Source organism: Neovison vison, chromosome 2 (assembly GCF_020171115.1).
Source record: "Neovison vison isolate M4711 chromosome 2, ASM_NN_V1, whole genome shotgun sequence".
Lineage (NCBI taxonomy): Eukaryota > Metazoa > Chordata > Mammalia > Carnivora > Mustelidae > Neogale > Neogale vison.
In genome coordinates, this window is record NC_058092.1 from 223,931,786 (window position 1) to 224,220,143 (window position 288,358).

Below are 288,358 nucleotides of genomic sequence, written 5' to 3' on the forward strand. Positions count from 1 at the left end.
CTTTGAATTACACACTTAAAAAAAAAGATTTTTATTTATTTATTTATCAGAGAGAAAGAGAGAGTACAAGCAGGGGGACAGGCAGGCAGAGAGAGGAACAGGCAGAGGGAGAAGCTGGCTCCCCGCTGAGCAGAGAGCCCAATGTGGAACTCGATCCCAGGACTCTGAGATCATGACCTGAGCTGAAGGCAGAGGCTTAACCCACTAAGCCATCCAGGCATCCAGAATTGCATTCTTTAAATGAGTGGATTAATCAGTATGTGACTATATCTCAATAAACCTATTTCAAAAACTCAAAACATAACAGAGTTCAGCACTCTTTCTGTGGATAAAAGACCCTCATACATAGAAAGTGGCTGATTTAGCAAAACCAGGGTATTTGGTTTTTATTCCCCTTCCAGACACTGTGGCTTTTAGTTCACTTACAATTTTATCTACTTATCCCATGTGATATGTAATCAGAGCTCAGAGCCCCAACAGGAAGTCTGTAACTGTTCTTTCAAACAAACTTAAAAAAACAGTTTAATAACATTATCTAATAGTGTATAAAGCACTGCTTTGCACTGCTTTGATGCCATTTTATGATCTCAAGCTCTTGTTTTCCATTTCGAAATAACAGAGGGGCTTATACAGAGAATGTAATTTGACTTTATGCAACTTTTTCTTCTTGAACAAATGTCTATCATATTTAGGACAAAGCAAACAGTGTTCTTAGGTGTTTTTAAATCCATAATCTACAAGAGCTCTACAGGGAGTTAAGCCAGCGAATGCCATCCCAAACATAAGAGCAACACTTACATAACCAAGTTTCATTTGAATTAAATGAGCTTTTTAAAGAGCAGTTCAATTGGTCACTCATGAATTATTTACATACTGTGTTTTGTGTTGCTAAATTAGTTTCTCATATATCCTCTTTCACCAAGTAGCTCAAACAACTCCAACTTACCCCTATCTCTCCTTTTCAAGATATAAAACCGCGCAAATCTATCTCTTAACTATTTTATGTCTGTTAGCTTTTACCCAGCCCCCCAAGAAAATTCTAAGCAAGGCAAGGGCCTTGTCTTAAACATCAACACCTCACAGAGACCCCATGATTACAATGTGTTTGTCGAGGTTCGAGAGTTGGCCCAGTTCTCCTGTTAATCTCTAATTCGTATGCTTTTATACTATTCAATTCATGTGTGTGTATCGATTTCTAATTCACGTTTTCTTCATTTCTAACACATACATTTGCCCCGAAATCTTCAAAACCTCTTGATTTTCTTCAGAATTCAGAATAACCTCCCAACTGTAAGGGCCTATTTAGCCAGAGCAATTCCATCCGGTTAAACAGTGATTTTGTTGTTTATGCAACAAAACTTCAACTGTCCCTGTCCCCCTCTTCCCCCAGGGGACTTACTTAAAAACAAGTCCTGGAAACCAGTCCCAGGTAACAAAGCCCAAATACAAGGGTGGGTCAGGCCAGGTGGAGACATCTGATCAGTGGGGGCGCATACTCCCTAGCTACAAAGGAGTATGGGACCCGCCTTTTTGGGTTCCAATTCTGACCAAGGTGACAGGCTAGTTCAAATATCTACTATAGGATAAATTGTGATTCAACTGGTCACTTAGGTGTGACCTAGCATGACTGTGCAACTTTCTCTGTGTGTTACAATCTCATTGGCCACCTGTGCATGGCCAGGCCCAACCACATGGCCTTTGCCCTTAAAAGCTAGTCTGTGAAGCAGAGAGAGGTCGCCCTCTCTGTAAGAGGTGCGGCCCCGAACGTTCGGTTTGATTTTCGATGCTTGGCGCGAAATAAAGCTTTGCTTGACCTTCGCTTTGTATCAGTCTCCTTCCTTTGACCATGGACCCTGCACCAACAACTTAGTATGGCTCTCAAAAGTCATCTTCGGAGAGGAGTCAAGATGGCGGAGAAGTAGCAGGCTGAGACTACTTCAGCTAGCAGGAGATCAGCTAGAGAGCTTATCTAAAGATTGAAAACACCTGCAAATCCATCGGCAGATCGAAGAGAAGAAGAACAACAATTCTAGAAACCGAAAAACAACCACTTTCTGAAAGGTAGGACTGGTGGAGAAGTGAATCCAAAGGGACGGGAAGATAGACCCCGGGGGGAGGGGCCAGCTCCCGGCAAGCGGCGGAGCAGCGGAGCACAAAATCGGGACTTTTAAAAGTCCCGCTGAGGGACATCGCTCCAGAGGCTAAACCGGGGCGAAGCCCACGCGGGGTCGGCGTGGCCTCAGGTCCCGCAGGGTCACAGAAAGATCAGGGGTGTCTGAGTGTCGCAGAGCTTGCGGGTATTGGAGCGAGAAAGCTGGCTGCAGAGACAGAGCCGACAGTGAGCTCGCAGCTTGGGGTTACCTTGAACCGGTCGCAGGCTTGGAGAGCTCGGAGCGTGGCCAGTGGTCAGGCAGACGGGAATTACTGGGCACTGTTCTCTGAGGGCGCACTGAGGAGTGGGGCCCCGGGCTCTCGGCTCCTCTGGCCCGGAGACCAGGAGGCCGCCATTTGTATTCCCGTCCTCCGGAACTCTACGGAAAGCGCTCAGGGAACAAAAGCTCCTGAAATCAAACCCCAGCGGCTTACTCAGCCCGGCCCCTGGTAAGGGCGGTGCAATTCCGCCTGGGGCAAAGACACTTGAGATCACTACACCAGGCCCCTCCCCCAGAAGATCAACAAGAAATACAGCCAAGACCAAGTTCACCTACCAAGGAGTGCGGTTTCAATACCAAGGAGAGCAGCAGAATTCCAGAGGAGGAGAAAGCAAAGCACGGAACTCATGGCTTTCTCCCTGTGATTTTTTAGTCTTGCAGTTAAAGTAATTTTTTTTCTTTTTCATTTTTTTCTCTACTTTTGCTAAATTTTTAAATTTTTTTTTAATTTTTTAAAATTTTTTAAAATTTTTTTTAACTTTTACCCTTTTCATTTTCAACTTTTTTAACTAGTTTATCTAATATATATATTTTTTCTTTTTCATACTTTTCTCTCTTCGTTTTCTTTTTTTAAATTCCTTTTTTTTTCTTTTTTTCTTTTTTTTTTTTTCTTTCTTTTTTTTGAGCCTCTTTTTATCCCCTTTCTCTCCCCTCATGATTTGTGATCTCTTCTGATTTGGTTAAAGTATATTTTCCTGGGGTTGTTGCCACTCTTTTAGTATTTTACTTACTCCTTCATATACTCTTATCTGGACAAAATGACAAGGCGGAAAAATTCACCACAAAAAAAAAAAAAAAAGAACAAGAGGCAGTACCGAAGGCTAGGGACCTAATCAATACAGACATTGGCAATATGTCAGATCTAGAATTCAGAATGACAATTCTCAAGGTTCTAGCCGGGCTTGAAAAAGGCATGGAAGATATGAGAGAAACCCTCTCGGGAGATATAAAAGCCCTTTCTGGAGAAATAAAAGAACTAAAATCTAACCAAGTTGAAATCAAAAAAGCTATTAATGAGGTGCAATCAAAAATGGAGGCTCTCACTGCTAGGATAAATGAGGCAGAAGAAAGAATTAGCAATCTAGAAGACCAAATGACAGAGAATAAAGAAGCTGAGCAAAAGAGGGACAAACAGCTACTGGACCACGAGGCAGAATTCGAGAGATAAGTGACACCATAAGACGAAACAACATTAGAATAATTGGGATTCCAGAAGAAGAAGAAAGAGAGAGGGGAGCAGAAGGTATACTGGAGAGAATTATTGGGGAGAATTTCCCCAATATGGCAAAGGGAATGAGCATCAAAATTCAGGAGGTTCAGAGAACGCCCCTCAAAATCAATAAGAATAGGCCCACACCACGTCACCTAATAGTAAAATTTACAAGTCTTAGTGACAAAGAGAAAATCCTGAAAGCAGCCCAGGAAAAGAAGTCTGTAACATACAATGGTAAAAATATTAGATTGGCAGCTGACTTATCCACAGAGACCTGGCAGGACAGAAAGAGCTGGCATGGTATTTTCAGAGCACTAAATGAGAAAAACATGCAGCCAAGAATACTATATCCAGCTAGGCTATCATTGAAAATAGAAGGAGAGATTAAAAGCTTCCAGGACAAACAAAAACTGAAAGAATTTGCAAACACCAAACCAGCTCTACAGGAAATATTGAAAGGGGTCCTCTAAGCAAAGAGAGAGCCTACAAGTGGTAGATCAGAAAGGAACAGAAACAATATACAGTAACAGTCACCTTACAGGCAATACAATGGCACTAAATTCATATCTCTCAATAGTTACCCTGAACGTTAATGGGCTAAATGCCCCAATCAAAAGACACAGGGTATCAGAATGGATAAAAAAACAAAACCCATCTATATGTTGCCTCCAAGAAACTCATTTTAAGCCTGAAGACACCTCCAGATTTAAAGTGAGGGTATGGAAAAGAATTTACCATGCTAATGGACATCAGAAGAAAGCAGGAGTGGCAATCCTTATATCAGATCAATTAGATTTTAAGCCAAGACCATAATAAGAGATGAGGAAGGACACTATATCATACTCAAAGGGTCTATCCAACAAGAAGATCTAACAATTTTAAATATCTATGCCCCCAACGTGGGAGCAGCCAACTATATAAACCAATTAATAACAAAATCAAAGAAACACATCAACAATAATACAATAATAGTAGGGGACTTTAACACTCCCCTCACTGAAATGGACAGATCATCCAAGCAAAAGATCAGCAAGGAAATAAGGGCCTTAAACGACACACTGGACCAGATGGACATCACAGATATATTCAGAACATTTCATCCCAAAGCAACAGAATATACATTCTTCTCTAGTGCACATGGAACATTCTCCAGAATAGATCACATCCTCGGTCCTAAATCAGGACTCAACCGGTATCAAAAGATTGGGATCATTCCCTGCATATTTTCAGACCACAATGCTCTGAAGCTAGAACTCAACCACAAGAGGAAGTTTGGAAAGAACCCAAATACAGGGAGACTAAACAGCATCCTTCTAAAGAATGAATGGGTCAACCGGGAAATTAAAGAAGAATTGAAAAAAATCGGGACAAGTCAAGATGGCGGAGAAGTAGCAGGCTGAGACTACCTCAGCTAGCAGGAGATCAGCTAGAGAGCTTATCTAAAGATTGCAAACACCTGCAAATCCATCAGCAGATCGAAGAGAAGAACAACAGCAATTCTAGAAACAGAAAAACAACCACTTTCTGAAAGGTAGGACTGGCGGAGAAGTGAATCCAAAGCGACGGGAAGATAGACCCCGGGGGGAGGGGCCGGCTCCCGGCAAGCGGCGGAGCAACAGAGCACAAAATCAGGACTTTTAAAAGTCTGTTCCGCTGAGGGACATCGCTCCGGAGGCTAAACCGGGGCGAAGCCCACATGGGGTCGGCGTGACCTCAGGTCCTTCGGGGTCACAGAAGGATCGGGGGTGTCTGAGTGTCGCAGAGCTTGCGGATATTGGAACGGGAAAGCCAGCTGCAGAGACAGAGCCGACAGTAAGCTCGCAGCTCGGAGTTGCCTTGAACCGGTCGCAAGCTCGGTGAGCTCGGAGCGCGGCCGGAGGTTGGGCAGACGCGAGTTACTGGGAGCTGTTCGCTGAGGGCGCACAGGGGAGCGGGGCCCCGGGCTCTCGGCTCCTCCGGGCCGGAGACCAGGAGGCCGCCATTTGTGTTCCCGTCCTCTGGAACTCTACGGAAAGCGCTCAGGGAACAAAAGCTCCTGAAAGCAAAGCCGAGCAGATCACTCAGCCCGGCCCCTGGTAAGGGAGGTGTAATTCCGCCTGGGGCAAAGACACTTGAGAATCACTACAACAGGCCCCTCCCCCAGCAGATCAACAAGAAATCCAGGCAAGACCAAGTTCACCTACCAAGGAGTGCAGTTTCAATACCAAGGAGAGAGCAGCAGAATTCCAGAGGAGGAGAAAACAAACCACGGAACTCATGGCTTTCTGCCTGTGATTTTTTAGTCTTGCAGTTAATTTAATTTTTTTCTTTTTCATTTTTTTTCTCTTCTTCTGCTAAAATTTTTTATAACTATTACCCTTTTCTTTTTTAACATTTTTTAACTAGATTATCTAATATATATATTTTTTTCTTTTTTATACTTTTGTTTATTCATTTTCTTTTTTTTTAATTCTTTTTTTTCTTTCTTTCTTTTTTGAACCGCTTTTTATCCCCAAATCAGAAGAGATCCTAATCTCTTCAATCTTTTTTTTCTTAATTCTTTTTTAAATTCTTGATTGAATTTTTAATTCAATCTCTTTTTTTTAATTCTTTTTTTCTTTTTTTTCTTTCTTTCTTTTTGAACCTCTTTTTATCCCCAAATCAGAAGAGATCCCAATCAGAAGAGATTGGGAGATCCCAATCAAAGGAGATCCCAATCAGAGGAGATCCCTCACCCAATCGTGAGGGGGGAGAAATCCCCCCTCACGATTTGGGATCTCTTCTGATTTGGTTAAAGCATATTTTCCTGGGATTGTTGCCACCCTTTTAGTATTTTACTTGCTCCTTCATATACTCTTAGCTGGACAAAATGACAAGGCGGAAAAATTCACAACAAAAAAAAGAACAAGAGGCAGTACCGAAGGCTAGGGACCTAATCAATACAGACATTGGTAATATGTCAGATCTAGAGTTCAAAATGACAATTCTCAAGGTTATAGCCGGGCTTGAAAAAGGCATGGAAGATATTAGAGAAACCCTCTCGGGAGATATAAAAGCCCTTTCTGGAGAAATAAAAGAACTAAAATCTAACCAAGTTGAAATCAAAAAAGCTATTAATGAAGTTCAATCAAAAATGGAGGCTCTCACTGCTAGGATAAATGAGGCAGAAGAAAGAATTAGCGATATAGAAGACCAAATGACAGAGAATAAAGAAGCTGAGCAAAAGAGGGACAAACAGCTACTGGACCATGAGGGGAGAATTAGAGAGATAAGTGACACCATAAGACGAAACAACATTAGAATAATTGGGATTCCAGAAGAAGAAGAAAGAGAGAGGGGAGCAGAAGGTATACTGGAGAGAATTATTGGGGAGAATTTCCCCAATATGGCAAAGGGAACGAGCATCAAAATTCAGGAGGTTCAGAGAACGCCCCTCAAAATCAATAAGAATAGGCCCACACCCCGTCACCTAATAGTAAAATTTACAAGCCTTAGTGACAAAGAGAAAATCCTGAAAGCAGCCCGGGAAAAGAAGACTGTAACATACAATGGTAAAAGTATTAGATTGGCAGCTGACTTATCCACAGAGACCTGGCAGGCCAGAAAGAGCTGGCATGACATTTTCAGAGCACTAAACGAGAAAAACATGCAGCCAAGAATACTATATCCAGCTAGGCTACCATTGAAAATAGAAGGAGAGATTAAAAGCTTCCAGGACAAACAAAAACTGAAAGAATTTGCAAACACCAAACCAGCTCTACAGGAAATACTGAAAGGGGTCCTCTAAGCAAAGAGAGAGCCTACAAGTGGTAGATCAGAAAGGAACAGAGACAATATACAGTAACAGTCACCTTACAGGCAATACAATGGCACTAAAATCATATCTCTCAATAGTTACCCTGAATGTTAATGGGCTAAATGCCCCAATCAAAAGACACAGGGTATCAGAATGGATAAAAAAACAAAACCCATCTATATGTTGCCTCCAAGAAACTCATTTTAAACCCGAAGACACCTCCAGACTTAAAGTGAGGGGGTGGAAAAGAATTTACCATGCTAATGGACATCAGAAAAAAGCAGGAGTGGCAATCCTTATATCAGATCAATTAGATTTTAAGCCAAAGACTATAATAAGAGATGAGGAAGGACACTATATCATACTCAAAGGGTCTGTCCAACAAGAAGATCTAACAATTTTAAATATCTATGCCCCCAACGTGGGCGCAGCCAACTATATAAACCAATTAATAACAAAATCAAAGAAACACATCAACAATAATACAATAATAGTAGGGGACTTTAACACTCCCCTCACTGAAATGGACAGATCATCCAAGCAAAAGATCAACAGGGAAATAAAGGCCTTAAATGATACACTGGATGAGATGGACATCACAGATATATTCAGAACATTTCATCCCAAAGCAACAGAATACACATTCTTCTCTAGTGCACATGGAACATTCTCCAGAATAGATCACATCCTCGGTCCTAAATCAGGACTCAACCGGTATCAAAAGATTGGGATCATTCCCTGCATATTTTCAGACCACAATGCTCTGAAGCTAGAACTCAACCACAAGAGGAAGTTTGGAAAGAACACAAATACATGGAGACTAAACAGCATCCTTCTAAAGAATGAATGGGTCAACCGGGAAATTAAAGAAGAATTGAAAAAAATCATGGAAACAAATGATAATGAAAATACAACGGTTCAAAATCTGTGGGACACAACAAAGGCAGTCCTGAGAGGAAAATATATAGCGGTACAAGCTTTTCTCAAGAAACAAGAAAGGTCTCAGGTACACAACCTAACCCTACACCTAAAGGAGCTGGAGAAAGAACAAGAAAGAAACCCTAAGCCCAGCAGGAGAAGAGAAATCATAAAGATCAGAGCAGAAATCAATGAAATAGAAACCAAAAAAACAATAGAACAAATCAACCAAACTAGGAGCTGGTTCTTTGAAAGAATTAATAAAATTGATAAACCCTTGGCCAGACTTATCAAAAAGAAAAGAGAAAGGACCCAAATAAATAAAATCATGAACGAAAGAGGAGAGATCACAACTAACACCAAAGAAATACAAACTATTATAAGAACATACTATGAGCAACTCTACACCAACAAATTTGACAATTTGGAAGAAATGGATGCATTCCTAGAAACATATAAACTACCAAAATTGAACCAGGAAGAAATAGAAAGCCTGAACAGACCCATAACCAGTAAGGAGATTGAAACAGTCATTAAAAATCTCCAAACAAACAAAAGCCCAGGGCCAGATGGCTTCCCGGGGGAATTCTACCAAACATTTAAAGAAGAACTAATTCCTATTCTCCTGAAACTGTTCCAAAAAATAGAAATGGAAGGAAAACTCCCAAACTCATTTTATGAGGCCAGCATCACCTTGATCCCAAAACCAGACAAGGATCCCATCAAAAAAGAGAGCTATAGACCAATATCCTTGATGAACACAGATGCAAAAATTCTCACCAAAATACTAGCCAATAGGATTCAACAGTACATTAAAAGGATTATTCACCACGACCAAGTGGGATTTATCCCAGGGCTGCAAGGTTGGTTCAACATCCGCAAATCAGTCAATGTGATACAACACATCAATAAAAGAAAGAACAAGAACCATATGATACTCTCAATAGATGCTGAAAAAGCATTTGACAAAGTACAGCATCCCTTCCTGATCAAAACCCTTCAAAGTGTAGGGATAGAGGGCACATACCTCAATATCATCAAAGCCATCTATGAAAAACCCACCGCAAATATCATTCTCAATGGAGAAAAACTGAAAGCTTTTCCACTAAGGTCAGGAACACGGCAGGGATGTCCATTATCACCACTGCTATTCAACATAGTACTAGAAGTCCTAGCCTCAGCAATCAGACAACAAAAGGAAATTAAAGGCATCCAAATCGGCAAAGAAGTCGTCAAATTATCACTCTTCGCAGATGATATGATACTCTATGTGGAAAACCCAAAAGACTCCACTCCAAAACTGCTAGAACTTATACAGGAATTCAGTAAAGTGTCAGGATATAAGATCAATGCACAGAAATCAGTTGCATTTCTCTACACCAACAACAAGACAGAAGAAAGAGAAATTAAGGAGTCAATCCCATTTACAATTGCACCCCAAACCATAAGATACCTAGGAATAAACCTAACCAAAGAGGCTAAGAATCTATACTCAGAAAACTATAAAGTACTCATGAAAGAAATTGAGGAAGACACAAAGAAATGGAAAAATGTTCCATGCTCCTGGATTGGAAGAATAAATATTGTGAAAATGTCTATGCTACCTAAAGCAATCTACACATTTAATGCAATTCCTATCAAAGTACCATCCATCTTTTTCAAAGAAATGGAACAAATAATTTTAAAATTTATATGGAACCAGAAAAGACCTCGAATAGCCAAAGGGATATTGAAAAACAAAGCCAAAGTTGGTGGCATCACAATTCCGGACTTCAAGCTTTATTACAAAGCTGTCATCATCAAGACAGCATGGTACTGGCATAAAAACAGACACATAGACCAATGGAACAGAATAGAGAGCCCAGAAATAGACCCTCAACTCTATGGTCAACTAATCTTCGACAAAGCAGGAAAGAATGTCCAATGGAAAAAAGACAGCCTCTTCAATAAATGGTGTTGGGAAAATTGGACAGCCACGTGCAGAAAAATGAAATTGGACCATTTCCTTACACCACACACAAAAATAGATTCAAAATGGATTAAGGACCTCAATGTGAGAAAGGAATCCATCAAAATCCTTGAGGAGAATACAGGCAGCAACCTCTTCGACCTCAGCCGCAGCAACATCTTCCTAGGAACATCGCCAAAGGCAAGGGAAGCAAGGGCAAAAATGAACTTTTGGGATTTCATCAAAATCAAAAGCTTTTGCACAGCAAAGGAAACAGTTAACAAAACCAAAAGACAACCGACAGAATGGGAGAAGATATTTGCAAACGACATATCAGATAAAGGACTAGTGTCCAAAATCTATAAAGAACTTAACAAACTCAACACCCAAAGAACAAATAATCCAATCAAGAAATGGGCAGAGGACATGAACAGACGTTTCTGCAAAGAAGACATCCAGATGGCCAACAGACACATGAAAAAGTGCTCCATATCACTCGGCATCAGGGAAATACAAATCAAAACCACAATGAGATATCACCTCACACCAGTCAGAATGGCTAAAATCAACAAGTCAGGAAATGACAGATGCTGGCGAGGATGCGGAGAAAGGGGAACCCTCCTACACTGTTGGTGGGAATGCAAGCTGGTGCAACCACTCTGGAAAACAGTATGGAGGTTCCTCAAAATGTTGAAAATAGAACTGCCCTATGACCCAGCAATTGCACTACTGGGAATTTACCCTAAAGATACAAATGTAGTGATCCAAAGGGGCACGTGCACCCGAATGTTTATAGCAGCAATGTCCACAATAGCCAAACTATGGAAAGAACCTAGATGTCCATCAACAGATGAATGGATCAAGAAGATGTGGTATATATACACAATGGAATACTATGCAGCCATCAAAAGAAACGAAATCTTGCCATTTGCGACAATATGGATGGAACTAGAGCGTATCATGCTTAGCGAAATAAGTCAAGCGGAGAAAGACAACTATCATATGATCTCCCTGATATGAGGGAGTGGTGATGCAACATGGGGGCTTAAGTGGGTAGGAGAAGAATCCATGAAACAAGATGGGATAGGGAGGGAGACAAACCATAAGTGACTCTTAATCTCACGAAACAAACTGTGGGTTGCTGGGGGGAGGGGGGTTGGGAGAAGAGGGGTAGGGTTATGGACATTGGGGAGGGTATGTGCTTTTGGGTAAATTGGAAGGGGAGATGAACCATGAGAGACTATGGACTCTGAAAAACAATCTGAGGGGTTTGAAGTGGCGGAGGGGAGGGAGGTTGGGGTACCAGGTGGTGGGTATTATAGAGGGCACGGCTTGCATGGAGCACTGGGTGTGGTGAAAAAATAATGAATACTGTTTTTCTGAAAATAAATAAATTGGAAAAAAAAAAAAAAGAATTGAAAAAAATCATGGAAACAAATGATAATGAAAACACAATGGTGCAAAATCTGTGGGTCGCAACAAAGGCAGTCCTGAGAGGAAAATATATAGCGGTACAAGCCTTTCTCAAGAAACAAGAAAGGTCTCAGGTACACAACCTAACCCTACACCTAAAGGAGCTGGAAAAAGAACAAGAAAGAAACCCTAAGCCCAGCAGGAGAAGAGAAATCATAAAGATCAGAGCAGAAATCAATGAAATAGAAACCAAAAAAACAATAGAACAAATCAACGAAACTAGGAGCTGGTTCTTCGAAAGAATTAATAAAATTGATAAACCCCTGGCCAGACTTATCAAAAAGAAAAGAGAAAGGACCCAAATAAATAAAATCATGAATGAAAGAGGAGAGATTACAACTAACACCAAAGAAATACAAACAATTATAAGAACATACTATGAACAACTCTACACCAACAAATTTGACAATTTGGAAGAAATGGATGCATTCCTAGAAACATATAAACTACCACAACTGAACCAGGAAGAAATAGAAAGCCTGAACAGACCCATAACCAGTAAGGAGATTGAAACAGTCATTAAAAATCTCCAAACAAACAAAAGCCCAGGGCCAGGCGGCTTCCCGGGGGAAGTCTACCAAACATTTAAAGAAGAACTAATTCCTATTCTCCTGAAACTGTTCCAAAAAATAGAAATGGAAGGAAAACTTCCAAACTCATTTTATGAGGCCAACATCACCTTGATCCCAAAACCAGACAAGGATCCCATCAAAAAAGAGAGCTATAGACCAATATCCTTGATGAACACAGATGCGAAAATTCTCACCAAAATACTAGCCAATAGGATTCAACAGTACATTAAAAGGATTATTCACCACGACCAAGTGGGATTTATTCCAGGGCTGCAAGGTTGGTTCAACATCCGCAAATCAGTCAATGTGATACAACACATCAATAAAAGAAAGAACAAGAACCATATGATACTCTCAATAGATGCTGAAAAAGCATTTGACAAAGTACAGCATCCCTTCCTGATCAAAACCCTTCAAAGTGTAGGGATAGAGGGCACATACCTCAATATCATCAAAGCCATCTATGAAAAACCCACCGCAAATATCATTCTCAATGGAGAAAAACTGAAAGCTTTTCCACTAAGGTCAGGAACATGGCAAGGATGTCCATTATCACCACTGCTATTCAACATAGTACTAGAAGTCCTAGCCTCAGCAATCAGACAACAAAAGGAAATTAAAGGCATCCAAATAGGCAAAGAAGAATTCAAACTATCACTCTTCGCAGATGATATGATACTATATGTGGAAAACCCAAAAGACTCCACTCCAAAACTGCTAGAACTTGTACAGGAATTCAGTAAAGTGTCAGGATATAAGATCAATGCACAGAAATCAGTTGCATTTCTCTACACCAACAACAAGACAGAAGAAAGAGAAATTAAGGAGTCAATCCCATTCACAATTGCACCCCAGACCATAAGATACCTAGGAATAAACCTAACCAAAGAGGCTAAGAATCTATACTCAGAAAACTATAAAGTACTCATGAAAGAAATTGAGGAAGACACAAAGAAATGGAAAAATGTTCCATGCTCCTGGATTGGAAGAATAAATATTGTGAAAATGTCTATGCTACCTAAAGCAATCTACACATTTAATGCAATTCCTATCAAAGTACCATCCATCTTTTTCAAAGAAATGGAACAAATAATCCTAAAATTTATATGGAACCAGAAGAGACCTCGAATAGCCACAGGAATATTGAAAAAGAAAGCCAAAGTTGGTGGCATCACAATTCCGGACTTCAAGCTCTATTACAAAGCTGTCATCATCAAGACAGCATGGTATTGGCACAAAAACAGACACATAGATCAATGGAACAGAATAGAGAGCCCAGAAATAGACCCTCAACTCTATGGTCAACTAATCTTCGACAAAGCAGGAAAAAGTGTCCAATGGAAAAAAGACAGCCTCTTCAATAAATGGTGCTGGGAAAATTGGACAGCCACGTGCAGAAAAATGAAATTGGACCATTTCCTTACACCACACACAAAAATAGACTCAAAATGGATGAAGGACCTCAATGTGAGAAAGGAATCCATCAAAATCCTTGAGGAGAACACAGGCAGCAACCTCTTCGACCTCAGCCGCAGCAACATCTTCCTAGGAACAACGCCAAAGGCAAGGGAAGCAAGGGCAAAAATGAACTATTGGGATTTCATCAAGATCAAAAGCTTTTGCACAGCAAAGGAAACAGTTAACAAAATCAAAAGACAACTGACAGAATGGGAGAAGATATTTGCAAACGACATATCAGATAAAGGACTAGTGTCCAAAATCTATAAAGAACTTAGCAAACTCAACACCCAAAGAACAAATAATCCAATCAAGAAATGGGCAGAGGACATGAACAGACATTTCTGCAAAGAAGACATCCAGATGGCCAACAGACACATGAAAAAGTGCTCCATATCACTCGGCATCAGGGAAATACAAATCAAAACCACAATGAGATATCACCTCACACCAGTCAGAATGGCTAAAATCAACAGGTCAGGATATGACAGATGCTGGCGAGGATGCGGAGAAAGGGGAACCCTCCTACACTGTTGGTGGGAATGCAAGCTGGTGCAACCACTCTGGAAAACAGCATGGAGGTTCCTCAAAATGTTGAAAATAGAACTGCCCTATGACCCAGCAATTGCACTACTGGGTATTTACCCTAAAGATACAAATGTAGTGATCCAAAGGGGCACGTGCACCCGAATGTTTATAGCAGCAATGTCCACAATAGCCAAACTATGGAAAGAACCTAGATGTCCATCAACAGATGAATGGATCAAGAAGATGTGGTATATATACACAATGGAATACTATGCAGCCATCAAAAGAAATGAAATCTTGCCATTTGCGACAACATGGATGGAACTAGAGCGTATCATGCTCAGCGAAATAAGTCAAGCGGAGAAAGACAACTATCATATGATCTCCCTGATATGAGGAAGTGGTGATGCAACATGGGGGCCTAAGTGGGTAGGAGAAGAATAAATGAGACAAGATGGGATTGGGAGGGAGACAAACCATAAATGACTCTTAATCTCACAAAACAAACTGAGGGTTGCTGGGGGGAGGGCGGTTGGGAGAAGGGGGTGGGGTTATGGACATTGGGGAGAGTATGTGCTTTGGTGAGTGCTGTGAAGTGTGTAAACCTGCGATTCACAGACCTGTATTCCTGGGGATAAAAATATATATTTATTAAAAAAAAAAAAAAGTCATCTTCGCCCACTTACCTTTGTAGCTCGAGCATGACACACCAACACCAACACCAACACACCAGTGCTCCAGGTCCCCCCACCCCCTCGGCTGCTCACGCCTCCAGGACCTGGTGGTCTGTTGTGTGGCTCTCCAGTCTATGAGAAGTCCGTCAGTCTTTTATTTATTTATGTATTTATTTTTATTATTTTCTGTCAATCTTTTAAAGACCATGTAAAAAGTTGTCTTCTCGATGGACTCTTCCTTATGAGAATGAATCCCTCCCCCCCTTTTTTTTTAAAATTTTCCTTTTATGTGCTCCCACGCCCTTCGGTGTTAGACCACATCTCACAGCTTGCCTTTTACAGTGCTTCCGTGCAGGTCTTTCTTTCCTAATATTCTCTGGTGTTTGAGACCATTTTATTCATGCTGAAGTTCCCAACGAAGGTTTGTAACCCCTTCGCCTAGACAGAATAATCACTCAATATGTGCTTGCTAGATTGAATTTTTTTTTTAAAGATTTTATTTATTTGAGAGAGAGTGAGCGAGCAAGCGCACAAGCAGCGGGGAGGAGCAGAGGGAAAGGGAGAAGCAGACTCTCTGCCGAGGCAGCCCAACGTGGGGCTCAATCCCAGGACCCCAAGATCATGACCTGAGTTGAAGGCAGGCGCTTCACTGACTGAGCCACCCGGTGGCCCCTAGATTGGACAGTTCTTCTCTTAATTTCCCTACAACACCAAGGATAGGGTGGAGCACATAGCAGTTAATTAACAAATAATGTTGACTGATAAAAGCTGTGGGTCGGGCGGAGCTCAATGACATCTTGACAAAGAAAAGCGTATTTTCTAATCCTCTAAATTGCTCCGGCACTGAATTGGTCCTAAATAACAGATGTCTTGATGTACCGAAAACAATCAATGGAGTAGTTTCAATATATTTTTATTTTCAGTGGTTCTTCTGGAGAGAAACTATTTTTACCTGAGGAAAACACGTGAAAGAATTTTGGAAGTCAAATTCTTAGGATGTGAATGGAATTTTCACTGTCTATTCAAGATTTATTCAAGCACTTGGTAATGGTCTCTAGACCAGACACAGAAAAAGGAACTAGATCATAAAATGAATATGATAACCCCAGCCCTGAAGGTGTTTACATATCCTGGAAGGCAAGTCTCAAAGGAATCTGGGTTTTGGTGCTTTAGAAAAACAGGGACTACTTAGCCCTATGCTGATGAATCTGGAAGTTCTTTAAAATGTACACTCTTCAGGGGCACCTGTGTAGCTCTGTTGTTAAGCATCTGCCTTTGGCTCAGGTCAGGATCCCAGAGTCCTGGGATTAAGCCCCACATTAGGCTCCCTGCCCAGCAGGAAGCCTATTTCTCCCTCCCCCACTCCCCCTGCTTGTGTTCCCTCTCGTGCTGTCTCTGTCAAATAATTAAAAAAAAAAAATCCAAAAAAAGGAAAATGTACCCTCTTCAGTTCAGATTATAAAAATTACATGTCAATGTATATTAAAAACAAATCTCTAATAGTATTTTATTTAGAAAACCACTTTGGATTCAGCAAAACAGATGCTATGAAGCTGGGCTTGGAGATAGGGTTAGGCAAGAGAGTTTCCTTGTGTACAATGTAGGGAGGCTCTCCCTCCCCAGTTCCTTAGTCCATGCAAGAGCAGGGTCAGCCTTGAGAACCAGTGTTCCCTTAAAATCTCATACCCTAACCTCTCCTGCCTCACCCTAGTTCTGGCCGGCTACAAATATTTAAGAAAATAATCATTTTGCATTTATAGTCAGTTTTGTAGACTTGGTACACTTTATAACAAATGCTTTACAGACTATTTCTGGCTTACCAAAAATGGAACTGTGAAATCATGGGGGAAATGAGACCTATGCAAAGAGCAGGTCTACTTTTTGGAGGTAGGGGTAGATATTAAGGGAAAGAGGAAACATAATTAGCATAGTATAATGACTGCCAAGTTCAAAGCTGCCAACTATTCAGATTAGAAGTAGTTCTTATATCTAAACTGTTCTATTATTTATAACCATTAATTTATGGGTTTGCTGGCTTCAAGTAACTTTATTTTTTTTTTTTTTTTAAGGATTTACCCATTTGTTCGAGAGAGACAGTGTGAGCATAAGCGCGGGGTGGAGGGGGGGAAAGGGCTGAGGGAACGGTACAGAGACTCTCAAGCACATTCCCCACCCAGTGCGGAGCCCGACACGAGGCTTGATGTCAGGACCCTGAGATCGTGACCTGAGCCCAAACGAAGAGCCGGGCGCTCAACCAACTGTGCCACCAGGCGCCCCTCCAGTAACTTTTGATTGGAGTTTTTCCAAGATCAATATCAAGTGAACTGAACAAACGGTAGTAAAACCACCAGAAAGGTTACAAGACAATATTAATATTCTCTCAAGACAGATTACTTCAAGGACTAGTTCTTGACGATGACTCCCTTCCTAGTTCCTTCGTCTACTTATTGATGGTTATTCAGGACCAAATATGGAAATTCTGGATGCCTTGGGTTGATAGGCCTATACCTCAGTAGTTGATGTAGGTATGCTAATAAATACAGAATTGGGGATAAGTGATTTAGATTTCAGAGGGCACGGACATCAAGCGGAAAAGATTTTCCCGTGACACCGAAGTCATGACAACTTGGAATCAGCCTGTCAAGTGTCACTGCGTCTGGGAATTCAATGCTCAGTGTCAGGTAAGGTTGTGAAGCAGCTTTCTGAAAAGTCCCAAATACGGAGTAAAACATTTTCCTCTGTACTGGCTTAATCCTATTTCTCCCCTACACGTGTTTAAGATGTTCAAGAGCTGTCATCCGTTTATTTTGGGTTGATGGTAGATTTCTTCTTCTTTCATTTCACTTTAAAATTGAAATTTTTTATCTACCGAAGTGTGAGGTGTTGGAACTAAGAATTTCATATATAGCTCTCGACTGAGCCTCGGGGAGTTTGGCTGTGACTGTGACTTATATTTAAAACTCTTTGGGGTGGTCCCTAAATGAGGTTCTGCATGTTCTGCTGCAACGGCAGTGAACGAAATCATTCCGAGCTGCTGTAAATAGTGCTGTTTGTGTCGAAAGAGGTTTTATGCATTGGATAATAAAAAGGCTGAGGCTGCCCTTAAATAACATGCTTGGGTTTTCAAAGTCAAACCTCCAAAATCATGAAAAATCTTTTTACCAATGAAAAAGGACAGTTTTAAGAAAAAACTATTACTCAAATAATAAACTAAAATGACTATAAATGACTTGACCATCTCCCCAAAATGCCCATTTTTGAGGACTACACAAAGTTTTTTCTAATTGTAAGTTGGAACAACTTATAAGTTACAAAAAGTTTAAAACACCAAAAGCCCGAACAAGTTAAAATATTTTAAATGTGTAATTGAAGTCAGCAGAGAGCACAGGTAAACTGGACTTATTGCCACTGTGCCCCTAAAAGCTTTTCCTCCCTTAAATGTGATCCCTCTAGGGTCGCCTGGGTGGCTCAGGTCCTGATCCCGGGGTCCTGGGATTGAGCCCCACATAGAGCTCTCTGCTCAGCAGGGAGCCTGCTTCCCCCTCTCTCTCCATCTGCCTCTCTGCCTGCTTGTGTTCTCTATCAAATAAATAAATAAATATTTAAAAAAAATATGATCCCTCTAACCCTGACCTCCGCAGCAATGTAAAATCCAAGCTTGTGAAAATAAAGTTCATGGAGAATACTATCCTTACTGAAATCATTACTGGAAATAATTTTCCATGAAAACATTAATTAAGAAATTCCCCCAGATAATTTCATTGCTAGAGGTAGTGTAAAAATATGCATATACACACATGCATATGTGCATTATACGTGTTTTCTCATTTAAATCCCATAAATACATTTTTAACATGCATTGGCCTGTATCAATTTTTTTTAAAAGATTTTACTTATTTATTTGACAGAGAGAGAGATCACAAGTAGACAGAGAGGCAGGCAGAGAGAGAGGGAAGCAGGCTCCCCACTGAGCAGAGAGTTCAATGCAGGCCTCGATCCCAGGACCCTGGGATCATGACCTGAGCCAAAGGCAGAGGCTCAACCCACTGACCCATCCAGGTGCCCCTGTCTCGAATTTTTATTTTGGATCAGCTACTTTGTCTGTGGTGGGCGACATCAAGATTCATAAATTATATAATCTCACTTAAAAAACAAACAAAGCTGCAATCTGAATTTCTAGTTATCTGACATCTTGAGTAAACAGTTCAGATAACATCTATTCATGCAAACTTTTCACCATCCTTTATTGGGTGATTACCTAGGCTCTCTGAATCCTCTTCTTTAGTATCAAATGTTGAATTATTTCCCTTGAAATTTTTAAAAAATTTCAAGAACAGGGGCACCTGGGTGGCTCAGTGGGTTAAAGCCTCTGCCTTCAGCTCAAGTCATGATCCCAGGGATTTGGGATTGAGCCCCGCAACAGGCTCTCTGCTCAGCGGGGAGTCTGCTTCCCTTCCTCTCTCTCTGTCTGCCTCTCTGCCTGCTTGTGATCTCTGTCAAATAAATAAATAAAATCTTAAAAAAAATAAAAATAAAAATAAAATAAAATTGCATGAACATCACAGCTATAAAAGCTAAAAACCAAAAGACACTATGGCAAATTTAAGATTTTTTTTATTTAAGTACATTATAAAAGTTATTTCATAAAAATATGCTCCATATTAAATAATTTTAAAGATACATAATTACTTATATATAAAGCTTTCAGTGTCCTTTATCTATGACCATGAGTCCTTTGGTCCCTAAGGCTGCCTTTGCTGCCTCTCCTGAGGCTAGATGCAGAGGATACCTGCTCCCGATGAAGGAGCAAGAATCCAGGGCCTGGGAGACCAGTCTCCATCATCACTGATGATGCTGAGAGATGCCTGGCACCAGCAACACGCTATTTAAACATAAATGAGAGAGCTCGCTTCGGCGGCACATATACTACACATAAATGAGAAAACAAGCTATCCGAGCAGCCTTCACAAGGTTTTCCACACACAGCATATTTCAGATCACTAAATGTTTAACTAGTAACAAGCTCTACCTAAGTTACTTAACTAGATCTGAGTCCTTTCAGGTTACATCAATATCCAGCTTCCAATTTCCACTCTTTAAAGTATTTCTCCATTGTTCTCCTAGATTTCAAGGTGCCAACATTCACGGTCGGTATGATTTTCTGGGGCTTCAGCCACTGAACAAAGCGTTTCATTTCTAGGTAGCTGCTGTGTTCACTGTAAGGGATTCCTGTAACACAAAAGATATTGCAGACAAAAAAATACAATTACTTAAAAAAAAAAATACACAAGCCCAAAGCAAAATAAAAAAGGAAAGCAATCCAGAGTATTGTCAAAAACTCCTTGGTACTTTATTTCTGATAAAAAAGTTTGTTAATGGGGCCCCTGAGTGGCTCAGTGGGTTAAGCCGCTGCCTTCGGCTCGGGTCATGATCTCAGGGTCCTGGGATCGAGTCCCGCATCGGCCTCTCTGCTCAGCGGGGAGCCTGCTTCCCTCTCTCTCTCTCTGCCCGCCTCTCCATCTACTTGTGATTTCTCTCTGTCAAATAAATAAATAAAATCTTTAAAAAAAAAAAGTTTGTTAATGACTTTTATGGAGAATAAAGATTAAAACATTAAAATGATACAGAAACTTTGAACATTAAATAATCCTATCACTTTTCTATGTAGACACTTCGTCTGTATTTCTATAGACTCTTATTTTTAATCAGGCTTTCTTTTTAAATCAGACTTCTCTGCAGCACTTCACTCAGCTATGGATTTCAGGAATATCCTGGAAAAATTAGGAGAAAGATGTGAAGAGTGACAAGCAAGCGACTCTTGGTTTCCAGAGCAAGTAAGCAGAATCTAGTCCCTGAGCTTTGTACACAGAAAAAAAATAAGCAAAATAAATAAATAAATAAAATCTTAAAAAATCCCTTTATCTTTCCTAAAGATGAAGTGGCACAGAAAAAGGGAGGAGGGGTCCTGCTTTAACTGGGATCTTTAGGGGATGAAATTAAGTCACTAGTCTAGGGACATATCAAAAACGTTTCCATCAGCCATGACTACAATAAGCGATTTCTGAGGACAAAGGTAAACCTCCACTGGGAAATGAGAAAAAGGAGTCAAGCCTGTACCTATTGCCGTCATGGCATCTAATCCAGTCTTCCTGCTGACAGTTGGACAGTAGGTGGCTGCTGAGCTTCCAGGCCCAGAGGCACCAACCGCCCCTCTTCTATGCGTTCCTCGACACAGCATCAAGCACGCAAACGAACCATGTCTTATTAGTCCTTGACTTTTTCCTCCTGCCATGTTCCTGTCTATCAGTGTATGATGTACTAAAGGGACAGCTTTAGAGAGTGCAGAGCAATTTGAAACTCGATTTTTAAAGATCCACTGGTGTCCGTTTTTCTGAGATCTAATTTTTACAGTTCCTTTTTAAAAATGTCATAACAAACATTAAAAGTGAAAAAAATTAATAATTATACCATATATTGAAATGTTTCCTTTGGTCTGGGGAATAATGTCTGCTATCCTCGTTAACTTGTTAGAATGTGTCCATCCTGTAGGTCGAAAAGCCAAAATCTGATCATATTTTCCACCACACTTCTTCAAATGACTCTGTAAAGCCTGTTAAATAGAAACAGAATATTTATTTAACAGTCAGTGAAGGTGGGTTATGGGGAATAAAACAGAATGATCACATGGGTATAGTCTTAGGGAGTGTGCACTTGGTAAACATTAATTTGCAATAACCTAGAGCCCTACTTCCAGAAAAAAACCAGAATCATTAAAAAAAATTTTTTCCCTTTATCTAAAGTTAAACAAGCTTAAGCGCAGCCTGAAAAAAAGTAAAGTAAGGCAACATAAGAATTATGAATTGAAAGATTACAATTCAGATAGATACCAAAAAAGGAAAGAAAGAAAGAAAGAACGAACGATAGAAAGAGAAAGAAAAGAAAATAGAAAGAAGGAACTCTCCAAATCCTACTACTATTAGGATACTGATACACTGTTAGGGTGTTCGAGGTACCAATATTAACATGGTAAACGACAGCCCAAACATATCCATATGCGTATGCAAAACGGAGGTCTGAGCCGCGGAGAGAAAGAGGGAAGAACTGTAGGAACGGCATACGTCCAACGCGCACGCGCGTGTCCAAGAGCGCACGAACGGCATACGTCCATCGCGCACGCGCGTGTCCAAGAGCGCACGAACGGCATACGTCCAACGCGCACGCGCGTGTCCAAGAGCGCACTAGCACTCTCCTCAGGGTCTTACTCCACTTCACTCTCTAAACATGAACTCGATAGACTACTTGCAGAACTTTTCCTGCCGCTACAATTCGGAGTACTATGCTTTCCTAATAAACCCTGAGTACCACTTTCCAAACTAAAGTTACCAAAAGTGATGATATTTGATGAAATCTGAAAATCAATGACCAAGGTTCAATCTTTGAAAGATAAGAAAAATCCAAATAAAAAGTGATGGCACCAGAGATACAAAAGTCTGATACTTTTGGTCTTCAGGCAAAACCCACAGTGTTGAGGGCTTAGTGTCAATTAATAATAAAGTTTTAGCATTATTTAAAATAATAAAAAAATCTAAACTGCGCATGGCAGCATTTTGGATTTCCCCAGGTTTGCTTTTCCTGCCTTCATCATCCATACTCTGCTTTTTCTTCCTTCATCACCCATATTCTGAATTATTAAAGTGTTGTAGGAGATGCTGGTAGAAAGTTCTGAAGAAAACAAAGACAAACCCATGTATCTGCCTACTCACTCCTCATCTAATATATGTCTGTTTCAGGATCAGGCCATGTTGTGGGTGTCAGAGTGGTGGATACCAGACATAGCCCTTCAACCTTCTGGAAGCTTAGAGCCTAGAAGGGAGATGGTTAAAAAAACCCACTTCTTTGGTCTTTTTTTTTTTTTTTTTTTTTTTGTAATGGAAACTATGTTTCCTTTCTTAACTTTTTCTAATTCTCATCATCTATTATACCATTAGCAACTAGAAGCCTTGCAGATTGACCTTTTCACAAAGGACTCATTTTGAGTAGAAATTCCTAGAAATGGGATTGTTGAGTTAAAGGATTTACCCCTAACTTCTAATTCTACCCAAGTGGACGACAGTGCTAATTTCTCTAAGTCACAGCATAGGAATATTACTTTTTTTTTTTTTAAGGTTTTATCTATTTGACAGAGATCACAAGTAGGCAGAGAGGCAGGTGGGGGGGGGAGCAGACTCCCCTCCGAGCAGAGAGCACAATGTGGGGCTCAATCCCAGGACCCTGAGATCATGACCTGAGCTGAAGGCAGAGGCTTAACCCACTGAGCCACCCAGGTGCCCCGGAATATTACTTTTTTTAAAAGTATGCCAATTTGGTAGGAGACAAACATATCCTTGTTTTGCTAGTTTTATGTTTGATTAGTAGTTAGAGGCTAAACATTTGATTGTGTTTATCAGATATTTATATCTCATTGGTGAATTAAATAATCTTCTGATTCCTCCTCTGTATCAATCAATGATCTCTTACTAATTTAAATACCTACCATTTATTTTTAAAGATTTTATTTATTTATTTGACACAGAGAGCGAGAGAGTGAGAGACAGAGCACAAGCAGGGGGAGTGGCAGGCAGGTCACAAGCAGTGAGAGTGAGAGGGTAAAGCAGGTTCCCCACTGAGCAGGCATCCTGACATGGGGCTCGATCCCAGGACCCTGAGATCATGAACTGAGCCAAAGACAGCTGCTTAACCAAGTGGGCCCCCCAGGAGCCCAATACCTACCATTTAAACAGTCGTATTTCTTACCAACTACTGCCTCCCCACAAAAAAGTTTAAGTTCTGGATCAATAAATAAGCTTTCATTATAATCTGGCTCTACAAATTTTCAGAGTTTTGTCTCGCTTAGCCTAGGATCTAACTAAAGGGAAAACGAAATAATATAAAACTGAGGTTTAGAGCAATTACACATTTAATATCATAAAGTGAGAGTCCACTTTTCAATACAGGTCATCAAACACATCCATTCCTATTTGCTCCACAAAATCATTCAGTAGAATTAAGTGAGAATTTATGCTTTTCATAAAACAAATTAGAGTCACCACAAAAACATCATTAACCTATGCCACAAACAGAAAGAGATTCTCATCCAACCCAAACACACAGAAAAGACTGCCAGCAGCCACTGACTAAATCATAAACCACAATCTGGGAACTACTGCCATTTTTATTAATTTTATTAAGAATGAACTAGTCAAGGGTTGCCTGGGTGGCTCAGCTGATTAAGTGTCTGCCTTCGGCTCAGGTCATGATCCCAGGGTCCTGGGATCAGCGGTGCAGCAACCTCGCTCAGCGGGCAGTCTGACTGTCCCTATCCTTCTGTGCCCCCCATTCCCGCCATGCTCCCTTTCTTTCAAATAAATAAAATCTTAAAAAAAAAAAAAAAGAATGATCTAGTCAACATAAAGTCTCTGATCCACGACTTGTCTGTTTATTGGTAACCTATTTGTGAGAAAAATGATTTTGGTATATGTCCCTAGAATTGTTTCTCACAGGTAAATGATCATCTATTACATTATTGTTTATTACTATAATGTTTTACCACATTCGGTTGGCTGGGTTTAAATCAGAGGTGGTAGTCAATCCGTATCACACAAGTGGATTTGGGATGTCAAACTCGGTAGCATGAATGGTTTTATGCGGTTTCTAGGGCTTTCAAGCCTGCCTTACAAACACTGAAAATCATATCCATTGACATTTTCACAAAATGGCATTGGCTCTGATGCAACAAAACTATTTTTGGTGGCAAAACATTGCCTTTAAGTACTAACAAAAATACAGTCTCATGTGACCATCAGCTTTTTTTCTTTTCTTTTCTTTTTTTTTTTTTTTAAAGGTTTTTTATTTCTTTATTTGAGAAAGAGCACAAGATGGTAAGAAGGGCAGATGGAGAGGGAGAAGCAGACTCCCAGCTGAGCAGGGAGCCTGATGTGGGACTCGACCCCAGGACCCTGGGATCATGACCTGAGCTGAGGGCAGACGCTTAACTGACTGAGCCACCCAGGCGCTCCAGTAATGTTGGTTTTCTTTTTTCATGTTTTTAGGCTATTTACACCTTCTCATTGACTCCTTAGCCTTCTGCCATCTGGTTCCTCCCAATATCACTTCACTAAAACATTTTTTGTGCAGGTCACCAAAGATGTTCTAATCGCCAAATTGCCATTCTTTCCTTATATGATCTCCCTGCAGCACTGGAACCTTAAAAACTCTTTCATGAAAAGTTCTAGTCCCTTCGTTTCTATAAAACTCTGACTCTTCCACCACTGTTATCTTCCTAAATGGATCATTTGTTCAAATGGAACAAACTAAGTTAGTAGGAAATAAAACTGTAAGATAAAATCATTAAAAATAATGCTATCTCCTCAAGATATCAATGTTCATTTTATAATTAACACTTCATTAACTGCCATACAAATTAGCAGCCTCCCAAATTTAAAATATGTTTCCAAACATGGCTTTAAAGGGACAAAACACTGCCTTGTTTATCCCTGAAATTTTTATGAAGGATATACTCATGATAGGCCATAAAAATTTCACCTTAATCTCATGCAGAAAGGATTTCTATCAGTTACAATTTCCTTGTAATTCCAGGGATAGAGCTAAAATATTCATTTTATCAATACATTTTAAATGTTATTATTTATAAGGCAGATACAGTAATGGACATCCTAGGCTATTTCAAAAAGTTCTATAAAAGTTAGTTCATGAAATTATAGCAAAAGTGAAAATACATTCTTTGGTGTACATTATGTTCTGATTTGTTTCTAATACGCAGGTCTGATGTATTCCACTGCTAGGTATCAAAATGTTAGTAAATGGAAAGAATCTTAGTATATGAATAAATCTGACAGAGAAGTCCCCCAAATCACAGTGAGGTCCTAACAGATATCTTTTTCTTATTTATTTGTTTTTAAGTAGGCTCTGTGCCCAGCGTGGAGCTTGAACCCACGACCCCAATATCAAGAGTCACACGCTCTACCGACTAAGCCAGCCAGTGTGTGTCCCAACCTCTCTGTATCTTAATCCACACCTCAAAGCCGATACCAGAACTTGCTCTTAGGATACACTTCCACTGGTTCACTTAATCCTCAACAAGTCATATTCCAACATATATCAGTGTTATCAGGGATTAATATTAACACAGAAAAGACCTGAAGAAAAGTTCTCTGTTCATTTCCACACTCAATGGAAAGAAATGGAACACAACCCTAAACAAAGAAGATTTGGATGAGCAGATAGTTGCATACTTTTCTATTTTTGTTTCTTTTATAATAATTCTCTAGTTCCTATAAGCCCATGAATTACTCCACACAGCTGCACACACACAACAAATAAAAACATTTTATTTCCACTTAAAAGATCTTCTAGCACAAGGTTTACTATGACTCCACTATAATTGAATTCCTCTGCATTAAATGCAGCTATGATGGCATTCCAGATTATAATCATTGTATTACCTTTTCTAGTCCATCCTAAAAATGCGTGTCTCGTGGATGCTTACCTTAAAGTTAATCTGCATCATTGGGAGGAGGTGAACCAGTGAACTACACATGTCTGTAGTGATGAAGGAATTAAGTTCTGGTATGTTGAGGCACTGCAAGGTTTTATATTTTTCTTGGGACATGCCCACTTTTGAACCTAAAACATCAGCAATGGCTACAGGCAAAGGAAAAGGTTAAAAATGGTAAAACTGCAGCTTATGAAAAAGATAACTAAGTTACAACTTAATCAAAATTTAAAGTAAGAATTTACCACCACCACCAACAACAAAAATTCGAAACATCCATGCTTTTGCTATATTTCAAAAAGGCTAAATACTTTTGTTGGTTAACTGTAGGAAGTAAATTATGAGAAATGCAAAGAATTTCTTTTTAAAGATCTAGTATTTAAAAACTGCAAAAGATATACAGAAAGGGGTAGAGGAAAAGCAGCAAAGTTGAAGGAGTTAAAATCCAGGCTTTATCATTTCATATCTTAATGTTTGACATGACGTGACCATAGTTAGGGAGACACAGAAAGTATTTTGTGAAATGGTATAACACCATCTAGACAAGCTACAATTACATATCCAAAATCATTCATGTACAAAAACTAAAACTGTTCTCTAAAATAATTAATTGATGGTTATCCCCAAAGGAGGCAGCAATGTGACTTTGCACTTGTCATTTTTCAAAGTTCCCTGAAATACTAGTGTAGCGTGGATATTTGCTCTGTAAACATTCTGCAGATGTAAAGGCTATCATAAACACACTTAACAAGGGTTTCCGTTAAGGTAAGCCTTTCAAAGTTTAAATGAATCCAACTCTATCAAATTTTTCTTCAATGGTAATACTGCACCATTTCAGGAAATAAGGATCGAGTGTAAGTACCCAGACTGAAAGGGCTTTTATGCAAAAGAGAATCTGATCTTTATAATATATTAATGTAAATTAGAGACAACCACCACCCACCTAGGAAGACTTTCTCTTTTCCAATAGAGTAAGTGCCACAGACGATGAGAACACGTGGGTTTAGAGTTACTGCCTCAAAGGCAGTGTTGATGGCAAATTGGATAACCTCTTGCTGGGATGGAAAGGAGTATTCTGGGCTGCAGTATCTGTAAGATGGAAATATGGTACTTATTAAATGAGCAACAGAAAAGCCACAGCTTTAAGGCAGATGCTATTTTAGAAACCAAGCTCTAGCAAACTTACTTGTAACGGTACTGTAATACATTAACCCCGCCGCGGTCATTCCACTGCCCGTGGTTAAAATATTTGTTACGAGCTATGGATAATTTATGATGGAATTCTACATTTCCAATATGGCTTTTACAGTGTGTTTCTTTTATTGCCCTCATATAAGGAAATTGCCTCTTTTGCCTCAAGGACGTTTCTAGCTGGCTAGTTTAGCTGTGAATTGTATACCTCGGCATCTTTTTATTTTAACTCTAATCACTATTGAAGAAAATACAAGTGACAAGGTTCGTCTTTGAACTAAAGAATTCTGATTTAGTTTAAAAAATTCTTAAAATAATAAAATGAAATGTGAATTTAATGAAGCAGTTTTAAATCAAAGAGTTAATATTCACATGGTTATCTGCTCTTCTGAGGAGATAGAGAAATATATGTAGTATTACAACAATACAACAAATCCAGTCTACCTCAATACAGTAACACCCAATGAAAAATTAACCCTAAGACTACTAGATAGCTATCTCTATTTGGGATGAAAATTAAGCATTTTTTCACTAAAAAAAGAAGTCATAAAGTACAAACATAAAAAAAATATATTGTTTTTGCTAGTCAGCCATAAGAAGAGAAAACATTTGTCTTCTCTCTGTGAAAAACTCACAAAGAAATTCAGAATTCTATGTAGAGAACACGAGGCAAAAAAGGGGAGGAGTTACTTATTATTTTCTTAATTTATTTAGAGTACATATAAAAGAATGGAAAAATTAGCTACAGCGTTAGAAAACTGAATGTGGGAAGACCATCTTTTTTACTAAAGTATGCCATCCAAATTCACTTCTCAAAACAGGTTAAAATAGTCAACATAATTCATTTCTAACAAATTGATGAGGTATTTTAAAATGTAATAAAAAATGGCTAGTACCATTAAGTTTATAACATTTAGAAATTCAAAGCTGTCACTTACAAATTACCTTTTGGAGAAGGAACAAAATAATTTTGAATATTCAGAAACAGAATCACATTTTGGCCTCTGTTTCTTCTTTACAATTATACTTAATAGTTACATAGGAACTTTGAAAAGATAACCTAAAAAGGTGTTTTCCTAAAGTTTGCCCCCCAATTTTTCTTCCTTGTTTCAGTAACAGGATTCTCACATAAACCAAAGGAAATCACAGAAAAGAAAAAACTGAGTTGTAGTTAGTTAAGACATGTCATCCCAAATTTGTTCTCAAGCCAGTATGTATTTTTTCAAAAGCAGTTCTCTGATAAATGATCTTAAAATGGTAATTGACAATAAGTCATCTTTTTTTTTTTTTTTTTACAATAAGCCATTGTTTTGATTACCTAAGCAACCATACACTTTGTTCATAAAAAGCAGGGCAAATATTGTCAGTGGGAAAACACAAAGAAAGCTTCTCTTACGTTGTATCTAAGTAAAGCGTGTGGATTTTCTGGCCTGCAAGACGAGAACGTTCCATGGTGGGATCTGCTCGGAAGTCGCCCGTGTGTAAGAGGACGTTACCATTAGGAAGATGAAACAGGATCATGACAGCACCTGGACAGCTGAACACAAACATTTCAACGGAATAGTCTTAACACACACGAGGCAGCTGAAGGAAGAGGGCTTCTCACGCTCAGCAAGGTAATACACATGACACAGCACGGTACTACACAGGAAATGCAGCATTTTACGAAGTCTACATCGCAATAGTAAGGAAAAAAAAAAGTGGTGTGTGGGAAAGGGCTAATTCGGCTTGTTTGTTCCAACTCCACACTTCCCCACCTAAGTCTGCCTTGAGGACTAGTCCTTGGCTGGCCCTTGAGAGAGGAGTTGAACTCTTGGAATATTCTGCCTGATAAGAGCGCTTTGTACGCCTGAGTGAGGCAGGAGCCTGTGTGTCCCTAGTTTAACTAGACAGTCACCATAGATAACATCGTTGGCATCAACTGTCTATTTTGCTCTAGGGGACTGGCGTCTGAGGAGCTAAGGCAAGTCACACAGGCATTGCATGTGTCCATGACTGACCTTAAGTGAAAGCCCTGGCTGGACTCAAGCCTCAGATGAGCCTCCCCGCTTGGCCACGCGTGGCACATGTGGTGAGTGCCGCTGCTGGGAAAACCAGCGCATCTTGCTACTCTGTCGGTCACAGGATATCTGGAAACTTGTGCCTGCTTTCTCCTACACTTTGCCCCCATTTGCCTTTTTCCTTTGCTGATTTTATTCTGTATCCTGTCGCTAAAACTGTAAGTACAACAGCCCTTCTGAATCCGGTGGGTCCTTCTTTTTTTTTTTAAAGATTTTATTTATTTATTTGACAGAGAGAGATCACAAGTAGGCAGAGAGGCAGGCAGAGAGAGAGAGGAGGAAGCAGGCTCCCCGCCGAGCAGAGAGCCCGATGCGGGGCTCGATCCCAGGATCCTGAGATCATGACCTGAGCCGAAGGCAGCGGCTTAACCCACTGAGCCACCCAGGCGCCCCCGGTGGGTCCTTCTAGAGAACCACTGAGCCTCGGCGTGTTCTTGGGGACACACTGGGTCTTGGAAATTACTGTTAAAACACATAGAACTTTCAATCTGAAACTTCACTTTGAAAGGAAATAATTACTTTTGTAACTAAAAACTTCCTCTTACCTCCCTCCCCAAAACTTCAGACCGCAATCACTTTACTGGGGAATTCTATCAAACACCTAGGGAAGAAATAGCCCCAATACTATACAACAACTTTCAGAATGGAGTAGGAGGGAATAGTTTGTGAGGCCAGTATTATCCTAATATCAAAACCAGACAAAAGTATTATTAAAAAAAACTACAGACCAATATCCATTATGAAAACAGATAAAGAAGTCTTTAACAAAATATTTAGCATATCAAATCCAGCAATATATTTATTTTAAAGCAATATATATATATTTTAAAAATATATATTTTTAATTTATTTCTTTTTAATTTTTAAAATGATTTTATTTATTTATTTGAGAGAGAGAGAGAGCATGAGAGGAGAGAGGGCAGCGGGAGAAGCAGACTCCCTGCCGAGCAGGAAGCCCGATGCGGGGACTCGATCCCAGGACTCCAGGATCATGACCTGAGCCGAGGGCAGTTGCTTAACCAACTGAGCCATCCAGGTGCCCCCAAAATATATATATATTTTAAAGGCTAAGTGGAGTTTAACCCAACGAAACAAGACTGGTTTAAAATTCAAAAAAGTCCCTTGTTATCATTTACCCTGTTAACATTATAGAGGAGAAAAATTATGTGATCACCTCAGTAGATGCTAAAGAAGCATTTGACAAAAGTCAACACCCATTCATGATTAGAAACTCTCCGTAGACTAGGAATGGAGGGAATCTTCCTCAACCTGATAAAAGGTATCTATGAAAACTGTATTGCTGACATCAAGTTAAAGGGAGAAAAACTGTAAGCTTTCCTTGTAGGGTCAGGAACAAGGTAGTATCTGCTCTCAGCGCTCCCATTCAACACTTTACTGGAGGTCTGATCCAGGATCATAGACAAGCTGGACTTGTCACTCTGAACAGAAAGTAAGAAGTAAAACAAAACTGTCTATATTTACAGATGACATGATAGTATGTGCAGAAAATTTTCAGAAACCTATAAAAAACCTACTATGACTAATGTGCAAGTTTAGCAAGGTCTCAGGATACGAGGTCAATACACAAAAATCAGCTGTCCATCAAGAGGTGAATAAAGACATCTTCGTGTGCCCTTACAGTAGATACTACTCAGCAATAAAAAGAAACAAACTACTGATACACACATCGGCATGGATGAATGTCAAAAACATGATGAGTGACAGATGCTGGAGGCTAAAGAGTAGATACTATAGGATTTCATTTCACTGAATCCCTAGGAAAGACAAATTTAAGACATAGTGATAGAATATAGATCGATGGTCCCCTGAGCTAGCGTTGGGTTTGGGGACTGACTGGGAAGGAACACAAGGAAACCTTCTGGGGTGGGGGCAATTTCCTATATTTTTCTATAGTGGGTATTACATGGGTGTGCATTTTAGTCAAAATTCAGCTAACACTTTAAATAGGTCTGTTTCATTTATGTAAATTGTACCTAATAAAGTTAACTAAAAATATCAGAACTTGGGCTGTTAAAATCATCGATTAAAAAAGAAGCACCAGCAGGGGTTCCCGGGTAGCTCAGTTGGTTGAGCGTCTGAGTCTTGGTTTAGGGTCAGGTCATGATCTGCAGGTGGTGAGATTGAGCCCTGTGTGGATCCCTGCATCAGGCTCTGCACTCAGCGGGGAGTTTGCTTGGGATTCTCTCTCTGCCTCTCCCGCTGCCCCCTCCACTTCCTCTTTAAAAAAAAAAAAAGAAAAGAAAAGAAAAAAGAAACAACAGCAAAGTTAGCAGACAAAAAGTTAAAAGCAACCTGAAGACAGAGCATGGGTCTGGATTTTTGGAGACCTAGTCTTAATTTTAATTCTTAAAGCATCTGTGATGGCTAAAATCCTATGAAAACAAGGCAGAAGTGCAGTTGACAGTTGCATTTTGGTAACAGGATACCAACAGTGCTTTACACAAAAAGAAAAAATGAGGGGGAAAAAAGGAAACTACTTCCAAGGGAAAAAATCCTCCAAGTCTTTAGTATTAAAAGCCTGAAGGATTTCTTAAAAGGGGGGAAAAAAATCCTTTGGTATCTAAATGGAGTGCAAGCTGTTGACCTATAAAAGCGATATTAAAGAAGATGGCAAAAAAATTTAAAAAATAAAGAAACTGGCAAAAGGTTAGCTCTTCAAAACAGCAGCATCACAATAAAATATTTTTTTAAAAAATAAGATGGGTGGTGCCTGGGTGGCTCAGTGGTTAAAGCCTCTGCCTTCGGCTCAGGTCATGATCCCAGGGTCCTGGGATCGAGCCTCACATCGGGCTCTCGGCTCAGCAGGGAGCCTGCCTCCTCCTCCTCTCTCTCTGCCTGCCTCTCTGCCTACTTGAGGTCTGTCTGTCAAATAAATAAAAAAAAAAGAAAAAAAAATAAAATAAGATGGTCTCATATGTCAAGGACAGTAATTTAAAATGCATTAAAAATGAATTAGGTAACATTTAAAGGATTTCTCAGTACAATTAATCTCTGATTCTGTAATTGCATACATTATTTTTTTCAGAAGGAGAAACATGTTTTACTCAAAGTTTTTAAAATATCAACCATATTAGTTCCAATACAAGAATGTTCTTTAATACAAACTAATATGTTTTTATTTTATTTTAAATAGTTTTTAAAACTAGGCTAGTCAGAAAGTAACTTTAATACTTACTGATTGGCATCAAGCAAAATAACTTTTATACCATTTACTATACATTCCGTGTCCATCGGCAATGGATGGATGTATTGTTTTTGTATATGAAGTTTGCTCTTCAACAAATTTCCAGTTATCTGCAAAACAGAATGTGCTTATTGCTTTTACTTCAGATCTAGTTTAGAACCAAGCATCTTAGTCTCTCTGTTCTCCCACTTACTTACATTCATGGAAACCCTCCAGAATGCCAGGAAGAATTTCCTACCATGATTATGTCACAACTCTGCTTACACACAGTTCACGGACTCTCCCTCACCTGTGAAAAGTCCCTCATCCCCAAATGACATACAAACCCTTTATGATCTGGCCCCTGTTCATTTCTGGGGCTTTATCTTCTGTTGTTCCCTATCTCACGGTTAGCCGTTCGCAATTATCTGAAGAGCCTGCAATGGGTAGATTTCTCAGATGTCTGTGCCTGAATGCAAACTCTGCTCTCTACTTGGGATGTCCTCTCCTATTTCCTCTGCCTGGTTCTGGAATCAGACAGACCTGCGAATTCTGACTCTGCCATTATTGGCTCTGGACTTAGGGCACATCACTTAATCTCTCCCAGCCTTGGTTGCTTCATTAATAAAAAGAAATTCATTTTATTTCAATAAAATAATTCAAGAATGCTTGAGGATTAAACTAAATTCTAGTAGAAGCCCTTAGTAGTGGCATTAAAATAGTCACCTTTTAATAATTAACTCAAGGTATCTCTTCTACTGTGAAACTTTCTCTAACCTTGGCCTGGGCCAGAATCAAGCACTTTCTTCTACTTGGCTGGTGTTTCCTTCCATTTTTGGTCACAATACCGATTCCATTGCAGTGTATCTGTGAATGTGTCCCCCGAAGGCTGTGAGCTCCTTGAACTTGGGTATTTCCCCCTGAATGTCTTTTTGGGCATCAATAAATGTTTACTGAATGGAACTTAGGTGTTTTAGTTACACTGTAAGGTTGTTTACTATTGCCATATACTAAAGCATTTTTTAAAAAGTCTTTTTTAACTACTGACAATAACTCATCTTAGAATCTTAATGTGGAAATCTGTTTTCTCACATCTTTTCTAGTAGAATGATAGATCTTCAAATACTATTCTTTTTTAACCAAATCGCTTAGAAATTCACTACATGTCATAAATTTAGAATTAGGAAGGCCAACACTTACCTCACTACAATAAATTGGAAATGTGAAGTTTTTAGACAATCCAGCATAGTGATCAGAATGAAAATGTGTAAGAAAATAGGCTGTGCACCCCTCAACCAGTCCATACTGGAAGGCGTCCACAGTACAGCCAGTCCCTGCAACAGAAGAGCACATGGCTGCTTGAGCAAGAGCCGACACAGTGAGAAAGGGCCAGTCTGAGTGTAAACAGTGAACCCCCTAATGTCTTTACATCTTGATTCCAAATTAGCGTCATAACTTAAAAATTTAAGCAACATAAATTCAGCAAAAAGGCATACTAGAGATGAAAATTAGTCTTTTAAGTTTCTACTAAACATCCCAGGATTGGCTTTAAAAAAAAAATTTTTTTTTTAAGTTTTGTTTGTTTGTTTGTTTTGTTAAGTAGGCTCCATGCCCAGCGTAGAGCCCAACAGAGGGCTTGAACTCATGACCCTGAGATTAAGACCTGAGCTGAGACCAAGAGTCTGATGCTTAACCAATGGAGGCGCCCAGGCTTTTATTTTTTAAGTGAATAACTGTACCAAAAAAATTAATTAAGCTACAAATGAGTTATTTTTTTTTTTTACTGACCTAAAATCCTTTACTTCCGCAAAACAGTGAAAGGAAATGCTAACGTTCTTCTTGTATTATTCTATGGTGGCAATTGATACTGGCGCAGAAATGATCACAGGCCCAAATAATCATACATATGACAGTGGTCGTGGCCCTCCATTGGGTCACAGTACAGTAACACATGGACAGTATGTCCGTAGCATTTGAATTTAATTGTGGAGAACAGGAGGTAGGGGAGGTGGAAGGGAAAGAAGAAAATAAATGCCAAAGAGAGGCTACCTAGAGGAGCAATAAAGAAAAAAAAAATGGCTGAGTTCTTCTGAAAAGTGTTCATGGAAGAAATAACCAAGCGTGTGAATTGTGATAGGTAAGTCAATAACCCACCTTCACAACCCACTGAGGCTTATCCCTACATATGGCCTTCTAGTCTCAGGCTCACTTAAAATACAGAAAATTCATTGCCGTAAGTACTAAAAAACAAAACTGGTACTGTGATGTACAAATATGATAATCCCTACACAAACCTTTTGAGCAAATTATGGACTGCGACTACCAAAGTACTTTAAACGATCTTTCTGAAACCAGGTATATTTTGGCAGATTTTATATCCTTTTCAGGATAAGAATTACTGGTTTCATAAAATTCATTTTAGAACATATTTGTCTAACTCATCTATGAAGGCATCGAACTTACAAAATAAAAAAAGGATGAGAAACTAAGTTATTATGATAGGGATTAAAAATATCTGGCATCCAAACTGGAAGGAGCTGAGGAGCCCTTTGGCAGCTGAACAGATAAAGGAGATGTGGTCCATATACACAATGGAATATTACTCAGCCATCAGAAAGGATGAAGAGCCACCATTTACATCGATATGGATGGGACTGGAGGGGATTATGTTAAGTGAAGTAAGTCAAGCAAAGAAAGACAATTATCATATGGTTTCACTCATACGCAGAACCCGAGCCATAGCATGGAGGACCATAGGGGTAGGGAGGGAAATTTGAAGGGGGAGAAACCAGAGAGGGAGATGAACCATGAGAGACTATGGACCCTGAGAAACAATTGGGGGGTTTCAGAGGGGAGGAGGTAACAGGGTGATGGGTATTGAAGGCACGTGCTGTGATGAGTGATAAGTGTAACACTGGGTGTTACACTTAATCAATGAATCACTGAACACTACATCAAAAACTAATTATGGACTATACAGTGGCTAACAGAACATAATAAAAAAAATGTTCAGCATTTATTATGACCTATACAATCTGTTAATTTTTCTTCTTTGAGGCTATTTAGCACTTTGTATTTCTCTTAAGTGCTTAGAGACTGTTACTTCACTTTAATTAAATTTAATTATAATTTATATATGTTTTTATTATAATTACTTACAGAGAGCCTCTCCTCCTTCCATATTAAGCTGACCTTTACTTCTCTGGGTCAAATCTGTGAAATCTACCTACTAGTATAGTATCTTGTACACAAAATATGTTTAATAGAATTTTGCTGAATTGAATGGGACAAAAACATTTAAATAGGCAAAAAAATCTATGTTATAAGTCAATGATGTATAAAAAACAAAGGAAATACATACAAAAAATTGTTCAGTACAAACACACACAACATAGGCAATAAACACACAATTTTTGAAAGCCAATTCTTTGTAGATACGTCAAGTATTGGTATTTCAACTTACCAGGTATTTTCTTATAGAATGGACATGTCCTTGTTCTTAATTGTCCTGCATTAGGTGACTCTGGGATTTTCAAGTTCCCTCTCTGCAGCCTGCCGTAAGGTGATTTTACGAAGACTTTGTCTTTCCTTAAATTGACTCTTCTGGATTCTGCCCTGTTAAGGTGATGTGACCTCTTCTGATGTTCTCCTTCCTGTAGTGAATCTGACTTTTTAGGTCTCTTTCTTTGACGCCGTGACCTCTCACTAGGAAGTTCTACAGAGGCCTGACTCTCACTTAAATTCTTTGCATCAAATTCTAAATCACTTAAAGATTTTTCTGCTTTCCTCTTGCGCTGCCGGGGGGACCTCTTTTCATTAGGACTTACAACTGGATTTAAGTTCATCCCTTCCACTGCACCTCCCTCCTGCAATTTCTCTTCTTTTCTTTTGGGTGGTAGTCCAAAATAAACACCTATATCCATTTGTTTCATTACTTTGGAAGAAGGCGGCGTTGCAGGACAGTTGGGACCAGATGGCAACATTTTCTGAGACTCGGGAGTATTAAGTGAACTGGAAGAATTCTCTGTATTGGGAACTGTAACTTTACTGTCTGGTTGACCACCTAATACCTTTCTGCAGACACATGCTGAATTAGCATTGTTCTTTGCTTTGACGTTCTTACTTGATTTTCTAATTTTACTTTGGGTTGGATGGAAAGAAAGATCCCCTTCTCCCTGCCTGAGAGCTTTGGGCATCTCACTATTAAGCAACGGAAGAGAAACCTGATTGCAAACAGCTGATTCTTCAACTACCAGTTTCTGTTTATTTGACTGAGATGGCTGACATTCTGGCTTACCAAGTTTTGCATTAGCGGCCTGATAACTAGAAGTAAGCCCTTGTGCTAACGCAGATGGAAACAGCGCAAAATCATTATCGGTGTGCACAGGGTCATCGCATGGAAAAACATCCCTATTTTGGAAAAAAAGCTGAGATGAATCAGGTAGAGTGCTGGATTTATACAATACTTCGTGGTATTTATCCTGAGTTAAGAAGCTGTCCAAGTAGGGGCCGCTCTCCTGCTGGTCCTTCAGGAAGGACCCATGGAGTTTTCGAAACAAAGTGGAGCAGCTGTCATCTTCTTCCACGCTGCCATCTTTAGAGCTCCCCGTAAAGAGTATCTCCTGCTGCAAATCACCCAGCTTTTCATCCATACTGTAAGTTTCCTCATCACTTTGAAGTGGAGAATAAGAGATTTCACAGCTACTAAAGTCATTTTCTGGCAGTGGGGAGTATATGTATTCTGAGTTGCTTTGGCTGTCTCGTTCTTCAGCAAGAGCCAAACCGACTCCTACCAGTTTGTCCTTATTAACACTTTCTGGAAATTGTGGGATTTGTTGGGACGTTTGGATAGCTGTCGAAGAAGAAGAAATCTTTTTACTGGTTTCAGATGGAGACTGAGATTTCCTTAGACACGGTGCCACTAACGAGGGGTGAGCTGCAACATTTCTTAAGCTTTCCGTTGGCTTCTGATGCAGAGACCATCTTTCCTCAAGGCCACAGAGAAGGCCTGAATTAGTCTCACTGAAGCAATCCTCTGACCCAGGTAGTGGGCTGCTGAAGGAACTACTGCTTGCCCTGCTCTGAGCCAGCAGGAGGTGACTGTATCTCTTAAAATGAGAAGGAATTGTTGAGGTGCACAGAAGACCATCAGGACACTCTGAAAATTTTAAAAAAAGGTAATGCAGGATCAAAGCAGCGACAGCTTTAAAACCTAAGTGGGAAGTCTTCAGTCCTACTTTGAGGCCTTAGCACCATGCCTATCTTTATACAGCCAAAAGATCCAACATAAAATACTAATAATCCAGCATGGTTTTGCAACATGCTAGTTATTATCTCTAAATCAAATACTTTTCTAAATTTCTTTTCAGATGACTGTTTTCCCAAAAAAATTTTGTTAAGACTAACACCTTTTCCTCCCTTAGTAACTCTCACAAACGTGAGCCCCTTCAATTACCCTCCATATTTACACAGGGTGTTTATAGGTGCTCACTAGTTCATTATTGTTCCGGTAATAAAGAGTGAAAAAGACTAGTTCACTAGTTGAACTAAAGTTCAACCCCAGTTTTTATCTTATCAAGTAATACGGATTTGTGACAATTTAGAGTACCCAACTAGGGTCCGTTATTTAATATTTATACCGCATACAATAAGAGTAATAACAACCTTAATTAGTTATAGCTTTTCATACACTGAATAGTTTAGATTCTAAGATCTGAAATTTAATTTGATGAGCTTTAATAATAATCAGGGAAGTATTCCCCGTCATAACATTATAATAGAGAAACAGTCTGTAAACCATCATGGCGTAACCCCTTGTATGTTAATTTCCAGGTTGTTTTAAGTTTTATTAATTTAAGCAATCTCTACACCCAGTGTGGGGCTTGAACTCATGACCCCGAGATCAAGGTTTGCATGCCCTTTGGACTGAGCCAGCCAGGTGCCCCAATTTCCAGGTTTATCCAAAAAATGACCCACTCTCACTCCTAAAAAGACGTTACATTAAATTAGAAGACCTCGCTGCTTAACTTAAAACCACCTCATAAAAGTATTTGTTGTGGCACAGAATTCAGTTCAAGAGTCCATCAGAGATTCTATTCAAAGGAGTTTAGTCAGCGAAAAACCAAAAGAAAAATCTCTTTGAGGTGGCTTCATCAAAGACATTTCACCCTGAGAAGCTCACCGTGAGACTCCAACTTCCATTTCTGATTTTCAAGCCACTTAAAGGCAAATTAGCAGCATTTGACGAGACTTCAACTTTATTAAAAAAACAAAAAAACTAATACCAGGGATGCCTGCGTGGCTCAGTGGATTAAGCAGCTGCCTTGGGCTCAAGTCCTGATCTCAGGGTCCTGGGATCAAGCCCCGTATCAGCCTCAGCATCCCTGCTGAGCAGAGAGCCTGATTCCCCCTCTCTCTCTGCCTGACACTCTCTGCCTACTTGTGATCTCTCTCTCTGTCAAATAAATAAATAAAATCTTTTTTTTTAAAAAAAGCTAATACCAAATTTTTTTTAAGTTCTTTTGTGTCTTTATGCAGTACTTTAAAATAACTAGAGGTTAATAATAAGATGTCCTCTGAATCATAAATAACATGAAAGCCGTACTGAGTAATATATTTATTTTGCTGAATTCTAACTCTTTGAGATGTAAAAGTCCATAAATGGTATATATCACTTTGAAATATACAAATCATCCTAACAACGCATTCTCCATATACTCCCAAGTAGGACTACCTACATGTTAAACATGACATTATATATCTCAAAAGATAATAAAAGCACAACGTTACTTCAGTTATCATTTGGCACATTTTTTTTTTTTTTAAGCAGGAGGATTGTTGTTTGTTTTTTTTTTTTTTTTAAAGATTTTATTTATTTATTTGACAGAGAGAGATCACAAGTAGGCATAGAGGCAGGCAGAGAGAGAGAGAGAGGAGGAAGCAGGCTCCCTGTCGAGCAGAGAGCCCGACGTGGGACTCGATCTGAGGACCCCGAGATCATGACCTGAGCCAAAGGCAGCGGCTTAACCCACTGAGCCACCCAGGTGTCCCTGGCACATTTTTAATTCAAATCTCAAAAATCTAAGACTCCTTCCCAGATCTCCTTCCTGTAAAATAGCATGATAAATTCAACATTTAGAAGACTCGACTATATGCATAATTCTCTAAATTTCTGTTTCACAAAAGGTAGCAAATGGGGAGTTTAACTTTGAAGAATGCTCATCTGTAAAACGTCAATACCACCCACCTTCTGCAGTCATTGTGAGAGTCAAGTAAGTAAACAGAATGAAGGCAGCATAGTGTGTGCTCAATTAACATTTATGAAAAATCACTGAGATGTTTAGGGACTTCTACGAAATAATACAATGCATTTCAATTGCTTTCAAGTTTGCAACATTCTTTACAATTAAACCACTGACGATGATCTCTTTAACCTGAAGAAGGGTTTCCTTGTTTCCTTCTAAGTCATTTACACTTCAGTGCCTTATCTCCCTTTCACTTTACTGCTTGCCTTGCTTGTTCCATTGGACTGATTCATCAGCCGAATGCAGGTTTTTTAGACTATTTAAAGACTACTCCCTTTTTTTGTCGCCTTACCTGTTTCAGAGACTGGTGGAGAATCCAAACACTCAAAAACATGCCATCGAGGTGTTTGACCTAGCAATGAGGAAAAAGGCATCTGGCAGTTTGGGCAGTATCCGTCATAAACTGGACGTATCTTTGGAGATACTTGTTTGTTTTTGCGAGTCCTACTGTGCTTTCCTGGAGTTGTCTCCTTGTCTTGGGACTGGTGTATACCATCTCCACAGCTAGAATTCTGACTAGAAGCTACGGAATTCTGACTATTTGTTTCTCCGAAGCACACTCCGGGGTCCTTTGTCTTCTCTTTAAGTTCTGCAGTTCTTTTTTTATTTCTGTTGCGTTTTGACTGGTATTTTCCATCTGTTGCTTTTTCAACAGATTTTGGAATATTCTCAGCACAATTATTTGTATGTACTGGTTTTGGTTTTCTTTTAGATTTGTATTCCCAGATGTCTTCTTCCAAAAAAGCATCTTCTAACATGGCAAAATGATTTTTAAGTAAATAAGAATCTATTTCTTGTTATAAAAATTTTTAATGGAACTATTTTGCTGAGGGAAAAAAAAATAACAAAACCCCCACTAACTTGATGGGAATCTAAAGCTTTGGTAATGAATATATTGGCAAACTACCAACCTTATACCTGAGAACACCAGCTATTCCATTTATACTACTATAAAATTAAGAGAACCTACCCCAGGGGTAGCAACTGAGAATTTTCCCATTGCGACCACTATTTCATTCCAGTGTGTTAGCCTTTCCAAGGACTTGATTCATAAATATAAAAATCAGTAATACTTTGAAAATTAAGCACTCATAGGAAATATAGGTCCAAGAGTTTAACCTTAGAATGAGCTTTGTAAAATTGTTATAAAGCTCCTCTCAGTTCCCTTTCAACTGGACGATTGTCCAAATTATTCACCAATAAAACCACAGTCTCTGGGCAATCTGCGTAGCAGGGTTTCCAAACATTAAATGGCTATCTCAGCTTGCTAGTACAACCATAATCACACCATAATCAAAGAGGTGTGTGATTCGGGGGAGGAGGGTTAGTAATTGCCCTTCTTGTCTCTTGGGTATCTGACCACTTCAGCTTCCTGGGTCAGTCCCGTGTCTTCTTCAGCAGCAATGAGCACACACTGCACAATGAACAAACAAAATTCAAATATGTGAAGTTGTGCCTGCATTGAGGGCACCCACACTCCTAACTCCAGCTGCAGAAGTGGTCTACCCTAGATGTAGTCAGCCCTCTCTCCACGAGCCTCAAAACCAAGGGTCACCCGCCTGATGTCTCCCACCTGCTCTGCCTTCTCCTTGAGCTCAGGAGGCTGCAAGGCCAACTTGCAGTGAGAAAGGCCTCACCCCTTCTAAGGCAGGGAATGAGTAAGCTGAAAGCACAGCCGGTTCCATAAAAGCTCTAAAGAGCCCTCCGCTTCTGAAGTCGGAGGGCCAGCCCACCCGGATCCTCGCCCCAGCCCACCTGCCACCCGTACACCCTCGGGAGTAGCTCCAGCTGCGTCCGCTCCTCTCGGCACCCCCCTCCCCCAGCTCCGCTGACAATCTGTTCGTGCTCGCACTTTCAGCACTGCGGGGCGACAAGATACTGTTTTTGTGTATAAGTCAAAGCCATTGCCAGTCACTCTCAACTTAAAAAAAAAAAAACTAAACTAAAACAAAAACCCCATCCCATGAGGATATCCATACCCGCTTTACCTCTGGTGTCTTGGCGGGAACAACTCCCTCTTGCCAGTGCCGTGTCGAATCGGCTGACCCTGGTCTAAGGGCGGGATTTTGGAAAAGTTTGTGTCCTTTTAGATCCTACTGATTTTTATTATTTTATCTTATTTTTGTTCTAAAACCTGCTAATTTCCAAAGTGAAGTGTGGGGAGGATGGTTCTCAGAGCTCCAGGAACGCGGACCCAGAGACTTTCCCCATGCTGAATCTGGCGCTCTGAAAGTCCAGGCTCGGTTGTGCCGGGACGCTCTGGAAGGGGCGGGGTGGTTTGGGCCGGTGGCTAAATTACGGGCCCGGGAATTCCGACAGCTTGTGCCTTAGCATTGGAATGCATGATTACAAAAGAAAAAGGTGTTGTTTTACATGGGGCGGGGGCCGGTGGCGAGTGAGGTGAATGTGCCGTTTTGAAACCAAAGGACAGTAATCGCTTCCTCTCTCCCTACTGGAGACCCTCCCGCGGGCCCGGCGGCCGCCTCTGGACTGTCCCGAGAGAACATGGCGGCCCCCGGAGCCCGGGGCTGCAGCCTCGCGGGCCTGCTCCCGGCGCAGACCCAGCTGGAGTACGCCCTGCTCGACGCCGTCACCCAGGAGGAGAAGGACAGTCTGGTCTACCAGTATCTGCAGAAGGTGGACGGCTGGGAGCAGGACTTGTCAGTGCCCGAGTTTCCGGAAGGTGAGGGACAGGGTTCGGGGTGGGGACCCTTCCCGGAACCTCCCCTTCCTCGGGGACGGAGCCCTCCCCTGAAGCTGGGGGCGAGGCGGGGTTGTGCGACAGCGCCAGGGCTGATCGCCAGCTCTGCGGCTTCCCCGGGTCCCCCGGCGGCGGAAAAAGGTGGTTTTCTGGAGCGCGGGGAACGTGCACATTCGCCTCTGTATCCCGAGTCCCTGCCGGGGCCTTGTGTTAGCTCAGTAGACGTTCCGTCAATGTTTAGTGGCCCCGGTTGGCAAGGATTGAAACGTCCATGCCACCCTCTTCTTTCAGTCTGGCTGCCCAGCATCGTCACTGTCATCCTCTGCGCGTAATGCTGGCGTTTACTGATCACTTCTGTGCCACACGCAATTGCAAACACATCGGGGGACTGTTTCAGTTACTCCTCTCTGTAACTCGTTGAGACCTCTTAAAGACCTCTTTTATAGTTGAGGGAACTGAGCCACAAGTCGGCTAAGTAATTTCCTCAAGGCTTCGCACTAGTAACCGCCGCCGCCGGATGATGCAGACCCCAGACTAGCAAGTGTCTTAGCTGTACCACACTGCGCTGGTCAAAGTCTTGAAATTTGTAATTTTTTTTTTTTAAATCTGCATCAATTACGGCCTGTCTCCAGGGTTTGAACCCCAGCTCTGTGAGGGTTTAGAACCCCAGCGAACGGATACTCCCTGTAGTGCTATATGGGAAGAACATCTTGCATTGATAAATGAAACCGTACTTTCCCTTCTTTGGTTGAGACTGACATTGTTTTGTTGGTGTTGGCATGTCTCCTGGCGTGACACAGAAACCACATGTATAGTTAATTGGTTGGCTGTGGCAGGATTCGGTATCTCATGGGAGATAAACCAGAACCTTGCCTTTGAAAATAGAGTCTTATGTGTCTTTCCAAGCCTTTTGCTCCCACCTTCAAAAATGCTTATTTTTTTTTCCATTACTAATCCTATCCTGAATTTGAAATATTGTGGAGTTATTATGAAAGAATTAGGTTCATGACTGCTTCTCCCATCAAAAGAACTTTAACAGAGTATATACATATGTGCATGTTTTTAAAAAACTTTGTAAGAAGTTAGTTACATAGTATAAACAGAGAGGCTACCGGTTAAGTTTTGGGCCAGTGTTTTTATTTTCTAGTCCTGTTTATAAATACACCCACTGTATTATGTATTATTATGTATATATGTATTATTATGAGATTTGACCTTAGTGACTCATAAATAATACAACAAAATATTCAGGCTTCATATGTGACCTAGTCAAATTTTCTTAAGGATCTGATTATTGAGCTCAGAATACTAGGTAACTTTTTCTTGGTTTCTTTAAGCTATATTCAAGAAGTCATAAACAACTATCTCAGAAACAGTATGCTTTGTTCATTTCTTAAAAGAGGTGTGTTTATGGGAAACTGTGGTGTAATGGATGGATTCAGACAGATTTGGGATTAAATCCTAGTTATTTCATTTGTTAGTTGCATGATTTTGAGCAAGCTACTTGATTCTCCAGGCCTTACTTTACTCCCTCATAAAAAAGAGCGAGTATTTAGCTTTCAGGCGAATAATGTGGATTAGAGGTAGTATATCTAAAGTTCTTGGTTTTTAGGACAGCTCAATGGATGTTAAGTTTTTAAAAATTATATTCATTGTAGTTATTGTAAAATTTATTATTATTATTAAGCCTGGTAAGCACAATAACTGACATGTAATAATACTTTCTTTACTCTCCAATCTAAGTCACTCTTGAGTATTTACAGAAAATAAATTTAAAAGACCGATTCATAAATGTTTTGCAGTTAAGATGTGAAACATACATAAGTTTGAAGTTTTATATGATTACGTGATCTGGTATACAATTAACACTTTATTAAAATGCATAATTAAGAGCTTACTCTGCCGTAAAACTTCACTAGGTTGGACTAGTTAAGGCAAAAGACTAGTTTGATTTGCAGGTTATTTATCTATTTATTAGAATTTTGTTTTAATTGAGTAATTCCAGTTACTGTTATTAGTCATTAGCTACTGTTATTCACTTAATTCCACCCAGTTTTGTTTTTCAGTTTCTTTAAAATATTTCTGAATACCTTTCGAGATGTAATTAATAGTGTTAGTGGCTGTATTTACTTATAAACAATGAGCTCATTATCTTTGTTTTTCTAAATTGGTTAAGTAGAGATGTTGTACTTTTAATCTTTAACAAAATCTTTACAGTCCATAGTTAAAGTTGTAAGTCATGCTCAAGTAATTATAAATTCTGCCTTATCAAAGTACAGATTAATGAGATTCTACTTTTCTTTGGAGGGAAGGAAACATGTTCTTCATCAATATTAATGTTGCTTCCATGAAATCTGTAATAGTGTATTTTGCTTAACTTTGCATTTAAAATATTTTGTATTTAAGGTTTCATTCAAATCCAGAGCACTTAGTTCTTATGAAATTGGCGTAGGCATTTTGTATGTTTATATTTTAACACTTTACTCCTTTTTGAGTTTAGTCCTGTTTTGCTTTTAAAATAGCCTCATTCTCAAAAGCTCGTTGGAACCTGATTGTGTACTTAGGTCCTCTTAATATTTGCTGTTTACTCTCGCTTTTTACCTAGGTGTGTTGATCTTGCTTTCTTTCACACACAGACTAGTGTACTATTTCTGAAAGAATTTAGTAGTTTTTCTGACTATATTTGCATTCTGCCCCATTATAGACTCTTTACCATCTACCCCCCCCCCACACTCAGCCCTTCCTTAGAGATAGTAATGGTTTATGTTTTAATGGAAAGGTTTAGGTAAGTTATCTCTGCCTTTTCCTTTAATCATGATAGTCTGTTTTGTGTAAATTTCAGGATTAGAATGGCTGAACACTGCAGAACCTATTTCTGTCTACAAGGATCTGTGTGGAAAAGTAGTCATCCTGGATTTCTTCACCTACTGCTGCATAAACTGCATTCACCTATTGCCTGATCTTCATGCATTAGAACACACATACTCTGATAAAGGTATCTGCCCTTTAATTGGTTTCTAGCAGACTGTCCAGGCATAGGCACTGGAGGAGTAGCTGACTCATTTGCTCATAGGAAAATGAACATTTGGCAAGACTTCAGTGATTCTAAAAGTAATTTCTAATCTATGATTTAAGGACTCCCTGTACCTTCTCATGAAGAGTTAAGCTTAGTGATAATGGTTTGCCTTCCTAAGGAACCAAGATTTAGTATATTTTTTTTTCCTCTGAGGTTAAGGACATGATTTACTTTTTTAAGATCAAGTATTTTTTAAAAGTTCATTATGTATATTTAGACTTACCTAAATTTGTCCTATGAGAAAGTAAAACTTGTGACTCTAATCTTACACTCTTCTCACTAAGATATAAAGGTTTAAAGTTCTTATTAGGAAATGTGATTAGACTTCCTTTAATTTCAGATGACATGAACTACAGTGGAATGCCAAATATTATAGCAGATACTTTTTCTTTGACCCTGCTTTATTAAAAAATGATTTATAAAGGTTAATGTTTTCCAAAGCACACTAGGAAATCCTCTTTTATGGTATTACAAATTCTGAAGATGTGAGAGATTATACTTAGTATTTGCTTTAGAACTTTGAAATTTTTTCAGATCTCTTTCCTCTTGTTTACTTTCTTTTAAAAAAGAGCGTATGAGGTTAATGCAACTAATTAAAGGTTTGATTTAATTAGGCTTAAATTAACACAATGGAGTGATAAAAGGGGTAGAGGATCACTGATCTTAGAGTAAAAATGAGAATATATTACAGAATTGAAAGATAACTTGGTTTTTAAAAAAAGAGTGAATATTAAAAAGGAATGCTGAGTTAAACTCTTCAGAGCAAATGAAACCTCAGATGCTTATAAATTATAATATATTTTATCTTAAAATTGCCAGTCAGTGAGCTTTATAAAGGTCTCTGGTATTACTGGTAGCTAACTCATGTTTTCAAAAGTTTAATCTGTATTGATTTAAGAAGTAAAAGTATCTTATTAGATGCTAGTTTTGGATCCCTGTGTGTTTTGGTCAAGCTCATGCAAGTGAATGTATTTTTTGAACATGTGATATATGCAGAGTACTCTGCTAGCTGCTGAGGAGATATGTAACAGAGTTGAATAAAAGGCATCATGGAACCTGTGGAAAAGTGATTCACTTTGCTTAGAAGCATTGGAAAAGATTTCACAGAGGAGCAGACTGTTAAGCTTGAACTTGAGAAGTAAACAGGACTACAGCTGAAAATGAAAAGGGAGCTGGATAAAGCTGGCTGAGGAAGTGACAGATAAGTAGGCAGGCATGGAAGAGTGGGCTTTTTGGGGAGAGGTCAGTAGTTCAGTGTGGCCGGATTGTAGGGACTTCTGGGGAAAATGAGAGGAAGGTGCCTTAGGTTCAGACCAGCTGTGAAAAGTTTCATTATTAAGAATTAACATTTTAGTAGCTTAGCCTTTCTCTTCCACTGAAGATACAGAGATATTTAAAGTTGTTTTTGATTTATTTATTTTAAAAAAAGATTTATTATCTTACTTGCCAGAGAGAGAGAGATTGAGAATGAGAGCAAGCGCGAGCGTGCACGCGCAGGAGTGGGGGGGGGTGGCAGGCAGAGGGAAAACAGGCTCCCCACTGAGCAGGGAGCCATGTGATGCGGGGCTCAATCCCAGGACCCTAGGATTCTGACTTGAGTCAAAGGCAGACACTTAACTGACTGAGCCACGCAGGCATCCCTGTTTGTTTGTTTAATAGGAGGATGAAAGACTAGGTTAAGAATTCCAGAATTAACTGTTTCCATACTTAGATAACCCGTAAAAGACTGTATGTGGTTAACTTAATTACTGCACACTTGAAGCAAATTCAAGAATTTATTGGAATGGGTCTTTGTAATCTCTTTATCCGTTTACTGGAGCATCATTTTTATAGCACATTGTGACACAAAATAAAAACTATTTCTACATGCAAATGCACTTCTGAGAAGTAAGATTCTTGAAGTGATCCCAACACTGTAATTTCAAAGAAACAATACTTCAGTAATATGCCACTTTATGAAAATGCTGGTAACTTCAAAATATTTTTAATTGTTCAAAATATACATTCAGTTCATATTCACAAAAGCAGGTATACCCAGAGATTTTCATATGAAAGCTCAATAAGCTGTCACTAAATTAATTTGCTTTCTTACAGCGAATGTGTCTTGTCTCATCACTATCTGCTACGTTTCTGAACATATTTGCAGCAATGCTAATAGTTTTTGAAGTGACATTCAGTAGCCTATTTTAAATTCCATGGACTATTCAGCTCATTTCATCAGTAAGCCAGAAATGCTCAGCCAACTGAGGAAGTGCTTATTAATTCAAAAACAGCCTGAAAAGGGTCCAAATTAATACCCAGTCTCCTTCCTCTATAAAATAGCTTTTAAAATTAAGTTTGTAACGGTGACCGGTATCATTTTCATGATAGCATGAGACATAAATGCCTTTTGATCTTTAGGAAATTCTTAAACGTAGCCGTGCCCTAAGGTTGTTATTGATTCATAATGATTTAGCACATGTTTACATTAACTGATTAACTTACATTAACTGATAGGTAGCTCACATTTTGGGGTTTTATTTTCCTCTTTGTACTTGAGAATATATAAAACTGTCTTTTTATGCTGGATGCATTAATGATAGTGTTATTATATAGTACACAAATGTAGCACAATGGTTATTAAGGAAAAATATTCTTATTTCATAAAAAAATCTATTAGGAACACTTGACATATTTTAAAATGTGACTGCTAGGTATATGTTAATGCATAATTAAATCAGACTTAACCTAAATGCTAGGATTACTACTGGGTAAATGCTGGTATTCTCACTATGAGGTAGACGCTAATTTTCTGTTTTAACTTTATTAAAAATTAGAAGAATGAGTTCTAATTTTATAATGAAACTAAACCTTCCAGTGACTCCAAATATAATTTGATGGTGTGTCAGGTTTCCCAGTACCATCCCCAGGTTCCATAATTCTTTAGGAGGACTCACAGCTATAATTTGTTACAGCTAAAGGATACAACGTGAAAGCAGCAAAGGGAAGAGGTGCCTGAATGAGGCTAAATCCAGAGGAGACAAAACACAGGCTTCCTATTCCCTCAGTAGAGTCATACCAGACAACTTAATAGCCAGCGAGGAGTTGTTACAGCGCATTTGAGATGTTACCAGGGACTCTCATTAGAGACTCAGCAACCAAGGTTTTTCCTGGGGGCTGGCCAAAATAGGCAGCTTCTGGAGGAATTTTCTGCAGGAAAATTCTAGAGTCCCAGAAAGAAAGCAGGTGTTCAGCATAAACCATATTATTCGTACACCAGTTTAGGCCTAGCAAGCCATTCTTACCGTTCTGGGAATGGCAGGAACCCTCCTGAAATCCTGGCAAGGGCCACCCTTGTAAGCAGGCCTTCAAAAGAATACCAGTCAGACATGCTATGTTAATTCTTAATATGTACACACTTCATATTTTCTCTCTGAAGCAGTCCTTATATTCTGTTTTAAATAGATGAAGTATGATGAAAATACTGGTCAGTTTGTGGCACGTTGAGGGTATGTCAGGAGAGACACAGGGCAATGTCCGTTTTTGAAATTATAAAAAAAATCTTCTTAAAAATTTCAGATTTGTTTCAGCTCTGTGTTTTAGTGTTCAGTGATTTTGGTCTTTTCATGTTTCTATTGCTTTTAGTATGAAACCTAAAATCCTACCTGTCCACACCCTACTCCTCTTCCTCACGGTGTTCTAGCTTCCCCGGCTTGCCTTTAGTTCCTCAGTGTCACGGCTCCTCTTGCTTTAAGGCCCTGACACTTAGTGTTCTCTCGGCTTAGAATACCCTTATCTTTTCTAGTCTAGGGAAGTGTCATCCTTGTCGTTTAGATCTCAGAATGTCTCCATTTACAATTTCCTAGCATGTAAAACTCCTCAACTGTTTTTCAGTCCTTGCATTTACCTAGGTTATTACAGTGTTTGTGATTAAACTGTGCTTTCTACTATATATTATATAAATATGTGATATATACTGCTATATACAGTTATAATCTAGTACAATTCTGTATATTTGTATCTCTGAAAAATAAGACCTTTGAAGTTTTTAAAATTATTTTTTGAAGTTATTATTTTATTACTAATATTTTAGAAGTGGTTATTCTTTTTATATGGCTTCTCCTTCCCACTTCCCTCCCAGTTTTCCCTCCTCCATTTCCCTCTCCCTCCTTTCCTTCCATATGGAGTAGTTTTGATCCCTATGCTGGCAAATGATTCATAAAGTGAAGGATCTTTTACATTCTATTTTTTATTGTGTATGATTAACAGAAAAAGCAAAGTATTTTTTTAATCTGTTTAAGATTATTGACACTGAAAAAAATGTGAGGCATCGTTACTTAGCAGTTGTCTTTATAGATTAATATAGTGTATTTAGACAATATAGTATGGTTTATATATTGTAACATAAATTTCTTCACTGTTCATGTCCCATCTAGTCACTGTTTTGTTTCCTACTGTGTACTAAGCACTGTGCTAGTGAATAATGAAACATGCACGATACCTAAATAATTAATAGGAATTATAGTCTTGTTAACAGGGGCAAGACTTATAATCAAATACTCACCAATAGCTTTATAATTTCTGATTAGTGCTAAGGAAAATTATAGGGTCTATGAAACAAATAATGGAGTTTAATCTGGAGGAATTTAAAGACTAAGAGTAAAAAGTGAGCTTGAGATCTAGATGAAAAATGTGGCTTTACCGGGTGAAAGAGGGTGAAGAACATAGCAGGCCGAAGGAGCATTGTGTGTTAAGGCATCAAAGCAAGAGGAATAATGATATTCTGGATGAACCAGAAGATGGCCCGGCTGCTATAGCACCCTGAGGAGTGGTAAATATACTGGGAAGATGAGATTTGGTTTTTATACAAAGGGCAATGAAAGAGGGTGGAATGAAGAGGGTAATGATGAGATTTGTGTTTGTTTACAGATTAGTCGCACTCTTGGATGGGTAACTAATTAGTGTTCAAGAACGGATGTAAGAGATCTATATGACAAGGTTGTTGTGCTCCCTCTGGGACCTGATAATAGCTTGAAACTAGTTATAGAGGAATAAAACTAATAGCATTTGGTTATGGGTTAAATATGGATGATGAGAGAGGGCTCTTGGGTTATTACAGAGATCTCCTAGGTAGGTTTTTGGCTTGTGTAATTGGACAGATGCTGGTGCCATTCAGAGAAAGGACACACTATAGAAAGGACAGTTTTGGAAGGGAAGGTCATGGATTTAGTGTAAATTATCTTTGAGATTTGCACTTCATTCTCCATATGACTTCCATTGCTCTTAAGGATAACATCTAAAACATCCTTAAAATGACTTACAATTTTGATCCTACCTATAGGGTTTTTTTTTCTTATTTTGTCCCCTGCTTCCCTTTGTTCTCTGCGTTTAGTCACTTACCGTCTTTAATCTCTTCTGTCTTTCATGTGTGTTGTTTTCGCTCCATGAATCTCCTTCCTTATTCTCTTCCCCTGGTTAGCACCTTCTCAGGATTCCCATCTCCCCCTAATCTTCACTTCTTCGAAGAACTGTTAGGTAATGTTTATCGGAAGGAGTGTATGTGTGTGTATGTTGATGTAATGTGTGTTTTGCTGTATATGTATTGTGTGTATGCATGTTAAACATATATATAAAGATTTGACTCATTAATTCTTATTTAATTCATTGGGTTATAATCATCACCGTCAGTATGCAGATGTTCAGATTTTCCCTGTTTGACGACTGGAATCCTCGTCGGGCTGTCACCTGTGTCATTTTGACATGCCCTTACATTCTTTGAGTACTTCCTTACTTGTCACAACAAAGTATTTAAAGGTTCCTCTTGTACTTTCCCAGCCCCTTCTCTGAATCAGCTGTTTCTCCAGGGAGCTCTGATTCCTTTTAGTATTGAATATTGGGAATATTGGTTTTGAGAAATCAAGGTCTATGCTGCTTGTGCTCATTGCTGTTGGGGTGTCTTTGCTTCTAGTCCTTCTCAACTAATTCAAAACTAACTTGGACTAGTCTTTCCCACTCCCCATGAGGTTATGTTATTCATTTGAAGTACAGTTAGATTCATTTGTTTGTATTTTTAGTTGATTTTGTTTGTTTTTGAGGATATAAAATTTAAACAGGGTCCTGAAAGTCAGAACTGTGTAGACAGTATAGTTCCATCTACCCATGTCTTCTGCCTGTTTCTTATTCTTTCCATTCCATTCTTCCAATCTTTCTATTTTCTTTCTTAGAAAAATACTAATGGTAACCTACTCTGTTTTTGTTCATTTTGCTTTTTTTAATGTATCAGTGTATCCTGGTAGCCACTCCATATAGAGAACTTCCTGATTATTTTTAATAGTACATAGCACTCCATTGTGTGTGTGTGTGTGTGTGTGTTGTAATTTATAATAATAAATAATTCATTGTCCTTTCCTTTGTATCAGCCCTTAGTTTGTTTTCAATATTTAACAGTTAACAAACAGTGAATAACTTTGTGAATATGTTTTTATATTGCTGGTGTCATATCTTAAGGGTAAGTTCTTAGAAGGGGGATTTCTGGGTCAAAGTTAAATACATACAGCATAGTTTTGTTGGGTATGGCTCTATTCAGCACCAGGAGACTTGTACTAGTTGGCATTCCTGCTAAGAGAAGGTAAGATGCTTCTTTCCCCACTGCTGCCCCAGTAAAATGTATTGACATGCATTTTAATTTGGACTGATTTAATAGGTGAGTGGTATCTTGGTGTAGTTTTATTTATTTTTTACATAAACGCTGCATCCAGCATGGGACTCAAACTTGTCCTGACACCAAGGGTTGCTTGCTCTTCTGACGGAGCCAGACAGGTACCCCTTGCTGTAGTTTTAAATTGCATTTTAGAATGTGATTAGAAGTGTTTTCATTTATTTGTGGCTATTTATTGTAAGTAGGGTTTCACCTAGCCTTAAATACTCTAACTGGTTGTTGTATAGGTTTATAAAGGCTATTGATTTTTATCTATTAATTTTATGTTCTGCTTCCCAAATCTTTTATTACTTGGTTTGGTTTTATAATGGTTTCTCTGTGGTTTCCCTAACATGCTATATTATCTTCAAAGAAATTTTCCAAATCTTATTTCTGTAATTGATTTCTCTTATCTAATTTTGTTAGCTAAAAACCCCCTCCCAATTCATTATTCAGTAGTAGTAGAGACGGGGGGCACCTTTGCTTTGTCTTTATCTTATTGGAAATACTTCTCATTTTTCTCCGTTAAGTAAGAGGCTGGTTTTAGGGTTTAGTTATATTTATTTAATCAGTTAACAAAGTATTGAGGGACAAAATTTACTTTAAGGAAATTATATCTCAGTGTAACGGATGTTAAAAACAGGAACCTATCTCTCCTACTTCTGGGTTTGGAGGAGAAGGAAGGCCACCTGATTTTGAATCTCCTCATTTATCTTTTCATCTTCCTCAAATACAAAAACAAAAAGAGTAACTAAAACCACACTTGATCATTCATTCAGCAGTAGTAAAAGACAGAATATCATGGCCTTCAAATTACCTGTATTGAGAAATAAACTGAATTCCATTAAAGGTCCTCTTCCTGCAAGCCTGAGGTACTGGAACAGGAATGGGAGAGGCTAAAAGACTCCATGAAAAAAAGGAGAGTGGATCACAGCTCTTGGGCAAGGTACAGAGTGACCCCTTAACCAGTAGAAAGAGAAACTCCAAAATTAGATGCAAAATATTTTTATTTTTTATTTTTTATTTTTTTTAAAGATTGTTATTTATTTATTTGACAGAGAGAGATCACAAGTAGGCAGAGAGGCAGGCAGAGAGAGAGAGGAGGAAGCAGGCTCCCCGCTGAGCAAAGAGCCCGATGTGGGGCCCGATCCCAGGACCCTGGGATTATGACCTGAGCCGAAGGCAGAGGCTTTAACCCACTGAGCCACCCAGGCGCCCCATAGATGCAAAATATTGAACACAGTTTTCGATCATAATACTAGCTCTTGAAGGAGGAGTGTGGGACTAAGAACAGAAGCTTGAGAGAAGCATTGCTTCTTAGAGTGAATTGGATACAGAGGTGTAGTTTCCCTTGAAGATAGTTTACTTAAAAAATTTTTTTTTAAATAAGAGGGAAAAGTTAAGGATCCTGCAGGAAAAAAAAGAAAAAGAAAAAAAAGAAAGAAAGTACACATCAATCCCTCCTTCTAACGATGCTACCCAAAAATGAAGCTACATAGGAAAAGGGAACTGTTGGAAAAGCACACCCTCAACCTAGGAGCCCTGTCCACAAAATGGAGAATATTAAAAAGCAGATCACATCCATATAAAACTACAAAAAGCTGAAAATGTGGTTCAGAGTTGAAATGCTGATGAACATTCTTGCTTAAAAATGAGCAGGGGGTGGCTGGTGGCTCAGTTGGCTGGCAGCTGCCTTCAGCTCAGGTCATGATCCCAGAGTCCTGGGATCGAGCCCCGCATCAGGCTCCCCGCTCAGCGGGAGGCCTGCCTCTCCCACTCCCTCTGCTTGTGTTCCCTCTCTTGCTGTGTCTCTCTCTGTAAAATAAATAAAATCTTTTTAAAAAGTGATCCAAAAAATGATAAAAACTGTAACACAACCCATACTGAATTATAGATAGATCAATCAATCTATCCTCAAACAGCATTTAGAATACTGGAAAAGGATCTTGATTCAGAAATTCAAAAACTAAGAATGTAAATGCCCCCACCACCCCACCCAAAGGTGTAAGAAATAAGTGGTGCTTGAATTCAGAAAAGGAGTAAGAAAAGATCAGAATTATGTTAGAAATGAAGACTAAATTATAAGGTGCCTAAGGGGCAATAAAGTCATATAAAATGAATAAGGGGCATTGAAGTAAAGCAGGAGGTAAACAAACTTAGAGAATGAAAATTGGCTAGAAAAAAAAAGTAGAAACAGGAAATGATTGAACAGAAAGACAGACAGAAGAGATCAAACATAAGACTGCTTAAAGACTAAAGACAAAAATCAAAACAACTGACCAAAACTAATAATGTAAAATTAGAATCCAAAAAATGCTATGAAAATAAAAGAAACCTTGAATCTACATATTGAAAGGTACTACCAGATACCAGGGAAAACTGACACAGAATAACAGCCCAAGAAGTATCCTATTTTAAACTATTATACCTTAGAGATGTTCAAGAAATTATAGGACCTAGGGCACCTGGGTGGTTCAGTGGGTTAAGCCTCTGCCTTCAGCTCAGGTCATGATCTCGGGTTCCTGGGATCAAACCCCACATCGGGGTCTCTGCTCAGCAGGGAACATGCTTCCTCCCCTCTCTCTGCCTGCCTTTCTGCCCACTTGTGACCTCTCTCCCTGTCAAATAAATAAAAATCTTAAAAAAAAAAAAAAAGAAATTTCAGGACCTCCAAGAAAAATGATGACTTTCAGAAGCATGTAAATTGGACAGGACAGACTTGACATACGTAACATACATAGCAAAGCAATAGTACATTTTAAAGAATCTTATATAGAGAAACTATAAACCAAGGATGTTATAGCTAACCAGTTATCTTTCAAGATTCAATCAGGCTTATAGAAAACTAGTTTTGAATGTTCAAGAACTCAGAGAATCACCTGTGAATAGATGCACCTGTGAATCTACTTTCTGGTGAATCCACTTGAGAGATGGATGGCTGAAGATTTCATATGAATATCCATGATGAGAAATAATAAAGGATTTATTATGGGCTCTTGACCTTATATAGTTGCAGGAGCTGCTTATCTAGTCTGCATATGACTGTTACTTGTGTTTCTGGTGCCTCAACTTGAAGTCAGCTGGTCAGGCAGTTGAAAAGGAAAGAGGGGGTTGAAATAAAGGAGAGCAGAAGCAGCTGCCACCTGCAGGCATGAACTGGGACCCATGCAGACTTCCAAGCTAAATAGTGAGGTGACCAACAGAGTAAGTTGTTGTCCTTTGTTGTGGAGTTACACACTCATCTGACTTAGGAGTTGGAGAAGCTGAGGGAGGAGATCCTGGCAGGAGCTGTGGTTCAGCTGTGGGAGGCTTAGGTGCTATCCCACAACCAGCCGACCAGCAAGGTGAGGCGGCAGATAAGCTGCAGAGTGTGAAATGCAGCAGCGCATGGTCGCTGCACTGTCTTCCAGGCAAAAGAGAATATGGCTGCTGCTGCCTCTGCGCCTTCCAGTTCGCTCGTGGAGTATCTCTTTCACTAAAGGGTAAGAACTAGGCAGGGAATAGAATACTGGAAAACAGTTTCACTTTAGCTAAATTGACAAAATATAACTCTGTCACCTGTGAGTAGAAGAATAATGTAAAATCATATAGAGATAGAATACAAGTAAAAAGAAAGGGAAAAAAGAAGGAGAGAATGGAAAGCAGAAAACTATTGATTATTGTATAGGTAATAGGTGGGAATTAAAGGATGCCATTTAAAAATGATTGACCGGGGCGCCTGGGTGTCTCGGTCGGTTGAGTGTCTGACTCTTGGTTTCTGCTCAGGTCAGGATCTTAGGGTGGTGGGATCAGGCCTTGCATCAGCTCCAAACTCAGTGCAGAGTCTGCTTGAGATTCTCTCTCTCTCCTTCTGTTCCTCCCCCTGCGTGCTTGCTCTCTCTCTCTCTCTCTCTAATTAATTAATTAATTAATTAGAAAAATTCTTTTTTTTTTTTTAAAGATTTTATTTATTTATTTGACAGAGAGAAATCACAAGTAGACGGAGAGGCAGGCAGAGAGAGAGAGAGGGAAGCAGGCTCCCTGCTGAGCAGAGAGCCCGATGCGGGACTCGATCCCAGGACCCTGAGATCATGACCTGATCCGAAGGCAGCGGCTTAACCCACTGAGCCACCCAGGCGCCCTAATTAGAAAAATTCTTGACCAGATAATAAAAGGATATGAAAAATGGGGATTAATACTTTTGTAAAATGATAAAAGGTATTATTACAAAGGTAACCATTGTAATAAAAATTGAAACCCAAAGAACATGTTTTTAAATATTAATTACAGTATAGTTAAGATACAGTGTTACATTAGTTTCAGGTGTACAATATAGTGTCTCAGCAATTCTATTCTCTGAGCACCTAGTGCTCATGATGACAAGTATAGTCTTAATCCCCATCGCCTATTTCATCCATCACCCCACTTCCTCCCTTCTGGTAACCATCAGTTTGTTCTCTATAGTTAAGAGTCTGTTTCTTGGCTTGTCTCTTTCTCTTTTTTCTTTTGCTCATTCGTTTCTTAAATTCCACAGATGAGTGAAATTATATGGTATTTGTCTTTCTCTGACTTATTTCACTTAACATTATACTCACTAACTATCCATGTTGTTGCAAATGTTAAGATTTCATTCTTTTTTATGGCTGAATAATATTTCTGTGTGTGTGTGTGTGTGTGTGTGTGTGTACACACATGTTTATCTGTTCATTTCTGGATGGACATTTGGGCTGCTTCCATAGCTTGGCTGTTTTAAATAATGCCGCAATAAATACAGGAGTGTGTGTATCTTTTTGAATTAGTGTTTTTGTATGTTGGGGGTAAATACCCATTTCTGTGATTACTGGATTGTAGGATAGTTCTATTTTTAATTTTTTGAGGAAACTCCATACTGTTTTTCACAGTGCCTGCACCAGTTTGTGTTCCGACCAGCAGTGCAAGAGGGTTCCTTTTTCTCCACATACTCACCAACGTTTGTTTCCCGTGTTTCTGATTTTAGCCATTCTGGTAGGTGTGAGGTGATACCTCATTGTGGTTCTAATTTGCATTTTTGCTGCTGGTGAGTAATGTTGAGTATCTTTTCATGTGTCTTTTAGCCGTCTGGATGTCTTCTTTGGAAAAATATTCATGTCTTTTGCCCATTTTTAAATTGGGTTATTTGTTTCTTGGGTGTTGAGTTGTATCTGCTCTTTATATATTTTGGATACTAACCCTTTATTGGATGTGTCATTTGCAAATACCTCTCCCATTCAGTAGATTGCCTTTTAGTTTTGTTGATTGTTTTCTTTGCTGTGCAGAAACATTTTCTTTTGATTTCGACCCAATAATATATTTTTGCTTTTACTTCTCTTGCTTCAGGAGACGTATCTAGAAAAATATCGCTATGGCTGTTGTTAGAGAAATGACTGCGTTCTTGTCAAAGATTTTTATGGTTTCAGGTCTTTAATCCATTTTAGGTCTTTAATCCATTTTGAGTTTATTTTTGTGTATGGTAAAAAATTGGCCCACTTTCATTCTTTTGCATGTATCTGTCCAGTTTTCCCAACACCATTTGAAAAAGACACTTTCTCTTTCTTATTGTTTATTCATTCCTCCTTTGTCAAAGATTAATTGACCATGTAATTATGGGTTTATTTCTGGGTTTTCTATTCCATTGATCATTGTGTCTATTTTTATGCCAGTACCATACAGTTTTTTTTTTTAAAGATTTTATTTATTTATTTGACAGAGAGAAATCACAAGTAGACAGAGAGGCAGGCAGAGAGAGAGAGAGGGAAGCAGGCTCCCTGCTGAGCAGAGAGCCCGATGCGGGACTCGATCCCAGGACCCTGAGATCATGACCTGAGCCGAAGGCAGCGGCTTAACGCACTGAGCCACCCAGGCGCCCAGTACCATACAGTTTTAATTGCTACCACTTTGTAGTATAACTTGAAGTCTGGAATTAGGAGACCTCCAGTTTTGCTTTAAGATTTTCTTTAGTTATTTGATAGAGAGAGGGGGAGAGCACAAGTAGGCAGAGCAGCAGGCAGAGAGAGATGGAAGAAGCAGGCTCCCCATTGAGCAGGGAGCCTGATGTGGGGCTTGATCCCAGAACCCCAGGATCCTGACCTGAGCTGAAGGCAGATGCTTAGCCAATTGACCCACCCAGGCACCCCTGTTTTTCTTTTTCAAGATTTCTTTGGCTATTTGAGGTCTTTTATGTGTTTTCCTAGATTTTTATAGCAGGATATTTAATCATCTATTTTAATTTTTTATATAAATTTCCAAGGCTCTGAATTGAAGACTATGAATTTTCTTCTGTCATAAATTATATAGTATGTTCATTATCATTTTTTAGAAATTCTGTAATTTCAACTTTTGTTTCACCTTTCTGTCAAGCTGATAGAGAGTTTTAAAATTTTTAAGTGGACAGGTATTAAGATAATAGAAAATATATATATTGGTCTCTGTCCTGGGTTCCTGGCACATAGGTCCTAAAACTCCTGTGACTTCCCAAGTGATAAGAGCACTAGGGCATCATTTGTTTTAATATATGGTTTTTGACCCCCCCCCCCCCCAGTTCTTGACAGAGTTCCTGAATCCCTTGGAATTTCCTGGGAGATTAACAGTGTGTTTTATTCTGAAGTGATCTTTGGTGGGTAAGCCATGATTAGAAGTGAGGGATTTTTGAACCCTATACCCCCTTTTCCAGAGGAGAAAGGGGCTGGAAATGGAGCTAATGTTATATAATGCTTATGTGATAAAGCCTCCGTAAAAATTCCAGAGGTACGGAGTTCAGAGAGCCTCCAAGTTGGTAAACACATGAAGGTGCTGGGAAAGTGAAGGCCTTGGTGAGAGAATGGAAGCTCCACCCCCACTCCCACAACTTGTCCTGTGTATCTGCATCCTTTATCGTATCTTTTTATAATAAACTGATAAACATAACCGTTGCCTTGAGTTTTGTGAGCTGTTCTAGCAAATAAATCTAAGGGAGAAGTCAAATCTCTCATTTGTAGACAAGTCCAACAGAAGTCGAGGATAATTTGGGAACCTATTACTTGTGATTGGCATCTAAAGTGGCAGGGCCATCTGTCTTACAGGATTGAACCCTTAACCTGTGGTGTCTGCACTGACCGTGGTTAATATCAGAATTGAATCATGGGACACCCATTCAGTGTTACAGACAATTGCCTAATGGGGGAAAACCTCATATTTCTGGTGTCAAGTGTTGTGAGTGTGGTAGTAATGTGAGAGTAAAGGAGAAATACACAGAAATAGTGTGTTTCTCCTAAACAAAAGGCTTTTTTGTGTGCCCGTGTGGCTCAGTAGGTTGAGTGTCTGACTGGTGATTTCAGCTCAGGTGTTGATCTCAGGGTTGGTTGTGAGTTCAAGCCCCGCATTGGGCTCCACACTGGGCATGGAGGCTACTTTTGTTTTTTGTTATTAATATGCAGTTTTATTATAATGTGGTTAGAGTGTATTCTTTATAATGCTTTCTTTATGTGATCAGTATTTATCAATACTCTGGGTATATTTCAGAAGGAAGTATATTATCACAGTATAATTTGATATATCAATAAGATCTACCTCACTGATCATGTTAATTAGGCTTTCTGTATCTGCTTGAACTGGTTCACACTGAGAGCGGCATGTTTCTGCTTTATTAGATTGCTGCTTTTATGATTTGGTACATGGATATTCATTACTCTTTTATCCTGTAACTGTTTTATCTTTGTTGTGAATGCTTTTTGCATTAAAATGTTTGTCACTTTTAATGCTTTGGTGCTTGAAATCTGCCTTGTCTAATATTAGGATCATGACCTTGTATTGCTTTCTTTTCCTGGTGCACCTTTGCCTACCCCTTTATTTTTAGCTTTTTTGGTTAACTTTGTTTTAGTTGTATTTCTGGTATACAGAATGTATCCAGATTTTTTTCTTTCAATAGATGAGTGAAGCCCATTCATATTTACTTATGATTATTATGTATAAGCGTTGTATGTATTAGATTTTATTTGTTGAGTTTGTTCAAATGATGTATTTTCCTTGCTATTTTATTTTAGTAATTGCTTTAGTTAGAAAATGTATTTTTCTTTAATTGTTTATCTTTGTACCTATAACTTTAAAAAAATGATAGTAAACATTCATTGAGCTTTTACAGTATACGAGGTACTTTGCTAAATGTTTTATACAGATTATCTTTTTTTTTTTTTAAAGATTTTATTTATGTATTTGGCAGAGAGAGACACAGTGAGAGCAGGAACACAAGCAGGGGGAGTGGGAGGGAGAAGCAACTCCCCACCGAGCAGGGAGCCTGATGCAGGACTCGATCCCAGGACCCCAGGATCGTGACCTGAGCCGAAGGTAGACGCTTAACCTATTGAGCCACCCAGGCACCCCAGATGATCTCTTTTGATCCTCAAAACTGACCTATGAGGCAGTTACTATTATTTTCCCAATTTTATGAATAAGAAAACTAATGCCCAGAGAGGTTAAGTAACTTGCCCAAAGTAACTCAGCAAGTCGTAAAGCCAGAATTTGATTACAGGGAGTATGACTCCAGAGCTAATGAATTTTTTTAAAACTGTATTTTTGTATACTTGACACCCAGTAAACTACACATATTTTGTGTACAATTCTTCCCACTTCTCCCCACCACCATTCTTCCCAGTGCCTAAACAACTGCTAATCACAATGTCATTTCTGTGTGTATTTTCTTTCAAAATGTTTATAGGGTTTGGTTTTTAATCTTTGGTTTTCAGAGTCTTAATGTGGTTTTCTTTTGATTTATCCTATTTAGAGTGAATTTCTTGAATTCTTGAATTTCTTGAATTCTGTAAATTTGTATCGTCAGTTGGATTTTGGAAGTTTTGGTATTATTCAGACTTTTTTTCTGCCCAGTCTTTTTTATTCAGTGATTCCAAATCTGCTTACATTAAATCATTTAAACTGTTCCACAGGTCCATGAACTTCTGTTCATTTTTGCTTTCCAGTCTTCTTTCTTTGTGTTCTTTATATTGGATAATTTCCATTGAGCTATTTTTAGGCTTATTGACTCTTTTCTCTGTCATCTCTTTTTTACCATTGAGGCCATCCAGTGAATTTATTTTATTTTTTAAAAAATTTTTAAAGATTTTATTTATTTGTCAGAGAGAGCGAGCACAGGCAGAGAGTGGCAGGCAGAGGGAGAAGCAGGCTCCCTGCTGAGCAAGGAGCCCCATGTGGGACTCGATCCTAAGCTGGGATCATGACCCAGACTGAAGGCAGCTGCTTTATCGACTGAGCCACCCAGGCATCCTGTGAATTTATTTTAAATATAGTATTTTTAAGTTCTAAAATTTTCATTTAGCTCTTTCTTACAGTTTCTATTTCTGTATTTCCTATCTTTTCATTTATTTCAAGTGTGTTTTTCTTTACCTCATGGAGCATAGTTATAGTTCCTTTAAAGTCTTTGTCTACTAATTCATACTTCGGCTTTATTTTGGTGCTGGGGTCTGTCCCTTGTTTTCACAGGCATTCAGCTTTGTTGGTTCAGACTCTAAGTTCTGTTTCATCTTCGATCAGCTCTGCTCTGCTTTCATCAGCTCAGCAACTCAATCCTTGGTTCTTCAGCTCAAGCCTCCACTACACTTTTGTAGGCCTGCCTCAAACAGGTATAGTTTAGGAGTTAAGCCAAGACTTGTGAGTGTTCATACTTAGATGTGGGGGGGTCCCTGTCTCCTGCTCTCCTCCCCTTGAGGTTTTCTCCACACCCTTCAGTCTTCCTGGCTCCTTGGGCCAGGAAGGGATTTCCATTGTTTTCACCACCTGCATTACTTCTAAACTGAGGGCCATCTTGAGGGCAAAGCCATGAAAGAGAAAAGGAAACTGGAAACTCCCCTTCAGGGTCGACTTCTCCAAGTTTAACCCCCTGCTAACAACGTACTTGCTTTTGTGTACTTTTCTGGGTCCTTAGACAGGGGGGCTCTGTGTGTATGTATGTGATGTATGTGTTTTGTTGGGAGTTAATAGTTACAAATGGATGAGCTATCAGGAAATTACACCCCCAATTATTGTGGTTTTATTTTTTCTTCATGCTGATGTGCATAGTTTTTGATGAGTGGGTTGGGAAATTGTAATTTACATATTACCTCTGTTATCTTGGTAATCAGTATTGAGTTCTTTCTCTGAATCCAGCCAAATGCTTTTTACTTTTTTTTTCCCTATATCATTTTCTTGACACACTGTTTTGTTTTTTTTTAAAGATTTTATTTATTTACTTGACAGAGAGAAATCACAAGTAGATGGAGAGGCTGGTAGAGAGAGATAGAGAGAGAGAGAGGGAAGCAGGCTCCCCGCTGAGCAGAGAGCCCGATGCGGGACTCGATCCCAGGACCCTGAGATCATGACCTGAGCCGAAGGCAGCGGCTTAACCCACTGAGCCACCCAGGCACTGTTTTGATTAGGTAAAAGAAATATGTTGTTCTTAGTTTTTAGCAGTTCTGCTATCTACAATTAAGGCCTGTTTTAAGAACCATTTAATAGTATATTTTTAAAAGATTTTATTTATTTATTTGAGAGAGAGCATGAGAGGGGAGAGGTCAGAGGAAGATGCAGACTCCCCACCAAGCAGGGACCCGGATGTGAGACCTGATCTTGAGACTCCAGAATCATGACCTAAGCCGAAGGCAGTTGCTTAACCCAACTGAGCCACCCAGGTGCCCCCATTTAATAGTAATTTTAAATAAAGACCTTATATTCAGTCTGTTAATCTGTAATGTAGGTAGGCCAGAAAAACCTAAGAGGATAATATGACAATAAATACTAGGAAAAAGCAGTCATAGCCACTATGAATTTTAAAGGGGAAAAAATGACAGTATTTTAGTATCTTTGTAAGAAATTAATGTTTTGGGGATGCCTGGGTGGCTCAGTGGGTTAAGCCTCTGCCTTCGGCTCAGGTCATGATCTCAGAGTCCTGGGATCAAGTCTTTCATCAGGCTCCCTGCTTCCCCCCTCTCTCTTTATCCACCTCTCTGACTACTTGTGATCTCTCTCTGTCAAATAAATAAATAAAATCTTAAAAAAAATTAATGTTTTTAAAAAATTTGTCTAGATAAAGGACACAAAGAGGTTCAGTCCTGAAATACCCACATTATTTTGATCGTATTTATTTTTATGTAATCAAGATTGTCATGAGATTTAAATGTTAATTTTTTTATTCATGTTTAAATGCAGTTGAAAACTCTATTTTAGTTCTACCCTTAAAAAACAAAAACAAAAACTCTGGACTATTTATTAATGACCCATAACCTAATGTGTGGATGGTGACATTCAAACTTCAATGCTTCGTGATGTTAACTTAAAATTTTTCCCATTTAGATGGTCTTCTGATTGTTGGCGTTCACTCGGCTAAGTTTCCAAATGAAAAAGTCCTGGATAACATTAAGAGCGCTGTTCTTCGATACAACATCACCCACCCCGTGGTTAATGATGCAGATGCCAGTCTTTGGCAAGAACTAGAAGTTTCCTGCTGGCCAACTCTGGTCATACTTGGACCCCGTGGAAATATGTTATTTTCTTTGATTGGAGAGGGACACAAAGATAAACTATTTTTATATACTTCCATTGCGTTAAAGTATTACAAAGACAGAGGACAGATCCGAGATAATAAAATTGAAGTAAAACTCTATAAAGATTCTTTGCCACCTTCACCATTGCTGTTTCCTGGCAAAGTAACAGTAGACCATGTTTCAAATAGATTGGTAATAGCAGACACTGGACATCATAGAATTTTGGTCGTCCGGAAGAATGGAGAAATTCAGTACAGCATTGGAGGTAAAGTTTGCTTCTAGTTATGATACATAATATATTTTACAGTAAAAAAGCTCAAGGAAATGTATTAAAATTGAAATTTATCAAGCTGGTTTTAGATCTAAAACAGGCTCATACTGACATCTACATAGTTAATAAAACGTGTTAAATACATTCTTATTAATCCTGCTTCCTCAAGTTGAATTGACATCTAGTAACATAATAGTCAAAAAGTAATTCATCTCTTTGCAATCCTGCTTTGGTAACATATGCAGCATTAATACATAAAGTAGGGGTTATCTGCATTACCAATGCAAATAAACTAGTCTTATTCCTAAGCCTGGTGCTATTCTTGGGATGCCTAGATACTGTTCTCCCAGCTCTGGAATTTTTCACATTTCTTCCCTTTTGTTTTTGTTTTGTTAGAGTGTATGTTAGTGTTTATGTTTCTTTTGTTTCAGCAATTTGATGTTTGAGTTGATGACAGGCAGTTATGAGAATTGTTGCTTAAAAATTATGTTTTGGTAGGTTCATTTAAATGGCTAAAAGTTTTTTAATTGTATAATTTCAGAATGATATAAATAAATATTTTCCTTTGTTAAACAGAAAAACCAGCAGTAAGCTCTTTCCCAAACCTGTTTTTAGGAATAATGGTATCTTGCAATAAATTGAAAGTTATCTACAATAATTTTTAAAAATTCTGTGGTCAGATACAATTAGGAAATATGGGTTAGGTGTTTAAGAGACATTTATTGGTGTTGGTGTCCCTCTACTCCTCAGTCTTTTACTTTGCTTATGTACCTCATAAATATTCAAGAGAGGTTATACCATACAATATTTAACAATCTAAAGGGACCATGATACTCTCCCTTTTTCCCACAGGAAACTCCCATTAACAACAATAATAGTATTATTAATAATAGTAATAATAGCAAACATATATATGCCTGGCATTATTCTAAGCACTTTACCTGTATTAATTTAGTCCTCACAGTGCTATAAGTTAGGTATATTATTACTCCATTTTACAGAAGAGAAATTGAGATATAAAGAACTTGCTTAGATCATTAGCTAGGAAGAGGTAGATCTTAAACTAAGTCACGTGGGCTCTTGAGTTCATGTCCTGAGTTCATACTACTTCTCTTACTAACCTCAGCAGAGTCCCGAAAGCATAGTTTGGGAGTGCTGACTTACAGGCTTTGTATGGCTTATTGTCTGGTCACAGAAATAACACTTACATGTTTTTATGTTGTGTACTCTCCACCCTTGAAACTCTGCATGTGTTAGAGACGTTGAGAAGTAGGCCATTAGACCAGAACCACTCTTTGTCTCTCCAAGCGTTTATAGGATATTACAGAACTTTGGGTCAAAGTGAAATAGTAAATATGCAGGTTTCTTAACCTGGGGCACATAGACTATTAAGAAATGCTTGAATGGCCCCCAGGATCTAGGAACCCCTTGAAATTTTTTGTGACATCTTAACAGGCATATATATTTTTCTAAGGAAAAGGTTTATAATTTTCTGTGTATTGCCAAAGGAGTATATCTTCCAAAATTGTTAAAAAATCATTCATCTAGATGTGAAAAGATTAAAATTATTTTTAATTCTTTCTAGTCCAGGTAGTAGATAATTAAAGTAGTTTAAAATATATATTCTCTTCTGATGTATGCTACTAAAGTAACCATTATCCAGTAAGCCCTGTCATTAGCAAAACTTAATCTTGAGAAAAATGTATCTTGAGAAATAGTTTTTAGGTGAAAGTATCAATGCTATTTATATTAAAATCCCAGCTTTCAATACAAATTTTATTTATTTTGGTTTGATTTATATATGTTGTAAGATGATTACCACAACAGGTTCAGCTAACATCCATCTTCCCCTACAGATACAATAAAAAGAAAATAAAGGAAAGAAAAATATTTTGGGGGGGGGGCGGTGTTGAGATAACTTTTTAAGTGGAAAAAATTGTCTTGTGGCAATCTTGTCTTTTAGGACCCAACCCTGGAAGAAAAGATGGAATATTTTCAGAGTCAACTTTTAATTCACCACAGGGTGTAGCCATAAGGAATAATATCATATACGTGGCAGATACTGAAAACCACCTTATAAGAAAGGTAATTTTCAATTTTAAGGAAAGTTTTAATCTTCTACTCAGAAAAAAAATGGCATTTGTGTGCTACATTAAATATTTCGAATGAGAGGGTGATACTTTAAACACTTCAAATCCTTCTTATACAGCTTTTTTCCCAGAGGTAACTGCTTTTGTTTTATTCTTAGGTAGCTTGTTTTTCTGTGTGTCAGCCTGTAGTTGTCACAGAAGACAAACCTGTCAATCAAGGTTTTTTTTTTTAATCCTTTTTTTCAAAGTGCCTAATCACCCTAAAACTCCTCATTTTGCGGTATTTTCCTAACCACTGTTTACAGAGTGATGCTATGTCCTTTTTTCAGTTAAATTTTCTCAAACCTAGAAAAAAAAAAATCATACCATTCCCACCTCCCTTCAGCTCTAATGCTTTGCCTGGAAATAATTATCAGTCAGTCTTAAAATTTGTTTTACCTCATTTTTAAAAATTATTTGTAAAGGATTTTATTTATTTATTTGAGAGCAAGAGACAGACAGACAAACAGTGACATAGCACGAGCAGGGAAAGGAGGCAGAAGGAAAGGGAGAAACAGACCTCCCTGCTGAGCAGGGAGCCTGATGCGGGCATCTGTACCAGGTTCCTGGTACAGAGATCATGACCTGAGCCAAAGGCAGATGCTTAGCTGACTGAGCCACCCAGGCACCCCTCGTTTTACCTCATTATAAAAGTTATATATGATTCTTATGTACTAAACATGAATTAATACATAAAGGTAAAAAAGGCTTGTACCATCTATTCTGGGTCCCTAGAGATAACTAACCATTGTTAAAATATTTGTCTTTTCAGTAATTTTCTACTCCTGTACAAATAAATTTATATTTAAAAGGCTGTCTCTAGAGAATCCTTTTTTAAACAAATGACATCATACTGTACATAATAATCTTCTGCAGTTCTTTCAAATTTGTTTTCCATACTAGTCACGTGAATGATAAGACTGCATAGTATCCCACCGTCGAAGTACTTAGTTATTTTAAACGTCTCATATTAATAAATATTTTGGCTCTAATGCATTGGCCTTTATGTTGCTGTCTATTTAGAAAATAATTAAGTTCATCTAACCCATCCTGCCGAAGCACATGGTTTCAGGTACTTCCTTGTTGTTCTCATTTTTTTCTCTGTATTGATATTTGTGCCGTTTGGCAATATTATCATGTAATATAATAGGAAAAAACATGTATAGAACTTGTATACCACTTTAAGGTAAATTTCCATGAGGTCACAAAATTTATTTTTACTGCTGAAATCTTAAGCACCTAGGACAGAGGCTGGCCCATTATAGGTGTTCAATAGATATTTGCTGAATGAATTTTTGAGCAAATAACCTATTTAGTGAAATAGTTTCTGAAGTGTGTATTCCTCTTAATTTGAAAACATCTGAGGCAAGGATTTTGTGGATTTGTTAATTAAAGCAGATTTATTCTTTATAAGTCTTAGAGACTTTGTTCTTAGAGACTTTAATATGTTAATATATTGTGAATACATTAGTTGGGGGATATATGTGCAGTATTTCTAAATTTATTTGACGGAAGAGTCTTTTTTAGGCAGACCTTTTTGTAGGATTAATGATTTTATGGTATGTCACCATTTCCTGCTTTGGGAAAAAGTGCCTTTCTGTTGTTACCAATCCTTAAAGGTCATTGTTTCTTTATCATTGTCTTTTCAGGGTTGTATATATGCTTCTATAATTCAGAATGGTGTCTTAGATATCTAACAAGGTGTTAAAATAGGTAGTTAGCCCACAATATTCAGAGTGTACTTTTTATAATTCTGTGGTTTTTTCTTGCTTTAGAATGTAATGGGTTTTAGAGTATTCACTGCATTTCAACTACATTTTAAGTAGCATAATCACAAAAATTTAGACTACATGAACTTATTTTTAAATTATATGACTTAGTTTAATGTCTGCAAAATAAAGTGAGATGGAATTATTATTTCTTCTTTTTTTAAATATATAAAAATACGGACTGTAGTTTACTTTTGTTTAAGGCCGCATTTGCAGAAGATTGATCATATATATTCATATTTCACAGATATCACTGTTTCATGCAGACCTGACTTTTGTTTAGAATAATTTCTTTAGAAATTTATAAATTCCTTTTTAGTCCCACTCTTGCTGTTCCCCTACATAAACAGACCTGTAGCCAGTCGTTCTGGCATGTTTGATTCACATCTTTCTATTTGTATATGACCTTGTAAGATATAACGTTTGCATGTGTTTTTCTAACAACTTTATTGTGATGTATTTTATATAGCACCCATTTCAGGTATACAATCTGAGAATTTTTAGGAAATGTACATAAGTTGTACAGCCATGACTGTAAGTTGTTTTTAGAACATTTTTAGTCCCCCATAAGAACCCTCATGCCCAATTACAGTTAATCCTTGTTTTTAGGCCCAGCCCTAATCTACTTTCTGTCTATAAATTTGCCTCTTTTGAACATATCATAGAAATAGAATCATATAATATATGGCCTTTTGTGTCATCTTTTATTCTGAGCAGTGTTTTTGAAGTTCATCTGTGATGTAGCTTATCAGCAGTTTATTCTTTGCATTGCTGACTGGCATTCCATTGTATAGCTGTGCCGTATTTTTTCCATCAGTTGATGGACATTTAGTGTGTTTCCAATTTTTTGGTTGTTATGAATTCATGTATAAGTTTTATGTAAAGACATATTTTCTATTTTTTTTAAAGATTTTATTTATTTATTTGACAGAGATCACAAGTAGGCAGAGAGACAGGCAGAGAGAAGGGAGAAGCAGGCTCCCTACTGAGCAGAGAGCCCGATGTTGGGCTCAATCCCAGGACCCTGGGATCATGACCTGAGCCGAAGGCAGAGGCTTTAACCCACTGAGCCACGCAGGCGCCCCATAAACTCATATTTTCATTTCTCCTGGGTAGATACCTAATTAAAGGAATTATTGAATTATATGTTTTATATTTTATGTTTAACTTCTTAAGAAACTGCTGAACTTTTCCACAGTGGTGGTACCTTTTTACATTTCTACCTGCAATATTTGTGGGTTCCATTTTTTCCAAATCTTCGCCATTATTTGTTATTTTCCATTTTTTAAATTCTAGCCCTCTTACTAGGCATGATTTGGCCTCTGTGGTTTTGTTAATTATTTTCCTAATGAGTAAAGATGTCAAGCATCTGTTCCCATCCTTATGGATCTCTTGTATATCTTCTTTAGAGAAGTGTCTGTTCAGATTCTTTACCTGTTTTTTAACCTGGTTGCATTTCTTCTAATTGAGTTGTAAGAGTTCTCTGTATATTCTAGATACAAATCCCTATGGGATATGTGATTTTTCAGACACTTTCTCACATTTGGTGGGTTGTCTTTTTCACTTTCTTAATCATATCTTTTGATGTTAAGAGTTTTAAATTTTGATGATTCCCAATTGTTTTCTTTCATTGCGAATGCTTTTGGTGTCTTATATAAGATTACATTGCCAAATGCAAGATCATGAAGATTTACTCCTGTGTTTTCTTCTGAGAATTTGATAGTTATGGCCCCTTGAGTTCAGTATTTGCTCCATTTTGAATTTATTTTTTTATATGATGTGAGGTAGGGGTCCAGCCTAATTCTTTTGAATGTGGATATCCAGTTATCCCAGAATCGTGTATTGAAGAGACTTTTATCTCCATTTTCCCCACAAAACATATAATTTTGTGAAATGTTTTTTTCTCCATTGAGTAGTCTTGGCAACCTTTAGAAAATAATTACTCATACCTGCATGGGTTTATTTCTGGAGTCAATTCCACTGGCATATCAGTTCTTATGCCTGTATCACAGTAACTTTTTTTTTTTTTTAAAGATTTTATTTATTTATTTATTTGACAGAGAGAGATCACAAGCAGGCAGAGAGGCAGGTGTAGAGAGAGGAGGAAGCAGGCTCCCTGCTGAGCAGAGAGCCTGATGCGGGGTTTGATCTCAGGACTCTGAGATCATGACCTGAGCTGAAGGCAGAGGCTTAACCCACTGAGCCACCCAGGCGCCCCTCACAGTAACTTTTAATAAGTTTTTAAATCAGAAAGTAGGAGTCCTCCCATTTTCTTCTTTTTCAGCATCGTTGTAACTGTTCTGAGTCCCTTTCAATTCCATGTGAATTTTAGGATTAGCCTATCCATTCCTGTAAAGTCCTGTTTGTTTCTCATGTAAATAATTATATTGTCTGGAAAAACAAATGGGAGTTTTATCTTTTCTCTTCTTATTTTTATACATCTTATTGTTGGCAAAAACTTCAAATGCCTTTAAACATTGGCAGTAATAGTATATGTCTTGTCATGCTCATAATCTTAAAGGGAATAAATTTTCTCCAGAAGTTTAATATTTTTTATAACTTTGGGAAATAAAATTATTCATGAGGCTAAACTTTCTATTCCTGGTTACTAAGAATTATTTTATAATTTTGTGAAATGCATTTTCTACATTTATTGAAATAATTTTTTGCCCTTGGTGTCTTGATGTAATGAGTTAAGAGATTTTTGATGTTCAGTCACCTTTTTATTCTTGTGATAAATCTTACCTAATCATGATATTTTTTTTAAAAGTCAAGTTGGATTTGATTATCCCAAATTAAATATTTTAAAAATTCATGTTCCTAAATTAAATGGCTGTATATTTTCTTATACTGTTCTCACCTGATTTTGGAATCAGGGTCACACCAGCTTCATCAAATGAGCTAATTAATTTTTGCTTTTTTCTCTTTTTTTTTCTTTTAGTAATTTGTCTAACATTAGAATTAATAGTTTTTGAATATTCATTAAAACTCCTCTTAACATCACCTGGACCTGTGGCTTTTGCAAGAGGAATTATTATAACTAGTCTTTGATACATCTCTCTCTTTTTTAAAAATTGTATTTATTTATTTGAGATAGAATGAGAGAGAGAGAGAAAGAAAGAGCACAAGCACAAGGAGCAACACGCAGAGGGAGAGGCAAACTCCCTGCTAAGCAGGGAGCCCAATGTGGGCTTGATCCCGGGACTCCAGGATTATGACCTGAGCTGAAGGCAGACGCTTAACCAGGTGCCCCAAGTCTTAAATACATTTCTTAAGTCAAGATGTATTTCAGGGACCCAGCTCTAGATGCCTATTGTATTTTTGCAGATTAGATTCAGTAAAAATATAAATAAGGTTACATTGATGAATATTCTTTACATTTTCAGGAGATTAAAGAATGGCCACTAAAAATAATGCAGGAGGATACTGCTTAACTAATTCAATGTAATTCACCATAATAACAGAATAAAAGATAATAACCATATGATTGCTTTGCTAGATTAGCTATTAAATGTTTTTAAATGTTTTTCTGTTTATGATAAAATTAGTAAACATGAAATGAACATCTTCAGTATGATAAAGGGCATCTATAAGAATCTTAGAGCTATACTTAATGCAAATTATTGAATGCCTTTCCTCCAAGATTGGTAACAAGGCAAGGATCCCCCTTCTCACCACACGTGTTAAAAATTATACTGGAAGTACTAGCCATTGTAATAAGGCAAGAAAAAGAAAAGGCATACAGGCTGCAAAGAACTGTCTTTATTTGTCTTTATTTGGTAATTGCATATCAGCTACGTAGAAAATTCTAAGAAATCTATGAGAAAAACTGCTTGAATAAGTCAATTTAGGAAGGTTGCTGATCAGTATAAAAAGATCAACAGTATTTTTATATACTAGTAATGTTTAGAATTTTATAATTTTATTTACAGTAATAGAAAATACAGGGAATAAGTTAACAAAATACATGAATTTTAAAATTTTATAATAATAAAACACAAAATAAATTTAACATTGCTGAGAAAAATTAATCCAGTGATTGGATTGGAAGGCTCAAGATTAAGATATCTAGTCTCTCCAAATTGACCTGTAGATTTAATGCAATCTCAAATAAAAATTCCATCAGGCTGTTTGTTTTGTTTTGTTTTAAAGAGAATGACAAGTGGATTCCAGTATTTTTACATGGAGGTTTGAAAACAAAGGGTTTATTGTATCTATAACAATCTTGGAAAAATAAAGTTAAAAGATACACCATGTGATTAAAGACAGTGTAATATTATACTAAGTCAAGACAGTGTGATACTTTTATAAGGATAGCATCAAAGTAATAAGGGAGAAAGGAAAGTCATTTCTACCTATTGTGCTTGAACAACTAGATACTCATTTGGGGGGGAAAAAAAAGACACGTGACCCCTATCTCACATATCATATTACAAACATCAATTCAGTATGCATCACAGACCTAAATGTAAATGTTAAAGCTATGAAGTTTTTAGAAGAAAACATGAGAATCTTTGTGACTTGCAGATAGGCAAGGTTTCTCAAAGACAGGACACAAACAGTCATAAAAAAGATAAATTTGAATTTATCAGAATTTAAAACTTATTAAAATTTACTGTTAAGACAATGAAGACAAGCTACAGGCTATTAGAAATTAGTCACAAAAATTTACAAAACATATCCGAAGGGACTAAGATCCATGAAATATAAAGTTTCCTACAGGTAAAAAATGGGCAAGGATTTGAACAGACCTTCTTTCAAAAGATGTAAGAATGACCACAAACCGATAAAGTAATGAACATCATGGGTTAAAAAGGAAACGCAAAGTGAAACCATAATGAAATACATCCACTATATTGGTTAAAATTAAAAAGACTGACAAAAAAAGAAAGAAAAAAAGAACGAATGACCACACCATAGGTTTGCAAGGCAAGGATGTGGCGTAATTGGAACTTGAATACATTGGAGGCAATACAGAAATGATAGACCAACTTCAGGCAGTTTTGTTTTTTTTTAATCAAACTAATCCTGTAACATAGCAGTGATAGTCCTGGGTATGTACAAAAGAGAAGTTAAAAGATACCTTCACCAAAAGACTTAACACAAGAATATCGAGAGCAACTCTGTTTGAAGGCCCCAAACTGGAAATAGTCCAGGTATCCATCAGTAGGAAAATAAGTAAATGAACTGTGGTACCTTCCTATCATGGAATACTGCTCAGCAGTAAAAAGGAACAAACTACATGTATACAAATAAATCTCAAAAACCTGGTAAGTGAAAGAAGCCTCTTAGACAAGAGTCCATACTGTTTGATTCAGTTTATCTCAAGTCGTGGAAGAGCTACAGCTGACTGACCTATGATGGAAAAACAGTACTATTTGGCTTTGGGGGTAGGAGAGATTGGAAGGAGGCTTGCAGGGACTTACTGTAGTGAAGATAACATTCAGTATCTTTATGTAAGTTGAGGCTACCATGCATTTATGATAATTCATTGAATGGTACACTCAAGATATGTGTATTTCATTGTAAGTCTCGGCTCCAAAAAAAAGGGAACTGAAAAAATACAGAATTCTTGTTAATTATAAGCCTGTTGAGAAATTTAGGGCCAGTGTACTGATGTTTATGGTGTACTCTGAAATGCATCTAAAAGTGTAAATGGATAGCTCAGTAAGATACGTGAAAAGCAAGTAAATGAAATGTTGATAGGAGGTTGCGGGTATATAGATCTTTGCTGCAAAATTCTTTCAACTTTTGTGTTTGATAATTTTCATGGTAAATGTGGGTAGAAGGATTTTAGGAGATTAAACCAAAGTGCCTTTTTTCAGTAGACTTCATTTTTCCAGTTTATAAAGTGGAGGCAGTGTAATGTAATAGAGCTAGAACTAACTGGGTTTAAATCCCAGATCTTTGTCTTACCTTTATGATCTGTGCATCAGTTTCCTCAATATTAATCAAAATCACAGTCATAGGTTATTGTGAGGATGGATGGATGGATGATTCTTGGATCAGTGCCTAGCACATATTAAGATCTATAATTGTCAGTTACTAGTCAAGCATAATTGAAATACATGTGTTTACTTTTAAGAAACATGCACCTTTCTAGATTTTGCTTTGAAATTTCAAATTTCACTTTCTTCAACACCTTTTATAGTTAAGATGACATCAGCACCAATCCTTGTAGAGTCCAGTGATGAGGAAAGCAGGGAGTGGGTGGGTGGGGAAATGAAAAGGACTGTGTTTTGTGCGTTTGAATAACAAGCTCCCCCTATTCTTGATTAGTCCTTTTTTAGCTTTTTATTTTTTAAGAGTATTTATGTTGCAGAAACTTTGTATATGTTCTATTGGAAATCTTCATGTACCAAAGGAAAAAAAAAAGTAACATACATTGCATAAAACATGTTAATTTTTATAGATTGATCTAGAAGCTGAGATGGTGAGCACTGTAGCTGGCATTGGAATTCAAGGTACAGATAAAGAAGGTGGAGCTCAAGGAGAAGAACAACCCATTAGTTCCCCTTGGGATGTAGTTTTTGGAACTTCAGGTATGTAAACTTTTAATACTAAATATAAGTAAACTTTGCAACAGATGTTAAGATTCTTAAAATATTCCGGGGACATTCATTTGGATTAATTCTAATTGCTACTTGTTTTATACTTTCATTGCCTATGGTGAGATTTATTGTGTAAAAATAAAGCTAGCAGTAATAAATATAACTTACAGTATACATTGTTACATATAACATTGTATATTATATTTTATGCACAAGATAGACTATATATTACTCTAATGTTAAAAAATTTTGTCTTAGCTGCAGTTTCCAATTAATACAGTTCTGAATAGTTTTACATTGGAAAGATTGTAGTTTCAGAACCTAAAGTGATTATTCATGAACTGTGCCATTTAAGAATGTCCTTTTTATTTACTCTAGTATGAAATCAAGAAATGATAGCTGTTTTTTTTTTTAGATTATTAAAATTTGCATTGAAATATTAATAGCTCCATTTGGGTAATTAAAGAAGACTTGACTAAATTATGTAGATATCGATAATGGATGAAATTTACATTATATTTATAACTTTATTACTTGTATTAATTGACCAAAAATAATCTTGGAACATTAGTACTCTTATTTTTCATTGGACCTCAGTGATTCTGATATAGTAACCTATTATGTAAAACCAGAGTAATGAATAAAGAAAATTAGTAGAATACATTGAAAATAGAATTTGGGACTAAATGGTTTGTATGATCTGAATTATATTTATAGAGTGAATAAGCACTAGTTTAGTTTAGTGGCTTTACATTTGAGATAATTCCCTATTGTGATGTTAATCCAGTTATAATTCAAAGACCTTAATTTTTTCCATTGTGATTAACTTTATAAAGCTTTTAATATTCATAAAATAATTGAATGAACTTCTGGTACTACTGCACTTAATGATAACAACTTGGGTATTTGCATAAGTTACTTTGCGACTTTTATTTTTGGGATTTTGTTTTAGTGGCTCACAGGGAGAAGGGGTTGGAAAGGGAGGGGAGCAGTGTCCCAAGGCACAATCATTAAGGGGATATATGCAGAGAATTTTAAAACAGCAGTAAAAGCAGCTATAGTTCATTCTTCTTTTTGTCACCGTGCTCCCTCAATTCTAAATATTTGAGGGTTAAAAATTCTTATCCCCACCAGGACTTATCAGCCCTGCCTCCTTGCCTTTGATTCACTGAGCTATTTGAACATAAACCTTATAGACAGAAAAATAGTTTGAAACCTGTCTCTCAGTAAAATAGTCAAAGTGGATGAGAATGGTTACTTCGGTATATGCTGTCACCCTCCCTCATGGGAAAAAGAAAATTTTTCTCTGGTTAGCATGTAAGCCCCGAGGGATTTGAAGCTAATAGTGCGTATAACATTTCAGTTAAAGTTATTTATGTTTTGCAACTTAAAACTTGTATTTACTATATTTGTTAGTAATTGCTACAATAACACTTCATAAGAAATCATCCCAAAACTCATACAAACCTCAAGCTTTATTTGTTACTCATATATATATATATATGTGTGTATATATATATATATATACACACACACACACACACACACACACACACACAGGATTGGGGTTCAGCTGATGAAGTCTAAGCCTGGACTAAGTTCCAGGCTGTTTCTTGGGTCTAGATCTGCCCTGTTTGTTTCTCAACCTCCTTGAACCAGCCGCTGTCTGAAGCATATTCTTTTGCCAAAAGGCAAGAGCACAGGAGAGTAAACCCAGTGAAACACATTTTAAGCCTTTGCTCATGTCGTATCTGCTTATTTACTGTTACTAAGCATATCACACGAGTAAGCTCAAAGTCATGGAGCAGGGATATGCACTTTGCCTGCAGTGAGGACATGGTAAGGGTATGGATGTACAGTACTACAACCAAGGAGTGAAGAATTAAAACTAGTTAATTCCGTCTGCCACATAAATCAATTTGCATTGCTTAAAAACAGGATATACTTTACTGGATACTTTATTTAGTTGGATTTCTTTAAGGATTTTTTCTAGGCTAAAAGATTTTCATACTTCATAGCATGGAATCTCTGGTTGTTTATTTCCTATTGAGAATGCACCCAAATTGTTTTCTAAGGGAAATCTTGGCTGTAGAGACAAGTACCTTCCCAGCTTCCAACTGGAGTAACGTGCTGAGACTGCCGTCTTTATTAAGCTCAACTTCTCGATAAGGGAAGTGAGTCCTGCCTTAGCTTAACAGATCATTAAGAGCATATGGCTCTACATTTCACTTATGACTTAGAATAGCTTCACTCCAGGTACATAGTCTTGAATGCATTCAAGCTTAACACCTTTCAAAATATTAAGAGAAAATGGTTTTCAAGCACTACTTGAAGGACCTGTCATCACAATGACTGCTCTAGTAGAAGAGTTTTTAACCTTCAGTCGTATACCCCAGGCATTCCTGGTTAGGCTTTGTTGAGGTACTTAAACTTCTCAGAAATTCTGTATAAGATTTGCAGGGGGGGCAGAGTGCACCTGGGTGGCTCAGTCAGTGAAGCGTCTGCCTTCGACTCAGGTCATAATCCTAGGGTCCTGGGATAGAGCCCCTCATCAGGTTCCCTGCTCCGTGGCAAGCCTGCTTCTCCCTCTCCCACTCCGCCTGCTTGTGTTCCTTCTCTCAGTGTCAAATAAATAAATAAATAAAGTCTTAAAAAGAAAGATTTGGGGGAATTGGTCAGTTTTTCATCGGAATTTCAAAGTTGTACATTACCCGAAAGCATTTCAGAGCCACTGTTCTCAAATACTCTAAAATCGAGTCCTGGGTTAATGTCTGTTGTCACAGTATGGGGAAAGTGCTATTTGTTCTTACAGTTTTTACTAAATAGTATTTTGGCATCGTGTCATTCATTAAAAAATGTATCAACACATATATATCTGTATGCGTGTATATGTGTCTGATAGTACGTATTTCATCAAAATAGAGTCCTTTGGGACGCGTTATGATTTTTACTACAGGGATTTGTTGGTAGTTCAGTCATTACCTTATAAATAAATTTCTCTACTAGAGAAATTTTTTTCTGATTTCTATATTATAGATAATACTTTTTTCCTAAGTATTAAGTTTGATTTAAGCTCTTGATAATTTGAATATCATAACTGATTTTATTTGCTTTGTTGTACTGATTGCTAGAAAACAGAAAAGTTATCTTTAGTAAAGTATAATGGAAACATGGCATTCTTTTTTTATTTTTAAGATTTTATTTGTTTTTTTGACGGAGATTACAAGTAGGCAGAGAGGCAGGTAGCGGGGTGGCGGGGGGAAGCAGGCTCTCTGCTGAGCAGAGAGCCTGATGCAGGGCTCGATTCCCAGGAAGCTGAGATCATGACCTGAGCGAAGGCAGAGGCTTAACCCACTGAGCCACCCAGGAGCCCCGACATTCATTTTTTGCTATCAGTACAGCTACATCTCTTTTCTACCCTATTTACTGACCGCTTCAATTTTTTATTTTAAATTTATTGGTATTTCTTTGTATACTACCTGAATCCTCTGTGGAAATAAAAGAAGTAAATGAAGTAGAATCCATTACTGATGTGATTGACTATAATTGGTCCATATTGGGAAAAAAATCTTTTAAATCTGAGAATCATAAAAGTAAAAATACTTTCTTCTAAGAATTACAAATGAACATTTAAAAAAATATTTTATTTATTTATTTGACAGAGATCACAAGTAGGCAGAGTGGCAGGCAGAGAGAGAGGAGGAAGCAGGCTCCCTGCCAAGCAGAGAGTCTGATGTGGGGCTCGATCTCAGGACCCTGAGATCATGACCTGAGCCAAAGGCAGAGGCTTTAATCCACTGAGCCACCCAGGCGCCCCACATATGTACATTTTTAAGGCAGTCTTTCAAGGTAGGACCAAAGCCGTCATGTAGCCTCTGACAGTCTTGTACCACTCCGTATCAACTGTTTGCGTTTCCTTAAAGTGTGATCAGAATTTTGAAACACTTGGAAGGAAGTCTGAGGGATGCAGTGTTTTTAACTTACTCTTTCAATGGTCTTTCCACACTTAGTTTAACAATTTGACTTGGCTACTTGCTTTTATTAAGTCTTTCCGAAGTATTCAATTTTGTTTTCATAAAAAGAGCTTTCCATTTGCATTCTTAGTGAATTGGTCGCTATATAAATAAATGATGTAATCGTACAACTAGTTTAAACAGATGTGCAATTAAACGCAACTTGAAGGGGACTAGCTTAGAAAAATTGTTCTTCTAAACACTTGGGTTTTTTAACACTTTAAGAGAATATGTGTGAAATTCTGGTATAGTTGTGAGTTTGAGAGAGGATGGAATTATCAGGAGGAAAACATGGAAACTAGATTCAGGGTTGTGGTATCTTCCTCCATGAGGCTGTCTTGCAGTGCAGACAATGGCCCCCAGCTCCAGCTAGCATTTACAGACAAGTCTCAGGCATCCGAGTAAGACATCAAGGTACAGAAGAGACCTAAATATGATTTCTCTTACAGAAAGTTGACTACGAAGCAAGACTATACAGTTGACCTTTGAATATGCAGGGGTTAGGGACACTGACCTCCCTGCAGGGAAAAATCTGCATGTAACTTTGACTCTCCCAAAACTTAACTATTTATACTTAACTATTACTTAACTATTAATAGCCTTACTGACAGCATAAACAGTTGATTGACGCGTATGTATGTATTTTATGCTGTACCTTTTTTTTAAGATTTTGTTCATTTGTTTGTTAGATCTCTATCTGTCAAATAAATAAATAAAATCTTTTAAAAAAATCATAGAGAAAATACAATTACAGTACTATATTGTATTGATTTGAAAAAAATCTGTGCATAAGTGGACCCATGTAGTTCAGAACTGTTTTCAGTGGTCAGCTGTACATTGAGAGATCCATCCAGACATAGTAAAATTAAAAAAGAAAATAAAAATATGAAAAACAGAAATTTTTAGACTAGTGGTTCCTTGTGGGAAAAAGAGGGGATATGATCATGGAAGGATGCATGAGGTTTTCTTTTTTTTTTTTTAAGATCTTATTTATTTATTTGACAGATAGAGATCACAAGTAGGCAGAGAGGCAGGCAGAGAGAGAGAGAGAGAGAGGGAAGCAGGCTCCCTGCTGAGCAGAGAGCCCGATGCGGGACTCGATCCCAGGACCCTGAGATCATGACCTGAGCCGAAGGCAGCGGCTTAACCCACTGAGCCACCCAGGCGCCCGCCATGAGGTTTTCAAATAATATTCTTCTTCAGCTTGGTTGTATGCATAGATTTTTAGCTAATAAACTTTATATATAAGGCATCCATTTGTATGTATGGTTTTTTTTTAAATTTTTTAAGGTTTTATTTATTTATTTGACAGTGAGAGATCACAAGTAGGCAGAGAGGCAGGCAAAGAGAGAGGAGGAAGCAGGCTCCCCGCAGAGAGCCCGATGCGGGGCTCGATCCCAGGACCCTGTGATCATGACCTGAGCCGAAGGCAGAGGCCTTAACCCACTGAGCCACCCAGGCGCCCCTGTATGTATGTTTAATTAAAAATTGAACTTTAAAAACAATAGATTAGGTAAAGAATGAAAAATAATGTGGATGGATACACAACTGAATGTGTATCTTATCAAGAGACCCATTTAAGAAACAACATACTTCAGGAGCTTAGAGAAAGGTACTTTAGTACCTCTGATTATTTAAATATACATGTATTGTGAAGGTGCATGTATGTATTTTAAATGGTGACTAATGGGCTAAATATTTAGCCCAGTCATGCCATCACAGTAATAAAAGCATAAAAATAACACAAAATACTTTTTACAAAAGAGATTGTTTCATCTTTGTTCATTTTTTATCACTGTGAATAATGGTCAGAGCTTCATAATGCACTAAAAATAATTACTAGCTACAATAAATTTATAGGTTTTCAGAATCTTTGCAGTGTTTCTAAGAGCTTTTTTATCATAAAGGTCAAAACCCCTGCTAGTCTCTAAGTACTTTAGACGTTACCTGATTTAGAATAATTTATGGAAAGGACAATGTGCCCGAATCCCATTAACCTTCCCTGGCCCTTTAATCAGCATTTTATAATTTAGCTGTTCTTATACAACTTTAAATGATTGAAATCCAGCTGTTTAGTATGCTAGTCTAAAAATCTAGTGTTGGTACTTATGTGCTTAGATAATATGCTTCTTTGATTTCCATTAATAAGCTATAAAATATAAAAAACACCCTCTAAAATAAGATTTTTTTGAGGAATAAACTTTATACAGCGTGACTAATGTGTTTTTATTTTGTTAAAATGGTTTCATATTTAAAACTTGAGAGAAGATTCTTTTATTATCTTATCACATTGACTTTGTATTTATAAGATTTTTTAAATAAAATTTTTTGATGAGGTATAATTTATAGAAAGTGAAATTCACCCTTATTATGTATAAGTTCTGTGTATTTTGATAAACCTATACAGTCTTCTAGCCATTACTACAGTTAAGATACAGAATATTTCCATCACCCCCCAAAAGTTCTCATGACCCTTTGTTCAGTCTCCCTCCCACCTCTTCTACCACTCACTGCAGCTACTGGCAACAATCATCTATTTCTTGTTGCTCATTATAGTCTTTATGTCTGTCTGCTTCCATTTAGCGTTTTTTTTTTTTTTTAAGATTTTATTTATTTATTTGACAGAGATCACAAGTAGGCAGAGAGGCAGGCAGAGAGAGAGGAAGGAAGCAGGCTCCCTGCTGAGCAGAGAGCCCGACGTGGGGCTGGATCCCAGGACCCTGGGATCATGACCTGAGCCGCCCCTCCATTTAGCTTTTGACATTCATCCCTGTTGCTGCTTGTATCAGCAGTTTTTTCTTTTTTCTTTTTTTTTTTTTTTGAGTAGTATTCCATTGTATGGCTGTAATACACCTTGTTTATTAATTCACTCGTTGATAGACATTTTTAATATCTCTAGTTTATGGCGGTGACTAAAACCTCTATAAACATTTGTGTACAGGTTTTTATGTGGACATAAACATATTTATTTTCTTGAGTAGATGCTTAGGAATTGAACTGCTGGGTCATATGGTAAGTGTATGTGTAGTTTTATAAGAAATTGCCAGACTGTGTTTTTAGAGTCTCGAGTGTCCTGGAATAATACCACTTAAGCCTGGAGAACTTCTGTAACATTTCTTGAGGCACGTGTCTACTGACATTAATTTCTCTTGGCCTTCCTTTTTTAAGTAGGGTGGTTGGAGGTGGGATGTCTGAAAAAGTATTTACCTTCGTTTTTGAAAGGTATTTTCTACTCCATATGCAAGTCTGCATTGACTTTTAAATATATATAATATATATTTAATATATTTAATGTATTATATAAAATATATATGTTTAATATATATTAATAATTAGTATAAAATAATATATTTAATATATGTGTGTGTATATATGTATTCACACATACACTTTGAAGATGTTGTTCTATTGCCTTAAAACTTACATAGTTTTAAACAAGAGGTCTAATTATTTTCCTAGCTCCTTCATGACTGCCATCAAGATTTTCTCTTTGGTTTGACTGATATGTCCGGGAGTTATCCTGCTTAGAATTCTTGAGTCTGTAGTTTTGTGTCCTTCATTATTTATGTCCTTCAGCTTTTCAAATATGTCTTCTGCTCCTTTCTCTTCTTTCTGGGATTTCAGTTACTTGTATGTAAGCAACTCTTACATACCATGTTTTCTTTTTATTTCATCCCTTTTTCTCCCTTTTGTGTTTCAGTTCATATAATTTGTATTGATTTATCTTTAGGGTCATTGTTTCCTCAGCTATCTTTAATCAACTGATGAGTTTGTTGAAGGAATTTTTATCACTGATTCTTTTTGGTATTGCATTTCCATTTTACTATTTCTTATAGATTCCATCTACCTGTTTAAATTCTTCATCTGTATAGATGTGTTGACCACTTTTTTCTCTAGATTCTTTAACATAGTCCATGTTGTATAGTTGTAAATTTCAGGTCATCTCTGAGTCTGTTTCTGTTGATTGCTTTTTCCCTTGAAAATGGGGTTTTGGTTTTGGGGTTGTTTTATTTTGTTCTTCTTTTCTTTTATGTGTGTCTGCTCATTTTGTTATATTTCAGTAATTTTGAATAGAACTGTAGAGGCTGATGAGATCAGTGTATTTATGCCATTATAAGGGAGGTTGAGTCAATTAAACAGAACCTAGGCTGACTTGGGATTTTATTGCTGTGCTTACTGTCAGTTTATCACAGCTTTCACATCACTCTGGCACTGGGCTGCTGTTACCTTAGCACAGGGGCCTATGTGCCGGAGGATTTTTCTCAGTGTGAGAACCTGGCAGTGTTCAGTCATCCTGCACAGCCGAGCCCCAGGGTGGTCATCTCTGTGCTCTCGCAGCTCCTCACGAGGCAGATAGCTGCTATTTGTTATTCTGTACTAGGCTGCAGTGGGGCTAAGGAGGTGTTCTGTTCTTCTGGTCAGCCTCAGTCTCCGGGAGACTCTGTGTGCCTGGGCCTGCTTATTGTTCCTGTTCTTTCTATCTGGCAGCTAAACTCTGAGTGGTTCAGAGGAATTTTCTGCTGCTCCCTTAGCAGTGGAAAACCTGTCCTGGTATCAGTATGGGGTCTTTGGCCAAAGGTAGTTCTCTGCCCCTCCCCCAAAGAGAGGTAGAAAGGTTGTTTTTTTTGTTTTGTTTTGTTTTGGTTTGGTTTTTGTTTTCCTACCCTTCTACAGCTATGATTCGTGTTTTCCTGTGCGATGGGGGTGTTAGGCTTTACTTCTTTCTCCTAATGGCCTGAGGTTTTGCTTCCTAGGAGGTTTAGAGACTGTGTAGGAAAAAAACTACACAAATGGACAATTTCCCAGTTGCTATTTAGAGGGTTCTAATGATTGGGATCTATTTTTGATCATAGCTGCTTAATATAACACTGAATTTTTAAAAGCTCATTGGCAGGTAATTTGCTTTTATTTTCATATGTCATTTGCTGGTTTTATTCCTGCCTTCAAAAATTATCTCACTAATCCTTACTAATGAAAGATTTTGTCTTTTGAAATACTTGCTAAACCTTTCTCAGCTTTTGGCATTGTCTCTCTTATTTTTAAGTAACTGTTGAAAATCAATAATACTAAGTGTACTCTTAATTTATAATTGAGATGTTTATGATTGTCACATTCTTGTTAGAAGGAACAAAACTAATACCCATATGTGGTAGTACAACTGTGTGCCTCACATTTCAGACTCCAGGGTGAACAATATACATTATTAATACGATTCTGGTTGGTTTGATAAGCCTTATAAATGCCAGACCTCTTTCTTCCTTCCTTCATTCCTTTCTTTCTTTCTTTCAACTCACATTTTATCTGCAAGAACAAATCCTTCAGCCCTCGGGGGAATGATCGGGCTGGGTAAAAGCTTCCTCAGAGGCAGTATTGCATGGACTGGAGCCAGACCACTTGGGCTTTAATTAGTTTTACATCTTAGTAGTTATGTGATTTTGGACAAGTTACCTATTCTCTTTATGCCCCCAATTTCCTCATCAAAATTAAAGATATTAATAGTATCTAGCTCAGAAGCTTATTTTAAGAATTATGAGGGCTAATATACATGAAGCACTTAGAATAGAGCCTGGCCCCATAGAAAATACTGCAGAAGTATTTGCTATAATACAGAGTTTCATCTTGTGAGTCACAGAGAGCTGCTGATAAGCTGAAACAAACCAAAAATGGAAAGGCAAGGGATTGGGAAAAAATCCTGGTGAGAGATTATTCGGCCATAGGCTTATGCCACAGGCTATTGGGAGGGAAGGACAGGAGTGAACCGAGGCACACATCCTAGAATAGACAGGCATGATTACATTTAGTCAGATCTCTGCTTCTGATCACACAGAAAATGCTTTTGTGTACTTCAAGCCTGAGCTAAGTCCATGGGGCAGAGGCAGGAGGGAGGGAGAAGTCAATGGGCCAAGCAAGGACTGGGCCAGAAGAGCCCAGGCTCACTTCTGTATTTCCTGCATTCGGATCAGAACACGAATAATCTGGAGTCAGACTCACTAATAGATTATTATTCCAGGTTTAGCTATGTGAATTTCAGTAATTTATTTAGCCCTTTTCAATTTCAGCTGCTTTGTAAAATGGAGATGATAAGAATAAGACTTACTAAAGTCATTAAAGGAAGTAATCCCCATAAGGTGCTTATTCCTTAGCTCAGTGCCTTAAATATAGGAAATGTTCTGGATGGTCACCATCCACCCTTCTTCCCACTGTCCTCATCATCGTCACCATCAGTTGTCATGGGAAATCCCAAGACACTGAAATCATGATTTGACACAGTCTTTGCTTCTCTACTTTTTCTTATTCGTCAGGCTTCTAAAGGAAATAAGTACACAGAGAACAAAACCAAGCAAACTGTTTACACTTTACTACTATGAAGTTTGGCCTTCATGTAATAGACTCTGGTTGAACTAGGCTGGTCTGTTTGGGGAACTGGTTTGGTCTTTCCCTCAGCTATATACCAACACAGCTCTCCTTTGGCAAGGTAGAGGCTTTCAAAGCAGGTCATCTTCTGATAATTGCAGCTTTATTTCTAATCTTTATACTTTTTGCTTCTTGTTGCACAAATTGGGGCCTCAAATGAATGCTAAATAAAAATGTTGATTAGGGGGCGCCTGGGTGGCTCAGTGGGTTAAGCCGCTGCCTTCGGCTCAGGTCATGATCTCAGGGTCCTGGGATCGAGTCCCGCATCGGGCTCTCTGCTCAGCAGAAAGCCTGCTTCCTCCTCTCTCTCTGTCTGCCTGCCTCTCTGCCTACTTGTGATCTCTCTCTGTCAAATAAATAAATAAAATCTTTAAAAAAAAAAATGTTGATTAGCAGATATCCTTGTCTAATTTCTGTTCTCAGGGGGAATGTCTTAGTCACCTCAGGCTGCCATAACAAAATACCACAGTTGGGGTGGCTTAAACAACAGAAATTTATTTTCTCACAGTTTTGAAGGCTAGAAGTCCAAGGTCAGAATGCCAGCATGATTGGTTTCTGGTGAGAGCTCTCTTCTGGCTTATGGATGGTCAGTCACCTTTGTACCTTGTCCTCACATGGCAGGAGCAAAATAAAATACTTAGGAAAAGCTTTTGATCTACTCTGAAGGTGATTAAGCAGAGACTGAGTCCCCAGAATAAATGGATGCCCTTGTCACTTTTAATATAATTTTTGTTCATAAAAATATTTGACTATGAAAAATTAAATTGAAATACTTTCCTTTAGATTTCATAGGATAGCAATTAAGAATACAGAAAAAGAGGCAACATGTGATCCAGATTTTTCTGTTGGTCTGCCTGGTGTCAGATTCCTGTTCATTTACTGGCGCTGGGATCCTGGCAAGTTCCCTCACCTCTCTAAGGTCTCAGTTCCTTCATCTGTAAAAAGGGCCTAATAACACTACCTGTCCCTTGGGGCATTTGAGAAAATGTAAGTGATAATCTCTATGAAGTTCTTGGCACATAGCCACCACAATTTACTGAGAACCATCAATACTATTTTTGTTGTCGTTCAATTGGAAGACACTTGAAGGTAATACAAGTGAAGGAAAACAGGTTCCTTCTGGACACACACTACTTGAAGTTAAAATAACAAATAAAATGGCCTTACCAATATATTTCTTTTAGCAAAAGGAATATCTGACCAAATTATTTTTTAAAATCTCTACTACATGTAAAAGTCACCTCAGGATACAGTTTAAAATAGATACATTTTTTAGGCCCCACATTCCCCAACTCACGACTAAGATCCAGAGTCACATGCTCCACTGACCGAGTCAGCCACGGCACTCCTAAATTAACTCTTTTAACAGTAGCATTAATTTGAAAAATAGAGCCTTGTCACATTGTAGTAAGTTTTAACAGTCTAAGAAAGTAGAAAATTACTTACAAGTTTGCGTAAACAATTGTAATATATTGTATAGTCTATATTGTAATATAGTTTTAGCTTTTTTGCATGTCAACGATAGTTTTTGGAAAAAGCCTCAAAGCCAATTAAATAACGGATTTTCAAATAGGAACTGTGATGTGTTTCAAAGTCTAACCAATCCTGTGGTGGGAATATATTTTAAATATATATATATATTTTTTAAAGATTTTATTTGTCAGAGATAGACTAAACACACAAGCAAGGGGAGCAGCAGGCAGAGGAGAAGTTCCAATGAGCATGGAACCCAATGGGGGACTGGATTCCAGGACCCTAGGATCAGGACCTGAACCGAAGGCAGATGCTTAACCAACTGAGCTACCCAGGCACCCCTTTATTTTACTTTTAAGTAGGCTCCATGCCCAATGTGGGGCTCGAACTCATGACCTTGAGACCAAGAGTTGCATGTTCTACTGACTGAGCCAGCTGGGCACCCCCAGTGGAAATACCTATTTCTTACACTATTAAAAGATAGGGTTTTTTTCATGAGAAATTATTCAAAGAACCTGTTATTAAAGCATATGATTTCAGGGCGCCTGGGTGGCTCAGTGGGTTAAGCCACTGCCTTCGGCTCAGGTCATAATCTCAGGGTCCTGGGATCGAGTCCCGCATCGGGCTCTCTGCTCGGCAGGGAGCCTGCTTCCTCTTCTCTCTCTCTCTGCCTGCCTCTCTACCTACTTGTGATCTCTCTCTCTCTCTCTCTGTCAAATAAATAAATAAATAATCTTTAAAAAAAAAAGTATATGATTTCAGTGGTTAGTGCTAGGTGTTTGACTGTCAGAGTTTCTTTGGAGAGTGTATGTCAACCTATTTTATCAAATAAGAAATCAGATATTTAAAAACATTGTGCCCAGAGATGCAGAGGGACTTCCTACTATTTAAGAATACTTTCGCTTTCTGTGAATTTACAGGTAAATTCATAAATCTAAAGAAATCTTTCACAAGGAAAATGGAAAAATTTCAAAAGCAACTTAAAACTGTAAATACTTTTTTCTTCTTCAGATGATTTATAAACATACTGCTGTCTTTAAATTTCTGAAAGACGTAGAGTATTTGTATTAACGAGATAGTAATTCCTTTTTATTTTTATAAAGGCTCGGAAGTCCAAAGAAATGATATTCTGTGGATAGCCATGGCAGGGACTCATCAGATATGGGCACTGCTGCTGGACTGTGGCAGACTACCGAAGAAAAAGTAAGTGACCATCTCTCTTTTTGGGCAAACTACACAAGTCCACAGAATCCCCTCTCCTCGGGTCTCTCTTCTCGCAGCACCTCTGTGCTAGTTGGGATGCGCTGGGCTCTGGCACCGTAACAAACAATCCGGATTCTCAGGAGCGTGAGATAAGGTTGGTTTCTTCTTGCTCACGTAGGTCTGGTGGGGAGCACTCCTCTGCCGGGCTGTTGACCAGGCTGATGAAGCGGCCACCATCTGGACCTTTGCCGGTAATCCTGGCAGAGAGAGGGGTGGTGAGTTGCTCAGAAGTGACACACATCAGCTTTACTTAAATTTCATCAGCCCAAGTATGTCTTGTGGCCACCGTCGCTGACTTCCGAGAACGGGGACGATCGGTGCTGTCCAGCCTCCGGAGAAGTGTTCGGTGGCCCCTCATCTCCTAACACGCGGCTCCCGTACCCCTGCTCAGGAACGCGGACATTTGAACACTATTGGCAGAGTGCTTAGTGGCTCAGGTTTTGTGGTCCTGCCTAAGATTGAATCGTGGCTCTGCCACTCACTGTCCGTGGGAGCTTAGGAGAGCCGGTTTAACTTCCGTGCTTCGGTCTCTTGGATCTACTTCATAGGCATGTTTTGAAAACGAGTAATATGTATGAAGAGCTCAGCCTAGTGCCTGGTTTATACAGTAAATGTAGGAGTTTCATCACCACTGTTGGGGACATAAAGATGAAAAAGTAGCACATCTGCACAGTTTCTTATACCCCTTCTGTAGAGCCTTGTCTCTTCTCCCGCATGTTCCAGGTAGAACTGACCGATCTTCTCTGTGACCTCATTACCCTCCCTACGTAGTTACATTACTGCACTGATAAGTTCCTTCTCTCCCCATCTTCCTTCCTCCTTCCCTCGTTTTCCTTCTCTCCCCGGTGCTGTTTTTGGTTGCATTTACTGGCTTCCAGAACTATTTCCTCCTTCTCAGCTGTCCCTTAAAGTAAAATTGTCCCTCACGTAAATAAGAGGAACCCAATATCAGTAAAATATGAGGTATCAAGAAAGGCTTCCTGAAAGAAGCTGCTAAATTAAAACTGGATAGAGGAGTAGAACTTAGGAGAGTGGAGGTTTCCCAGGCAAGAAATGACACTAGTTTTGTGAGTAAAAGCCAGATCATGAAGCGCCTTATGCGTCCTTTGAAGAAATGTGAACATTATTCTGCATGCCTTTATGGAAAGTTTTGAGCTAGCTAGTGAAATGATTAGATCTGTGCTTTTGAAAGAACACTGGCAGCATTTGGCCTGGGACAAAACTAGAGACAGAGATAGCAGTGAGGGGACTATGGCCAGAGATGATAGCCTGACAGTACAGTGACCAGAAACGTTGACATGAGGCGTAATTATAAACAGTAACAGAGATGGCCAGAATGCACTGTTCTAATTGATGGCTGTTTTCGACCCATATGGTCAAGAGTGGGCTAAATTTCCAAATAAGTAGAGTCTCACTCTTGTCGGATCCCATGGACGTGTATCATAGTTTTAAGGATGCCTGATCTGTATTACTGATCTTACAGTGGTAAAGACTGCTAACATTTTAGAAGTTACTTTTTCTCCCCACTCTTTCTTTTATTTAATTAAAGAAATTCCTATTTGAAATTAAGATTCATATTAATTACCTCTTGTTTGTTTGGCATATTAGCTATCACATATATTTCCCTGACTACATTTTAAAATAAGTTTGTTGAATAAGTGGCTGACTTTTGTACAGTCTGTGCCCCTTTGTTCTATCCCCTGTTCTCTACTGAATTTAGCATGGGGAACACAGCAGTGAGTAAGTGATTGGTGGTCATGCTAGACTTCGACTTGCTGGGCCATACCTGGAGATGATGACGAACATGTTGTCTCATTATTTGGCATCCTGAGTCAGCTGCTTCCCCTCCCTCAACACAGCACACCACCATGTCTTCCTTCCATTTCCTCTAGCATAAACCCAGAAGACAAAGTGTAAAACTTTCTCTTAGAATCATTGCGAAGTCCTTCAAGTAGAAGTTTCCGTATTGTATATAAAAAATTGATTTTACAGTTGATTAAAGCAGCATAATCATCCTTTAAGAAGTGAAGGTGGGATCCAGATGTACCTGTCTCTGGCCATTTGTAGAAAACACACACACCCTATCCAGCCAACGATATGATCATCATTCTTGTCAGGGATTTCCTCTCTGGCCATTGAGAATAGTTTCAATTTTGTGTATGTCCAAAAAAAAAAGTACGTTAATGATTTAGAAAAACTTTAGAAGAAGCTGACTTGCACACTTAAGGCTCAGATCACATGTCTGTTTTTTACCAGCGCTTATCTCCTCCAGTTTCATCACTTCAATTCATTTGATTACTAAATTGGACACAAAATAATGATGTCGATTCCACCTGTGAACTTGGCTTTTTTTAGTGAGCTGAAAAAAGGAACCTGCCTTCGGTTTGCTGGAAGCGGAAATGAAGAGAACCGGAATAACGCGTATCCTCACAAGGCAGGCTTCGCCCAGCCGTCAGGTCTTTCTCTGGCCCCGGAAGATCCCTGGAGCTGCCTGTTCGTGGCAGACAGTGAGAGCAGCGCCGTGAGAGCCGTCTCGCTGAAGGACGGGGCCGTGAAGCACCTCGTGGGAGGAGCAAGAGATCCCATGGTAATGTGTGAAGGTCACTTGCGCATGCTGCACCCAGCCCTTAGCATGCTCGCGTGTTTCAGATAGCGAAGAGTTAATAAATTTCAGGAGAACTAGTTCTTGGCCTGTCCATAAATTAAAGTGGAAGTCAGGCCAAAGGAACTGTGAATATAAAGAAACCCAAGTAACAAAACCATCTAAGAAAAATCAGTTGACTCTAATTTGATTACACAAACGTCAAGGCTTCAGGAAGTATGGAAGGATAAATACTGATCACCGAGGGAAGAGGAAAATGTAAATTAGATACTTGGCAGGAGGGTGGAAAGAGCAGATTAGTAGACTTGACTGGTTCCTGACCAGATGTTTGATTACTGTGAATAGAACTACCAAGTCCCACAATTAACATAGGTTCAAAATTCTGTCACTTTTTTTGGTCTAAGTTGAATACCCAGGCCGATTTATATGAAATCAGACCCATTTCCCCTTTAAGTAGAATATATAGTCTTTTTATACCTTGAGTGGTAGCACTATAAAAATTTTAATGCGTGATGTTTTTTCTTTAAAAAAAAAAAAAGAATTTATTTGCTTTTGGTGATGTTGATGGAGTAGGAGTCAATGCCAAGCTTCAGCACCCACTTGGAGTCACTTGGGACAAGAAAAGGAATTTACTTTATGTGGCAGACTCTTATAATCACAAGGTGAGTCTCAACAGAATTCTAGAATATCCTGCTTTTCATCTGTGGCATTTAAAAGCTGAAAGCTTTGTGAGCCTCCTCCAACTGCCACTTTAAAATAGAGAGGAGTAACAGTCTTTGACAACTGTGTACAAGCCTTTGCTGTTCTTTTCTTAGTCCTTTCTTTGCAAAGAGGATATGATGGCACTCGGAGCTGGGGAAGGGACTAAATAAATCCCCCATGACTACAGCAAAAAATCGTGAATTGCGATCCATCAAAGCTGCCTAGTGACAGGGTAAATAAGAAGGCAGCAGGTGGCAGGGAAAATTAATATGTCAACTAACAAAGGAACGTTTTTGAGCTATTGCATAGTTGCAGTGCCTGCTAGCAAATAATTCCATTTTCAGCAGCATTTCCATTTTTGTCTCTGTTGCACGAATTATTCAACTGTTGCCATTTTTATTGCATTTTTCTTTTCTATAAAAATGAGTGGAAAATGTTAATACCTTGTGATGACACCATAAATTAACATAATTGAGGCACAATTGGAAATCATTAGGTTTAACATAAGCGGCCAGTTCTCAACCCGTGTTAGATGTTCATGAGAAAGAAGAAAGTCTGTTCAACTGCGTCTCATTGTGAGGAAAAAGCATAACATTTTTAAAAATTTGATTCCAGAGATAATTTCATCAAAGATTGCTGCTCAAAGATAAGATGTAACTGGGTGTTTTACGGAGTTTTTAGCTCTCAAAATGGAGTGTTTCCCCTGAGTCTGTAATTTGAATATTTGACTTTTCAAGAAAATAGGGAAATGCCTATTTTTTTCTTTTAAGATTGATTGATTTATTTGAGAGAGAGTACCCGCATGAGTGTGGGGAGGAACAAGGGAGAGGCAGAGGCAGAAAATCTCAAGCAGACTCCCTGCTGGGCATGGAGCCTGAGACCGGGCTCAGTCTCACAGTCCCGAGCAGCACCTGAGCAGCACCTGAGCCCGAATCAAGAGCCAGGCGTGTGGGGTATCGGGCTCTCTGCTCAGCGGGGAGCCTGCTTCCACCTCTCTCTCTGCCTGCCTCTCTGCCTGCTTGTGATCTCTGCCTGTCAAATAAATAAATAAAATCTTTAAAAATAAATAAAAAGCCAGACACTTAACTGACTGAGCCATTCAGGTGCCCTAGAAATGCCTATTCTTTTTCTTTTTCTCAGATTTAGTAACAATGCTAATAGCAGTCAAATTCTCTGGTTTGCTTTTCAGGACACTTTTCTATACTATGAACCTGAAATTGACCTTCAGATATATACTGCCTTGTTCTTTCTTTTTAGATTAAAGTTGTGGATCCAAAAACAAAAAACTGCTCAACATTAGCAGGAACTGGAGACGCTAGTAATGTTACCACTTCGAGCTTTACCGAGTCAACTTTTAATGAACCAGGAGGCTTGTGTATTGGAGAGAATGACCAGTTATTATATGTAGCAGACACCAATAATCATCAAATTAAAGTGATGGATTTAGAAACAAAAATGATTTCTGTGGTAAGCAATCAAAGTATAAGTTAAAGAGTATCATTTTAAGAATCATACTAAAGTCCTCACAGCACAGAAGGAGACACTTCTGGTCAGACCATCTCCAGGTTAGACGTGAAACACGTAGGTAGAGTAGTGAGTGAATGCCTCCTTCCGGGATGCTCAAATTCCATTTGTGACAAGAGTGTTTAAGATACTGGAAGTTGGAGAGAATTGGAACTTTCATCTGTGTTTAAATGTCTTTAAAAAAATGTATAGACATATACACACTGAACCACAGAACATACACATTACATGGGTTGGGTTGTCCAGTTGTTGTGTGTGTGTGTGTGTGTGTTTAAGGATTCTTGGATTCACCATAGGAAACAAAGATCACACATTAATCTCTTATCAGATAACTTCCCAAAGGAAACTCTAGGAGCCACACTTCCCAACACACTGAAAATAAGATTGGAAAAAAACTTACTAAACAGAGTTCTAGTCAGTTTTTAAAGATTGGGATATAGTCTCCCAAAATTTTCAAGCTACCTCTTGATATATCATAGTTGGCTGGGGGAGGGGGAGCTTTTTTCCCTAAAATTCCAGGAATTCCCAAAATATATTTTAAAATAAAAATACAGAATACAGTACATAATACAAAATATCATGCCATCATAATATAAGTGTTTTTTTCTCCTGACATAGATCATCTTATGATCAGCAGTGAAAAGTTGTAAAGTGGAATTATATCCACTGCATTTAAATGATAAACTTTTACTTTAATTTCCTACCATCTATAAACATACTGGACAATGAACTTAGCTCTGTCTCATTAGTATTGGTAATCTTATAGCCAGGATGAAATATGTTTCTGAACCTACAAACTAACCATGAGACGTCTAAATAAGCACTCTTCTAATTCAGACTAGAATGGGGGTTAAGTTTCATTGACACAGAATCTCATTTTTCAACTGTGGTTCAAAAATAAGCTCTTTACGATTACTAATGTACTTGTGCTTGAAGTAACAGATCTTCTTACTTCCTAGCTCCCAATCTTCAGACCTGACAACGCTGTGGTAGATGGCCCGTTCCTAGTAGAGAAACAGAAAACATTACCCAAACTACCTAAATCTGCTCCAAACATTAGACTGTCTCCGGTGGCTGCGTCTCCAGGCCAGACCCTGCAGTTCAAGCTAAGATTAGAGCTCCCATCAGGAACGAAGCTGACGGAGGGAGTGCCCAGTTGCTGGTTTCTAGCCGCTGAAGGTACGAGATGAATCCTGCAGACACTCCAGTATCAAATTGTACTTTCCAGTGTGCCTCCCAGTGGTGTAGTGATCTAAATCTCGGAGTCCATTCTAAAGAAGGAAATTGATTTTCCCTTTGAGTAGGATATTTTTAAAAATACTCTCTTTTAACTGAAGTAACTTGATGTTGGCTTTTCCCGATTCAGCTTTTTGGTGGTTTAACTGTTACCTTTTACTCTCCCACGTCTGCGTCTGTCCAGTGCTTCAGTGCTTTCAGCTGGTGCTTACTTCGTTTCAAAAGGACTTGATTTACCAGTTAAGCCTGAAGCTACATTTTCTTCTTTAGAGATGCCACAGGTAGAACTCTAGCCCCATTACTTGCTTGCTATAAGAAAACGGATGCCCAGACCGTGTCTTAAAAGTATGCCATCCAAGTAGACTAAAACATTGTTGAAGGGTATGTAATTGAATACGGATGAATCACTCTGATGGGAATGCAGGCAGAGCCTTTGTCCTTACTCACTACTTTGTAGTCATTTAAGCTAAGAGCACTTCCTGTTTGAGTCTATTCTCAAAGTATTCAGTGACTATAAATTGTGTAAAGATTTGAATGTGTATTTGAATCACTGTGTGATCTCAATTGTTTAAGGACACCCCCTCTAATAGAGTGGACGACTACTGTAAGCTACTAGCAGTCAGAACTAAGGGCTGGCTTCTTGTCTCTAATGACCTTCCTCTGGCCTGGTCTCCCACGCTCTTTCACATGTTCTCAGTCTTGCATTTCCTCCCGCCTCCCCCCTCCTACCCTCTCACACACTTCTCTCGTGCCTTCCCAGTCCCAGGCTCTGTGCCTTCCTACCTTGCTGCTTTCTCAGGGCCGCAGATGCGCTCACGCAGCTCCCCCCTGGGCATCCACACTGAGAACAGACCCCACTGGGCATCCACACCGAGAACAGACCCCATTGGGCATCCACACCGAGAACAGAGAGATCTCGGTGGTATAGCCAGGAGCAACTGCTGGGTCAGAGTGGGGAGGCCGGCTCTGGGGTGCCTGACTGAGCCCTGGGAACCACCCGCCCACCACGAGGGAGAGAGGGCTGAGCTCTGCAGGTGAGAAGGAGGGAGAGGTTCAGAGCCAGCTCCATGGACAGGGACTGGCACAGGGGAGTCCTCAAACCCGGGCCATTGCCGTGTCTGTTAGTCGGCAAGCATTTGCGTCGATCGCGATCACTGTTAATTTCCCATCTCCGAGTGTAACTAAAGAGCAGTGGGTTGATTTTTAAAATATGGTATTGGCAGATGAACCTGTTCAAGTCTATTTGGTCCAACACACAGATTAATAATGAGCCACTGGAATACAAAATACGGGTAGTATTAAGGTGAAGTAGTCTGTAGAGAAAATTCCTATTTTATCCCTAGTCCAAAATAGTGGTTCCATTTTCATTGTACGTGGGCAAATAAGTTTTCAGACAAGAGTCCTAGTAATTTAAGGTTTTTGAAAATTATTTTATAGGGTACATTTGTGCATTTGTGATTAAAGGAAGGCTTTTCTTCTTGGCCAATTATTTAGAGAACTTAAAACATCTCTTTAACTAAATTTTGGTCTATATAATCTTAAAGGTGTCAGCACATGTGAAGATTTTAAGCTCCCCCCTTCAAAAAAGGCATTTATAAAAGCACCACTGGCATATTATAAATTCACAAATCCCACATGTGATATATCTGAAAAATATCTAAAAAGACTTTGTGTTTATTTCTAGAATTGGACATTAAAATAGCACAGTTGTTTTCCTGTTTTGATTTAAAATATAAAAAGTTCCCCACTATTCTGCTATCTAGCAAAGCCAACCATGAAATAAAACATATTCTCCCAAGAAAGCAAAGGAGGCCAAAGAATTTTAAAGAGAATTTTTAAATAATGGTTTAAAAGCTCTTTACTTATTAACTCTTTAGATTTTCACCTTTTACTTTCTCCTTCTCCAACCTGACATATTTTTCTTAAATTTGATTTTTCAACCAAGAGAGAACTAGAAGCAGTACTGGAGGGGAGATGGAGGCCTAATAGAAGCAGGTGCTCTGAGTCTGTTGGCCCATCCTGAGGTGAAAAGAAAGAAAAAAGCTAAAAAGTAGACGTAGAATTTCATTACCACTCAGTAGGCGGTCCAGTGTTTGTACTAATGACCCAAGTCATTGAGAAGTCATGAGACTCTGCTCTGCGTCTTCTCTTTAAGATGGCAGGAAAGCATGTCCTTGTGTTTTCCAGATGCGGGCTCTTGATTTCTAACCCCTCTTTAAGCCGAAAGTCCATGTAAACATGGCCTTCCTCAGTACGACACAGACGTCCTTTCTGAGAGGCACTGCATGAATAAAGACATGTTTAAAATTCTGATACTAGAAGCTTGAAGATTTTTAGTGGTTTACTAGACCTGTGTTATAATCTATGTATTTAAATCTAAGAGTTAGGTATTAAAATGAGGTAGACAGAATCTTGTGTTTACATTATTGAGCCCATCTGAATAATATATACAGTGTTACTTGTTTCTAAAAATGTATTTCTTGGTTTTTACCTTTGGATATTTAATAATTCATCGTGATCTTGACTTTGAAAGTCACCGCAGAGTTGTACATACATTGGTATACCCTAGGTTATTTTGTAGTTGTCATATGCTCTTCCTAAACACTTGATCTGATAAAAATGGCCTTACAGAACTTAGTAGTTTTCATTTTTTAACTTCAAGGATTAAGGATCTATAGGCATATTTGCATTTTTCAGATTGGTTCCAGTAGAAATTTGCAATTTACAGTGTTGAAGAATTTTAGTAATTCTATATCCAGATTATTAGCCTGGGAACTTCTCCTGGGTGGTCATTATATCCCATCTCTGTCCTTCACACAGAGCATAATGCCTGGCTCTTAGAGGCTTTCGATAAATATCTGTTGGTTGAATGAATTTAGTCTTCATAAGGTTTGTCGAATTACCTTGTCTTCTTATACAGTTAGTAATTTACCTTTTTATTTTCTAGGCAATGAGTGGCTTCTTCAAGGACAGATACCCTCTGGAGAAATAGAGAGCATTTCCAGTCAGCCAGCGATCTCACTGCAGATTCCTGGAGATTGCTTATCACTGGAAGCGGTGATATCTATCCGGGTGTTCCTTTATTACTGTAGTGCAGACAGCAGTGCCTGTATGATGAAGGGAGTTTTGTTCAGTCAGCCTTTACAAATAAGCAGTGCACACCAAGGGGGCATCGCTCCAGTAGAGCTCAAGTATGGATTTTAACAAGCCAGTTAGCTACACGGTCACCATGGCCGTTATCTCTGTCCTCGTCATTGCTCTAACTTAGGAAAAGCAGCTTTACTTCTGCCTCTGGATACTAAGAAACCCACTGCTCAGTTCTAGCAACTGATATTAAAAGAAAGCTATGCTCTGTACTTACTTATCTATTATAAACAAATTCCTTCATTCTGGCTGTGTACCAGCTAAATCACTGACCATCATTTGAACCATGATTTAGTAATCTCTGCTGCTATTTGGCACAAAACTTTAATCCACACTGTAGTCTAGAATATTATCATGAAACTGATTTGCAGTGAATACTGTTAATAATAATGAAACCAAATATTTTAACTAACTTTTTCTACCTTTACTAGCAAAGAGCACATTTGAATATATAAATTTCACAGTAACTTTAAACAGAACCTAGGATCCAGTCCACATGTTGCTATCAAGACACTTGCTATTCAAAGTCTAAGGTCTATTTTAAGCCAAAAAAAAGTCTTTACATCACAGTAGAAACTTAAAGAGTAACTGGGTGGTAACTGTTCCTTGTCCTCTTCTGTGATTCTCTTGGTTGAAAGTGATTTAAAAGAGAGTTTCTATTTTTATTATAAATTATTTGTTATTTTAACATACCATTATTAATGCCTTATAACTCTATTCGGAAAAAGTATGTCAGAGGATATACAGACTCCTTTAACTTTTTCTGAAGGAATACAGTTTTACCCGGTGATGAATGGGTCCCCAGAGATACTGCGTCTTCCACGGAGAGAGGGACTTGGGGACGTATTACTGTCTGTGATACTGTTTATGATAAAGAATAAATTGGGACAGTTGCATCTGAGTAAATGAATATATATGTTATAAGCATTAAAATATGCAAATTGGTTGGGGTTTGTGTTTTTTGGTTCCTATATTCAGAATTTAAATTATCATTTATTGTGATGTTTTTTAAAAATCAGTTTTAAGCCTTCAAAGAAAATTCTAGTGTGAAGCACTTTCATGCTATTAATATGTATATATATTTATTACTCTTTTTAAAATATTAGGGCTGAAACATAGAGGGCATTTACTGACACTGGGGTTATTTTTAATCTAAAAAGAAATTGTCACTAGAAGATACTGAACGTGTTTTTATTATCATCATTTCCGTTTATAGCTCTTTAAAAGCCTATTCTTTGTTTTACTGTAATTGATTCAGTATGTTCGTGATTTAATCAGCTTATAGGATTTTTAAAACGTCAGGTAAACTGTATTTATTTATCCAGTAAATATCTGTAGACAAGATGGCATCATATGCCTTTCGCGCTTCAAAAGCAGATTGGAAGTGCATCACCTGCCCATTTTTCTTCTTGAAATAGAGTTTTGAGCATACCCGCTTTATTTCCTCAGGTTACTTAAACCTCTGAAGTAAGGAAGTGTGTAGTCCTGACTTGGGTTCAATTTGTAGCCTGCTAATGCTACTTTTAAAGAGATGTAGAAATACACACTTAAGAGAATCTTGTTTAAAATTATATATAATTACCTCACAAACCTTTTCTTTCCATGAAAAAACATTCTGTAATAAAGCAGTGTCTAACATTAATACTCTCTTTTACAGAGAATAGGACGAAGTCATGTTTTAATCTCATTTGAAACATAATACTTCTCCTTCCAGTTGGATATGATGAGAATACTTCACTCCCTGAGAAAGAAGTATATGCAGTTTTAACCTAATTCAGAAAGACCTGATGATTAATTTTTCAGTATAATACACAAGCACACATATAGTTCTGTATTACATGTTTCTCAGAATCTTTTATTTCTCCTTTTGTCTAGACAGTTTTCAGTTAGTATTAGGCTTATACTTTTCTTTCAAAGTATAGTTTATTGAACATTCTTATTCTTACCCAGTTACCAGTCTGCACCGTTTCTTACATTAAAAATATTATTTATATGGATTTAGTATGATTTTCTGTAAATCCTACTAGAGCAGTATAAATAGGTTCCTAGAACTTATGACTAATATAAACCTCTTACATAAGAGGAAGCACTAGAAAGTTTATTTTTAAAAAACTTGATCCCTGTCTGCCTTCTGTTTTCTATAAGGACTTCCATATTTTTTTTTTAACTTTTGCTTCTCTTCTTGTACAAATTAATGGCCAGTGATAGTTTAGAAAGAGTAAGGTTTTCATTTAAGTCACCTTAATCAAAAAGTATCAGTAATGGGGCATCACACACACTTCGACATCATATCTATAATCTTTGCCCTAAATTATTGTGCTGCTTTGTCACAATTTTTTCCACTACTCCTTATGATACCATTTCACAAGTGGTAGAACTTTTTTCTCTGAATTTATACTCAGGATTAGTATGGTCCCTGAAAAGAATTTTGTTTATCTTAAATATGCTGCCTCAAGCAAATATTTAACCAGTTCACAAGGAAAAACTTAACAGTTTAATCATCCATAAGTCTAACTTCAGTCAAGTTCAGTGACTACAAAACAGTTTTCTCCTTGACCGTTCTAATACTATAGTCCTAGTATTATTGGGCCCGCAGAAAGCTATAATATTAACCCAGCAGAAACAGTTCTCATGTGTGGACGAATATATGTCGTGTATGTGTATCTGTGTACACATACATAGAAAACAAAGATCAAGTCAAGAATTTCCATCTAAGTTTCTCTCCTAGGCAGTGTAGTTTTGAGTTAATATCACCAAATAACTTACTCTCTGCTTGTTTTTCCATGTAGGAAAATGTTGAAAATACATATCAGAAATAATTTTCTGCCTGCACAAAATTTACTGTTAGTTTAGCATATCTGCCAGTTAAAAAGACTTCAGTCTGACCGTTGTATTTGGCATCATGTTTAAGAACAATTACCAAAAAATAAGTTCCATAGTTCACAATTGCATAAAAATACATGAAGAGGAACTGTGTCAACAGTGGTTCTCCTGAATAATGAAATTATGAATATTCTAATTCTACTTGTCTGTATTCTTTTTTCAGTGAACAGTGTGTTATTTCCAGAAAGAAAAAAAAAAACAAACCGGAAGCATTTTTTTTAAAGATTTAAAATGAACTGAATTGTAAGCGCGAATATAACTTTTCTAAAGTCATCTTTATTACGAAGGATCAAAACGTAGTTTGGAGCCCTTCGCTCTGTTGGCTCTCTTAATTACGTGATTTGACAAAGAGAGAAATGATCATGACTTTTTCTTCTGGTGCTTGTGTAGTGTAATGTCGTAGAGTGGATGAGAGCACGTGCTTTGCAGGCTCTAGGATTCTAACCCTATACAACGGGGCTGTTGTACCTGTTTTATGGGGTCACTGTAAGGATTCAATGAAATAGTGTGCGTAAAGCATTTAGTAATTAATGGAACTGCCAGTTATTCGCTTAGTTAATATGATATTAATTTATGAGCATAAACACATAGCTTGACATTTTCTTTGCAACTGAAATTTCTAAAGGAAAATATTTCTCAACCAACTATTTGATATGTTAATAATCTCCGTAGAGCTGGGGTTCAAAAAGAGAAACTGTTTGTAATAAAATATACCCCGATTTTATAAATGATGTTATAGTTAGAAACAAACCTACAGTTTTATGAAAAGTTTCTTAACTAGACCCGGAACTAGGAGTCATAAAGTTCCTTTGAGAGGGTCCGGACATACTCCTCCTGCAGCCATTCCTGTAACACACTCTGATGGTGCTTTACAAAGTCTTCAAAGTGCCTTCCCGCATTTTTGCCTCACTTGAGCTTCAAAGTAACCTATGAATCAGGCAAGGAGATGTTACGTCCACTTTACAGATGTGAAAACGCCGGTGACGGAACTCAAGTTCTCAGAGTAGTGCTGATGCTGGACCGGGCCTGGCTCGGGCTGCTGCTTGGCCAGTTTTTTGGAGTGACTAAAAGGTGAATAGTGAGTGATGTACATCTTCTCTGAAAACAGGCCTCCTAATTCCTACCTCTGTTCCTAGATGGAGAGTGAAAAACTACAGAATTAAGAGTACTTCTGTGCATGCTTTCTTCAGCCTCTGCATTATGTAAATAAAGTAGTATAAACAGCTGAATTTATTGAGTGCTTACTATGTGCCTGGCACTTTTCTAAGTGTTTTTAATGCATCAACTCATTTAACCCTTACAACAGCCTTCTGAGAGAGAGAGACTGTTTTTCCTTATCTCCCTGATGACGAAACTGAAACAAAGTTCTGAGCAGTAGGTTGGAGATCCTGCATGTAGGAAGTGGCGGGGCCGGGATGAGTCTGCTCCCCCTCTGGGCTACACTGCCTCTGCAAAGTGGGGGGTTTTTTTAGACCTAAATCTTTCAAAGCTATATATAGTAAAGAGTAATCAATCCAAAGAATCCAGAAAGTCCTAGTGATGATTGTTTTTGAAATTTAAATCAAATCCATTAAATTCTTTTAGCTCCTTGGACTTTTCATTATACGCTCTTATCCTTCCTGGCTTGGAACAGTCTGTATACTTATGTTTCCCAAAAGATTGTATGTACCGTTCTTTCTTAAATTCGGATATTATCCAGAATTTTTCTTGGCAGATGGAAGTATTAAAGAATTAAGTAGATTTTTCAGTTTTAAAGTTCCAACAATGCTATTTTAATTGGTCTTCAAAAAGTAATTATAAGACCTTGTCATAAAGGATAACTGAATTCTTAGCACAGGGTTGTCTCAGACCCTAACCATCTTCATATTAAAGAAAATTCTGTTTTTAATAACCGAAATGAGTTAGAAGCATAACATTTGGCCAGCCTGTTAACACACGGAGAGCCCCTAAAGTTGTTTGCTTCCTTTCTACGTGAAGGATGTTTGGTATGAGACCCGCCACCACTCTCGCCCTCCACCCCAGTGACTCAAATATATGTGATTCTAGTACAGTAACGTTTGCACCAGGCCAGCCTTTTCTCCTGTTAGGCACTGCAAGGAAGGAAGTAAAATTTCCCATACCACTGTGATTCACGGTCATGCAGGAACATGATTATAAACATCTTTTCAACAGATAGTCTGCTAAATTACTAGAATTTGTTAATTTTTATAAAATCCCATTCTTGAAACCCATAAGGATTTGTACAACTTAAAAAGTAATTACTGTGTCATACGTTAGAAGTAGAACTCACTATTAATCACCAAGATTTCCTCCTCTTTCTCCTGGCGCACATACATGATTTATTTAAATGAATTCACACTAACCAAAATCACTATTTGATCCTGAGTAATTAAAAGCCCATTTTCCCCACTTCCTTGCCATAGGATTAACTAAAGAACAGCATTACAGCTGGGGCTTACTGATCTGCCTGCATGTGTTCCATGACCAGCAAACTTTGTCCCTTCTCCATCAGACCTGCAGGTTCCCCTGGCCGCTTCTAGCCTCCCAGCAGCCCGTCTGACGACAGAGGTCCTGGGTACAGTGGACCAGGCAGCTTTGCTGATTGCAACCCTTCCATTTCTTCATGTGCTGATTTGGTTTAATTATTTTCAAAGGTTAGAGCTGGAAAATGAGAAACCTACATCCTGGCTGTGGAGTGTTTGCCTAGAGTTTTCCACTGTCCTGTGTGTCCCTCTTCGAGGCATGTCACTTTCAAATACCAAGGGGTATTTAGTTGTGTTGAGAGCCCCCAACCTAAAGGAAAGAGTTATAGGTATTTCCAAATGGGCCTCCCTGCCTGTACCAGCAACCACATCCTAAAAAACACTAACCAAGCATATACCCAGGCCTTTTCGTGACTGTCTGGGCATGGTAGGAATTGCTTCCCTTTTTAGTAGCAACAGACAGAGCTGGTGTTTCTCAGTAACACAGCAAAGCAAAGTCAATGTTGAAAACTTGAGACTATCAATGACAATTTATTGCCTCTGGTTTTAATATACTTGGTTACATACTAAGATTTGAAATACAGTGAAATGAGACTTCATACTGCTGAGAACTAGGAAAAAAAAAAATCAGCCTTCAGATTTGAATATGCCCAATCTAAATGGTCTTTTTCTGATTCTTTATCTACCGTGCTGTGCTCAGGAAAAATATATACTGAAGTTAGCAGGGTGAAACATCAGTTGATAAATTATGGTAATGAAGGGTAAAAATAGGCTCCTTTCTGAAAATGTAGCAGGACTCTGCTATCTAACAATCTTCTATTAGAATTGGTGGCCATTATTCTTCATCCCGCCAGAATTCCAATCCAGGGCGCCTGGGTGGCTCAGTGGGTTAAGCCGCTGCCTTCGGCTCAGGTCATGATCTCAGGGTCCTGGTATCGAGTCCCGCATCAGGCTCTCTGCTCAGCAGGGAGCCTGCTTCCCTCTCTCTCTCTCTCTCTCTCTGCCTGCCTCTCTGTCTACTTGTGATCTCTGTCTGTCAAATAAACAAAATCTTTAAAAAAAAAAAAAAATGAATTCCAATCAAGCTGTGAGCACCAATGGGATGGGCTGCTTAAGCTACTTTATACCGTTCGAACTGACAAGTGTTTGCTTGTGTGGCCTTGAGATGTTATTGTTCATGCATGCACACCTGTGATACTACTCATCATCCACATTTACCTGTGAAACAGACACTACCACTTCCTCTCCACACCTTAGGCTTCCCTTTCTTTAAAAACAATAGTAGTTTCTGTAGAAGTTTCAGTGAGGAGCTATGGTTTCACAAATAACAGAAGGATTTTGTTATGCTACTTTTTTTTTTTTGAAGATTTATTATTTATTTAACAGATCACAACTAGGCAGAGAGGCAGGCAGAGAGAGAGGAGGAAGCAGGCTCCCTACCGAGCAGAGAGCCTGATGCGGGGCTTGATCCCAGGACCCTGGGATCACAACCCGAACCAAAGGCAGAGGCTTTAACTCACTGAGCCACCCAGGCGTCCCCATACTTTTTTTTTTTTCCTAGAATTCCTAATATCTCAGTTTCCAGAAGAGAACAGTACCCTGTGTGATTTAAAGATTAATTTTTCCCTAATTTGCAGTATACCTTGCAAATATTTTAGGAATATTTAGGTTAATATTTTTTAAAGGTTTGAAATTCTATTAGGATGCATTGAGAACCAACTTAGAAATGTTTTTCTTGCTGTCATTACTTTACATGTGGTTTATGGACAAAGTTTGCTGTGTGCTTGAGATCTATATGTATAATACACTCCTGAATTGTAGTAACATTTCATAAATTTGTCAAATTTTAGAGACTCAGACTCTCCCATCTTTTGTGTGGATAAAAATGTGGATAGAGTTTGTCTGCTGTGCTGACTTCATATCTGTCATTCCAAAGGTTTGATTACATTTACTTTTCCTCCAAAGAGAAAATGCAATGAAATCCAATTTATAATTCCATATACCGGTATTTCCATTCATGCTCTAATTCTAAAAATTAATGTGGTTTGCATTTTTAAGTGTTTCACGCAGACAGATTAATATTTTTTTTACAACACTGTATTTCTACATGTATTTCAAGACTATTTCAGTGACTTTTTCAAGTGCATGTGTTAACAGAAGATCATATAGAATGAATTTGTGCACCAGCCTTTGTTACCAACTCTAAAGTGTAATACATGTGATGATAAAAGAATGTATGTATATTGTACATTAATGCCTAATGCCTCTTTTCTAAAACTTTGCACATTTTTCCGTGAAATAGATTAAATATTTTCTCTCTAAAGCCATGTTTCTGTTTTTAATATGCTTTCTGCTTTAAATATACCATTTACTGCTTACAGATCTGTAAGTCACAATTTAGTATTTGAACTTTTGGGGAAGTGTGTGTAGTATGTAATTAAAAGAAAAAACTGCAAGCAAATAATCAAAATCATGCAATCATAATTACAGTAATTAAAATCTTAAGTATAAAAACTGCAATTAGGAAAGGTGTTCTATTCAGTAAATGATATTGGAAACATTTGAAAAGAAAAAAGATCTCTAAGGAGGCCTGAGGGGCTCAGTTAAGCATCCAGCTCTTGATTTCAGCTCAGGTCACGATCTCAGCCCTGCTTTGGGCTCTGCACTCAGCGGGAAGTCTGCCTGAGATTCTTTCCTTGTTCCTCTACCCCTCCCCTGACTCACGCTGTCTCTCTCAAAATAAATTTTTTTTTTAAAGGCAAGAAAAAGGATCCCTACTTAACACTGTATACAGAACTTGAAAGGAATTAATGGCAACGTAGGAATTACAAATAAGTGCCAGAAGAAATGAAGAATATATAGTGTCGGGGTGGGAACGGCATTTCTCCCATCCAAGTACTAACCAGGCCCGACCCTGCAGGAACGGCATTTCTAAGTATGACCTAAAACCCAAAAGCAATAATGGGAAAGATTGATATGTATGACTACATAAAAATTTTAAGCGTCTGTATAACAAATGAGAACAGAAATGAAAAGGTATTGCGAAATATAAAACTGGACATAAAATTAATCTTATTGCAAGCTCCTATGAACTATATATACGTGTATATATGTATATTTCAACTGTGTGTGTCAGTAGAAGATCATATATCCTATGAAACATACCCCCGTTGGAAAACAGGCAGAGAGAATGTGCACATACAGCTCATAAAGGAAAGCCGAGAGGAGGTGCTCGCATCACTAGAGCAAACGCAGATCCATCGTTCAGCTATTCACTCTTACACTTCTAGGTCCCGTGATGAACGCATCAGACAAGGTCCTTGCTCTAGAACTTGCATGGTACTTGAAAGGAGAGATAAGAATAAATAAATAAACCAAAAGGGTAACTGATGAAACAGGTGAATAAAGGCCTCCACCGAATTATGAAATTATGCGAAAATGAAAAAATAAAGCGAAAGTATAGCACTGTAGTTTAAAACGTTACAAATGTTGAGAATTAAATTTTCATTTCTTTATAAGAAAACATCAAAAGTATTTGAAAGATGCCTGCTTCTTTCGCATCATAAAATTTCTAGCAGCAAATATTTTTCTCAAAGGCAAAACTCTTTTGCCTAGGTTTGGATCAGTTCCAACGTTTTCAACCATGTTTTCAGTGCTGTGCTCCATCTCCCCTGGTTTCCTTAATGTGAAGATTTTTCCATCATCACTTCTCTGGGACATTATCCTCATCCTCATCACAGCCACTCTCCTCATGGACATCAAGGTCACCACCCTCCATCAGTGTCCCTGTCCATCGAGTCGACTGAACAGCAACAGTCTTCCGAAGGCCAGCTCTTGCTCCACGTACGTTCAGTCAAATGTCACTTCCACTGTGTTCACTTTTCTTTGCTGGACTTCTGTCTTTCTGGCCAAATCCCTCTCGGTTATTCAACAAGAAGTCGCCACAACTACACACTTTGCCGTCTGCACAAACTGGCACACAGCGACCAGTCACCAACAGACTTTGGAAGAAGTGACAATACTGGTCACTGATCGTGGGACATGTCTGTTACTGCACAGTGATTTGTGAACTGAAGGGCTGACAGTGAAGTTTGTACTTAGGTGATTACAGTCAGTAATCTGTGCGGCTGAAATTAGAACCGTGTTCTTGCAGGAGTGCTGTTAAACTGTTGGAACTGACACCGGACACACCAGAATTTTTCAGAGCAAGAGCTGACTGCATATGTATAGGGATAAAAAAAAAAAAAACAAAAAGAACAGATAGAAGGAAGAATACAACAAACCCTAATAACTATATAGAGCTGAATATAGGGGAGGGGGGGACTGGTATTTATGTACCCTATATATTTTTGTATTGTTTGAAATTTTACAAATTAATATTACAAGTTTGTAGAGCAAACTAAAGTGGGAAAAAGATTACTTCTGTTTCTCACAATCACATTGCTTACTTTGTGTGTGTCCTGGAAAAGGTAACCAGGAGGGTAATGAAGAGTGATATAAGAAATCGGGTTGAATACATAAATATTTGTGGGAAGGGAGAAAAAGCCTCTACCTGAAGCATATGTGAAGAGAAATCATGTAAATGAGAGTAAATCTGTCACGAGGTGTATTATGTCAACACAACTTTGTACCAGCTGACATGACACTATCACTTAATCAGAATGGGAGCAAGTTACTTCCTCCCCACTGATACTGTTTGCTCATCTGTTAAACTAGATATCTTTACCTCATGGAATCATTTTATAACATTAGAAAAGAACCTAGCCCAGTGACTAACAACTAGTGAATACGCCAAACATTGAGTCATACACGCCATGGAGAACATGGACTTCTCTGCATGTGAATGTCTTCAAATAGAGACTTAAAGACAGTTGATGTGTTTATCCCAAGTGGGGAATGCAACCCAAAGACCTCAGGTTCTGGGCCATTCCAAGATTCTGCAATTTGAAATATACAGTGAAAAATCTGCTTGTTAAGCTTTAGTTCAAAATAACAATACTTTGTTGTTTACACCCAGGGACTTTTTTTTTTTTTTTTTTAAGGATGAAACACACACCTATAAACCAACTCAAGTTTTAGTACATCTTAAGATACACATATTTTTAATAGGACTGAGGAAATCATTTAAAACACTATCTCGCCAAAGGCAACCTTGTCAGTGTAAATAATGTTGTGCAATTCCATTCTCTAGCTAATTCAATTGCTTTTGTGAACTCCTAACTGGGTAAGAAACTTCAGACTTAAAAGAACGTTGAAAGGGAAAAAAATTAGATATTCATCCCTCTCCTTTTTTAATAATGAATATGCCACAAAATATTTGAAATATTCTTTATGTATATAAAACCTTATTTAGGATATTTTAAAACATTGTTTAAATGAAGGTTTATTTTAAAAAAAATCACAAGTTATCCAACATACAGTCATACTATTTTTATAGATTCATGACCTTGAACTTAGCAGCTTTCCAAAAAAAACAAATTACTCTTTATTATATGATTCATTCTTTCATGACACAGGAAGTACATCTAGACATTGAGAATATGTTGTGCTCAGTGCTTATCTTGTCAGCTGTTAAGGAATCAGGGAACTTGGATAAGTGATGTGATAGGCAAATGCATCTCAAAACTCCCACCGTCTGAAATCGCCCCTGGGTCGGGGGAGCAAGCCCTTATCGGCATCCAGGGACATGTCCAGGTGGTTTGCCATCCAAGAGGGCAGTGAGCCCCTCAAAATAAATTCACGGATCACGTCCAATCAGGTGTTCAATCATCCGGTTTTAGTGAAACTAAGATGAGACACCAGTTTGTCCGAAGAACGCGCACTGTACTTCATTTTGCTCTTCGGCAAAGCACTCAAAGTGGCCTCCTTTATGTTCAGGGAGGGTTTCACTTTTTAGCTTACTGTTTTGTTTTGTTTTGTTTTTTTAAAGATTTTCTTTATTTATTTGTCAGAGAGAGAGAGAGAGGGAGAGCAAGCACAGGCAGACAGAGTGGCAGGCAGAGGCAGAGGGACAAGCAGGCTCCCCGCAGAGCAAGGAGCCTGATGTGGGACTCGATCCCAGGACGCTGGGATCATGACCTGAGCCGAAGGCAGCCGCCTAACCAACTGAGCCACCCAGGTGTCCCCCAACTTTTTAGCTTAAAGACATCTCCATAACCTCCAAACCATGCTTATGCCTTCGGACTTGATAACACTCATTCATCCTGGGGCACCTGGGTGGCTCAGTGGGTTAAGCCTCTGCCTTTGGCTCAGGTCATGATCTTGGGGTTCTGGGATCGAGCCTGGCATCGGGCTCTCTGCTCAGTGGGGAGCCTGCGTCCCCTTCTCTCTGCCTGCCTCTCTGCCCACTTGTGATCTCTATCTCTCTCTGTCAAATAAATAAATAAATCTTTATAGTATTCATTCATGTGAAAAAAAAATTCTCATCCTAGTTTCACCAAAATGTGATGACTTTAAAACTGATTTGAAACGATGTTTATTTATCTTGGGGGCTTCAAGAAGGGGCTCCCCTTCTTGAAAAATAAACCTCAGCCCCCAGACATCACTGGATGGTGACGAGGGCTTACTTCTCCTACCAAAAGGCAGTGTTCTGCTTGCAAAACTTGGGAAATGTATCTGCTGGTCATTTCAGTAATTCGAGTTCCTAGATAGAGATCTATCTGTATCTAGATACAGTTTAGTTATAATCACTATGGATATATCACTATCTGTGTGTGTGTGTGTAACACACATACATAATTTTGCTCTGCATATATAATGTGTATCATCCATGGGTGTGTATATTTGGCCAGTTGTAGTGTCCCCTTTTTGACCCCAAAACTCAAGTTTAGAGCACAACTTTAATAAGTAGTTAAGTTTCATTACACTCTAGAAATTACGATTTAAATCTAGGCCCTGCATATTTTAATTTCATTCCGTTGCTAAGAGAAACTGCTAGACATTATCACTGTGCCTGTTGTTTCTTCCTCCTCTTATTGAAGAAAGCACGGACTTGCCCTTCGCGGAGCAGGAAGGTCGAGCTCTGCGATCCTGCCAACCTGAGAGAGCATTCACTGACCCGGATATTTTTAAGATTTTAATTTGAAAAGCATCATCTCGTTAAATAACAACTACCTCTTTAAACCGAACCAGTTCTATATTAGGCATTTCGCTGGAAATGGCTGCACAACCGAGTCCCTTATTAGAACAAGAAAGATAAGGAGGATAAATATTTGAAGTGTAGTTTATCTCCCCATTCCTGGAGAGGGAAAAAAACAATAGCTTGCCGGTGTTCAGGAAGCTGACATGACCTAAGAACCCAAGCATCGCAAGGGCTCTAACGAGGCTGTTTACCCCGCGCCCCAGTCTTCGGGCAGTAACACACCTCGGTCAGCCTTGCAGGGAAGCCCGGAGGAAAGACAGCTGCTCTTATTTGTTTAACTTTCTGGAGGAAGAACAAAATAATCATCCGTGTGGCCCAGAGCCCTATTTGGTTTGCTTGCACCTTGCGATTACAAACTCTAAAATATTCCTGGGTGTTTTGCTGTGGTTCGGAGTGGTAGGTGAAAGGTACAACACCGCAGTTATTTTGATAATTTGTGTTAATAAAGTGCCTCTGTCAGATTTTATCATAATGAATGAGATGACAGAAAAGTTGCATTTTAGTCACTCATGAGATCTAAAAATAAGGGTCTAGCCTGTTCTAAAATGCAGTTCTGCAACCTTTGTGGGGAGTCCATTCTATTATGTAACAACCTTGAGAAGAGATGATTTCTGTGTGGAAGGACCTTGCTCTGCATTCTAAAGCATTCCACTTGTTTGCTGCTCAACGAACACATGTATGAGCTCTTCATACCCTTATCCTTCTCTTTTCAAAGTTAATTATTTCGTATTTTAGCACTGTCTTCAAATCAACAGTAATTCCCTGCATAAATGCCCCCTGGGTTCTCTTCCTCGGCCTTCTGTGTTCTGTCAGCCCTCCCTGAGCGGTTCACGGCCACCTGAAGCCATAAACCAAGAATTAAGTAAGCAGGGCATTCTGGGAAAAGAATAGCTAATAGCGGAGATTAGACATACTTCTAGAATGCCACAGGAGAAATTCTGAGGACTCTCTCTCTCCATCGGACAACCGTAACTGGTGAAAACGGTTTCTAAATAACCATCTAAATCCCCTGCAAATTGTTCCAAGACATTGCAAATGAAGAAACATTAATTCAAGAAAGTCTAAATCTAAGTAAAAAGCTTGAGAATCTGTGGCACTAAAGCCATGACCCAGTCCCACACCCCCCCACACCCCAGATCAGTATGACAGAAGCTCCACTCCAGTGGGTGAGGCCAAGAAGCTTGGACTCCTTCTCCCCTGGTTCCCAGGAGAGGGCTGCTTCGGTTCCCCCAGGAAGGTAGGCTGCCAACATTCTCATCTCCCCAACCTAGGGGTGGAAAAAGCTAAACTCCAGGTGCATGCAGTCAAGAGATCAGGGTCTGTCTTCCTTCACCCTTGGCCACTCATAGTGCGGAGCCTCCACTCCAGCGTGGCAAGCCAAGAATTCTGGACACTCTCAGCCCCCCTCACGCAGGGCAGAGGTTCCACAGCAGATGCAAACCAGAAAGACCAGAGGCTACCATGCCCCCCTGGTGCCCTCCTCACAAAACATCAGCATCACTCCCCAAAAGCAGGCCTCTATCCCCACTCCCATCTCCAGAACAGTGATACAGAGAAGCAGAAGGGAGGACATTACTACCAACCTTACAGAAGTAAGAAAGATTATGAATGGAAGTATTAATAACTGTAATAAAATGGGCAAATTCCTATAAAGACAAAATGACTGAAACTGACTCAAGAAGAAATAGAAAATACTCCAAGATCTATACAAGTTAATAGATGGAATTAGTAATTTAAAAACTTCCCCCCCAAATATTCCAAGAACAGATGCCTCACTGGTAAATTCTTCCAGGTGTTTCAAGAGGAGTTAATACTAATTCTTCGCAAAACTCTTGCAAAAAGTAGCAAAACACTTCCCGACTCATTCTGTGAGGCTGGTACCAAAACAAGATAAACATGTCACAAGAAAATTACAAACCAATCTCTCTTAAAAATAGAGATGTACAAATCCTCAATTAAAAAAAAATGGAAAAAATCAAACACACAGAATCTAGCAACATGTAAAAAGAATGGAAGTCCATGACTGTTGTATAATAAAGAATTGACCTGGTCTTTGCCTCAGGTTCCTGGCATGGGCCTTCTAAAACCCTTGGAATCTGAGTGATGAAGTCTCTTTTGTTCATGAGCCCCTGGGATCACGTCTAAGTTTATGCTAATGAGATGAGTCTTGGGTAGCAGGATGGGGACCGGTCATGATTGGAAGGACTAACCATGTGACTAGTGTTAACGTTTTGAGCCATATGGTATCAGCCTGATTTCCTGACCTCCAAGGAGGAGAAGGCAGGGCTGAAGTTTGAGTTCAAGCACATGGTCAGCGTTCAGTAAATCATGCCTCTATACTGTAATCCTAATAAAAACTCTGGACACAAATGGTGGAGACTCCTGGCTGGTGAGCACATCAGTGTGCCAGGGTGGGGACCGACGTTGATTCCATGAGGAGAAGGTGCAGAAGCCCTGTGTTTGGGATCCTCCCACACCTCAAGAGACAAATGTCTCTTCATTTAGATATTTTCCCAAGTTCTGTGAATTGGTCTGGTAAAATTGAACTCATGGAGGTCATGGGAACCTTCCAGGCTTGTAGCGTTGATCTCACAGGAGATTAGTCTTGTTGTAGAACCTTATTAACCCCTTAACTTGTGGGGTCTGTCATAACTCTATCTGGTTGACAGTTTTTGTCTTGGAGCACTTTGACTATGTTATGCTACCTGCCTCTGGCCTCCATTGTTTCTGCTAATCTTACTGGGATTCTCTTGCATGTAACACATTTTTCTCTTACTTTCAAGATTTTTGTCATCTTTGACTTTCATATTTTTTATCATGATGTATCTATTCATAGACCTCTGTTTTTATCCTATTTTGAGTTTAATTTCTTGGATGTACAGGACACTATTTTCCAACACATTTGGGACTTTTTTTCTTTGATAATTTTTCTGTTCATTTCTCTCTCTTCTCGTTCCAGTTATCCTGTTGATGTGTTTGATGCTGTCCCCATTTCCCTGAGGTACTCTTCATTTTTATTCATTCCTCTTGCTCCCTGTTCTTCAGCTGACATAATTTCTATTGATTTACCTTCAAGTTCACTAACTTCTTTCTTCTGCTAGTTCACATATGCTGTCGAGTCTCTAGTAAATTTAATAGACTTTATTTTTAGAGCAGTTTGAGGTTCCCAGCAAAATTGAGCAGAAAGTACTGAGATTTCCCATGTATCTGCTACCCCACTCACGCACAGCCTCCCTAACAACAACCCTCCACCAGAGTGGTACATCTGTTATAACTGGTGAACCTGCACTGACACATCATTATTACCCAAAGCCTGTAGCTTGTACTAGGGAACACCCTTGCTGTTATACATTCTATAGTTTGACAAATGTCTAATGATCTGTATCCACCATTATAGTATCATAAGAACAGTTTCACTGCCCCCAAAATCCTCTGCCTATTCATCCTTCCATCCTACCTAACCCTTGACAGCTACATGGTTTTCCCTTTTCCAGAATGTCATATGCTTGAAATCATAATAATGTAGCTTTTTCAGATAGGTTTCCTTCTCCCAAGTATGCATTTAGGATTTCTCCATATCTTTTCATGGCTTGACACCTCATTTATTTTAGAGCCAAATCATATTCCATTGTCTAGATGTATCACAATTTATTTATCCATTCATCTAACTGAAGGATGTCCTGGTTCCTTCCAAGTTGTGGTAACTATGAATAAAGCTACTATAAACATCTGTGTGCAGACTTTTGTGTGGACATAAGGTTTCAACTCATTTGGGTCAATACCAAGGAGTACAATTGCTGGATGTGATAAAAAATATACGTACATATGTATATATATACACATATGTATGTGTGTGTGTTAGACAATGCTTAGTTTTCTAAGAAACTGCCAAACTGTCTTCCAGAGTGGCTATACCACTTTGCACTGCTGCCAGCTACTAATGATAGTTCCTGAGGCTCCTCGCCTTCATCACCATTTGGCGTTGTTGGTGTGCTGTATTTTGGCCATTCTAATAGGTGTGCGCTGGTATCTCTTGTTTCTTTAATTTGCCTTTCCCTGTTGATATGTGATGATGAGTGTCTTTTCATGGGTTTATTTGCCACCAATATAGCTCCTTTGGTGAGGCATCTGTTCATATCTTTGGCCGTTTTAAAAAAAAAATCAAGTTGCTCATTTTCTTATTGCTGACTTCTTGGGTAATAGTCCTTTATCAGAATGGGAGTCTGTGACTTGTCTTCTCACTCTCCTGATTTAGTGAATTTTTAATCTGTTATTATATTTTTAAACTCCAAGACTTCCATTTACTCCTTTTTTTACCATTTTTATCTCTTCACTGATGTCCTCTATGCAATGCAACACTGTCGTCATACCTTCCTTAATTCGATAATCACGCTTTCCTTTAGTTCTGTGGACATATTTATAGCGGTTATTTTGAAGTCTCTTTCTGTTAAATCCAAATCTTGTCTCTCACAGGCAGCTTCTGCAGCCTGCTTTTTTTCTGGTGTGTGGGTCATACTTTCCTGTTCCATTGCACGCCTCGTAATTTTTTGTTGTTGCTGCTGGAAACTGAACACTTTCGATAATGTCCTGCCACTGCTCGGGACACAGGTCCCCCAGTTGTTATTGTTCCTTGCCTGTTTAGTTTTAGTGACCGGCTGGATTACAGTCACCCTGGGGTGACTGTGGTATTCACAGGGACCCCTTCCTCTCTTTCACTGACCACACCCAGCTATTAAACTCTCCTAATTTCCAGATGACTGCTCTATTGTTTTCAACCATGCACTTGGGCATAAACTGCTCCACAAATGAACTCAGTCAATGTGTGGCTCCTTTGAAGGGATAGTTACTGAGGTCTGTGTTTGGTGTTTGTTCGGACCTCAGGAGGGCTCCTGTCCAGCTCGTATTCCTCTGTTCTGTCCTGCAAACTAGCCAGTCTATAGTCTAGGCTGTGCGTGAAACTGACAAATCACCTGTCAGTTGCCTTTAACCATGATCTCCACTGCTCTCCCAAGTGCCTTTACACTTGAACTGTTTCAGTCTGTGTTGTAAATGAAATTAGTCCCTCCATGAGGAGATGAGCTGTTTTTTACAATTGCTGCTCCCCTCCACCACCTCCCCCCTCCCCCCACCCCGGGGGCAAAACATCAGAGCCAGGGCCCTGGAACTAGGAATGCCACAATGACAAGCTGCTCTCTGAGTGACATTTTTGCTCAAGGAGCCCAGCACTCCCTGCAAGGGCCGGGGGCAGCAGCTGCCCGAGGTCCTCCTGGCTGGCCTCTCCTGGCATGGGACCACAGTATCAACAGCAGGGGCAAGAACAGTGTGGGTTTCAACGTTCTCATCACCCCTTTCCCAAGGTCAAGTCCCTATTCTGCAAACGGGGGCTGGGCAAAACAGGGAAGCCCCTACCTTTTGACCATACTTGCCAAGACTAAGCCTCAGCAACTGGTAGCTAGGGGGGTTGGAAACATGGAGTTCCTGCTCCTCCCAGGAAGAGAGCCCTCCACTGGGTGCTGGGTTGGTGGCCACTGCTGTCTGGAGTAGGGGCTTCACTTTGCTGAGGGAGAGGGCAGGCTTGTTTCAGATACCCCAGACTCTCAACTTTTTACCAAATCTGCAAAGATTTTCTCACGATGTTTCTTCATTTACTGTTTGAACTTAGGACCATTTCCAGGGGCTTTAAATGTTTGTTTTTTAATCATTTTCACCAGTTTCTCCAGGGAGCAGGTCCATAGAGTTCCACACACTGTCATTCCAGAAATCGGTCTCCTCTCCCATATCCTCACCCGCTGTCCTCTGGGCAAGGGCCATCATTCCCTGCCCTGCACTCACGAAACTCTTCCTTTATGACTTCCATGTTAGCCATCTCCAAAGCCACCGTGCATCATCTCGTGTCGTCAAAGCTTAAGGCTTTCGTCCAACCACTAATGAAAATGTTAAGCTGCACTAGTAGAAATTCTAAAACCCTCCTGAAGCCAAAAATCTCACCTGGCATTCAAGGGTTCGAAGTAGGGGTGTACGTGCGTGCGTGTGTGTGTGTGTGTGTGTGTGTGTGTGTGTAGGACTGGAACTTGAAGGTAAGAGTTTTAGTCCTTTGGGGCTGCTATTATAAAAATATCACAGCCTGGTTGGCTTATAATCAATTTTACTTCTCCCAGTTCTGGAGGCTGGAAGTCCAAGATCAAGGTGTCCGTGTCCTTGGGTTCCAGTGAGATGTCTCTTCTGGACCACCGACTCCCAGTTTCTCAGTGTCCTCCCCTGGTAAAAGTTGGGGGCTAACTTTGTGGTTTTGTGGGGCTTTTTTTGTTTTGTTTTTTAACAAGAGCACTAACCCCATCCGTGAGAGTACCACCACCCGCATGACCGAAGCACCTTCCCAGCATCCCCATCCCCATCCTAACCCTATCACCTTGGAAATTAGGATTTCAACATATGATTTCAAGGGGTGGGGGTGACAATTTCTGATCTTCTACTCACATCTCTAGTTTTATTATTTCTACTTGACACATAGGCCAATTATGAAATTGATGTTTCCCAAGGTATGTTCTGGGAAATGCTAGATGACACAGAAAAAAAAAATTCCTCGCTTAGTAATTTTTAGGTTACATAAAAATAATTCCAGAGGAAGTTTGGCTCTGATCTCACTAGATCTCAGGAGTAAGATTCAAAGAACAAGTCTTGTATTCATTACACTAAAACTGATGAGGGAACAAAAGGCAAGCTGAGGACAAAGCAGGAGCTGACACCCCACAGCCCCTCTCCCATGAGATATATGCGACCTTCTCAGGCATTCCTGGCTGCCCTAAAGGAAAAACAGTTAACTTGTAGAGATCACAATCCTGCCAAGACCTGAGTCTCCCTGCATTTACAAATGTCCTAGTGATTGACAAGGAAGCGGCTTTCTTATCAATAACTTAATTTCCAAAGACCCATAACTCAGTTCCTGAAGCCCTAACATCATCTTCCCCTCCCTATAACTGAGGGAGGCTGAGGCAGAGGGAAATGTAAATAAAGTCAAATTTCTTCTAAACGTAAAGCTCATTGATAAGGACGGGTGATAGCAGGAGTGTGACATTCCTCCCGCCCCGAAGCTCCCAACTGTCTGTTAATGCCTTGCTAAAAAGAAAACAACCATAACCTGACAAACAGCAAAGCCTCCCATAGTCTGTGTGTCTTCTTTCAAACCCTCCCTTTTCCTTACCTCCCCCAACCCCATAGTATAGAACCCGCCACCCAGCCCCAGTGCAGTAGTAGCTCTTTCCGCCCACGCGTCCCGTCCCCATGCTTTAATAAACCACCACTCTGCACCAAAGATGTGTCAACAATTCTTTCTTGGTCATCGGTTCTGGACCTCACCCCACGGAACCTCACTTATATTCTAAAACTTCATCAAAACCAAATATGGGGGCACCTGGGTGGCTCAGTGGGTTAGGCTTCTGCCTTCGGCTTGAGTCATGATCCCAGGGTCCTGGGATCGAGCCCTGCATCAGGCTCTCTGCTCAGCGGGGAGCCTGCTTCCCCTGCCCACCCCACCCCCCGGCCTGGCTCTTTGCCTTTTTGTGATCTCTGTCAAATAAATAAATTAAATCTTTTAAACAACAACAACAACATGAACAAGTAATAGTATTCCCATTTCATGGACAAAGAAGCTGATCCAGGAAGATGGGAACAGTACTGGGCTTGACCAGTGGACTTTCCAAATTCGTGTCCACATGGAACCTCAGAATATAACCTAATTTGGAGATAGTGTCTTTGCGATATGGTTTACATGAGGTCATAATGCATTAAGGTATCTTAATCCAAAGACCAGTAATCGTACAAAAAGAAGGAAATCTGGACACAACCACAGGAGAGAGGGAAGGCCATGTGAAGACAGAAGGACCCCGAGACAAACAAGGAGAAGGCTGTGCAATGACAGAGTAAGAGATGCAGTCACACACCTACCTACAAGCTAGGGAGCAGCAAGGATTTCCAAATTTAGGGAGAGAGGAAGGGAACGGCACCTTCTCTGGACCCTGAGGGAGCTTGGCCCTGTCAGCACCTTGAGCTTGGACTTGCAGCCCCCAGAACAGGAGAGAAAGTATTTGTTATTTCAAGTGGCCAAGTTTCCTAAGCAGCCTTGGGAAACCGACACAGTAACTATCTAAATAAACTGCAAATATTCACTATTGTTTTAAAAACAATAACAGCAAGGCAATATTGAATTGTAACTGCCCTTACTGTTTTTTGGCCTAAAAAATACAGTGGATTTAGAGGCGTCCAAACCACAGGCACCCACTTCATTATTACCACTGGCTCTTTAAGTGTAATCTCCGAAAGAATTTGTGAGTATTCGCTTCTTGTGAGCTAAATCCTCGTGAATTTGGAGTAAAATCTTCTCTTCCTACTCCAGATTAATTTTTTTTAAAGATTTATTTATTTATTTGACACAGAGAGATCACAGGTAGGCAGAGAGGCAGGCAGAGAGCCCAATGTGGGGCTCGATCCCAGGACCCTGAGACCATGACCTAAGCTGAAGGCAGTAGCCCAACCCACTGAGCCACCCGGCGCCCCTCCAGATTAATTTTAAAATTTTTATCAAAAACTTACTGAGCATTTTTTGAGACGTTTCTGCAGTCAATAAATTTACTTAATTTTTTCTTATTTTCTGGCATATTGCTAGTTTAACAGGTTCTGAAAATAAGGTCTTTTAATTAACTAATCCTTCAGAAACAACATATGGTTACCAGATTAAAGATTAAAACACGGACAGATATTGGTCTTTGTCAAAGGACTATTAGCTTGCCTTTTCCTATCCTCACACTATCACAAATGAATCTCATGACCACAGCAGGGCACTGACCCACAAGGAAACTTTCTCATCATTTACTGAGCCTACCTCCCTTTTAAAGATATTCTTCTGGAGATTGTGATTCTGCTGGGAGAGAGGGAACAGAAAGGGAAGGAATCTTTTAAAGACAACATTAGACACCCCCAAAGGAAAAGATCTTCTTTAAAACTGTGTCTTGTCTCAAAGGCATAGGCATATCTCCATTGCTCTTATTTTTGGTAGCTGTGGTGGCTAGTTGGTTTTTGAAGGGAAACTCAGCAACAATCTCTGCTTAAGGAAGCACTCAGATTTTATTTACTGTAGGGGAAGGAATAGGTACAGCAATGGTGAACCCAGGCAGGGCTTGAATAAATACAGTAGTTTGGTGAAAACTCCCTTTACTCATTTCAGAAGCACTCTGGGGTTTTTCCTATCTTCTACTATAAAAAAAATGCATTTTTTTTCTAAAGATTTTGTTTATTTATTTGACAGACAGAGACCACAAGTAGGCAGAGAGGCAGGCAGAGAGTGAGAGGGAAGCAGGCTCCCCGCCGAGCAGAGAGTCCGATGCGGGGCTCGATCCCAGGACCCTGGGATCATGACCTGAGCTGAAGGCAGAGGTTTTAACCACTGAGCCACCCAGGCACCCCCCCAACTTCTACTATAGACAAAATCTCCCTCCCTAAACTTGTATCCAAAAGATTCAACAGCTTGCCTACCTCTGAAGAGCTACCATCCACAACCAAAAAAATCCTTCTTTTCCATTTGTCGCCTGGGCGCCTGAAGACTTGTAAAATACAATAGGTAATCTCTTCTAGATCTATTTACACAGGTTTCTGTGTCTAACTGACAAGTCGAGTTAATGTTTTGATAAAAGGCACAGGGAGCTGTGTAGTTGTTTTGTTGTGGGTGTTGTTTTCTTTTTAAGAAAGAACGCTGAAGGATGGGCTCGGTTTAAACCCATGCCAGAGGCTTTGGACCCCTGGCCTACTCACAAAACTAATCAAGTCTGACGCGAGCCCCCCTCCGCCCCGGCCCTTTGCGTGCCAGGAGTCGGTTGTGTGAAGAGCAGACTCATGGCCCAAAGATACCCACATCTCGGTCCACAGAACCTGGGTGACTTCGTCACCCAGGAATGCATGGGGCTTCCAGAAGCTGGAAAAGGCAAGGAAACCATCCTTCCTAGAGCCTCCAGAAGGGAAGCAGTCATGTTTTTGGCTCGCTGAGATATTTTGGACTTCTGACCTCCAGAACTATTAGACAGCAAACAGGTGCTATTTTAAGCCGCCAGGTGTGTGGTCTTTTGTCACAGCATCGCATCAAAAACTGATACGGTTGGGAAGTTGTGCTTATAAAAAAGAAAAGGAGGGGGAATGGAAGAAGGAAAAAGACAAGCAGGCCCTGGAGCCTCTCCTGTCTCAGCCCCGCAAAGGTGTTGGTGGCTTAGGTCAACCTACTTTATAAAACGGCTTTCCTTGGAAAGACCCAGAAGGGAGTCCGAAGGCCAGGCTGTGGGCTCTGCACACGGGCACCAGGCCTGGCAGAAGGCACTCATTGACTGATGGATGGTTTTTCACAGTTTCCCAAGCTCACCTACGTCTTTTTTTACCGCTATCTTAGATTCACCCTCTCCCCATGTGCCCCTCATAGCCTCACACTCAACCCTGTCTCAAGAACAGCCTTTGTTTTTAAAAAAAAAAAACACGGGGGGGTTAAATAAGACTTCTTCCTATAAACCCAAGTCTCAGAGAGTAAAAAGAACAATTAAGAGGAAAGCAAGAGCGTCACTCATTATGTGGAAAGCAAGCCCGAGGCAGCAACAAATCCTGAGACTTCATGGCGTCCTGACAACAACATCATGGTTGCCGGCGGGCTGAGGAAAGGGAAATGGCTTCCTCAGGGAGCATCTTACTGGCAAATAAAGCATTCTTCACGTTCATTCTCATGGTTTGCTACCAAGCTTTTATTCTGCCTTGGCAGCCTTTTGAAAGAATATCTGCGCTTGGACCAAGCCAAGACACACAGTTGAACTGGTGGCCCATTTTCCAGCAAGACACAGCTTCGTCCTCTGAGAACAGAGCCCCCACTCAGGTTTCTAAGTGCTTCTGGCTGAAGCGAGTGGACGCTGTTTTCAGCGGAGCAGGCCTGACAGTGTCAAGCAAGCCCACGTCAGGAAGCAACAGCAGCCCGCACTCCCACTGAGAGACAGCTGGCCTGCCGGCAAGATGGAGACAGGGATGGGCAGCTTGGAACAAAACCAGGAAGGTTCTAAAACTCCCTGTGAAGACCTTCTGTCACCGGGGTGGGGCCTTGGGTACGTTTTCTTGGCCATCTGGATGATCACCATAGGCTCTAGGTAAACATATTTCTTCTTCAAAGGAGCCCCCACATAAGCCCAGGGCCTGTCCACCTGATAGGTGGACCTTGTCCCCGAAAAGAACATTTCCCTCGTGGACCCCCATGAGTGGGGCTGGCCGGCCCACCTGGAGTCCCCCAGAGACAGCCAGGTGGGGTCTTTCCCCGGGACATGGATACCTGCCAGGAAAACCACATCCCAGGGGCCTTTTTGTCAGGTGGGTATTACTAGATGGGATTTTACCACCAGGGAGAGCAAATACCCCGCATGGGGGACGGACTGCCTGCCTGAGCTGGCTGGAGGCCTCAGGAGGTGACAGAATTGTGGGGGACAAGCTAGTGGAGCCATCGTAGCCTTGGGGGGGGGTCAGGCCCACATTGCTGATGACCAGGGCCCCACGGCAGAACAGGCCTTAGAACCCCGGTACCCCGAAACACTGGGGCGGGGCCCTGACTTCACACTTGCCCCATATCACCACTTTGTTTGTGACAGTCCAGGTGGCCCTAAGGCCGCTGAGCCACTCATGCTGCCGTTTTCTCGCCCTCCACGTCAGAAAAACTGGAAAGAGGACGTTCTTTCATCTGCTGTTTACTTTGTCTGAAGACTGATAAAATGTTTCCGTGCCCATAACAAAATGCACTTGTTTCCCCTGAGATTAAATCTGTTATTTACTGAGGGCTGAAGCCTGGGCATATCCTGGGAAGCTGGAGCAAAGACATTTGCAGACCCGGCCTTTGCCCGGTGAATCGGAAGCCCCCAGGCCGTTCTCAGAAAAACCCCGTTCTCGGCCAGGGTTCTTCACCTTCTGTGCCCAGCTCTGCTGGCGATGCCCATGGATGGGGTCATCTGGCCTCCACCTGCCACCTGTAAGTGGGGATGGCCATCGTCCCCTGAGGTTAATGACATGCCCAGAGGCACCCAAACAGTGCTGCCCACCCAAGATTCAAACCCCAGTCCGTGCCTCGCGAGAGCCACCAACGCCACTTCCTTCCTACTAAAAGGGTGTCAGTTTGGATTCTGACACATTTCAGAGATAAAGTATAAAAAGATCTTAGGAGATAGTGTTAAAATGGCACGCAAAAATAAATTCAAAACACGTCAACATCCATAAAAAAAGACAAGTGACATTAATTAAAAATATTTGTTGTTTTTCCTTCTGAGCACATCTCCCCAAGACCTCTCTCTCCCAAGCAATGTTCTGTTTCCCTAGGTTGAAAGCAGGCAAGCTGCCTTTCCTTTGCCACAGCCTAAACCTGACTTTGCACCGTTGACATGGACGTCTTACCTAAAAGATTACTTTATTAACACAGAAGTTTTAAAAAGCAACAAGGAAGACATTCGACACATCCTTTCTGCTGGGAAGTAAGCAGGCTTCAGAAACAGACTGACAGTCAAGTTTGAGGACAGAACAGAGCCACACCCAGCTCTGGCTGAAGTCACTGATTGTCTTTGCCTGAGAAACAAACATGAGGCTCCCGAAAAGCCAGATGTCTTCAATGTCCGCGCCTGGCGTTTCTTTCTGTTCGCCGTCCGCATGGAATGTTCCTTTGATGTCTCTTCCTTTGCCAGGTGCAGGTGCATCATAACTGAATTTGGGGCATCGACGTGGTTTTCAAAACCAACTCCAAAGACGACTACAAATCTACGATCAGGGTTAGGCACTTGAAAGGGTTCTCACATTTCATTCGAAAACCGATCTCTATAGGGCTTGTTCATAATCCTCACCACAATGACCGGGGATTTACAAGGAGGGGACAGCTTTCTCATTTGGAAGAAAGGCAAAGCGGATTTGCACGATGCCCTACTTCCAGGCAGGGCAGGGTAGCTGTGTCTGGATGAAATGCTCCCGGCCAGCCTGGTGCGCCAAGGAGAAGGGGCAAGGGGAGGCCACGGGAGAAATGGAAGACAGAAATGCGCCACTGGGCAGCTTAGGGGCCTGTGAATCTTTCTGCCGATGTACTTCTAATTCAGGGCAAGGCCGGGGGAGGGGAGTGGGCTGGTGAGAAAATGGAAAGCTCATTTTAAGACAGGGAGAGCTCTGAAATCTTATTATGCTGAGTAATTGCCGAAGGCTTAGAAATCCCTGCACCACTTGGGAGATTTGGCATCAGAGGAGGACAGAAGTGATGTGATCGTGGCTGGAGGGTCCCCCCCCCGCCCGAGCCAGGGCACTAGATCTCCTTAGTGCTTGTCCTTATCATTACTCCTCCAATGCCACGCAAGGCAGGGACACATTTGTGCTGGCCCTTGAGGCAATCAGATGCTTAGGCCAGTGAGGAATTGATTCAGAAACCGGGGGCACATGCAGATGTCGACCAGACCTCAAAGCGGCTGCCCCAAGAAACAGAGGAAACTAGAGCTACCTTCCACCAATCCCATCTGTAGAAGCCAGAGGATCTGAATTCTCCTTGGTGTTGAGCTATAAAGCCAAACGGCTTTAAAAAAGAAATTTTTAAAAAATGGCAAATGCTTTAGAGTTCCTAAACCCTCCAGAGTCAGGGTGTGGAGGCAACTTAATAATGGGAATTACCAAACAGAACGTTCCTCAAAGAAAATGGAGCGCTTTGGGTGCCTTTTGGTCCACTCCCCACCAGAACCGGAAGTGGGAAGCTGGGTGACTGGAAAGACTTCACAGCTCTTACCTCACTTGTTTCCTCATGCAGTTAAGAGAAGAACTTGTAGAATAGAAATGTCAAGACCAATTATATGCTCAGAATTACAATTACACCTCAGAACCTCATCTTTCTCTCTTTTCGAAATCTGCCACATTATCATTAATCAAGGCAAAGCTTGCAACGTTGTAGCTATGTAAAACCTTCACAAAATCATTTGGTCCTTGTTTTTTTCTACTTTGTTCCTTTTCAGTTAATGTAAGATAATTTTTTCCCTCCTTAACATCTCCGACTTCAGGAAAGACTTTGACAACCCCTCATAAGCCTGCAGATTTCGTGACAGATCTGTGATTATATTTAAGGAGGCTTGTCATAGGAAGTACACTCAAGTTTTTTTTGTTGTTGTCCTGATTTTAATGAGTGCAGTGAACTCATGATGTTCTAATGAGAGCCTTGTGTGTCTCAGAAAAGGGGGAGATGGGCGGGACCTACAGAAGGGGTAGTTACCACTAATAAATAAAAGCAAAACAAACAAACATTCTGAACTAAGCCATGCTAAAGAGAGGCAGGCTGGACCAGGGAAACTGAGGCAGGGTGACCTGAAATGGTCCAGTTGGGCAAAGGGATCCACGGTGGGGACAACTTTCCTACAACACAGAGGCTGTAGTCTGTGTTGGGATAGGTCTGCAAGGCAGCTGTCAGTGGATACAGCCGGAAACCAGACTCCCTCTGATTACAGAGAAGAACTCGACAACGATGAGACATGATTGTAAGTGGAATGGAGAGAAAAGATCATGCACTCCCCATTTCCAGAGGTGTTCAAGCAGAGACTCGGTAATCAGCTGGCAAAAAGCACGTGGAAAATATTGCTCCTTTGGGCTGGATGAAACTAGATAACCAAAGGACCCACGTGCCTCCCAAATCAGTCTGTGATTTCCTGGCAGTGGACCACCAGTAACCCACTCCGGGGCTCAGTTTCCTTATCGGAAAGATGAGGGCCCAGACACAAGATAGACATCGAAGATGGTTCTCAGCCCAAGATGGTGTAAGCCCATCACCCGGTAAACTGGTGTTAAGTTGGGAGCAGTGTTCAGGCATCCTAACTCCCTGTCCAACCTGCAAGGGGTCCCTGAACTTCTCTGGGCCTTCCTCTGAGGTCTTTCCTATAATCCGTAGACCAGATTGGAGACTAGAACAACATAAGGCCACCAAGTGTTTGAGGCAGCACTATAAAAAGCAATAGGTCAAAATGCCTGAAGCCAAAACATTTGTGAAATAAAGGTTTTCTGAAGTGTTTTTCAGACAAAAAGCAATCAAGAAGAGTATTGGGACAAAGCCTTTGAGTTCCCAGCCGTGGGATGTAAGGGAGCTCACAGGCTTGGGGAGAAAGTTTCGGGGCTAAAGGGAAACTCTCCCCAAGGGAGGAGGGAAGACTTTACACCTTGCCCTACCCCAGGACTCTTCCCTTTTCAGCCCCATTCATGTTTGGTATACAGTCGGTGCTTAAAATATATTTGGATGAATAAAATAAGTTTTACTGAAGGAAAATGCAGCAAATCTGTTCTAAACTTACATATCTATTTCAAACATGCATATTATATAACATACTCTTTAATTACCTTGGTAATTGTTGTTGAGACACCAGTAAGACAAAGTCAATGGGGGGAAGGTGGGGATAAGGACATCTGTAACAGTACAGAGACAAGTGTCAGGGCTACCTGGATGGATGAAGCCCGGAATGCCTTGAGATGACTCCCTAGAACGCTCCCTAATTTCTGGTTAAAGTCATCCATGATTGAAAGATCTACCTTGCTGGTAACCATTTGTCCTTATACAGAAAAAAAAGACATTTGCACCAATGCAGAAAGCAACATTGACTTCTTTTCTCTCTAAGCTGTTAAAAAAGAAAGAGCAGGGATACTTTGCCTATAAAACTGAAATGCAGAGACTTTAGATCTCTTCCTGCTTGCTATGGTTTGCATCTCCAGGCCCCCAGCCAGTGAGCTCCTAACAGGACCGGCCCTGGGTAAAGTGGTAGAATGACTGGAAGAAACAGATTCTTTCCCACTCCCCAGGACCTTCTCTCATGTTCTACCCACTCACCCTGCATGCTTATCCCCAAGGCCCATTGAGAATAGCCCCAAAGCATTCTGTTGATGCCTATTTCGTGGCCTTCATAAGATTCCATCTCCCATTCAGCTCAACAGACCATGCTCCCAGGGACACTTGAGCATCTCTGGACCCCCTATCTGAAGAGGGGCTTCATGTGCTTGCTGAAGATACAGCTCACCTACAGCTTAGCGTGTTACTCTTCCTAGAATAGATATGTTTCAAGATTGCGGTCCAAAGAATGAATCTGTCAGAGGCAAAGTAGGAAGGAGGTTGGATTGGGTACAAGAAACCCTGGCTGAGCGACATCCAGTTCTTGATGACCAAAAGTTAAAACACGTGAACTAAAAAGAGAATATTTTATATCGAAGCTATTTTGAAAAATTCAGGACGTAGGATTGCCAAATCTATGTTCCACTAACTTTTCAAATGATATAGGTCAATCGATGGTACCTCCTTGTGAGACCATGGCCACTAACGAACTACTATTTTCCAGTTCTTCCAATGGTTTGCTAGATGGGAACTACACTCTCTGGAAGGAGGAGTCTAACTTGAGGTCTAGTTCCTTGCATGCAAGTGTTTTCTCTCTGATTAGACAGTGAGCTCATTGACAGCAAAGATCTAACCATAATATTCTCCATACCCACAGCACAGAGTGGTAGACCCATAGTGATAGGTAGAAGGACGAATGGTTGAGTCCGCCATGTAAACTACAGATGCTGTAGGGACCGAGGTGGTACAGACAAATACGGAGGTCAAAAGAAGACATCAGAACAGAAGTAGGGAGACAAACAGAGGACAGAGCCCTTGATCCAGCTGGGTTCTTGGTGGGGACAGGGAAGCTTCTGGGCAGACTGGAGAGAGTCTCTGTGCCTTTGCTTCTCTTTCTGCCAAAGGAGTAGGTTTAGACCAACCAGTTCTAAAATCCCTTCCAGTCTGAGATGCTTTTGGACCACAAACTGTGAATCACTAGTCACTGGGCCCTGCAAAATACAAGTGGGACAGTTGCTTTCATCAGAAGGCCAGCCGGAAGGTGGCAAGCACTTAGGCATGATTTTTAGAGTTATTTTAAGGATAATCCTTAAACCTTAATCACAATTCACATGATGAGCTATTTTTCCTTGTACAAGAGGAAATTCTTGCATTTCAATAGCTGCAAACATGAGCAAAAGTCCTTTGCCAAAGCTCTGAGTCCGAAGAACATCCTTTGAGCCTCCCTCTCCTTTGATGCAATGCTGCGGATTCCTCTGTGTGAACCCACCGTGGATGCACAGAAGGACACGTCCCACAGCCATCCTGCCACACCCACCCCTTTTCCAGGTGAACCCCGACCTCTGCTTCTTATTCTAAGTCAGCACATGCAAGGAACAGAGACTACCGACGACTCCATACACACACACGGAGCTATTGTGAGCCGGTCGTTCCAAGTGCCTTCAAGTTCAAGGGAATGAGGGGGAGAAGGGCAGAGGGATTCTAATCTTTGGCCTGTCACGTGGAAGAAGAAAGAAAATCTCACGGACCCACGTTTTCTGTCCTGTAATGTTTATCATCTTAGATCACAGGCCGAGAATCTACTCACCGCGTCCCTTTTCTTCCCCCCAGTCCTGGGTTACGGCTGCTGGCTTAGAAGACAGGCTGTTTGGGCCAGGAGGGGAACTGGGGGACTGGATTCTGGATGGAGGCTAATCCAGAGTCCTTGTGCTTTGTGAACCACTATCAACAAACCCTTTCACCATGCTATAGACATCAGGAAGTTTGTGGCTGAGATCTTTTTCGAGGGAGACAATACAAATATTGATTTCCTGGAGCTCAATGACATAACAAATGACAGCCAACTGGGTAGCTTCAAACAACACACCTTTATTCTCCCACAGTGCTGGTGGGTAGAAATCTGAAATCAAGGTGTTGGTGGGTTGACCAGGCCTTCGTAGGCTCTAAGAAAAACTCCTCCTTGCCTCCTCCCAGCTTCTGATGGTTGCTGGTAATCCTTGCCCTTCCTTGGCTTGTAGCTACATCACCCCAGTCTCTGCCTCCATCGTTGTATGGCATCTGCTCCCCAGTCCCATGTCTCTGGGTCTTCACATGGCCTGCTTATAAACACACTGTCATTGGACTTAGGGCCTACCCTAATTCAGTATGACCTCACCTTAATTAAATACATCTGCAAAGACCCTAGCTCCAGATAAGGTCACATTCATAGTTCTGGGAGGATATGAATTTGGTAGGGGTGGGGGATGGGGAAGGGGACACTATCCACCCTAGTACCATACAGCAAAGGGCAAAGGCTGCAGCCTAGAACTCAGGAGACCGGAGTTCAAGGTCTGACTCTTTTACTTACTTATGTGGACACAGAGAAGTCATTAAACTCTCAATGCCTTTGCTATAAAATGGGATCGGGACGTCTGGGTGGCTCAGTTGGTTAAGCAGCTGCCTTCGGCTCAGGTCATGATCCCAGCGTCCTGGGATCGAGTCCCACATAGAGCTCCTTGCTCGGCGGGGAGCCTGCTTCTCCCTCTGCCTCTGCCTGCCATTCTGTCTGCCTGTGCTCGCTCTCTCTCCCTCTCTCTCTCTGATAAATAAATAAAATCTTAAAAAAAAAAAATGGGACCACCACCACCAACACCTCAAGGTTGCTGTGAGACAAGGGTAAGAACCTCTGGGGGCTGGGGGTATGGAATTAATTTGATGAGAAACCAGCCCCCCAGTCCACCAGTGAGCTAAGCTGCAAGTCACAGAACTTTATGTGACAGGCAGCTGCTGAAATGGCCCCCATACCCCTTGAGTCCTAATAGCCACATCCTTGTATAATCCTTTCCCCTGGAGTACTGACTGGACACCTAGTGACTTCCAGTCTAATGAACCTGGCAAAAGTGATGGGCTGTCTCTCCAACTTCTGTCTTACTCCCCTTCTCTCACTTTCTTACCCCCTCACCGTGATGGACAACAGCTGCCATGTAACTGCCCTGTAGAGCGGCCCACGGGGCAAGGAACTGAGGGCTCTGACCAGCAGCACAAAGAATCGGGAGGATCCTGCCAATACTACCTAAGCAGCTTAAAAGCAGATCCATCGCCAGCTGACCTTGAGATGGCTGCTGCCCAGCCAAAGCCAGAATTATAGCCGGTGAGAGACCCTGACCAGAGGAGCCCCCCAGATTCCTGACCCATAGAAATTAGGAGAATAAAGTTTTGTTATTCCGAGCCACTAGTTGTGGGATAATTTTTCCATAGCCCTAGAGAACTAACTGCTGTAGACTGAATGTTCATGATCCTCCCCACCCCAGTCCTTACGTTGAAACCTAATCCTCAGTGTGACGATATTAGCAGATGGGGCTTTGGGGAGGTGATTGTGTCCTAAGAGTGGAGCCTTCATGAATGAGATTAATGCCCTTATAGAAGAGACCCCCTAGAGTTTCCTCTCCCCTACCACCTTGGAGGAGGGCACAGTGAGATGACAGTCATCTCTGAACTGGGATGTGACCAGACACCCAAACTGGCATCCCCTTGATCTTGAGCTTCCCAGCCTTACAGAACTGGGAGAAATAAATTTCTGTTGTTTATAACCCACCCAGTCTCTGGTATTCCACTATAGCAGCCCTCACTAAGACATTAATACAGTTTATTAAATCAATTTTTAAAATCGAGATACAAGGGGAAAGAGATGGGTTAGGGTAGTAGTCAAGACCACACTATCAGAGCTTTGGTTTATGCAGTGTTTGGGTAACCCATCTCTCTGGGCGCCATTAACCCTCCCCACTGATGGTTTCACTAAGAAGACCAGAGCTGATGTTTGAGCAAAAGGGACTCACAGGCAGAAGATACCTGGGCCCATAACATGCATTTGCTCCGTGAGGGAATTGCAGGGGCAAGTGCTCACAGCCATAATAGTAGCTTGTCGATTACCTTGTTGAGTTGCTCTGCATTTCATCCGGCAGGGAACACAGGGGACCAGAATGGGAAACACCAATATGTGACCACTGTAAGACCTTATAAACATTCAGTACCTGGTATGACTATACTTAGTATACCACAAGTATTTGGTGCCTTGTATGCTATATGTGTATTATGACTGTTCAATGCCTCCTGGGTTTTTCCATCATTTTTGATTTGCTAAAAAGGCAGTTTCTTAATCTTAAAGCATTACAGAACCAAGAGAAGCCCTATTATTGTCACTCCTGCCACCTGCTTTACTGGCCACACTTTTGCCATATCTTTTGCCTTCCTTACAATACCTTCTGCCAGGCCTATCAAACTCCTCTTTGCCCTCCAAAGCCCAGCTTAAGTCCTACCTTCTCCAAAAAGCCTGTCTTGAGCCAGTAGGGTCCCAGAGCTGGTTCATATCAGCTCATGAGAGTTAACTGGTAATTTTTCAGGAATTTCACAAGCCAGATCTTGAACATGGGCATTAATAAAAGTTGCATTGTGTAAACTTACAATGAAAAAAATTAAAGACGGAGGTAGTAAATGCTCAGAACTCATCACTTCTGAATTACTATCATACTCTTGATGCTAATCTCTGCTTGAGTGTCTTTGCATCTACTGCACCTTTGTGGCAGAACTCCTCCATAATGATGGGCTCCTGTGTGTCTCCTGTGTCTCCTCCCACCTCCACATTTCATGAAGTCAACTTGGCGACTTGAAATTAACCAGGGTGGAATTACGGGATTTACACCATGGAAGTGGCAAATACTACAAAGTAAAGCTTTTATTTTCTTCCCCAGGGGCTGGTTGTTAAACATATACCAGCGCTACCACAGATTCCAGCCAAAATAACCCCTCTGAATTCTAAACTCTCATAGTGCTTCTTACCTTTTCTGCTCAATGAATGCACATTTAGCATTTGCTGCCTTAGTTACCAGGTATGTTTCCTGTGTGTGTGTGTGTGTGTGTGTGTGTGTATGTGCGCGCGCGCGCGCGCATCCACCTTCTCTCTCTAACTGCACTGTTACCAGATTTCAGGACAGGAACAGTAGTCCCCTTTATCCTTTCTGAGCCACCATGCCCTTAAATAACGTCCTCCTCCTTGGTGTGAAACCCAGGACCATCTCTGGATTTCCCAGCACATCAGGGGCTCACATTCTTACCATGTCTCCCACTACCATTCTGGCTCCTGACCTCCCTGGGCTGCTGCTCTTCTATTTCTGCCCCACACCAGCCCCTATCACTCCTCCTTCTCCACTCACCCACCTCCCAAACCAGCACCATGGAAATGGCAATATATTTTTACCAAGGGTTTGGATCTAACGGAACTGGAGAACAGCACAGGGATTGGTAATAATTCAACACCAGACTTCCCTGATATAGACATTCCCATCACCAGGGAATCTCTCCTTGCCCTTTTTTCCCTGGTGACCCCCTCTCTACCAGGACTTTTATCTCCATGTTTGAGGGTCCTCAAACTCTTATTTCCTTACCCAAAAAAGGGAAACCACAATTTGTATAACTTTATGATGCCAAGAGATTTGCTATGAATCCCTCCTCAACAAGGACCCACTTTGCACATTAAAAAATTATGATAAAAACTTTCAACAAAGTAGGTACCTCAACATAATGAAGGCCATATATGATGAGCCCACAGCCAACATCATACTCATTGACCAAAAACTAGATGCTGTTCCTCGAGGATCAGGAACAAGACAAAGATGCCTACTTACATGACTTTTATTCAACATAGTATTGGAAACTCCAGCCAGAGCTATCGATCAAGGGAAAAAAGTAAAAAAGTCAGCCAAATCAAAAAGGAAGAAATCAAATGGTCTTTAATTGCAGATAACATGGTACCATATATAGAAAATCTTAAAGACGCCACCAACACTGTTAAAACTAATCAACAAATCTAGTGAAGTTTCAGGATACAAAATCAATATACAGAAATCAGTTGTGTTTCTACACTCTGATAATGAACTGTCAAAAAGACGGTTCTTATTAAGAAAATAATTTCAATTATAATTGCATCAAAAAATATCTAGAAATAAATTTAATCAAGGGGATGAAAGACCTATGCAGTGAAAACTGTAAGATACTGATGAAAGAAATTAATGAAGACACAAATAAATGGAAAAATATGCTGTGCCCATGGATTGGAAGAATAAATTTTTTTTAAAGATTTGTATTTATTTATTTGACAGACAGAGATCACAAGTAGGCAGAGAGGCAGGCAGAAAGAGAGAGGGAAGCAGGCTCCCTGAGGAGCAGATAGCCCGATTTGGGACTCGATCCCAGGGCTCTGGGATCATGACCTGAGCTTTAACCCACTGAGCCACCCAGGCACCCCTGGAAGAATAAATATTGTTAACATGTCCACACTACCCGCAGCAATCTACATATTCAGTACAATCCCTATCAAAATTCCAATGGCACTTTTCATAAAAAGAATAAATGATCCTAAAAATTTGTATGAAACTACAAAGACCCCAAATAACCAAAGCAATCTTGAGAAAGAAGAACAACACTAGAGGCATCATGCTTCCTGATTTCAAACTACAGTGTGTAGCTATGGTAATCAAAACAGTATGCTATTGGCATAACAATAGATACATAAATCAATGGAATAGTATAGAGAGCCCAAAATAAACCCACAATTATATGGTGAATTAATTTACAATAAAGGAGTCAAGGAAATGGAGAAAGAGTAGTCTCTTCAATAAACAGTGCTGGGAAAACCAGACACCCACATGCAAAAGAGTGATATTGGACCACTGTCTTACATCATACACAAAAAGTAACGCAAAATAGGTTGTTCTTATTAAGATTTCATTTTCATTTATATGACAGAGAGACACAGTGAGAGACAAAACACAAGCAGGGGGAGAGGGAGAAGCAGACTTCCCACTGAGCAGGAAGCCCGATATGGGGCTCAGTACCAGAACCCTGGGATCATGACCTGAGCCAAAGGCAGAGGCTAAATAGCTGAGCCACCCAGGCACCTCTCGAAGTTTTAAAAAAAGTTTTAAAAAAGTTTTTTAAAAAACTTGACCATAGACCTGAAACCCTAAAATTCCTAGAAGAAAACATAGGCAATAAGCTCCTTGACATCAGTCTTATGATGATTTTTTCAGATTTGACAACAAAAGCAAAGGCAACAAAAGCAAAAATAAACAAGTGGGACCGTATCAGACTAAAAGATTTCTATGCAGCAAAGGAAACTCAACAAAGTGAAAAGGCAATGGGAGAAAATATTTGCAAATCATCTATTGGATAAAGGGTTAATATCCAAAATACATAAAGAACTCCTACAATTCAATAGCAAAAAAAAAAAAAATCTGATTTAAATATGGACAGAGAAACTAAATAGACATTTTTCCAAAGAGGACATACAGATGGCCAACTGGTACTTGAAAAGGTGTTCAACATCATTAATCAGGGAAATACAAATCAAAATCACAGTGAGATACCCCCGCACACCTACTAGCATGGCTATTGTCAAAAAGAAATAACAAGCGTCGGTGAGGATGTGGGGAAAAGGGAACCATAGTGCACTGTTGGTGGGAATAGAAGTTCATGCAGCAACTATGGAAAAAAAGAAATAGAAGTTCATGCAGCAACATGGAAAAAAAAAACAGTATGGAAAACAACTATGCAAAACAGTATGGAAAATTAAAAATAAAACAACGATACGATCCAGCAATCCCACTTCTGGGTATTTATCCAAAAGAATTTAAAACAGGATCTTGAAGAGATAGTGGCACACCCATGTTCACTACAGCATTATTCACAACCAGGAGGTGGAAGAAACTAAATGTCCATAAAAAGATAAACAAAATGTGGCCTAGATGTACAATGGAATATTATTTAGCCTTAAAAAAGAAGGAAATCTGATCAGATGCCACAGTAAGGTTGGACCTCAAAGATACTTTGCTAAGTGAAATAAGCCAGCCACAAAAAGACAAATGTTGCGTGTTTCCATTTATACAAGGTATCTAAAGAAATTAAACCCATAAAAACAGAAAGTAGAATGGTGGTTGCCAGCCACTGGGGAGAGAGGAAAAAGGGGAGTTGTTCAGCTGTAAGAGTTTCAGTTTGCAAGGTGAGAAAGTTCTAGAGATCCGTTGTACAACAATGTACCTACAGTTCTCAATATTGTAATGGATGGTTTAAAATTAAGAGGGTACATTTATGTGTTTTACCACAATTTTTTTAAAGGGCACAGGCATTCTCATTCTACAAATACGGGATTTTAGAACAGAACTCTAGAAATAATAGAAGACAATCATGTGTGTGCCTGCTATAAATTACTCTCGGACTCCCTGTGGTTTTGGACTATCTGGGCTGCTCTTCACCGTCATTGTGAGTAAGAAAGAAGTATGTGTCATGGGGTGTCCAAGTGTCTCACGGAGCCCACTTTTAGTCCAGGGATATTCCGTACACTGTATACTCTTTTGATGACTGGAAACAAGCTTCTCCCATGTTATAAATGCAAGTGCACATGGCAGGCACAGCAAAGGGACGGCCCCACACAGGGAGTGCTGGAGAGAGCTGGTCACCTGTCCTCACCACCCAAGCTGGTCTGGTGCCTGGCCCAGCACTTGCCTCTGCCCAGCCTCTCCCCGCGGATCCAGATTACGCTTCACTATTTTGTGAAGTAACCTTTTTGTGAATACCATTTTCTTGAAGCAGAGGACTCTCTCCACCATAGCGGATGGTTTTTCTAATGCTTATGCAAAAGGACAGCCTCCCATTGTCAGAGCATTTGACACTCTCCTCGAAGGAAAAAAAAATTTTCACTTTACCCGCCCCCCCCTTTTTTAAGGAGAATGGCAGGCATCTGAGATAGGGGCCAGACGCTGCTGGAGACCAGCTCCGATGGAGGACAGTTTCCACACAGGAGTTGTCTTGCTTTTCCCTAGCGACTCCAGAGCACGGTCTCAGAGTCTATTCCGACAGCCTGTGTCAACATGGCCAGAGGTCTGGTGCGCCCCTTGGAAGAATTTTAATGTTTTTGACAGACTATCTGTTAAAATGCTTGTGTCCTCATTTGGAGTTTCCAGTCTGTGTTTGCACTGAGCTCCATCCAGGTGAAAAAGAAAATACTCCACGTGGTCTTTACTGCAGGGTTCAGCCAGATGGGGACCAATGTTTATTGTCAGTGGCACCAAAGTCTGCACCGTCTACCCAGCCTGGAGGTTCCAAACGGCTCCCCCAGGCCACGAGTCTCATGCAGAGTTGGGGTTTGGAAAAGGCCAATCTGGATCTCGCAAGTGTACCCAGGCCATCTCCCAAGCCTGAAAACATTTGTCAAACTGATTTGAAGTCCAGATTAACAGCAGATGGTTTTAGCCACATGCCCCCATTTAGGTCATAAAACCATGCATTTTCAGACCTAGAAAGGATCTGAGAGGTCTTCTAGGTCAACGCCCTCATGCTTCGAAGTAGGAAAGTGGGCGGGCAGTGAGTCGAAGGGGGTCATTGCAGGACACCTGCTGGTTGGTAACGGAGCCTGGGCCTGAAGCCAGCCAGGCCTCCTGACTCCCCACAATTGTATCTTCCCACTACAGCCTGGCAGAGTTTCCAGATAACCGAAACATTGACAAGACCTTGCCAGCAGCCCACCAACTTCAGTCAATATTTGCTATGACAGAATTCCAGCAGAACCTAGAGATTTGGAAATTTACCTTTGTGGGGTTTGATGGGTTCTAGTGGAAAAAGGATTTTTGACTTTTCTAGAAGTGGTCCGTTTACTTAGTTCACTCACACCGAGTGTTTTGTACCAGACTCATGCTCAGTAAGTTCATGTTCCACAAACATCCAGCCCATTTCCCCCTATATCTGCATGCCCAGAAATAACCCAGGTGACGAACGTCTTCCGGGCCCTTGAGGCAGACTGAGAGGGGTAGCAGGTAGACCTAGGATTTGGGGGTATTTGGTCCTGAGAACTTCACTTAATGGAGCCATTGACTCAAAAGCCAGAGACCCTGGGTTTGAGTTCGAGTCTGGCCAGTCCCTGCGTGGCTCCCTCAGGGCCAATCCCTGCCTGGCCTCGCAAGAGGGATTTAAGGAGTTCGTGCCTTCAGCTCTCAGCTTTGACTCAGGCCAACTGCCAATTTCCTAATTTAGTGCCCGTGCTCGGTCCTTCTGCGCCTAAGGGGTTAGCTTCCCCACATCACCTACCAGATTCCATGATTTGTTCTCAGCATAGGCCCTGACTCTCCCGCACAACCCTATGCCAGATGTCCCTAGTGCTGGGTTCTGGATTCCCTGTCCCTGGGTCCTGCCTTCCTTTTGGAACACAGGACAATCTTTGCTAGACCTCTCTGCTGCTGAAGGCCCGAGTGAGGCAACTGGTGGTTCTGACCCCACACGTCTATGCCTTCCGCCGACGCCCCACAAGGATGGAGGGGAAGCTGCAGGCTAAACAGCTCTCTGGCTTCCCTCCAGGTCTCAACTAAGTCTGCCTCATCCCCTCCTTCAGTCTTTGGCTGGGTCCTGCTCCAGATCAAGCCTAGGTTTTCTGACAGAAATCAAGAAGGCCAGGCTGGATCCGCTCGATTTAAAGTGGCACCCTGCTCATATAAATAGGCAAGCACGTGGGTTAGCTCTCCGGTTGTTGGCATGAAGGCATACAGGACAGGGTGTCAAGAATTTGGCCGTTAGAAAATGAGGCCGTTGGGTCTCAAAGGTAAGTTTGATTATTTATGGTCTTTACAGTGATCTGGTTTTGAAAGGGAGCTGGAATGTTCTCCTCAAACTTAGAGAATCTGAACATGGTGATGCCTCCGTCCTTGTCCCCAGGCTCCCAAGGATGTCCCTGATATGTGGACTCATCAGCCATAGAAGATCAAAACAAGACTTTGAATCTTGAGGACCTATTTTGAAAGCATGTGCGTATGTGTTCCTTGTTAAAAGGAACTAAATCGGGGGATATAATGAATAGTTTCTGTTTCTATTTAAGTCTTGTTGATCAAATAATCTGAGTTCCCAAAAAAAAAAAAAAATCTGAGTTCATGATTTGCCCCCTTGACAATTTCCAAAAGCATGCACCTTGTTTATACGGTTCTCCAAAATGAATCCAACCCACGCCCTTGTCCTACGCTCAAGTCTTGGCTTTTTCCTGGAGCCCTGAGAAAGGTCGAGCAGGGAGTGTAGTGGGAATAAGTGACGACCCCTGGGTGGAAAACAGTGCAGCCTTAGCTGACGGGGCAGCAGTGGAGGCCCCCAGAGGCCCTAGAAGATGAAGGCTCCGGGTCGATCTGGTGATGGGGCGGCGAGCACAAAGTCAGAAGCAGGGTAGTCACGGAGGCGGAAGGCACTCAGTAAATTATGGAACAACTAGCGTCAGGTCCCCTTTGACCTCTCGTTCTGTGCTGACCCCAATAATTCAGAGATGTAAGATTTGTACAGTCAGTTCTGAGGTTATTTCAAATGGTCATGCCTTACAAGAATGTGTTTCACTTGCAAATTTTCAAAAATGCTTTTGTAAACTGCCTTCAGTTGGATTCACCACAAGTAGGCTCAGAAGAAGATTCATGTGAGAGTGATTTACCATGGAGGTGCTCCCGGGAGAAACCAGCAAGAGGGGGGAGAAGCAGCTACTGCAGCCCAAGGGCCATCCACCGAGGGAGGTCTCAGGTTGGAGCCTCTGGAAGCGAAGCCTCAGAAACCAGGGGATGGGCTACAGAACCCCTCAGCTGGCTCCAAGCGGGCCTGGGAGCAGCGCTGATAGCAGACACTATCAGCTAGCTCCCTCGGTCCCTAAATAACTCAGGGAGGCAGGACGGATTGTACCCCCCATTCACAGAATGGGGAAGCTGAGCTAAAGAGAAACTGCCCCGGAGGTCACACACCCTCCGTGTAAGTAACAAGATACACAGAACTCACTCGGCTGGGCTCAGTCCTCTGGCTCTTCTTCCTCCTCCCACGAAAGGGAATCTTCTCGCCGTCGGTCCATGCCGGCTTCCCACCTGGCCATGGCGATGGGCGTCCAGGGCAAGCAGCATAATTAGGAGGTCAAAGCAGCTGCGCTCCCAAACCAGCTGGAAATTACTTTGGGATTTGCTGATGTTGTCAGTTGCCCAGCTTCTTAGTCCCCTAAATCAGAACAGATAATCAGGATTTGGGAACGGTTTTGTGCTTATTAATTGAAAACACTTCTAGGAAACAGGCTTCGGAATAGGGTTGTTTCTGATAAACTCGCTCTTCGCATTGTCGCAGCCTGAACTTGTGCCGCTCCTGCCTGGGCGCGCCACCGCCCCCCACCCCCACCCCCGGCCCTGTTCTACTCACTTCCTACCCACATCCTCCTGGCAGTCAAGACCCGCTCTGAGCACGTCTTGCCAGAGGCCCCCACCGGCCCCAAGGGGACTGCCCACCCTGGACGTGGGCCGTGCAGACTTCGGGTGGTACCTCCTCCTGCCTACCTTTCTAATGCACTTGCTTCTTTCTGCCCAAAGCGAGGATCTGTTTCTTAGGACTGGCTCCCCAGCCAATGTCATACTGGGGCGTCCCCTGAAGTCCAGCACGATGTTTCGGAAACGGTCGACGTGGGAACAGTGGTTAGTTACTCGGCTTTGGAGACAGAGAAATGGAAGCACCGGGAGGAGCCTGCCCGGATAAAGCACGAGCCACGCACAGGCAATCACTTCTTCTCAATTTTGCTTGTTGACATCGGGCCGGACCCAAGATCCCTGTTCGAGACCACCCCTTTTAGGGCTGGCAAAGAAAGAGGCAGGCTCTGGAGTCAGACCTGCCTGCTGAGTCATTAACCGTGTAATCTCAGCTAACCTACTCAGGCAAACCTACTTTTTTCTCTGCCTCTTCTTTCCACCTGGTAAAATGAGGCAAATAATAGCACCTGCCTCAAGAGTCCATGAGTTCCATGTGCGTAAAGAACTCGGAAGGCTGTAGGTCAAGCGTGCCGCTTGTTAGCTCTGTTCTTACCATAACTATTGCTAGGCATCCAGAAGGATAAAGAACTTGCCCAACACCCCATTTCTGGGTAGATTGTGCTCAAATATCACCTTCGCTGTGAAGCCTCCCCTGGCCATCCCCTCTGCCTGTTTGGACCCTCCCGCCAACTGCCTGGGGCTCGGGGTCCCCACGCCTCCCCCAGATTCCTAGGAGGCGGCTTCAAGCCTTCCTCACTTGCAGAAGCCGAGATGCCACGATCTGCCTGGCCTGCCTGGTCTCCCCCTTATTCCAATAGGCAAGGTGGCTCAGGGCGCTGGTGCTGGGAAGGCAGCCCTGTCCCAGGGGAGGGACCTGGGCCCCAGGCTCTCCACAGACCTGCCCTCCTGCAAGATCATGAGCCGCAGGACCCAGACCCTTGCTGAACCCTGGCTGTGGCTGGGAGTTGCTCGGTGGGCTGTGTCCGCACCGGGCGGGTTTTTTTCCTTATTGCCAAGAATTTCTGCTTCCAGAGGCATTCACCTTTCCCAGGAACACCCCTCAGCTAAAAGAGAAAAGAAAAAGCAAACAAAAGAAACCCTCCCCGAACAAGGAGACTTTCTTTCTCTGTGCGTCCCTGATAAGAGAAACCCTCTGCCAACTGTGGCATCCTGTTCTAGACATTTCCTGTGGCTCCTTGCCCCAGCCAGGCCCTCAGGGCTCCTCTGGGTGTGAGGAATGGAGCTGGGGAGCCTACAGGGTCAGCAGGAGATGATCTTTTGAGACTTGGGGATGTGAATTGAAGCTGTCGGCCAAGTGTGCAAAATTGCCCAGCTGAGGCCAATTAATTTCTCTCTCTCCCATACGCACTTTTTTTTAAACTGATTTATTTATTTTTAAGTGAGTTCTCTGGACAACCTGAAGCTTGAGTTCATGACTCTGAGATCAAGAGTCGCATGCTCCCCCAACTGAGCCGGCCAAGCACCCCATCGCCCATACACATTCCTTTTTTTTAAGATTTTGTTTATTTATTTGACAGAGATCACAAGTAGGCAGAGAACCAGGCAGGGAGCCCGACTCGGGGCTCAATCCCAGGACCCTGGGATCATGACCTGGGCCAAAAGCTTTAACCCACTGAGCCACCCAGGCGCCCCACCCACACACATTTCTTAATAACAACTTAGACACATTGCCTACAGGACCTTTAACTCACTGAGCCACCCAGGCGCCCCTCCTACAGGACCTTTAAAACAGAAATGACTGTATCGTCTTTTCTATTCCAAGATACCTCTTCCATTTTGCTAATGAGCTTCACAGGCATGGGTCCCCTGGAGACTGAATTCTGTTGCACAGGGCTCTGCAATCTGATATGGAAACCACTTGCCCCATGTGGGTACTGATCCTGGAAATGCAGCTAGTCCAAATTGAGATAGGCTGTAAGTGCAGAAGCACACCAGATATCAAAGATAAAGTATAACCCCAAAAGGTAAAAGAGCTCAATAATAATTTTTCCACTGATTACATGTTAAAATGATAATATTTGGGATATATTGGGTTAAATAAATACATTAACAACAATTTTTTACTTTTCCAAATGTGCCCACCAGAAAAGATATAATTACATCTACGGCTCATATTATGTTCTATTAGATTGTGCTGATCTAGAACTTAGTTTATTTGAATTCTGAGTTTCTAATTCAAAAAAGGAAGACAAACATTTTGCCTCGCCCACTGTCCTTGGATATTCGATCTATTTTTGCCAAGTTACAAGATAAGCGAGAATAACGCTTTACTTCTCACTAGTTATTCATTCCACAAGCCCTGGGAAGGGAGGTGAGCACAGGGCTTCCATCCATCAGTCAAAAGCTTCAAAAGGCATTAAGGTCTCATTTTTTCTGCAGGCAAGTACCGGAGCTTCTGTAGTGGGCAATCTTCAATTCTAACTGTATCTCTTACTCAGAAATATTATTTCAGAATCCTCTTTGTAAACCCACTGGCTGGGGCGCCTGGGTGGCTCAGTGGTTTAAAGCCTCTGCCTTCGGCTCAGGTCATGGTCCTGGGGTCCTGGGATCGAGCCCCGCATCAGGCTCTCTGCTCGGCAGGGAGCCTGCTTCCTCTCTCTCTCTGCTTGCCTGTCCGCCTACTTGTAATCTCTGTCAAATAAATAAATAAAATTTTAAAAAAAACTTTAAACCCACTGGCCTCCTAATTAACTCATCAAGAGAAGGTGTTTGGAAAGCCTTTTATTAGCAGCTGAGTTAGGGAACTCTTGGCCGGAAACATTTATGTTATAGCCTTCTCACTTCCTGCTGCCCTGACCTGAATCCCGTAAGAGACTTTTCTACGACTCGTATCTAGGAAACAGAAACACCGACACCATCCTTTGACAAGTGGTTCCATGACCTGAAGGAATCTACTTCCCTGGGCTGAAGTTTGGCCGTTTATGAAGTTGGCAGGTGGCTTCTAAAGGTCCTTCTACTTTTTGTGCTCGATTTAAAATCCTAGACTTAAAAAAAAAACCCAAAACTCGGTTTTCCAGTCTTACATCTTGATCGTGACAAGCTTATTGGCTGGTGTCATATCAAGTGCAGTAATCAAAACTGCTGTTTTGTCATTAAAACATAAGCCTCTCCGGTCTCAAAAAATAAAAAAATAAATATTCTTGTCCTAAGTCTCAGGTGATCAAATCTAAGCAGGAGAAGTACCCGTAGCATGTCCCTGATTATTTGAGAGTAAAAACCATGTCCGGCGTGTGCAATCACCCTTGGCTAGCAGTCTGGGCGTGTCTACCAAGAACTGCAAAGTGCACGTCCCATGATCCTGCTGTCCCCTTCTTGGGATCTATCACAAGGAAGCTATTGGAAATTTGATAGATTTATATGGAGAATGAATGAGCCAGGCTACTTAACTCAACATCATCATGGGAAAAAGTCAGATGTCAGGTGAATTGTAAAATAAATAGATTAAATAGGTCTGTACAATGGAACAATATTACAGTGTCAAAATGGTTTAAAAGAGCTATTTCAGAACCTAGGAAAGCATTCCTAACACATAGTGTCAAAGTCAGGTTATAAGGAAATTCTTCAAAATGATAAGAACGATTCTCCCCATGTAGTGACATTTTGTGAGTGATTTTTATCTTCACAGTCATCCTTTTCTCTAAATTTTCCAAATTCTTTAACAATTCCAATTACTTCAATAAATCACAACAATGGTGACTTTTACAGAGAAACCCGTCACACTTTTCTCAGCCCTGCAGGGCTCCAGGCTGTATCTGATTTTGTGGCAGATTTGAAGCTGAACTGGAAAATCTGGGGCTCTCGTTGCTTTAGAAGAGGGCATAGTAGGGCTCAGTAAAGATTTGGTTAATGACTGAAGAACCAGAGGTGATAAAATACATCACAAAGAGTCAAATCAAATAATTTTTAAGCTTCAGGTATAATTTTCAATTGAATGGTTACCGAAAATAATTATGAGTGGAGAGGGGAAATGACTGCAATGAACTGAGCTCAAAGGAAAGTTTTTACGGAGGGCACCTGTGTTGGTGCACTTGGGCCGCCATCACAAAGCACCAGAAAGGCATCTCTCATAGTTCCAGGGGCTGGAACTCCAAGGTCAAGGTGCCTACAGGTTTGGTTTCTGCTGAGCCCGATCTCCTTGGCGCACCCATGGCTGCAATCTCGCCATGTCCTCATACGGCCTTTCCTCTGTGTGTTCCCATCCCTGGCGTCTCTTTATTTGTTTAAATTTCCTCTTCTTATAAGGTCACCAGTCAGACCGGTTTGGGGCCCACCTTAACAGCCTCATTTTAACTTAGCTCACCTCCTTCAAGGCCTATCTCCAAATACAGTCATATTCAGAAGTCCTGGGAATCAGGCATTAAAACTCAACATGTGAAAATTAAGGGCACGCAGTTCAGCACATAACAGCATCCATCCCAAGTGATTCCACTGACCTTAAATCTTCCAAGTAATCCCTGCTGATACCTGGGCGCTCGGAGGCAGACAGGCCAGGGAGCTGGCCAAAGACTTATTACCAGAGGCCATAAACTCTTGGTTGAGGGCTGCTAGTGAAGAAGCCGGAGAAGGAGGAGCTAAGTGGCAGCGCTTGGATCTGAGACACCCAAGACTTTTTTTTTTTTTTTTTAAGATTTATTTATTTATTTGACAGACAGATCACAGGTAGGCAGAGAGGCAGGCCACAGAGAGAAGCAAGCAGGTTCCCTGCTGAGCAGAGAGCCCAATGCGGGACTGGATCCCAAGACCCTGGGATCATGACCTAAGCTGAAGGCAGAGGCTTCAACCCACTGAGCCACCCAGGCGCCGCCCCCGGCCCCTCCCCCCAAGCCCCAGACTTTTATATGGAGCTGAGGATCCCTTTAGGAAAGTTTCTGGAGGAAAAGTGAGGAACCAGGGGCACCTAGGCTCAGTCGATTAAGCCTGTGGCTCAGGTCATGATCTCAGGGTCCTGGAATCGAGCCCCACATCAGGCTCCTTGCCCCACATCAGAGGGGGAGTCTGCCTCTCCCTCTGCCTCTCTCTCTCTCTCTCAATCAGGTAAATAAATAAAATCTTAGAAGAAAAAAAAAAATGAGCTACCAAGTTGGAAGAGTCAGTGTAGCTAAGCCTTTCATCCTTGGCTAAGAAACTGGCCTGGATCCTGTAGATAATGGGGAACCATTAGACAATATTAATATAATACTCGTGTGACTTCCCTGTTTCTTATTTGTTTTGTTTTTTAATGCCAGCAGCTGAAAATGTCTATTCTGTGTAAGCCTACAGAGGTGTTGCTTATTAATACAGAGCATTTGAATAAAGATAACCTTGGCAAACAAGGCTTGGGGTTCAAAGAAAAGACGGCCTTTGTTCCAACAAATAAAAATATCACAGAATTGAATAAGCCCTTTTTTGTTTCCCTGTGCCTACACAGCCAAAGGAAAAAGTTAAGTCAATTATCCTGATAATCCTGTTTTATTTAGGAAGCTTTTAGCTTTACTGGAAGATGCCTACCTAGTCTTACTCCCTTTTAGAAGAAAATCATTAAATCTCGAGCCATCTAAATGCAAGAGGTAAAAGAACATTCTTTCCAGAATTTTCTTTTTTGGAGTTCCTGCATTGTACAGGCTGATTCTTTCTTAACCTCTGACTTCCTCTGCTACCCTCAGGAGTTGCCAAGTTCCCCACCAAAAGATCCCCAGAGGAAGGAGGCTACAAGAAAACTCACTGGCTGTGATGGGGCCTGCTTTTCTTATTGAAATGGAGATTTAAGGTCAGTGAACCAAACAAAAACCAAAACACAGCAAACTCATCAAAATGCAGGCCCCTAAATTGAGACTAACACTGCTTCACTCTTAATTTAAAAGAGAGATGGAACAGAATGCCACTGGCTTCCCAGAAAACATGGCACTTTTCCCTAGTTAAGCAAAATAGATTTAATTTGCCTTCTATTTTAAGGCTCGGCCCTCTATTTTGTCTCTATCCTTGTCCTTTTACCTCATCTCTCTTACCGCCTTCCAGTGCTTTTTATCTTTGCAAACACCTTAAATCTTTTTTGGAACAAGACCCCCATACAGACACACTCATCCCAACAAATAACACTTGAAGGTCCTCGCTGGTCACGCCGCTGCTCAGGCTCCTTCCTTCCCCCCACTCTGGCTCCTGAAAGCCTGGGGAGTGCGAAAGGAAACAGCTCTGTCTGCCATCTACATTCTCAGCGGGGCGTTGGCCAAGGTGAAGGAGAAAGGACATCTGACAGAGGGTCTATTATCTGTGTCCCGGGACGGTTACCACGTGCTGTGGACTGAACAGTGGTCCGCCCGCCACCCCAGATTCCGATGCGGAAGCTCTAGCCCCACCGCGATGGTATTTGGAGGTGGGGTTCTCGAAGGAAATTCATGTTTAGATGAGTTTGTGAGGATAGAGTCCTCGTGATGGATCAGTGTCCTTATAAGAAGAGGGCTAGGCTCCAGAGCTTCCTTTCTCTGTCATGTGAGGACACAGCGAGAAGGTGGCCATCTGCAAGCTGGGAAGAAGGCCCACGCCAAGAATGCAATCTGCTGGCACCTTGATCTTGCACTTTGCAGCCTCCAGAACTGAGAGAAAGAAGTGTGTGTTGCTTAAGCCACCCAGTCTGTGGTATTTTGTTCTAGCAGCCCCGGCTGACGAAGACACCATAATTGCACCGGCTAAGGCTTGAAGGCAAAGCAGCAAACCTCCCACTGCCTTTAGCCTCCAAGCCTCCTGGCAAGTCACGTGCACGCCCCACAGAGAGCTCTGAGGGCTTTCCATGAGCTCCTCGCCAGTGCCTGTGACGGGTCGTGCACTCGTCATCCCGGAGGGTTCCCGAGCCTCCACCACGTCATTTCTTAGAAAAACCAGAAGCATCGGTTTTTGCTCTACTGCGAGGATCTGGTGGCATTTCACAGGAAATACCATTTTCCTCTTGTGTGTTCTTGGGAGCTGGCCTTTTCTCTGCTAGTGTTGCAGTTTCCATCAAGTTTTACCATGTGGCAACTCTCTAAATTTATGGCTAATTTACTTTTTTTCTATCCCATTCAGTGAAGACCAATCACAATAAATTACACATTGCGATTCGCAGCCCCAGCACATTCCAGTTGACGACAATACGTTAATTACAGAAGCTTGCACTGTTCATCTAAATGAAGACTGGTAAGGTCCAATCGTCTGAAGGGGGGACGGGCCATTCTAAAACCTGGGCCATCGCCAAGGTCTTTGCTGCCCGCCAGGCAAGCTGACCGTATTCCCCCCGCAGCAGCTTACACAGAGCACGGGGGAGCGGAGTTACGATGATTATTCTGAAATTCATCTATTTGAACCCGACATAAACTCACGTGACACTTGGATCGTGATCAAACACAACTTTCACTCTTGCTCTCTCATGTCTTTTCAAAATTTCATTCTCCCACCTGCAGCCAGGTGGAAACTCCAGCAGCTGCTCAGGGCTTTCCACATGCCCACAGTCCCTTGAAGGCCCAGACGGACTCAGTTTGGAAACAGAATGTCCTTCCTCCTTCCCCGACATGGCATTATTTCGGGTGGGAATCCTGACGGGGAGGGGGCACAGTTCTTCTTCTTCTCCTTCCTCTTCCTCCCCCTCCTTCTGCTTTTTTTAAGATTTATTTATTTATTTTAGAGCGAGAGAGTGAGCAAGCAGGGGAAGGGGGCAGAGGGTAGGGGGTGGGGCAGAGAGAGAGAGAGAGAGAGAGAATACTGAAACACAGACTCTCCACTGAGCCAGGAGTCCACTGTGGGGCTCCAGCCCAAGACCCTGAGATCATGACCCGGGGCCAAAACCAAGAGCTGGTCCCTTAACCAATGGAGCCACCCAGGCGCCCTGGGGAGGGGGAAGCAGTTCTTCTAATCCTTATGCTCTTCTCACTCTTGACTCTCTTCTCACTCACCTGCCAGGTGGAGGATGGGAGGGGGAGGGTGGTAGGAGGCGAAGGAGAGAAGAGAAGCAGCGGCTGCAGACAGCTCCCGTTCCAACGGGAACTCCTAAGCTCCCCGTTTCTTTCCGCCCAGCAGAGTCCAGGCTGAGGCTCAGGTGGGGCCCTTTCAGAAACAGAACTGCCGTGCCCTCTCTCCTGCAGCTCCCTAACAGGATGGTTAGATCCTTATTTGGGGGCCATCCTGACTTCCTCTAAGTTACACCTCCAGTCTCCCTTGCCTAGGTCTCCTGGCCCCTCCAGGCTGGTCCTTTAGGACAAGACCCCAGATGGCCCCGTGGCTGTTCTGCTCCCACAGCTGTGGGAAAAGAGCAGGGGGCTCCCACCAGCACCTCTGATACACTCGGTCCTTTCTGTCCTTCTGATTTCCTGCAGCACTTAGACCCCTGGAGTCAGAGGCCAGCCCCCCTGGATCTCCCAACTACATGAACACATTGTCAAAACTCTCAAGGGCTGCTCTGGAAATCCCGCTGGCTTAGGTTTGGGTAAGTGGTGGGGAGAGCTCACAGCACAACCCCCTGCTGCTCCTCAGCACTCGTTTGACCATATCTGATCCTTTCTTCGTCATTGTCATTCTGGCTTTGGGGTCTAAGCATTGTGGGGCAGTTTCTGGGGTCACATCCTTTGGAAAGCTACATAAGGGGAGGGATCCATATCTACCCTAGAGTTCAGTGGTTCTCAGTCCAGCAACATGGCCCCCGTGTCCTGGTCCCAGCACATGGAGATGTATGAGAATCTTCTGGAGGGTTGCTAAAACAATGGGTACGAGATTCTCCTAGCATTTCGTGCCTGGAAGGAGGGTTGCTAAATGCTCTGGAACATGTGGGGCATCCCTACACACTGACCCAAATGTCAGAGAGACCACCCCCCTAAAGAAATGCGAGTCATCAAAAGTAGGGCAAAAAAGTCGAATTCTTACAAACTCATATAATCTGGAGACCCCTTTATGTTTAGTGAGACCTTCTCCTAAGATTGAGTCACCAAGCTAAGTGTGATCAGGAAAGAATCCTCCTTTCTACCTAGGTCATAAGCAGCTTGGGGGCGGATGCCATTTCTGACCCTTTGAATGGCACTCTGGGTACAGTGGGTTCCGATAAGGTCTGTTGAGTGTGATGAACTGAATTGCATTCCACAACTTCATGAGAATATGAGCAAGGACCCAAACACATAAAATCTGAGAAATAAGAGAGAAAAGTCCCGAGTCGACAGGAAAAAGCCAACAGCGTTGAGGAAATGTATTTGCTGCCCCTTACTGTGTTCACCATCCCCTCCCTGACGGCTTCTATTTCCAACCCAACGCCAGCCTTCCACCTTCCCCACCAACCCTCCATCCCCTCCACTCACCACCCCTTTCCTCCCTCCCCGCCTCAACCCTTCCAGCAACCCATCCCCCCACCACAGCCTGGCCAAGAATTCCATAAACACCCAAACATCAAGTCTAGGCCTTCTGTTGATCAAGCAATGGATGAGAGCCATGACAAGCGAGGGAAATGAGAAAGACGGACTTCAGGAAGGCACAAGTCAATATCCCAGAAAGGAAAGGGGTCTTGAGGAATCTGAGAGGAAGGGGGGGCCAGGAGAGACAAAGCGCAGGCAGGGCCGTGGTGGGGAAGAGCATGGAGATGGGGAGCAGAGGGGCTGGGGATGGCCTCGGCATGGCAAAGTGGGGAGCAGCTTCTGAGGGTCTTCAGGCCCTTTATGCTCATTTTTGTTTGTATTTTTGAGCTTCTCTCCTAGGTTTGGGAACTCCCAAAAGGGATAGGCTCTGCACAGTTGACTGTTACATGAGGATCTACTATATGAAAAGCCCAAATCGTCTTTGAAGAGCCTTTTTATTTTTATTTATTTTTTAAAAGATTTTATTTATTTGAGAGAGAGTGTGCCTGTGAGCAGGGGGAGGGGCAGAAGCAGAAGTAGAGGGAGAAGCAGGCTCCCCAGTGAGCAGGGACCCTGAGGCAGGGCTCAATCCCAGGACCCTGAGATCATGACCTGAGCCAAAGGCAGAGGCTTAACCTACTGAGCCACCCAGTCGTCCCTGAAGAATATTTTTAATTGTGGCAAAATACACATACCATAAAAATTTACCATCTTCACTATGGTTGTGTACACATCAGTGGTATTAAGTATAGTCACAGCATTCCGCAACTGATCTCCAGAACCTTTCCATGCTCCTAAACAGCTCCCCATCCCCCGCCCCCTCCGGCCGCTGGCAGTCAGCACTCTGCCTCCTGTCTCTATGAGTTTGACCTCACGGAAGTGGCATCATCACAGTATCTGTCTTCTTGTTGTGGAGCGTGCATCTTTCAGTCCTACTATGTGTCTGTGACTGTGTGTGACTGTGAACTACGGGAGGAAGGGAAATTTAAAACGGGGGTTGTTGCCACCACCACCAATATTGTCAGCAAATCCAACAAGAAGCCCGCCCTGGCCACAGCCTTTTTGTACCCCTGGTCCCATGGCAGAGATGCCCTCATCCCAGCTTTTATTTCTGTCCTGACTTTCCTCCCTCTCCCTTCCTGCCCATCCAAAGCTGCCTGGACCAACTATCACACTGGACTCTGGAACAAACTAATTCACACCAAGCTGCTAACAGCTGACAGTATAATAAGTCACATTGTGTCTCAACATAAAGGACTCAATCTCTAAAAGTAGAATTTCGGACCACAGCCTGCTATAGAGTGTTCGTGCCCTCCCCCCATTCATCTGTTGAAACCTACTCCCTGCTGTGATGGTATTGGGAGGTGGGGCCTCTGGGAGGTAATTAGGTTAGGGAGGTGGAGCCCTCTGGAATGGGATTAGTGCCCTTATAGAAGAGCCAGTAGGGCCGTCCTGGCCCCTCACCAGGTAAGGACACACCCACACCGAGAGTCTGTGAGTTGGGATGCGACTGTCATCACACATCCAGACTGTCCAGTTTCCAGACTGTGGGGATAAATGTTGCTCAGAAGCCAGTCTATGGGGTTCTGTGACAGCAGCCAGAACTGACTCAGACCCAGCTGTGGTTTGGTAGAGGAGACCCTATCCCCAGCAGCCCTTTAGATGTCTGCACAAAGCGACAGGGTCCATCTCTGTCACCTGAACTCTGTGACGCTCAGATCTCAAACGCTTTGCCTTGTGGATGCATCCTAGGAAGAATGCATCTACTAAAGCTGAGCTCCATCAGCAGAGCACTTTCCAGAACCCCCCTGTGCCAGAGCCGAGCTGCCACTCTCAGCCTCCGCTGCCCAGGTGAAGCTTCTAGAAGAACCAGAAAACCAGACTGGGTTGGGAAGCCATCGATGACACCAGTGGAGAGACTTCCGAAGGCCAGCTCTTCAGGGCGGGCCGCTAATACAGGCCGCGCTGTCTTGCCTGAGCCAGGAATGGGAGGCACGTGACGTATGGAGGGAGGACACAGCAAGAATGGGTCTCAGAGCTGTGACCCGAGGCACGAGGGCCCTGGAGTATTTGCATATGGCGGTCCCAGCAGCCATGCAATCCCTGGAAGCAAGGGGGCTGGCCTTCGCAGGTCTCCGCAGAGGGCGGGTTGGCAGTGAGGACCCTGGCCCGGTGAAAGGATCCGGCTGGTTCTTCCAGAGGAACAGGAACAGCTGCGTGGCTCATGTATGCAAACCACCCACACGCTAGAAGTCTGAAGTGGTTGCCCCTAGAAACAGTAATAAACCATGGTCCAATTATGGAGCGATTTCCCTGGCTACGGCAGAGCCGTGCAGGAGAACTTCCTGGTGGGGGAACTCGGGCCGAAGCTGAAGGTGCTGATGGTTTCCATAAAGGGAACTAGCCATTACCTGCTACGAGGTAAAACACGGACACAGCACCTTCTCGGAGAGAGAGGAGAAAAGAGCTCGGTACACAAGTTTTACTGCCCATGAAACCCAATCTCATAAAATTCCCTCTGATACGAATCGGCACCAGGCAGGCATTTAAATATTTAGCATCTTCTTCTGAGATGTAATTAGCACTCTGCTCTGCCCATCTGTGTTTGCCGTCCCCTCCGGAGGGAACAGGATGCCATTTCACTGATTTGGCGGATTTATCCACCTGGCTTTTGAGCAATTGGTCGTTTTTCCATCTGATGGCGAATGCCTCCCCTCTCTGCCCCACGCTCAGCCTACAGGCGGGTCCCCCCACCTCAGTGCTCCCAAATCCAAGAGAAAAGCTCAAAGAGAACTCAAGAGAGGAGCATTGGTTTTCCCGTCACTTGCCTGCCCTCCGATCCTTCTGGAACATGCAATGGGCAATCCACTGTGACGTGAGTGGGAGCAGCTCGGAAGCCCAGAAATGGCACATGCCTCAATGGCATATCCTGAGGGATAACATCTGCTTGTTGACCAAGTGGGTGGGCCCCGGGGAGGTGTGGACAGGCTGGGCGGGGCGCGGAGGCCTTGGTGCAGGGGATGCAGCTGGCTGGCAGGAAGGCACTGCCATCCCACAGAGCTTGACTCTGACCTTCTAACCCAAAGAATCATCTCATCTGGACTTCCCCTCGGTTTCTGGCAGGATTTGTTATCATCAAGGTAACACTGATTTCAAGGAAGTACCTTCTTTGTTTCCTTATGGCTGAATACCATGTCAAATGATGGTTTGCCCCACCCAGCAGTTCCAGAGTGCCCAGACTATGCCCTTCAGGGTGGGGTGTGCCCTCCTTCAGCCCCGGACGGATGGGCCTTCGTCCCACTGAGTCAGCCTTTCTGGGTGAGTTTCTAGCGCTGGGGTTCAGTCAAGAAGAGTCGAGATCCCCTAATCACATGGAAGAAATGAGCCTTCTCTTCTGCTGAAGTACGTTGTCCACTCCGTCCTAGGGTCCCAGGAGCGCAGCTCTACCCTCTGGAGTAGAAAGTAAGCCATCAAGTATAGGGACGGGCAGGGATATGGACGGCGTCCCACGCAAGGGGTTCCGCGCTTGCTTTGGCTTAGCTGTCTTCGAACAGAAGCAGAACCTCGACACGGGGCAGCTCAGGTTAGTGCAGACGGGAGACCTGACTCCCAGCTCCTTCCACTACCTCCCTTCCACCCACGGGTCCTGAAGGAGCCCCACGGAACCTGCTGGAATCCCCAGAAACTTTTGGAAACCACTGATCCAGTGTGACTCCATCTTCTGCACATGAACATAAATAAATAAACAAACAAACCCAAGTGTAAACAGGAAAACATGTCAGGGAGCAAATCCGTGGGGAAGCTGGGCGTGAGACCCTCCCCAGTCCGCAGGCAGATGGCCTGTCCCGCTGGGACACATCCCTTCCTAGGTCAACCCCTCTCCCTGGTCTCTGCTCCACACTAAATGCCAGACAGGGTTTTTATTGTTCCCAGACTCAGGTCCCTGCCCCTTCATCCCCACAAACCCACGAACCCCGTGAGCCCCTCGGGCCCCAGCCTCGGCTGTGTGTGTCCTGGGAGGGAGGCACCCAGGCTGGGGCAGCGACTGTTTGCCTTGCTGAGGCAGAGGACTAGCATGGCTTCTTTTGTTTGATGTTGCTAAGTTAACAGAAAAAAATAAACCCACAGCTCCACAATGAGGTTTTCCGTCTCCCGGGGCCATGGGGGCTGGAGCTGAGGCTGAGGCTGGGTGACAGGACGGTGAGCAGAAGACAGCCGCCGTGTGACCAGAAGACAGCAAAATGGCAAGGAAATGACATTAACTTTCCAGGAGCTTCCAACTCCACCGCCTCCCCTAAAGGGCATGTCTTATGTCTGGAAATGACACAGGCCTCACACCTCGGGCTTCTCCTTTTCTCTGCCTCGTGCATCATCTTCTTTCTGTGCTTTTACTTTCTGCCTCTGTCCTCTGTCCCTTGTTTCCCCCTTTTCGATTCTTTCACTCCCTTGTTCTGTGTGTCTGTCCCCACATGTGGCTCTTCCTCTGTCTTTCTCTGTTGGTTCTCTTTTCCTGCTAGGCTCCCGGCTCTCTGTTTCTGCTTTTCCTTTGGTTGCATGTGTGAACACACGCACATGTACACACGTGCGCATGGACACACAGAGGCATGCACACAATTCATACTCCCAGACACACACACACACACAAGTGCCCATACAGTAAACACATACACACAGATGCAGAATCCCACAGAGTTCACACACACACACACACACACTCTCTCTCTCTCTCTCCCCCTACCCCCCTCCCTCCCCCACTGAGCCAAGTAAACTCTGAGGAAGACCACCTCCATCTCAACAGGCTTGTTGACACCTCTTTGTACTCAAAGAACAATTAGTAACCATTAGTAACCACAGGGGTGACTCGGTTCATCACAAAGTTTCGCAGCAGGTGAGGACCAATAAGCTGGGAGGCCTTGTCTACAGAGCTGGTCCCAGCCACATGGCCCCCTGGAAAGGAGCTTCCTGTCTCAGTCATCTCAGCAGGTGGTGACCTTGGTGCCCCCCCCCCCCCCCCCCGTCAGACTGCTAAGAAACGGAACATCTCTTGTGCCTTCCGAAGACGCTTGTGTTTGGAGTCTGGAGGCCTGAGTTGGTTTAGGTTTTCTGGGACTGGGTTTGGGAAGGAAGTTTTGTTTTGGGAAGGGAGACCATAGTCACGCTGGTTGGTTTCGTTGGTGGCTCTAGTCTTGTTTAAAGGACCCACCAGAGAGCCGCCAGGGCTGCCGTCAAAGTCAAAAGCAAGATGGTAGACGTATCAGGTCAAGGAACAGAGAGAGACAAAGGCGTTGGAGTTTCCCTTGTGGCTTGGCTACAGATGAGCTGTGGGATGTGACAGCCAGGTAACTCCCCGTGGCCCGCATCCCATGGTCTCCCAGGCCAGCAGCCCAGACACAGTGACATGACTAGCTAAGAAGCTGGTGCAGAAAATTCTTTATCAGGGCTGAAAGGCAATGAACAGGGAACTGCAAAATATTTTTATTTCTTTTTAATGTATTCAAGGCGAACACACGATTTAGAATTCCCTTTTGCACAGTAGTTTTGGGCTAATTGTTTTGAAGGCAAGTAGCCGTACAGCTATAGGTGCCAGGTACCTGAGCAGAAAATCAGGAAAGGTGATTTGACCAAAATAAGGAAAGCAGGAGAGAATATTTAAAATTGGGATCAATCCAGAAAATCTGCCACATATGGTAGTTCTCCAGTACTTAGTCAGCCACAACGGTGATGCTATAATATTGGGTAATAACTAATGTTCAAAATAGGAAATCCCCCCACGCATCACAAAAATGTGAAATAAAGTTCAATGTATTCTGCTTAAATAGAAAGGAATATATATATATATATATATATATATTATATATATATCCGTGTATATGAATAAGTATGTATGTGTCTGTATATATATATTTGTATAATTTATAAAGGATTTAATCTTCCTAAAGGTTAAAATATTAAACTTGAATGTTTAACTTAAAATGTTAAATTTTATACTTCCTAAAAGTTGCAAATGTTCATCTCATAAAATGTTAAAAATAAAAAATATTGGGGTGCCTGGGTGGCTCCGTTAGTTAAGCAACTGCCTTCAGCTCAGGTCATGGTCCCAGGGTCCTGGAATGGAGCCCCATGTCTGGCTCCCTGCTCAGCAGGGAGTCTACTTCTCCCTCTTCCCCTCCTTCTCACCCCCACTTAAGCTCTCTCTCAAATAAACAAATAAAATCTTTTTAAAAAATGAATTAAAAAATGTCTAGGTCTTACATGAATAAATCCTGAGCTATTTGGAGAAACTAAGGTGCAACTTGACATATTTTGCAGGAGTCCCAGGTAGCTGACATTTCTCCATATGTGATTTATAAGCAATTCTCAAGTGCCTAGTTGTTATAAAGAATTGATTGTCTGGGGCGCCTGGGTGGCTCAGTGGGTTAAAGTCTCTGCCTTCAGCTCAGGTCATGATCCCAGAGTCCTGGGATCAAGCTCCGCATCGGGTCTCTGCTCACCAGAGAGCCTGCTTCCTCCTCTCTCTGCCTGCCTCTCTGCCTACTTGTGATCTCTGTCAAATAAATAAGTAAAATCTTAAAAAAAAAAAAGAAAGAAAGAAAAACAGAGATAATGAGACCCTATCTCATAGGGATACTATGAGGATTTAAAAAAAAAAAAAAAAGAATTGATTGTCTTTGTATCTTTTGAGGGTGTGCCGGTGTGGACTGGGGCAGTGTATTGGTTATCAAATGTCACTATAACAAATTACAATGAACTTAGTCACTGAAAACAACACATACATGATCTTATAGGTCAGAAGCCTAAAACAGGTCATGCAGAGCTAAATTCAAGGTGTTGGCAAGACTGTGTTTCTTTCTGTAGACACTAAGAGAGAAACTAATCCCTTGCCTTTTTTTAGCTTCTAGAAGCCGCCCACATTCCGTGGCTCATGGCCCCCTCCCTCCATCTTCTAAACCAGTAATGGCAGCCTGAGTCCTTCTCACATGGCAACCATCTGACCCCTTCCTTCCACAGTCACATCTCCTCCTCGCAACCAGGAAATCTCTTTGTAAGGAGTCATGTGATCAGGTTGGACTCACCTGGATTATTTCGAAAAATCTACCTGTCTCCCCAGTCCTTAATCACATTTTGAAAGTCCCTTTTGCCTAGTAAGGTGACACATTCACAGATTCCCGGGGTTTGGAGGCGGATATTGGGGGGGGCAGGTGGAGGCCAGCATTCTAGACTTGGAATTAACAGAGGTCTGTTCAAGTATAAGGAAAGTCCCCAAACTGGTGCATACTAGAGTAAGGCACAGAATTGCTCTGAACTTTTGCTCTCTCTTCTGGTCAAATAAGAAAAATGGGAGGGATTCTCTACTTGATTGATCGTATCAGAGGGCAATCTGCGACCGTCACACTCCTAAAGCATTATATGAAATCCTGGAATGAGGCTGTTTACAGTGTCTGGCAGGAAACAGGGCACAGAGAGAGCTCCGTGAGTGTCAGAGCACGCTATAAACAATCGGCTTCTGATAACACAGCCACCAGATCAATACGCTGGGTTGGACATCTTCCAGCAAAGTTGTAGTGTGAATTGGTCTGCATTTCAGGAGACTCAGGCTTTAGTGCAGTAAAAACCAAGATGATGGGAACCCTTGAATCCCTGGAGAGATGCTCTATGCTGCTTCGTTAAAGTATCCCATACGTGCACGACACGGACTCATGGCAGGACGAAATAAAGCCTGCAACTCCGGGAGGACATGCTAAAAGGCTCACGCCACGGTCCTTCCAGGCTGAGACAGTTCCAGGGACAGCTCAGATAAACAAAGAAGGCCAAGGATATCCCCTAAATTGGCCTCATTTTCCTGATAGTCTGTGATGGTTCTGTCTTACTTTCTTGACTCTCATTTTTAAAAATCTAATGCAGATGTAGAGAACTTTCAGAATAAAGGATGGAGCCCTGCATTGGGCTCCCTGCTCAATGGGAAGCCTGCTTCTTCCTTTCCCTCCAGCTCTGCCTACTTGTGCTCGCTCGCTCTGTCAAATAAAATCTTTAAAAAAAAAAAAAATAGAAGTTTGTGAAATGCCTTTTGTCTTTGTTCCCACTTGGGATCATGATGAACTTGCCGTCTGCCTTGCAGGGACGACAAGGCTATGGTCAGACCCCTGTTGTCTGAACTCAGTGTTGGCAAACGTGAGGATATCAGTCTTTCAGCTGTCTCTACAGTGCCTACATTAGTCTTAGCAATGTGCTTGTTCTCCATGTTGGAATGGGATTTTCAACATGGAGATGTTGTCGGGTTCGGGTTTTTTGTTTTGGGCACATTCAAACTGATATAATGATATAAAAGTAAAGACACTGGCGGAGAGCTTGCGGGGGGAAGGTTAGTGGGAGCAGAAGTGTGAGGGACGATGGGAATAGGAAATACCTTACAGAGAACCAAGAGATGATAGGGATGGTTGACAGTAGGAGAAATAGCGGTCTGGGGATACATTCGCGATTGCAGAGGTAACAGGTGGGGGACCCGAGGGGATGTATTTGGCTGGGAGGAAGGGGGAGGGGGACGGCAGTGGAGGCAGGGATGGTGTGGGTAGTGGGTGGGGCTAGGGTACTGGAGCGAATCCACGTCTCTCAAGGCAGGAAGGCAACAGGCAATGTCTGAAGTTGATAAAATGAGAAACAGCAGTGTCAGCGTGTTCGCTAAAGACAGGGAAATAACCACCACAAACAAACAGAAGTGAGCAAATGCAATTAGCTGCGGGGGGGGGGTGGTTGCAAGAGGTTGAACGGAGGCCACTTGTTCTTCAGCCTAAAAGCCCTTCCACCAAGAGCAGTTTGCTAAAAGCCAATGTGCATGTGTTACCTGCAGGGAACGGATGTTAAGCAAATGCAAATACTGAAGAGTCTCCCTGTTATTTTTACAATAATCTACTCTTTCAGAGGGATTTAATTCTTTTTAAGAAAAATGTGCCACAATTTTAAATATTAGCTGGCATGGTCGGGTATAGGTCTGACCGATAGGGTGCACATATACAGATCTTAATGACGACACTGATCTCTTTCATGTATTGGCCAACATTTCATTATGAAAATTTTTTAATATGCAAAGAAGTAGAAGAAATGTTATAGTCACCCCCCATATACCCATGACCTAGATTGTACAGTTAACATCCCATTAGGCTCTTTTTATTAACTACCTGTCCGTTTAGCCGTTCGTCCATCTATCAGTTCACCGTAGCTCTTGGAGGCATGTATGACATTGATTTTTTTTTTAATTGGTAAAAAACACAAAGCACAAAATTTTTTGTCTTAATTTTTAAGTGGACAGTTCAGTAGCGTTAAGTCTATTCCCACTGTTACACGAACTAGATCTCCAGAACTTTTTCCCATTTCAAAACTGAAACTAAACCTATTCAACGAGCTCCCTCACCCCTCTCCCCGCACACCGGTCACCGCCCCTCTGCTTTCTGTCTCTGGGATCTTGACTACTCTAGATGCATCACATAAGTAAATCATCCAGTATTCATCTCTGTGTGACTGGCTTATTTCTACACCGTTACCGTAATGTCCTCCAGGTTCATCCCTGTTGGAGCACGTGACAGGATTTCTTTCCCTTTTAAGGCTCAGTAAGATTCTAGCCTATGTATACTCCATATTTTGTTTCTCCCCTCATCCATTGAGGAATGGGTTCCTTCCGCCTCGTGGCTATTGGGAATAGGGCTGCGATGAACATGGGTGTGCAAAGATCAATGGGAGACCCTGGTTTCAATTCTTTTGTATCTCTTCCCAGAAACAGAATCGCTGGGTCATATGGTGGTTCTGGTTTTAAGTTTTTGAGGAACCTCCATGCTATTTCCCACAGAAAACACGCCATGTTACAATCCTTCCAGGGGTCGCGATAAGCTACATCCTCTCAGACCCTTGTTAACTGCTGGGTATTTGATAGGAGGCCTCCTAATGGAGGTGAAGTGGTTATTACGTTGATTGGTTTTAAGTTCACCATGACCTATATTAAATGAGAAAACAGGATTCCCAGGAAAAACTGCAAAGCTAATGACTAGACAAAGCTGCACTATTCTAAAGAAAAAATTTTTCCTCAGCAGTAGATGGTAAGTCAGGAAGCTCTTAGGGCCGATCCAGGGATGGAATATTCTCTCTGTGGTAGATTTCATTCTTGTTTCCTTGTGTGAAGCCAGTGTCCGTGCACAAGTCAGTCTAAAAGGCTGCAGGCTTGTCACCATTGCCCTGGCTAAGAGAACAGTAAATTCTTCCTATGTATTGATAATCAGATTATGGCCCTAAGTAAACCAAACCTCACTTGTTTCATATCCTGAATTTTCAGGTGCCTCGTTAGCGCAGTAGGTAGCGCTCAGTCTCATATCCTGAATTTTCCAACTGATTCTGAACCACAGGGGTCCTGGCAGTGTTCATACTGGATTAAGGCTTCATTCTCTGGTGAAAACATCTTTCAGATTAAGATACTGGTTTTTGAACCAAAGGTACTTTTTTGGGCTTCTGGAACATTTGATTTAATTTTCCTGAAATTGGAATGTTTGGATGGATGGACCAGTGTTCTCCTTCTGATTCCATTCATGCAGGTAGCCTGAAGATCACCTTTTTAACTCACTCATGACAACTCAGGGAGAGGAGGGCACCCTGGCCTCACTCATCCTGTTCTCACCCTGGAGTTGCATTACGGTAGACTGATCCAGGACTGAACCTGACGTTGGGGTATTTGTGAAGCTGGTAAGGAGATTAGCAAACAGAACCCTTAAGAACAATTAATCCATTTCTACACAGTTGCCTGGCTGTTGCTCTACAAAGACAAGTCTAAAACTGGATTTCTTGGTCATTTTAGCCCCGCGCTGACATGTGTGGCCAATCGAAAGGCTGAAGATGAAGAAGTACGTGGGAAAGCAGGTGATTACCACCCCTCAAATACTGTGTGACACTTTAGTCATCCCCGGCATGGCAGCAGCCGGGTAATCCCACCATAATTGGTTGATCTTGACTAATCCTGCCTCTGGATCATGTTTACTTGGCAGGTCATTTCAGTCATTAAATTAGCATCTTCAAGATTTTGCTCCCCCACTAAATGGACCTTTTGGAATACCAGCTGCACTGTGAGGCTTGTTCAAGAAGCAAGGTATTCCCTCTCCTCTTTGGTTACTAAATAAACTAATTAAGTGGCCAGCCAATAGAGCATTAGAGCCAGCCAATAGAGCATTTACTGTGTAGTCCAAGTCCACGTAAAGCGTGTTAGCAGCAAGGTCTTACTGCATTTTCACTGTTCTCTGACGCAGGCACTTATTCCCACATACACAAGCAAAGGGAGCTTAGAAAGGCTAAGTGGCTGGAACTGAAAAGAGCTAGGATTTGAATTGGGTCTGTCCAGGCCTGGAGCACACCTTCCACCTGCCTCCTGGATTACCATTCTTTGCGCTCCTGGGTTCTTAGAGCTATCCCACCCCAGTGAGCTAGTTCATTTGCTTTTCCCAGGGTAGCAAGAGTCCCCAACCGGACAGGGACTTCTTCAAGGAGGGAACGTGTCCCCTCTTCTTCCCGACCCCTACAGCCTAGTTCTGGGCACGTAGTAACTACTGGATGAATGTTTGGTGATGGATCGGTGTGTCTCCATATAATTCCTGCACTTAACCCTACTATATGAGCTTTCCTGCACAGTCAGCTCAGCTGTACATAGGACCCTGCATATGGTGGGCAATTTGGGTCCAATGACGTCTCTGTCCAACAAATAAGAGTGGCCTCGGATGAGTCGCTTAGCCTCCCTGGGCCTCTTTTCCTCTTCCACAATTTGAGGATTTCTTAGCCATACGATCTCTCGGGAGATTTCCTGCAATGAAATACTACTTTTGTAAATAGAGCTTGTAACAAGGCAGTGATGTGACTTGGGGCCCCAAACCTGTAATGAGGGCCCAGAGATGAAAACAGAGTCCTTATGCACCCCAGCCTCTGAAAAGAGCCATCGGGTAAGAGACCAGGGAACCCATGCAGCACTTACTAAGAAATGGCAAACCCTTCCTCCCTCCTCCTACATGCAGGCCACAAAGGGCAGGGGAAGCACAGTACCACGTGGTCTTTGGTCTTTGGTCTCTGGGAAGGCCCAGTGTCTGGGAACAGCGATACCCTTCTGTCCTCATCAGGGAGGAGAGAAGGGTGCTTCTCTCTGCAGAGGTCCCCGACCTAAGCCAGCTTGATGGTTCACAATTACTGAGTTGGTTTTTCAGATAGTGTTGGTAGCTTCTAGTGGTTTGAGAGAGGAGAGGGTGAACGGTCTCTCGCTCCACAATCTAGAAGTCCTAATCAAATTCTGACACACATACTAACTTTAATAAGCAGGCAGGCACAACAAAGCAAAATACAACATTCATCCAAGCTGCCTCTAAGCTTGATACCATCCCTGCCTTCTATCCTTGGATTCCCTTGAGGCAAACGAGAGAGTATTCTACAGGCTGGCAAGTTTCAATGGAGGGTCTAGTTATCATCAAGATTCCCGTGTGAAGGGGCTTAGGCTCAAAACGGCAATCCAGAAGGCATAGGCTGTCGGACTTTCTCGACCTATTTGTGCAAGGGCAAAGGTACCTATCTGCCATTTCTAGCCAACTGATGCTCATATCTTGAATGTCACGCATTTCACCAATATAAGAATAGTTTCTGAAAATCCCTATACTAATTAATAAACCTTTGAATGTTGATTTGAGATAAAAGTGTTTCTATCTGTCCAAGTCCTGGCAGAAGACAGAGAGCACACTCAGATGAGGTGACGGAAGAACGCTTAAGAAGGCACTGTCACAAAGGTGGGGTCAGGGTAAAAAGAAACAACAAACGGAAGCAGAAGCTCCCCAGGGTAAGCAATGGTGAGAGGCTTTGCCATCCTTATCCAAAGCTTGAAGGGACAGAAGAAGAGTTTCTCAGAACCCAGAGGGATCTGTCGCTGATCGGCAGCAGCTAGAGGCTTAGGTGGACAAAAGGGGCTGCTGCTGACTCGTAGCCCTGAAGGGCTTGCTTGGGCTGTGGGTGGGGAAGGCGGATAACCCCCAGCCTCACCATCCTTCCAGCCTGCAGTGTCCTGCTCTGCCTTCCACCAGCTGAATCTTGCAGGGAGTCGGAGGCAGGGAGGCTGGGTTAGTGCCTTTTACCAAGGCCAGCTCTTAGGGCCCCCACTGGGCAGCGTGGAGGACGGAGAATGTATTTGGAGGTCATCTAGTGCAACGGTTGAAGGCTGTAGATTTCTCAAATGCAAACTCACCATGGTGAGAATGTGGCTTCCTGGTTAGTGTACTTCAATTGTGGACTAGTTAGCTTCCCAGAGTTTAACCCCAGCACCCATGCAGGTATCATACCACATATGGTAAAGTGTTTGAAAGTAAGTTACAGATAATAGAACACCTTCCCTGAAGTTAGCCAAGTCACTTTTGAAAACTGGGGGTACCTGCAAAGTGCAGACACTGGCATGTCATTCTCTAATCAGATATCTGCTCAGGCAGCTGCCCTGGAACAGCCTACCTCCCAGAATCCTCTAACAGAATCCTAGAACACCTTGGAAGGATGCAGTTAGAAATGTCAACTCAGAGGAAACCCTCAGAAAAAATGTGGTGCATCCTTTAGGACACGGTATGTTTATTAGGTCAGAGTCCTGCGTCTCCAGTAGGACAGATACATGAGTTTAGAAACCAAGGGGTAGAAGCTGCAGTGAGGGGCTCCTCTTGCCATCCCTCCCAATGACCCACTGAGAATCTTGAGCTTCCTATCCCATGACTCTGGATTCTGCCTTCTTGAAGGTCCTGATCCCCCAAGGGGACCCATTCTTGGTAGGGGACACATCAAGCATTCCTCTGAACTACAATTTGTGGCTGCCATCAGTGTGCTTTGAATTCGTGCCCAAGGATCAGCAGGAGAAGAGAGAAATCATTATACTGGCAGAGGTACTGACCTTGATAATCCAGAGAAGAGAGATGCTTTTATGTAATGGGGGAAAAGAGGAATATGTATGAATCCAAGCAGTACAGCTGGGCACCACCTGGTTCTCCCTTGCTTCTCCATGTAAGGAGACATGGGCACCAACCCAAGCCGGAGAAGTGTTTGTGATCAAGGGTTCAGAGAGTCCCAGGAATGATACTTTTGGTCATAACACTAAGTAAGCCACCAAGACCTGCCAAGGTGACAGCGGAAAATGAGAGTCAAACAGAATGGAGAGAGGAGAAGGGAAAGGATGGGCACCAGTTGTGAGTCCAAGATCAAGTGCACTGAGGCCGCCGTGAGAATGTGTCAGTAGACCTCCAACTGCTGGGAGCGAAATCAACCTAAAGGACCCAACTGTCACCCCTGAAATCCACTGCCAGCCTTTCACAGAGCCCAGTGAATGACATGGCAAGGATTCTAAGTTGGCCCCCTTTCTGGGAGACATGATGCTCCTCTCTCAGCCGATTTCAGCAGCCCCAACCCCAACAGCCTTGTGAATTTGCTTTGGCCCACACAGCAGTCTAGAATACTTCCGCTTGGATCAGACCTGCCCTGTGGTATTGTCCAGCTCTCCCCCACATGGGTGTTCGCTCTGATAAAATCTGATAAAATCCTTGCCTACCGAGTCCTGCGTTGGAGCCAACTTCTTAGAGGACCAGACCAACACAGTGACCACAAAGCCTTAGGTAAAGCCCTTCTCACCTCCAGGTCTCCCTGTCCCCTACTGTGAAATAAGGGTGCCCTCTATAGTTCCATTTTACCCCTCGTTTAGCTGGTCCAAAGGCTGGCCCAGACTGACATTACAGCTGGGGCTGGGCACTGTCCTTGGGGTGAGTCAATGCTCCCAAGCCTCATTCTGAAGATTCCAGACCCCTATCTAGAGCAGAGTAAGACCCTCTCGTCTTGTTACGGGATCCCTGCAGAGACAGCAGCCAGGCTCCTTCCTACACTACCTGCTTCGGTCTTTTGCACGCAAGCACTCACGATGCTGCTAGACCACAAGTGAGCCCACAACCATCATGGGTCACGGTGCACTTCAACACAGCTCTAAGTAAAGCCTACAGGCGCCAGCCCTGGAGACACCTTCACCTTTACAGACGCACATTCCAACTCCAGGTCTTATGTCCTCCTGGTCCCCAAGATAAAGAATCAAAATAAGTCTTGGGAAAACTGTGGTTTTTGCTCAACTGAAGCCTTAATTTTTTTTTGCCCACCCTGGGAAATGTAAGCTTACCCTTTCTGCTTCCAGAGCAAAGGGTAACTGGTCTTTGGAGGAAGAAAGACTTACGTTCAGCTCTATATCAAAATGTCTCCTAATCTTGAGATCCGATCTGGGACAGCCTATATTTTCAAGCTTCAGTTCAAGTTCGTGTCCTTTGGTTGCCTTTAACTCGGTGTTTCCCCCATTGCTGACGCAGGGGGAAACATGTGCTTTGCTCTCAAAAATAAAAAAGAAAAAAAGAAGAAGAAAAAGAAAGTCCACATCTCAGGGATTGGGTTTTGTTCTGGATTAAGTACTGAATTCAGAAACATTTAACTTCAATTAAGAAAGACAATTTGGACTTTCTTTACCACCCGGCATCTGCCTCGCCTCCCCCTACTACCATCCATCAGCCACACCCGCATTTTATCTCCTTCCGCCTCAGTGGCTTTCTGCCTCCGATGGGATCGATGCAAATGGTAGAACGCAGGTGGTTACGGGGACCTAAGGTATACGTCTATCTTGGCTTGAGCACTCCCATTCCCAAAGTGGCCGTGTAGGTTGGCAGGTGATAAAATTCTCAGCAGAAGTGGAAGAGCTGCCTGGCTCGGAGAGCACCTCAAATATGGAAACCACAAAAGAAAACAGAGGACAGGGTGGGGGTGGGTTTTTCCAAAGTCTAGCTCCTTCTGGTAATTGGACAGATGGTGTTACGTGGCGGCCATTGACAACCAACACACCTTCAGAGCAGATGCAGCCCTCTCCTTGCCCCCCAACTCTCTGTGGGGGGACAATTCAATGTGGCTCTCTTATCTTCTTGCACATCTCATGAGTAGAGTGTCTCTCCCACCGGAACAAAAACATGCAGATTTATGACCTGGCATAAAAAAGGGAGTATCTCCTTGTCACACCAGAGGCAAGCATGGTTCCTGCCCAGTATAAACGATTCAGCTCACGGAGCTCAAGACTGCTTTCCGACAGTATGTGCCGGCATTGTCTGGTCCTCTTCACATCACTCTGTGGATACTGGGGTGCACTGAACCCACATCAAGGCTCTGCTGCTGTTGAGGGAAATAAAATGGCCTTTGTCCCTGACCTGGCAATCTTACACTTTCAGCCAACGTTCCTGCAATGAGGGCGGGCTGGTATGGAGGTAAAATAGCCTGCTTCGATTTCGACAGCTCTGTTCCTATAAGGGACGCCATCTTGGTGCAAAGCAGAGCCGGCCAGAGAAAGGGTCCTGGAGGAGTTAATAGGCCAGTCCTGTTTGGAGCCCATATTGGTTTCCTGTAGCTGCTGTAACAAATACCACCAACCAGGGGCTTAAAATAACAGACATCTGTCGGTTCTGGACGCCAACAGTCTGAAAGCACGGTGTCAGCAAGGCTGCGTTCCTACCAAGGGTTCTAGGGGAGACGCCGTTCTTTTCCTCTTCTACCTTCCAGTGGCTGTTGCTGTTCTTTGGTTCGGACTCCTCTCCTCCGTTTATCTTTCCTCTGTGTATCTTTCCTAAGGACACTTGTCTTTGGATTTAGAACCCACCTAGATAATCCAGGAGGATCTCATCTCAGGATCCTTGGATTACTTACATCAGCAAATACATGTTTTTCCAAATAAGGTAACACTCAGAGGTTCTGCACATTAAGAAGTAGGCATGTCTTTTAGGGGGCCAGCATTCAGCACCCCCACATGAGCCCAGATTCATGTCACCTGAATGGTCAAAAAAATCACAAGCTATTCATACAATTTCAAGAGATTCTGAACTGGTAGAGTTTTTAAGTACCTGGCAGAAATAAACACAAGTCCTCTTTGGAAAAAATGCATCCCCAACCTAGGCCGCAAAACAGTCTCATAAAAAATTTCCCAAGGAAAACGAGCAGGTTACAGTAAAATAAATAAATAAATAAATAACCAAGAATGTAAGCAAAACAAGGCACAACCAGGGAAAAGCAGCAGAAAAGGATTTACATGAGCTGTTCTAGGAAAAAGAGTATAGTAATGTAACTAAAATACTAAAGTCAAAATAACCCCCCTACATACCCACATTTTTCAGCAGGGGCTCAATGGGTCCCCAGAGAACTGTGGCTGGGTCCCGGGAAAGGCTGAATATCCTTTGCAGTTTTGTGCAGAAATTTTCATATGCATCTATTTTTTTCTTGAGGGAGAATTCATAGATTTCATGAATCTATTATGAGATTTTAAAATAGTACCTAACTGGGGTGCCGGGGTGGCTCAGTGGGTTAAGCATCTGCCTTTGCTCAGGTCATGATCTCAGGGTCCTGGGATCTAGCCCTATGTTGTCGTCCAGCTCCCTGCTCAGCAAAGTCTATTTCTCCCTCTCCCTCCAGTCCTCCCCCTTCTTGTACACTCTTTCTCTCTCAAAGAAATCATAAAAATCTTTTAAAAAATAAAATAGTGCCTAAACTGAAAGAATTTTAAATCTTGAATTTTAAATCTACCATGCACCAAGTAGAAGCTAAAGGCATTTTGGAAGATGCTGAAAGTCTTCTTATAGGAAGAGCTTTTAAATCATGGAAAGTAAGATGCTATGAAACTCGAAAGTATGACTATTCTTTTTCTTTTTTTTTAAGATTTTATTTATTTATTGGACAGAGAGAGTGACAGAGTGAGAGCACATGAGCAGGGAGGTCAGAGGGAGAAGCAGACTTCCCATGGTGCTGAGAGCCTGATGTGGGACTCAATCCCAGGACTCTGGGATCATGACCTGAGCTGAAGGCAGTCGCTTAACCAACTGAGTCACCTAGGGACCCAAAAGTATGACTGTTCTTAGGATCATTCCCCATTAGGAACAGGTTTCTTGGTCACATGGGAATTGTGAGAATGCCACTTTGTATTTCTAGAACACTAGCACTACTGGTCTTGAAATTAACATAATAATAGGGATTGTTGCTGATGACAAGGATGCAAAAGAAATAGTCCACATCCCTAAAGAATTTTCATGTAAAATTAATACATGAAATCAACCTTAGGAAAGCAAGGCTAAAGTAACAGTGTGCCCATTTTTATGTCATGTTCATTCCCCTCTTCATGCCCTCTTCCACATCATTTCACCTGGAAGGCTCGCCCCTACCTTCCACCCTTTATCTTTTCATATCCCATTCCTCTTCAAAGTCAAGTTCAAGCCTCATCATGAAGGCTCACACCGCCATGATGTCTCTTCTAGATTCTTGGCCAGTGCTGATTGCTGTCTTGCTTACTAGATCTCTCTGCCTTTGTCTCTTTTTCTTTCCCTTGAATATCTATAATTTTCATGGTTTGCTCATTTAACAAATATTTAGCTTAAATGGCCAAATTTAGCATTTGTTTTAATTCAAACTACCTTGTTTGCATAAGAAAGTCCATTTAAAGTAGCCTAAGCAAAGAGAGGAAGAAGGAAGAGAAAGAGAAAGAAAGAAAGAAAGACACAGAGAGAGACAGAGAGAGGGAGAGAATTTATTGGACCTGTGAACCAAATAATGGAAAGAACAGAAACAAGGATAGAAGTCACTTTGGGCTGTTAGGAGTGAGAGCTGTTAAGCTTCTCTCTCAGTGTCTTTTCCCCACTTCAGTACTTTATTCTTTCTTCCATATGATGGTGGACATGGCTGCTGGCGGTATAAACTCATAACCCAATAACTCCATGATCAGAAAGAGAAAAAGATCTGATCTCTTTTAGATCCATTGTGTTTGTTGTTGTTGTCTTGTTGTGTTTTTGGTTTTGTGTGTTTAAGTAGGCTCCATAGCTAATGTAGAGCCCAACACAGAGCTTGATTGAACTCATAACCCTGAGATCAAGACATGAGTGGAGATCAAGAGTCGGATGCTTAACTGACTGAGCCACCCAGCTGCCCCTCTTTTAGACCCATTGTTAAAAATTTCAAGAAGAACTCTTACTGACTGGGTTGTGTCACATGTTCACCTTTGACTTAATCACTAGGGCTAGGGAGTTGAGGTCCAGTGATGAGCCTATCCTGGGTCACCAGAACTCTGCCTTGGCCTGCGGTCTCTTAAGAGTAGGGAAGAAGGGTTGTTAGGGAGCAAGAACAGACCCTACATGGATTAATATTGATTTGTCTTTAAGTCTTACCTAATTATAATAAGCTCTTTAGAGAGTTTGCCTTATTTTACAAGAGAGGTCAAATACTGCCTTCCAGACATACTCCTTCCTTTGAGAAACTGCCTTGTCCACAGACTCTGCTGCCTAGGAACTTATATTTTGAACCAGTTGACACTGAACTCTAGCCTGCACCTCCACTGATGATCAAAGTGGGCATCAGACCAGGGACCGTCCACCTTCTGGTCGGCTTACAAACCCTGACTGGGTACAAATAGATGACGTCTCTAACTGGTTTTTTCTCTCTATCTTCCTCCTTTCCTCCCTCTCAAGAATTTAACGAATAAATTAGGCTATCCAAGTTATTAACTGACTGGGTCAGTTAATGGTGGACACTAAAACCAAAAGGTCAAAATGGAGACAAGGTCGAAAAGATTGTGACAGGTCAGGTGCAATCCAGAGTTATGGGAGAAAAAACTGGAAAAGCAGAGGCACCAGAGGAACCAACTGGGAGCAGGCCTGATAGAAGCAGGCACATGGAGTTAGCTGGTCACTGAAATGGCAGAGCATATGGTGAAGATCCACAAACTCACTGAACAAAAATATAAGGAACACTTCCTTTAGGCCAAACTTTGGGTGGCTTTCAGGAACACGGCTGTGAATAAGATGAACACCTTTCTTATAGATACACAGGAGTACAGAGCTGAATAAAAAGCACACAAGCACACACATCCCAGTGAGTGGTATTAGGTGGAAGATACCTGCTATTGGCATAACCAGCAAGAACCCCCAGTCATCTTCCCTGTGCATTCTTTGCAATGCCCAGTGCTCATGGCCCTATTCTTGGATCTCCATGAAACTGTGCCATAGGAATCCTTATCTCAGGGTAAGTAAGTCTCCCTCAGCTCAGCCAAGTAGATCTCTGTTCCATGCAGTAAAGACACGAAGTCTCCTCTTCTATTCTTTGCCTCCAGCGACAGAAAAAGAAGTCAATAATCATTGGCTACTGGGGGATTTGAAGCGGAGCCAGTAGACTACAGTCAAATGTCTACTCCTTGGAATCATGGGAAGAGGAGTTTTACTGAGATGGAGGGGAAAAAACTTTGAATTGCATCTGCTTCCAGCACCAACTTCTGCCCTAAGGCAAGATTCTAATACCACAGCATCCTATCTGTTCAGGGCTCTTGGGTTATTACAAGGCCAAAACTATTTTCGGGGTCTTGGTCTTCCTAGAATATGAATTAGAAAGACGAGGATTGCCAGCGGAATGTAAGCTACATGCTCAAAAGGGAAAGGTGAGTTAAGATTAAAGGAGAGCTTCTGAATGGAACATGGCCCAGTGACAACAGAAAAGCAGTAGTCCTTTGGGGTACAGGGATGGAAGAGGTTAAGGCTTCTGTCCCCATCGGGTGCTAAGGTAGATTGTAGCAGGTAGCTGCTATTTCTGCCTATGTTGTTCCCAGCTACAAGACCTAATCAATTTCAAGCCCCACCCACCCCTTTCTTCTCACCATTTTTGTGTGCTTCCATAAGGTAGTTCAAATTTGATTTCTGTCACTTACTACCAAAAGAATCAGGAAGGTTCGATTTGGTTCTGTCCGCCTTTAGGAACCACACACTGAAACAAGAAAGCCTAGGAGCCGTATAAATGAAAGGTCCCATGGGATTAATAGACCTCAGCTTCCTCATGGAGAGATTCTTACTCAGATGCCTGAACCCCAGGTGGGAATGTGGGGCCGATGCAGGTTCTTTGGGACACGTGTTGACATCAGATTAAGTTGCACTGGGATACTCTACTTATGAGCTATTTAATAGAAAGAACAAACTAAAAAATAATAATTATAATTATAGCCCATTTTCTTCACTGAGTTATACCTTTTAGTGAAGGTGACTTGAAAACAAGAATTTCCCCTTTGTGTACAGATGGAAATGGGATTCAAGAATAGTGCACACTTTGGGTCATGGCTGTTGACATTTCCCTGTTCACTGCCTTTCTTGCTCTCAAAAGAGCAGAGTGCTTACATTTTTCTTTGTTTGGGTCACAATTCCTTTATCGGTGGTTTCCTTTAAAAAAAAAAAAGTCACTTGGTTTTCTTTATCTATTTTTAAAGAGCCCAGTCAGTTTCAAAACCAGCTTGCCACTCTACGGACCAGTAAGCTTCCACTCCTACTAGCATGGTCCAGCCTCCCTTGAGCTCCTAGGCATCCTTCTGCCTCTGGCCTCACCGGGCATTTTCACGTGGACAGAGTGTGAGGGGCGAGGCCCACAGGAAGCCACACAAACAGTCTGACACACTGTCTTGCAAAATCTCCCAGTGACCCATGTGGAGTGCAAAGTCCAACCTTCATTTCAGCCTGCATGAAAGAGCCTAGTGGTCAAGGACGGTGCCCTCTTATGACCAGTAAAGGGCCCCTTCTGCAGCACTGGCCAGGAGGAACGCTTGTTCAGCCTCCTGGGGAACACACAGCCACCCTCGCCCCGCTGCTGAGCTGGGCCAGAAGTCCAAGAGGGAGCCTTTTCCAATTCCACCGCCAGGCCACCCGAGGCCTGCAGAGCATTCCAGCACTCCATGGAAGAGCATAGAGCGGCCATTGTCATGTACAATTAGCCTGGGCAAAGCCCCAGAGAACATGCTGCTGGATGCCATCCTGTTCTCCCTGCACAAGGGCATGTGAGAGATAAAAATGGTCCCAACCCCTGCATCTGGGCATCAGCCTTTTCCCAATTCTCCACGATCCAGCTCCTACTTTCAAGCTCCCTCCTGCCCTGGGTTCACAGAGCACCGCATTTTCTCCCAGAGGCGCCCAGAAGAGGGAAGGGTTCTGGTGGCCATGCAGGGCAGGGACCATCCAAGGAATGAATCCAGTGGCCTCCTGCCTGCCAACACTCCGCTGAAGGCACACCTTCACACCGGGCTAGCAGTCTGACTTGGCTCCCCTTCCTGGCCAGCCTCTCTCCACCAAATGTCTGCTTTGCCCAAGATCACCTCTCAGCCTGATAACACAGAATAAGGCCACTGTGTGGTTTGCCCCCTGAGGCCTTTCATGCAAAGCCAAGACAGGAGACATTCTGCATAATACCTTCCCCAAAGAAGGCTGCAGTTTTCTCTCCGTTCCTACGCAAAACACGGAGCTTGCCAATAGCAAATTGTTCTGACCCACGAGAGCCAGCTAGAGCCAGGCCGACTTTTTTGTAAACTTCTCATCAATTACTTTTTATTTTCCAAGCTGGACACGCCCTGTGGAGCAAGCCTAGAAGCGGAACTATGCTCAGAGAATATTCTGGCAGTGAAAATGCCGGGCTGCTAAATGAAACATTGAGGCTCTCCTCACCAACTTCAACAAGTAGGCCTCGAAAGCCACAGCAAGGATTATTCTGAACGCTGTCATTTCTTGGCATCTCAGGCAGCATTTTCCAGGACACAAAGGCAGGAGGCGTTCCATCATCTTGATCGTTTTTATGGCCGATGGGAAGGTAGAAGGGAGCAAATGATCAGAGGCACCAAGCCATGGGACAAATGAAACCATAAAACACTCGTGATCCTGTAAAGTCCCGGATCAAAGTGACTGGCTCTTAGAGATGCTGAACAATTGGCCTCCTTCAAAATAGGAAGCGAGGATGGGGCCACCAGCAATGGGTCTAAAAGGGACTCTTTCCCAGGCTTGAAGAAGCGTGCATTTCCCATTCACCAGCCAATGCTCAAGGAAACAGGTCATCTAGGAAACTGACTTGGGGCTACAAACTAGGAGGAAATATTGGAAGGAAATAAATCCGAATATGCACATGAATTGCGCCATGATGATGGGAGGACTGTGTATTTTTCCCATTTCTCTATTTTCCAAATTTCATATATATCATAATTTTCAAAGTTTTTTAAAATTTCTTAAGAGAACCACCCCCCCTTTCTTTTAGGAATGTTTGCTACCTAAACACCCAGTTAAAAAATTCAGCCGTCATTCTTGCGTCTTTTGTCTTCTGCTTAAATATCTCGGCGCACGTGTCCTCTCTATCTCCACCTTCGGTCCCTGGGCACCCCGGGGCGCCACGTCATCATCCTTCTTTCTGATCATCCTCCTCCCCCAAGGGCTTCCTCACTGGCGGTCTCACGAAGTGCTCCGTCCACCCTCCAATGGCAGCCAGAGTGACTTTCTAAAATAGTAACCCCAGTCCCATCACATCCCTGCTTAACTTCTTCGACAGCTCTCCGTGGCCTCTAGGAGATAATTTAAATTCCTCTCTGTAACATGCAGCGCTCTTCAAAACCTGCCAACCCCTTCAATGTCATCTCCTCGTTCCCCAAAAACCCTCTCCATGGCCACTACCACTTGGGGTCCTCGAGGTATCTTCGTCCGGCTCCAAGCCTTCATATATGCCATTGCCTTTGCCTGGAAGGCCCCGCCTCCCACCTGGGCAGCCTCCCAGGCCTCCAGGAAGCTCAAACACCCCATACTTCCCCACCCGAGGAAATGCCAATGGCCGGACACTCTGTCCAGACACCGGGCCTGCCTACCTCACAGCACCACACACACAGCTTTGGAGCTACTCGTGGCTGTTTTCATCGCTCTCACTAGACTGTGAGCTCCCGGACGGCAGAGCCCAGTTTGATTCATTTCTGGATTCCCAGCACCCAGCTTCCACAGTACTTGGCCAAGGTGAGAAGTTTGATAAATATTTGTTGATTTCAGAAAAGGAGTCAGTCAAGGAAATAAAACGTGGCTTTCTGTCAGAGTTATTATTTAGAACTGCAACAGTTCCTTTACCACCAGGAGGAACATTTTTTTTTAATTGATTGTCCAAGATGCTTAAGAAAAGCCAAACCACATCAAATGCCTATTGGTTCCCAGATTCTAGGCTTTTTAATTCCGCTTAACCTTTCCCACCTCCCCTGGCCCAGCCCCTTCCACCAGAACACAGGTGTTTGCAAGGAAAATACGAAGGGGAGCCTCGAGGAGTTTCGTTGCCTGGGTTTGGGTGTAGCTGTGCTCAGGACCTCAGAGGCAAAGAGTGTAGATAGCAACACTGTATTACGGGAGCGTTCCTGTCTTGAAACGGTGTCTTATATAGAAATTTCCATCATAATTACAGAAGCCCTAATTCAATCTCTTCATGCGGTCACAGATCACTAACCCTTGACAGAGGATAAAGTAAACTTATAGAGAAACCGGAAGCCAAAGTGGCAGAAGCTACTGCCAAATGAGGGTTAGCTAGAAATGTGGAAAAAAACATCCCTGAAATTATAACGGGAGTTGGAAACTAAGAGGGTGCTTACACTCAGCGAAGTGTCCAGGGTCTGGGCTCTAGCCCATGGTCCGTTAGCTGTGTGACCTTGGGTAAATCACCCAACCTGTTCGACCCTCGGTTTCCTCTGCGGGAAATGAAGAGGAATTGGGGTTAGTGTCCTCTGAGAGCCTGTGAAATTGGTTCAGGGCACTAGAAGTCTTTGTGTTTAAAGGGAGAAAGGCAAGAATCTCGGCCAGCAGGGAGAAGGACAGGACCGCGTATCCTGGGGCAGATTCCTTAAGTTCTTTGAGCTTTGGTTTCTGCATCTGAAAATGGGGTTCAGATCTATTTTTAATTTTTTGAGAGACAGTGGGCGTGCGAGCAGGGCAGGGGCAGAGGGAGGAGGTCAGTCTTCAAGCCGACGCCCTGCTGAGCGTGGAGCCCACCTCACGGCTCAATCGCATCACCCCAAGATCACGACCTGAGCTGAAATCGAGGTGGACCCTTGACCGACTGAGCCACCCAGGCACCCCTGAAAAATGGGGTTTGTAAATGAACTTCCAGAGGCACTGGGAGGAATAGAAAGCCACATATATGGATTGCCCGTGGTGATTCCTGGGTGTGGAGGCCACAGGGCATAGTAATGAGGGACGCAAACCCACCTGGTTTCAAATTCCAGTTCTGCTGGGTCAGCCTGGGCCCTTGCGTAAGCGTCTTAGCTGCTCCGAGCTTCTGTTTTCTTCCTGTGGCAAATGAAGATAATGGTTGTGTGTACCTCAAGCGGCCCTTGTGAGATTTAATAAAATCAATGCAAACAAATAAATGACAGGGCAGCACTCGAGATCTGGTGGACAATACCTTCGCCCTCCTTCCTGTCTAGCAGGTGCACCAGGCCAGGGGCTCAGCCCCGCTCCTGCTCCTTCAGCGCCCTCCCCCCCTGAGGTCATAAGGGTCCTTCCTTCCCTTCCTTGCAGAGGAAAGAGGAAAGCAAGGTCACTGGTGACAGGCGAGGGGCCCAAGGTGACCTTGGAGGCACAGAGAAAGCTGGCCCGGAGCTCATCTGCCCTCAGAGCCTGCCAGTTCACCCTGCCTAACCTCCCTTGGTTTCCGAAGCTTAAAATAGCCTGAACCGGTGTGGCCACATTTTCGCGTGCCACTCGCAGAGAACCCCTAGGGTGTTTTCAAAGCCAGCTCTGCACTTCGCAGTAGCCCAGCTCCGGTTATGAGTTATTCATACACACCAGGCTCCTCCGCATCTGCCCCGAAAATGTGCTCTGAGAGCATTTCTGCTCGGGCCGCTCTGCAGGCAGCGCCGCTCTCTCGGAGGGGTCAGGCCCATCAGCTTCTTTAATAAATGGGGCTTGTGCGGCCCCGGCAGGTGCCGGGCGGAGGGAAGGGAGGACGGGCTCTGAGTGCAGGACCACATGATGGGAAAAAGCTGCACTGGGTGTCAGGTGTTCTAGATCTAGCCCCGAGGGTCACTGCTGTGTGACCTTGAAGAAGTCGCCTCACCTCTCTGGACCGTAAAAAGGTGTCGTGGAGACCAGGCTTTCTCGAGTTCTCGAACTGACTCTGTTCTCCACTGCGCACTGGCTTCATTCTCGGACCTTACCGAGGTCAAGATCGCTTCCGGCAGCTCTAAACCAATTCTCCTCGTATTCACAGCCAGCAGGAAGCAGAGAGGGTTTTTCTTCCGCCTTGGTGACCAAACCAAAGTCCTGACCCTTGTTTCCTGTGTAGGGGGTCACAGAAATTGGCCCTCAGACCCCACTCCCACCCTTCTAGGAATGCTTCCCGGGGCTACAAAGGCTACAATCTGAAAATCTGTAACCCCAGCCTCTGGCTCAGCCAAGCCAATGAGCGGCCACCCACCAGATGTCCTGGGGTGACATCTGGAAGGCAGCAGAGACCGAGGTACCCCGGTCTTGCTACCTCAGCTGTGGCTCCCAGACAAGGAGAGCTGTTCCTGTGGACAATCTCCAGCTTCGCGGGGGTCGAGAAACTTCTGAGGCCTGCACTGGAACAAATGGGTACACTCTTGAATACAGTGGTCTCGGGGCTCCTCCTCCCTATCTTCTTAACCTCTGGTGAGCAGAAGCATCTTTGCTGAAGACCCAGCCAGAGCCTGCTCCTCCAGCCCTCCAAGGACTTCATGAGCACCTGTTTCCCTGCATAAACTATCTTTCTCTTAAAAACTGCCAGAGTCATTCCCATCCCCTGCATTCAACTCCTGCCTGGGAGTTGAACTAGTCACCGGGTCACAGGGAAAGGATTATGCTGATTGCCTGGGCCCGGGACACACGCTCGCCCAGGATGTCTGGGCTGGTCATCTCTGCCAAAAGATACAGATTAAGAATCATTTCCTGAAATTACTATTCATTTAGTATTGCTCAACTGCCTAATAATAATTAAATTACAGTGATCAAAGGAAAGAGGGAATGGCTATTGGGCAACCAGAAAACAAATGTCCATTACATGCTCCAATCCAGACATCTGGGGAAGAAACCCTGGAAGACAGAAGCAGAATCATGGACGACGTCGAGATTCTGCTCAGGCCAAGGCTGGGGGTGCAGCAGACACCGGCGGGACCACGCCAAGATCTCTTCGTCCCTGGCTCATGCGTCCAGCCCCTGGCCCCGTGGGCTCTCCTTCTGGCCCACGCCGACGACTCGCTCCAGAAGACTACTCTGTGTGGCTACACTTACAGGGAACGGGGGCCACCTGGGAACTCCCTTGGTCAGGTCAGCCCTTGACCAATGAGCGACCAGTGAGAGGGATGAAAAACCAGCTCTCTTGCCCTAGGTGTGGACTCCTTTGGAGGAAGAACTGACATTCCGGGGCTCCTCTGCGGGATCTGGCTGAGGCTGGGACTTCACAGGAGAACATCCTTGCACTCAGCTTCTCCCGCTCCTTCTCCTGCTCCCCGCACCCTGCCAGTACCTGGGAAGTCTTCTTTCATAAGTCCTGTGCACGTGAATCTCCAGGTGAGGGTCTGCTTCTGAGGAACCCAGTGCCTACTGATATGGCCACTGGTGTGCACACCGGTGCAAACCTCCGTCTTTCCTCTGGCTCACTTGGAAGGTGACATTGTCCACGTTGGACTGAGTCTTACCTCTGAGCTAGGATTCTGGGTGCAAAACAGTTCCCCCCCTTTATAAAAAGGTCACTACATAGGAAACTTCTTGTAATTCCTTCTTTGCCCTTCGACCAAGGTTACAGCTGTGCCAACCTAGGAAAGAATCAATTAATCTTGGTTTTATTTTCACTGCTCCTTGATTAGAAATGTTAATGGCTACCAGAGGTGTTCACTTAAACCGCAAGTTCCTAAATAAGTATTTTTCCTTTCATTTATTTAAAAAAAAAAAAAAAATCACTGGTGAAGAGAACCTCCCAAAGGAGCTTCTTGGCGGCGCTGGTCCCAAAGAGTTTCCTGAGGATGGGGAGTTCGGGGACATGGGATAGCAAAGCCATCGGGGGCAGGTGGCAGGGTGGACGGGAGGTCTCCTTGAAGCTCTGCTGCTGACTGATGAGGCGAGACAGTGGTCATGACACCAAAGACCTCTCTGAGTCTACTTTTTTGTCTACTGAAATGATTACCTTCAGGGTCCTTTCTAGCCCTAAACTCCTCTAGTCCTTTCAGGAAGGATGTGCACACAGCTATATGGCACCAGACTTTAATGCGGAATATTTCGTGCTTTTCCATAGAGACCAGAGGGGAGTAGAAGCAACTTACTGTATTGTGTCCTTTTTTATTTTTCTAAGTAAGCAAATTCATTGCCCTACGGGCAGAAACATAAAGACTAAAGGCTGACTTCGCAGCGTCCAAGAACAATTCCTGATCCCAGCCAAGAGGGACACTGGGAATTTCCTTCTTAAGCAGCTATTCAAGTGTCCAAATCAGTAACATCTTTACCTTGGACACATGCAACCCACAGTCTCACGACCTTCCACCAGGAGGGAGCATTATTTGGGAGAGGGTTATATGGTAAAAAAGAAAAAAACAAAAAAACAAAAAAAACCTTTTTGCCAAATTGGAGGTTGGGTAATTACAATTTCAGGACTTCACGTAGGTGGTTTCTTCAAAGGCTTTCATTTTATGTCATTATTTGCTGCTTAATCTAGAAGGAACCTCATTATGTCATTTCTTCTTCTCCCAAGGAAGCTAAGAGCTCGGTACCGCTAATGTCCTCTGTATCACTCTACCACTGACTTCACTACGGCTCCAGGCAGCTTAATGCGTAGGCAATGTGATGATTTGATATTACAAAAAGCATCAATTTTTACTGAGAATGAAGATCAACCACTCAAGTAAGTGTCCATCAGAAAATGCTGTAGTTGCTGAAAGGCATTTGTTTACGAAAGGAGGGAGGGAGGAGGGAGTGAAGGAGAGAGAGAGAGAGAGAGAAAGGAAGGGAGGGAGGGAGGGCAAGAGAGACAAGTTTATGCATGGTGCTGAATTTTAACCCCTGCAGTCCAGCCTGATAGTGTCCAATAGAAATATATACACATGAGCCACATGTGTCACTGGAAAGTATCTAGTAATCCTACTAAAAAACGTTAAAAAAAAAAGTTGAAACTACTTTTAGTAACATATTTTATTTGACCTGATACGTACTATATACATATGATATATACATATAATACCCCACCTAATATATTTGAAATGAAAATATTATTATTATTAAGCCATATTACATTCTTCCGCCCCCCCCCCACTTTTCTAAATCTTCATAGTTGAGTGTGTTTTTTTGCACTTGGAAGCACATCTCAACTCGAGCGTGCCTCATCTCAAGTGCCCAACTGCCATGTCAGATGGTGCCAATCTGCCGGAGAGCCCTCGCGGAAAGGACACCCATGAACTGTAATCAAGTCCAAGGGCCTCTTCTCAACACCAGAGCCTCCTCTGAGTTTTCCTTGCAATCTTTGCTCCGTAAGGCACATTTGACTACTTGCTCCTTGATACTTTCTCCTCCTTTGATTTCTAAAACCCAACATTCCCGATTCTTCTCCTGTCCCTCCACGGCTGTACTCACAGAGCTCTTGCTCCCTCAAAGCACAAACTGTCAAGCTGTCAAGCTGCCTCACTCCTCTCTCTCTCTCTCTCTCCTCCCCCTTTTCTCTCACTCTGAACAGCTCCCAGAGCCAGGCTCCCAGGCTGGACCTGGCCCACCAGTTCCAGTCACACATTTCCAGTTGCCTGAAGGACATGTTCCCCTAGCATGCCTCAGCCCCTAAGACCAAATATTCTAAATCAATTCTACCTTCTCCTCCTACCCGTGCCAGCTCCCCCCCCCCCCCCCCATTTTCCATTTTTGTTTAGGTCAACATCTCCACTGAACAAAGATAATGAGCACTTACCATGTGCAAGCTATGAGGATCCAATAGCGGACAAGCCCAACAAAAATCTGTCTTCATGGAGCTGACATTCTAGTGAGGACAGTCAGATAATAAAACATAATAAATAAGCAAAATGTATAGTATGTTAGAGGGTAATATTCACTATGGAGAAAAATACAGCAAGAGAAGGGCAATGGGAAGTAGAAGAGATGCACGGTTTTCTTTCTGCCCTCTAATCTCCCAAATCTGTGGCATCCTTTTATTATCAAAATAAAATGGTTATAATTTTTAAAAAAATAACTATAATTCATGCTGGGTCATCAATGATCAGACAAGTAATTTAACCTCCGTGAGCCTGTCTCCTCAGCTGTAAGAAGGGGAAAGGATTCTGACCTCATAGAGTTCTAGGGAGAATTAATATGACATTGTGCACATAATACATTAGGTATGGAGACGGGCTCCTGGCAGGTGCTCAATAAAAAGTAGAAATAATGATGGTGGTGATGATGATGGTAAGGATGGTGGTGGTAGCGGTCGTAGTGGTGATGGAGATGACAGTGACAGTGGCAGTGGGGATAAAAACGATGACTTCCAATGAACTCAAAATGAAATGCTAAAAACAGAAGGTTCTATTAGGTAGTAAAGTGACCACACTTTCCAGGGTAAGGTCACTGAGTTTTCCCTTCATCTGACGCTATTCACAAAGCAATTATCACTGATATAATCACAGGAGGTTCCAGGCACGTCAATGATTCATTCCCACATTTGAGACTTAGATAAGGATCCTCCTGAGACTACAGACTAAAGAGAACATTCCAGTTAGCGTCGCTATTTGGTATTAGACTGTGTAAAAAACTGGTTTCCTGGATGCACATATAGTTGGTTTTTGTTTTTTTTTCCCCAAGAAGCATATCTTTCCCATGATAATTTTGGGGCTTTCATCTGTATATTATAAAATACTTCATGTTTATTACAGAAATTTGGAAAATGCAAAAAAAGGAAAAAGAAGACAATAAAATTGCACATAATTCCCTTACTTGGGGATAACAGCTGTGTACACTTTGAGGTATACTTTTTCTGACCTATTTTATTTTTCCTTTTCTAATAATTTGGGGGAAATATGACATGTCTTCTCTTTACTATGCTACTGTTTAATATTAATTTAAATTCATTTTTCTCTGATTATCAGCAACAAGAATGAAATAGTGCCTGCTGTTCTTCTTTTATGTTCTTCTTTTATATAAGACACAACATTTAGTACATTATTGCTTACTTTCTGCTTCTTTCAGCCATTTCCAGCTTTGGTTTATTTAAGTGGGAATTTTTAGCTTAAGTTATTATTACTAATAATATATATCTTCTCTTTCAATAATTATTTTGATATTTATATGAAGTTTTATAACCACATTAGCAATAATTATTTAGATTTACTTGTATTTAGCTGGTCACATAACACCATATACTTATACTGGGTCTTCCCCATTCTTAAGTCATTTGTTTTACTTCATCTGCTAATTGACTTGTATTCTTCTTTGGGTACTTTTTTTTAGGCAGGGCATGTAGGTAGTTGACTTTCTGAGGTCTAGAATCTGATCATGTCTTTGTGAATATTAAGTTGGCTGAATGTCGGGACTATGGGTTCATAAACGTTTCTCCTAAAAATTATGTTGATTCTGTTCAACAGCTACTTCTTTTGTTCCATGTCATAGAAGAGAAATCTAAAGGCACACTGATATATATTCATTTGTAGTAACTTGCCTGGAAGCCTACATTTTTTGTTTTCCTTTACCCTTGAAATTCAAAAAAATCATAGGGCACATCCATTGGTCTAAGTAATAAATGTTGCCTATATTTAATGGCCCTTTCCCATCTCTTGTCCCTAGTAATTTAAGGTCACCCTGTTTGGTAGCAGGGTCACAACTAAGGAAAACCCTGAGCTTTTTGAATACATCATTGGAAACCAGTTAACGGTGGCGGCAGGACCACAGTCTGCAGTGGCACGTCTGTAAATGATTGGCTGCGTGACCTTGGCTGTGTTGCCCAGTTTCTCTCCAAGCCTCTGTTTCCTCCTCTATAAATGGGGGTAGGAAAACCTCCTTGCAAATGTGTTGTGAAGCATATGCATGGCAAAATGCTGGCCCACTGTAAACCGGATCTACTCTTCTGGAATATGAGAAGACTGATCCTTTCCCAAGCCAACACCACAAATTTCGTTCAAGAACAAGTCAGATTCTGCCTTGGGAGCCAGAGCTGCTCTTCTTACTAACTAGAAAGGGTCTCGGAGACGTGTCTCCATCCTTGACAGATGAAAATATCCTAGGGAGGCAGGGTGTCTGCCAAGGGAGAGAAGAAATATCCGCTCAAACCCAGTTTCAGGAGTGTGACCTCTAGCTGTGGGAGGAGGGTGGGGAAGAGAAATGCTCCTTCTCTCTTGGTCACGGACATAGGCCTCTCAGCCTTATCTGGGGCACTCCTATAGCCCTTGTCCCTTTCATGGTAACTCCAAACTGTGGACATGGTCTCAGCAGAGCCCAGGAGATCCTTAAGCCTTGCCACTTAGAGTGTGGGCCACAGGCCGGCAACTTCAGCATCACTCAGGGGCGTGGCAGAATCACAGGGTCTCAGGTCTCACTCTGGAGTCACTGAATCAGAATCTGCATTTTAACAAGACCCCCAGAGGATTGCACATGCCTGTCAAAGTTGGAGGAGTTCCAGTCTGGACCACAAAGTTGGTCACAACTGAAATTACAGGTGGCGTCTTGGTCCCTAACCAGTGGTTTTATTTCCATGCCTTTCTAAAACGGCAAGGAAAGCACAGCAGAGGGTTCTCAAAGAAGTGAAAGTAAGGCACTTGGAATTTTTACATGTAGACAAAATCTAGCCGTTTCCCTTGCAGCCCCTTTTACAGGAGTGGGGAAGGGCCTGATTCTCCTCCTCAGGGCCTCCTTAACCTGCTTCTCTGCCCTTGGCCCTTGGCCAGCATTACTGGATCATTCTTCTCAGAACATGTTCTCAGCCTCTCTGCTTGACCACAGAAATGAGGACACAACTGCTGAGAGCCACAATCATGCCATCCACGGCTTTTGCAGCTCCCCTCACCTCAATGATCACAAAGCAGAAATGGGCATCCACTGCATTGAAGGTGTTCTGTGACCCCAGACTTGACCTCCCTCTGGGCCCCAGCTGTCACTGGGGCTGCAGCTGTCACCCTGTGAATGGACATTTCCAGCTCTGACCAGAGCCAGAGCTGGAGTCAACTTGAGGTGGTAACTCCAAGGCTTCACTTGAGCATCTGGGACCCCAGCATCCCCAACGATGTTCTGAGCTCTGTGGTCTCCAAGCTTGTAAGGCACAAGTTCTTCTCCAGACCTTGCCTGTTGGTCCAACCCGAATTCCCAGAGGTAAAACAGAATGTGGCTGGAGCGTGGGGCCTGAGCATGTTCTGGGGTTCTGGAAAGGCTCCCACATACCCTCCTCCACCAGTGACACATGTTTGGGGACATGCCTGGCTTGTTCACTCTTGAATCTGTAGAGCTCACTGGAATGACTGGCACCGAAGGCATGTGATATGTATTTGAACCTAAGTATGGGGCAACAAAGACCCTGATGTTGTCTTAGACTGGAACAGAGCAAGCTGGGTTTAATGAGAAATAAGGCCAATCCCCAAATTATTAGTCAAGGCCTTATCACAGAGCGGCATCACTCCTTTCTGCTTGTAGATGGTTGCTTCTCTCTTACATCCTTAAGGGTGAACATCTCCTCATGGGTTTGGTGGGCCATTTGGTGGAGGGAGGACAGGCCATCTTGGCAGAGTTTGCCCAGGAAGAACGAGCTTAGAACGCACTACAGCAAATCAAGTGGGCAGAATGGGAGACTTCGGGGCTGCCCGGGGAGGGCGAGGGTGGCCTGGGGGTGGGGGCATGGGAGCGGAGCTGTGGTGACAGGAGCAGGTGTGGGGAACTAGAGGACCCAAGGGCAGAGCGAGGACCCTAGGGCCTGAGGAGGAAGGTCAGACTCAGATCAGAACAGTGTAACATTCACTTGGAGCTCCAGCCCATCACTCTCGAGCCTGCGGCAAAGCAGGCCACGTCCCGCAGCCTTGTGACAGGGTGTCTTGTGGACCAGGAGCTGCATTTGACACTGGGGTGGAAGGGAGAGAAAGAGCCTGAGAAAAGAGGGGGTCCAGGAAAGCAAGCTGCTAAGCATGGGAAGTCCACGTCCGAGAATTCTCTGAGGCCCGGCCTGGTGAGCAGAACGCAAGGCTTCCTAAGGAACCTCCAGAAACCCGGATGTGGAGGCCAGATGGTGTCCGAATGTGGGACGGGGCGTGAACCAGTAAGCACTGGACCAAAGGGAAGGAGGCCCCTCCACGGTGGAAGATGAGAGACCACTGGTTGCCGTCACGTGGCTTACATAAGACTTTGCCCCAATGATGGAGACACCTCTGGCTTTGGGGCAAGGAAATCTTTAGTCTGGGGAAGCTATCAGCACATGACTGAGTTTTAGTCACAATGTTGTAAAACCTCCCTGGAGATTCCTGGAGGAAAGTGAAAACTGTCACTACAAAATGACAAATGAACCAGAGTAACCAGGGTTGGATGACCTCCACTAGTCATGGAGCTGCTTCCCATAACAAAGCCCTCCCCACATCAGAGACAGATGTCCCTGTTACCCCACAGTCCTTCTGGACGGGAAGACCACCCCACCCCCGCAAGGGTGGGCTTTTCAAAGAAACCCACCTGAGTTGGGCACAGAGGCTCTAGGGGTAAATAGGAATATTTACAGGGATGCAGTGAGGAAAGATAAATGATCTTAGTACTTGGAGGGAACTTCGGAGAAGAATTATACTTAAAAAACCAGATGGTTCCTTTGTTTCCAATAGTTGCCTATAAATTCTCTAGTTTTCTGTTCTGCAGAGTTGAAATTGGCATTTTTAAAATCATGAGTCAGTTGACCAGGAAATTGAGAAAACAAAACAAGGAATGCCAGGTTTTGGGGGTTTTCCCCCCTCTTTCTTTCCAAACACGTAAGTCTGGCAGTTTAGATAAGCTAGGAAGGAAGGAACGAACGAAGGAACGAAGGGAGGAAGGAAGGGAGGGAGGGAAGGAAGAAGGAAAAGCAAAGGAAAGCAAAGTGAAGCTTGTCAATGGTCTGTTTTTGGAAACTGCCAGCAGTCGCATTTTCAAAGTTGCTATGCAGCTTCGTGGACATACACTCTCTCCAGCAGCAGCACATCTGGAATTCTACAAGATGTACTACCTCTGGTGCTCCATACAAAATACCAAAAAACCACCTTTGGTTTTCTGACCCATGTGGTTTCTAGCCTTTTCCAGACTTGAGCCGTGGAAAATTGCTGCTCTTGGCTTGAAAGTCACAGTTTAGCAAGTGGTATGTTTCAGGGGAACTGGTGGGCCCGAAGATTAATTTGTGTTTGCTGCCTCCTGGGGCCCCCATCAGCCACTTGGCTCCCAGAAGCCACCGGTCTGAGTGTTGCAATGTACACCAGGCACGGGGAAGAATGCGGCACAAATGTCGCCAGTGAGAACAGCCTCCCTGTCTGGATGTCTTCTGGTCTTGCGTTTCCCCCCGGATCACCATCGCATACACAGAAAGAATGATGGGGATATTTGCGTCTTGCACCAACCACAAAAATGCCTCCCGTCCTGGGCATCTGGAGGTGGTGGCGCTCAGTAAGGCTTTGTCTGACTTCTTCCAGCCATGCAACCCACCTGGAACGCTTCTTGCCAGGTCTGCTGCTTAGCATGAGAAAAGAGGGAAGCCCCTGACCAACTAATGCAGCCTCTTTTCCCAAACACAATATAGTACATATGCGAGAAAGGTCGCTGGGCTCTGAGCAAAATGGCTCAGTAAATAGTCTCTTTCCCACTCCTAAGTAGCACTGAGTCCCAAAGGATGTTGAATTTCCCACATGTGACTTTAAGAAATGGGGTCGAATTTTGGGTGGGTGTGGGAAGAATAGGGCATTGATGCAAGTAAATCGATAGATATAGATATATTGTCTGTCTTTGCTCTAATGTATAATCATACCCAGCATTTTGCTGATCGTTAAAAGCGCCTGGGGGAACGGTATGTCCTTTGATGCAAAGTGGCGAATGAAAATGAGGAAAGCAAATGGGATCCCAGTCCCAAGCTTTGTGTGGTGCTCCGTTTGTGCCTTAGCACAGATTCCAGCCCCCGTGAAAGCTTGCCTGAGTTTGCCTACTGTGAACTCCCACAGCATCCACCATCTGTAGCCCTCATTTTGCATGGCACATTTGCTGACTCTAAGGAAAAAAAAAATAGTAATTATTATAACCTTCCCAGGTATCCTTTTCGTTTTTCTCAACTCTCCTCCAAGAGCCTAGAGGGCAGATTTGTTTGTGCTCATTGTATCCCCAGCATCAAGTTCAAGGCCCTCCCTATAGGAGGTCTCAGAATAATTTAATGGTGCAGAAAGCATTATATATGTCAGATGCAGAGCCCATCCCAGCAAGGATAAGTGTCCTATGGTAGGAAATGACAAAGAGTCATTTCAATTCAGCAGTTCAATTCAGAAAACACCTGCTCATGTCTTCTTGGGGTCATGGTTAAAAGTATACCAGGGGCGCCTGGGAGGCTCAGTGGGTTAAAGCCTCTGCTTCGGCTCAGGTCATGATCCCAGGGTCCTGGGATCGAGCCCCGCATGAGGCTCTCTGCTCAGCAGGGAGCCTGCTTCCTCCTCTCTCTCTGCCTGCCTCTCCACCTACTTGTGATCTCTGTCTGTCAAATAAATAAATAAAATTTAAAAATAAATAAATAAAAGTGATTGTACCAGAGAAAGAACTCCTAGTTCCAGAGGTCAACGCCATTGTGCCATCTTCAATGTGAACTGTAGGCACAGATACAGGAAGTGGAGAGAATCTGAGAAGTATAGGTTTGGAGGCTTCAAAAGCCACAGGTTATAGAAAGAGAAAACTCGGTATGCGGACGTCAGCCATCAGATATGCAGGGAAATGACAGGAATTTTGAGAGAGAGTTGTTAAATCATCGGTAACCATAATCGGTGGTGGTGAGAGTATTTACATCACGGAAATAGGCAAACCCCACAAATCAGGGCTCCTCCCACCCTACCTCATTGCGGAGAGCTGGCTCACCAGAACACTACTACTAGCCTCTGACCATCTGTGGATAGGCAAGAGTAATCTTTTTGAGCAAAAGCTCAAGCCAACTGTGACCTTAACTGGCCTTAATTGCACAAAGCACCAGCCTCTGCCAAGAGCAGCGTTTGGTCCCCGGAGCAAAGGTTGGACGTTACCTGTAGCTGAGAATGCTGGGCCACTTCTGGGTCTTGTCAGTTCCATGTGCCCACCAGAGACCACTTACCGTCACAGCTTTTCTCACAAAGGACTACAGTATGCACATGTACGTATTATGCATCTTGGAATTTGTAAATTTCTTTGATTATGGACTCTCAGAGCAGTGCGGAAGAATTAAATCAAGTAGTGCTCCCAACAGTGGTCCCCATTGTGAAAGAAACAGAACCAGGAATAACGATGGACGGTCTGAGTATCCATGCAGGACACTTTCTTCTTGGATTTTCGCTGCCTTTTATTTGCACTTTTCTATTTTTTTTTTTTAAAGATTTTATTTATTTGTCAGAGAGAGAGGGAGAGAGAGCAAGCACAGGCAGACAGAGAGGCAGGCAGAGGCAGAGGGAGAAGCAGGCTCCCTGCCGAGCAAGGAGCCCTATGTGGGACTCAATCCCAGAATGCTGGGATCATGACCTGAGCCGAAGGCAGCGGCTTAACCAACTGAGCCACCCAGGCGTCCCTGCACTTTTCTATTTAAAATGTTTCCTTGGTTGACCTAATCTGGTCCTGTGGTATTAACACTCATCATCCGCAGATAGCACCCAAATCCAGCAATAATTTCTCCCTTCAGCTCCAGACTCATAACCAGATTCTTCTTTGACATCTCCACCAGGATTTTTTTTTTTTTTTTAGATTTTATTTATTTATTTGACAGAGAGAGATCACAAGTAGGCAGAGAAGCAGGCAGAGAGAGAGGAAGGGAAGCAGGCTCCCTGCTGAGCAGACCGCCGGATGCGGGACTCGATCCCAGGACCCTGAGATCATGACCTGAGCCCAAGGCAGCGGCCCAACCCACTGAGCCACCCAGGCGCCCAGGATATTTAATGGTGGTTCAAACCTTTCAAAAGCCTAAATTGGCTCATGTTACTCCTCTGCTTCCAGTGGCTTCTCATCTCAACAACCTCTTCCTGGCTTTCCTATATATTGTTTTCTCCTCCCACGAGAATGTAAGGTGCCAGAGGGCAGGGATTTTAGTCCAGTTTGTTTACTGGTTTTTTTTTTTTAATTTGATTACTTGTTTACCAGGCCTATCCTATTTATCCTATTTACTCAGGCCTATCCTATTTCTTGCTCTGTCTTCAGTGCCCAAAACACAGACTGCACCTGCTAGGAATTCAAAAAAAGAACAAATGAATAAATGTATTTGATGTCTTATTTTTGGTGTCTGTCAACACACTTCTGAATACCAAAACAAGCTAAATGCTTTCAACTACAGGTGTTCTGAATGCAAATTTCACAGGGGCTTGATGGAAAACCTCCGGCATTTATCCATAAAGTCTATAATTATAAATGAAAAGACAAAGCATTTGATTGATGACATTAGTCAAAATTATTTTGCCAACAAACAATATTAAGCATAACCAAACCAAAAACAAACTTTTTTTTAATTTTTTTGGTATCCTACTATCCTTTCCACAAAAAAAGTCCCCTGTAGTTTGCAGAGCTGAATATTGAAATAGTCACGAAGATAATGTCTTTAGTTAATAAATTATACTCGGGCCTAAGGGGTGAGAGCAAATGTTCCAACTTGATATTACTTTCCTTTTCCTTTTTCTCTTTTTTTAATTTGTTTTTATTTTTTTTTATTTTAAATTCAATTAGCCAACCTATAGTACATGATGAGTTTTTGATGTAGTGTTCAATGACTTGTTAGTTGCATTTAATACCCAGGGTTCATCACATCACGTGCCCTCTGCTAAAGGTTTTTCCTAGCAAGAAAATACAGAGTTAGAAGATTTTAAACATTAAACTAAGGAAAGTCTTTAAAATGAATGACTGTTTTACACTTTAACCATTTCAAACCAAAGATGCGTGTGAGTCAAAACTTCTGCTAAGTCTGCAATGGAAAAGTGGTCTTAATTTTGCCAATGACTCATCTTAATGGTCATTAATTACTCCTTCAGGACATTAGACCGATGTTTGCTTATTACTTTTGTTTTCTTTACAGTCTCTACTCTTAGCATCCCACCTGGCTGCAGATCTTTGTCGCCAAAAACCCCATTTCAAAGAACTTAGTGCGGCTCAGTCAGTGAAGCAGCTGCCTTCTGCTCAGCTCATGATCCCAGGGTCCTGGAGAGCTTGCTTCTCCCTCTTCCCACTCCCTACCCTTTGCTCATAATCTCTCTTGCTATCTCTCTCTCTTTCAAATAATAATCAGGTAACGTGATGCCCCCAGCTTTATTTTTGTTTTTCAATATTTCCTTAGCAATTCGGGGTCTCTTCTGATTCCATACAAATTTTAGGATTATTTGCTCCAGCTCTTTGAAGAATACCAGTAGAATTTTGATCGGAATGGCATTAAAAGTATATATTGCTCTAGGCAGTATAGACATATCTTCCAAATAATATAATCTTTAAAAAAGAATAAACAAACCTCAGCACTTTCTTACTGGAACCAATCCTGGCATAACTTTAATTCCCTCCTTGACATATTTGCATGTGAATTCATGCCTTGAACTAACATGTATTGATCACCTATTGCATTCCAGAGGCTGTTTTGGTTTCAAGGTCATTGTCTTAAAAGAGTTCCTTCCTTTTCTGGCCCATAAACGTTACACCATTGACCTGAAGCAACAAGTCTAGCCCTTCCTTGTTTTCCCAGACATTCTCCCTGAGCCCACTCGGGGTGTAACACTTCCTGCTGCTATTCCTACAATTCTCTGCCACAGATTTCTATTTGTCCTTGGTTAAGTGCTCTTCCTTCCCATTTTTGTTCCTGCCCTTTTAAAGTTTGAGAACATCAGAGGATTTCCTGTGCAGCCCCTGGTTTTACGAGTCCTATTCCCTTTTCTTCTGCAGGAGGATCACTTGGAATTGCAGGCTCAGAGTGACATTTCTGAGAGTGCCCCAACCCCCTGGAGCCATCACTCATTTGAAAATCTCTGACTGGGACATCTGGCCTATCTCTCCTCTGATCTTTGGGAAATCTGCTTCCCCAGAATCTAGATTGTGTGCTTAGCTATAAAACTTCCCTCCTTCTTGGGTACCATGTGCTCAAAAATGAATTCTGTGTCCAGGCAGCCATGGACTTGAATCCTGGCACTCCCTCCTACTGGCAATGTCACCTCACCAAGTCGGGGAACCTGCTTGCACTGAAGTTTTCCGATCTGTGCAGTGGAGGGCTACTCTGAAGACTGTGTTTTCCAAAGATGGCCGCACCAATAAATACACATGTGTGCCGCATCCTGTATCCTTTTCTTACAGTGTGATGTGGAAACCTCCCTATCTGGCAGGCAGAATTCTATCCACCTTCTGAGAGTGAGCCATGCAAGGCAACACAAGATGTGTGCTTTTGGAATAGGGTTCCCAGATTTAGCAAGTAAAACTACAGGACACCCAGCTAAACCTGAATTTCAGAAAAACAACAAATAATTTTTCAGTGTCAGTGGGTCCCAGATACTGCACCGGGCATACTTATACTAATAAAGCTTATTTGTTGTTTCTCTGAGATTTGAATTTGAACGGAGTGTTCTCTGTTTTCCACGGGGAGACCACTGCGGAGCCCAGAGCCACCATGGAAGAAGTCTGACTATCCTGAAGGTAGTGGGTCTTCCAGTTCCTCTGTGTCTGGGCATTCCCAACACAGGCATCAGACATGTGTATGAAGAAGACTTGGGATTATTCCTGCCTCGACTACAGTCTGCCTGCTAACATGATCATACCCTAAGCCAGAACTCCTAGATAAACACAATCAAACCTTGGAACCATAAGGGATGATAATAATAGATGATTACTACTAGGTTTAAGCCATTAAATTAGAGGGCAATTTGTTACACAGCAGTAGATAACTAATACAATTAACTGCTTCATAGGACTTTTGCACTATTTATAGAACATAACATAGCACAGCCGGGGAAACAAATATAATTCTCCCCTCTCCCGCCCCAGCCCACACATACAATCATTTATACACATGAGTGATTCCCCATGGTCTTTTTTCTCCAAGAGTACTTTTATTTTCACAGAACTAATTTCTCTCTATTAGCTAGAACTGGGTGCTGAGGGTGTCACTTGTTCTCATGTTCTCGAATCTCTGGGAGATTAAACAGATAGCAAAGTAAGAAATGCCAGACTCTCTATTCTAGCTGAGAGACCCCCTAGTGGAAGTCCCCACACTACTTACCATGCTCATGGCCCTTTGCCAATTCTGTGATCAGCTTTGGCAAACTCTTTTATCTTCCCATGATGTGGTCCCACAAAAACCACTTCTGTTCTCTCTTTTTATGCTCACACAAAGACTCTGAGGTCCTTCTACCCACACCTTCATCAATTTCCATGAAGGTGTTCACAAGTTGCTATCTGTATGTTTGCTTGTTTTCATGTTTCTTCTATTGTGTACGGACACCAGTGTGTCATGATGGTTACAGTTCCTGATGATCTAGTCCCTCCAGGGTCCTACAGATTGCTACCTACCCCATCCCACTTAGACATGCTGATTATCACTCAAAGTAGAGGTGTAAGATTTTATGGTAATCTGAATAACAGCTCCCTATTCACCCAGAGATTTGCAGGTTTTAATCCTTGGAACCTTTGAAATGTTACTTTACCTGGCAAAGGGACTTTGCAGACATGATTGAGTTAAGGACCTTGAGATAGAGAGATTATATTGAATTATCCAAGTGAGACCAAAGTAATCACAAGGGTCCTTCTAAAAGGGAGGCAGGAGAGTCAGTGAGAGATGGAGATGTGTTGATGAAAGCAGAGGTCAGCATGATGTGAGGCCATGAACCAAGGAATGTGGTGGCCTCTAGAAGCTGGCAAAGTCAGGGAAATGGATTCTTCATTAGAGTCTACAGAAGGAATGCAACTCTGTACACACCATGACCTTAAGCCCACTGACGCTGATGTTGGACTGACCTTCAGAACCCTAATAAATCGGTGTTGTTCAAAGCCGCTGAGTTTGTGGTAGTTTCTTACAACAATAGAAAACTAATGCAGACCTCCATGAGTCTTACGAAGTTGCCCTTAGGCTTGAGGGGAACTCTCCAGCCCTGTTCAACCAGAAGGATCATTCACATGTTACAAGTGTATTTGTTTATAATTATGACCACACCTCCTTTGCTAAAGAGTTTGAGATGACACATTAAGAAACAGCCTCTCTATTTTTATTTGACCCAAATGAGCTATAGTTTGGGAGGAAAAAAAACAGTGTGACAACTTATGTGTGAGGATAGAGTACATTTAGAAAGAGGAAAAGGAAACAGAATTCAATCCCATGTGTCTACACTTGCAGGTCTCTGCCATTCAGGATTCAGTCTGCCTCTGGTTTATAGTAAGAAAGACACAAGACAACTATTGGTCATAGACACTAGCTTTCCCCAAACCCATGTTCTCTTCTTTCCAGGCACTAGCTAGACAGCATTTCCCAACCAGCCTGCGGTCGGGCGTGAGATCTAGCCAATGGGATGTGAATGGATGAAATATGCCACACCCAAGCCTGTGCTCCCCCAAAGTTTCCATGCATGTTCTTCTACGTTCTTTACCCTTCGATTGGCTTGATGCAGATAAACGACAACCTTGAAAGCCGCATGTTGGATATAACCACAAAATGGAAGGATCCTGGGTCCCCAAATCACTGCTTAGAGGAGGATTACCAGCCCATCAAGAACATCTGTCTTGGACTTTAAGTGAATGAGAAGTTGACTTCTACTGTTTTGAGCAATTATTCATCTTGGAGCTGCTTATCACGGCAGCTAGCATTACTGCAAGGTAACACACAATGCAAATCCCAAATATTTGGGGTGAGCACAGCCTGTCTCGCAGACCGGTACACTGTAGGATCAATGCACCTGTAAGAAGCTGGCTGGGGCTTACGTTTCACTGTGAACATAGCAGGTTTTATAAACATGCCTTGAAGAATGGTTCTTTGTAGGTTTTCCTGGATCAGCCCAATTAAAGCCACTGCTGATGCAACAAAACCTTCTCTTGATGCATTACATAACTTGTATTAACAAAAACAGCATGGTTTTAATATTTTCACTGTGGTCTAAGTCTGAATGAGGAAATCACTTAATACCCTTGACTTTGTCAAAACATGGATTTCTGGACACAGCCATCCGAACATTCTTTAGTGTCTAAGAGAAACGCCACCCTTGGTCACCCTCACCTTAGGCCTGACCTAAGGTGAGGGTGACCAACCCCTCCCATTTGCCTGATACTAAGGGGTTCCCTAAGGTGTGAGACTTGGGTTTTAAAACTGGAACAGTCCCAGGAAAACCAGGAAAAGCTGGTCACCCTACAAGACACTATTCTGCTAGAAACAAGTCTACCTATATGGCTAGAAATCCAGAAGTGAACAAATAAAAGGCACTTTTTCCCCTCCTTCAACCAGGAAAGGCGGACTTTCCATTTAGGAAATGAGATGTTCCCTTAAGGCATCATGGACCAGGGAAATCCCAGAGTCTCTGATTCATCCAGTGGTTGTGCCCACGCCTCGCAGAGGCCAAGGGCCAAGGCTGAAGTCAGATGGGCATGTGTCCTTGGCTTCTCTTGTGTTCTCTCTCACACAGCAGGGCAGACAGAGAGAACAGTTCTAAAGCAGAAAGAAAATGCTATATAGGGAAGGTGGGAGCTGATGGCAGCAGGAAGAACTTTAACAGGAGGCAACAGCTGGGGTGCAGAGTGTAGGGGGAGAGCACAGCACCAGCCAGTGCCACCATCTGCTCTTCTGCCCTGGGATTTCTTTGTCGCCCAGTTAACTCACAAACACTTGCCATTGGTGGTTCCTGGGATGCTGGGCTAGTAATTCATCTGTACAGTTTCCGACCCACAGTGCAGGCCACCCCACCTCAGGAACTTTCAGACCCACCCCCTTGACACTAACTTATGGGAGTAGAGAAAGTAAACTGTTACCCTAATGAAAATCAGGCCAGGCAACATGAGGAAATGCAACTCCTAGTCTTTCTTCTGCCACCATCACCATTTTGGTCATGTATCATACTCTCTATACCCTCAACTCCCACAGATTTTTCTTCATCTTGCCTCACTTTGTGAACTCAAATAATTGTATTTTAAAAGAAAAATTGTGTTTCACCATCATAAATGGAAAACCCGTATCCCTCGACAAAAGCATAATCATCACAGAAAATCAAGTGCAATGAAAGTAAAGCAGTGTTACTCAATTCTTACTTGACATCATTTCAGATGGAAAGCTCCAAGTCTGAGACTTGCTCTCTCTTGACTAAAAAAGGACATTAACAGAAGTTAGAGAAGGGCTATGGCTGTACTCGCACCACCCTGAGGCTTTCTCCCTAGTCAACTGAAAAAGAATGGGGGAAGAAGGCACCATTCCCACTCTGGGATTCCCCGGACTTTATGCTATGTTCTGGATCGCCAAAACTCATCTCAAAAACAATCATGGGCGAATTTGATTTCCCTTTAAATGAATTATCCTAAATCGTCCTCAAGACAGCTTGAGATTCCAAAGCCTTCTCTTCCCACTGAACATATCTTGTAAGCATATCTTCCCACTGAACAAGATAGGAATCCTACACATCTTCCTCTCTGCTCTGTCCGCACCCTAGCTCTCAACTGCCAATCTTGCCTCTTTCATACTTTAGAAAAGATTAGTGATTAGCTAGCAATCTCTCTCTCTCTCTTCCTTAATCCTCACTAATGACCAAGTGCACTCCTATCTCTGTTAAGAGAAACTCCCTGATTCACCCACCTCCAGCCACTTCCCCATTCCCGTGCTCTTTCTCACACCTGAACTTCTCAAAGGAATTGTCTGAACACGCACTAGATCCACCTCCCTTTCACTCTTTAACCCATGGTAATCCAACTCTACTCTTATCTCCCTGTCATCCTACTACATTTGCCCTGATCAAGACCTCCAGCTTCTTCTTCCCTCCTCCCTCTCAAGGCATTCTTCTCTCTTGGCTCCTGTGACTCCCATGTTCTTGGCTTGCCTTCTATTCTACCTCTGCCTCTTTGGAATCCTTTTTGCAAGACCCTTTTCTTCTATCCCACTTCTCAGTGCCTGCCAGGACATGGCCTTCGAGCCCCTTCTTACCTCCCTCCATGCTCTCCCACAAGCAGACCTTAGTATTCCCCCGGCTGTATCATCAATAGGCTGTAAACACCTGAAAAACGTCTCTCCAACCTGAGCCATGCCTTTGAGCTTGTCTTGATGTGCAGAGATGCTCATTTACTACCTCCATTTGGACGTCTTTCAAGTGTGTTAGACTTCATATTCCAAAATTACTTCATGATTTTCCCTCTTCCCTAGTCTTCCTCATTTTATTGCAGGGTACCTCCATCACCAGTGATCTGAACCAGAAACCTAGGAGTAATGCTTGAGTCATTCTCTCTCTCTCTCTCTCTCATCTTTCTCAATTCCACTTCTATGGCTACCCCCAAAACATATCCCCAACCCATACTCTTCTCTAGATTTACACTGCCACCTCCCTAATCCAAGCCACCATCAGCTCTCTTGGGGATTGTTGAATGGTCCTATATTTCCAATATTTCCTAGGTATCTTCTTTTTTTTTTTTTTTAAAAGATGTTTTTATTTATTTATTTGACAGAGAGAAATCACAAGTAGATGGAGAGGCAGGCAGAAAGAGAGAGGGAAGCAGGCTCCCTGCTGAGCAGAGAGCCCGATGCGGGACTCGATCCCAGGACCCTGAGATCGCGACCTGAGCCGAAGGCAGCGGCTTAACCCACTGAGCCACCCAGGCGCCCCCCTAGGTATCTTCTTTAAACATCTTATATCACATCCTCCCTTGAAACCCAACTGTGGCTTCCTGCTGACCACAGAATGAAACCCCAAATCCTTATTACCAAACCTCCAGAGCTCTACAAGATCCATCTGTGTCCACCTCTCCAATCCCATCAAATGTCCCTCTCTTGTTCTCTGAGTACCTTGAAATTCCCATTAGCCTTCAATAAATGAATGGATTTGAATGAATAAATATAATGAATGAATGAATAAATGAAATGCCAAAACTTACAAGAACATAAACTTTGATAAAAACCTTGAAAAAGTAAACCTTTTCAGATAAAAATTTTTGAGAAGAATTAAAGGCTTTACAGGGGAAAATACATATAAAAATAAGAATGTAGTCTTAGAACTAATGAAAGTACTTGTTTAAAATTTTCCCAAAGCTACCAAAGACAATTGGTAGCTACAAGCTACCAATGTGTCCCAAAGACACATATACTTGAAAATTGCTATTAAACTCCTTGTTTGAAAAAGTGTTTACATTGCCCTACATAAGGAGAGAATCACACCTATCTCAAGTTAATTGGTTTACACACACACACACACATGCACCCCTGAAAACACTGTCAATATTCCTAGGAAGAAAAAGTAAAAGGGACCTGTGCCCATAGGAGAAAGCTCTTTCTCATAATAATTTAGAAGATAGTCACAACCTACATCTTCTGGGTGTAGACATGGTGATTAGGTGGTCTAAGATCTTATTTGAGGCCACCACAAATTACTAATGACTTTTTATAAGTAGCTCAATATCCCAGTGTCTCTACTTAACTTTGTCTGCCTTCCCTTCAAGGTCACTATCAATATAAGCCATGTAATTTCCAAGTTGTCACATTACGTTATTTTGGAGAGAGGTATCACATACATAAATCCAAATCAATACAGAAAACTCTGGTCCTGAGCAGAAAGGAAGGCTTGCATGTCCTAGGAGTATCTGAATCTACAGCCTTAATAGGGTAAACTACAATGAGAGCTCTAAGGGTTATCTGCTTGAGTTATATATAAATATTATGTGTGTGTGCGCGCGCGCGCGCGTGTGTGTGTATATATATATATATATATATATATATATATATATATATATGCTGGGTCAAATGTTTAAGAAAATGTAGTGCCACAATTACAAGCTAAAGTTACTCAAATGGTTAAACACAGTTACCATATGACTAAGCAATTCCACTCCTATGTTTCTACCCACAAGAACTGAAAACATATCTCCACACAAAGATGTGTATGCCAATGTCCACAGCAGCATTATTCATAACAGCCAAAAAGTGGATAAACCCATATGTCCATTAACAGATACATGGATAAATAAAATGTGGTATCATCACACAATGGAATACTATTCAATCATAAAAAGGAATGAAAAATTGATACATGCTGCAACATGAATGAAACTGGGAAACAATAGGCCAAATACAATATACATACTGTATTATTTCTATTTATATGAAATGTCCAGAATAGGCAAATCTATAGAGATAGAAAGTAGACCGGTGGTCGCCTAAGGCTGGAGGTGATGTGGGGTTATGGGGAGATTAGGAAGTGATGGCTAAGGAATATAGGGTTTCTTTTGGTGGTGATGAAAACGTTCTGTAAATGACCATGGCGATGGCTGTACAACTCTGTAAATACACCAAAAGTCACTGAGTTGTAGATTTTAAATGGATGAGTTATATATGAGTTACACCTCAATAAAGCTTTTAAAAGCAATAACCATGAGCTACTTTCCCTAAATTATTTCTTCTTCCCATTTTTAAAGGAGGTTTCAGCATGTTAAGTTAAATCAATAGATGGATACTGCCTTATTAAATGCCATCATAAATATTTAGATTTTTTTTTGATGACATGAAACTTAATCAACAAAAGTTGACTAAACAGTTGGTGTCTATAACCTGGTGGATTACATTCCTAACACTTCTATTCATGTGTTCATTTGTAATTACCTTCCTTGCTCAGCTCCTGGGATGGACATTTAACTTTAGCAGGGGTTCACTATTTTAAGGTGAGGCATTTTCTGTGTGTTTGGGGGGTTCCCTGGCTATTCCCAGAAGACAGACTTGTTAGAGGAATTTCATGTCCTCTCCCCACTGGGTATCCATTTCTTTTTAAATATTTTTTAAAACATTTTTATTTTGTATTATTTATTCCCTACTTGAATAAAATGTCATGTTGATTAAAAATTTTGTTCTTGGGACGCCTGAGTGGCTCAGTTGGTTGAGCAGCTGCCTTTGGCCCGGGTCATGGTCCCGGCGTCCTGGGATCAAGTCCCATAACGGGCTCCTTGCTCGGCAGGGAGCCTGCTTCTCCCTCTGTCTCTGCCTGCCATTCTGTCTGCCTGTGCTCGCTCTCGCTCCCTCTCTCTTTCTCTGACAAATAAATAAAATCTTTAAAAAAAAAATTTTGTTCTTATGAGGTGTTCAGTCACCATAGCAAATAGTCTTGATCTTGTACTTGTCACTCATTCAGCTGTAGCTAAGCTTTCTGATATCGTCTGAATTTGACCTTGAAATAATGACAGGCCAAGCATGTAGTTTAGTGTCATGCCAGAACTGTGACCAACAATAGCCATAATTGTGTCCAAACAGACTCAATATTCAACAATGTCAAACAAGACTCTCAAGGGTGCATTGTGCTGATAGAACTGAATCTGATGACATTGGCCACTCTGTCTAGCAAGTGTTCTAGATTAGTCTTTATTTTAAGGTTTTGCTCTTTTCAGTTGCTCTGCAAGAGTATTTTATATTTCAGTCTCGTAGAGTATCTGTTTCCAAAGCAGATAATCATTTTCATGGCCTAGTTGCTTCCATTTTGGCTAAGGAAAGTGATTTGTTTCCAGAGAAACAAAAACAAATTTGTTTTCAAAGAATATGGTGCTTTTGCCTAGACACAGGGTGACTTTCTTAAAGAATGCCCAAGAACGTACTACCATTATTCCTTAATTTTAAAAAATATATATTCTTCAGTCATTGCAAACAAGTGTTTTACTTTGTGGTGATAGATTTTAATAACTCTGAGTTAAATTCTTACTACATAGTCCTGCATTGATTCATGTAGAGCAAAAGACAGACAAGTCACACTAAATATCCTAAATATTCCAAAAGAGAAAATTCTTAGTCCAGTGACAGGGTTTATATTTACAAAACGCAAATGTAACAATACCTGCACAATCTTAAGTACTGTTCTCATCAGGAAAATGATAACGAGCAGTATAAAATACCACTTGTATTGAATTGCTGGCCTAATTTTCCGTTTGTAATAATGCCTGTGATGCTAACACCAGGAAGTATGTCACTGGCTTTTATTTTGTTTGTGGTTTAAGTAATCCATACAATAGCAAGCTGGGAATGTATTTTATTGGGGAAGAAGAGTAATCTATTCCTTTCCGCAATACTCAAACTAAGATGAATTCAAAGTTCCCCCAAATAACTGCTCTGTAGATCATAAACAAGCACTGGAATTCCGGGCATGAATCACTCGTCTCTTGGAGTAAGCGATCAGGAACTCTAAAACTTTGGAGAATGGGGGCTGCTGGGGACTCAGGAGTGGAAGGGTCTGTGCAACTTTGGATTGGTGCCGGGGATAGGTAGTGAAACCTCCAGTTAGAGAAAAAGTGCCGATACAATAGTGAGTGATTAAAGTTAGACACAAATTCTAGCAAAAGAAGCAGGTGGCTGCATTATACCTCTAATTGTTGACAAACAAAATAAATGATGCACCAAGCTGATGTCTCCAGGAGGAGTGGGCTAGAAACTGCCACTCAGCAATGGTCTTAACCTACTTGACAACTGCAGGCCTAGGCCAAGGGTCAAGGGCTTCTGGGCCTTTGAAACTGTCCTAAGAGTACTGCACTCGACTCCTTCAGGCACCAAAACTAATCCTTCTCTTTCTTTCTCTCTCTGTGTCTTTCTTTCTTCTTGAGAGTATGAATTTTGGGGATGGGGAGTAGGTAGAGGGGAAAATGCAGAGAGAGAGGGAAGGGAGAATCCAAAGTAGACTCCACGCACCCAGTGCAAGCCCAAAGCAGCTTGATCTCACAACCCTGAAACCATGACCTGAGCCAAAATCAAGGTTTGGATTCTTACCCAACTGAGCCATCCAGTCACCCCTCACTTTCTTTTTAAAAAAATTAGTAACATTTAACTTTCCTGAATAAAATAATAACTTACAATGTGCCATATAGGAGAAAAAAAAAACAAGAAAGTATAAGGAAAAAGATCAAGTTACCTATAATTTTTCTGCACTGTAATAATCACACAGTATGTAAAAGAATAATACTAAATTTAATATTTTAATATTGTTCCTTAAAATAATTTTCTATACAGATATGGTCATAAAAAATTGGAACATGATGAATATCCAGTTTTGTATCATTCACCATTATATTGCGAGCATTTTCTCACATCCTTCAATATCCTTAGAAACATGATTTTTAATGGCTGTATAATAGTCTATTGTATGGTTATACCATGAAGGACCTAACTACATCTCTACCTTAGACACTTAGATTGTTTGTAGCTTTTTCATCATCATAATAGTTCCATGATGAACATTCTTCCTAACTTATTTTTAACAACCTACAGGGGAAACTTTGTGTTCAGTGTGGGTAAAACTACTAACAGAGCAAGAAAAAACATGCCACCGCATTATTAGGAAGAAGTTTCAAAAGAGTGTGCCCATCAAAGGTTTAGACGTGTGTGCTCTCAAAGGGAACAGCTCCACTAGATAAGCACAAAGTCATACTTCATTTGCTCACTATTTCAGGACTTCACTCCAATTGGTCTAGAACAATGCTGGTTGCAACACAGATCAGACAACAATCAGCTCCCCCCATAGCATCACTGTCTCAGCTACATACAGCAGCACAGAAACTTCGTGATAAGGAAGCATCAAGTGGCATTTGCTTGACGCTCAATGACCATAACAAAATGATGAAGGAAGGAAGGGAAACTGTTCCCCACTGTCCTTTGTTGGTTTTTTTTTTTTATTGTAGCAAAACATATATAAAATTTCTCACTTTAGCTACTTTCAAGTATATAATCTTAAGTGGTATTAAGTGCATTCACACTGTTGTGTGACCATCATTATTATCCATGACCAGAACTTTTTCATCTTGCAAAACTGAAACTTTGTACCCATTAAACAACTCCCATTCCCTTCTCCCCTCAATCCCGGATGACCACCATGCTACTTCTGTCTCTGCAAATGGGACTACTCTAGGTACCTCATATAAATGAAATCATACAACATTTGCCCTTCTGTGTCTGGTTTCTTTCAGTAGGCACGTTTTCAGGGTTCATCCATGGTGTAGCAGATATCAGACTCTCATTCCTTGTTAAGGCTGACTATCCTAGTGTATACATAGACCACTTCTGTTTATCCATACCAAAAATATTGATGAATATTGGGTTATTTCCACCTGTTGATTATTGTGAATAATGCAATTATTCACACACTTGAATATTCATATGCAAGTAGCCGTTGGAGATATTTGCTTTCAGTTCTTGTGTGTATACACCTAGGAGTGGACTTACTGGATCATAAGGTAAGTCCATGTTTAATTTTTTAAGGAATTGCCACAACACTGTATCATTTTACATTCTCACTAGCCACACGGGAGGGTTTCTCTTTATGTACATCTTCATCAACTTTTGTTATTTTCCTTCTTGTTTTTAAAAATTTTTTAAGGATTTTATTTCTTTATTTGACAGACAGAGCACAAGCAGGTAGAGTAGCAGGCAGAGGGAGAGGGAGAAGCAGGCTCCGTCCTGAGCAAGGAGCCCAATACAGAGCTCAGTCCCAGGTCGGCAGTCTCTTAACCATCTTAACCAACTGAGCCACTCAAGGGCCACTCCTTCTCTTCTTCTTCTTCTTTCTTCTTCTTTCTTCTCCTTCTCCTTCTTCTTCTTCTTCTTTTTTTTGTTTTAGTAATAGCCATCCTAAAGGGTATGAAGTGGTATCTTATTGTGGCTTTGATTTGCGCTCCCCTCATGACTAATGACACAGCATCTTTTCATTGGCTCATTGGTTAGTTGTGCATCTTCTTTGAAGGAAGGTCTATTGAAGTTCTTTGTCCATTTTTAAAATATATTCCTAAAAGAGTCAGTTTTTGATGGGACAGGCAGACACTAAGCATCAGAGGGCTTTCCACCCATAGCATTTGGTGGTAGGAGTAGATATTGATTCCCCAAAAGCACGGTTGAGAAGGGGGTTATTATGAGGCAAAGGGAGCCCCTCCTAGGATCCTAGTACAGGAAGTTTAGCGGGCCTCTAGGGACCTGGAACGTCATCAGGCTGCTACCCTGTCCATGTCGCTCTCTCTGGGGTAGTGTCCTCCTGTCTCTGCCTCTCCTTGCACATCTGCCTTCCCTGTGGAACCTCTGCTTCCTGCCCTCAAGCTAAGCAGCTGGCTTCCCAGGACACATGCCCAAACTGCATCTTCACATGACCTCAGGGCTCCAGGGGCCCCCAGTAAACTCCAGCTTCTCTGTCCCCATTCAGCATTTCTCTTCTGAGGTCAGGAGCCCCTGTGACCCAATCGGCTGGGGCCCAAGGGCCAATCACATAAAGGCAAACATTCCCAAATTGGCCCCTGCCTTCAGTGAGAGCTGTGGATGGAGTGTAACTTCAAAGAAGGGCATACCAGAGGGGGGCCATGATGGCTATGCTCAGCACCAGGAGGAAAATTCCAAAGCTTTTCAGTGAATATTGTATTATTTATTATGGCCATTTCTCAAACACCCAAGAATATTCTACACTTGATATTATTTACCTTCAGTTTGACATTATGGCACTGCCGCTGTAATGTCCAAAAGGCACCATTCAGTGTTGACATGCCAGAGGTGTGTCCAATGCCAAGGACAGCTCATAAGCTTCTGACCGTACTTCAGTTCCCAAGGCTGAGTATTGAGGTAAACAAGGCAAAATGGCTTTGGTACAGAGTATTTCTACATGAACGTGCTGTCGGCTGGTCTCCCTGGCATTCAGTGTAAGCTATAGTCTCTCCCCACCTTTTCACTTGGTTCGAAAAGGAAAATGGCAACCATTACTTTGACACTAGTCAGCTCGGGTGGGAGGGGAACAGCACAGTATTTAAGAGCAGTCCCCAGAGTCGGCATCGGGGGCACCCAGTTACCCTTGTGAAACACAAGATTTTAATTATTACTCACAGGTCCCTGCTGAGATCTCATCTCCCTAGTAAGAGATGAGGTCTTGTAATTAGAACGAGAACTTATTGCAGGTGAATTCCTCTATTTGAAATGTAAGCCCAGGATAAGTCACGAACGCTTTCATTGTTTGCCCCAGCCCCTCTATCTTTGGCTGTTCATGTTCATCTCAGAAAGGAGAGGACAGTCCTGTCTTTCCTTGTCAGGGGATGACAGATCCATCCAAAACCCCTTTCCCATCAGATGGTGCCTTAGGAGAGAAACCTGGTGAAGGATGGAATCGGGGAGGCAATCAAATGGTGAGAGAACTTCAAGACAATACCTAATGGCAGGTGCACGAGGAGGACCTGTTTCCCCCAGGATGGAGGGAATTAGGTGGGACCACACGTTGTATTGTTGCATTGTTGACGACCACACTTTAAAAAAAATAGTAACAGGGGATGCCTGGGTGGCTCAGTTGGTTAAGCGGCTGCCTTCGGCTCAGGTCATGATCCCAGCGTCTTGGGATCGAGTCCCACGTCGGGCTCCTTGCTCAGCAGGGAGCCTGCTTCTCCCTCTGCCTCTGCCTGCTTCTCTGCCTGCCTGTGCTCACTCTCTCTGACATATAAATAAATAAAATATTTAAAAAAAATAAAAAAATAGTAACAGACTCATCTTTTAGAGCAGTTTCAGTTTATAAGAAAATCATACACAGCGTCCCCCATTAATAACATCCTGCCTTAGTGTAACACATGTGTTAATACTACTGAGCCCATATAGTACAATATTTTTAACATACGTCCATAGTTTCCCCTAGGGCTCATTTGTGTGTGTGTCGTCCATGTTATAGGTTTAAACAAATGTAAAATGTCATGTATCCACTGTTAACCTACAGAACAATTTCCCTGCAGTAAAAATCCCCCGCTCTCTGCCTAATCACCTCACCCTCTCCTTGAACCACTGGTGACCACTGAGCTTTTTATTGTCTCAACAGTTTTGCCACCATGCCTTTCTTAATGAAAGCTTCTGGAACAACAGGCAACATCGGCCAGCGTGGGATTAGAAGAGCAACAGCCTCGGTTTACTGAGCATGTCCTGACTTTGCACCAGGCAATTTGTAGACATTAGCACACCTAATTTTCAAGATAATACAGAAGCTGTTATTATCTCCTTCTAAAGATAAGGAATTAAGGCTCAGAGAACTCAGTAAACATTCGGATGACACAGCCAAGAGGGGCATGGACCTGGGCCCAGAACATGGACTATAGAGACTGTACTTACCCTTGAACTACTCACCCTGATTACTGACTACTCTAAAATGAACATCATCATGACTTTTTTTTTTCCTCTGGCACCAAACGAAATGATAGGGAGATGCTATAATTTGCTGTTATTATTAGCGATCTGTTCCACTGGTCTTAAAATCTACAAGCGTATATAGAACATAACATGTACACAAATATAACATGTACTTCCCTTTGTCTTAAAAAGAAGTTACTTAAGGGCACCTTGGGTCGGTTAAGCATCTGCCTTTGGCTCAGGTCATGATCTCAGGGTCCTGGGATGGAGCCCCGCATCGGGCTCTCTGCTCAGCAGGGAATCTGCTTCTCCTTCTCCCTCTGCCTGCCCCAGCCCCTGCTTGTGTACGTTCTCTCTCTCTCAAATAAATAAATAAAGTCTTTTTTTAAAAAAATGAAATTACTTAGCAAAAATAGCCAAAATGGGACGATACCAAACTCAAAAACTTTTATGTGCCAAAAGACACAAACAGGAGAGTGAAAAAGCAGGCTGCAGAATGGGAGAAAAGGTTTACACATCACGGAGATAATATCCAGAATAGCTAAAGATTCCTCCATCTCAACAATGAAGACATCAAATAACCTGATTTTAAAAATGAGCAAAGAACTCAAATAAACATTTCTCCAAAGATGATATATGAGTGACCAACAAGCACATGAAAAGATGCTCACCAGTGCTCATCATCAGAGAAATGTAAGTCATAACCACAGTGAGTGACCGCCTCACACCCGTCAGAATGTCTACTATGAGAAAATAAACAAACAAATGGAAAATGACAAGTGTCTGCAAGGTTGTGGAGAAAATGGAACACTTGTGTCCCATTGATGGGATTATAAAATTAGAGCAGCGGTTATGGAAAACAGTGTGGGCTTCCTTAAAAAATTAAAAATAGGGAGGCACCTGGGTGGCTCAGTGGGTTAAAGCCTCTGTCTTCAGCTCAGGTCATGATTCCAAGGTCCTGGGATCGAGCCCTGCATCTGGCTCTCTGCTCAGAGCGGAGCCTGCTCCCCCCTCTCTCTCTCTTCCTGCCTCTCTGCCTACTTATGATCTCTGCCTGTCAAATAAATAAATAAAATCTTTAAAAAAAAATAAAAATAGAACTACCCTATGATCCAACGTCCTTACTTCTGGGTATATATCCAAAAGAATTGAGCGCAGCGTCCCATGTTTGTAACAGAGCTGTTCACAAGAGCCAAGAGGGAGAAGCAACACAAATATATACCAACAGGTGAACGGACAAGCGAAACGTGGTACCAACACACAGTGGAATATTACTCAGCCTGGAAAGGGAAGGAAATCCTGTCACTTGCTATAACATGGATATGCCTGAAGGGCAGTACATGAAGTCACAAAAAGTGACTAAATAAGCCAGTCTAAAAAGACAGACACTGTATGATTCCACTTCCACGAGGAACACAAGGTAGTCAAATTCGTAGAAACAGAAAGTAGGATGGTAGTTACCAGGGCTAGGGGAGAAGGGAAAAGGGGAGTTCTTTTTTGACAGGTAGAGGCTTCAGGTTTGGAAGATGAAGAGGTTCTAGAGATCAGTTTCACAATTTGAATGTGTTTAACTCTGCTGAACTATATGCTTAAAAATGGTGAAGATGGGGACACCTGGGTGGCTAAGTTGGTTAAGTGTCCGACCCTTGGTTTCAGCTCAGGTCATGATCTCCCAGTCGTGGAATCAATGTTACTCAGGCTTAAAAAGGGAGGAATTCTGACACCTGCTACGACATGGAGGAACTGGGAAACATTATGCCTAGTGAAAGAAGCCAGACACCAAAGGACAAATACTGTACGGTTCCGCCTGTACGAGGTCCCTGGAGCCGTCAGATTCACAGGGAGACAAAGTCAGATGGTGCTCGTCGGGGGGCCAGAGGGAAAGTGGAACGGGGAGTTGGTGTTTACGAGATACAGAGTTTCAGTTTTACAAGATAAAAAAGGTCTGGAGGTGGACGGGGGTGATGTTTGCACAACAATCTGAACGTACTTAATGCCGCTGAGCCATACACTCAAATATGGCTAAAATGTCAAATTTTATAATGTCAAAGGTTTTGTGTATTTTACCACCATTTTTTTTTAAATTTTAAAAAAATGAAGTTTTCTAAATTTTTTCTTCCATAGGAACTAGCCTGTTCCTAAAGCTTAACGGCCACAGGAAATGTGTCCAGGAGACAAGGAGCTTCTAAAGCTTCTAGGGCTGAGACTACAGCTCTACGGCTTTCTCCGCAGTCACACCTAGAATCCAAGATCCATCACGGGTCTCGCCGGCTCTGATTCCAAGCTGTGTTAGGTCTTTCGTCGGAGAGAAGGAATGAGTAACTGGAAGTAAGGGGAAGACGAGCAGAGCCTGCTCCCTTGGCCAGCGGGGGGCTCCTAGGAGTCCTGAGATGCGAGGAGGGTAAAGATCAGCTCGCTTACTGCTCACTGCAGCCCCGATGTACCTGTGGGGGCTCTGAGGCACAGGCACTTCGAAGTCAACTTGCCCGCTGTCACCCATAAGCCAGTAAGCAGGGCCAGGACCCAGATCCTGAGGCCACATTCTTAACCACTGCACTATTCTGCCTCGGAGGAGGTAAGGGACCCACAGCCAAAGGCATGAATGCAAATAAGGGACAAGAAGATGAGGACCAGCCCACCTGCGCCAGGGCGGGTGGGGGGATGTTAGTGCATTCAACCATGGCACCTGCTTGAGCAGGCAGTGGTGATCTCTGAACCCATTTTACAGACCCGAAACCTGAGGTCCAGAGACCATTAAGTCAGCTTCCCTAGGTTCCCTAGCCAGTGAACCCCATCCCTACTCATCAATCCTGGTTTTTCCCCAGTTGCTGGTCTTAGTTTGAAAATTACTGGAAAATCAAGGGTTTCTCCGTGTTTTGCTGTTTCTCGGAGGCAGAAATGGCCCAGCTTGCTAAAGCTGTTTTCTGCATTTTTCACTTTAAAATCCCAGCCTTTCCCAATTGTGGGCGGCTGTGAGGTGCTGTGACCTCTTCACCTCTTTCCCAAAGATCAAGAGTCAGGTGAGCAATGGTGGCTGGAAGGGCTGTGTGGCCAAACACAGGGAGGGACAGAAGTGACCAAGGTGATGGACAGTACCAGCCTGAGTCCCGTGTTCTTGAAGCCCAAGATCCTGTTCCGGGTAGAGGAAATTATGAAGCTAGAGGGAAATGTTGAAAATGGGAATCCACCAACGTGGCAGGCTTTACTCAAGATTTTTTAGGCTAAACACTGTAGGAAATAGCAGCAGATGGGGCCACCATATTGCAGGGAGCATTGTGGAACTTGGTCCAATGCGAGGAAACTCACAGGCTCCAAAATCACGTAAACGCTACTGGGGAAAAATGTGAAATAATTTGTTGTGGTTGAGAGCAGTTAAACTTGTCACACACACTAATGAGTTCAGGATGCCCAAGAAACAGACCTCCAGCCAAATCTGGCACCAGCCAGAGGCCAGAAACAACAGGGCTTCTCCCAGGAGCAAAATTCAGGAATAACAAGGGCTTGGGGACTTTTCCAAAAGAGTTGTCTTGGATGAGCCAGGGAGGGGTGTCGCTCCCATCAGCCACGATGGCGGGAAGAGTAAGCGCAAGGCTTTGATGCCTGGACAGAATCAGCTATAAAGTCTGGTCGGGCTCCCACATTCGTGGCATCCCTCTCTGTCCTCCCCGCCAACCTCCACGCCTCCCCTCCCCCAGCTGCCTTCCTGAGCCAGATGTCCATCACCTCCCATCTGCCGCCAGATGCAGCCCCCCTTTGCCATGGGACTCCCCTGTTCACAGACCCACAGGGGCTCCCCATTTCCTCCAAATAAACTTCCAACCCCTCAGTTGCTCCCCCGCACACCTCTCAGACCATCTTCCCACAGCTGCCAGGTCATTCTCGCTGTTTCCAGGTTTCATTGTACAGTTCCATGAGCATCCCAGAGCAGGGATGCTGTCTGCCCATGCCAGATTCTCACTGCCTGTTTGCTGGGTGGGTACCGCCAACCTCACACGCTTCAGAGTCGGCAGACTTGGGTTGGAATTTCAACTCCACCACTTAAGAGCTTTGTGATCTTCGGTCAGCTAACTAACCTCTCTGAGCCCCCCTTTAAAGGGCAAGGGTATCTTTCTCATAGGCTCATTTCAAGAATGAAGTAAGATGAAGTATATCAAATGCTTAGTCAATAATTACTTCTCAATAAATGCCTTAAATAAAAAATCCTTCCCCTGCTTATCTGAAAGCCACCCCCGCCACAGTACTTGTCTCCCTCAAGAAAGGGACAGGGAGAAGTACCACCAAATACAAGATCTGGGGAGCACTGATGAAAGGCACTGCTTTGTTGGAGTGTCCAGCATTAGTTATTCCATAAGAAAGAGAGCAGAGAGAAAACAGGCTAGAGAAGGAATTTTCAAAGGATTGGATGAAGAGGAAAGAGAAACAAGCCAAAGATAATTATTGATTCCAAAAGAATTAGAGACGTAGCCCAAGTGTTTGGTCTTCCAGGGAGATCATAAAACTGGCTCGGTGTTTATGCACTTCAGCTATCCAAGAGAAGTATTATCAAATCCAAGGGCAGTAAATTTTGAATAACTGAGAGCACATTTGCTTTATGAGCCTGGGCTTGTTCTATTCATTGGGAAGCAAGGAAAATTCCTCTCGCTGTCATCCCTTCAGCCACCCCCTCTGCCAAACCACAGGGGCCTGGCTTCCTCATTACACAGGACCTGCCCGGACGACTGTCATCCAAGCCTTGGTGGAAATTAGACAAACAAAGGTCAGAGCGGGCTCTGCATTGCTAAGAAGGTCCTCACACCCGCCTGTCTACCACCATCTACCCCCAGCTCAGCCCCCATATGATTCTCCCCTGCTCTAGTCCTCCTGGATGGAAGGCATTGTCCTCTCCTCTTTATCCCAAAGTATTAACATTTTGAGAAACTTTTTTTTTAAAGTTGCCAGATGCAACCCATGAGTGTTGGCAAAATCCATTTGGTGGATTGCAATCAACTTCTTTTTTAATGAAACAGAAAAATAGCATAGTGCACCACACATGGTAATGTTAAGTACCATTCGATGAAACTTTTGTCTTCGTTGTTTATATACAGTAAGTCGTATTTCTTCCTGTGGGTCTCAGTTGAAAATGTTCAAAAAACTGACCTGGGTACCTATGCAAAACTTGTTATACTCTTCATGTTTGAGTCCTTCACCTACCTACTACTGCACCTACCTTAACACAAGGAAAGGTCCATGAAATATTTGTGCATGAGTGAATGAGGAAGTACGGGGTAGCGGGAACCAGAACTCAGTAAGAGAAAAAAAGGAAGAGTGTCTTTGGGCAAATTTCTCTCGCTTGTAGGGAGAGTTGGCTCATCTCAGGTCTCTAAGATCTGGATCATAGGGCATAACTGAAGTCTTAATTGGACAAACTATCCACTTAATAGCTTCCCCCCTTCCGGATGTGCTTTATATCATGTGGACCTAATACAAGTCTATTTCAGAACTGGGGCAGCGACACGAACAACTCAAAATCAGGAGTGGACCAAATTGCCATGTCATGTTTTGCTTAAAGTTTCCAGTGACAGCATGCATATCATAGCAAAAACTGGAAGAGATCTAAATGTTCACCGGCTGATGATGAGGTTAACAAAGGGATCTAGCCATACAGAGGAGCACTCCTCAACAATAAAAAGGAGTGACTTGCTGATTCATGAAACAACATGAATGAACCTTAACAACATGATGCTGAGTGAAAGAAGCCAAACACAAAAGACAACATATTGTATGATTCCATTTATGTGAAATTCCTAGACAAAAAGCAGATCAGTGGTTGTGGGGCTGTGGGTGGGAGCAGGGATTGACTGCAAATGGGCCTGAGGGAACTCTGGGGGGTGTTCTATAGCTGGATTACATTGGTGGCTGCACAACCGTATGAATTTACTAAAACTCGTTGATCTGTGCACTTACAATGGGTGGGGTTTTATGCCATGTGAATTATACCTTGATGCAGCTGTTAGGAAAATCACAGGTGCTTTGAATGCCTCCCTCACTGGACAATACAGAGAAAACTCCCCTTGTACTTTTCAAGTGTGGCTTTATTTATTGGAAAAGGGTCTGGATTTCTCCTAAAGTCAGACTATTAGATAGCCTGGCCACTTGCAACACTTTTCCAGGACTCTGGACAGAACATCAGCATCCACCTGCCTGCTGGTCAGCTCCATGGGCCTTAGAGACCATACAATACCACCCGACATGTGGGGCATTGCTGACACTGAGCAGCAAGGATTTGGGGGTGGGGAGGAATAACTCCTTTGAAGCCGTGTCTGTACTGTTGTGCTCTTTGGCAGACAGGATGGAGGGTCCTTCCTCTGCTGCCCAAATCAGCGGCAGTTGTCAAAAAGAAAACACCAGACCAGTATAATAAAATTTGTGGGCTTTTGCTTCCCCAAATAACTCATTGGACATTGAAAGTACAGAGCAGTTATAATACTTTCAACCCTGTAACCTAAAATCATACATCTATTCAAAGCTAATGATCAAGGCAGACAGTATTTTGAGAAAAAAAAATTGCTATTTTTCCTTTGTACTGTTGACATAATGAAGGAATGTATCTTAGACATCTGTCACATTGTCCCTCTCCTCTTCCAATTCCTACCCTGAAACAGCCCCAAGTGGGCACTACGTCCTGCATAAATACTTGTTGATTTGATTGATTCTTTGTCTGCTTCAGTGACAATGGCCAGATTAGAATTGATGGGACGATTTCCGCAAGGCTGGAATGGAACGCCACGTCCACTGTGGTCTCAGTAATTTGATTGATGGTGATGTGTTTTATAATGATCCCTCTCAAATCTCAAACCTCCAGAGCCTCTCAAATCCAAACCAGGAAAATAAAATTTTTTTTAAGCTTCACAATATTTTAACTCCCATCAGTTCATGCCAAAACGGCAGACTGAATCCAAGTAGGTGAAAGTTATTATAACTTAGAATTATATGACAATCAATTTCAGTTTTGCTGATGGTTAAAACAGACAAGTGCAGAATTCAATTTTTTGTCTATTAAAAAAAAAAACTGGCACCAGAGTTTCTGTGCAGTTTGAAATTCTAATTCAAAATAGCCAAAACATACATGGCTAAATCTTTGGCAAAAGGCATAGAAGACAAACTAAGATGACCAATAAATTGCAACTTGATAGTGAACAGGGGTGACATTTGTGCTATTTTTTAACTTTTCTGCGTATTTCTTTCGAAAACCCGTTCCTGGCTGCCCTGGACAGCCGTATTAGATAATGGGAGAGTAACACAGATGGTCCCCATCCAGCCCACTCAGCGGCTGAACGTGAAAATGATCCCTGGGCTCTCTCCACCAGGATCGTCAGTGACCAAGCATGCAGCAAAGGGCCCTCCCTCGCTTGAAGTGAAGACAGCCTGTTAGGGAGAACTTTCTCCATTAAAGGCTTCGAGCCATAGAAACATTCTCTCTGGAGATGAGGAATGTGGGCTAGAAAGAGAGGAAGGAGCCACCTACTCACTGGAGTTCTTCCCCCTCAATGGATGGAGCTCAGGCTCAAAATCCCTTGCTCTCAAAATAAATAATTCAGAGAGAGCTGCAAACAGCACCTCTTTCCACACACCTGTGGTTTATTTCTATCGCCTTTATTTGGTATTTGCTGAAAGTCTGCTATGTGGGCAGCCCTTGTGTAACACACTGAGGTTTGAATATGTCTCCCTTTTGACTGTGTCCAGCTCTCAGTGCTTTGAAAGGGTCCTTGAGGAGTAGAATTGAGCCTTTCCATCGTTGTTGCCTTGGCCTCCAGCCCAGGCCCTGGCAGAAAGTATGCATTCAATTAGTGTTGGTAGAAGGGATGGATGGGTGGATAGGTAGATGGGGGGGGGGGGGGTAAGTGGGTGGCTATTAGGATAGAAGACAGATGAATGGATGGATGGATGAAGAGACAGACCAGTCAGTCAATAAGTTTCCCCACTTTTGAGGTCCTACATGTCAAGGTGCCCTGGTATACAAGTGTTATATAAATGTATGGCATGATCAGTAAGTTCCAGACATCCATCTGTTTGGATGATACACATGGTGGGAATACGCAGGAAAAAAGTCCCAACCTTCACTGATGCCACATGTAGAAAGCTCTTTGCCAACTGCACTATTTATCACCTGAAAACCACTCTTCCTGGTATCTTATTCCATTTATAGATTCGGCTCAGAGTGTAAGGTTCTATTTTTTGAATTAAAATGTGATAAGAAACATTTCAGTTCCCAGAGTCTCTTCTCTGTCTGTAGGTCAGAAGTTATTGGCTAGAGTCCCAGCATCTCCCTTGAGCTATTGCTTCTGCTGACCAAACCTCCATAGCCTTCAAACCAAATGATGTCATGTTCATTATGATGTATTTTTCTCTAACAGTTGGCTGACATCTATGTACGTGCAGATATCTTTGATTTCCCAGTGCTACTGGCAAACAGGTGAGCAAGTTTTAATTCTACATGATGAGTGCCTCACAGTGGGGTTTTGATGATAATACTAATGAAACCTGTGTTGGCATTGGTCGGACTACTGGTAACTACACGGTTTTGTGGTATATTATATATTGTGACACATAATCACTAACAGAACAATGTCTCAAAGACACATGGCACTTCTCTAACAGAAAAAAAAAAAAAGACAGTGATAATTACTATTCATTAAGCACCCACCCAACACCAGGCACTAGGGAGGGCTCTTGCACATACGAACTTGTTCATTTCAGGTTAGAGTCCTAGGAAGTAAGCATTGTCATTTCCATCCTGCTGATGACATAATCAAATCTCAAGGATCTATAACTAGTAAGAACTGCTCAAGGATCTATTACTAGTAAGAGGCGAGGTAGGGCTTAAACCTGGGTCCAGCCTGTGTGTTTTCTACTCTGCCACTTGGGTTACACAGTTCTAAGGAAACCATACTTCTCTTGTTTCCTTCTTTGGCTTATTATTACACAGGATATCGTGGTATTACTCATGTCTAAAAACCACGCTCAGAGTTACTGTGGTTTTGAGTTTAAAAACACACACACACAAGATCAGATGTGAAGATTTACTTCGACCTCAGTACAGTGCAACCTCAAAAAAAAAAAAAAAGAAAGAAAACAACACTTAATCTTTCAAGTGCCAGTTTCCACAAGACGCACATTCACACAGGCTCTGAAATGACTGGGTAGAATGAGTCTAGTTGATTACCTCCAGAGAAATAAGCCTTATCACCAGTCACAAGGCTGGAGGGACAGTGAAACAGGACATCACAGCCCCTGACAATCTCTGCTCATATTTGAGTGTCTTTAATGTAAATTCAGGGCACATTTATAGCGCCTCTGGGTTTTTTGGTTTTTTGGTTTTCAATGGGAGTTTTTAACACAGAGGCAAATAGGAGGTGACTGCCAGCTCGCTGAAATCTACGGTTAATCTGAAAGGTCAAAAAGCCTCCTTTGTTCAGCAGATGCCATCCCTCCCCCACTCCTTTACAGCCAGTGCGATGGCGGCCCCGCTGTGTTGTGGTGATGCCAAGGTACCAAGATGGCTCTGGGGCTCCTAGAAGGTCAACCTTCCCCGTGTTTCATCACTGGCCCAATGGGCATAGAGCTTGTGGTTTACCGTCTATCTCTGTGAGCACCCAAGGCCAAGGCAGAATGCCCAAGACTGAGAACAAGAGAACAGCCAGTTGCCCAATGCTGCAAGACACCCGAGCCAGCCCTCTCTCCCCAGGTAGCACGCCTGTGCCTCTCCACACAAAACCTAGCAAGACTGCCCCAGGCACCTTCCTTGCCTCTCCCTTCACGTCTGTACCCCCTCAAGGTACCCCCTGTACCTTTCCTGCAGTCACTCAGACAGTTTAATCCTATAACACAGCAAGTAATTTCTTCCTTGATGAATCGCCCCTTCTCCACCCCACCCTCTAACCTGCTCTGAGGTAATTTCCTAATTCTCTTTGACAAGACAGTTTGCTCTTGATGGGGATTAAAGGTTATTTTTAACCTGAACCGCACACAAGGAAATGATGCAATCATTTCTTTGAGCTGGCTGAATGGTTCCTCTTTTTGGGTCTTTGAATTAACATGATCCTGAACTTTCCGTTGTTTCTGGCCTTTGTGAGTACTTTCGAAATCACAGAATAAAGTCCACCGCTTCCAACGCAAAGGGTTGGCAAGCAGTGATTGTTTCCTAAATGATTGGCATTCTTGTCGGCTGTAGACCCCGGTGGTAAAAATCAGAAGGATTTTAAGTCATCACACACTCGTGTGTGTGAAGGGCCAGATCCCTCGCCTCGAAAAAGGTCTCCTGCTTCCTCCTGAACCCCTTCCCAGAGCTGCCTGCAATCTGGAAGGAGGAAGATTCATTAATTCAACTCGACCGCCGCCCCCCACCCCACCCCAGGCTGTTTCCGGAGCATCAAGTTGTCGGAGGCCCTTCCCATCTCTTATCTAGACCTTCTCGACAGAAGGTAGACGTTTCTCAGTCTATCACCATTTATAAACTATTTGTGCCTTTAAGTCCATACGTTTATATCAGGGTTTCTCAAGCTCAGTGCTACTGAAATGCCGGGCCAGGTTGTTCCTCATTGTGGAGCTGCTAACGCATCCAGAATGGCTCGCAGCTTCCCTGGCCTCTACCTATGAGAGACTGATACCGAACCACACCCCCTTCCCAGCCCAAGTTACAACAACCGAAAATATCTCTAGACATTGCCACATGTCCTCCAGGGACACAAAACTGCCCCCCCGGGATTGAGAAACACTGGCCTTTATGTTGTTTTAAATGACAAGTTCCTTCTGGACCGGAACTAACCCAATTTGAACAGACCTCACAACAGGAAGGTGTGGAGAGGAGACTGTTTAATGATGATCACAATCACGAAAAATGGAACGAGGATTTTTGGCTCCTGTTTAAAGAAAAGGGAAAATTTTAACAGATGATCAAGTAAACAGTGGAGAGAAGAGTCTTGTTCAACCGCCCATTCTGATCGATGGGATGAAAATGGCCATCTCCCGCTCTCTTCTATGAACCGCCCAGAGGAATTAAAAATCTGTTAAAAATGTGTAAGAAAGTGCTCATCCGCTCATAGTTAGCCTGCTCCCACAAAATAAGGTAGGAGGCAGGTGGAGTGAAACCACGCACAGCAGTGTGAATGATGGCGAGCCCCGGAGTGGAGAGTCGGTGCCCGGATAAACATTCCTTTGCAATTACTGTTCTGTCAGTCAGAGAATGAAGGCGGCACCCCAGCCCCTCGTGAGCTCTGGCCCTCATGAAGTATTTCCAGTATCTTCCATGGTGGAAAAACAAAAGATAGCTATGAACTCATAGATCATTATAACTGCTGCTGTTTTTCATCCATTCAAGTGGCATTAAACTGCTGGGTTTGGAAAAGACAAGCTTCTAAATGGTCTCTTTCTGGCCCGCTCTCCAGACAAAAGAACAAAACCTTTTATCAGCTAATCTGATGAATTACACGGGTTATTTTTATTCTATTTATAAGAGACAAGGCATGTAGGTCCTGCTTGTTCTTACATGCATTGGTTAACAATTCAATTAAACAAATATTTATTGAAATCCTGGGCAGAGCAGCTAGACAGTCACCGGTCACTGCAGTCAAAATACCCAATGAGTGAAAAGTGAAGATCTGCCCCCTGGGTTTACATTTTGAGTTCTCTAACAATTTGTTGTATGTTTCTATTATACCCCCATACATACTCGACTTTGTATACTTTAAGTTCTGTGAGTTTCCAGAGAGGTTTAAAAAGGATGGATTTAAAAAGAATGAGTCCAGTGGATTCAAAGGTCTGAGCACCCACAGATGATGGAGTAATCCAGAAAGGGTTTATGGACACATGGCTTTTGAAATAAGGATGGGTAATTCAAAGCAATATTAATGGTGAGATTTTTCCCCAATTATAAAATTAATACATGTTTCTGTTTTTGATTTTTTTTTTTTTAATATGGAAACTCAAAGGAAAGCCCAAGGGGAAAATGGTCTCCATAAGCAGTGGAAGGTCAGGACAAAATCCCAGGACCTAGCAAGCTAGAGAAGGCAGAACCTGAGAAGCCACCAAGGATCATGGCATGGGGGCCTGAATGGCAGACCTATGGAGGAGGGCAATGGCAACTCTTGATGGTTGAATGTTCAGGGCATCCTCATGTCAGAGTCAAGGTACCTCTGAGGTCATAGTGGTTCTGCTCAATTTTCAGATGTGGAGCTAGAGGATTTAAGGTCTGCAATAACTTGTCCAAGGCCATGTAGCCAGTAGATGAGACCTGTGGGCACTCCCAACCTCCACATCTCTCACATCAAGTGGGAATTGAGTGGGGCAAGACAAGGACTGTGATTTAGAACACCACGTGTTCAATTGTGGCAGATATACCTTTGACCCAGTGGAATATATCACAAGATTCCACAGGCACAAGAAAATGATCTTACTTCATTTGCAGACAGAAGACCCATGGACAGGCCAAGGTCAACTACAAATAGCAGGTGGTTCAGCAGGCCTCTTTGACAGAGGGTACCTTCCATGGCTTCCAGGTACCCAGCATGACACACCACTGCCAAATCACCACCTGAATGAGACCAGGGGATTTGGTGCTTTGAGCAGCTCCCCTTTGCACTCTTTGTGGGGAGTTCATGCCACTGACCTATCGAAACTGTTCTGGACTATCTGGCTAAGAGCCAGCCTGCTCACCAGGTATGATGGCTGGAACTTCAATACTTTCCTGAATATATCTAGGATATACTCCCAGGTTGCCATGCCCCTGGGCAGGAGTCATGCCAAGAGAGGACAATATGTCAAAGGGAGAATCATGGGTGTGAACAGGGATAATAGTGCCCAGTGCTACAGAAAGGGCATAGTGCACAGGGCAACTGGTTTTGACTTCTGTGGAGATCTGTGAGGAAGTGCTTTTGGATGGCAGTGGTGGGAAAAGCTGGATTGTTTAGGGTTACAGAGGGAAAGAGTAATGACTAAGTAAATACATTGGGTATGATCTACTCCTCCTGGAAGCACGTGGAGGAGGAGGGGGAGGAGGAGGAGGAGGAAAATGAGAAGTGGTAGTAGGATCAGGAAGATCTGTTCAGGGCCAGCGAGATGCGAAACGTTGTCCTTCAACAGCATCCAACAAATGCTTTCTCTGTTGTCTCGTAGATGCCAGGCAGTGTACAAGAGTCTGAAGAGTCACCCATGAATACTGACAAAATTCCTGTCCTCATGCTGCTGATATTGGGGGAAGGGGGTTGGAAAGGATGGGGGGGAGGGAACAAACACCAATAATGAAAATAAACATGTAAATATAAATAAGGTAATTTCAGATAATGATGTGAAATGTCAATGACAGATCAATGAAAAAACAGATATTCAGTATAATAAGATCAAGATTAGTGGAGTCTGGGGGAGGGGAGGTGAGATAAGGCATCCCTAAGGAGGTAGCGCTGGAGTTGAAGCTTCACAAGTGATGAGGAACTGGCACGCAGTTTCTGACAGAGGGGGTGAGCTCAGAGTCCCTGTGGCAGGTCCCAATTCAACTGACAGAAGGGCCAGTGTGATAAAACAGCAAGGGAGAAGGAAGGAAAGGGGAGGCAGCAAACTGGTTACCACAGGCCAGCAAAGAGAAGTCTGGGCTGAATTCTACATGCAGTGGGAAACCACTGGGGAGTTTGAAGCTGGAGGGCTAAGTGATCTTTTTAGGGTTTTTTTGTTTTTTGTTTTTTTTTAAAGATCATATATATCTTTTTTTTTTTTAAGATTTTATTTATTTGACACAGAGAGAGAGAGAAAGATCACAAGTAGGCAGAGAGGCAAGCACAGAGGGGGAAGCAGGCTCCCTGCCAAGCAGAGAGCCTGATGAGGGGCTCAGCCCCAGGACCCTGAGATCATGACCTGAGCCAAAGGCAGAGTCCCAACCCACAGAGCCACCCAGGTGCCCCAAGATCATATATATCTTTTTAAAAGCCATTCTCAGCCACAGAACAGAGAATAAACTCCAGGGCCAGGAGTGGAAGTTGCTGGCTTAGACCAAGGGAGCCACAGGGAAAAGGTGACAAGATGGCAAATACAGAGTCCATGGCACTTGCCAATGGACTGAATATGGGGAGAGCTAGAAAAGGGAAAAGTGAGGGTGAGCCCTAGGGCCTCCACTGGAGTTACTACATCGTGGCAGCTGGGAAGGCTGGAGGAGGAGTCTAGAGGGAGCAGAGAGTAACAGCTTCAGTGTTGGATAAGTCAGCTGTAAGACGTCTGTATGTCAGGCAAGATTTGAGGTAGACAGTTGGGAGGAATCCAGCAAGGGCTACAGATTTTAGAGTCGTCAGTCTATGGATGTTAAAAAAACAAACAAACAAATAGTTGGATTAAAAACAGAATTACCATATGATCCAGCAATTCCGCTCCTAAGTATAGACCCCAAAGAATTGAAAATAAACTTGTACACAAATATTCACAGCAACACTATTGAAAACAGCCAAATGGTAGAAACAATTCAAGTGGCCATCAACAGTTGAAGGGATAAATAAAATGCAGAATAACCTCACAATGAAATACTATTCAGTCATGAAGGGGAAGGAAGCCCTAATACTGCAACAAAGTTGATGAACCTTGAAAGTACTGTGCTAGGGGAATACTTCCTTTTATATGGAACATCTAGAATAAGCAAATCCAGAAACAGAAAGCAGATTAGTAGTTGCCAGGGGCTGAGAAAGGAGGGAATGGGGAGTGAATGCTAAATGGGTACAGAGTTTTCTTTTGGGGTGATGGGGGATGTTTTGGGACCACATGGAATAGCAGTTGCACAAGAATGTGAATGTTTTAAGTGCCACTAAAGGGTACACTTTAAAATGCTGAACTTTATATAAATGGATATTTTACCATGCTAAAAATAACAACAACTAGGCCATGGGATTGGATGAGATGACCTAAGGAGAGTGGAGATAGAGAAGAGCTCTCGAACGAGCCCCAAGCATTCCAGCATTGAGAGGGCAGGCAGAAGAGTACTAACCAGCAAAGAATGTTCAGAGGTACAAACCGGGACACAGGAGGAAAACAGGAGAAGCAGCTGTCCTAGAAGCCAGAACAGAACTGTGTTTCTGGGACAGTCAGGTGGCCCTCTGTGTCAAAGATGGGCTCGGTGTGTGGTTCAGGGGGGTGCTGCCATGGTCACCCGCTCTGAGATGGAACCATCCTGCACTCTGATTAGCACTGCGTCAGAGTGCTCCTATCCCCAGTGTTGACAACACGGAGTCTTGTCCAAATGTCTGCCCATCTCCAACATGGGAAAGGATCCCAGGGTAGTTTTCACCTGGACCCCCTTATTGGGAGTGAGGTCGAGTATCTTTGCAGATGTTGGGGGCCACCTGTCTCTCTTTTGTTGAAAGCCATCTGATTGTCCATTTTCTGTTAAGCTGTTAGTCTGCTCATTCTTTTATTTTTTTCCAACTTTTATTTATTTTTTAAAAGATTTTATTTATTTATTTGACAGACAGAGATCACAAGTAGGCAGAGAGGGAGGCAGAGAGAGAGAGGGGGGAAACAGGTTCCCCGCTGAGCAGAGAGTCCGATGCAGGGCTCAATCCCAGGATCCTGGGATCATGACCTGAGCCAAAGGCAGAGGCTTAACCCAGTGAGCCACCCAGGCGCCCTTAGTCTGCTCATTCTTGATTTTTAGGAGCTCTTTGAGTCTCTAGGAGCCAGTCCTTTATACCATGCCTTCTCTTGAAGCTCTGTTCTCTTTGCTTCCTCAACAGAATTCTCTTATAGGTCTTCTCACACCTCCAAGGTCTCATCTCAGCATCCTGGATGTTTTTCTCTGGGTATGTGGGTTACTTATCGCCGTTGTGCCACTGAATGTTAGCTCCCCATGTTTGGCAGCCTCATGTCACCACATGTCCTTCTTAAGGCATCCCTCCCTTTCTCTCACTGCCTCCGCCATCATTCTGATTACAGCTGTGTGCCAAAAACTCCCCAAACTATGCGTGACAGGATGTCAACAGAGGACTTTTCTGATGCTCAGTGTGGGCTGAGAACAAAGTCTTTCAGGCACCCATGCATTCTAAAGAGAGGGTCAAGGCCACCCAAGAAGACCCTGCAGGGGGTGACCCAAAATACTGCACAAGGGCCCAGCCCATCATGACCGTCTTAACCAGAGGCTTGAGTGTTGCTCCTAGGCTCTTTGCAGAGGACTGGCTCTTTCCCACCGCCCTCAAACCAAGCAGGAGGCATTAAGAGAATCTTCTGGAGAGCCTGGCTTATGTCTTATGAAATTGAGGGGATACAGGATCAGCTGATTCATGCTAGAAAAGCTCTACATGTGAAAGGCTGGCTTGCTGCCTGGGCCCCTGGGGAACAAGTTCAACTCTCACCAATGCTGTGGTGCCCCCAGTTAATGGTCATTTTCTCCCTGTTGGTCACAGAAATTGGAAGAAAATTCTGAAAGTGTTGAAAGGGCATGACTGTTGACTATGTAGGAAGTTGAGAGGCAGACGCGACATGGTAACAGTGGAAGAGAGGAAATGCTGAACAGGCAGAATGTGGTAACTCATGGGGAACTGGCCCTATGCATTCATGGAAAACATCCTTACAAATAATAAAGTTTTTCTAAAAGCTAAACACAGAAAACATTCACATGGTATTATGCATAGTATTGACTTAAGATTTTCTTACAGCAAATGAATTTGGATTTTAGTTTCCAAAAAATGAAGGTGTTTCAAAACGGGAAAAAAAATAAAAAAATAAAATGAGGCTTTATTTTAGAGTGGTCAAGAGCTCTGGCCTTGGAGTCCCACAGCTAGGCTGGAAGTCCCCCTCTGCCATTTACAGCTGTGAAACTTTGGGCAAATCACCAACTACTCTGAGCCTCAGTTTCCTCCCTTACAACACAAACATAATACCAGACAAGGCCATTACCAGAAGTAAATGACACATTGCAAAGGACACCCTTAGAATAGTGTCTGGAGTTTAGTCACTGGCTCTGACCAGTCCCTAGTGACATCTGTCACTCATCATCAGGGAAATGAAAATCAGAACCACAAAGAGATATCCCCTCACACCTGCTAGGTTGGCTCTGATAAAAAAGACAAGCAATGACAAATGTTGGTGAGGACACGGAGAAAAGGGAACCCTGGCGCAATGCTGGTGGGAATGGAAATTGGCGGAGCCATTATGGAAAAAAGCATGGAGGTTCCTCACAACATTAAAAACGGAACTACAGTGTGGTGCAACAATCCCACTTGTGGGTACATATCCAAAAGAATTGAAATCAGGATCTCAAAGAGATACCTGTACTCTCATGTTCACTGCAACATTTCTCACAATAGCCAAGACACAGAAACAACTTAAATGTCCTTTGACAGATGGAGAGATAAAGAAAATGTGGAAGATAGCTACAATGGAATATTATTCAGCCGTGTAAAAGAAGGAAATCCTGCTGTTTGGACAACACAAATCTGGAAGGCATTATGCTCAGTGAAACAAGCTAGACAAAGTCAAATACTGTGGAATCTGAAGCAAAACAAAATGACAACAAAATTTCTTAGAAACAGAGAATAGGAACATTGATACTGCAAAGTAGGAAAGACTTACCTATGCTAACTATTCAAGGTGATAGATGCGCTATTTTGGTCTTGGTGATCATTCCACAACCTATACGCATAGCAAATCATCACATAGTATACTTTGAATATATATACATGTATTTGTCAGTTATTCCTCAATAAAGTTGGAAGGACAGAAGGGAGGGAGGTTGGAAAGGATGGGAGGGAGGCTCTCTAAAGGTAAACTTCTAAGACAGGGTCCAAGTCTTTCATACAGACTTACTATCCTACATCCCATGGCAAGTGGGTTTTTACAGCTGTATATTACCATTAATACTGTGACAATTCTGATACTTCCATCAACAAAAATATAAAGACTCTTTGGCACTCAGAAGTGTCGGCAGACGTTTTGTATGGCCACAGATGATGTTTTCAATAAAGAGAGAAAGAAACAGGAAAAAGAGAGAGGAAGAGAATGCAACATAGAGCCGTATCTGTTACGTTGCTTTGGAAAGGAACGCATATGCCCTATGATTCTATTCTCAGTTTTTAATTTTGGTTGTTTGGTTTGGTGCTTTCTGACGGATGCTGCTAACTTTACAAAATTTCCAAAGAAAGTTCTCTGTAATGGGTTCTGAAGGAAATTGAGAGGAAAATAAACCAAACTGAAGTATGGAAACACAGCTTGGGAGTTCAGAAAGACTATTTGTTCATCATAAATTCAGTTAAAAATATAGTTGCCCAAACAGATGACTGAATAATACTCAGATGCACAGATTCGAGCTTTTCTTTAAGTGCCATCTTACACAAGATGCTTCTACTGAACTAACCTCGTCATTACAAACACTTGGATGTGACATTTTAAAAAATACTGTTTCGTACACATCTAAATTCATGCTATTTACATAGCGCGCACGTAACAGATTCATCTGTAAGGAGGAGTTGGCGTTCCTGCAGCACAGAGATCCTCGAATTGTCAGACTCAGGCGTCGGGTTCCAGACTCAGCTCCTGTCGCAGATGCGCCCAGGACAGCTGTGAGCCATTTCTGAACATCAAATGGCAAGATGAATGCTCAGCATGAGTTCTTGGACCTTAATCAGGTGGGGCTAATTTTTGGGTTTTGTGTTGTGGGCGTAAAGCCAGGTTCACTTGGTCCACCGCCACGCACAGGTTAAAATATTATCAGCTCCGTCATCAGTGTCCACAAAGGACGATTAGCTATACCACTTAAGGGTAGATAAAATTAGAACATTCACGAGCTTCAGTTTCCGTAATAAATCTAAGCTGATATACCGAAGGGAGTTATTTCTTAGTCAACCCCCTGCTTTTTTTTTTTTTTTAAAGATTTTTTTTTTAATTTATCTATTTGACAGAGAGAGATCACAAGTAGGCAGAGAGGCAGGCAGAGAGAGAGAGGAGGAAGCAGGCTCCCTGCTGAGCAGAGAGCCCGATGCGGGGCTCGATCCCAGGACCCTGAGATCATGACCTGAGCCAAAGGCAGAGGCTTAACCCACTGAGCCACCCAGGCGCCCCAACCCCCAGTCAACCCCCTGCTTGCCAATCGTTTAGGATCTCTCAATCAGAATCATTCCTTCAAGGTCATAAAAATCCTGGTAGTCAATGGATTCTATCTGAGTGAGGACCTGAGTTTATCTTGCCTCAAAGGCCAGCTCTGTTCCTCAGTCATAAAGGTCTGTTGTGTCTCTCCTACCCAGTTATTTGCTGTCTGTTACCCTAATTCTGGTTCAGGAAAAATAACACCCCTGCTGCAGCTGTGGAGAACAACTGTTTGTGTGTCCACACAATGTCAAAACCACCCGCTGAAAAGTGGTCCACACAACCATCTGAATGGATTGGCTGATTTTTCCCTCCTGAAATGGGAATTATTAACATATCCCCGAATTTTTCTATTTCACTTGCAAGACAATAGTTGAGTTTCTTGGTGTGTAGTGCAAACCATAAAAGAGCAGGGCCTTTAGCCCCACCTGGAAGCACACAGTAAACAGGGATGTGCCTTGCATGTATCCTTCCCCCCACCACATGAAGACCCAGGCTACTTACTCAGCACACATGGGAACTTGATCTGTCCACATTCAGCTGTGGGCACTCGTGACTCTGTGGCCGGCTGTAATCCTACAACAAAGGTCACTGTTCTCACCACGGTCTGGACGCCACTTAATCAGGAGCCATCTCTAGTGTGAACTATGAGAAGTCATTCTGATGCCCTTCCTAGAAGACATAATAGAACGTTCTGGAACACAGGTGACTAGAGATCGTGCATAAGGCATCAAACTTTCTTACATACAAGTAGCATCTTGCTCTGGGTTGAATGTGTCCCCCCAGAACCCCCAATCCCTCAGAATGTGACCCTATTTGGATCTCCAAATGTGATCTTTACAGAGGTAATGAAGATAAAATGAGGTCATTATGGTGGGTCTGATTAATAGGACAGGTGTACTTATTGGAAGGAGAAATTTCGACACAGATAGGCACAGAGGAAAGATGGCAACTACCAGCCAAAGGGAGAGACCCGGGGCGGATCTCCTCACAGCCCTCAGAAGAAACTGACTGGCACTTCGATTTTAGACTTCTAGCAGTCTAATTCACGCCTCGTGGTTCCCGCATCACTGGAGAATGAAATAGTCCATATAAATTCATTTTCTAGGTAACAGAAGTGTTCTGGAAAATACAAAGTTTGGAAATTTTCATACTACTATCTCTTAATAAAGATATTTCTACAATGCACATTCTGTTTCACTGAGGATGACTAAAAAACACCATCTAAACCTTTTTTTTTTTTTAAGATTTTTATTTATTTGACAGAGAGAGAGAGCAAGCACAAGCAAGGGGAATGGCAGGCAGGGGAGAAGCAGTCTCCCACTCAGCAAGGAGCCTGATGTGGGGCTCGATCCCAGGACCCTGCGATCATGACTTTAGCCAAAGCCAGCAGCTTAACCACTGAGCCACCCAGGCGCCCACATCTAAACTTTTCTTATTGATGTGGGGTCATCAGTGGCTGTGGGTACAGAACACTGTCTCTGCAGTCCACAGCATTCCTCATTTCCCTGTGTTCTAATAGAAAGTTCCCAAACGTCCTCTTTGCCCTCTACACCAGCCTTACTCCTTCGCTCCAATATGTGTCTTCTAGTCTGCTTTGAAAGATCAGAAACAAGGAAAATTAGGCATTGAGACTGTTTCTGAAATAAAACTAATAGTTCCAAGTTAGGGTCTAAGAGTCTCCTAGGGGTCGAACCTCAGAGACTTGGAAAAACTTCTTTTGTTGCCTACTTCCTTACCCTCCGTTCTCAGGGGATCAGGTGGTGAGACCCCTTGTACTCAAGGGAATTGAAGGACTGTGATAAATGGACACAAAGTGGGTCACAAGAGAAGCTTCTGGCCTCCTTGAGGTCTTAAGAATTTACCCCATAAAAAGCAGCAGCTTGGATCAATTATATCTTGGGAAACAGGCTCCTCTATCAAGAGCCTAGTGAGGCTTTCTTTTGTCATTGTTGTTTCTACACTTGGAATATGGTTATACCATAGGATGGAACTCTCTGGAATGACCTTTCCATGATGCAAAATTAGTTTAGGAAATTCTAATTCCCCAAGCGGAACGATAATCAGATTAAATGACCACAAAGGAATAAGCTTGTCTTTGAAACCAAAAGAGTACTGACCAAATTAGATTCTTTACTACATCCTCTCGCTTTTAAAAAAGAACACATTTACTCAGTTATTCAATTTCCACTGATTGGAAGCTGCCTTCTTTGCCACCCTTGGTTTTGCACAGAATGAAGATTTTTCTGCTTTACACCATGATCTGTAGTGATGCTGGTGGTGCCAGGGGGAGAAAAGAAAACGTCGAAGTTATTAAGTATGTACGAAAAGCAAAGCGCTATAACAAATGCATCTATGCCCTATCTTACTGACACCTCAGTGCCCAAGTAGGTGGGATATTATTCATCCCATTTAACAGATGACGAAACAGGGACCTGTGGTGTTCAAATAACTTGTTCTGAGTCACCCAGCTACTGAGTGCTAGAACCTGGATTTTAACCCAGGTGGTCTAACTCCAGAGCCTGCATTCTTAATCATTATGGTATATAGAGAGGTAAATGCCAAAACTAATCATGAAAATGATTGTAATCTTGCTTAAATGCCATATTTTGAAATGATGTAATAAAAAAGCATCTAAAACAAAACTGCAGAGGCCAGAAATATTTTCAAAATCTGCCATCAAGACTGGCTATTCTATAAAATACTGATTATTATTTTTTTGCAAGGCTAATCATGGGCTTTTAACTTGCTTAAGAAATTGTTTGTATTCTGAGGCACCTCCCAGATGAGGACTTATGAAAACCATACACATGAATATATATGTGTGGGATTTTTATAAGCTGAGACCGTATTGTTATCCACAAGAGAGAGCTATGAAAAGGCATATAGTCTCTATTAATTAGTCATGGAGGGGTGTGAAACATGCATGCTGCAGAGTAATTGGCAGGAGAGAGGAAAGGTAGGCAGTAGGATGGAAATGGTGACAAGTCAGAGTCAGACATTTTCAGAGTAAGAAAAAAAATATTTTCAGAACTATGCCAATACCAACCATATTAGTGCCTCTCCCCGGCATTTCAGAGAGCCTCGCAGCTCAGTGTGCCTATGACTACCTGGTTTGGAAAAGGTATTAGGACGTAGAATGGCAAAGCAAGTAGAGCTTGGTTTTTCATTTTTCTGTTCCAAACTCCCAAGCAGCTTTACTTAGACTCTTAAATAAAATCCCCAAGGCTGTCACAACTTTTGAGCCTTTCATTCTCAGTAAGAGTCTTCTGTGAAATCTTTTTCCAGTTAGGGATTAAAAAGCAAACAAAACAAAAAAACCAAATTGCTTAATTGTTTGGCTTTTCTTTGGTGTTCTTTTTGTCTTCAGAGTTAGCATTCATGTGGCACTTTTGGAAATTCGAACTGAAATGTACCAACAATGAGAATTTCATTTGTGTGGCTAAATATGATTATTCTTGTAAATCTCTTATGCTTAAGCCGATTGGACAACACAAATAAACATTGCATGATAGAATCTCTTCCCTTGTTCAGGGCTTTGTATTCAAAAAATTACTCCACGACCCGCTCCAGACCCCAAATATATCATGCAATTGAATTATGCTGACAAGTCGTCAGAGGTGAGCCAAAATCTGTTAAGGATGCAGGTTCTGGTAATTGAAGATTAGCTCAGGAGCCAGGAAAGTCAAGAACTCCCTTTTCCTTTTCTCAAAAACTTAAGCACGTCTCTCTCTTTATGCTTCAGTTTCTCCATATTAAAATGGGGAGGGGAAAAAAAATCCCATCATTTCTCCACCAGTGTAAAAAGTAACTTCTATTTCAAAGAGGCCTGTTAAGAAGGTCATTGCCCCCTCAGCATTTAATTAGGGGATAATGCGCTGGAGACAGAAATCTGTTATGAGATAAAGGTCTTTAACAGGTTTTATTCAAGGAGCTGCAAAGCTGAGACACTGTGGAAAATAAATGTCACGTCCGAGGGTTGATATTTATTTTCAAAGCGAGAAGACTGGCCATACTGGTTGTCAAAACCCAAGTAGCAGCAATATGTCTTACTGGCGTCTTCAGCCTCAGCCCTTGCAAGGCAAGGGACCTGCCATGCCTCTCTATGTTGAGTGGGTCTGGGTGGGCTTTTATATAGTACATAAGTAATGAGTAAGTTACCTAGAAAAACTATACAACTATACAGTATGCAATAGTGTATATAAACGATATAGTATACAACAAAACTATACACTATACAACAAAGCTATACACTAGCTTCCACAAGAAGTGGAAGAACATGTGAAAGAAGATCCTCGTTTGGGGTCTCAAGTAACGAGTGAAAAAGAAAGAAATGTAAACGATTTGGTCTATCACCTGGACAGAGGCAGAGCCGACAACTAGCTTCTTCCACCGACCGGTTCCCTTTGTCAGTTCCGCTCCGTTGGACGACGCAGATGCCATGTTCCACGGATGAATGGAAAACACAGTGTCTTCTTCTATCTGGGACAATCTACTGCACATAAGCTTTTGAAGTGCTTTCTCTATTCCACGGGGATTTATGAAGTATCAGCTACATGGCCGGCATAAATGGGAGCTAAAATGTTTATTTGACAGACAGAGATCACAAGTAGGCAGAGAGGCAGGCAGAGAGAGGAGGAGGCAGGCTCCCCGTTGAGCAGTGAGCCCAATGCGGGCCTCAATCCCAGGACCTTGGGATCACAATCTGAGCCTAAGGCAAGGGCTTAACCCACTGAGCCACCCAGGTACCACAGCAGCTAAAGTGTTTAAAAGGCATCATTCTTACCCTTCAGAAACGTAAAACAAAAGCATGCAAGGATTCTTGTTGTTACAAACTCCTCAGCTGGTGACGACATAATTGTTTTATCTGGAAGATGGTAAAACTCTGCTAGAATAAAGCCTAGACTTTTCCATCATTAGCACTGCTTGCTGTCACCACAAGCTCTGGATTTGGGTCCACTGAAGGATGACTCCTGGCTAAATAAATGCTATTCATGTGTAGCCATGAGATTCCTACTGCCACAGCATCTAAATGTAAGCTATCAGCTGGCCAGAGATCCATTTTTATTCATTATATAGCTGAATAAGAACAAAATTTTTGAGACTTAGCTCTAGTTTTATATTGCATTGCCTTCCTTTGTTTCCCCCCCCACTAAGTTACTAGTCATGGTCCTAAGTAGTTGACCTGAGAGGGAAAAAAATCCTTTACAGCTAATATTTCACAGCTGAAATACTTTAAAGGAATTTATTTCAGAGACTCAAATAAACAAATACTTAAAAATAAAAAAGAATAGTGCTCATACTAAGGAAGGACACAAAAAAGGGGGGAAACTTTTTTTAAAAGATGATATGCCAAAGGTAAAAAGCTTTTAAAAATAGTCCACTGTTATCCAGCCTCTGAGTCATATTAATATCGGGTGTGAGAGAAGAGTTCAGCTGATAAAAGAGAAGCTGATTTAAGTGAATGGACTTTTCATACGAGCAAATTCTGACCCCTTTCGTGCTTTGAAAGGTCATGAGGATTGGGCAAGACTGAACTTGTTGCAAATATATGGTGCTGGATGTAACTTCAAGAACCCTTCACATTCATTCACTCATTTAATCCGTGCACAATCGTGCGAGGGGACGAAAGGTCTGTCTGTTTTAAAGATGAAGCCGTTGTGGAAGGTCAAACTGAAAAGTGACAAAGCCAGGACACAAACCTGGATCTTCTGCCTCCCAGGTCTGAATGCTTTCCAATACATCCAGATTTTGAAAAATATTGTTACTGGCTCTAGCATTGTTCAGTGTAGTCATGAGACACACCAGGAAGAGGAGGAGATGGCAAAAAGGGAGGAAGTGGGAGAGAGGAAAGCTTTTGAATTTTCCAAATAGTCCAGGCTTTGCCATGATTACACACTGTCCTCATTCTTATCACAGTGGATGGAGTTGCTTGTCCCTGTGTAAATTGTGGCTGCAAAACCGGTATGTGACCTTAAGTGCCAGCCACGGGTGCAGGCTGTGCTCTGGTTAATTACCCTGAGTGACAGTTTCAGCAGCAGCAATGCCTTATGGGAAGAGCTGTGTGCCTTTCTTCTGAAGCAGCCACTTGAGCTCTGATTAACAAACCCCACTACTCATGATCAGCCTCAAGGCAAATTTTGCTAACTACTGATTTGATACACTTCTTGGGGCTTTACTTGGAAATCCCCCCAATTCCTTTGGCCCACATTCCAGCAGTTGTCTGGTTAGGTTATTCATTATTATTTTTATCTCATTTTCTAGCAAAATCAACTCAAGAGTGGAAATGTGTTGGCCAAGCTCACGGCTTGCCACCATAGGTGGCCATAATTACTATTAATCACTGCTCTAGAGAATGTAAATTCAATCTAGAACTTGAAACAAGATTCAAGTCATCAGCTAGCTATTCTCCCAGAGCAGAAATGCCTGGATATGTAGAATCACAAATGAAGGCTAAGGGAAAAGGTCATTCACCTTAAATATTTATGAAAATTAGGTCGTGCTTTTTATTGATGTGGACTTGTGTGACCCATTTGGAAAACCTATTACCTATGTCTGACTTTATTCATTACTGAGTAGGTATGATATAAATTTATCTCATGAGCCTACCCTGTATTTACAAAGTATTTTGAAGTACTCACATGAAAAAATGGACTGGACTACAGGAATATAAAATATTACTATAAATTCTAAGCATGAGGGAAGATTGTAACTCCCAAAAACAATTGTATCTCATACTGGTAAATAATGAGATTTTAACAAATTAAACAGGAAATATATATGACTCAAAGCTTTATGTTAAGTAAATATTAATAAAGGTAAGCTAAAGTTAAGTAAATATTAATAAACTGGAGAGATACAAAAATGTACAGGATCCTGGCTCTCAGAGAGCTTACAATCCGACAACAAAAAAGAAAAACATATAAAAATTAAGTAACAAGGGGCGCGTGGGTGGCTCAGTGGGTTAAAGCCTCTGCTTTCAGCTCAGGTCATGATCCCAGGGTCCTGGGATCAAGCCCCACATTGGGCTCTCTGCTAGGTGGGGAGCCTGCTTCTCCCTCTCTCTCTCTGCCTGCCTCTCTGCCTACTTGTGATCTCTGTCAAATAAATAAATAAAATCTTCTTAAAAAATTAAGTAACAATATAAAAGGTGTCAAAGGCAAATATTGTTAATTACCTTGTGAAATGCAATTAGCAAAATAACTACTGTAGGCAGAGGATGGAGAGATCATTTCCAGAAACAGTGGGCAGGGATAATTGTAAAATAAAAAACTTATCAACCAAATCTTGAAGGCTGAATCCACTGAAACAGAAATGGAAGAAGGGATTCTTACTGGAAAGAACCCAATGGGAAAGAGAACAGACCAAAAAAAAAGGAAGAGTACCGATCCAAAAAAGGAAAAAGAACGCAGAACTGCAAGTTAGGGTGACAAGGACAGTTCTACAACAAGACAGTGCTGGGAAGGCCATTTGGAACTGGACCTTGAATGCCAGGTTGGGGAGGGAAGGTTTCTGAACACAAAAGCATCTTACTTCAAAGCAGCGTTTTAGAAATATTAATTTGACAATGGGGTGCCAGGTTAAATGGAGCTGGGAGATTTGGAGGCTGGGCGATCAAAGAGAAGCCACGGCAAGTGCCAACACGGAAGTATGGTGGTGGGATGGAAAAGAGAGGTGGGCGTGGGAACTATGGAGGAAGAAGCCCCTCCCTCTCCGTGAGCTTATTAGCATTTGTTGTTGGAACTTTCTGTTGTTTCATAAAGTACATCAAATCTGTGGGTTCCAAAGAACTGATTCATTTTGACAGTTTCTAGGAAGAAATTAGGGAAATGGCGGACTTACTAATTTTGAACCCGCAACACATAACATCTGTATGAGTGGATATGGTGACTCTTTTCTTAACCTATATCCTCATCTAAAGACCAAAAAGCATATCTCAAAAGTGTCCCTCCAAAAGTGCCATGACATGTAGGATTTAAAGGAGATCTGAAAACATTTTATTTTAAAAGAAAGCTAACTCAAGTTGAACATGGGCTATTCCACACTTTTCCATAAATACATGTGAAAGAAAGCTCCAAGAATGCCAACGCCCCCTTTATACCTGCAGCCCTGTGTTGGAACTCCTGGTAAAATAACCTTCTGGTTTGACAATGAGATATCACCTCACACCAGTCAGAATGGCTGAAATTAACAAGTCAGGAAATGACAGATGCTGGCGAGGATGCGGAGAAAGGGGAACCCTCCTACGCTGTTGGTGGGAATGCAAGCTGGTGCAACCACTCTGGAAAACAGCATGGAGGTTCCTCAAAATGTTGAAAATAGAACTGCCCTATGACCCAGCAATTGTACTACTGGGTATTTACCCTAAAGATACAAACGTAGTGATCCAAAGGGGCACGTGCACCCAAATGTTTATAGCAGCAATGTCCACAATAGCCAAACTATGGAAAGAACCTAGATGTCCATCAACAGATGAATGGATCAAGAAGATGTGGTATATATACACAATGGAATACTATGCAGCCATCAAAAGAAATGTAATCTTGCCATTTGCGACAACGTGGATGGAACTAGAGTGTATCATGCTTAGCGAAATAAGTCAAGCGGAGAAAGACAACTATCATATGATCTCCCTGATATGAGGAAGTGGTGATGCAACATGGGGGGTTAAGTGGGTAGGAGAAGAACAAATGAAACAAGATGGGATTGGGAGGGAGACCAACAATAAGTGACTCTTAATCTCACAAAACAAACTGGAGGTTGCTTGGGGGAGAGGGGTTAGGAGAAGGGGGGTGGGGTTATAGACATTGGGGAGGGTATGTGCTATGGTGAGTGCTGTGAAGTATGTAAACCTGGCGATTCACAGATCTGTACCCCTGGGGATAAAAATATATTATATGTTTATAAAAAATTTAAAATTAAAAAAAATAATCTTCTGGTTTGGAATATTTGTGATTTAAAGTATTTATTATCCAGAAATTTGGGGGAGTTTGAGGTACCTCTGATTGAGTAGAGGAAAAGAGTTTCAGGAGAGTTTTGTGACAATTCTAATCCCATGCCCTGGTGCACGGTACATTTATACACATACCTATGTACACAAATGCATGTATCTATACATAATGTCCACAGATACACAGACATGTATACTTGTAATGTTATTGGCATCCCGGCCTCTGCACCAAACCTCTGCAACCACATTCTGGCTTTATCGCTCACAGAAATGCAATCCCTTGGCCCATGATGGGCACTCAGGCTTGGCACACACTCTTCCAGTAACACCTCTTGACAGAAAGATGGCGAAGGATAGAAAGCCTCCTCCCCGCATTCCCTACACCTCACTCCATGGCCCAGCACTTGGAGCCCCTTTCCTGGGCCATGTCAAATTCAACTCTTTCCAGGCCCTTGGCTATTTTGAGTCTGCCTCTTGAGGGTGGCAACAGAAGGAAGCCTGAAGGGGAGACAAGTTTGCAGTGACAGGTAATGGAGCCTCTTGGGAGCTTACCATAAACTTGGGGTGTAGTCCCTGTTCCTGTTTGGAGCCGCCCCCCTCCTCTCCTTGCTCTCCCTTCTCAGCCTCCCCAGTTGGCAGAACTAGGCTGACAAGTCTTGGCGCAGGGGTGAATAAACAAATCACCCACACCCACTCCCACCGGCCTTGTAACACTGATTGATCATTCAGTTTGGGCCTGAAGCAAATTTTATGTTTGGATTTCAGTAAGAGAAGGTGGTTAACACTGCTTAGTTTTATAAACTGAATAAGCCTTGCTTTTAGCTCTTGACTTGGGTAGCTGTGACAATCAGTCTCTCTCTCCGAAGGTAAGAATATGGGTTTGGTCCAGATGTCGATGCTCCCCCCAGACCCTATTCTTTTTATTCCGTTGCGAGAAAGGCATGTGAGTGGTGTATAACGTTTTCGTGCACCCTTACTTGGGTAATTAGAAGCTGTTTACTTCTCCAGGATTCCATTAAATGCTTTTCATTTTCAAGGCTGAGCTGAGGACGTCACCATGGCCCGATTAGAGAGGGGGCTTGCAGTCCCTCTGCAGCCAAGGAGGCTGTTCCCTACATAGAATCCGCCCACAGCCGGGCTAACAACTCGCCAATTTCACACGGATTCATTCGCCAACTCAAAAACCCGATGGAACTCGAAATGCTATAGGATATTCAACCCCTTGAGTATTTACATATTTTCTCCTCTCATCCCTCCAAAACTAACCCTAGAGTTTTCCGCATCTGGGAACTTGGGCAAAAGGAGAAAGCAACCGAGCAGCCCCAGGACTCTGAAATGTCAGCTCATTACGTCAATCAAAACTAACAGTACCTTCTTGTTTGTATTGACCCAGCTCAAAATATAAAATCATGTGAGTAATAAAACACAGAATACAGGTGCTGTAACTGAATGTGAAAAGTCTGGGACGTAATTAAATGTGTTCTTTGTTCTTGGCGGTGTCATTTGCTCTACGTTAACATTTGTGTTTCCTTAAGCCTCTCTTTAGACTATCCACACGCGCTGTTGCATCATACTCACATATTCATTAGCCGGGGCTGAGGAGTGTGTGATTTTCCACCTGGTCCTCAGCGTTAGCTGTCAGATGCATAAACCTTCGCTTCCTTTCTGCGTCTACTGCACCGGAACAACAGAAGCTCCTTGCGAGAGCGCCCAGAGAGCGTTCTGTGACAGCTGAGGGGCTTTTGCTCCGGCAAGGCGCAGGGCGCTCTGCTGGAAAGTTTCCTCTAAGCACTAACACCCGCCTCCGATCCCCCGAGCTGGCAGGGCGCAGGCTGGCTGGGTCCCCTCTCGACGGGGGAAGGGTTTTACACACACTCTGCAGGGCTGTGAGATCCGAGAAACAACCTCGCCGCCAAACTCCTCCAGCCCCGGCGGACAGACTGTCCAAGCCGCTCCGGGCGCGGGGAGAACGCCGAGGTCCCCTCCCCGCTAAGGGGAGCGCGCGCTCTGCTCCGCAGGGAACCTGGCACAGGAGGTAGAGGGGACTGAGGAGTGGGGGTGGCCCAGGAGGGAGCCCAGCGCGGGAGGCAAAAAGGGCGCGGGAGGGAGCGGACTGCGGGAGAGAGCGGGGGCTCTGCGGCGACGCGGTGGCAGCCGGGCGCAGTAGTGGGGTAGGGGACACAGGGCCCTGGAACCCGAGGGCGCTGCAAGGGGCGCGCCTGCAAGAACCGGCGGAGGCGGGGGCGGCGCTCGTGCGGCGATCTGCCCCGGACTCCCCCGAGCAGCTGAACTGCCGGTGGGAGGGGGGCGGGGGTGTGGGGAGCTGGGATTGGGAGGGGGTGTGGGGGGAACTAGATAGGGGCGTGCCTTTGCCCGGATTGGCTGCAGGAGCCTGACGCGAGGTCCCGGGGGTTGGCTCGGGGGAGTGGGAGCGGGGTGGGGTGGGTGCTGGGTGCCGGGACCGCGGGCTCAGCGCGCTCAGAACCATGCTGAGGTCCCGGCGGCTGTTCCAGCAGCGGCAGCGGCTCCAGCAGCAGCGGCGGCGGCGGCGGCGGCGACAGCGCACGGCTCGGGCGGGGAAGGCGCCCGGCGCCCATGCCTCCGGCCCCGCGCAGCGGCTGCCCTGACCTGGCCGCGACCTCCCTCCGCGCGCCCCGCCGCCCCGGGCCCCTGGGGTGTTCCCCCACCACGGCCCAACCCCGTCACACCCCCCGCCCCCGGCCTCCGCAGCTCGGCATGGGCGCGGGGGCGCTCTCCCTGGGCGCCTCCGAGCCCTGCAACCTGTCGTCGGCCGCGCCGTTCCCCGACGGCGCGGCCACGGCGGCGCGGCTGCTGGTGCCCGCGTCGCCGTCCGCCTCTCCGCTGACCCCGACCAGCGAGGGCCCCGCGCCGCTGTCGCAGCAGTGGACGGCGGGCATAGGCCTGCTGATGGCGCTCATCGTGCTGCTCATCGTGGCGGGCAACGTGCTGGTGATCGTGGCCATCGCCAAGACGCCGCGGCTGCAGACGCTCACCAACCTCTTCATCATGTCCCTGGCCAGCGCCGACCTCGTCATGGGGCTGCTGGTGGTGCCGTTTGGGGCCACCATCGTCATGCGGGGCCGCTGGGAGTACGGCTCCTTCTTCTGCGAGCTCTGGACCTCGGTGGACGTGCTGTGCGTGACGGCCAGCATCGAGACCCTGTGTGTCATCGCCCTGGACCGCTACCTCGCCATCACGTCGCCCTTCCGCTACCAGAGCCTGCTGACCCGCGCGCGGGCGCGGGCCCTCGTATGCACCGTGTGGGCCATCTCGGCCCTGGTGTCCTTCCTGCCCATTCTCATGCACTGGTGGCGGGCCGAGGGCGACGAGGCGCGCCGCTGCTACAACGACCCCAAGTGCTGCGATTTCGTCACCAACCGGGCCTACGCCATCGCCTCGTCCGTCGTCTCCTTCTACGTGCCCCTGTGCATCATGGCCTTCGTGTACCTGCGGGTGTTCCGCGAGGCCCAGAAGCAGGTGAAGAAGATCGACAGCTGCGAGCGCCGCTTCCTCAGCGGCCCGGCGCGGCCCCCCTCGCCCGCGCCCGCGCCGGGCTCCCCGCGCCCCGCCGCCGCCGCCACCACCCCGCTGGCCAACGGGCGCGTCAGCAAGCGGCGGCCGTCGCGCCTCGTGGCCCTGCGCGAGCAGAAGGCGCTCAAGACGCTGGGCATCATCATGGGCGTGTTCACGCTCTGCTGGCTGCCCTTCTTCCTGGCCAACGTGGTCAAGGCCTTCCACCGCGACCTGGTGCCCGACCGCCTCTTCGTCTTCTTCAACTGGCTGGGCTACGCCAACTCGGCCTTCAACCCCATCATCTACTGCCGCAGCCCCGACTTCCGCAAGGCCTTCCAGCGCCTGCTGTGCTGCGCGCGCCGCGCCGCCCGCGGGAGCCACGCGGCCGCCCGAGACCGGCCGCGCGCCTCGGGCTGCCTGCCGCGGGTCCGGCCGCCGCCGTCGCCCGGGGCCGCCTCGGACGACGACGACGACGACGACGTCGGGGCCGCGCCGCCCGCGCGCCTGCTGGAGCCCTGGGCCGGCTGCAACGGCGGGCCGGCGGCGGACAGCGACTCGAGCCTGGACGAGCCGGGCCGCCCCGCGGGCGCCTCGGAATCCAAGGTGTAGCGCCCGGCGCCCGCTGGCGGCCCCCCGCGCGCCCCGGGAGCAATAACGCCCAGGCGCCCCTGATGGCTTCCCGGGGGGCGAGGGTGGGGGGAGCGGGAAGCAATCTGTGTTTACTCAAGACCCAGAGCAGGTGAACTCGAAGCCCGCAAACCTCGTCTGATTCATCCAAGGCAAACAAAAGCCACGGACCGTTGCACAGAAAGGAAAGTTTGGGGAGGGCTGGGAGAGTGGCTTGCGGATTTGTCGGGTTCTTTTTTTCCTGTGTGTGCTTCGGCCTTCTTTGGTGTGTGCGTGTGATGCATCTTCAGTTTTTTGCGGTGTCTTTTTTTTTTTTTTTTTTTTTTTCTCCAGGTGGTTTTTGACACTTGCTTTGAGTACTGGGTAGTGGAAGGGAGAAGCATAAAAGGCTATCAACTTGGCCTCCATCCCGTTGCAGGGAACAGGAGCGGTCCACGGGAGAGAGAAGGGGGAATGACAGTTGCCAGGACATGTTCCCTTTGCTTTCCAGAGAAATTTCATTTGACTTCCTGAGTAATGACTTTTCCTGTCCTTAAAGCAAAGGGAAAGGCTGGATGCAAAAATCACGTTTCAAGAAATTTTAAGCTATTCTTGGAACAAGCCTCACCTTGCTTTCTTTTTGTAGGGCAAACCTGCTGTCCCCAATGCGCCTCGGTGGTCGGGCTGAGGGGTTTCTACCTCACACTGTGCACATTGCACAGCAAGATAGAAAGTCTTGTTTATATTAAACAGCTTATTTATGTATCAATATTAGTTGAGAGGACCAGGCGCTGAGCCTCTGTGACATGTGACCCTGTCCATTGAAGACAGGACAGAAGAAGAAAAAAAAAAACAACCCAAGAGGAAACAGTTCAGATTACTGCACACATGGGTAAAAAAAACAAAACACAAAACAAGGAGTGATTCCAAATACCGTTTTTGCACAGTGTTAGGAATTGTAAAGTCCACACAAGATATTACTTGCACAAAAAGAAATTAAATATTTTTTAACTGGGGCAGGGGGCAGATCTTAAAAAACAAAAATAAAATTCGAACTCGACTTCTGTTGTCCAGTATGTTATTGAGCTAATGATTTATTGGAAAAATACATTTTTATACTCTTTTATCATGGTACTGTAACTGTATCCATATTACAAATATAATTATCTTAAGGATTTCTATTATTTTTTTATGTCCAAGTGCCCACGTGAATCTGCTGGTAAAGTTTAGCACTCGTGTGTAAATGGTATTTTCTCTGTGTGTTTTACCAAGTATTTATACTTTGGTGCGACTAACTACTGTGTGAGGGATTGGTCCATGTGCAATAAATACCAATGAAGCACAATCAAGGTTATGTACCGTGTGTCTGTGAGGGGTCAGTGATAATGGAAGAGACAGTTTGTTTTGTTCAAAATATAGGCTGGGTTTCCCATAGAGCTCTTTTAATAGCTTTTCATGACTCAGTAACATAGCAAAATGCCTCTAGACCAAATAAGGCATGCACCTACCGAGAGCTGCAGACTTGCCCTAAATTTTCACAGCCAGATTCAAGGTATTCTAGACTACTTATAGATGTTTTCAAGATCCCATCTGCTGCACTTGACTTAAGAAGTAATATGTGGGATTGTGTATCTTTAAAAAAAAAAAAAAAAAGGGCAATAGAGCCAGGTAAATCAATTGCAACTTTGCACAGAAAACGCAGGGGAAAAAACTCCTTGAATAATGAGTTGCCTGCCTGGAAAAGAGGTAAGTGGCTTCCACAGCTTGTTTTTGTTTTCCAGTAGAAAATCACAGTCTACAGATGACGATCAGTGTGTGCAAATTCCTTCAGTGGCCGTTTAGAATGGAAAGTGCTTGTATGCTTAACAAAAAATTTATGAAAACAGCTTTTTAAGCCAACATTTTTTTTTTTCTCTTACATAATTATCTAGACCATTTTTCCAGAATCTGGGGGTGGGCAGGTCACAGGGAAAGGCAGATGTGAAAAAGTTTGACCCCCCCCACCCCAGCAAAACTGTGACATTCAAATGGACGGGCTACTTTTCATAAAATTGATTTCTAAAGAAAGGATAGTGAAATTCCATCCTGGGATTAATTCTGCATTCTCCAGTATAAGTTTAAATCTTTATCTGTTTATTTTTAACCAAGCATTATATTTCATGATCGTACAGCAAAGAAACCAAAGTGAGGATTATAAAGTTTTGACTCCCTACTGAACTTTAGCATGAAGAAATGAATCTCTGCTAAGAAAAGTGAAGACTGAATATTCTTTTTTTCTTTCTTTTTTTTTTTTTTCTTTTTGGCAATAGAATATTCTAAAGACCGGGAGACAGTCTTTTGAGAAAGGTTAATGATATAGATGTTTTAGACCAGCAGAAGGTTGTATGAACAAAAGTGGCTATGAAGTTTAACCCCCTTCTCCAGGAAAAAGAAAGAGAGGGAGAGGAAGGGAAAAAGGGAGAGGAAAGGAAAGAAACAAAGGAGGTGGGAGGGGGAAGATGGCAAAACTTACTTAAAAATTCAAAGAACAAAGAAACAGTTTGGAGAATATAAAATCTATCTCAGGATGAAATCTCACTTATTCCCCAAGAAATAAATAGAGCCCACTTCTATCCTCACTTACCCCATGAGTATATATGATGCATTTTGTTAGGGGTTTTGTTGTTCTTTAGTTTATACTAAAAAATTACCAGACAACACCTACAGTGGCATCTGAAGAACCCTCAAGTGCCAGGGTAATGCTTCCCTCTCCTGACTTCCTTGTTATTTTGTTTAAGTAAGTCCTTGCGTCTAAATAAAAAGACATCTTCCCAGCCCCATTTCCCAGGCCCATCAAACCTCAGGTCTTAAAATCGTGACACTCCTTTAAACTTTAGTAAACAAATATATATAATTTAACTACTTGGTCGAAACTGTTTAGTGAATTACAAGAACCAACTATAATCTTGGAACCAGTTGGTACGTATTTGTAGGAAATAGAAAAATATTTTTCTAGAGTCCCCTGGTACTCTGAGCATTATAAGGATTCTGAAACAGACCAGTGGGTGACTTCCGACTCTCCGTGATAACTACTTTTTGTTATTTTTGAAGACGACAGACATTGATTTATAACAGAAATGCAGGAATCTGGGCTGTCAATCCCAACCACTGTGGCAATGGGAGGAGAGAACTGTCAATCCTGTTTAATCTGGTGAAATGATACACTCCAACAACGACAGAGGACAGCAAAGAATATGCAGAAAATCAACCTTACGCCGTAGGTTTGTGTGCAACAAATTCCAAAGGCATAAACCTTAAAATTAATACAGTGACCTTCAGTGTGATCAAGATTCATTGATTCGCTACATTGGAAATTATGTTGAGATTGTGCAAAGTTCTCCAGTGCGTAACAAGATATCCCAGCATCTATAAATGCTCCCTCCAGCGCAGAAACATGTAATTGGTATAGAATATAGCTGAATCCCTTGGTGAACTTGCCTAGATAAAACTTTGCAAATGGAGTTTATTTTTTCAGTCCATGCTTTCTTTGGAACTGGAATTATTAATAACTTCTTTTTTGGGAATTACTAATAACTTCTAAGTGGCTATTGTGAAGCCTTTCCTTGGGAAGCACATTTTCCTAGCTTCTCTTAATTTGCATTTTGAACATGCTAACTTCCTCTGGCAATGTGTAAAATTGCCAGACGGAAATTCTGCACCCACAGTATCAGGATGATATAACCATTTAAGTTTTTAGCAAGAGCTTCTAAGCAAGGGTCTAAAGGAAAATTATTAAGTTTTGCTGCCATATGTGAAAAGCTTTAAAAGAATTTTTTTTAACAAAGTTGGACCCATTAGTTCTTTTGAAAGAAAAACATAAATAAAAAAAAAACCTTAGCAGTAATTCAAATTAAGCACATTGGCACAGATAATTTAGTTTTATTTTGTACGTTTCTGGCATATTGTGCTGAGAAATACTAATTCTTTTGAATCCCTGCCAATTTCCTACTAATCAAAATGGAGAAGATATGCACTGTTTGGATTATACCTAAAAATAGTTGTGCTACAGTCACATCAGCAAATGGGATTAAATTAATTTCTCTTTCTTCCCCTTCACACATACCCTCTATATTATTTAAATTTCCAACAAAATCTTGCTCCGGAATCTCAGAATTTGTAAATCAGTGTGTCCCAAACTTCACTGCTACATTGCAAGGATTTTAAGCAAACTCCACTAGACTTCTTTCTGAGAAATACACCTCTCCTGAAATCTCCACTTTCACCTTGCTTTCATTTGGAGAGTCTCTATTAAATAGCCCTTAGAAGGTAATCAAAGAGGTGACAATACTATAAATAGATACTTTGTGGATTAACTTACCTTCAGCAGAGTGTTTTTACCCTTTTGTGAGAGGAGAAAGAGAAGAGATTCTGAATCAAAAAAATGTGGTCATTTGATGGAGGAGTGAATAGGCTTCCAAGTCCAATTGCTCTAAAGACAGACCGGAGAAGCAGCAGTCCCAAGAAGTTTACCCAATCATCTCATAGTTAGAGCGTGACCTTTACAGTAATGCCAACGGAGCCCAAGACAGCACTGGAAATAACTGTCTACACCCTATACACCTTTGCCTTCACTTGCATGTCCTGCAAAGATCTCTCTGAACATCCATCGACCTTCTGTACCTGAAGCCAGTTCTTATGTGGGACCCAGCACACTCACTAGTCCTTCTCTTGGGCAGTTCTTCAGTTCTTCTCGAATGAACTTGAAATATCTAGAACATCTAGTTCTAGATAAATTGTCTTCATGGAAGTATTCATTTCTCATGAACAGTTTCTTACAGCTCTGGTTTTCAATATATCTCAATACACTGATTATAATTCTTTCTTCTCTCTCCACATCCCTTGCTCATAGCTATTAATTAGTATTAGCAAGATCATGCTATAATTTTCTTCCAATATATGCCACAAAACTTACCTATGATGCATTTTAAATGTCTTAAGTTTGGATTTCTTCCTGAGAATTTCAGTATTGCTCATAATTACAAGTGGGGAAAAAAACATTTTAACTATTCTTTGCACATTTCCTATAAAAGGTCTTCACATTGAGTGTAAGGTATGGGGCTTTCTTAGGCTTTGTTTTTCTGTTTTTCTTTATTTTTCACTTTTTCTTTTTAAGATTTTATTTATTTATTTGACAGAGAGAGACACAGTGAGAGAGGAAACACAAGCAGGGGGAGTGGGAGAGGGAGAAGCGGCCCTCCTATCCAGCAGGGAGCCCAATGTGAGGCTTGATCCCAGAATCCTGGGATCATGACCTGAGCCAAAGGCAGACGCTTAACAACTAAGCCACCCACACGCCCCTATTTTTCAGTTTCTAACCATAGGACCTTGTCAGTCTTTCAGTATCCTGACTGCAAAGGATAACATTAGTTCTACCTTTAACTATGTGTAAATCAGTTTTCCTAGTACTTGTTAGGCTAGCATGAGTAAATTTCTATTCTTGGAGAGCAAAAACTTGTTCAAATAGATGGCCCAAAGATTTTGGCTGCTCTGGCTGGCCACTGCGGCCAATGACCTTGGGAAAGTGGGTTGGTTTTCCTGCCACTCAAGTTCACTTCCCACAAAGCCAGATCAGTAGCCTTTGTTTGTGAAACCCTTTGAGATAGGAGTTTATTGCTTTGCAAAGTCTATCATTTCAAATACTTCCTCCTAACTTTCTTTTCCCTTTCCTTGCAACTCCACCCACAAAAATCCCTGGTTGTTGTTGGTTTTTTTTTGTTTTGTTTTGTTTTTTTTCTTTTAAGTGAAAGGAACGGCTAAGAAGAGCAAAATAAATATACAGTACCCCATGCATCCAAACAAACGGTCCTTCCCTTTTTATCACATTTAAAGTTCTACAGAAACCCAGAAACAGCAGCTGAATAAAATAACCTCCCCAAACACCAGCTTAAAAAAAACCTGTTTGCCATGTGCAAAGCAAAAATGGTTGTTTAATGATTTTTCACTCACAGCCACTTTGAAGAAAAAAGTAAGTCAATTTGAAAAGTTGTTCATCTCTACAATTTTGTATTGTATTGAGTTGTACTAAAAGCAACTCTGGATTGTTCTCTTTTTCTGGGCATAGCAATGCAGAGATGAAAAGTGCTGAGAGTAAGGGGAGTTTGTCTTTTTGTTTATCTCTTTTGTGGCTCACAGAATATTGGGTTTCTTTGTTCCCAACTTCATAAACAGTGACAGACCTACGGGAACTTTACGGACTTAACATATCTGTTACATTAACTGGAGGAATTTACCTGCAATCTTGATGTCCTTGTTAAAAACGCTTCTAAAGAGTAAACATTAATAGATGTTCCAATGACATTTTCTGCACTCCAGGGATTTTTCTAAAGCCATTAAAGGTAACATTTTAGTAAGACAGACCTCTTACAGAATTCCTTGTGCTTAAAAGATTCTGTGATCAACCCTGAAATAATTTTTTTTCTTAAAATAGGCATACTTAAGTAAAACTGAGTCACTAAGAAAAATTCCAGACTCTCTGATGTAGGAAGGACTTTGATATATCTAGTAAACAATACCGCTACACCTTCATCAAAGAGCAGACCACTGAAATTGATGGAATTCAGCTTAAGATTTAAAGATTCGCCCCACCATTTTATAGCCTGTCCTATCAGCAAATATTTCCTTTGTAGCTAACACAAATCCCTCTTGCTGTGTTGACTCATGACCTATCCCCATGGAATTTCACAAAGGATGACTGATGGATCCACTATTTTCTGTATAAAAAGCTTTCTGATGATAAATATGAAAAATAGTGACCCCCTTCCTCAGCTTTCTATGCACTATTTCCATGCCCTCTTACAAACTTCAAATTCTTTCATTCTTCCTGTTGTTCAAATGGGACTCATCTCAGCTACAAGGGTTCCTCCTCGCTTGAGGCTAGAATGAAATACAGCGCAGTAAAGTGCTATGTGTGGCTTCTAGCTGGGGACATCAATGTCCTGTCCTTCCTAGAATCATACAGCTAATTTTTTTTTTCAATGTCACCAGAGCCACAAAATTCTGAAGATCTGAAAAAATACTGTACAAAGTGACAAAGTGTAGAAGGAAAATTACTAAGTCCTTACAGTCCATGCATAAAGCATCCTTGTGAACACAGGACAAAGCAGGCAATATAAATTTTTCTCCAAACGGGCAATCGGGAAAACTCCCTCCCCAAAGGGCAAATGTTTACAGCTCTCTTGGAATCTTTCGAGTAGGAATATACCTAAATGGCTAAATAAGTTTCTTTACATTAGTTGTACTCAGGACACACCAGAGCTATTGAGAGGATTTCATTAGTCTTCCAGATGTGAGATGTGATTCAGACGCTCTCGACTGTTCTTAAAAGATTGAGCGTGGGGCGCTTGGGGGACTCGGATGGTTTGAGCTTCTGCCTTTGGCTCCGGTCATGATCTCCAGGTCCTGGGATCGAGCCCCATGTTGGGCTCCCCGCTTGGCAGGGAGTCTGCTTCTCTCTCTCCCTCTGCCTCTCCCCCTGCCTCTCCCCCTGCTGGGCTCTCTCTGTCTCTGTCTCTCTCTCAAATGAATAAATAAAATCTCAAAAAAAAAAAAAAAGATTAAGGGTACTATGCACTGAGTGAGTGTGCTGTATGGGAAGCAAGCAGCCTAAGACTCTGAGCCGGTCCCCAAGGCACTCACTCTGGCTGGGGGGATTGGACCTCCACATGTGGCAAATGACAAAGGCCCTCGAGGCAGGCGTGGCTGAGTGCCAGTCACATGGGCCGAGAGTCCAGGCTCTAAACCGGCACTATCCAACAGAAATACAATGCAAGCTCTATGTTTAATTTTACGTCTTCTAGTAGCCACATTTTTCTATTTTTTTTTAACTATTTATTTATTTGAGAGAGTGTGCACGTGCACATGAGAGCACCGGAGGAACAGAGGGAAAGTATTATGTGTGGTTGATTCTGTGATCAACCCTGAAATAGTTTTTTTTTTACTTAGAGAGAAAAGCACTGTGCACCGCAAGATCTGACATGACCCTCTATTTCCTTTGTACATTCAGATTTTTCCTACAGACATAAAGAATAATATCGCTAAGAAAGGTGCAAACCTCCAGCTGATGTGCCTATGAAGCCGACTCCACCAGGCATCACAGGAAACAACGGGGTTCTTCCCCAATACTTCCAAGAAATGACTTTATTTCTAGAAATGGCACATAGACTATTGGAATGATGGACCTTGACATCATAAATTCAATGAGCATGAAGGTGGTGTACTGTATATTACTATTCTTTAAAAATAGGCATTTCACTACAACTGTTGACTCGGAACGACAGGGTCTAGACTCTAAGTTCGGTTGTCAACATGTAAAATTGTTGATTTACTTGTCGTGTATTGTATTCTATCCGAAATGGGATTTTCTCCTTTCTAACTGAGAGGTCTATAACCCTTTTTCTTGCTGGACTCCAAGAGAAAAAGCCCCTCTCCCTAGCCTCTGGGGTCTCCCTGGACCCCAACAGTCAACAGAGCTAAGAGACTAATCAGATGCCACTTCACCGACACACAGATTTGTTTTAATTTTACATTTGCATATCTATCCTGTAAGAAATCACCTTCTATCCATAAAAAAGGATATTTGGAGCAAACAAACAGAATGGCCCTCTCCAAGTCTGCATCTCCTACTCAGGGCTTTTCCACATGAAAGGGATTCACAATCATTGTCTTCCCATCTTAACACAAGAAATAGAGCTCCTGTCAAACCTTTAGCTATTTAAGGGAAATTATATGGATTCTTGCCTTTTGACAAAGCATTGGGACTTTAACTGGTGTTCTTTATGTATATATGTACTGAATATTGCAGAGTTCATTTAAATAGCATTGTATTTGCATTACCATACCAGGATGACTGTTTGTGTGAAACTCAGTGCTGAGGTTTGGACTGGGGAAGACTGGGCCAGTGGACAGCAATGCAGAGAGGACGACCCCCATGAAAGGCATTTACAGACCCTTGGCCTAAACACTCCACAACTTATTTGGTAAGAATGCATTTCTCTAGATCAGCTCCTGAGATGGATATATAAAATCAGAAAGCCAGTTTAATAATTTACAATGCAACTGTCACAAAGCCTCCTACACCTCCCTGAGTATGATGAAATCTTTTCTCATTATGCCCAGGGAAGATAATTATAATCAAAAGGTTGCTTAGTGACCATAGGGTCAGAACAAGGGAAGCTGGTTGCAAAACTTAATGTTAAGGCCATTAGGCTAAAATTTACCAATGCATCCATTTCTATGGTGGGCTGGAATATTGGAAATCTGCTGGCTTTAAGATCTACTCTTGTTTCTTTCCTCAGCTGAGCTTGGATGGACACCTGCCTACATGTGACTCTGTCTCACCTTTTTCTATCACCAAGGTCCCCATCTTCCAACTGATACATTCTTCCTTCATAGAAGTTAAGATACTTAAGCAAGTCACTGTCAAGTCTTACTGATCTGTCTTTTTACAAAGACAGTCTATCTCTACTCTCACCCATTATTCCTGAATTCGTGGAAGGTGCAAGTGGGGAGGACGACATTTTGCTGGCTCCCCTAAAGAACTGAGATGGAGGCATATTCCCCACTAGAAAAGCTCTTGTTTCTGTTTCTCCATTATGAGAACCCAGGTGTTTGATTCTACTAGTCTTGCTCTACTAGTCTTGCGAACAGAAATAGCATTGTTTCCATTTCATTCAATGATACAGAGATATAGATAGATACATATCTATGTATCTTGCTCTAAAGAAAGAGATTAGGCAAAATATATGGGATAAGTCCACAAACACTTATTGGAGGCACTGTGGGGCCCGAGGTGCTTTGCAACTCTTGAGCATTTTTTGTTTTAGGAAGAGAGTATGGTGCATATGCATACACTGTATATTACACAATACCCTGAACAGGGCCCAGGTCAGAATTTTTAAATCAAACATTAATGTTTCTGCAGTGAAATGTTTGATCATTCATACTAAGTGGGCAAATAATGACTATAAATAGCCTCTCGCTAGTTCAGGTCAGGTTTTGCTGCCAAAGGAGTCCAAGTCAGGTCACATTTACTCTCAAATGATTTATGGAAAAACTACCCTCAGAGCTTTCTGGATCATGGAATTGAGAATGAGAAACTATGGACCTGTAATATGGAATGTTTCCTTGTAAAATGGCATCTAATTTTCAGGGAAGGCAGTGAAACATATTAAAACTTACTAAATATGACAAATTGATTAATTTATGAATAAGAGAATTCAATAAATACTTGCAAAAGGGGTAAGAAACACAGTTATTGAGACAGTGGCAATTTCGGGGAGATTTTAAATATTTTAATTACTTATTCATTCATTCATTTTAGAGAGATAGCACATGTGGGCCCACAAGTGGGAGGGGGAGAGAAAAGCTGACCCCCTACTGAGAGCAGAGCCTGACTCAGGGCTCCATCTCAGGACTCTGAGATCCTGACCTGAGCTGAAATCAAGAGTCCTGACTCCTGCAGAGAGATTTTAAATAACTAAGGCTGCATTCTATTAGCAGACATTAAGAATGGTCAATGGCAGGGGCACCTGGACGGGTTAGTCAGGAGGGCATGTGACTTTTGATCTCAAGATCACCACATTCGGCATGGAAACTACTTAAAAAAAAAAAAAATGGCCAAAGGCATGATGGTGATTGATGGGCAGTTTCTTGGCAGCTATTAGCAAATTTTTTGGAAATAATAACAATATATATATAGCCAATCTTCTGCTTGTCTGCTTATCTACATGTCTACATCTACCTGCTAAGAAAGTGCTCTTGATCGGGCGCCTGGGTGGCTCAGTGGGTTGAGCCTCTGCCTTCAGCTCAGGTCATGATCTCAGGGTCCTGGGATTGAGCCCCACATTGGACTCTCTGCTCAGCAGGGAGCCTGCTTCCACTTCTCTCTGCCTGCCTCTCTGCCTATTTGTGATCTCTGTCTGTCAAATAAATAAATAAAATCTTAAAAAAAAAAAAAAAGATAGTGTTCTTGATGAATACACGGCTGATTCCAAAGAATCTCAGAATTGGAAGAGACCTTTACAATCACTGTAGTCCAACTACCTGTTAGAACAAAGAAGCTTCTTATCCTTGAGCCCCTCTGAGATTATAAAAGAGAAAAGAAAAAAAAGTTGTGATTTTTACCCAGAAAGATGCACATACATAAAAAGTGAAAAATGTCACAGTCATTGTCAAGGTCTCCTGACCCCTGGTTAAGCATTTCTGCCTTAGATGCAAACCATATTTAAAAAGAAAGCTAATGTTTTATCATTTCACAGCAATCAGTACCCTGGAGGGCTTCGTTCCCTCATAAACTGACTGTGGTCATATGTTTTGGTGGCTTCTGTGACACCTATCTCAACTTATGACAATATTTATAAGATTAAATCTTTTGAATTCATTGTGACCCTTTCTTTTTATCTTAAATGTTGAAAAAACATAATGGCATTTTTAGCTTTCCTTTGTGTATTTTTACATCCTTATCACCCATAATTCAGACGGGAGAAAAACAGAAAAAGAGGTCCTCTACGGAAAAACATAAAATTTTCTACTAGTCCATGCATCAAGCATCAATTTTCAATGTGACATTAACTGGGAAAGGAAATGATGAAGTAAATTTTCTAAGTGTTGCGCTGTCCCTGGAGAAAAGATTTATATTAGTCGCTGGCTTCAAATCATGATTTAGATTTGTCAGTAGCAGTCACGCCATTTCTCCTTTCTGGTGATTTTAGGAGTCTGATAGAAGAGAACTCGGGGTGTGCTGCCATATACACTTTCTTCCGCACATTTATCTGAACGGTTCATGAAAAACATCCTTTTCAATCTAAGGGTCTCAAAGAGCCTCGGTCCCCAACACCAACACCTTGGCACACCTGCAGAACGCACGCATGAACTAGCCTCACGATCCCATTGCAAAGGCTGCCTTCCTTTTGCACGGGAAGTTAAGCGAGCAATTGTTCCTGCCAGGTGTGCGCAGAAAAACTTCCCTACAGCCTCTCTCCATTTAGTCTGGTGAAATTAAATATGAACTGTCCTAAGGGCAAGCTGGATCCCAGCTGAAATCTCACCCTGTTGCTAGGCTCCGTCCAGCAGTTCAACACACTGTCTTCATGAGCATGGAAAGATGATGCAGGGAAAAGACCAGGTAGGTCAACAAAGGCACCACAAAGCCAGGTGACTGGTTCTTCACCCTTCCTGCACGTATTCTCCTTATCAGGCTTGGCCCTGAGCTTGGGGAGAATGATGGAGCGCTCTCCTTAGGTCAAGTGGCCACGGGATGTGGAGCGTTTTCCTTCACATCACTAACCTCAAGGACCACTTCTCCACTCCCAGTAGGGCAAAAACTCTCAATCAAAATTAATGTCACTGTTCCTTCAATGTCAAAAATATGCCATGGCTGTTAAAATACATGAAACATGATAGGAGCTTAAAAACATGATGCTAAGTGAACAAAAACAGACACAAAAGCCACATACTGCTTGATTCCATTCATACAAAATATCCAGAGTAGGTAAATCCACAGAGACAGAACAGAAGTAGTAGCTGCCAGAGGCTGGGAGGGGAGGGGAATGGAGGATCCTTCATGGGTAGGGGGGGTCTATTCTGACGCTGGAGAACAGAAATGGTTGCACAACCTTTTTCCTCTAATTTAATTTCTCTCAGCAGTGATTTGTAATATTTTTAAAGATTTATTGATTAACTTGAGAGAGAGAGAACAGGGGAGGGAGGAGCAAAGGAAGGTGAATCCCAAGCAGACTGTCCACTGAGATCCATGGTGGATTTCTTGACCCTGAGATTTTAACCTGAGCCTGAACCAAGAGTTGGGCACTCAACTGACTGAGCCACCCCAGAGTCCCATGTTTTGTAATTTTTTTCAAGTCCTCTCCACAACCAACATGGAACTCAGACTCATAACTCTGAGATCAGGAGTTACACACTCTCCCAGCTGAGCCAGCCAGATATCCCCCGTACACAGCCTTTTTAAATGTATTATATGCCACTGAATTGAGCATCTGAAAATGGCTAAAATGGTGAATGTAAGGTTACGTGTCTTTTACCACAGTAAAAATTTGATGGGGTCCTTTTCTACTAGGTTCGCAATTTATTTAGATAGACAAAACCATGTAAAACAAACATTGGGGAATTAGTCCAACAAAAGAGAATGAGAAGGGAAGGAAATTTATTCTGGCTTTAAAAATAGTTAAATTTATTTTTATCAAAGTTGAGAGCAAGTAACGAAGAATCTTAATCTTCACGAGCCAATGCGATTCCCTCATTTCACAGATAAGGAAGTTGAGGCTTCCATGGTAACCTGGCCTTAGAAAGTGGACATCGAGATTTGAATCTGATTCTGTAGATGTATTAGCTGTGTGATTTAAATGCAGTTACTTAGTGTCTCTGAACCTCAGGCTCCACATCCATAAAATGAGGTTGAAAGTACTTGGTACTGTACTTCCCTGAAAGTCCCCAGAGCATTTGTTGACACAGCAAAGCCACATTTATTAGAATGTAACTGCGGTCAGGGAGAACACCATCTTGACAAATCTTAGCAGCGTCTCAAAAGGGGAAGTGAAGATGGCTATTTATAGGGTTTTAGGATCTGGTTCCAGTGATCTCCAGCAGCTCTTTGAAGGTGGCGCTGACTGAGCTGGGCAGAGTTATAGTACCGCGTGTGCGGTTGATGGGCACAGCAGAGCAAGGGGACTGAAACAAGTCTTAACAAGTCAACTGCTGTTTGAATAGCAAGCTGTTTGCCTGTTGCCTCTGGTAAATTGATCTGTGGGATTTGGAAGCAAACTGTGCAGTTATTTATTGGTTTACAATCTTACCATTCCTGACGGAAGACTTCCTGGAACAAACAGCTAAGTCACGTGGACATGGCTGGTCTCAGTTCCAGGTTCTAAGAGTTCTGTTACGTTTGATGTCGGAGTCATAGTTCTCGAAGCTACGATGGTCATTCGTCAAGCATAAGCCCACCCAGTGTCTTTATTTTCTCCCAGATGCTCACCATCATTCCCACTAAAAACTCAGTTCTAGATAGTGAATCTCAGCCAGAACCAGAACCAACCAAGTCTTCCACATTGCATTCCAGACTCCTTCCTGCCAGCCATGACTGGATAGGGTACCACTCGTCCTAATTAATCCAGCCCCAGTAAAACTCCCAAATCTTTTCACCACTCAGAACGAAGCAGCAGCAGAGTGGAGTAGTTACCAGGGCAAGAGACTGAGGTCCTAAGTTTGCTGTCACTTGATCTGTGACGGGAGGTCAGTGATTTACCTCTTCAAACCTCGCTTCCTCGTCTGTTAAATGAGGATGACCACACTTGGCACTCAATACATATCAGCCCATTTTAAAAATGAAGTAAATCCATAGCCCCAGATTCTAATTCAATTTTTTTTCTAGGGTTGAACAAAGATGAAGTTCCTTTGTTTTGTTTTCACTCACTCCTTATCTTCTGGGAGGACCTGGGAGTGGTTCTCAGGATGCTGAGAGAGCCTTTCCTGTGGACTCCTGAACCTGACCTGCTCAGAGGAAAAACATGGAATCTCAAAGGAAAGACTGGTCCCAAGGGACCCACAAACAGATTTTGGGGCTAAAAGACAGATTTTTAGATTTTTCAGGCAACCCAGAGTTTGGTTTGATGACCTGAACTTAGTCAAGCCTAAATTCACTTTTTTATACTTGTTTCTTCTCCTTTCTAAGGTGATTTCCATTACCTCTCCTGGGCAGAGTTGTTGACATTTTTAATGGCTCCATTTCAACCTGATTTATTGCCTAGGGGTCAAGTACAACTGTTTTTGTTTCAGTATTTATTTATATAAACTAGCAGTTTGTCTGACCTGTAGAATTACCCACATTCATATGGCAGGCTAAATCTTAACATGAGAGTATTATGAATAATTCCTATTCTAGGCACTTCCAATGGAGGCATCAGGAAAAAAGGCTCCTGAACCAGGGATTGGGACTGGCATGGCATAGAGTGGGTACCCCCACAATCCCGGTGAGTATCTTTTTTTTTTTTTTAAGTTTTATTTATTTGACAGAGAGATCACAAGTAGGCAGATAGGCAGGTAGAGAGAGGGGGGGAAGCAGGCTCCCTGCTGAGCAGAGAGCCTAATGCGGGGCTCAATCCCAGGACCCTGAGATCATGACCTGTGCCGAAGGCAGCGGCTTAACCCACTGAGCCAGCCAGCTGCCCCCACGCCCCCACGCCCCCACAGTGAGTATCTTAACCACAATACTGAATTTGTAAAAAGATTGCTGGTTGAACAGGTAGCAGTGAAGATCCTTTCCTAGCTCTAATTAATTGTAACTACCTTACATTTAACCATGGATATGTTCCTGAAAGTTCAAGTTCTCCTTGAAGGAAAACTCAATAATTTTTTAAGGGTTTTAAAAGAGTTAATTATATTAACTTATTTTTCTATCCAGAAACATGAGCTCCAACTAGAAGATGGGTACTACCGTAGGTAATAGAAACACACAGTTGCCAATCCTGGCCCCTGGTGGAGGAAATGGACAATGTTAGTCTCCAACTGAATTATGGAGGGTTTACAAGAGACCCCCACCTCCCCAAGAGGAAATAGATCCCCAAATGGGCAGAGACGGTCAAAGAAACCATCGCCACAAGGTTTTAAGTTAGCTGGAACTTGGCTGATGAGTGGATTTTGCCAAAATGAAAAGGACATTCCAAGCAGTGGAGAGAACTTTCCAAAGGCATGGAGGCAAGGAAGAATAAGCTGGAGTCCAAAGACGGCAGGAAACTTTCCATGGCTAGGGCATAAGGCCACCAAGGCTAGCGCATGGGAGAGGATCCATGGCACACAGGCAGAGGCTAGACTGGGAAGGAGTTAATACATCTTACCAAGAATTCCGAACTTCATTCTGAAGAGTACAGAGAGTCACTGAAGGTTTCAAGTAAAAGAACAACTCAGACTTGAGTTCTATGACGTGCAGTCCACCAGAACACAGAAGACTGAACTGGTGGAGAAAGAACTAGAGGAAGGGACATGAGTTCAGTGAGTGTCAGTGATTAGACAAGGCCATAACTGCAGAAAGGAAGAAAAGCCTATTTCCAGGCTTTCTGGACAGGGGAGGAAGTTCGGGTAAACAGAGTTAGATGTGTGGTTTGAGGTTCTTGAGTTTGATGTAGACACCCAGGGAGAGATAGCCACCAAGCAGTTAAGAGAAAGACTCATGGCTCAGCATTGGGTCAGGCAGAGAGATGTGGGGATTGTTGACCTGCCTGCCTCCAAGGAGGTGTTAAAAGTGAAAACACTCTCATAGCACCAACAAAAATACAACAAAACAAGCAAAAGAATCATGATGGGGAGGAGACAAATGTTGGGGAAGGAAACAGTCATTTCTGGTTTCCTTAGATTGTTTTCCAAATGACAATATTTCTTATATCATGACCGATAAATGTTTCTTCTTTATAGCCAAAGCAGACATTATATAGGAGCAGGTAGAAAAATATAGGTTCCAGGATTATTAAATATAATGCAAGTATGAACATGATGTGTCTATCTATGCACATGTCCGTGTGTGTGTGTGTGTGTGTGTGTGTGTGTGTGTATCTTCTTTCTACATGTGTATATACATGTATATATCCTTCCTCATTCTAGGAAAAGCTGGTGCATCAGCTCTGAACCAGGTGAGCTGCCCATGAAGAACAAGGAAAAGGTTATATTCTCTTCCTTATAGTTTGTTTATTGTCCAATTTATGGAGGACTTTCCCCTACATCATTAAAAGAATGTGTTTGGCACCAAGGACTTGGTATCAGGCAGACAACATATTTCTTACTTTAGAAGTGCCACTGGTAGAATAAAGAGCCTGAGAACCGGAACTGCTGCCAGAAATACCAGGGTAAATTCACCCACTTCCAAGAAGGTCACTCAGTTTCAGAACAGGGTGCAGGCAGATTGAAGCAGATTCTTGGCACCCACCACTGCTGTGTCTGTCCGTTGCATAACTTATGGCTCTTAGTTCCCTTGACCGAGAGCGCTGGTGTTGACCGGGCATTTTCTGTTCCTCTCTGTTATACTGTTTTCCAGCCATGTCAAAATAATCTTATATTAAGGTGACCTTCCCTAATAAGTCCATCTCCCTTCTGTTTTTAATACCTACCTGTTCAGAATCCTATTTCTAATGAACAGTGGTAACTTAGGAGCTGTTATCTGACAGGTTTTAGATGTTTGTTAAAAATAGGAGTCCCAGACATGTAGTCATTAGACGAAAGAAAACCGTAAACAATCAGGGGAGCAAGTGACAGCAGACGTTAATTAAATCGGAATTCATGACTCCATCTAAGCTGGGGATCCATCTAGGGATCCAGAACCAACAGCAAATCATTAGGAAACGGAGGGGGGTTTGCCCTTAACAGAAGCAGTTCTGACCCACATGCCATGACATCACATTAATAACAAGTTATGCTCCTTGTGTTTTGGACCTGTTCGAGAATGGAAATTAGGAAAAGAGGAATACTTCAGGAATGATGCACAAATACGAGAGCATGCTTTAAAAAGCATCACTCATCTTTCTTTAGTGTTTTTAGTTTATTTAGCACAACCCTAACTGCCCTCACAAACGATGTCACTTGATCCGAGAGAGCCCTGTGAGATGAATGTTATCCCATTTCACGGATGAAGAAACTAAGGCTTAGTGAGGTCAAATAACTTGCCCCGGGTGTGGACTTGGACAGTGGCTGTACAGGGCTTTAGGAACCCCTGCACCGTCCTCCCAAGCTCCCCCTCTCGTCTCCCCGCATTCAATGCTCCAGATAGTCTCCCATCCATGACACCAAGTGCCCTTTAATGGACACAGAAGTGGGAGCACCACTTCCCATCCCACAGGATTCTCTGATTCTCCCCCTGCTTTGTCAGGTGGGTGGTGGCAGCTTAGTTTCGGTTAAGAAAGTAACTCTTCAGGGTGCCTGGGTGGTTCCGTTGGTTAAGCTCAGGTCAAGATCCCAGGGTCCTGGGATTGAGTCCCTCATCAGGCTCCCTGCTCAGTAGGGATTCTGCTTCTCCCTCTGACCCTCTCCCCTCTCGTGTTCTTTCTCACTCTCTCTCTCAAATAAAATCTTAAAAAGAAAGAAAGCAAGGGAGGAAGGGAGGAAGGAGCTTCCAAATGAACCCGGAGCTGGGGAATGAAGATTACAGCTAATCGGTCGGCCCCGTTCTTCCTGCCTCAGCACTGAACCATGATGCCCTGGGTAACGTCCAGAGGCACAAGACCCAAGAATACACCTGCATTTGTCGACTGAAGATCACACTTTTAACATCAGTGGCAGCTTCTGTTTTATGCAAAAAGGCTTTTTCCTTTCTCATGCATGACGAAATATGTATTTTTCTTTCTGATCTGGACCCTACATAACTCATTTCCATGGCCCCCAGTGTTTTTCCCACAATTTCCCCTGATTTAGGGAAATTCAAATTTCCACATCCTCAGAACCCTAAGATGTAAACTATTTAATGCAATTGAGGAGAAGACAATTAAAAAGCAGCCCCAGGTTCATTGGATTACTTGTCATTAACAACTGTGTGCACACGGAGAGGGGGATAGAGTCCCGGCTAATTGACAATCACCCGGATATGAATATAAAGCATCCCTGAAAAGCTAATTGTGAAGTGTTTATTAAAGCTTACCCGTATGCCTGTGCTGAAAACTAGAATACAAAAATATTTCCGAAGAACTTAGCACTCAAAAGAATAATTAGCAGGAAATGTGACACTTGTATGCACCCAAGTGTTAAAATGTGCAGAATGTGATTCAACCGATCAAAGGCCATTAGGTAACCATGTTTTAGATACACACCTACAATACAAGAGAGTTACTGTTTCCTTGGTTAAAAACCCAATAAACAGCCCATCATTTCTTTTAGAAAGCTATGACATTGGGCTAAAGACATAAGTCAGGATTTTTCTTTCTGGCATTTAGGTTTTCCTCTTATTTGAAATCCATTTTAACATCTTTGACCTATTTAATAAGAGATGCAGTCATAATGGCCACAAATAGTACTTTCCAGTGCAAATAAAAATTGTTATCTCATTACCTACTTGCTCCTTGGAAGTTTTTTCAAAAACGCATTTTCGAGGATGATGCTGTTCTTAAAATTTTACTTTTGGAATCCAAATAGTGATAGCCCACTTCCCTCCTTCCCCTGAAATGCGTCTGCTGGGAGCCCAGATGCCACAGTAAGGATTCTCAAGATATCCTAGAGAAAAGACTTCATAAACTTGACAGCCAACCTCCGATTTGAAGAAAAGAAGGCAAGTGCAGCTGGCCGCAGGGAGGCCTTCTAAATTCCTTCTCCGGCTTGTAGTGCTGCTGAGAAGTTTTTCCATGAAGCAGTCCAACCCGGTGCCGCAAGACCTGTTTTTTTTTGTTGGTTTTTTTGTTGTTGTTTTTTTTTTTTTTTAAAACAAGTCAGTAAACTAACTAGAACTTCTGTTCAGTCTGGTGACTCTGTATAAATGGGTGCAACTTTAACTCGACACATTCATTTCTTTCTAGAAAACAATTTATATTGAGAGAATCATGGAGTCCCAGAGTGACAACCACTTAACAGTTACCCAGTCCAAACAGTGATGTCACGCTTGGATTGCTCGTTTCGAAAGAAGTCTGTTTTCCAGAGCTGCTGAGCTGAGGCCCCAGAGCTAGATATTTTGCATGTCCCTGTCCCCTCTGAGCAGACCATTTCAGACGTCATCTCAATGGTGATCACTCCTGCTGGGTAGTGTGGGGAGATTCTGAGTGCTAGGTTTGGGAGACTGTGAGGACAGAGGCTTTTCTTCTAATCCTTTGTATTAAAAAAGATACCAGTATTACTATTCCCATCTTCCATACGAGAAGACTGAGACCCAGAGACTAAGGGAGGTGAGCTTGGATCCAGGACAGTTAGGTTCCAACACCTGTACTCCTTCTGCATTTGTTGTACCATAACACACTACCAGAATATTTGGACAAACCCAAGGAAAAAATGGGAGAAAAAAAATGTCTTTTAAAAAGAGATTAAGACGGGGGCGCCTGGGTGGCTCAGTGGGTTAAAGCCTCTGCCTTCGGCTCAGGTCATGATCCCAGGGTCCTGAGATCGAGCCCCGCATCGGGCTCTCTGCTCAGCAGGGAAGCTGCTTCCTCCTCTCTCTCTCTTTGCCTGCCTCTCTGCCTACTTGTGATCTCTGTCTGTCAAAGAAATAAATAAAATCTTTTAAAAAAGAGAGAGATTAAGACGTTTGTTAATAAGATGAACCGGAAACCAGTTTATTTGTGCTCACCCAATAGTCCCAGCTATCTGTTTCTCCATGTTTCCATTTCTCTTTTATCCATTAAAAACAACAACAATAAAAAGAAACTACACTTCTGAAAGTTCCCAGCATGTTTGTCATTTTATTATAAACCTCACCTAAATATTCAAAGGTTTGAAAAATTCCACTGCGAGCCAACCACTCACAATCTAGGATGTGTATTTTCAAATCGAGGGGCTGGAAAACTGACGGGAAGAGAATGACTTACATGACCTGGCAGAGAGAGGCACAACAAGACAAAGGCTCAAAAATCCAGGGCAGTGGTTGGCAGAGTGTGTGCTCAGACAACATGGTGCGAATCAAGGGCTCTGAGTAGGACAGCAGAGTGTCTAATTCCTGACTGGGGTGAGGTTTCTGACCTGGGCAGCGACCAAGGGCATAGAGAGAGCCCTGGCTGGGAATGCAGACAGAAGCAGGGGAGAGGCATCTGATGTCAGAATAAAGGCCTGATGAGCCCATGCAACTGAATCTAGATGAATTGACTAATAGGGTAGAGACTTACTTGTAATTACTTTTCGGTATTTAGTCTGTATTCCCAAATCCCACGTCAGAGTGCAGGAAAAAAAGAATATACATATATATCGTTTTACTATGAGCTGTTATGTTAATTATGCAGAAAATACAGGGAGGAGGGATTCCAGAGAGGGAAAGCAAGCACATAGCAATGAAAGGGAACATCCAGGGATACCTGGATGCCTCAGTGGGTTAAGCATCTGCCTTGAGCTCAGGTCATGATCCCAGGGTCCTGGGATCGAGTCCTACATTCGGCTCTCTGCTCAATGGGGAACCTGCTTCTCCCACTGCCTCTACCCTAACCCTGCTTGTATATTCTGTCTGTCTCTCTGATAAATAAATAAAATCTTCAAAATAAAAAGAAAGAAAGAAAGGGAAAATCCAGTCCACATTGGGTGACAACTACAGGTTATCAATAGCCACACCAAGTTTGTATTTGAGGGGGTCCAATTCATTCTCATCTAAGAATTCAGCAAAGGGACCTTACACAAAGGATCAGACGTGACTTTCTATCATTCAAGTTTGTATTTGTTTTTTTCTGATTATAACTGCTCCGTCCACGGTTGGCACATTGGAATTGACTTATACTGAGCTCAACAGGCTTTTCCTTGTCCTTAAAATTTTACATTTTATTCAACAGGAAGATAAAGACACTTAAAAAAGTTGGGGCGCCTGGGTGGCTCAGTGGGTTAAGCCTCTGCCTTTGGCCCAGGTCATGATCTCAAGGTCCTGGGATTGAGCCCCACATCGGGCTCTCTGCTCATTAGGGAGCCTGCTTCCCCCTCTCTCTCTGCCTGCCTCTCTGCCTACTTGTGATCTCTCTCTCTGTGTGTCAAATAAATAAAATCTTTAAAAAAAAAAAAAGAAAGTAAAGATTACTAAGATTTGGTGTCTACATACCACCACCTACTAGAATTGATTAATATTAGTATCTGGACACCAAAATCTTTTTTTTTTTTTTAAAGATTTTATTTATTTATTTGACAGAGATCACAAGTAGTAAGAAAGGCAGGCAGAGAGAGGGGAAGGGAAGCAGGCTCCCTGCTGAGCAGAGAGCCAGATGTGGGGCTCGATCCCAGGACCCTGGAATCATGACCTGAGCTGAATGCAGAGGCTTTAACCCACTGAGCTACCCAGGTGCCCCTGGACACCAAAATCTTTTAAAAGAAAAAGACAGGGGCACCTGGCTGGCTCAGTCCGTGGAGCATGGAACTCTTTGTCTCAGGGTTATGAATTCGAGTATTATGTTGGGTATAGAGATTACTTAAAAATTTTAAAATGTAAATTAAAAAAAAAAAAAATAGAGCTGAAGCTTCTTGGCTTCCTGCCCAGTACCACTGTCTGTTCTCCTTCCCCAGAAGCGACCTCTGTGCTGTATTGATGAGGTATCTTCTCCCAGGTTTTCTACCTGTACTATATATAAACACATAGACAGAGCACAGCCTCTTGTCTTGTTACTTTGAAAATGTCATAGACATTATATTATAGGCATTGTTCCACAATTTGCTAATTTGTAGGTATTATTCTACGATTTTTCAGCCAATATGTTTTGAGATCTGGCATTCTACATCTTACAGAGTCTCTGTGGCTACTAGTCGGGAGAACTATTTTTATAAAGGATGATTCACGTAGGGAAAATGTTCCTGTTAGATAATGAAAGATTAAAGTGATGAAATATTTTTTAAAGATTTATTTATTTATTATTTTAGAGAGAGAAAGAATGTAGGTGAGCGGGAGTAGGGGGGCAGAGCCAGAGAATATCAAGCAGATTCCATGCTGAGCGTGAGCCCAAGGCTAGGCTCGATCCCAGGACCCTGAGACCATGACCTGAGCTGAAATCAAGAGTCAGACATCCAACCAACTGAGCCACCCAGACGCCCCGAAAGTGGTGATATTTATGCACAAGAGAAAGACATTAAAGTCTTTTCAAAAGGCACCCAACTGCACCTTGGAGGGTATCATGCAGATCTCTGATCTTTAAATGAGAAAGCACAACATGTTAATGAATTGCAATGAGTACTGACCAGTCAAAATACTTGTGTTTTTATTTCAGGAAGCTCTTTTATTCAAATGAAAGTGCTTTGCAGATAAAAGCACATTTTTTTCCTCCCAGAATTATTTCACCTGTCACCCCACAATGTTCATTAAAGTAGAAAAAGAAATACTTAAGTTCTCCCCTTTTTATGGACTCTCTACTTTACTTCTGTTACGGCTTTTGCCTCCATTTTCTCTCCTTATGTCTTGTCACAGTTTTTCACTTCCCGGCTCTGAGAGTCTTTTTCCATCCCTCAAATTATGCAGAGTAGTGATCTGGAAGGAGGCCTCATTAACCTTATTTTTATGTGCGGGTTTTCTTTCACTATTTCATTGCAAGACAATCTTTTTTAAAAAAATCTTGGGGCGCCTGGGTGGCTCAGTGGGTTAAAGCCTCTGCCTCCGGCTCAGGTCAGGATCTCAGGGTCCTGGGATTGAGCCCCGCATCAGGCTCTCTGCTCAGCCATGAGCCTGCTTCCCCCTCCCTCTCTCTCTCTGTCTGCCTCTCTATATACTTGTAATCTCTGTCTGTCAAATAAATAAAATCTTTAAAAAAAAAAAAATCCCATGCTGGTGAATGCAAGCTGAAATAGAGCACAACCACCTTTTTGGAGTCTGAAGGTCTGTGATGTAAATGCCCAAGTTTGTTTTTAAAAGGTTTTCATCATCCGTTGTATAAATATACACATTTACATAACTTCCAAAACATGCACTTTGAAGCCTCAATCCCTTCCCCGTTATCTCTCAGTAACTAGTAAATGTGGGATCTGCAAGCTTGGACCCCAGCATGTCACTCTGTCATTTTCGAATTCTGTGAGAGCTGGAGCTCAGAGGGCAGACTTAGCCCATCTGGCTTCCAGAAAACATCTTTTGGCATGTCATCTACTTATGGAGGGAAGAGGATTCGAGCGTTTTGATAAATTTGGCCTCCGTGGCACCACACCAGAGGAAACTGACGTGAAAGGAATGTCTGGAGGCACTGAACTTTCAAGTTGTCCTTCCAGGTAACACTCAGCAATTCCATCTAGGGTCCACTTTTCTTATCTTGCCCCCTAACTTCTGGCCGAGGACATGGAGATTTCAATGCAAGTCAACTAAGACCGCATACACTGCCCCTTGGAAATGTGTGTGTGGGGGGGGGCGTTCCTTGTATTTGAATCTCTTCCCATGGGCTTAACCTGCCCTGGTTTGGAGCAGAGGAGCTCAGAAAGAGAAGACGACTGATTATAATTTTGGTGAGTTTTGCTTCCCTTTGGCTTGGTGGGGAGAGCTCGTGGACGCAATGTCAGTGGTATCTCCAGCCTCAGGTATGCACCTACGGCTGAAACCAAAGAACACGGACAGTCAAACACCCTTTGGTCCAAACCCTCTGTGAGGCCTTGACTGGACCTGCTACCCGGCCCTCTCTAAGTGTCTCCCAAGAAGAACCTGTTGTATCTTTCACTTCAACAGTGGAGGTCATATACTCCCAGCTTGCCTATCCGGCAGAAGGGTCTTCTTTTGATTCTTGGTGACTTTCTGGTCTGCTATATTGAAATTATGTTTTAAATGTTATCTTTTCCTATAGCTTCTCTTATTACAGCTTGTTTCACTGATGTTTTTAAAAAGTGTTTTAAAAAAATAAAATGGAGAATAGTAAGGATAAGGGAAGAATTTCAAATGAGGGGGCGAAATGCCAATTTCACCCCACCCCATGAGCTCTCCCTCACTCAGCCCTTCCCGCCTGTCAGTGGATCTCTCATTTCAGTTCCAGATGGTCCCCTTGACCTTGAAGACAGCCTTCTGGGAGAGTTCTAAGTCTCACACCTAAGATCATTATTCTTGGCAGCTCAGTAAGGGATTCAGGCTAAAATACTCCCTCTGGGGAGCTGTAATCCCAGCCCTGAAGATGGCTCAGTGGGACCCAAGACATCCTCTTATCTCGAGATGAGAAAGCTTACCAATTAAAATTCTTGATTTCTCATCCAGAGAACTTTCTCACACTGAGGTGATTGGGAAGAATGCTGGATATTCTCCTTCTGTCCTTCTGAATCCACTTTCTACTCTTCTTCCATCCAAAGCTGGCCTTTTTAAAAGGCTCAATGTAGGTGAAGGTAAACCCTTAAACCACAGCAGGGTTACGCTGTCCTGTGCCTTGATCCCAACACCACCACCACCACCACCAAACACTTGTTAAACACTTGCTCTTAGGAGAAGCCCTAGAATACAAAGAAGTCTAAGATGTGGGTCCTGCCCAAGATGTGTCTCTGTTAACATCTGACCCCCAGACCACATATATTTGCATTTAAAAAAAGGAGCCTGACCTGTCGGAGGCCAGTTAATGGGCTAGAGCTTGATGCTGAAGGTTTGTTTTTATATGTAAGGCAAGGGCTGTCTGCTTTCTATAGAGGCTAGATGGTGTCCAGGCCATTTACTGTACCTAAGGAATACCTAAGGAATATTAAATCACAACGTCTGGGCCTTTGCTATGGAAACAATATTTTACCATTTGTCTTCTGCCCATTTGGCTAAGAACAGTGTGAATTTTTAGCTTGGATAAGATTGAGAACTATAGTTATTTTAGCTAACTTAATTCTGATAATATGGCACATATTTTTCATGTTTTCAAATTAATGCACATGGTAGTATCTATGGATCACATGTAGGAAAATTCACTCCTTTAGGCAGACAGTCCTGGGAGTTTGACAAAGGCATAGAGCCCATGTAATCACAAAGCATAAACAACATATCCAACAGTTCCGTCACCCAAAAGATTCCTCTGTGTCTTTGTGGGCAACCCTTCCCCCCACCTCCAGCTTCAGATCTGCTTCCTGTCCCTACAATTTTGCCTTTCCCAGGATGTCATATAAACAGAATCACCCATCTTTTGGGGACTGGCTTCCTTTATGGACAGCCATGGATGTGAGATTTGCCCTTGTGGTTGTATGTATCGGTAACTGAATATTTTTTATTGTAAATTAGTGTTCTGTTGTATGGACGAACCCAATTGTGTTTATCCATACAAAGGTTGAAGGATATTTTGGTTGTTTCTACTTTTTTGGCAATTATAAATGAAACTGCTATAAACACTGACACACAGGTTTTTGTGCAAATGTAAGTTTTCGTTTCACTTTTATAAATACTTAGGAGTGAGACTACTGGGTCACATAGTAAGTGTATGGTTAATTTTTTTTTTTAAGATTTTTTTTTTTTTTCATAGAGAGAGCACTCCCGAGTGCATAAGCAGGGGGAGTGGTAGGCAGAAGGAGAGGGAGAAGCAGACTTGCCTCTGAGTGGGGAGCCCGATGTGGGGCTCGATTCCAGGTCCCTGAGATCATGACCTGAGCCACAGGCTTAATGGACTGAGCCACCCAGGAGTCCCATAAAACCTTAGTTTTATAAGAAACTGCCAAACTGTTTTCCAAAGTGGCTGTACTATTTTGCTTTCCCACCATTTGTACAAGACTCCCAGTTTCTGGGGCTTGAGTGGCTCAGTCCGTTGAGAGACTGACTCTTAGTTTCGACTCAGGTCATGATCTCACAGTCATGGGATCGAACCCTGCATCCCGCTCCGCGCTGTGTGGCATCTGCTTCAGATTCTCTCTCTCCCTCTCCTTTCGCTCCTCCCCCTACTCGCTCATGCCCTCTCACTCTCTCTCTCAAATAAATAAATAAAATCTTTTGAAAAGTAGAATGACAATTACTTAAAAAAAAAAAAAAGACTCCAGTTTCTCAGGGTGCCTGGGCAACTCAGTTGGAAGAACATACAACTGATGCTCTCAAGGTCATGAGTTCAAGCCCCACACTGGGTTCAGAGATTACTTAAAAAATAATAAAATCTTAAAAAAAAAAAAAAAGACTTCCAGTTTCTGGATATCCTTGCCAACATGTCGTATTGTCATTTTTTTTTTTTTAAACACTGGCTATTTTTTATAGGTCTGGGATAATGTCATTACAGGCTCAGTCTGCATTTCCCTAACGACAACGGTGTTGTGCATCATCACACTACAACATTTTTAGTTCTAACCGTCCCACCCAGCAGTAGTTCTCAACTGGAGGCAACATTTGGCAATATCTAAAGACATTTTCCACTGGGGGTAGGCTGCTGGCTTCTGGAGGGTAGAGGCCAGGGATGTTGCTGAACATCCTACAATGTATAGGACTGTCCCCCACAACTCCAAAGTGTCACTCATTCCAAAATGTCAGTAGTGCCAAGGCTGAGAAACTCCACACTTAGGGGTTACAGGCCACCCTGAAGGTTATGGGAGCTCATCAAGTTATATTATATTATACTATATAAAATGGGACTTAGAAAATAATTTTCCAGGGATGCTTGGTGGCAGCTAAGCATCTGACTCTTAGTTTTGGCTCAGATGGTGATCTCAGGGTTGTGAGGTCAAGCTCCACATCATGTTCCAATCTCTGCTTGGGATTCTCTCCCCTCCTTCTCTCTAAAATAAATAAGTAAATCTTTAAAAGAAAGGAAGGAAGGAGAGGGAGAGGGAGAGAGAGAAGGGGAAAAGAAAAGAATTTTCCCGTGGATATGAACTTTTTTTTAACTACCAGCATACCCTCAGGGTCAAAGATTCCTGGCCCTTAGCTTGTTACTTCTCGTAATACGCATTCTCTCCCAGGTTGAGACACACACTCTTGCCAACTTATGTTTTTGGCCTTCCTCTGACCCAAATAAACGTCAAATGCTGTGGTTATTCCTTTGCATTCATTTTGGTGGTCAGATTTTGTATTATTAAACTTTGGCCCAAAGAAAGTTATATTTGCATCATAAATCCTTGAGAAATGTTACAATTTATTACCAAAAAGGCAACTCATTTACTCTCTCTGCATCTCAGTTCCTCTGTGCTGCAATCTGGGAATCAGAGAGGCGGGTGATCGCTGAGGCCACACTGAGGCTTTGGTTCCTATCGGAGACTATTAGGTGTTACCACTGTCCAGAAGCACAGTGAAATTGTTCCCCTGCCAACTGCTGGCACCCAAGGTATATATTTACTCTTGAGAACCCTTGCTTCCAATCACGAGCCCCCCAGGAAAAATTTTAAGATAATTCACAGATAACCCAGACCACACGATTTGACTAGCAAGAGTTTGGCTTCCTTTTAAGAGTCCTTATAGAATCCTGTTGTTTTTAGATTTGGGCTCTTTTTCAAATTCAGAAGGAGAGTTCTTTCCAGTCCCTATCTGTGGTCCCAAAAGTTTATCTTCAGAATGGGCACAGAAAGAGCAGGGAGACAGAAAGGCAAGAAGTCACCTACTTACTACAGCCACACATAGCTATCAAATTCTTACCTCAATTTTCCAACCATGACTGCACAGTAATAACTTTTTCAACTCATACGTATTGTGTGTCTACTCTGTTCTCAGCCCTGTGCCAAAGGCTTAGGTAGACACCAAAGAAGATGGAGAAATGGGCTCTTCCTTTCTGGAATCTGCCTTGACACGAGGGAAGGCCAGACCACCACCCTCGAATCATCAGCTAGTCAAACAAAGCCCAGACTGTCAACTCCTGCGAGGTTTGTGTCCCAAGAGCGGACACGCTCACGCAGTCGGGCCTAAGTCAACATTGTGCTCACGACATGAGGGAGCACCAGCAGGGCTTCTCAAACTACTTGTGAAAAGGGACCAGTTTTTAAGCTTCTGATCCCCTGGAGACCAATGTGTTGGTAAAACAGTCACAATGTGCTTGGATGTCACAACAATGCCAGATTATTAAGCAAATTTTCCCAGGCTTTATCCTCATTTCTGTGGTTATCTTATTGTAGGTCATAAAATAAAGAAACAAGATGAAAAAGCCCCCACAGACCAGCACTGGTCCACAGACCGCGCTTCAGGAGTACGAGGGAAAGAGAGAAGAGGGGCCGCGGTACCTGAGGTGATCCAGGCTGTGAGCCCACAATTCACATCGATTCCACTTCTCACGCTGGGCTTGATGACCTAGGAGTGAAGAGACTGAAATGACTCCCTATCCTCAACCTTCACCCAGATTTGATCTTGCTTCCCAAATCCTCCTTCTCCAGAGTCTGTTTTCTGTTTGGGCACAGGAGGGAAGGAAGAAAGGCAGAAATGGAAGAAAAGCAGGTGTGGGGTTCTGTGGTGGCTGACACCTACTCAGAGGGAACTGCCGAAGAGGTGTTCCCAGAGGCACACCCTGGCCCTCCCCATCTTAATGTGTTCTAGTCACCTTGTTCGTACTCCGTGTGTGAGCGCTCATCACCCCACTGCCCGCTGAACTTGTAGACTGACACATCTCATACTTCCCTGGCTAGTCACCACGCAATATCTGTCATAAAATATCACCGTCAGGCCGCTCTCTGAAGACATTCCAGCCACTGACCTGCAACCTACTGGCTCTCTAATTAGTGTGTCTAGCTCACTGAAGCAGCCAGTTACAGTGATCAGAGACCCCTCTCCTCCCCTTCCATCTCACCCCCGGCCTTCACCAGCCATGGGTATCCTAAGGCAGCTGTGACTTTCCTTCCCTCTCAGTCTGGCCAGCTGCAAATCAGTGACCTGGACAGGAGTCACCGCCTCCTGTGAGCAGCCCCGGGCATTCAGCTCTGCGTGGAGAGCACTTTAAGAACCAGAGTACGCTGTCATGGCAAGAACTCTTCTGCAATTCGGGATGAAACTTCATCACAAAACAAATTGCCTGGCAGCTCTAAGAGATCAGTATTCTGAATTTTCTGGCCAGCCAGGTTTGGATCGGGCCATCTCTTCATGATGGCTGAGAAAAAATGATGTGTAAAAGTTTCTCTGTCTAGTACTTGTTTGGATGGTGCTGAATATTTTGCAGGACATGGCAGCAGAGAAATGCTGCTAAGGGAGCCCTCATGGGAAGCATTCTTATGACAGGATGTAAAAATCAGACTTCGGTCCTGGTGCAGTGGATAGTGATGGTATTATCTGTATGGCATTTTTTTTTTTTAAAAATTCCTCAAGAAGACAGGAAATTCATTTGACCTAGAAACAAAATTGTCATAGAGGGGGACCAAACTTCATCCTTCCTGACAAGGTGGCAGAAAACTCTGAGTAAACAATATTAAAGTTGAATGATATTATTTTGAGAAACTGTTACTGGAATTGCCTCTTGGCTGTTCTTCCCAACTTTGGTCCCTTCCAACTTCAATCTACCTTGCATATTATATTAATCTTCCCCCAACACTCCTGTCCTGTCCCTCTTTTGCTCATGAATCTGCTACAGGGGCAGCCAATCATTTATCTCGAGAAGCCACTGCCTGATAGAGCAGAAGGAATCTCCACCATTCCACACAGTCTACTGATTTGCAAAGTGGTGAAGTGAGGGTCCAGAAAGCATGATCTGCTCACACTCACTCAGCTAGTAATGGACAGAAATAAGAACTAGAACTTCAAATGCAGGGCATGGTTGTTTTGTTTGTTTGAATTAATTCCTCTGATAAACTTTCAAAGCACAACCCGATCCCACATTCCTACAGAACATCGTTTCTTGGCCCATGTTCCCAGCTCTGCCTCACTGCTGTGCACAGACCTTCCCCTTGGCTTATGCCGGGCGTTCTGCCAAAAGTTTCCTATCTCCCCCCCCTCCCCACCACCCCGTCCCGTGTTTATTCCACCCACTTCCCTGTGAAGCCCGACCCCAGGACTATTGCTTCTTACCTGGCTCTTTGGGACTCGTTGGCTGTATTTCATCACATATGCTGTTGTTCATTAAGTGTTTCTTGGGTCTTGTCTTCTTAAGTAGCATCATAGAGTCATAGGAAATTCGAGGTGGAAGGTATCTGGAAGTCATACAATTTAATCCCATGACATGACTGTCCTATTCCACGGAGTGGATAGCTCTCCCAGCTCACTGTTGAGAAGGTAATACCAACCCCAACAGACCATTCCCGGTTAGATAACTATTTGTCAGAAAGCCCTTCCTTTTCTGAAGCAAAAATCTCCCTCCCACCCATCTCCACCAAAAATTCCTTGGGATGACACAAAGTAAATCTAATCCTTCTTCCATATAGCATCTTTTCAGATGCTTAAAGTCAACTTTAGTGCATCTTCCCTTCTCTTGGCCCCTTCCATTCCCCAGAAGTCTCTCTCTCTCTGTCCAACCAATCCCATTCATTCCATTCTGCTCATGGCATGGTTTTGAGCATGCAGATCGCAAGGCTCTTAAATTTTGGTCAAAAATAACTGAATCCCAAAAAGTCAAACATCAGAAAATAGTTTACTGAAGGCAAACAGATTGGCCTAATCACCTCCCTTGTTCTAAATATTATACCTCTTTTAGCATGTCCTGCAACCTAACTTTCTGAAGGACATATCACCCTACAGATCCACAGGGAGCTTAATAAAACCAAGATTCATTATCAGGGAACATCTTCGCTCCTTGGTATGTGTTAGATTTTTGTAGAATGCTTTGGTTATTCTTATTCAAATAAGCCCTTCCTTCTTCACTGAATAAGTCATTATTAAATTCCTGGGTACCCTGTGAGAAACAAAGAAGGATCCCACACTGGTCCTTCAAAAAGTGCACATAGTCGGTAAGGTAAGTAACTTTATTCTAAAGTAAATGTTTATGTGTTTTTAATGAATTTCTGTTATGGAACCATGTGCACTTGGAGAAGAAATGGCTCCCTCCAGGGGGAAAGAAGATAGAAGACTTTGTGGAGAAGAGGTAGGGTTTGAATACACTGAAGTGATGGGAAGGAAATTCTCTGGGACTGGAACGGGATGGGAAGAGGTACAGATGAAAGTGATCAAAGGATAGAAACCAAAGGTCAAAGGTCTAGAATAGAAATAATGAGTTTCACTGATACCCCAGACCAATCTCAGTTCTTCCTTGCATTCCTCCATTCTATATTTTCTTTACCACGCAGACTCTGGCTCCCAAGATACTGACCTATTTACTCATGTGCCCCATTCCACACCTGTGTCACTACACAAAATAAATCTACTAAAAGCGGTTCAAGACTTTGGCAGCTGTTTTTCCCCTCCTGGACTGAGGGTATGTAGTCAAAGTATGGTGTTTGAAAACGATTTGGGTTCATTCTCTCCCTCCCTTACCTCTACTGAGCAATGGTTGTGTTATTCCTTTGAAATACTGTTGGGCTTATTTGTTTTTATTTACACTTGCCTTCCGTTTCTTCCCTCTTATCAATCTTGACTTTTTTTCCCCTTAATATATAGAACATTCATGTTCTGAACCAGAGACTCTTATCTCGTGTTTCTTTAACAGCTTCTACACTGAGTAAACCAGATCGTTCGTAATAGGCTGTAGTTTTTGACTGACTTGTTATTGAATAAATAGATAGTTGAAAATTGTGAATAAGACACTCATTCTTGAGGGGTTCTGATGGTGAACCTCCAGAGGTCCTATAAACCCAAGCCTTTGACATCCCATCATGGCAAAGCCTGGAATGCCCAAGCAAACCAAGGGTGCACTCCCAGAGGGCAGCCCTAGGATGTCCCAAAGGAAGGTACTCCATCTGGGGTGCCATTCGGTGTTCCCCTGGGGAAACATGTTCCAGGATCTCTCCCAATGTCCTAAGCAGCTGTTGAAAGATTTTTAGACGGGGCACCGGCACAACAAACCACCTCAGACGACTGCTATTTCTCCTACTGTGGGCAAGGCTGCAGGAAAGAAGAAAAGGTTAAGACCTCTGCGAGAGGTGAAGACAGACCCGTGCATGCACTGCCCATGTTGGGGGCAAACAGGGCACCCATTTTTGAGAAACCTGACAACTGAACTGTAGCCGGATTGGCCTCTCCATGGAGAAGAGATAAGAAAAATATGCTTCATTAAACAAATCACTTGAGAAAAAAGGCTCTAGTTAAAAGGGTCTGTTTCATTTTTAAATTATGCTTTTTAATCGTTATAAATATAAACATTAACAAATTACTTAAGTGATTGGCTATAATGTGCAAGCACAGGGCCCAAAGACAAAATGCCTGTTTGAGAGCTCGCGGAGACTATACTTTGAAGTTGCAAAGCTCTTTCCCACCCCCCACGAAATTCAGATGCATGTCCATCCCCTACACATGACCTTCCTCCTTCCCTCTCCACGGGAAGGGGGGAAACACATGCAAAGCTATCGGTGGCCTCTAGCAGCCCTGTCTGGTGGGTTCCCAGGGAGGGACTCAACCCAGGAGCCTTGGGGCTCCGCGACACGAACCCTTTGGTAGTTCAGATGGGACCCGGGCCTCTTCCCAAAGCCCTCGAACTCTCTCATTGGAGAGAAGAACGCACATAGGGAACTGGGTAACGTTCTCTCCTTTGGTTGAAAATTCATTTCTGACCTCCTGGTGCCCGTGGAAGGAAAAGAGAACTCGCGGACATCACCCATCCTTACCTACACCTGGTGACAGAAGACCTCCAATCCAGAAAGAAACTTGAGTCACAGGGAAATGCTTAACCCTAACGGTGCCATACTACTTTTCATTCTTGTATTCCGGGCCTCCTTCAATAAAACGCGTAAGAGGATTCATTTATCAACCCCGGAATGTGGGCAGAGCAAGGTGCAACACGCAGATGTAACCAGACCTGGGACACGCAATAAACACCCGCACACGTGGTGGCTTAAAACAACGACGGTGTTTGTTTTCTTAGGATCGTGTGGGTTATTAGCCGTTTGGGCTGGGCCTACCTAGTGCTTCGTCCGCAGGCCCGACCGGAGTCACTCAAGCCGTGAAATTCATCTATCAGGTGGTTCAGGGGGGCTGGGTGGCCTAACGCGGCCTCACATCGCGTGTCCGGAAGCCGGTATTGACCGTCAGCCGGGCCACAAACAGCCAGGCTCCTGGGCCTGCGCGCCATATTTGCGGACAGCCCATTGGCCAAAACAAGTCATATGACCAAACCCAGAGCCCCGCCCCCCCACTGTGGGAGGAGACTACCAAAGGCGCAGACGTGGAATTTGCTAAGGACAGTTACTAGGGTACTCTACCACCGCTGGTCTTGTAAGGGAATCCGCTGTAAAATTCACATCAAAACCAGAGTTCAAGGCTTCCCCTGGGCTTCTCCCTGCCCGAGGCCAGGACTCTTCCTCCACCTCACACTCTCCGGGTCCTCACACTCTAGTCCCCTGTCCTGATTAATGTGTCCTGTCGGGCTCTGCTACTCAAGGATCTACAAGACTTCGAGACCGAGTGTCCACGCCTAGCACCCCTGTGTTCCTGGCCAAGAATCCCCCTTTTGTTGTTGTTGTTGTTTTGTTTTAACAGGCTTAAAAACATAGAAGAATAAAAGATGTAGCTGATTATTAAAAATCTAAATAATACATAAGAATAAAAATGAAGGGCGCCTGGGTGGCTCAGTGGGTTAAGCCACTGCCTTCGGCTCAGGTCATGATCTCAGGGTCCTGGGATCGAGTCCCGCATCGGGCTCTCTGCTCAGCAGGGAGCCTGCTTCCCTCTCTCTCTCTCTGCCTGCCTCTCAGTCTACTTGTGATTTCTCTCTGTCAAATAAATAAATAAAAAATCTTTAAAAAAAAAAAGAATAAAAATGAAAGTGAGAGTACCTCAACCCTTTCTACATAATCGACTCTTCTAGATTTTTCTTCTGAAGACATTCCAGCATTATCTGAGCTCACAACTGCTTCTCATTTCTGCCTTAAGACTTCGGAGCTACAGGAATTCTCCGGGTTTGCAAAAGCAGGCAAGGGATCGAGTGGGTTTTCCAGCTTCTGCAGATGTTCTCAATCTTCTGGTGACTCCCTCCCAACTGGCTACTAAGTCCACATTTGTTTAGCTCAGAACGCCTGAGCAGGGAGTCACTTCCATCTCTCTGGAGCTCATTCTCAGGAGGCTGGGGACAGATTTTGAGGACTGACACAGCACTGAGTGATGCTGCTGCATCCACATGGGATCAGGCATGAGTTTCCCGTAGGAAACCCCGAGCTGTAGCAGCCGGGAGGGTGTTTTAAGACACTACATTGGGAGCCTGTTGGAGCCCAGGTCTCTACAACCTAGGGAAACGTCTTCCTCTCAGATTCCAATTAGGAATTTATTTCCCCCACCAAATGCTGCAGAGTTAACTCCTCCTTCTGGCATAATATATGCAGGGTGGTAAAGAGCATTGCATCTTAGAGCAAGCAGGCGTGGGACAGAGCCCCAGGAGCCCATGCCCCCAGGGGTGGGAGACAGCAGGGACAGACAGGCTGGTGGTGAGAAAAGACTGTACTGAGGAGGGGGGGATTGATTTATAACTGGAAGTCTATTCCTCTTCATCATTTTCACCTATTTCGCCCATACTTGGAAGTTACAAAGAGAATCGATCTCGAAAGTTTTCATCACAAGAAAAAAGAATATGTTGTAACTATGTAAGATGACAGATACTTAGCCAGACCTATTGTGATGATGTTCATCTCATAATGGACACAAATGCTGAATCATGATGTTGTGCACCTGGAACTAATATAATGCTGTGTGTCCATTTTGCCTCAATTAAAAAAGAAAAATATTGCTGTATCTCAACACACAACTAACAATAGCTAATATAATGCAAATGAGACTCTGGTGGGAGCAAAGCTCCTAATGACAACTTGCATCTCAAAAGCTTGAATAAAACAATTCCTTGAAATGTAAAAGAAAAAAAAAAAATCGCCGTGAACAAGGACATGGGCCAAAACCAGAGACGATGACCGTGACCTCTCAGACCAGCATGAGACCTACAAAAAGGGAGCAGCCACATACCCTGGACCCAGGCAGAAAAGGATCCAGACTAGAGCAAAACAGTTACTTTTTTTTTCTCAGCTACACCAGAGGATTTTCACCAATTCCCTGTGCTCAGGAAATTAATATAATGATCATCTAGGTCAGGAGTGCAGGTACAGGTGTATATAAGATGCATGTGTGCAATCTTTATTTTTCTTCCATTAATTGCAATAAACCACAATTCTCCATTAATCAGGATGGTTTCCAATTATTCTTATGGGATCTTTTTTATTATTTTCTTACAGCTGCAGATTAGAGAATTCCTACAGGTAGTGTTGGGGGGGTAATGCGGGGCGGTTGCTATGCAGATGCTCTCCAAATAGTGTCAGCAAGGTGTTGCTGGCTAGAGTGGGTTGGGCCCGGGCAGGCCTCACTCTTTGCTGAATCTTGCTTTAATAGGTTTATTTCCGCCTGTTCTCAGGACACATTGTACTTCCTCATTAGGTCTGAATTCACCTTTTCTAGGAAGATCCTCATTCCCTCACCACCTTTTTTTATTTTATTAACTATAGCAGTTCTGAGTGTCTTTCCCCCGCCCCTTTCTGCTTCCATTCCACTCCCTTCTATTTCCCGACCTCTTTTTGAAATAATACTTTTTGTTATTAAACGTGTCCCATGATCTCTTTTTTATTTTTCCTCTGGGTTCTGGGAGAATTTCTCAATTTTATCTTCTCCTTCGCGGAATTGAAATTCTTTTTTTTTTTTTTTTAAAGATTTTATTTATTTATTTGACAGAAGAGATCACAAGTAAGCAGAGAGGCAGGCAGATAGAGAGAGGGAGAAGCAGGCTCCCTGCCGAGCAGAGAGCCCAATATGGAGCTCGATCTCAGGGTCCTGGGATCATGACCTGAGTGGAAAGCAGAGGCCTTAACCCACTGAGCTACCCAGGGGCCCCTGAATTGAAATTCCTATCGAGTACCACCTCCCTCCTACCCCCCGGGGTTGCAATGTAACAATCACAGTTCCCACCTCGAGATCTCCCCATCTGCTCTCGGATAGCTCCTCCCCAAGATCACCTTGGCCGTTGTCCCAGCAGCCTTGTCTTCTTGGACCTTATTCGAACTCAAGTTAAACCTTTTTTTTGCACTGAGTTTATTTCATTGTTTGTTTTTCATGTTTGCTTGATTCCTCCCAAGGGCTCTTTTCTTTAGAACTTGGAGTCGTCTGTGTCACATGTATCCTGAGTCGAGCCTTCCAGAGACAGGTGGATGTGCCAGTGGGAGTGGAAGTACAGTCTTTCAAACATGATGGGGCCACCTGTTTGATTTCTTTTTTTTTTTTAAGATTTTATTTATTTATTAGACAGCTATAGAGGGAACACAAGCAGTGGGAGTGGGAGAGGGAGAGAGAAGCAGACCCCCCACTGAGCAGGGAGCTCAGTGCAGGGCTAGATCCCAGGACCCCTGGGATCATGACCTGAACGGAAGGCAGATGCTTAACAGACTGAGACGCCCAGGCACCCCCACCTGTTGGATTTATTACACAAGAGGTTCACTCTGGTTTCTCCATAATCCTGCACCTTCGGCAGAGAGCCCGGTGGGGGCTGGGGAGAAGGCTTCACCTTCAGGCCAGAGACCCAGTCCATGAGTATAGCCACACACACGCTTTGCCTGACACCGCCATCCTCTGAGCAGCCACCCCAGGGTCCCTGACCCTGCCTGGCACCTCTGTCCACTCCGAGTGCTGGTGCAGGAATGTGCTGTTCCCCAAAGGCTGGGAAGGGTCTATGCCTCTTCCATTTCCCAGAGAAGTGGCCCCTTTACTTGAGTGTGTAGTAAGATGTGGATGGGAGAGGTCACACTAACCAGTATTCTTCTTAGGGAGAGCACTGTGTTTAGAGGAAAGAATTTGACGAGCTGCTTGGCAGAGTGGATGAAAAGCCGGAGACCTACTCTCAGCACTGAAGGGGATAGCTTCGCTGGGGACCACGAGGCAGGGAGAGGGATTGGTTTTGCTCCTGAGAAGTAAGAGGGCAGGGGCGGAGGGGAGCAGAGAAAATACAAGGAGGAAGGGAAGACACAGAAATGGCAAGACACCCATGCATTGGGCGCCAACACCAGCCTCCTCGCCTTCACTCACATCTTTAGTTCAGGCACGGTTTCTTGATATCAATATTATTGACACATAGGACCAGATCATTCTTTTTTTTTTTTAAGTTTTTTTTTTTTTTTTTGGACAGAGAGATCACAAGTAGGCAGAGAGGCAGGCAGAGAGAGAGAAGGAAGCAGGCTCCCTGCTGAGCAGAGAGCCCGATGCGGGGCTCGATCCCAGGACACTGGGATCATGACCTAAGCCGAAGGCAGTGGCTTAACCCACTGAGCCACCCAGGCACCCCAGACCAGATCATTCTTTGTCGTGGTGGGCTGTCGCATCCCTGGGCTCTACCCTTTAGAAGCCACTGGCATCCCTCCCCCAGTTGTGACAACCAAAAATGTCTCCAGACACTCACAGATGTCCTCTGGGAGGCAAAGCTGTGTCAGAGGCAGGGGCGGGAGGGAACCAACCGACTTAAGACCACTGAGCTCATGACATGCCTGTTCTGAGGGAATACTCTGTGGAAAGTGTTGAAGGGTTGGAGTTTCTGGCCAGACTGATATGGGGCCAAGCAGGGGTGGTGTGGGGCCCCAGGGGGGAGAGACAGAGGGATCGTGAGAACATAAGCCCCAGGAATTCACAGATATGGCGGGTCAGGCTTTGAAGTGTTTCAACTGGGTTCTCCGGGGCAGGGAGTTTGCCCACGGTCTGCCTTACACAGTCAGCCCCACACGGAGTCATCCCTTCTTTAATCTGCTGGAGTCTGAGCTATAGATGACAGAACTTCCTCCGTGTTCCCGGCACATGGCCGCCAGTCCTCCGTAGTTTCCAGCTCTAAGGCAGGCGGTTCGTGTTTCTTCAGTGGGAATCTGGGAGAGGCTAAACATCACCCCACCTGGGCGTTGTCCTGCCAGCCAAGTCTCTATGCCCATTTTGAGTTTCCTCCATTAGGCAGAGACACCACAAGCCTTTAGGTTGACACAAGTGTTATGTGTCTCACACAGGAAGGTGGGCATTGCTCACTGGCATGTCAGATATTTCAGGCAAAGACAGAGCAAAAGTTTAGGTGCTTCCTTCACTATAGATGTGTCCCAAAAGCGTATAGGGCCAAATAATAAATTATTTATTCATTTCTTTGCCTAGGCTGATCAATACTTAGCTCCTAGAAGCTTCCATTTCTTATGTGAGCACTTGGATTACTTTATGTTTCACGGTGCCCACTTTTCTTCATCATATACCAAGATCCTTAGGATTTTCTTAAAATTCCTTCCCTCTCTCCTCCTCTGCCAGATTCCCATTCTCTACCAGAATCCTAAATGCATAATGGTAGTTTACCTGATATCTGAAGTCAAATGAGCAAATGCATGTTAGGGCTTGGATCAGAATGGTGAAGACGTGGAAACCGAGACTCCATGATTCACTGAGTGATTCGTAGGTGTCTTCCCTCAACTACAAGAATTGCTCTAACATCAAAATCCCATTTTAAGGATTAAGAAACTGAAGTTCAGAAAGGTTAACTTTCTGGTAACTTCCCTGTTGTTTCTCTCCGAGGGACTCAATAATCTGACTACAAGCCCTTTCTCTTTACGATATTGTAAAATGATGTGAAAGAGAAGAACTGTAATGTGTAGGTTTAGGTCCTACATACATTCATGGAAGGGGAGTTTGCTTTTAAAAACAGGGTTGTTGGGGGCACCTGGGTAGCTCAGCCAACTGAGCTTCCCACTCTTGATTTCAACTTGGGTCATGATCTCGGGATCTTGGGATCGAGCCCCACATGGGAGTCTGCTTGAGATTCTCTCCCTCTGCTCCTCCCTCCTGCTCTCTCTCTTTCTAAAATAAATGAATAAATCTTTAAAAAGGGGGGGAGAATTGTTATTTTCAAAATTCTAGGGACGCCTGGGTGGCTCAGTTGGTTAAGCAGCTGCCTTCTGCTCAGGTCATGATCCCAGCGTCCTGGGATCGAGTCCCACATCGGGCTCCTTGCTCGGCAGGGAACCTGCTCCTCCCTCTGACTCTGCCTGCCATTCTGTCTGCCTGTGCTTGCTCTCTCCCCCTCTTTCTCTCTGATAAATAAATTAAAAAAAAAAAAATTCTAGCCTTCAGGTAGATCTCTAAAGGTAGAATATGGGGTCAAAGGTAATGAACACATTTTCGCGGCTCACAGTACATATTGCTAGAGTCCCTTCTTTTGAAATGTTTGCCGCTTGGACAGGTGAAAATATACTATCTTTTCATGTTTTTTAATATTTATTTTAATATATTTTAATTCATATTTATTTATTTGACAGAGAGAGAGAGAGATTGAGATCACAAGTAGGCAGAGAGGCAGGCAGAGGAGGATAGGGAAACAGGCTCCCTGCTGAGCAGAGAGCCCGATGTGCGGCTTGATCCCAGGACCCTGAGATTATGACCTGAGCTGAAGGCAGAGGCTTAACCACTGAGCCACCCAGGCAACCTACTATCTTTTCATTTTATTGTGCATTTTTTTAAAAGATTTTATTTATTTATTTGACAGACAGATATCACAGAGATCATAGGCAGAGAGGCAGGCAGAGAGAGAGAGGGGAGAAGCAGGCTCCCTGCTGAGCAGAGAGCCCGATGCGGGGCTTGATCCAGGACCCCGAGATCATGACCTGAGCCAAAGGCAGAGGCTTTAACCCACCAAGCCACCCAGGCGCCCCTATTGTGCATTCTTTCGTTACCTCCAAGGTTGAACATTCTTTAACTTTTATTGGGTGTGTGCACTTCTGTTCATGTCCTTTGCCTGTTTTTCTGGTGTACTTTTTCTTAATATTTTGTAAAGTCTGCTTGTAAAAGAAAACTATTAACCCTTTATCATAGTGTCAAAATATTTTTGCCAGTTTACCATTTGCCTTTTTATTGTTTAGTGTTTCTTTAGATACAGGAGAATTTCTTTTATTTTGTGGAAAAATCTCATTCTTTTTCAGAACAATTACTTCCATTGATGTGGTACTTAGAAAATGTTCAATTGTGACATTTTCTTCTTCGTTTAAAAGGCTTCCTGTTTTACTTTTATGCTAATCCATCCGTAATGTATTTTAATATATCCAATGAGGCTGTAACTTCAATCTTTTACAAATAACCAATTTCTCTACCACTTTTTGAATAACTCACACCTTCCTCCATTAGTTCCTTACGCTCTATTAAATACAGAAATGTCCTGGGGTCTCTTTAAGGTTAAGTGTTCTGTTCTGTCTATCCATTTATCAATTCTTATGCCCAGAGCACAACATTTGAAAGCAGCTTCCTGATCTCCTTTAACATTTAAGGCTCCTTTCTCTTCCCATTATCCTTTCTGCAGATTTCCTTACCTCTGTTGGCGTGTTAATTTCAAAAGAAGTTTAATGTGTTATGCCATTTGTTTTAAGAGAAGCAAAATACGGGCACCTGGGTGGTTCAGTGGGTTAAGCCTCTGACTTCAGCTCAGGTCATGATTTCAGCGTCCTGGGATCAAGTCTCGCATCAGGCTTTCTGCTCAGCAGGGAGCCTGCTTCCCCCTGCCTCTCTGCCTACTTGTGATTTCTCTCTCTGTGTGTCAAATAAATAAATAAAATCTTTAAAAAAAGAGAGAGAGAGAGAGAAAGAGAGAGAGAAAAGAAAAATCCCATTGTTTCCATGGAGGCTGGTTAGTTTTTACTACCTGGAGTTCTCCCAGCCTGCCTCTGGGGCTTTTAGGTGTCCCTGCCCCTCTCCTTGCCCAGAATGCCCTTCTCTTCCCACCCCACCTCATCACCTGGGTAATTCTGGCCACTGTTCATCCTTCTGTCTCCCATCCTCCTTTCCCTGTGATCACCCCCTCCAAACTGTGAGCCTCTTGGGAGCAGAGGCAGAATCTCATCTTAATCCTCTGCCCTGCAGTCCAACTTCCAGCAAAAGGGCTGAATAAAAGAGAAGGTTTAAAATGAGGTGGATGTGGGAGGCTAGCTTCACCCTTGATGTTGAGCAGACGCTAGAGTGCCTTTCTGAACTCAGAACCCCCCGAGGCCACTTCCTAATCTCCAGTCACTTGAAAAGCCTTCCATCAAATCCATGCCTTGCTCTCACCTCCCGCAGAACTGCTGTAACACAGCCCACGTGAAGGGATATTATGAGATGGTTTCTGTGAAGGACCCAAGTCGAGGGCTTATGGAACTGAATCTTAATTCTGACAGCACGAAGTGTGAACAAACATTACCATGCTTTATTGCTCCAAATCTGTTGCTGAATTCCTTGTTTCTGTACGAGTCAGAAGCCCAATAAATAACTTCTGCAAGGTTCCAACAAGCACTTTGTCATCCCGGAGGTTCTGAATGATCCATAGTCTTTCTCCTGATCCCAACCCCAACCCCAGGAACATACTCTCCGTCTAAAGCATTAAACCTGAAAGTCTGTCCATACCTCTCTTAGGGTCTTCGGAGGCATTTAAGAAAAGAAGAGGTGCTTGAAGTCATATCTGGAGCGGAAACAGGCAGCCTTAAGATCAAATAATTGCAACAGCATCTCTCTGTGCGGGGAGCATGAACACTGAGGGAGGGGGCTGTATGCTTATTTTCATATCTATCTCCACGTAGCTTCCAATTTCAAGGATGGAAGGAGGGGCTTACTCTCACAATGGAGTGACTGTCTCGTTGGGAACAAGTTGGACTGGAAATAGAAAGGGGGCCATATTCCTCTCCAGTGACGCTCTCCACCAAAGATGCTTAATTTGTCCTGGGTAAACAATCATCACCCCTTCTGAATCTGCACTTCTACCCCGTGTTAGCAAATAAGTGGTAGGATAGTCCCTTGAATGTGCGTGGGTGTGTTGAGTGTTCAAATCTGTACCAAGATTTTATGAACAGGCTACTCTATGCTCTGGGCCTATATATAGGCCGAGGCACGGGGCCCCGCCTGAGCGGGAGGATGGAGAACGCTGCTTGCATTTATCACCCAGGCCCACACGCCCACACCCAACTGTCACAGAGCCTGAAATTCCTACCATTAGAGTTGCTACTTTTGGTCGAGGCAGAGGGCTTCAAGAAAACCCTTGCTCAAATATAAATATAACAGTCAAGAACGCTTCCGTGACACTCAGTTGCAAGCAGCATCCTATTTCTTTATTTTTCTATTGCAAATAAAAAAGGGCTGGGTGGTTTTAGAAGAAGAGACTAGGGAACTGGGATTCGTAACTTGACAGCGGTGAAAGCTGGCAGACATCACGTCCATGGAGCGATGAAGGCTGACATGATCAGTGATGCCATGTGGGTGTCACGGACCGTCTGATGACAGGATGTGATGAGAAGAGCACTTCACCCTTGTGGGATTTTTTTCCCCCAGATCCCACAACCCCAGTCCAAGCATGAGAAAAATATCTGACAAACTCAGTTTGGGAGACATTCTACAGGATAGTTGGCCACTACTCCTTAGGACAGTCAAGGTCATGGAAAACTAGGGAAGACAGAAACGCTCCATAGACTGGAGGAGACTGGAGAGGCTATGATTAAATGCTATGTGGCCCCTTTGATTGGATCCTGGAACAGAAAGAGGGCATTAGTGGAAAAACTGGAGACATCCAAATAAAGTTGGGGGTTTAGTTGGTATAACGAATCAACGGGCCCGAGCAGTTCAAACCTGTGTTGTTCCAGGATCAAGTGTACGGGTGGGTGTGGCCCCCAGCCGTCGCCCGGGGCTGCAGTTCCATCGGAAGTGAGCCTCGCTAGCTGCATGAGTCCAGGCCAACCGGTCCAGGTGCTGGCAGGCAGTTAATGCCCTGTGCATCCCTCCTTGCATGCCAGGCTTAGTAGTGGGGGGTCACTTGCCTGGGCTGTTAGAGTCACGCACAGCAGTACCTGATCATTCTCTGTCCTCCAGGTGACCAGCCCTGGTGGTCCAAAGTGTCACCGTTCATCAGATAGTGCCTGCCGACTGGGTTGGGTCTTCACTATTTCAAGATCTCCCCTCCTTCCCTCCAACCAGCCTTAGAGCTCCACCCCTACCACCCTCTTCCCCGCCCCTTCAACCCATGGAGCCCTCCTTACCCCGGTTGGGTTGAGTCCTGTCTCCTAGATGATTGAAAACAAAGGCATCTAATGCTCCTCTGAGACAGAAGTGCAGACATCTGGAACACAGAACCTGGTCCCTCTGTTGGGAGAAGGAAAAAAAAATACCTCTCACTCTTTCCGATGAGCTTACAGCTGAGAAAAATAGACATAGTTCGTTCTCAAGCTGGTGATTCTGCTCCATTAGATGTTCAGTATATGGCCTTGAACTCATAAATGGAGGGTGACACATGACACGGTAATGGGAAGAAGAAGCACCAGGTCCCGTACTGCCTTCCACCCCTAAGAGGGAGATGGAGAACAAAAAGACGGATAAGTCCTCTCCATAAATGGTCAGCCAGGAGCGCTTCCCAGGATGTCAGTGGGACTAGCCAACAGGAAGAAGCACCATGGCTTCTTTACTAAAGCTTGGACTACTCCAAGGTGGGACCACTCCACATGGAAATAAGGCTCGTGTGTCGGAAGAGAATCTTGAAATGTACATGAGAATTGTCTCCCTCGATATGAGTCTACACTAGACTGCCCTGTGAGGCTTCTTGTCCCTCCTTTGGAGCTATGCATGAGCTCGCTCTAAGGGTCAGGTAGTCACAGAATCCAGAGGGCCTGCCATGCTCATGGCAGAACTGGGAAAAAGGAGACCCAGCCTCGAGGATTCAGAGATCATGGGGTCTGGACCAGCCCAGGTGCTACTCCAGACAGAACAACACCAACCTGAGCAAAAGCAACGAGGGTGCATTGGGGCGGATAGTTCTAGAGCATGAGCCCCCTTCCACTGGACAAGGTTGGGTTTCCCAAAAAAGTCTGGGGCTGGGGAAGATTTGCATAGGAATCTCTGGAGGAGGAGGAACAACCTGAGAACCAGAGGAGCTGGTTAGAATTTGAGGGCATGTTGTCTAGGGTGGTGGGCACTGCAATCAGGTCATAGATGATTCAGAAGTTGGTCTGGTCTTAGAGGGGTCACAGTGCAAGCAACAATCCCTTTGCTCAAGGAGAAGGCAGTAGAACAACCCCTAGGAACAGCTCAAGGATTGATTTTGGGGATTGTTGTTGACTGCATAGCCTCCAGGCTTCATTGTCTAGCCCTCCTGAGATTCTAGAAGGATCTAACACACTTGGATAAATTCCTTTCTGCTCTAAGGGGCCAGACTTGGCCTCTGTTACTTGCCATTAAGAACCCCGACTGACACATGTTAACTCCTTTCATCCCAAATTTACGTAGATAAATCGCCAGAAAACAATTCCTTTGAACCTAGAAACAGTAAACGAAAGGGACTTTAGCAAAAAGAGACTAAAAATGTGGTTTTGTTTCCTCCTTCCACAACGCGTATTAAATAAGACCATCTTACATTACTTCGGAGCCTCAGAGACTCAGAAACCACTAGCAAGCACATGAAGAAGGTTTGTGAGTTCATTATAACACCATTTGCTAAATTCGGCCTGTGGTTTTCCTCTCGAAATATGAAGAATGGGGGAGGTGAGCTCTGTCGTGTGTTGCTGCTAATGTTTTAAACCAAGGATCTGGAGTTGTTTGATATTTTTGGCTTCATAATGTCCATGTCCAGTCCCGTTTTGGACATAAAGCAAGGTTGGAGTCCAAAGGAAAAGTGTTTCTGGGCTACAAAATACTCTGTTGGTCCAAAGTAAAAAGTTAAATTCCGAGGTTCTCTTCTTCCCATTCTTTGGATTTGGCTTTTTTCATGCAGCAAGCTGTACTTTCCCATGGTTCTCTTGTTTTTCCTTCCCGCCTTGGTGCCAGAGGCCAGTATCTGCCTCAGTTTATCACCAGGTTTTGTTCTGTGCTCTTGACTTCCTATTCCTTCCTGGACCTCTGGCACTTCAGAATGGGGACTGGGCACCAGAAAGAAATCAAGGTGTTGCCACTCAGCTCTCGGACACCCAAAGATGATGTTGTTCCATTTCCCATCTCGCCCACACCTCATCACATGACATTGAAGCCAGCAGACAAGGGGTTCCCATGGCTGACATAGCAGACTTGGATATTGTGCTCCCCATTCAGTACTGAAGTTTCTAAATTTGAGAGAGAGAGAGAGAGAGAGATCGATCAAGGGCGGTGACAGTATTATTTTACCCTCTATGGACAAAGGGCATTCTTCAGCACAGTCTGGCAATCCCTACCAGTAACAAATACCAATGCTACTTTCTTTATGCAAGGACAGGTACAAACTTTTCTGGTCTCTGTGCACTCGTGTGTGTGTGTGCGTGCATGGTGTGTGTGTGTGTGTGTGTGTGTGGTATGTGTAACTGATGTGTGTAACTGGTGTGGGTAAATGGTGTGTGTAACTGGCTTCTCATTGAACTCAGGTTTGCCTCACTGTATCAGATGTTCAGCCTCTAAAACTGACAGAATCTGCTTTTTTTTTTCCAGACTCCGTGTAGCCTGTGTGGCCCCAGGCTCAAACCCAGGATGACCTCCAACTTCTTCTGAACCTTCAGATCCTGAACAGCCGTCTGTGATTGCGGAAGGAAGAGTCATGGGGAAGTTGTTGAAGGCAAGAGATATTTTCAGCGAAGCTCCCCAGAAACTACATAGGAAGACAAATTAGGGAGTCTTCTCCTGCTTAACGAAATTTCCTATAAAATTCATCGGGCCAACTTGCTATTTCGCATGATCTGTAGATAATGGATTACACTGACCCCATACCCAATGGAGTAAATGATTACATAAAAAGGGGGTTGTTAGGGTGGCCCTAAACCAATAAGATCGGTGTCCTTAAAAGTAGAGGACATCAGGACCCAGAGAGCAAGGAAGACATCAGGCATGTGCTCACAGAGACAGCAATGGGAGGGCCCAGCAAGAAGGCGGCCATCTGCAAGGCAAGGAGAGAGATCTCACAAAAGAAACAAACTTACCGGGTGCCTGGGTGGCTCAGTGGGTTGAGCTGCTGCCTTCGGCTCAGGTCATGATCTCAGGGTCCTGGGATCGAGTCCCGCATCGGGCTCTCTGCTCAGCAGGGAGCCTGCTTCCTCCTCTCTCTCTCTGCCTGCCTCTCTGCCTACCTGTGATCTCTCTCTGTCAAATAAATAAATAAAATCTTTTAAAAATAAATAAATAAATAAATAAATAAATAAAATAAAAAAAATAAAAAAAAAAAAAGAAACAAACTTACCAGCACCTTGATCTTGGACTTTAGCATCCAAGACTGTGAGCAAATAAATTCTGTCATTTTACCGCCCACCCAGTCTGCAGCATTTTGTTAATGGCAGCATGAGCAGATGGAGACAGGCTCAGGGTGGTGAAAACCCAGTCAAGAAGCAGAGTGAACTTTAGTCCCCACGCCCCAATGTGAAAATCCATTAATATATAAAATGATTTACTTAAGGGTTTTGAAAAAGCCCCTGCTTCAGAGCTGCTAATGTGTAATGGGGCTCTGATTTACTTACTATTTCTTCTCTGTTGAATCGCCCGAGGGGTTATGCACGCACACAGACACAAAGAATGTTCCCTTCATTTTGGGTGCCTTTTGGTTCCATTCGTATTTACAGCAAAACGTTCCTTTGATCCTAGGTAGCACTGGAAAATGATTCAGGGTCCCCTGTAGCCACTGTCTATTCATCCCAGAGGAAAGCTAAAACATCCCTCCTTACCTGCCTTGATTTACCCAATATTCACATTTCCTATTTGAGACACACACGAAGAATGACATTCTGAGAAAAACTCGACTTCTTCAGGTGGACCAAATTCCAATTAAAACAGACCCTTGACTAGGAATCACTGCCTTCAAGGGTAACTGAAAGGCATCCCACCCACTGCTCAAGGAGGGGCCACCTTTTTACGTCTTAATGCTCTCCCCGTCTCCCCCTTACCCTCCTCTGAGAGCCTGGAGCACCCTCTGTCACTTTGCATTTTGGAACGGAAGTGAAATTTGGGTAAGAGCAACGTTTTGCTCGACAAGCTTATTTCCCCTTTCCTCCCTGCCTCGGGAGGGGACACTCACCGAGTTCCCACTGGGCCTGACCTCCGGGGACACTTCTTAAAGCAGAGGGAACAAGAGCCCCTCGATCATGAAGACAGGTTTGCAACTGGTGGCCCAGGAGCCAAGGTCTATTCTGGGCAGAACACATCTCCTGCAGAAAGGGCTAGAGTTTGTCACTGCTGGAGGGAGATGGAGACAGGAGGAAGGTCGCTCCATGACTTTCCAGCAGGCAGAGCTCAGGCACTACCTGGTTAAAATAGTACCTGCTGGAAGTGGTGGTGACATAATCCATGTGTTCGGCCACAGGCAGGGGCGGCGGCAGCCGGGGGCGGATGGGGGGTGTCGGTGGTGGTGGAATCACATTCTGGGTTCTCCATCTCCACTCTGGCTACGGGTGGGCCTCCATGATGATTTTGTACCCTGCGCAGTTCTAGAACCCAAACCTGAGTGTTCTGAGAATGTTGGTTTCTGTTCACTAATGTACGTGCCACGTGCTAGCTGGATTTATCAAAAATATGCCTTGGTGTCTTCTTTGGGATCATCTTGGTAGTTTCCAGGATGATTACTGGGTCAATACATGCCCAGTTGGCAAAGATTCCAATCGTGCCCATAAAGACCAACCTCAAACCTCTGAGCTTCATGCCGAGTGAAGTCAGCAGCCCGTACCGACTGTGACATGGGGGCTCTTTCTGTCTTCCAGCAGCCAGTTTAAGTCTGTGGGTCCACAAGCACCCTGAAATGAGGTATGGAGACCCGGAGTGCGGAGTGAGTGTCCATCTTCTAAAAAGCCCCCACAGAAGGGTACACTTACCCCTTCCCAATGCAGCACAACTGAGTCCTTAATAGGAAAAACCATATTTTTCACTCACCATTGAAAGCAAGCTTGCAAATTTCTGGGTAAGCCCCAATATTATTCTCAAAGCTTCAGATATGCACCTAGCCACAAAAGCAAAGTTATATACATGAAATAGCAATGGCTCCTTGAGAAAATTTCCCCCACTAACAAGCAAGAAACCAGCCAGCACGGGAAACACTGAAATGAGTATGACTTTCTTCCCAGGGAGGAAAGCACGGAGCAGAGCAGGCTCCCAGGGGCGGGAAGAAGCGTAGCCAGCATCCGAGTGGGCTGCAAGGGACTCCAGCCAGAGGTTGACACTGGCTCCAAGTGCAGCCAGGGGGAGCTGGGGCTCTAGAAGAGGAAAGGAGGCAGGGCAGTGGTTCCAGCTGCGGGGAATCTTCGAGTGACAACCTGGGAGGGGACAAGGACTCACAGCAGCCGGGCCAGAATTAAAATAGGCTCCTAGGGCGAGCTGTTCCCAGCTCACTCTCCACTCTTTACCTTTTCAAAGCAGGGCCTGGACACCTGGTCACAGAGATAGGAGGCTCAGAAAGGAGGGTATGGCTGTTCCCCTACCTTTTAGCTTTCCAGTCTTCACTCTCCGCCCGTGCTGCCCTTGACTAGGCTGCGTTTCCAGGAACCCTGTATGGGAAGCAGGAGGAACCCAGGACCCAGCCCCCGGCTTACCAAGGCAGAGGGGTTCTTTAAGGAAGGAAATGAGTATTCGACATGTCGGCTAGTTAAATTTAAATTTAAAATAATAATAATAACAATAAAGAAGAAAGTGTGTATGGACTTAATTTGGAAGCCCCTGAATTTAATTTGTCCTTTATTAGAAAGTTGGATTTTCTCCCCAAAGCCAAGAAACAGATCCTTTGCTGGGAATCTCCACTCACAGAGGGAGCAAATGGCCACTGAGGCAATCACATGAAGATGGGGCTGGATGGACAGAAAATGGTTTGCCAGCATCTCAGCTAACATCAGAGGCTAGTGGCTGGTCAGTAAGAGAACATGCCTTTGCCGACAAAGGCCTTGGACAGATCTGAAACACACTGAGGTCTTTGGACAGAGGTGGGAGGAAGGGGGTCCAGTGGGAGAACATATTCTTATTTGCCACCTCTGAACCCAACTCCCTGTTACCTCGAGAAGGTGTCCTTTGAGACTGTGAGGGCCTGATCATGTCTCTTTACATGAATCTTTTTCAGGCCACATGCTCCAATCTCCAGTCAACATCTGCCATGTGGAAAGAGAGGGGGAAGACTTGATTCTTTTTTTTTTTTTAAAGATTTTATTTATTTATTTGAGAGAGAGAGAGCATGAGCGAGGAGAAGGTCAGAGAGCGAAGCAGACTCCCCATGGAGCTGGGAGCCTGATGTGGGACTCGATCCCGGGACTCCAGGATCACGCCCTGAGCCGAAGGCTGTCGTCCAACCAACTGAGCCACCCAGGCGTCCCGACTTGATTCTTAAGCCAAGGGCCTCAACTAGCTATCTTTGGTTTCTCTCCATAAATTAGAACAATTAATTAGATGGTTACAAATAATAGAGGGAAAGTATTGTTACTATTAGCAAATTATATTGGATATAATAAAATTACAAATCATAAGGCAGAATTTGCTGGATTTCTGCTTCATGTGGTGGTGACCTGACATTACAGCAGCTCGTTTTCCAGAAGGATTGTTCCTTTCTGCTTATACAGGCTGCTTGATCAAACCCATCCTGAACTCTCTCCAGATAGAGTACAGCAGAGTTAGACCCCAGGAATGAAAAGAATGCATTCCAGCTCAGACTCAGGACCTTATCTTTTAAAAAATGAAAATAAAACCAAATGATTAATTCTCTCAAGTTTAGTTCAATCTAGCCTCCCAAATTTTGGAGCACTAGAAACATTGCTCAATATCCCAAAAGAATGATTTCTGAGGTTAAAAAGTTAAGATTTGTATAGAAATAGAGTTGGGGGGCACATAAGAAGTGGATCTGCCCAATGTCAGGAGGAAAGATGGCATCCCCGTGTGTTGGGCTCATCCTTGTTAACAAGTGTCCGGCAACGTGCCTAAAAGAATGTTGCCCTTTCTTCCGAACTTGAAAATAAAGTTTTCAAAAGTTGGAAAGCTTTTGATATTTTTGGTTTAGGGATTTGGGTAACAGTAGAATTACAATCCTGATCTATTAGGTGAGGCTAGGGCCTGCCGTCCAAAGTCACAGACTCTTCTGGAGGCTGAGTATGTGGAAGGGCAAGGACTAAAAGTCCACATTACAGGAAGGTCCTGTCAGGATCCTGCAGACAGGCCATCCACCCAGCTATGAGAGGGAAAGCAGGATGCACCCTAGTCCTCTGAGATTAGCTGGTTTCATAACATTCCTCTGCCACCTAGTGGCGTTTAGAGCATACACTTCAGTCCCACCGAACTTTCTAGGAGCTTCTATGAGAACCAATCTGCAAGGCTTTGATGAATTGTCTTTATTTTTACCTAAGCCATTTCAAAAAACACCTCGTGAGGCTCATCAGAGAGAAGATCAATGAGAATGGACTCTGGGCCTGTGCTGGTGTGTTGGGTGATGAACCCAAACCACTTTGCAAGGATTCTGTGTCTGATATCTTGTAGCATGTAACAGCTTATTCTTTCGTGATAACATGATCCACAGCACAAAGACTACACACACACACACACACACACTCCTTGTTATCTTTATAAATAGACGCAAGGAGTTCTACAAGAACTCTGTGACTATGCCTTTATGATTTGTACTACTTTGGGAATTCTTTTCTAAGGATAAGGCCAAGTCTTTAATTACATCATGCCGTTTGCAGGATTGCAGCCTTTCGCCTACTGCCTATGACCTTGCAAAGTTCCCAAGCTTGGAAGGGCCATGTTCAATGCCAGTGTCCTGAATTCTCTATGTTACAACCGCGAACATTTGTTCAGTGCTCACACTCTGGGACAGTGCATGGGGCACCCTGTGCTCATTATCGCATTTGAATCTCATGACAATCTCTCTGTCATCTTCATTTTGCATATGAGGAAACTGAGGCAATTAGATCAAGCAGTTGGATCAAGTGATCCAACCCAGGAGGTCTGATTCCAGAATGTACACTCTACCCATTTCACCACAGCTTCCTTCAAGTTCATATCAGATCTCTGCTGTTAAGAGTTTTTGATGGTGCAAAACTTCTCTTCTTTCATTTTTCATGTTGGTCAGTTTGTCCAAGTGTGTCACTCCCCACAAATACAAGTTCTTGCACCAGAAGAATGCCAGCTTTATTCCAGGAGATGGCTGTCCTATTTGCATGTCAAGAACTTCCTAGCACAAAATCAGTGGCCTGGAAATAAACCACACACGGAAAGACCTGTTGCACATTCTGAAAAGCAGCTCTGGCTTAAGATTTCCCAGAACCATTCCAGGCAAAACACTTGTCAGTGGGAAATGGTGTGAGGAACTGAAAACAAGCCCAGATCTGAAGACAAACACTGAGCCCCTTGTATGTAAACAAACAAACTAGGAACTTAACTTCACTGATTACTAAAACCCATTCTTTTGACGAAACTAGAAAACAAAACAAAACAAACATCAAAACTCAAAACCTTAAGTAAAATGTGACAGCATAAACATAATACTTCAATTTAAACATTTTCATGTGCACAGACGGTGGTTTCTTAATGATTTGATATAAACAAAATGATTCAGTTTTGTGCTTTTCAATTTTTTAAAGCCACTTGAAGTTTTGATGTTAAGTGTCACCAATTCTGTTAGATGTTCTTGTCATCTCAGGGTGCTCCTTAAATCATCTGAAATTCACTTGTATTTAGAGAAAGTAATGAGAATGGTCAAAATTAATAATATTAAGGGGAACATACTCCAGAAAAACTTGTACTTCCATCATCTGAGGTTGTTTAAAGGATTTTCATTTTCCCCCCATTTTCCTCTTTAATGATTAGGTATCAGGCAGTAATTTATCGCATTCATGTGATTAATCTATAGCTCTCTCTACTTGAATATTTTTTGTACTTTCTATGCATCACTTACAACAGATAATTGATCCATGTCCACTAATTAGGTTAGAATATGAAATGTTAATATGTCAGCAACTGTACTTGGCCTTGAAATCTTGGGTCTATCTGGGCAATATTTTTATTTTACGAAATGGAATGAAATTTAGAAATGATAAACCATACTCCTGTCCTACCCAATGAACATTAAAGCCCGGAGAGCTATTATAAAATGGGTGCTGGCAAATCAATCAACCAAAGCAGTCAACACAAGAATTTTTTGTGTGTCATCATGATTTTTAGCAGAATATCTGCCAAGGGAGGAAACAAAAAATTTTCAAATATAAAAATGTATTTATAAGTAGAATATATAACTTAAAAAATATAACTTGAAGCAGTCCTAAGACAGTGTAGTTTTCTACTGTGTATTAAAATGTGATGCAAGGGGTGCCTGGGTGGCTCAGTGGGTTAAAGCCTCTGCCTTCAGCTCAGGTCACGATCCCAGGGTCCTGGGATCGAGCCCCACATGAGACTCTCTGCTCACCAGGGAGCCTGCTTCCCCCCTTCTCTCTGCCTGCCTCTCTGCCTGCTTATGATCTCTGTCTGTCAAATAAATAAATAAAATCTTCTAAAAATAAATGTGGTAATAATACTCTGCTTCCTTTCAGTTAAAATGTGGCCAATTATCAAAAGGCGGTCCGCTGCCAGGACAGGTCTTTGTGTTTGTGGACGCCAGCGTCTACTTCCATATCCTCCTAGCTAAGAAACTGGCAAGGAGTGGAAAGCTTTCCTAGAGACTCTAATACATGCAAGAAATACATGCCATTTTTGTATATTATAATAATCTAGATGTGGTTTTCTTTTTCAGTCACCTGTAGAGTAAATTGTACCTTGGGCTACACAACTTGATCTGAACTACCCAGAGCGGATGTGACCAGTACAGAGATTTATTGTGATCTTGTTTATGGGCCTGTGTTACTTTTTCCTTGGCATTGTGTAGTTGGGTCTTCCAACTGCTTAGACGAGTAGTAGCTAAGAGAACACTGAATAATGTATAACTCACTCACTTGCTCGACAAGTGGTGGGGGGGTGTTCTTTTCTGTTTCCTCCCTGTGCTGGGACGGAGGATCTTGTTGAGGAGGGAGTGTGGTGTCCAGACTGAGCGCATGCACTCTGGCAGGGGGCCTGGGTGCAAATTCTGACTCTGCCGCTGGTTAGCTCGGTGACCTCGAGACCGTTGCTTAAACTTACTTAGCTTGTTCCTCTCTAAAAGTTTTTTGTTTTGTTTTGTTTTTTGCGTGAATGAAATAAGTTTACAAACATAAGTTATCTAGAACAGTAACTGATTTAGGAGTAGTGTCTGCTACTCATGAATACAGCCAAGAATTAGCACGTTGGAGGGGAAGCATTTGGCTCTGCCCTTGTGTAAACCCTCGGAAAACATAGGTAAGTGTGAAATTGTTCCTAGTCCGTTGCTGGGGGTGTTCGGTTGCTAGTGTTGTCATATTTATTGATTTTATTAAAACTGACCTGTTCAGGGCACCTGGGTGGCTCAGACGACGGGTGTCGGACTCCTGATTTCAGTTCAGGTGGTGATCTCCAAGTTGTGAGATCCAGCCCTGTGTCTAGCCGGCACTGGAGCCTGCTTGGGATTCTCTCTCTCCTTCTCCCTCTGTCCCCTCCAACCTCTCTCACACCTGCTCTCTCTCTAAATAAAAACAAACAAAAAACTAAATTGACCTGTTCAAGGCCACGATCAAGACCTCCGAAGCTCTGATCTCACAGGAGCCTTCTAGGGTAGCGTAGGAGCCCTGGGCTCTGTAAGGTGCCCGTGGGATCGGCTTGTTTGATCTGCCTGATCCGTGTCTTCTCAATGGGCCGAGTTTGGTCAGACTCCAGTCTAGGCCATTTCTTGGGAGACGTCACCCTTGCTAAGCACCAAGGTTTCTCGCAACACGTTTCCGTTGGGCTCCCATGCTTCTTAGGTTTACCCAGACTCTGGTCCTTTCCCTCGTGGTCCTTAAAATAGCGGTGTGGTGAGAGGATGCTCGGGGGCAGCTTGTCAGAGACCGGATTTCCTAATGGGGCCCTGTGCTGCCTTACACGGTTCCCTAGGTCCCCGCTGTCTAGACCCAAGTCACT

The 288,358-nt window shown here is 42.6% G+C and overlaps 4 protein-coding genes across 11 annotated transcripts; 2 read left to right on the forward strand and 2 right to left on the reverse strand.

The window, feature by feature from the left end:
* Positions 1–19,626: 19,626 nt before the first annotated feature.
* On the reverse strand, positions 19,627–42,320 carry DCLRE1A (DNA cross-link repair 1A). Of its 2 annotated transcripts, none has more exons than XM_044240568.1 (10): positions 42,270–42,320; positions 40,574–41,695; positions 36,441–38,135; positions 34,178–34,311; positions 32,990–33,108; positions 29,130–29,270; positions 27,486–27,631; positions 26,537–26,691; positions 21,460–21,601; positions 19,627–20,220 (listed from the first exon to the last, which is right to left on the reverse strand). In XM_044240568.1, exons 2-10 carry the CDS (start codon positions 41,037–41,039, stop codon positions 20,060–20,062), a joined length of 3,159 nt encoding a protein of 1,052 aa, XP_044096503.1. In that variant the 5' UTR covers positions 41,040–41,695; positions 42,270–42,320; the 3' UTR covers positions 19,627–20,059. The 2 variants fall into 2 exon arrangements, with proteins under 2 accessions (XP_044096503.1, XP_044096504.1); XM_044240569.1 differs by lacking the exon at positions 42,270–42,320 and adding an exon at positions 42,037–42,214.
* A 232-nt stretch (positions 42,321–42,552) lies between these two features.
* Positions 42,553–101,438, forward strand: NHLRC2 (NHL repeat containing 2). Its single transcript, XM_044240570.1, has 11 exons — positions 42,553–42,964; positions 45,825–45,977; positions 64,045–64,500; positions 66,470–66,591; positions 74,817–74,946; positions 87,959–88,058; positions 90,474–90,705; positions 91,260–91,382; positions 92,680–92,889; positions 93,906–94,125; positions 97,130–101,438. Exons 1-11 carry the CDS (start codon positions 42,787–42,789, stop codon positions 97,384–97,386), a joined length of 2,181 nt encoding a protein of 726 aa, XP_044096505.1. The 5' UTR covers positions 42,553–42,786; the 3' UTR covers positions 97,387–101,438.
* On the reverse strand, positions 97,210–231,528 carry LOC122901130. 7 transcript variants are annotated; one of them, XR_006383363.1, is made up of 9 exons: positions 231,274–231,528; positions 221,250–221,417; positions 177,168–177,236; positions 174,922–175,038; positions 173,322–173,541; positions 172,472–172,552; positions 138,070–138,361; positions 137,531–137,740; positions 97,210–97,289 (listed from the first exon to the last, which is right to left on the reverse strand). XR_006383363.1 is itself a non-coding variant. In XM_044240572.1 (6 exons), the coding sequence occupies exons 1-4, from the start codon at positions 174,030–174,032 to the stop codon at positions 138,288–138,290; spliced, it is 726 nt and encodes a 241-aa protein (XP_044096507.1). In that variant the 5' UTR covers positions 174,033–174,272; the 3' UTR covers positions 97,210–97,289; positions 137,531–137,740; positions 138,070–138,287. The 7 variants fall into 7 exon arrangements, 4 of the variants coding, with proteins under 4 accessions (XP_044096507.1, XP_044096510.1, XP_044096509.1 ...); XR_006383362.1 differs by having other exon boundaries at positions 174,750–175,038; XR_006383364.1 differs by lacking the exon at positions 174,922–175,038.
* Positions 231,529–232,431: 903 nt separating this feature from the next.
* On the forward strand, positions 232,432–233,838 carry ADRB1 (adrenoceptor beta 1). Its single transcript, XM_044240571.1, has one exon. The coding sequence runs from the start codon at positions 232,432–232,434 to the stop codon at positions 233,836–233,838; it is 1,407 nt and encodes a 468-aa protein (XP_044096506.1).
* Positions 233,839–288,358: the final 54,520 nt, after the last annotated feature.

Excerpts from the sequence above, each read along its gene's own strand:
- LOC122901130 (XM_044240572.1), bottom strand. The coding sequence starts at position 174,032 with ATGCAGGGGATGGGAATGACTCTGGCAGTTTTTAAGAGAAAGATAGTT. Across the intron at positions 172,553-173,321 it reads CCTTTTTACGGTCCAGAGAG|GAAGAAAACAGAAGCTCGGA; the intron begins GTGAGGCGACTT and ends CATTTGCCACAG. Across the intron at positions 138,362-172,471 it reads GAACTGGAATTTGAAACCAG|CCCTAAAAGGGGTGGTCTCG; the intron begins GTGGGTTTGCGT and ends TTTCTTTGCCAG.
- NHLRC2 (XM_044240570.1), top strand. The coding sequence starts at position 42,787 with ATGGCGGCCCCCGGAGCCCGGGGCTGCAGCCTCGCGGGCCTGCTCCCG. Across the intron at positions 91,383-92,679 it reads CAGACTCTTATAATCACAAG|ATTAAAGTTGTGGATCCAAA; the intron begins GTGAGTCTCAAC and ends CTTTCTTTTTAG. Across the intron at positions 92,890-93,905 it reads AAACAAAAATGATTTCTGTG|CTCCCAATCTTCAGACCTGA; the intron begins GTAAGCAATCAA and ends CTTACTTCCTAG.
- DCLRE1A (XM_044240568.1), bottom strand. The coding sequence starts at position 41,039 with ATGTTAGAAGATGCTTTTTTGGAAGAAGACATCTGGGAATACAAATCT. Across the intron at positions 34,312-36,440 it reads ATTCTATAAGAAAATACCTG|GGACTGGCTGTACTGTGGAC; the intron begins GTAAGTTGAAAT and ends CTTCTGTTGCAG. Across the intron at positions 26,692-27,485 it reads AAAAGAGAAAGTCTTCCTAG|CCATTGCTGATGTTTTAGGT; the intron begins GTGGGTGGTGGT and ends CTTTGCCTGTAG.
- ADRB1 (XM_044240571.1), top strand. The coding sequence starts at position 232,432 with ATGGGCGCGGGGGCGCTCTCCCTGGGCGCCTCCGAGCCCTGCAACCTG.